Here is a 288,358-nt window from a genome sequence, read left to right on the forward strand (position 1 = left end):
GATGCCTGCAAGTGTTGGGCTTCGGCAAAGAATTCAAAGACTCCTACATCACAATTGCAGTGAGGAAAAAATGATACTCCAAGTCAGGTTTGCTTCAGAATTCTGCTCGTTTCTTAAAAAAAAAAAAGCGTTACGTATTTGTTTTCTATGGCTGCCAGGACAAACCACCACAAACTTAGTGGCTTTAAAACAACACCCATTTATTACCTCACAGTTCCATAGCTTTGAAATCTGGGCACAGCCGAGCTCTGCTGGGTCCTCGGCTGAGGGCCTCACAAGGCTGAAATCAGGCTGTCAGCTGGACTGGGCATTTCTTGGGAGGCTGTCGGGGGGATTGTGTTTCCAGGCTCATTCAGGTTGTAGGTAGAATTCAGTTCTTTGTGGCTGTAGTCTGAGTCCCCCACTTCCTCGCCAGCTGTCAGCTGGGGACCTGTCTTTGCTTGTAGGAGCAGCCCACATGCTTCTCCCACCGTGCGCCCCTCCAGCACCCAGCAGATCCAGTTCCTCCCATGCCCCAACTCTTTCTGAACCTCCCTTGTTTCTTGCTCCAGCTGGAGAAAGGTCACTGCTGTTAAGGCCTCGTGTGATGAGATTGGGCCCACCAGGTCATCCGGGATAATCCGAATTTAATCTCTGTAACTTCACAGCTGCAAAGTCCCTTTTGCCATATAGCACAACATTTTCAAAAGTTGCAGGCAACAGGGAGAATCATTCTGCTTACCAGTCTGTAAAGAACAGAGAGAAGCTTGTTCACGGTAAGAATCGCATTTTTGTCTCGATAGCACCATGGGCCCTCAATGTTTGCTTTAATGTAAATGGGAGTCTAGAGAGGGGCTTTCACACTCCAGAATACAGGGATACCTCAGAGGCGACGCGGGGTCCTTTCCAGACCACTGTTAGAGAATGGGTTCCACAGTAAGGCAAGTTGTAATCTTTTTGCTGGTGGAGGGTCTTGCCTTCAATTTGTTCAAAAATGCAACACCTGTGAAGCACAATAAAGCCGAGTGCAATAACAGAAGGTATGCCTGTATCCGGTGTCATCGTGCTGATAAAGACTTGGCCACCATTTCCCCTGTGGTCACCTATCTGCCACATGAATTTGACCTAAACTAGCTGGGGGCTGCATCTGCTGATAGCCACATACCCCTGCCTTCGGGCAGATGAAGCAGACTCTGGTTTATAATATTTAGAATTGGGGCTAAGTGGTTAAAAAGGAAAAGTGAAGCTTCAATCTGTCCAAATCTGTACCTATTTCTCTTGGTAACTTTCTGCTTTGGTTTATTGTGAATTATCTTCACCCAGGGTTGCCAGTTTGGCAGACCTCAAAAACAATGCCAGTGAGCTATGTAAACTCAAAAACATGTTTTCTTCCTTGGTTAAAGCGCTCTCCTCCTGCCCAATCCCCACTCACGGAAGAGAAGCCCTGCGTTGGGAGCCGCATGCCAATATCGGGCTTCAGCATGAGGCAGAGGTTCCATACCAGGAGGAGCAAGAGAGGGGACTGGAAGCTGCTGCCCCCACCCCTCCAGCAAGTGCTCGGCTCTTAGAAGGGTGTGTCACTTAGAGAGAAGCTCGCTATTGTCCACATCCGTCAGAACCTTCATGCCCAAGTTTTGGGGGTGACGAGGACATATTTTTTCATTTCTCTTGAATGAATAATTAGAAATGAAATTGCTGGGTCCTATGGTAACTATATTTAACTTTATTTTTAATGCTGCTTATTCTGTGTATATTTCTAGGTCAAATGCATATATGTATACTAGAGAGATAATCAGGCTTTTTGAATACACTATGAGGTCTTTCCAGAAGGTAGCCAGTCATGTAAGAAGGAAAATAGAGACATTTATTGAAGAAGATACAAAATATAAAAAACATTGTACACAGGACAATGATGCCTCAGTCCCCTTCAAAGTAGGCACCTTGGGACCTCACACAGTTCTCCCCGTTGCCATCAGCTGCCCTGTCATATTTTCCTGAATCTCATCAATGGTCTGAAATCTTTCTCTTTCAAAGGTGATTTTAGTTTTGGGAAAAGCCAGAAGTCACAGGGCGCCAAATCTGGGCTGTAGGGGGGCTGAGTCACCCGGGTGATTTGATGTTTTGCCAAAAAACTCTGCACCAGGAGTGATGCATGAGCCAGCATGTTGTCCTGATGAAGCTGCCAATCACCAGTTGCCCATAGCTGCAGCCTTCCGAATCATCCGAATAGTTTCCTTTCCACAGAGGAATACTCAAACTGAATGTAAAATTCGATGCAGATTCATTGCTCTACTCGCTCAGTCATTTTGCATGCAACAGCCACACAGTACACACACTCTCGCTCAATGGTGTCTACTACCCCCACTGACCAGCACAGTGAAGTCATCATTGTTCATGCATGGGCATTCCAGTCCACTCTCCTTGGCTGCCAGTTTACATGGATGTAGCGCAAACCATTCTTGTTATATGAATAATGGCTGGACTTTTTCCAGTCAGAGATTGTATTTCAAACTTTTAAGGAAATGTTAGGATTTTTGTTTTGTTTTCTTTCTATAAACTGTATAAGTTTATATTCCTGCCAGTATTGTATGATACTTTCAATTATTCCACATCCTTACCAACTTTGAACTATTAATCTTCTAAATTTTAGTGGTTAGTGATATCTCATTGGGGTTTTAATTTGCATTTGTCTGCCTAATGATGTTGAACATATCATCATTATCATCATCTCATGATGTGTTTATTGGCCATTGGTGTGTCTTTTGTAGGGTGTCTATTTAAACCTTTTACTATTTGTAAGTTGGATTGTTTTTCCTTTTTTGAATTATAAATGAACGTCCTTTACATATTCCATATGCAAGTCCTTTATCTGGTGTGTTTTGTGAAGATTTTCTATTGTGTGACAATAAATCATATGTGTGCTTTCACAGCTATTAATGTGTGGGGCATGAACGAGCTTAGACACAAATCAATTTAGATGTGAGCAAAATAAAAATGTAAAATACATAATAGTCCATGAGGCATTGAAATGTGAGTGACTGAACTCCTAGGAAGAGAATGCTCGTGGCAGAGTGGAGACGTTCTAGAGGGGACAGGCCTGTGAGGTGGGCAGCTGACGACAAGCAGGACCGAGACGGGAAACACGTTAAATAATGAGTCATAACTCTGTCGCCCTGAAGGCAAATGGGGGAACAGACCGTTTCCATGTTGTAGTACATACTGTCCGTTGCTTTGCTGCAGCTGGAGATGTGCAAGTAAACCCGAAAATGAGCTGGCAACTTTCTTGAATTCAAAGAGCTTATGTCCTGATTTAGGATTTTCTAATTAGCCACCTCAGCTGGAGGTGATTCGAGTAGGGAGGAGAGTGTTTTTATTGTAGTGTTTGCCGGGGCAGCCCACAGCCTGCGTGGACTTCATTACAATTCTATTTCCTCTCAGTTGGAGCATGCTGAGAAAAGCAGTTATTTGTGCTCTGCAGTTGCTCTTTAAGCACGTCTGACGGAAAAGACTGCTGACAATTTCAGTGAAATACATTCAGGTATTTGTTATGTTGAGGATTTCTCACTTTCTAAGCAAATTAATGTCTTATTTATATAAGAATTGTCACAAGGTGATTCTCAGACTAGCCACATCTTGTGCTGTTTAGGAAAAAATTCACAGAAATCATTATACAGTATGTAGATTTTCATTATTACCATTCATATGTTAAGTGTGGTTTTTTTTTTAATATATATAACTTACATCTTTAAATCTTGAATTTATTCTTGTAAACCTTTGATGATGTCAGAATTCTGCACAAAAGACTATTAGGAGAAGGGACACTCTCCCTCATGCAGTTAGGATGAGGCTAAGGAACCAAACACCCAAAGGTGGGATTCCCTGTACTCAGCTGGGTTTCAGGAGGATCAGAACAGTCAGAAGTAACCAGGGAAGCCCTGGCTGATGTGGCTTCTGCATTTGGCTCTGGCCTGTGAACCGAAAGTTCGCCAGTTTGATTCCCAGTCAGTGCTCATACCTGGGTTGTCGCACGCGAGAGGCAACTGATTGATGTTTCTCTCACACATTGATGTCTTTCTCCGTCTCTTCCTCTCTAAAAATAAATAAATAAAATCTAAAAAATAAAGTAACCAGGGAAGATCTTGCCTGCTCTGGCAGTAACAAAGCCCCGGGGCTCTGCCCTGTTGTGCTGGGTGGGTGGAAAAACCCCTGGTTGCCTGGAGCCCCACCGGGCTAGCCTGACTGCAGAGGAAGGCCTTAGACTTCTGTCCTGCATGAGGTTTCTGTGGGATGGAGAGCAACATTCTTGTGGGGTGGTGTTTTTAGCCCTAAAATTTCTCCTTTTCTCTTGGCCATGAAATCTTAACTGCTAATATTTATATAGTGCTTTTCAATGGACAAAGCGACTTCCAACAAGCCTGCAGCGGTTAGCTGTAATATCTAATAACAAATGTCCACTACGGCCAATTTCAGTGTGAGGTGACTGAGTGTAGAGTTGGGAAGAGACAGCCCTATTGGCTCTGCCTAGTAGGTAACAGTCTCAGATGGGGTATGGACCAGCCACCGTGCATGTTTTCATTTAACACCCTCAGACAAACTCAATGAGATAGGTAGGAAATTTCTATTTTGCGACGAAGGTGTAAAAAAGCTAAGTAGAGTCTCAAAGTGGTAGAGCCAGGACTAGAACTGATTTGGTCTGATGAACGTGCCCAAGGTCGCACAACTGGAAGGAGTGTTGCAGGGCCCCAGAGCCAGGCGTTCGGCTAGGGAGGCCTCACCGCTCCCGGGGAGCCCTTTGCATTTTCTTTTCCCCTCCCACATTATGGTCAGGTCTAGAATCACTCTTATTTTATCTGTGCTTGTTTAAAAAATTGCTAATAAGTGAGACAGAAAAATACTGGCTGCTCTGGGAGTGGCGGGAGAGAGAGTGTCCCTGATGCGCTGGTGGCTTTGGGAAACGGACTTACTCTCTTGGTGCTGTGGCTTCCTCCTCTGTACAGTGTGGGTGACGGGTGCCTGGCCCAGAATAGGTGCTTAAGAATGTTAGCCAGTAACCCTACTTCACAGTGTTCTAGCTTTTTATGTATTTGATGTAATAAAGAGGCTGCGCTTTTCAGGGAAAGCTTGCAAGTTCTTTGTAAGTTTAGAAACATCAGGAACAATTAATGGACAATTTATGAACCTCTGCCCTCTCTTATACCCACTGTGTGTTACAGGTTCTTATATGCACATTTCAACGTTTTGACAAACATTAGGATTAATATTTTAGTTGAGTAATAAAGTGATTTGATGTCAGGGCTTCCTTCTTCTTTTAATAAAAGTCAAGTATAGCAACCCTGGCCAGTGTGGCTCAGTTGGTTAATGCGTCATGCAAAAACCAAAGGGCTGCGGGTTCTATTCCCAGTCAGGACATACACCTAGGCCGTGGGTCCAATCCCCGATCTGGGTACATCCTATACCCAGTTGGGGTGCATACAGGAAGCAACCAATTGTTTCTCCCTTCCTCTCTCCATTCCTTTCTCTGTAAAAGCAATGAAAAATAAATAGCCTTGGATGAAGATGAAAAAATAAAACTAAATCAAGTACAGTATGTCAGTCATACAAAAAAAGGTAGAAAATATAATGAACCGGCAAGTATTGCCTACCTAGGCTGAGGAATGAAGCACTTAAATGTCGCTGAAGGCTCTGGGACCTTCCCTTGATCCCATTTTCCTCTATACCAATCGCAGGGTGACCCTTTCCCTGAACCTTGTGTTTATCATTGCTGTACTTTTCTTTATACTTTATTAAAATGCATAGGCCTAAATTTCCAATATCCCCATGCAAGACACAGACTTGTCTTTTATGTTTTTAAACTCTGCCTGAATGATATTGTATATGGCTTGTCTACTCTTTGCTTTGTTACAAGGGCATGGTTTGGGGGATAAGTCCATGTTGATACATGTAGCACTACTATTTCATTCATTTTAACTGTGATATAGTATTATTATATGAATACCTAAGTATCTTTTAAAAATCAGTTCTATTGATGGACATTTAAATTGTTTCCAATTTTTCCCATCCCTAAATGGTTAATGTTCTTGGACATGTCACATTGTGCAAACACATGAGAATTTTCTCTGGAATTTATACCTAGGAGTAGAATTTCTAAGTCACAGAAGTATACACCTTCAATCTTACGAGAGATTTAAAAGACACACACACACACACACACACACAACTGAATCCATTTTCAAAAGTTGTGTTAATTTACCTGCTAGACTACCAGTGTATTACAGTTCTCATTTATTCATTCTCTGAAGCTGCTTTTTATTGTTTAACTTTAGAAATATTCCAGATCTGATGGGTATGAAAAGATCTCAGTGTAACTTTAATTTGCATTCCCTTGACGTGTGGGGCATGCACGTGTTTGCTCTCAGATCTTCCCCTCTTCCCTCCTGAAGGGAACCCGTCTCAGAAAGGGCAGTGCCCAGGCCCTTGTCCACTGGCACCCTGCAGTCAGCTGCTGTGGCTGAAGGAGAGAAGCCAGGGCCTTTTTCCCCAGCCACCCTGTTTCTGGAGGAGGGTCCAGCAGTGCTTTCTCTCCTCCGTGTGTCGGCTCCCATTGCCCGGCCCCGTCAAGCCCACAGCTCTCCATCCAGTGCCTCCCGGGTGAGCCCAGACCCTGGATTCAGGAAACACCATCTCTTCTCTTCCCTCTCCAGCACAGAGAGAGGTTCTTGCAGTTCTGTCTCTTGGGTGTCTTACCTTTGGGGATTCCACAGGCTCTGCATTAAATGCCTGCGTTGGAAGGCTGGATGTGAATCTTCCTTTCCAGTCTGAACCTAGCTGATAATTTTAACGCAAGTGAGATTCAGCTTTTCATTTTCTCTCTTTCCTTCTTTTTCGTTGTGTTGCATTTAGATTTTCTTTGCTGTAAATTAAATGCACATAGTTTTGTCTATTTTTCTACTGGGTTATCTTTTTCTCATTGATTTGTAGGAATTGTTTAAAATTTTTAAAAATATTTGAGTTGCAAATGTTTTATCCTGGTCAGCGGCTTGTCTTTTCACTTTTTAAGTGATGCATTATAATGCTCAGACATGCTTATTTTAAATGTAATTAGATGCTATATCATGCTGTCCCTTTGTAGCTTGTGTTTTTCATATCACTCAAGAATCTTTTCCTGGCAGAGATCAAAAAGAGACACTATTGTTTTTTTTGGTTTTTAACTCTTCCAACTTTTACTTTTCACATTTCACATTCACATCTAACTTTGCTTTTTGCATGTCAGGTATTTAATTGACCTGAAGTTAATGTTCACATATGGTGTGATGCAGATACAATCATTTCTTTCTTTTATATGGGTAACCAGTTATCTGGAATCAGCAGTGTTCTGGAGCTGCCTCATACCAGTTCATGGGAGTTCATTGTTAAATCCCCAGGAATTTCGTTAGCTGGTTGTTAAACACATTACTAGCTTATATAGTATGGCAGGAATATTTATGCCATAGAAATGGGCAAATGCTACAAACAAACTCCCTCTCTGACCCCCGGGAACTGGTTGTTCAGCACCGTAGCAGGGCACCACACAGACCCCTCTATCAAAGAACCTTATTGTACACTGCAGTTTTTCAAACTGAAGGTCATAACTGTGCAGGGGTGATGAAATCAATTTTGTAAATTGCAGCAGTTTTGTGGGTTTTACCTTTTTATAAAATGAGGCTGAGTAGAAAAATCCATAATGTATTGCACAGAGTAATTGTAACTATAGGTAGGTCTGTATAACTGTGAGGTTGAGGATTTTTACCCCTGAAGTTCTTCAAAATTGTCATGTCTGTAGTTGATTCTTTTCTAAATAAGTTTTAAGACAAAGTTGTGACTAGATTACATTGTCTTTATAGGTTATTGGGAGGAAATTAACAGCTTTACAATATTCTTCTTATTCTTGAACATGATATATACAGCAGGTCCTTAAATCACATTGTTTTGTTCATTGTCATTTTGTTATAACATTGATGAAATGTCATAGGAACTTAACTCTTTTTTAAATTAATTACCCTATAGTAAAATTGATTGTTATACTGTACATTGTTTTGCTTAAAGTCACAGAACCTGTTAGAGAAGTTAAGTGAGGACTTACTATATCTCCACTTATATAGAGTTTCTTTAATATCTTTTAATAAAGTTTTATAATTTCCTTGATAAAAATATGTATTTTTTATTACCTCTATTTTAGTACCTTGTATTTTGTTGCTATTCTATATGATATGCTTTAACATTTATACATATATGTATATATTGGTCTGTAGGAATACAATGGATTTTAATATACCTATGTCCAGGATACATTCTGACCTCAGTTACCAATTCTAATAATTGGCCTATTTTTCTCTTGAATTTTCTATTTTGGTCATGAATACTGATGGATTTGTTTCTTCCTTTAAAATGCTTATACCGATAATTTCCCTTGTCATTTTTTCCTATATTGGAAGTTAACCCCCTTTCACTCCCCGAAAGAGTCATTGTAGAAAGCCATTATCATTGTCTTCGTTTTAAAGGAATGCTTCTAATGTTTCACCACTAAATAGGATATTTGCTTTAGTGTTACAATTTTTAGTAGGTTAGGGAAGTTTCTTTTTATTTTTAGTTTGAAAAACATTTTAAGCAATTTTAATGTGTTGATTTTATCAAATGTTTTTAATTCTATTTTCTACATTAAATATGATTTTACTGTTGTGTTCAAACTTTTATTAGGTAGAGGAAATTTCTGTCTATTTGAGTTTGCAAAGGAGTGTGCAATGTTTTCTAGATCATCAATTTTTTACATGTTTTTTCTGCATCTACTGAGATGACTTTATTGTTTTTCTCTTTCAGTCAGCTAATGTGATAATAGGTAAAGTATAGACATAGATAAAAACAATACATTTTTCTAAACTTAATATTTGTATTCTTGGACTAAGCCCAGCTGGGTCAAAATTATTATCGCTTTTCAGTAATTAACTTTTCTTTGATTATATTTAAGATGCTTTTTATCAGTATTCATAAGTGAGGTTAGCATGTCATTCTTATTTTTTAAATCAAAGTAGTACCTGGTTTTACTATCAGAGTAATACCAGTCATATAACATGTGTTTTGAAGTGGGTAATTCTTCACCTTTTTCTATTTTAAGGTAAAATTTCTTTATGGCAGGAATTTTTCCCTTCAACAGTCCATAGATATTATTCGTAAAACTGTTGACCACCCTTTCCCTGATTCCATGGGCAGATTTTTATATTCCTGATTGACTGTCTTTAATATTTTTAGTTCTCTGTGAGGCCGTCTTCGCCTGTTTGGTCTGCTGTAACAAAATGCCACAGGCTGGGTAGTTTATAAACAACAGGAATGTAGTTCCCCCAGTTCTGGAAGCTGGAAGTCCAAGATCAAGGCACCAGCATGGTCACATTCTGGTCAGAGGCCTCTTCCTGGTTCACCGGCAACACATGGCTGTGTCCTCACGTGCAGAAGGGGACAGAGATGTCTCCGGGCCTTTTTTATAGTATCACTGACCCCACTCATGAGGGCATCACTCTCATGGCTTAAGCATCTCCCAAAGGCCTCACCTAGTACCATCCCTTTGAGTGTTAGAATTTCAATATACTATATGAGTTTTGGGGGTGGGGGGTCACAAAATTTAGACTATAGCTGGGATTCTCTGATTTTCTTCTCCCTTTGAGCCAGTTTTACCAATATGTTTACCTAGAATAAGATTTGCTTTTATCTAACTTTTCTAATTCGTTCCAAGTATTTTCTTGTTTTTCGTATTGCTTCTATATCTGTAGTTAAGGCCATTTTTTCATTCCTATTATTTCCTAGTGTTTGCTCATCAATCTTTTCAAAGCTTTAGCTACTTTATTAGTTTTTTAAAAAAATGAATTGCTGGTTTGCTCATCCTCTCCAGTGTATTTTGTTTCCAGTCTCATTACTTTTGCTCTGACCTTTATTATCTCCTAACTGTGGTTGGTTTTGCTGTGCCTCCGTTTCTTCCTGGGACTAGGGAGCACAGGTTGAGAAGAGGAAGAAGAAAATGTACTATTTTTGAAATGAAATTAGGCCCAGAAAAATTAGGACTGGCACTTCCTCTGAGAAGTGCTGGACTTGAGCTGTTTTTCAGAGGAAAAGTTTTGAAACTCTTCCTCTGAGCTCTTTGCAAAGCCCTAGAAGGTATGTTCTAGGAAAGTGTTTTCAGAGAATGTTAATGTTTTTGTTGCATAACGCGTTTCTATAAAACTTAGAGGCAAAGGAAAAGGATTGTCTTTTTTTGTTTTATGCTGTGATTCACTGCAGAGCTCATAAATGCTGCATTACAGTGTGGTAGTCAAGGAAGAAGAAAAGAAGAGAGCTATGACTATATAATTTATTTCTAAGTCGCAATCCATGGGCTGAGCGCGCTCGGTATCTGGCGTTTTGCCTCGCTGATGAGCTCCTCCCCACATGCAGCCCACAACCCACACACAGACAGCCGGATCTCCCCGCCTCAGCCCCCCGCAAGCACACAAGTGCTCTGGAAGCATCGGGAAGAGTTGGCTCATATATGCCTTTACTGTCACTCACCAACATGGTCCCTATGGTAACTCAGTATTGCTGATGTCCTCTGAGCTGACTTTGGGCTGATCCTTCCATCCCTCAGTATAATGGAATTTATGTTTAAATCAAGAAGCTCCTAGTCTACTGTGTACAAATAAGTTGGCCAGCAATTACGGTGCATTCCAATAAATGCCACATTAGAAATAGGCAAAGGTGGCTCCGAGATGAGAAGTAGAGAGGAATCCCCCACTCAGCCTCCCGGAGTCGGACCAGGATTCCTGGAGGACGAATTGAAGTTCAGGCCATCAAGCTGATGGGGCCTCTTTCAAGACGGGCCTGGATGGGTGAGAGGAGCTAGTGCCAGAGGGGTGACTGGATTGGTGGGCTCTGTGGAGGCAGTGAGGCCAGGCCCACAAAAGAGCCAGTGTTCGCAGCAAAGCGCTGTAGAAATGAGAAGGGCAGGAGAGGAGAGGAGAGGCGGCAGTGAAGCGCACCTGTCCTAATTGAAACGGCTGGCGGAGCCTTCCAGCGCGGAAGAGGCCGAGCAGCTCTCAGATCTCGCTCAAAGGGAGAAGCACGCCACTGACTCCACCGGAGCCACCCAAGAAGAGCCATCTGCTCCCATGTCATCTGACTCGTTTGCCACCTGCTTGTGCTTTCAAATGACTTATTTAGAGATAAGATCTCTCTCTCTATCTGGACCATGCCATTTGCTGACCTACATAGTCATTTCCAGAAAAAACCATCAGCTAAGTGAGACCAGGTGGTTGGGGATTGGGGGCTTGCAGGGTTTGGTCTATAAAAGTCAGGCCTTCGATGTGAAAACAGGATGAAGTCCATACCGGGTTTACCAGCAGGCTCACCCCCACCATGCGCTCAGAGTCAGCACAGCCGCGGCCCTCGACTTCAAAGCTACTGCCATAAGAAATAAAAGAGCATTGTATCATAATTTCTTACATTCACATCAGTTTATGTAAAGATCATAACCTGGCCCTAGATGCAAGGTTAGTAAATGGGGACCAAGTTCCTGATCTAAAAGAAAGTCTTTCTGGGGCCAGGGGCTGCTGGGAAAGCCTGTGGCAACCCCATCAGGGGAACAACTGAGAACTTTAACAAATGTTGCAAAGCACTTTTGAGCTGCATTGTATTAACACTTCTCACTTTGCAAATGAGGAACAGATTCTGGGGGAAGTTACATACCTAACCAAGTTCCTCAGTGGGTAACATTCAGAGCTCATACCCAGATCTCTCGATGCCTGAGCCGGAGCTGCTTTCCCTACCCCAAACCAAGGCCTTGGGTAACTCACAAACCTCCCTTCACCTCTGCTGAGAGGACAGAGGCGGGGCAGGAAGTCTGGTTCTTTAAAGTCTGTCTTGCCCAGTGAGGCCTCAGTCAAGGGAAACCTAGTGTGAGTCCGGAGAGAGGGCAGGGGCAGTAGTTAGAAGAGCTCAGGCCAAGCCATCAGCTGAGCCTGTAGCTCTTGGGTTCCTTCATTTGAGGCCAGAGTCAGGGCAGGTGGGATGCACAGGTGGGGATGAAGTGGCCTCCAATGGCGGAGCAAAGAACGGGGGGCGGGGAGCAGGGGGGAGCAGATAGCTACAGCAAAACTGTGCTTTTTGTGCTTCAAAGTAACATTTATTCTTATGCTGCTCAGTGACCTTGAGAAAACTGTTTTACTTCATTATTTCTCTAGCTCTGAAACTACCTGGATACGGGAGTGCCTGTTCTGTGAGGATGTAGAGATGGCCCTTATCCTCAAGGCATTTACTTTAGAAGGGAATTGATGGATTTAAAGCACTCAGTATTAGGTAGAATGTTGATAAAGGTTTTAAGGTACCTTTTTTTTTTTTTTTTTTTTTTTTTGGAAAACACGGAAGAGGGGAATATTTTAGATGATGAGCACCGAAGAAGAATTTTGAATGGCGCTGGTATCTCAGCAGACCTTTGTTAGGCAGCGGGATTGTGATGGACAGGGCTGGGGGCGGGCCGAGAACAAACACAGCGCCTGCAAGGGCCAGGGGTACAGTTTGGCTGCCTGTGTGGAGGTGAATGATGGCAGGTGAGGCAGTCGCCAGGGCATGGAGGGTCTTAATGTGTCAGGATAAGTGGTTTGGATGTAATGCTAAGGGCAGCGGAGGCACTCTGGATGTTTCCCAGCAGGGAAATGGCATGAGGAGAAAATAATTCATGATCAGTGATACTCTTTCAGAGAAGATCCATTAATTTAGGACATAAGGCAGGTAATTAATGCATGCGCATCATTTGTAACAGGTGATGGCTAATTTTATGTGTCAATTTTGCTAGGCTATAGTGCCCAGCTGTTTGGTCAACTGTTAGATGTTACCGGGAAGGTATTTTTAAGATGTGATTAACATTTTCAAGCAGAGCAATCCAGAATCCCCCAGCCCCCATAGTGTGGGTGGGCCTCATCTAATCAGCTGAAGGCCTTAAGAGTAAAGACTGGGGTTTCCTGAAGGAAAGGGAATTCTACCTCAGGACTGCAACATGGAAACCATACCTGAATTTCTAGCCTGCTGGCCTGCCCCATAAATCATTTAAGCTAGTTGCTTAAAATAGGTGTTGGCAAAGGCAGTCTGGTGTACACAGTCTTTCAAGCCCAATTTGGATACATAAGAATGAGCATTGGGCCTGAGCCTTCTTTACTGAGAGCTAAGAGCCCGCACAGCCCATATCTGGTTTATCATCTTGTGTGGAAACATTTCCCTGTCTCAGGCTCAGTGAGGATTCCTTTGTTCTGCTTGAACATTTATGTCGGTGGCTCTCAGGCGCACACCCAACCTTCAGTATTTCAGGCTGCACTGGGGAGGGGGCCGGGTCCTTCTGCGGAGGCAGGAGAAAGATCCTTATAGCCAATTGTTCTGCCTCAATTGTGGTGGGGGAGGATCTGCTAGCCATGAGGGACCAATAAAGGCTTGTTCCATCCTGTGCTGGACTGCATTGTGTTTTCCTTGGTCACTCCCATTACCAAGATGCTGTGGACAGAAGTGTGTGGAGGCCTCCCCTGGGACTGGTAACTCATACATACAGTCCTCGGATTGACAATCTCCCTCTCCATTTATAGTCATATATAGATAGGTTGAGTTATAGGGAAATAAATATACATTTATACAGTGGCACCTTGGTTCTCATCATTAATTTGTTCCGGAACTAATGATGGGTGCCAAAGCCGATGAGTACCGAGCAAGTGACGAGTGATGAAGCATTTTCTCTTTCAGGGTGGAGTCGTGAGTCATACAAGTTTTAGCGAGTGCGACAAGTTGCGAGTAAGTGCTGAGTCCTGAAACATTTTTTTTCTCGTCAAAATGCAAGGAGTACAGGGTTTGACGAGTTCTGAGGCTGAACTTCAGAGTACCAAGTTATGACTGTATACGTTTATAATATGTATTTACCTATATCTATCTCTCTACCTACCTATCTATCTCCTATTGGTTCTATTTCTCTGAAAAACTCTAATATGTACCCCAACTAAAAAGTATTTTCAGATGACTAAGCACGCACATTCAATACAATGTAGCTTTACATTTTGTAAGTTTAAGGAATTTATTTTTAAGGCAATGAATATACCTTCCATAGATTTTTTTTACTATTTCCCTTATTTCCTCCCACTTTATTGCTTTCTGCCCCAGGTCACTTCGCCCCTGTCTGATGATTCTTAAAGCAAATACATTGACAGAACAGAAGCAATGGGTTCAGCAGAGGCTGACCTCTGGAATCTGGGAATGAGATTTGGTCTGCAGTTGATACTAATAAGTGTTAATGCCGCCCACACTGCTGCTCGGTCTGCCTAAAGACTTAGATATCACGTGTGTGTAAGAATGAGACCGCATCTCTGAAAGAAACAGAATGTTTGGGAGTAAAATGTAGTTAAACCAGGGAAAGCAGAGACCTTGGAAACTGAAAGAAAGCTTTGTGATGGCAATAGGGAGAGAGAGGAAGGGACAGGGGACACTTTCTCCAAGGCTGACAAATCAGAGTGCTAATGAGGACTGCATGCCAGGTCTCTAAAATGGCACTTCCTCGCGCACACATGCACTCTGTTTGAGGTTTTTCCACAACCTGGAAGACATACTTCCTCCTCTTGGAGCCCAATTTTCTTGTCTGTAACATGATAGGGTTGGGCCACATGATCTGTACATTCCTTTCCAGTTCTGGTCTTCTGTGAGTCTATGATTTGTTTTGTCAACTCAGCTCTGTGATTTGAAAGATAATGAGGTGATATTCCAATGGATTTGGACAGTTATTTAGTAAATTAAAATAGTCATGTTTGGGTATTCATGTCTACTTTTGTGGGCTCTGGGCAATTTCCCTCCCAAATTATTTCCAGGCATACTTATCAAATCAGCTGACTAGGCCCACTCATCCTTTCTTCAATGCATCACAGAGTGGCATCTGAGTTGTTTGCGCAGTGACCATTGGGAACAGCGTTCCCTCCCCATAACAAATAAGGAAAATAGCTTTCAAATGTTATAAATAATACATGGTAAGAATTTAGACAATATAGAAAAGTAAAAAGAAAAAAGAAAAATGGCTAAGATCCCACCACTCAGAAAATAAAACATTGTGATATACTTCTCTTATATTTAAAAAAGTTATTGGCATAAAAAGATTCGCTGTCTCAACCCACAGTTGTACTACTCATGTCTAAGAATGCTAAAACACGAAAACAGCCGTAACAGAGAATTCTCTGACTCTCCAAAGACGCTGTGCAAAACTGTAATTGAAACAAGTGATAAAAGCTATGTTTCCCTCAGTTTATAGATGCTGATAATTTGTCAGTCGGATTCTATTTAACAGAAATTTCAGATAATATGGAGTATCAATTCAGTTGTCACTCTCTATTACCAATTTTGAGCCAATTTTGAGACCAATAATTCAGAGTTTGAAGAAGAAATAAAGTGTTGATTTCAAGAGTTCTTTATATAGCAAAAATTATGTGTTACAACTTTTAGAACTGGAAATGAAGACTTCGTAAAGCATCTTTTAGAATCAGTCATGTGATGGGAGGAGCACAAACAGTATCTGAGTGACAAATACTGCCTTTAACGATTTGATAGTCAAGCAATGCTGAATGTCTGTGGAATGAAAAGTAAGCGGAGGAAACTACAGCCGTACCAGCTTCCAGTGTATGGCACCTCGGGGCGTACTGAGCTAGCATAAGACGTGAAGATGGAATTAAAATCTCATGGTACTTCTCTTGAGAATGGATTAGTCTGCACACCTGGCTGGACTTGCTTTTTGGCTTGCATTCATCTGGTTTCAGCACTAATAAACCCAAAGAAGAGGTTCTTCTACGTGACTGTTCAGCAACAGTTATAGTGGCACTGAAATATTCAAAGTGCTTGCATAACTTTTTTGAATGTTATGGTTTATCCTTGGGACAAACGTGTTGGTATTTTACTGAAGATCCACAAGCAACAGTGGGTAAAACTGCTGGTGCCTTAGCACAGATTACGGAAATTGCCCTGCACCAGCGATGATATTCTTCAACATCACACATGCCCTCGGGGGTGGGGCGGGGCGCGGGGGGGAGCCAATTTCACTTAAGAACGCAGAAACATATTTTATGTGACAAAATGGTAAGTAGACATAAAACATTTCTGCTGTGTACTCAAGGAAGATAGTAGTTTCAAGAAAAAACACTTTAAATTACAAGCTGAACTAGCTGCTTAATTTCTAGAAGACCACTTATACTTAGAAGCAACATGCAAATGACAAGTGGCATGCAACTATGGATATTTGGACAGGTTTATTTTGCAGACATTTTCTGAAAAATTAACAAAGTAACTTGTCACTGCCAGGGCTGGCATTTTTTGCTAATTTTGTATTTATTTAATTCACCATTTTTGCCGGCTAAGTTTCAACTTTGAGGAAATTAGAATCCTGGAAAACTTGTATCTTCTACTGTGAGTTTGACAGCTTCTCAATACCTAGAGATATTTTTGATGAGATTGATGCAGATATTAATAAATGTGATTTTTTTGATACTGTATAACAACCTTTGGAAAATCTGCACAACTTCGAGAACTAATATTTGCCAATATGTAATCTGGTAAAAACATGCATGAATAAAAGAGCCATTTAAAGTGCAAGATAAACTAGTGGATTTTAATGTTACAGAGTATTATAAGTTCATTGATATTACTTCAAATTCAAGAAACTGTTGAATTTGCATATTGTGTCAAAGATGGTAGTCCACAGTTATTGAAAGGCTCTTTAAACGTTCCTCTCATGTGAAGAAAAGAGAACACTTATGCCCTGTTTGTGGGCATGTAAATTGGTGCAGCTGCTGTCGAAAACAGTGCGTTCCTCAAGAAATTAAAAATATAACTACTATATGATCTAGCAACCCACTTCTGAGTATATATCCAAAGGAAATGAAAACAGGATCACAAAGAGATATCTGCATTCCCATGTTTACTGCGGTATTATCCACAATTTCCAAGACTTGGAAACAACCTAAGGACTATCTATATGTATATAAATAAAGGGGATGTGATACATATATATGTATATGGATGTGACATATATGAATATATATGAATATTATTCAGTCATGAGAAATAAGGGAATCCTGCCATTTGCAACAACATGAATGGACCTTGAAGACATTATGTTAAGTAAAAAAAAAAAAGAAAGAAAGAAAAAGCCATACAGAGAAAGAGTCATATTGCAATGTATCACTTATCTGTGGAATATAAATAAAAAGTCAAACTCATAAAAGCAAAGGGTAGAAAAGTAGTTGCCAGGGCTTAGGGTAGAGGGAAAAATAGGGAGAGGTTGGTAAATATGTACAAACTTTCAACTATAAGATGAATAAGGTCTAAGGATCTAATGTAAAACATGGTGACTATAGTTTACTGCACTGTATTGTATAATCAAAATTTGCTAAGAGAATAGAACTTATATGTTCTCACCAAAATGAAAAGGAAGAAAAGGAAGGAAGCATGTGAGGTGGTGATATGTTAACTAACTAGTTGGGAGGAATCCTTTCACAATGTCTATCAAATCACCACCATGTACACTTAAAATATCTTAATATTTTTATTATTTATTATCAATTAATTTTTATTATTAAACTATTAAATATTTATTATTAATTAATACCTCAAAAAAGCTTAAAAATGCTCTTCTGTTTTTCAACTATATATCTCTGTGAAGTTTTATTTTTTTCCTACCAGAATATTGAAACAGATCACATGCAGAATAAGAGAATCTTTAAGGACAGTAGTGCAAAAATGTAGAGCAATGCCGCTCTTGTCACTAAATCTCTTTGTTTTAGAAAATATATTTTGATAAATGCATGTTATCTATATTAATATGAAATGAGCTTATTGTTTCTAAATCAATAAATGTATATTTTAAAATTCTTAGCTTTAGTTTCTAATATGACAACTATTGAAAGCAAATATAATCCACACAAAGTTCTTGAGGGTTTTCAAAAATTTTTAAAAGACTAAAAGAGTCCTGAAACCAAAATATTGAGAAACACTGATCTAAAGTAAACTCTAGTTTATGCAATTTATTTAATTGATGCCTTGATTGGAAGTGTGTATTGTATTTATCTTGTTTATTAAAAAGTTGTACTATGATAATGAAATAAAATTTAGTGTACCCCTTTTCATAAAAGAGTAACTGCTTAAACAATGATGTTGGTTTTTCATTTCAATATATGGTTTAATAGTATCTCTAGTTTTTTGTTTTCTTTTTAGTGGATTTGAAATAAAAACTTATCTTTTCACCTCCTATTACCCTTTTTTTACTTTTAACATCAGCTTAGCAAAAAGAACAATGGACTCATTGACGAAAATGGTTCAATGACTACATTCCACATTAAATGTGCATTACTGTTAGATCATAAACATTTCTTTTTATCTCACATTTTAAATTAGCCTCTTTTTTTTTGTTTAAGTCTGAATGTTAATGATTCACTGGGCTTCTCAAGAAGAGATTACTCTCATTTAGGGATATTTTTATATCTTATATTTGTTAGTATACAGTCTGTGGTTTATAGATAGACATGTTTTCTTCCCTGGCATTTAGCAAAGTCACTAGCACATATGTCATACTCAGTGTTTGTTGAATGACTGAATGACCAAATAAATGATGAATGAATGAGCAAATGGATGAATGAATGGATTTCTCAATCAAAAGATCAGGTTTGCCCATGTGCATATTATAAGACAAATTGTACTTGAGAATGAGGCTTTGAATGCATGTGCCCTGTCTGGCAGCCCGGGATCAGAGCTTTCTTCCCCTCCCACATGTGGGCTGGCCTCACAGCCTGAGCCTAGTCCCTGTTTTTCAACAGACTTCCTTTATATCCTTCCTTAGCCTGGACTTCCCAGTGCAGCCTGCTTTTTTGTCTGACTCGGCCAAGACTGCTGCCACATTCCATTGCCCCCCGTGCTGGGCTTTTCTTGGAAGCAGCACACTTAGGGATAAAGGGGTTGGGGGTCTCCAAGTACCAGAGCCTCTTTTCCCAGCACATGCCTGCCCCAAGTGAGCAGCTCTCCGGACCTAAGTCCTGGCTCGTCACTGACCACCTCAGCTTCCCCATAGGCCACATCTGGCTGCATCTTCAGAGGAGCCATCTTACATAGAGAACAAAAATTTCCATGTCCAGGGCAAGTGAAATGACTGCCTTTCAAACATGACTGTTTTATGAAGTCTACTTGCACTTGTATGTACATATCAAAGGTGATCAGTAGAAGACTAAGAAGAGCATCCTTTCAGAACAGAAATTACTCAGAGGGACAAAACAGAAGACGGGGAGAAAAATAAGTTCACACTGAGAATAAACATTTCTGGATAATGTTATAAATTGTATGTAATTGGGAAAAGTCACCTTTTTTAAAAGGATCAATAAATCTTTTCTGTCTCATGTACACTCTTTGGACACCATAAAGGCAACAAGGAGGTTTGTCTCCTAGAAGCACATAATCTTTGGCTGTAGTTTGTTCAATAGAAGTAGGTAATTATTATACATTTGAATTAGTCACACCATATTGTCTGCACCTTTAAATCACTTCAAATTGAATCAGTTGCAAACCTTTCTTTTTCCTGTTTAAACCACAATACCTGGTGTTTAGATGTGTTTAATTTCCTATGCGTTTTAATGAGCATGATGTTATTTAGAGTTGGAATAAAGGAAAAATAGTCTTAAATAATCCCTGAAGGCTTAAGAAATCTCATGAAACTGTTAGGCCCTAGAGAGAGAACCCAGTCATTGTAGAAGACATATATTACAATACATCTTTCACACACTTTATCCACCATGTTTTGTTTTGTTTTTTACATAGAAAAAAATGTCAGTAAACTAAGATAGCCTTTAATAAGTGGGCGTTCTTTATCATTTGGGAAGATTCTACAACTTCTGCACTTGCCCACGGAGAACAAGCACCAGCCCATGCTGGCTCTGTAGCGTGGGCATGAGCCACCCAGGCTGCAGGCAGGTTTGATTCCTCCAGTTCATAGGCTTTACAAACAACCATGAGAATAAAAAGAAAATCCATAGGCTGGGGGAAACCATTTGCAAATCACATGATTGATGAAGAACTTGTATCCAGAATATAAAAAAACTCTCAAAACTAAAAAATGATAAAACTATTTAAAAAGTGGGCAAATAATTTGAACAATCCTATCACCAAAGAAAATGCATGGACAACAAATAAGCACATGAAAAGATGCTCAACATATGTCATTATAAAAATGCAAATTAAGACAAAATGAGATACCACTATGCATCTATTAGAAGGACTAAAATTAAAAAGACTGACTGTACCAGATGTTGGTGAGTATGTGAAAGAACCATAACTCTCATATACTGCTGACAGGAATATAAATGGTACAACCACTTTAGAAAATAGTTTGACAGTTTCTTGGAAAAAAAGCATGCATTTATTATATGACCCCACCATTCCTGCCTTAGGTATTTACCCAAGAGAAATGAAAGCATATATCTACACAAATATTTTTAAACAAATATTCATATCAGCTTCATTCATAATGGCTCCAAACTGGAAACAATCCAAAAGTCCATCAACAGGTGAATGGATAAAGAATTCAGCAATAAAAAATAAATTTGTTGAGTGAAAGAAGCCAGACAAAAAACACACATAATTGTATGACTCTATTTTTTAGAAAATTCTAGGAGAAAGGCAGTGAGCTTAAACTGAAGCAAGTTTGGAGGATGCCGGCAGCACCCCAATTTGAAGAAACATTTGCAGGTTTGTGGTGCTTGCAAGTCAAGGGAAGGTGTGATCCCAAAGGCAGAGAGCCAGAAATGGGATGCCATTCATCAGCTGCTGAAGAAGAAAGCAGAAGCAGAGAGAAAAGAAACACCGTATATATGGTCATCTTTAAGTAGTTCTTCAAATAGTAGAACATACAGCTGAAGGAAAGCTGAAAGGTCAAAGTCAAGATCTCGGTCCAGAAATCTTCAGCCTCACTCACACTCTTATGATAGACAATGCAGGCATCGATCAAGCAGTAACTCTTCTTATGGTTCTAGAAGAAAACAAAGTCCAAGTTGTTCAAGGGGCTGAGTGGAATCCTATAGAGTTCAGAGATATAGGTCAAAACACAGAACAAAACGTCCAAGTCAAGACCACATCCACGTTTCCATAGTCCAGTCACAGAAGAACCCATAATCGATCTCGGGACAGAGAATGATGTAAAGGCAGAGAAAAGGAGGAAAGAGAAAGGGAGAAGGAGAAAGGCAAAGGGAAGGAATTACACAACATCAAACACGGGAAATCTGGAAATATTAAAGCCGAGTTAGAACATCTGCCACCAGCTGAACACGCCAAAGCCAGACTATAGCTGTTTCTTGAAGCTGCTGCGAAAGCTGATGAAGCATTGAAAGCCAAAGAAAGAAATGAAGAAGAAGCAAAGAGAAGAAAGGAGGAAGATCAAACCACCCTGGTAGAACAAGTGAAAAAAGTAAAAGACATTGAAGTCATTTAAAGTAATTCTTTTGTTTGGCAGACATTCAGATCAAGTAAAGAAGTCAAAAAGTCAGTGGAACCTAGCAAAGTGAAGTATGCAACTGCAGCCTCAGGACCAGCATCAGTAGTTAGTGATCTACCCAGGAATGAAAAAGAAATAGACCCTAGCAGCATCCCTACTGCTGTCAAGTACCAAGAGGACAACTCTCTGGCTCATCCAAATTTATGTATTGAGAAAGCTGATGCTGAGGAATAGTAGTTCAAGAGATGAACTGAACTACTTTCTTTGACAAGAGAGGCTAATGGGCCTTTATTGGGAATGGGACTATTCCTGATCTGTTGCTCAGTTGCTCAGAAGCTGCTCAGAACCACACAGCCCTGCCAGAAGGCAACCGCACTCCAGATCAGGCTCAGCGTGCCCGCCATCAAGTTCCTCTTCCCACTTTTGAATTTGAGAGCAAAAATGACATAGAATGTCATTAATTTAGATAAGACCAATTTCATCCCCCTCTCCTTCCCCCTTTAGGGAGGGGGCCTTTCCCTGTCCTTCTCTAACCCTGACACAACTGTTTTCCTGATGTACACAGCTCCAGGCAATGTGTGTGCACAGAACATAGTTTTCTGAAAATTATTTTTTAATGAACTTTCTTCAGCAAATTTAAAAATTAGTTCATGAACTCAAGAGATTAGCCTGACTCAAAATTTATGTGTGATCAATGGTCAATATTAAAAAAAAAAAACAAAAAACAACCAAGACCTCCTAAGACCAAAGCAGGGATGTCCAACTCGTGGTCTGTGGGTTGCATGTGGCCCAGGATGGCTGTGAATGTGGCCCAACACAAAATCATAAATTCACATAAAACATTATGCAATTTTTTTGTGATTACATGTCGTAATGTACTGAATGTGTGGCCCAAGACAACTCTTCTCCTAGTGTGGCCCAGATATGCCAAAAGGCTGGACACCCATGGAGTAGAGCATCTTTGTTGCAGCTGCCCAGAGGGAGATTTTGTGACATTCATTCTAGCCTCTTGGCAGTAATTATTCTGAATTCTGGGCTGTGACATAGAGACGAAGTCAACAAGGTCACTGGAGGAGAAGCTAATCATGTAGAAACAAACTTCAGGTGTTCTGACAAAGTGAAATTAATATATACAGGGACTGGCACAAATAACGCCCCTTTTTTTTTATTACAAAATCTTGTATTACGAAATTATAAGCATGTAATTCTGTAACATAATAATAGCACACTGAAGCACACCATGTGACAATTTAGGTGACATGTTCAAATTAAAACTATAAGTTATTACACACATATCATTACCCTACAAACCACACTCAAGCAGGCGTTACTTTTGCCGGACCCTGGGTATACGATGAACATCAGAAAACTATTTGAAAAAGGAAAACCTAAAAATAACACTTTGTCAGAAAAACACTGTAAAATAAGGAGAAATAGACCTTATACCTTGAGCATTAAGTACTGGTTCAAAACCACATGGAGGAGAATCTCAGGTGTAATGCAGTAGGAAACTCACTCATCCTAGTGGTTGTCCCATAGTCTGTAGTCTGGGGTGGGGTGAGCTGTTTTATAGCTTTGCTTCTGCTTCACATTCACAGAATATGTGAATTAGAAGCAATCACTTTATCCCTCTGCCAACTATTATTCTTTCTCAAACCAGATTAAAATCTGTTTCTTCTGTCTAATTCTTTGGCTTGGGGCTAAGAAGGAACTCACAGTCTATTGTGCATTCAATGCATCTGTTCAGGGTTTGTCTGGCTATTATTTGTGTGAGCCATTTTATCTTGCTCTGATCATCTAATCTGATTGCATGCCTGTAGGCGCCCTGGAGGTGATGCCAGGCACTTCTGACGCATCTCCGATGAGCAGAGGGACTGGAGGGAAGCGTGAACCAAAGAGGCAAGAGCTGGCCTGCTTGCAGAAGCACTCAGTTCCTCGAGAGACTTTGTAGCATTTGATCTACCAGCTGCCCCAGTGCCCTTCTCCTGGCTCTGGATTCAACTAATGTACTGAGATCAAGCAGAAGACAGGTCCTTAGAGCAGAGTCAGGCTATGTGGACCCGACGTGTGTGGACTTCACTGCATGTCATTTGATGGGTCAAAGATAAACACAAGATCATGTAAGCACCCAAAAGAGAGGTCTGAAAAGGTGTGCAAGGATGTTGGAGCTGGAAAGTGTTCACATTGGGAATAGAAGCACAGCTCCAGCAGGGAACAGCAGGCAGCTTCTCTGCTAGTCTGCGGACCTCGGCCGTGAATCCAGAAACCATTTCACTGGGACAAGTGTTCATCATCCGCATAAAATTAAGAGCCGTAACAAAACAGAATTAGGGGTATAAGTATAACCAAAAGCGTGTCACCAACCCAGGGGAGCATCTGGCTAAATAACTGACGTCTCCCAGAGTGTAGGACCTTGTGTGGTCTGTAGGCCCGGGGCTGCGTTCTTTCAGCCATCTCCTTTGAGAACAGACCCACTCTGGTCTTAAAAGCCAACCCGGGGTATTGTTCATAATGTTCTACTTTAAAACACTATAGTTCTTGAAGCCCATTTAAAATAATAATCGGGAAGATTTTATTTCTCTGTCTCTTTTTATATAATATATGACAATATAAAAGCTTAAAATTTACCTTGGATAAGATTTATTTATTTGTTTGTTTGTTCATTTGTTTGTTTGTTTGTTTGTTTATTTTCTAATCTTTATTGCCTTTTTTCCCCCATTACCAAGCAGCATCACTTAGAGAGTTAGGATGCAGAATAAAGTTTTGGGAACATTAAAGTCTATTCCTATAAACTTCCTATAGGACATTCCTTCCTAGAATGACTTTTAATTTCTCCTTTGCTGGGAGAATTCTGGCAAGTGATTTTCACTCCTAGTTTCTGAATTTCTTCCCTCATGGTCCGCAGCCAGCCACTGGGCAAGTCACCATCACACAGCACCCTAAGAATGAAGATTAAAGTGTCTTTCCACAACTCCACAGGGACCGCTCCTGCTGAATGGGAAAAAGATAAGTAGATTACATATAGAATTACAGGTAATACTGGAAGCTGTCAGGGTGCAAGTCTTCTTAAAAAATTCTAGGAATTTCACTGTGCTGTATAAAGGATTTTGCTTGTTTGTTTTAAGATGGCCAAACTAGACACCAATAAACAGAAAATCTCAGTATCCTTTTGTCTAAACATATCTGCTGCATATAGCTTAGAGGCAGAGAGAGATTATTGTTTTGTATCATGAGCATGGAGGTCTTCAGAAAATTAAACCATGAATCAATTTGAAACAGTCAGAAGTGATGGCATCATTAAATGATATTAACTTCCCGTATTCACACAACTCTCCCAACTTATAGAACACAAGTCAGCTTATAACCTTTATGTATTTCTTTCCTCCCAATCGTTCATCTGTACTTCCTTTCCTAAATATTAGTTAGAAATGTTTTTATCTTCAAGTAACAAAGCCCAGCTAAGGATATATATTGTTTACTTAGTGAGAAGACCAGAAGTCAGTGGTCTCAGGATTGTTTGGCATCTCAGCAATGCTCTTAAAGGCCCAGAGTACTCATCTGTTGCTTTACCACGCACAGAGTGTTACCCTGTTGTCCTCTTGTTTGTCATCGAATGCTCAAAAGATGGCTGGCGTGACCCCAGCACCTTTCCATCATTTTCAATGCCAGAAAGCAGAAAGATAAGCGCAGGTGCAAATAAAGGTGGTTTGGCATTGCCTGGTTACATAAGCAATGAAAAGAAGATGACTAGCTCCTTAGCATGGTGTAAACGAGGAAAAGTTTAAAACGAACAACAATAATATTGAGCACTTTGTGCCAGGCATTGCGCTTTACAGTTGTTCTTTAATTTCTACAATGCTGGGAGATGGGTACTATTAAAATCCCATTTTATAGAAATAGATTCTTCATGTAGCAAAATTAAAAGTGGATTTTTTTAAAAAAAAGTTTTTCAATGAATTTTATCCTACCATTTTATACAAAATGTTGGTTTTTGTCCCAGATATGGACATATGTGGCTCAGATGCTCCTTCAGGGAAGGCGTTGTGGGTCCGCTGCTAGGAGTGTTGTCAGCAGACAGCCCTGAGCCTGTGTTGCAGTAGGCTGGAGGGAGCATGGCGGGCAGGTGCTCTGGCCTGATAGGGGGCCGCTCCAATGGACCGATTCAGCTGGCCTGCTGCTGCTCTCCCTGCTTCTGCTGTCTCTTTTCCACAGGTGTTGATCCCAAAGGCTACCTGACAAACAGCAGCAGAACTCAGTCTCAGAATCTGCTTCCCAGAAAAATAAAATTGTAACAGTTTTTAATATCCCTTCTACCTCTTGTTTACACATATTATATTTTTATTTTCTGTTTTGGCAGACATACTGAAGTACTATTTTAATTTTTAAACTCAACATTCTACCATGAAGCCTTTCTCATGTTACTATATTGCCATCATAAGTACTTATTCGAAATGTAAAATTAAAGTAATATAACCATATTACAGTATCTTTGAAAAAGGGAAAAGAACAAGTTACTTAGAACTCCACTACTACATAGTTGATTTCATATTTTAGTATAGCTCCTTTATTTTTTCCTATAAATAGTTATTATAAGGTTATAATCACAATGTATAAAGTGCCCTTTTTTACATTCTTTAAGATTTGTTTGTTTGTTTATTCCTCTCCCTTGGGCCAGAAAGGATTAAAGGTAGGTTATAAAAATTACATAAATTTAGTGAAATATAAGCTAGACATCAGCTTGAGGCTCCTATTCTTCAGGTATTTATGTAAACATACATCCAACCCTGGAACATGTGGCGGATGAGAACCCAGAGATCTTAGGTTTTGAGAATTTCTGACTACTCACGAATTCATTTCTTCCCCCAGCTCCCTGCCTGTACAAGAGACCACTGGCTGTGTAAGTCCTGCCACAACAATCTGGACGATAAGCCCAGCATTTTCACTAGTTGCCACATATACACAAAAATCCCACAAAATAAACAAAACCAAAATCTACTTTCACCAGACGTTTTGTGACTGTGCCTACTTCACTAAAGCTCTGGGGACTCCAGGGTACAAAGCCATCGCCATCTTGCTGGCTCCTGTGTCCTTTCTTCGTTGCTGAAGCAAATTCTCTCACCTCACACAGGACAGTTCCACCCCTTCCAGGCCCTTCAGGGGGAGCTGCTACCTCAAAGCAGCTGATTTCAATTCAGGTGATTGTCTCAACAAGGACAGGTCTTGCCCTACAAGTAATTCTCTTTTTTAAGACTGAGGCAAGAGGAATGTTTTTGGACTTCTGCGTCAAAGGAATACTGTGAGGAAATAGGTCAGAGGGGAAATGAGAGGAGAAATAAGATAGTAGGAGAGAAGTTAGCGTGTGAAGTGCCCATCATGAAGTTTCTGAATTAGGGGGTTGCAAGGGAAGGAAGAGGAAGGGCTGAAGTCAAGCAACATGACAAAGAAGTATCTGAGATCTTAGTAGCTGGTGAAACCTGAAGAACAGAAGAGATGAAGAAGTAAAACGTGACACCACAATTATGAATCTGGGACTAAGGAAAGTGGTCCCACCTAGAGATAAAATTAAAAACTTGGAAAAGAAGGCCATTTTGGAGGGGAAGTTGATGCATTTACGTATCTTCACAGGTAAAGGTCCAGCTGGATTTGTTTATAAATCGACTTGGAGTGTGGATGAATGGGCCTCTGGCCTGTTGCTGAGGCCGTCCTGGATCCTGACCGACGGGAACATTCGTGAAGAACTGTGGAATGATATCATCATGAACAATTCTGTCCAAAGAGACGGGAGATTCATAGTAAAAGCCAGGATGAATCAAAAATATTTTGGTAGAGGTGGAGTGGTATGGGGAGAAGGATTAGTAGAGCAAGGAAGAAATTGTGTATGTGAATTCTAGAGTGTCCATAATTAGGGCTTTTCTTTTTTGTCATTTTGCCTATCTGTGTGTTGGTGTTATTTTGTAAAAGGGGATGGCATCATGCTGGAGATGAAAAATGATTTTTTGCCACTTGCTGGTTTAACTCTGTTACTGTGGCAACCAATTATATCAGCCGGGAGGGAGGAATTTACTAAAGAGACACCCTATATTGGACTGTTGTGATTTTAAAGGGAAATATTTACAACTCTGTCAATAGTGTTCCCATTAAAATTGTGAAGCATGGCCCTTTCAACTTGATTTCAATGATTTTTTAAAGAGTTTATTCATTACTGACTCCAAACAACGTCACTGTTTTTGACTAGTTACCAGGAACAGACCCTGCAGGATGTATACACATAGCCTCTGTTGGTTGGAGTTAGTTTATCTGTTTCTCTCAGCTCTGTCGATAATGAAATTAGTTAAACCCTTTGGGGTTTAAATCAAACCAAAAGATTAAAATAATTGTGTGAGACAGATGACACTGTGTCCTGTGGAGAGCTTTGTCCTTACCTCATTACTGTCTGGGAGCAGAGCTCGGGGGGGTCTCCTCATTCTCCAAATAAAAAGCCTCTCCCTCAAGCATTGGTGAGAAATGGACATGTCAGGGAAGACATGGTGAGGAGGCTGGTTTACATCACAGAGCTCAGAGCCTTTCACCTGCTCTCCACTGAGGACCCGTTTTCCTCTTGCCTTTTAATTTTAGCTGCCTGAATTCAAGCATTTTAAGAGCCCTTATTTTTATTCTCCTTTTAATTGCAGACATAGCGCTAGAAGCAGAGATAGTAGGATAACACAGATCAAGATAGGATCTCTTCTCAAGGAACTTACACCAAAGTAGGGGAGATAGTGAGTAAATAAATATTTTATTACAATATATCATAGAGGCAATGACAGAGGTAAATGGAACCTTCAAGGGTAACTAACCTGGCCTGGAGAAGTAGAAGGGAGTCAGGGAGTTTTCTCCAGAGTTGACATGTTATTTAGGGACCAAAAGGAGTTTGCCTGATTAGATGAAGTAGGAATGGGTAAGGAGTGCTCCACACTGAGGAAGTGGCAATAAGGCAGAGAAAATATTGGATTGTCAGATGAAACCATAATATGTATATATTAAAAAAATCTTATTGTGAATCTGTTATATGCCAGGTATTATATGCTACCAATTTTTTTTTGTTATTCATAATTCAAAGCTCTCTATGACATGTTGTTATTATTACTCCTCTTTGATAAGTGAGAAAACAAAGATTTAGTGAGGATGACTACTTGCTCAAGGTCCAACAGTAGTGAATGAACCAAAGTTTAGCCCGGCTTGGCCTGACTCCAGAGGGATTTGATTCCACTTTTGTGTAGATTCAATATGAAATTGGATGGAAAAAAAAGCATATGTATTTCTGGTTCATTCAATTTCCTGATAAATGATATGAGTGCTCATGATAATTATGGATAATTTATTCAATTAAAGATAAGTTAAATGATTGCATAGGGACTCAGATATTTGAACAAGTGTTTGGTTATCAAATATGAACCTGAGGTTGAATTTGATGATTGGAACCTTTTTTATGAAACATATATTAAAAGCTGTTTTTCTGACATGTAAGAAACCCATTCCCAAACCTAAGGTTTAATAAAGAAGTCCTATTTCTGTTTATTTTATGATTGGATTTGTAGAGGTCGATGGTGGTAAGGTTAAGGTGTAAACATTCATGGGCTTTTTTTTTCCTACTCAAGGAAAGAAAAACAAAATGCTAAAATTAATTAGCACATTAAGTTTGGAGTTTTAAATACAAGAGTTATCAGAAAGTACACACCCCAATTATCTTATTCAATACAACCTACAACAGATGGAGCCTCACTTTCAGAGCATGCTTATGCACGTTTATATTCTGCATAGTATAACTGCATCGATGGCAAGCTCACTATCCATCTTTTGAAATGTAATCCATTCCAACATATTGAGGATTTATTTAGTACACCTCAAGCATTGCCTTGGATTTGTCACTGGCACTGTAAATGTAGTAGAGAAAACTAGTGATTATTCCATTTCCTCAAAGTGTTTGAAATATACCAACACAGAATGAGTGCCTTGATTTTCTCATTCCCAATTATATCTTTATACCTTATTCTCCATGCAGTCAGCATAATTCAAAGCCACCATATTCATTTATAAGAATAAAAAGATAAAATCTGACATCTGCTGGTTTTAATGGGGCACCATACATCTGTTCCACTAATCATCATATACCCTAGAGAATAAGAAAACAGGGATATGGGCATTTGGTGTGGGAAGACATAGGAGGGCACAACAATTTATGGCATAGTTAGGGAGGACTCCAAATATCATCACAAAGGTGTTACTTGCTTGGTCTGCAGAGTAAGTGGAAGCTCTTAAGGCAGATACATAAAAGGATATTCTTGAATGTGAGACCAGCATCCGTAAAGGCATGGAGGCATGAAAATGCACAGATTTTAAAAACAGGAAGTTAACACCAGGCCAAAAGTGAGATTATACTGTGTGGAAGGAAGGAAGCAGAAAGTGCCTCACAGCAGCCCCCTAGGTTAGAAGATGGTGCAGGTTATAAAGGCTCTGTACTCTGTTCTACGGCAAATGGACAGAAAACCATTGCAGGGAATTTATGCCAGTGAACTGAAAGTTCTGTATTTCAAAAAGTCTTTGGCTTTAGAGGAGGCAAGTCTATATATTCTTTTGATAACTTAGTCCTTTATTCATAGGATATCCTAACTTGGATATTCAAGCTAAACCATTTGTATTTGAACCCTACTGCCTCCTGTCTCCAGGCGAGGGGGAAAGATGGCTGGCAGCCATCTTGCCTGTAGTTCTGTTCTGTCCCTTCTTACCTTTTTTTCTAATTTGATTAACAGACTCACTCCTCACAGGTCTTGTTCTCAAGTTTTTTGATATTGCCTTTGTAGCATTCCACTGAATTTCTGCCAAGTTCTTTTCCTCCACGGATACTCTTCATATAAAAAATTGTTTATTTTTGACTAGGCAACACATTTATATAATTCAACCATAGAAACCAATACTATCTTTTCCACCCTGTCCTCCATTTGTCCATTTCTTACTGTCCCCTCCCCTAAATAATCATTATTTTTAGTTCTGTATTTGGCTTTCCAAAATTTTTAGTGTATAAAAGCCAATGCAATATATGTGCTCTTTCCTCTTTTAAAATAAATAAATTCAATAAAATATAAATAAAAGGTAAAAATAAATTCAAGAAATCTTTAACCACAAAAAAATAAAGTTAAGCTTCTCTTTATAAAGTTTTTCACCTTTTTTCACTGGAAGTGTTGAAAATATTGCCAAAGAAGTTCACAAAGTTTTTCTTAATTCTTTTTTAACATGCATAATAATCCATTATATGACTATACCATAATTTGTTCAACCAACCCCCTATTGATGGACACTTAGGTTGTGTTAGGTGCTTGCTATTATAATTTCACATGTGTAAATATAATCTGGAGGATAAATTCTTGAAAGTGGAAATTCTGTGTCAAATGGAATATATTATATATATACATATGCAATTGTAATATTGATAGATAATGTCAAATTGCACTTTCCTACTATCACATCAAGAGTTCCTGTTTCCTCACACACTCACCAATACAGAGTGTTGCCACTTTATGATATTTTCGGTCAATAAAAGCTGAAATCGAAGGGTACTTTCAATGTGCATTTCTCTTGTTGTAAATGAGCATAAACATCTTTTTATATATTTAAGAGGTATCCTTTTCTATGAACTGTTTATGCATAACTTTATGTATTTTTCTGTAAATAAAATATCCTTTGCCATTTTTCCATATCTAATAGACATCTTATAATTTTTTATATGTTTTCTATTCATGCTGGATATATGTGTGTGTGTGTGTGTGTGTGTGTGTGTATTTTGGCAGCCCGCATTCATTTTCACCCCTGATTATACTCACTCCTAAATCATGGGGATTGGAGGCTAGAAAGCACGTTACATGAATACAATGCACACCTGTAAGATTTTAGAGGGTGGCAAGAAGGCAGAAGCCATGTTCTCTGGCAGAAGCGAAGGCAAATAAACGGGCTTCAATGCCACGAGTCTCTACAGGGACCTCTAAGAAGGTGACTGCAGCTTCCTGATTATACAGCAATATAATCAGCTGAAAAAGTCTTCTATAGTTCAATAATGAAGCATAGTATAAAATTAATATTTAGAAATTATATATGCATATATATAATTCTTGCTTTATATATAGTCAGTGTAAAAACATAATGGAATGAAAGCCTATTATCAATAGTGACCATAAGATATCAAGAAATAAATGTAGCAATAATTATACAAATATCTGTGTGGAGAGAAAATAAGACTTGGACAGATGGAAGGCATTCCTTTTTTTGGATGGCAAAACTCATTATCATGAAGAATTTATTGGGATTTTCTATGTGGCCTCATCTAGTCCATTTTGGTAACTGTACTATGGATGCTTGAAAAGAAGTATTCTTCATTTTATATTCTTTATTTTATTTGTCTTTTTTTTAGTTCTTATTTGGCAATTCCAACTATATGTTGGATTTCCTTTGCCCATTTCTTTATCCTTTTTTTCACTATTTTCAACTTTTAAAGAAATAAATTTCTTTTTTGTTTTGATTGCAGTGTCTATTTTGAGTTCTGCTCCTCCCAGTTTTGCCTTATTTTGTTTTCCTTTCAGTTTTTGCTGGTTTTTACCAGCTCCTGTTTCATCTCCTCCCATTGCTTTGCCTTCTGTTCCCTCAGTTCTTAGTTTCTGTTTTCAGAGAGGTAATTGCTTCATTCATTTGTAAATTTATGAATGACTTCCTGTCTTTGTTACTGCTCTCCATTTAATCAATGAAATTCTATGTTTTACTTGAACCTTTTCTGTCATGACTGGGCTATATAATCCAGGCAATGCACAGCGGCCTGTGAAAATAGATGGGGCAAGTGTGCTTTCTTTTTCATTGGAATGGTAGAGTTCAAAAAATATTAATAAAATACAAGGTTATGCTTTATGGAGTTTCTATTGATGAGATCCAGAGTGCCTGCCTTATATTTTAGATATTCTTTGAAATACTCTGGAAAAGGAACATGCTACCTGGAGCCTTACCATGCAATGAAATACCTTCATGGAGGTACTATGCATTCCTCTCTCAATAGCTCATAGATTATGTGGGTTATTCCACAGCTTAAAGAGAAAGCTCTGGTTAACAATCTGCATGCTGGAATATTTAGGAAGATTTGTACCGATGCCTGCAATTCACTTTGCAATGCATAAAAATAAGATAGATTGATAGGTGGCTAGAGGGTTGGACTAATGGATAGATACATGAGAAAGCAAGTGCAGTGAAATGTTAAAGACTCTAGGTGATGTTCACTGTAAATTTCTTTCAGTTTTGCTATATGCTTCAAATTACTCATTGTAAAATGTAGGGGAAGATTGTGGAAGTGAAAACAATTACTATGTTGTTTTTAATTTCATGACAGTTACAATGCTCCCAATTCAAGGGCTTTGCAAATTTAATTCCAACAAGTAAAAATGTAGGAGTCAGTCACAACTACTTGACGATTTCTCTCTACTCTGATGTTTTCTCAGAGCTCCCTGATTGACTTCTTAAGAGGTTCAATGTCTTAACATGAATGTCCAAGGTAAGGTGTTCCTCGCCAGGACCCCTCCAAGGATGACAGGAACAATACCAAATGAAGGCAATTTCAGTGGAACTACCACTAAGACAGTTCTCCTATGGCTCTTTTCAAATCGGAAAGACTACTTTCTAAGCCGTCTTGTCTTGGAATTCCGCTGGAGGCAGTCCAAGTTCGGTGGGCCATGAAGAATGCTTCCGAAGGGGATCCAGCTGTGTGTCCCCTCTCTGCATATCCAATATGAAAGTTGCATAAACTCTAATGTCCTAAATTTTGGTCTCTTATCATATAGATAAATCTGGATGCCAGAAGTCAACCTCAAACAAGCTATTTCTAAAGGCTGCCCAAGTGTAGCAATTCAAATGAATTATTTTAATGAGACTAAAGGGCACTGATTAGATGGGTCTCTTAAAAGTCACTTGTCAGTTTTGACCTTCTGTATAACACATAACTTGCTGACATCCAAATTTCATAGGTTAAACTAAAGGTTTACATTTTGAGGAGGGAGATAATTTATACAAAATGATTTCTTGCCCTTCTGGCATTTTTTGTTAAAATCAGAAAAAAAGAAAATATTCTGACTGTTGGACGTTGCCTTGTGTCCCACAAAAGATAGTTGGAGTCCTAACCCCGGACCCCTGGTGCATGTGAATGTGATCTCATTTGGAAATGAGGTGTCTGCAGGTGTAATTAAGATATGTTAAGGTGAAGTCATACTGGAGTAGGGTGGACCCCCTACCACTAGCATAGTTTTAAGAAAACACACACATATACCCAGCAAGGAACTCCATGTGATGATAAAGGCAGATATTAGAATGGTGGGTCTACAAGCCAAGAAATGCCAAGATTACTGGCAACCACCAGAGGCTGAGAGAGAGGCACAGAATGGACTCTCTCAGGCCTCCAGCAGGAACCAAACTTGCCAATATCTTGATTTTTGAACTCCTAGCTATCAGGGCTGTGAGGAATAAATTTCTGTTGTTTTAAGCCATCAAGTTCATGGAGTTTTGTGATGGCAGCCCTAGGAAATAATATGCTGACCAAAATTATGGATATCGGTGGATATAACTTTAACAATGAGTATGATTGTAAGTAATGTCTTCCTGTTTTCTACAATATCACCATTCACTTCTTCAGTTCATAGAGCCACACCATGCCATAAATGATGCTTTCAATGCCAATAAAAGGCTAAAATAAAAATACAGGCGAAGAGTCATCAGTAGAAGCTATAATTTATTGTTGGTCACATTTAGGTGGTGACTCCGGCAAGACATTCTGGGTCAGATTTTGGTTTTGCTCAGAGAAGGAAGCTTATAACTCCCCTGGTAAAAGTCATACTCTCCCTGCAAACAAGGTTTTTTTCTCCAAATGAAAGAGGCAATGAGGAAAATAATTTTCTAAAGAGCCAAACAAAATTTACATCAGCTTCTGACTTGTTTTATATATTTTTTCCTACTTTTGTCCTGAATTTCCTCACTAAATTATATTTTCCTGGCCTTGGACTTAGAACATAAATACACATAAAGCTTTGATATAATTTTTCTCTTTAGAATAAAAAAGTAAAAATGTTTTAACCATTTAGAACAATGGGCTTAATTTCCTTCATTTGTTGTGATTTTCATCCTTGAAATTTGACAAAAGGATAAAAGTAAAAGAATAAAACTTCCAGTGTCATTTTCCTTTTCCATCATTAATTTAGAGAGCTATGTTGCTGTGGACCTGTATTCTGGGCATCAGGAAATGAGGCAGTGGACCTTGGACTTTCCCTGAATTTAGGGTCATTTGCTCTTATTCGAGTGATATACAAGAACAGTTTGACTAGAAGGAAATAATTTGTATTATGTGGTCATTGCAAGGTGTGTGGCTTAGGACAAGGAACACCATCCTGAGCAAGGATAACAGCCTGAAATTGCCCGATGAAGAGCTTTAATTATGTTTTCTCAAGCTCTTATAATTGCTGTAAAATGGCTTTCTTCTGTTGCCACACCACAAAACCTTGTGACTCTCCCCTGCCTGCTGTCTTTGTAGCTCTCTTAAAGGAAGGACTAGCATTTTGAATCACAGCATCAAAATCATGATTGAATTTTTCCTTTTTTGTTCTGCGGGCTTTGGATTCAGTTCTAAATAGACATATGGGGCTCTAGGGTAATGTGCTGGCTGCTTAGGAATGGACAAGCTAGCAAAAACAAGTGTGAACTCATAAATGTACTTCTCTGCTAGAAAATAAAAAGTGCTGGAGTTACAGCTGAAGGAGAATTTGATGGAACCATTATACTGCTTGATATTGGGAGAGTTATGGACACTCTTTAACTGGGTGGGTAGTGGGTGTCTGTAAATCAAGTCGTCTTCCACATCCCAAACCATAAACTATCCAAGGCTATGTAACCTATTGCACAGTTGTAGGTTTTGCCCCGCAAATCCTTATCTGTATGTCCTCTGTTGTTGGAAAGGAAGTACTGATTAACCATCTTTTCCTTATCTATATTTCTTTCTCATATACTATGAATCAAAGCCCCCATGTGTCCATTAAAATGGAGTTTAAAAAAAAAATTCTTCTTCAGATGTTGCTTTTCAAATGCAAATGACATAAAAGCAATTTCTGAGCCCCTAATTGCTTTTTCTTGTGGTCTCTTAACACCTCCCATTTGATAATACATTACCTATATGTAACTGAATCCCCAGACTGGCCATACAATGCCAATAATTTAACCAGGTATCATTATAAACAACTAATTTTTCCTGGAGGTAGGGAAAAGTTGGCCTGTTTATAAAGTAAGTCTGCCAGCTCCATCAGGACAAAGTGTGGGGTTTGTGTTCTTTGTATGCTTCATTGTTCTTTGCTGCTGGGTTTCACCAGCCTTCCTTCACTTGCCCGAGGCGGCGTCTCAGAACCTGGTTCTTGGCACACAGCTCTGACAATAGCTCTGTGGTCACCTCAGGACACTGCTCAGATCTCTCTTTCTACCTCCCTTTCCAAACCCTTGCTATTGTCCCGGAGCAGCAAATCTAATGCCTCACACAACACTGGACCATGTTTAACCAAGTTCTGAAAGCCTGCCAGGGTCACTGAGCACAGAGGCTCCTACAGATTTTCTAGTCAGTAGTCTGTAGCTGTGCCACGGGCTTTTAGCCTCACTGGTGAGGGCATTGAGGTTCTCCAGATGAGAGGTCCTTCAGTTAGATGTGTCCTGTCACACAGATTAGCACACTTACCATCTGTTGGACATACTTAGGCAAGTTTCAGTAAATGTCTATTAAATTAATGAAGTCTTCCAAAAGGTAGTGGGGTTTTGCCTAGAGAGCATGAAAATGAAATACTAACCATACACAGTGCTTAAGGCTGTAACATTGACCATTTTGCCTGCAGCCAAGGTGCTCTTCTGAGAGGAAATTATGGAGCTGAGAGTAAACTGAAAGAGGTTTGCTTGATGAGATAGTCCCTCTCCAAAACACTTGCCACTTGCCTCTGAAAGAAGCTTGGAACAGAGAACACAGCCCTGGCAGAGAAGGTGTGGATAGCCCTTGGAGTCTCTGCTGACCTAGTTTGGCTCATTCTGGTTAGGAAGAACCCACCTTCTCCAGGAACATATATAGAAATGTATAAAGATTATAGAAAGAAATGATAGCCATTCTGTCTAAGAAGAATATGCAGGCTTGCTATACTTGAGTAACAAACTACAGGGACTGAAAACTGGGTCTACTTCTCATTCTTAAGAGAATGACAACAAAGGAAGTAGTCTTGGCAGCAGAACAGTCTGGATTCACGCATGTGTCCTTGTGGTTCTTGTTTTCACCATCTGTACTGGATTAATTTCTGCCTTTCACACGGGGCCCTCTATGACTAAGTCCTTGTCTTAAAATTTTTAATACGCTCCCATTACAGAGTTTATATAGTGAATCTTTGTCAGTTGACTCGAAGGGAGGGTTTGCTCCCCTCTAGAATGTTCTGGCTGTGGCTGACTTTCTGTCTCTCTAGGTCCTTTGGCAGGAAGAGTCCCTCCCTGCTGAGAAGCCTCCCTGCACCCCACCATGATACTGCCTGTGTAACTAGTGAACCTTTCTTTCCATCCGGCAATACCAGCTTCAGACATTATGATTCAATTGCTTAATGCCCAGGATCACGTATATTCCAAAAGTTCTAAAACGATAGTCCTGAGGATGTAATTGCCAGGTCAGGGAGTCTCAGCATTTGATTAGGTCAAACCTAGAAACATAATTTAGAATATTAAAATAACTGATTTGCACTTGTAAGTGCTTTTTAAATGGCAGCCCTCTCCAAAGCCTGTATGTTTTGTGCAGCAGGGGCAGTTTATCTTGTTCACTCATACATCGTAGTAGAGAGCCAGGAACCTAAAAGCAGTTAAGAATGTGTGTTTTTATTCATGCTAATGTAGTGTCTAGCACTGGTGTGTGTGCCACGAAAGTGGAATGAATAGATGGCCTTCAGTTTGTCTAATATATGCTGGATTAATTTGCATTAACCTCAGGGTTTTTCAGTTCCACTTTTATGTATTTCTAGCAGCATTCTCATATATTCACTCACCTAGAAGATGCTCTCAATTATTTCTCATGCCAAGTACAGACTCGGCACATAGAAGGAATTTGTGGAATGAAGGAATCCGTGATCTTGGGAGAGCCATTTGGCATCTGCAATGGGGAGCCTGGGCATAGAACAGGGAGCAGGAAGCAGGTGGGATCCTCCACTCAGAACCAGTTGATGGAGGCAGAAAGGGAGAGAGGGAAACTTTGGCAGGAAGGTGGACTCGAAGCAGCAGCTGCCCACTCTGCCTACCATCTTGCCCACTGTCTGCTGGAGACGCCTCAACCCACATGCCAAGGCTCCCATGCATGTACCTTTGTAGACAGAGAGAAGGATTTTAAGATAGAGAATAAATGAAGTACTTTTAAATATTTTCCTTAAAATATTTAAAAAGACAGCATAGCAGACTGTAAGAGTATGGATTCTGGAGCAGACTCCAGGTTTGAATCAGGGAGGCTGTGTGACCATGGGCAACTTATTTAAACTCTTTCTGCCTCAGTTTCCTCAACTATTAAGTGGGAATGAAGATCATAAAAATACCGACCTCATTCATATGGTCGTCATGGGAATGAAATGAGTTAATTATCATGAAGAATTCATAACAATTCATGACCTATAGGAAGTGACATATAAATGTAGGTTAACTATAAACAATTGTCTTTGGGGAAAGGAAGATAAGGATGGCGCCATGGATGTCAGCCTCTGGTCTCTGGTCTCCGATGGTGCTGCAAATATTCTATATTCCATGTCTTCTTTAGAGGATGTAGAAATCCATGATGTCTGCATGAGATTAAAGGAGCCTGAGTTATTGATTTTTAACCTTGCTTTTGGGGTCGTTAAATCTCAACTGCCCAATGAGATGTCTGAAATGGAGCCCCAGTTGATTGCGCTTTGATGATTTGATTTTCATTCTGCTTCCAAAATCTTCAGGAACATCCATTAGAGTCTGGCAGAAACCCTGCTGTCTAATCAGCATTGCAAGCCCTGAGTTTTCATCCGAAGGTGGAGGGAAGAACTGTTTTTCAAATAATTTACTTGCCTCTAAAGACATGCCTTGCTTAATTTGTCTGATGTTTGAGTGAAATGATTCCACCTGGTCCGGGAAGGACCTGACAGCTCAGTTTCTCATCCCCACTTCACCAGAAGCTATTTCTGGTGACTAAAGCGGCCACAAGCACATTCCTATTCCGAATCTAATCAGGGGATACACTGCGTACTGATTCATTTGAGCTGTATAGCGGAATGATTTCAGGAGGACTACAGGAAACTAATGTTCCCTCCATCATTAGAAGTTCTTGTAAACTTTGGTTTTTATCTTCTAAGGCGGGTATTTTACCAAGGTTGAGCTGAGAGGGATGAAAATAAAAATTAAGAGGAGATGGGTAGAAAAGTATAATGATTGGGAAGTCTGGAGACAAAGGTGCGCTTTCTAGACTCAGGTGGTGGGGTGAGCAGGAGGCGGGGAAGGAGGATGTGTGCCCGGGAACATACTGATCCACATGTTACTTGGACAACACCTGCATTCCTGCTTGGCATGGTTGTCTTGTTGGAGTGACTACTTTTATTTAAACGTTCCATCCACCTGGCAAAACTTGACAGTTTGGTATCATCATTCCTGCTCTGACATTATGGGCTTTGCTGAATTCAGAGTCAAAAAACAGTTTATAATGAAAGTCCTTTATTGTGAATTTGAGAGAAACCTGTGGGATGGGAATGACGTCTACACTTGGCTTTCTAAAATCCATTCCTTTATCCTCTTAATTGTCATCTAGAGCAGCTCTTCTTGAGGACCAAGTCCTGGGTCCTTACATATGGCAGATTTCAAAGGTGATTCAAAACGGGTATAGCCTTCAGTCTGGGAGTCGTCCCAAGAGGGCATGTGGTTCACCCCACAGCCTGATACCTGCTACTGAAAACTTGAACACACCCTTCCCTCTTCCTTCACCAGACTCCTGACAGATCACAAGGATGGAACTGTCAAATCAGACTCCAATCAGACACCTTACCCAGGCTCAAGCTTTACTAAGAATTTCAAGGAGAGAAGTAATCAAGAGGCAAAGCAGGAACCCATCTAGGACTATCAACCCCACATCCCCAGGTCTTTCCTCAAGGTACTGGATCATTTCTGGCCCAGGTGAATATGCGAGGTCTCTAAGTAATGTGTGCTGGTTGAATCACTTATGTAGGACAGGGCCATTTCAGTCTTGAGACCTCTTCATTGTCTACTCAGCTGGCTCCATAGCTTATACAACTTTTCAGAGAGACCTGCTAAAGAAATTCACAAATCCCAGTTTTATTTAGCAAAAGCAATCCTAGGCAAACTGGTACACATGGCTAACCCTTTCCTCAGAGAGAGACTCTCCCACTATCAGTACAATTATTTTGCTTGGCAGGAGATCTGTTATTCATTTCTTTACAAGGATAGCAGATCAAGTCACATTCTTTATTTCCTGCAATCTATTTTCTCTGCCCACTTAACAACAGGGAGAATGGGTTGCAGACTTGCTAATCTCATCCTCTGGTGATAATTCGGTGCTTACTTGGAGAGCCTGAGGATGCATGGCTCTTGGAAACCCACTCTGAAAGCAAATATCATGGACTCCTCTCTTCTCGTTGTAGGAAAGTGCCACGTCACAAGACCTCCCAGAACAGCAGATAGTAAAGAACTTCTTTTCTATTTGAATTGAGAATACTTCTGGCATTTTTTTCCTCTTTATTATTTTTTGAGTTCCCGGAGCTGTCACTGTCTCTGTGAGAAGGATGCAACCCAGCTCTCGAAAATGCTCTCGGGCGGAGAACAAAGCCACAACGTGAACCACAGAAAGCAGCCTCCTCGTCTCCCTGGGAGACGCTCCAGTTTTATGGAAAGTCTATTTGTGGCAAAACCCATTCAGGTCTGGCAGCGATGATGCTCATTTGAGGCAGCCCATCCTTGATTACACTTTTTATGCGACGCTGGAATTGAAACAGAATTAGCTGTTACTTATGAGGATTGCATGACTGATGTTTTGTTACCAAAAGGAACATAAACAGATTCATTGATATGCCCAGAGTACATTTTCTTTTTCAATCCTCACCCAGGGGGAGAGAGAGAAAGAAAGAACCATCAATTGGTTGCCTCCTGCAGGTACCCCAACCAGGGGTTGAACCCACAGCCTGTGTCTGTGACAGGGGGTTGAACCCACAAGCTTTGGTATATAAGGTGGTGCTCCAACCAACTGAGCAACCCAGACAGGGCTGCTCAAGATACATAGTTTCCTTTTGGACTCAAATTCAAAAGTCCAGACTCAAAATCTTGCATTTCTCCACAAGGCGGAGACTGTGGCTATGTGATTGCTGTCAACATCAGGCATCAATACTCGGGACTGACAGCTGCTGCCCTGTGGTGAGGGTTTACTCTGTGGCAGACCCCGCCCAAAGCTCTTCACGGAAGTGATCTCTCCTAGCTGCAAAACGTCGTGGAGGCCGTGTTTATCCCTACTTTGCAGAGGAGAAAACTGAGGCACAGGACACATTAGTTGCAGAACAGAGATTTATCTGATCCTAGGTCTCTCTAACTCTGACCCTGCATTCTCACCGCCTGTTACTTTGCTTTTTCTTAATCGCATGGATCCCACCAAACGACTGTTTCATTAACCGATTTTCAAAATTTTTTCACAAATGAACAAGGGTGGCTACTTGTTTTGCCAGGACGTAGACACCCATGAGTTTGGAGCTCTGCTCAGGATTAAGCTTTTGTAGGTTTTACCATAGACCTAAAGACGGCTGTGACTTTTATTTTCATCTGATGTCCTTTCCCTTCCATTTCCAAAACACTCTCGTATACTACATATAATGTATAAATGTGTAACATACTTATAAATTAGACATTTATGTTATATATATATATGCGTATACCTATTATCTCTCCTGCCATGGAAAAGATGTGTTTACTTTTCTTACTTCCCAAGTGCAGAGAATGCCTGTGATGTCACAACATGACTCTACTTCTAGGTAAATACAGTCCAGTGATAATACTGAAGAACTGAGTTAAAGTACCGGGAAACTCAACGCCAGAATTTAATTAAGAAGAACATCTAAGATGCACTAAGAAATAATACTGCAACTCTCAAAATAATCAATGCTTTGCAATGAAGAGTAAGTCAGACCTCTGTTTTGTCAAGGCCTGGGTCCCATACACATCACACCAGGCACTTCTGTTATCCATACGCAGACCCTTATCTTACCCTTCTATTTCTTCGAAGTTATATGAAATGTTACAACGTTCGGTTCCCTGGGTACTGCAACTTCACAAGAACAGCATACTTTAAAAACAGTATATAAGAATAGCATTTGATTTTTGTGAATTGTGATTCTCAATTGACAAACGCTGGTGAAGCACATGCTATGTGCCAGGCATGAAGTTTTCATAAATGAATAAATACAACATTAGCCTTTGAGGACATCATAGCTTGTATATTAAAATGTATCAGGCTTGTAAGGAACACTGCTTCTGAGGTTTAATCTCTTTGCTGTATTGAAAATGCAGCAGTTTTTCAATGGGAACTCAGGACTTGTCACCCACTCCTGCAGTCTGAGGTGGGACTGTAGGCGTACAGGCTCCTCCACCCAAGCAGGTGCCACAGGTCGACGACGTGGCAGTTCTCAGAGCCCTGGGCCAGCAGGGAGTAAGGCTGTGTTTTCATTGTGGCTGCACAACTTGGTGTGTCCCCCTGGATAAGCCATTGAACCTCTCTAATGCTTAGCTTCCTCATGCGCAGTGTGGGGTACGCCTCCCCTGCTCACCTCATGCCATCGTCAGGAGATCGAATGGGAAAATACACACAAAAACATTTTGAAAAGTGTCAGCTATGTGTAAGCTCCCTGAAAGCAAATTTTTTTGTCTGTTCTCACTTTTGCATCCCTAGCATCAAAACAGTAACTGAATTATGATAAATGCAAAACTCATATTTATTAAATAAATGCATACCACAATAAAAAAATCTTGCCTTTTGCTTTGAACAACTCAAAATTATGGTGATTGATTCTTTTCTTTTTTACAAAAGGAAAAACTCATTTGGTATAACTTCTAGAGCCACCAGACCTCAGCGTTGGAAGAGACCTTACAGAGCACCCAGTCCGGCCTTGCAGGGCGACTGGAATCCCCTGACTCCGTCCTTGCCAGGGGCTCGTCCAGCCTGTTCCCGCTCACAGCTGCTGAGGGGGCCTCTCAGGCCACCTGGCCGACACCCCCCACCCCCGCTCTTCCACCTTCAGATATTTAAAGACAGGTATCGCCTCTCCCTGAGCTTAGATTTCTTCTGTCCAGGCTAAATTGAATCCTCATTTATAAACTTAGGGCACTTCATCCCCATATTTCTTTTTAGTAAGATAAATAGAAATTTAGGCTTTTTAAGTAAAAACAAAAACACTTTTTCTGGTGTATGACTGCCATTAGCCATGCAGGCTCTTATGAAGGTAGACATTGCTGGCACCACCTAATGGGAGACAATGGAAAAATGTCTGCAAATGTAAAGTGAGCACAGAGAGAATAACGGCTGTGAGTTCTGTTACACCTGCCATTATAGAAGAAAAATGCAAATATCATTACAGTGAAACTTGTAGTAGGAAAAAACCTGGAATCTCCCTGTCTATCAATAATGAGATGGTTAAATTCCGGCATCTATTCCATGAAACATTCCATCTATTAACAGCTGATGCTTATAAAGACCATATAATAAAATAGAAAATGCTTAAATATAATGAAATTAAGTGAAAAACACACATTTACAGGTACCATATGGTTACTTTGTAAATACAGTTGTAAACAACTGTTTTACAACAATCTAAAAGGAAATGCAAAAATACTATCATTGATAGTTTTAGGGTAGTGAAGTTACATATCATTTCCTTTTCTTTATCTTTCTCTAAGGTGCTGGTGTTACTTTTAAAATAATAAAAATTTAAATGTTAAAATGAGAAAAATTTATTGCAACTTTTCTGAGCTTTTATACACAAGCGCACATACTCAGACACACGTGCACACCCGGAGGTGCCTCGTTTTTCTCCTCCTCCTCCTCCTCCCCATCCTCCTCTTCTTCACATTGAGATTTTTGTGCAGTTGAAGACATTAAGAACAGTATTAGTTAGAATTTCAGCACACAGGAGCATATCCCTATTCTTATTAATCATTAGTGTCCTCATCTGTAAAATGGAGATGATAATAATGGCAGTGGCTATTTCATAGAATTGTTGTGGGGATTAAATGTGTTGTGTACAAAGCACATGGCATGGAGGATGTGCTCTGGGGATTAGTGGCTTCTACTCTGGGATCACTGTAAAATTGCAATGGATTTAAATTATGTGAGTGTGTATGTATGTATAGATGTGAGTTGTCCAGGAAGCCTGGAGGGGAATGGGACCATGGGTGGCAGGGCCGTGGCTAAGAGGTAGAGGCAGCTCCCCCACCCACACCCACCCCCACCCCCCGCAGGTTCACCAGGGACCTGTCTGATGCTCCTGGGAGATGAGGGGGAAATAAGGAGGGTGGAGTATACTAACTGGTTCTGGACCGGCAGTGCTGAGGGACCTGTAGGAATTCAGTGGAGACAGGTGGTGGGTTCCCACTTAAGTGGTGTCATTTTAGAGAACTTCATCTGGGTCAGTTTGTGTTCTGTGATGGCAGGGATGCACTGGCTTGATCATGAACTGAAACCAAAGAATTAAATCCTTCATGTAAAGATGATGAGTGAAGAATTCCTCCCAGGCGAAGGGGCCAGGAAGAGAAAGGCGGAAGGAAGGTAGATTCCATGGGAAGATGAAGCCAAATGGGGCTGCAATACATAAACTTGTCCTTCCTCACTGGGAGGTAGACATGCAGACTGAGAGGCATGAATCTGAACCGAGCACCCACGTGGCTGTAACCTCCACTCTCAGAGCGGGAGTCAGTATGTTTTTCCATCTTGGAATAATTCCTGTGTGCTTTGATATGATGTAAGGAATACAAGGAAGCAAGGAGCCAGCACAAGCCCGTCTTTCTTTTCCATTGCTGTCCGAGAGTTGCTGAGCCCCAAGGCAATATACAGAAATGTCCTCTTTATTGTGTGAGAGTAAACAAATAAGGAGCCACCAGAAATTCGCTCCCGAATGTGCAATTTGATTTTGAGGAAAAGAAGTATTCATGCATTAGAGCTTCAGGCTACAAGTTAAGGCCAGGAGGCTGTGGTTCCTCCCTGGTACACTGTGTTCCTCTCTGGCAGTGTCAAATGTGTTCTAGTTGACATTTCAGAGTGGCTGGCAGCTCCATCTTCCTGATTGAATTCCAAACATGAACTAAAATACATTCGATGTTTTGTCTGCCTGGTGCCACGCTCCGTGGGTTGAAGTCTGTGCGGTTCTACTGGAGGGAAACTAGGATGAACAGCAAGAGAAAAGGAAGCTCAAGGCAAATAACTCGAAGGGTTGGAAGGAGGGAGTGGAGCGCTGTCACAGGAGGCCCCATGCGCGCTGGGAATGCCTATGGCGTTCCCTGGTGTGTGCCTCCTCCACCGAACCAAAGGGAGCAGTTGGCAAAGGAAAGCAGTTTACATATGTTCCGGGAGAACTGTACTAATTTGAAAAGACCGATAGTGTAAAGCCAAGACAAGGCAATCAAATCCAACATATGCAAAGAGTAAGAAAGAAAAAGGAGACAACTCTTAAATTACTTAAGAAAGCAGGTGGGGAGTTTCTACCATTAATGACATGACTAGAGCATGGCCAAGTGCAGCCTATGTGTCTCACTTCTTAGAAGTTCAGGTTTCTGAACAATTACCTCCTATTTATTTTCAAAAGCTAAACTGAGCAACTGTATCATTGAATCAAGTTGTGCTGTCCCCTTGCATAACTTTGCATAGTGGAGTACGTGTGTGTGCAATTTTGCCTTAGATTTGGATGAATGTGGTTTTTTTTTTTTGAAGAAAGCCAAATTAGAGAGGTAATTGTATTGTATTATATATTTTAACATCTGAAAACAATGTCAATTTTTTTCTCATTTTCTTCAGTTATCCTTGCCTCATTTTTGGACTCACTGAAACACCGCCAAGTTTTCCTCGCACAGACACATTAGCTATTAGGGATGTGTCCTAGTCTGAGACAGGTCTGGATTTTACTGCTTCCTGCTGGGCGCACTGGCATGGGTCCTAGTCAACTGGAAAGTAAATGGAGCTGTCCCAGGTCTTGGGCCAACACAGCCCCTGCCTTCCAGATCCTGCCAGCTGCCAGCCGGCCCATTGCCAGCAGACGGTGCCAGAGCCCGCAGTCCCTTATTTACTCTCTACTTCCTTTAACCCATCTCCTCCCCAACTCAACGGTAGATTTACCTAATGCCTCCAGGTTTTTCCCCCCAGTTCATTCTGTTTCCAAATCTTTCTTTACTAGTCACTTGCTAACACCTTGCTGAGTTTCATTGCCATTTATCCTTTTCCATGAGAAATTTCTTAACTAGATGGTGCTACCTTGTAGAGTTGGAAGGGCATATCTCTTATGTTCCCTGTCCCAGGTAGGCTCCAGGATATGGCAAGGTACTCACCATTGAATGAACAAATAACTGAATTTCTCAAAGGATGATTCTGATACATTTTTTTCCCTTCTGCAGTTATTTTGATTCATTTTCTTATTCTATCCTCTGGTAATTTATTTAACCAGTTATTTCCTCTCAGCTCTGTCTTCGACTTTTCTGTTCCTTCTGGGTCCTTATTCTCAAGCTATAAACATGTTTGAGTCTCTCTCATCTGAAACGAATAAATGAATAAAGATTTTTTTTTAAACCCAAGACCTTTCCCTTAATTTATCAACCTATTCATTTATTCAACATATGTTACTGTGCCTACTATGTGCCAGGTACTCCTGCTAGTGCTGTATGGAGAGAGAACAGTTCCTGCTCTCGTGGAGCCAGTGAGGGTACTCAGATAACAAGCCTACAAACAACGAAAGCTCTGTTGTAGCTCTATTATTCAAGGCTAGGGCATTTGGTGCCTTTGTTAGAAGACCTTCCATCAGCCTTCCTGTGAGCTGATGTGGCCTCATTAACAGAGTATGGGCTGGGTTTCAGTCCCCTGGGCTTTTATAGGCTTGCACCGAAGTCCTCAGCAGTCCGACCACACTCCCCTCCGCAGCCTCCTTAGAAGAGTGACCTGTAATGACAGCCTTAATCCTTAACCAGCAGCATTCTGGCCTCAGTTCCTACCACATCACCTCCATGCAAGAGCTAGTGGGCTTCAGTCCTTAATCATGACCTTGGCCCTTAGACACTATTGCCCATTTCGCATTGGGTTCCACTTTCTCTTGCTCCCCTTCTATTTCTCTAGTTATCTTCCTTTTAGGTTCATGTTCCAAGCTTCTGATATCAGCCCTCTTCTCTTGTCTTTTCACTTTGTGTTCCCATGGAGCAATCTTACCCACTCCCCCCACTTCTGTCACATGTCTCCACTAATGAACCCCGTGTTGTTTTCAGGTTGCCATGCCCATATTCCCAAGACCTGGCTTCAGAGCCTGTGACCAGTGCAGTAGCACAGGAATCCTTGCTTAGGAGGGTGCTCCTGGAGACTGAATGCTCTGTGGTCACCATATTGAAATTCAGAAAGTTATTTTGGAATTCTGAATTTGTATTTTGTAAATCTATTAGCTTGCTAATGTCTCCCTAACAAAATACTGCAGACTGGGTGTCTTAAACAACAGAAATTTATTTTCTCATAGTTCTGGGGACTGGAAGTCCAAGATTAAGGTCCCAGCAGAGTTGGTTTCCTCTGAGGGCCACAAGGGAAGGATCGGTTCTAGGTCTCTCCCCTTGGCTTGCAGATGGCTGTCCTCTTGCTGCCTCTTCTCATGGTTGTCCCTCTGTCCATGAGTGCTCCTGGTGTCTGTGTCCTAACCTCCTCTTCTAAGGACATCAATCAGATTGGATGAGGCCCATATGACCTCATCCAATCTTAATTACCTCTTTAAAGGCCCTATCTCCAAATACAGTCACATTGCAAGGTACTAAATATTAGGAGTTCAATGCAGGAATTCACAAGTCAGCCCATAAAAGTAAGTGAAGTCAGGTGAGCAATGGGTCATGCACTGAGGGCTTACAGTCATGGCTCCCTGTGGTCCCATCTCTCTTCTTTCCCTGGAACAGGATCTTATTTGCCAGCACCCTGCCTATTGGCTGCCCAGCTGTCCTCTTGTTCTGCCTTTAGGAGGAATCCTGGTGCAGATGCTGTGAAGGTTAGGGTCCAGCCATCCTTGCCCGGGGCTGGCAGCACCACTGTGCATTTGGAGGTGATTTGTCAGAGCCATGCCTGCACCCACTCACAGGTATCCTGGCTGATGTTGCAATTCATTGGGGTTTACCTGTGCTCCATGGGTCGGGCAGTGGTGGTGACAAGGGAAAAATCACTTCCCCACCTCCTGGCGCTGGGTCCAACCTTTGAGAATTTGACTAAAATTATCAGACCTCTCCTGTGAAAAGTTCCCATTCATTACATCCATGATTGTATACTTTTTCAGGGGGTAATGGACTCCACGAAGGTCATTTCTGGACCCGTGTGATTTGGCTCCCCTTGCCTTTCCGGCCTGTCTCAGTACCGCCTTCACCAGGCTTCAGCCCCGAGTGACCATAGTCGTCTCTCAGTGCTGGTCTTTCATGCTTCCATGTCTTTGCAGATGATCTTAACTCTGCCTACCTTTTGCTCTTCTTCATTATCATTATAACAAATTACTGGATCACCTTCAAGATTAAAACTACATTCCATCTTCTCAATGAATCCTTAGTGTTACTTCCTACTTCCCCATCACCAAAGTGAAAACAAAGTGTTCCTTCAGGCCTCTATGCATCTCTCTCGTAGATTGCAAGCAACTTTGAACACAAGAACTATGGGTTTTTCCAAGTCTTATTGAGATATAATTGACATGTATCACTGTAAAAGTTTAAAAGTATACAACATAATGGTTTCACTTACATATATTATAAAATGAAATCCAGCCACACTCTATCACCAAGGCCATATCAGCGCATGGGAAGGCTGATGGAAGGTCTTCTAACAAAGGCAGCAAATGTCCTAGCCTTGAATAACAGTACATTTAGTTAGTATCCATCATCTCCCATAGATACAATAAAAAGAAAAAGGAAAACAAGGGGAAAAAAGTCTTTTCTTGTGAAGAAAACTCAGGATTTACTCTTTACAATTTTCCTATATATCATATAGCAGTGTGAGCTATAGTCATCACACTTTATATCCCGAGAACTTATTTCTCATAACTGGAAGTTTGTACCTTTTGACCATATTCCTCTCATTCCTGAAGAACTGCGTTTCTATCATGGTTATTTTCATAATGGCTGGTGCAGAGCTGAATTAGGTAAATATAAATATTGGTTCAAAGCTCACAGGAATGTACGCATGAGTGAACGACTGAGTGAAGAGCAGCAGGAGGCTGTGGGGAAGAGCACGCAGTTTGGAGTCAAGTAGTCCTGGGTTTAAATCTTGCCTCTATCACTGACTAGCATGGTGACCTTGGGGAAATGACTCTTAAACCTCAGTTTTCCAATTTCAGAATGGGGCAAATAGAATTTATCTCAAAATAAACTGTTGTCAATTTGTATTGACAAACAACATTTATAACTACATATGAATCAGTACTATCACTAAATATCTGTGAGCCTGAATGGAATTTTGAAGTGAAAAGACAAAATTAAGGGACAATGAAGCCACACTCTTATAGATTACTTTATTAACAAGAAATACTTACTAAACATCCACTGGGTGCAAGGCACTACGCTAAGACCTGTAGGTAGAGAAATTGAATATAAAGCTGGACCCTGGAGGAATAGGAGGAGCCTATTTTAAACTCTGAAATGACAGGTGCCAATGAAAGGTACCAGATTTTAGAGGAAGAGTTCATTTGTCACTAGGGCAGTGAAGGTGGGCTTCCTGGAAGAACAAGCCCTTTGGCGTGGCCCTTGAGGGGAAGGCAGGAGATGTTGCTGGCCCAGGGGAGGGAAGAAGGAAATGGGTACAGCCGTGGCAAGGCAGAGATGCCTAGGGGAGAAGGGGAGCTCTGCCATCCTCTTGATGAGATTGGTCCCACTGGGTGCTGCAGCTTCAGCCTCTGAAGCTGACGGTTAGTGGCCTTTTCCACACAGTACAAGGTGCCCTGTTCTCTGCCTCAAGAGCCATAGGTACTCTGCCCAAAAGAGGCCATCTGATTCTGACAGCTAAGGCAGAGACTGGCCTTTTAGCAGCAGCAGTTCTGTAGCTCTGCTCTCTCTCTTTTTTAAATAAATTTCCCCTTCCCCTCCCCCTCCCCTTTGGCAACCATCAACTTTTCTCTACATCTATGAGTCTACTTCTGTTTTGTTTATTCATTTATTTTTTTCCTTTTATTTTTAGATTCCACATATATGTGAAATCATTCTCTATTTGTTTTTCTCTGATTTATTTCACTTAGTGTAATACCCTCTAGGTCCGTCCATGTTGTCACAAATGGCAAGATTTCATTCTTATTATTCCTTCATTCTGTCGCTCTGCTCTCTGACCGGCTCCACCACGCCCTGCTGACGTTCAGTACAGGCTCTGCTCTGTGGGTGATGGATCACATTGAGCTGGACAGGAATGTGCAACTGGAATCAACGTGGGGAAGTAGGAAAGGGACTAATAAGTCTCATCACAGATGGTTAAATTATGTCATCTAGAATTAAACTGCCTGTGAATGAGGCTGAGGCATAGGCACACAACTGTACAGATGGTTTGCAAAATATTTCATTTTACATGTTATAATGACACAAGATTTTTAAAGAAAATCAGTGCATCCGACATCATTTCCAGGAATCTTTTTCTGGCCCAGGAGATTGAATTAATCACACCATTGGAAGCCAGCGTGGGTACTGCTTATGCTGAGTTTCTCCCGTGCAATTATGGTCTGATGAAGCTAAGGTCCTGGGGCGCTAGGCTTCCTGAGTTTGAAGGTAAGCGCCTCCACTTACTAATACGTGACCTTGGGCAATTCATTTAACCTCTCTAAACTAGTTTCCTCATTTGTGACATGGAAATGGTAATAATACTGCCTGATACGGTGCCTGTGAGTAGTAAAGGAAATGGCCCAAACAATAATTAACAACTCGGGGTGTAGAATACTTTCTCCTCAGATATCAGTGTGACCTGCTCAGCCACTCAGGCAACCTGACTTAAGGCTGCACCCACACCATCAACTAACCTATCCCCTGCCTGAGTTATTTTTCTCTACAGCACTTACGGCTGTTTCACACTCCATATTTTCCTTATTTGTTGTGTTTATTTCCTGTGTCTTCACTAATGTGTAAACTCCAAGAGGCTGTCTCCCTAGCATACAGATCAATGTTTGGCATGGAATATGGACTCAATAAATATTTACTGGAAGTGAGGATTGAGCCACTTCTGCTAATTTGAATCTACTTCTGGCCCACTGCTATTCTTATGGAATCCGGTCTGGGGGACATTTGACAGTCGTTGGCACCTGTGTGTATCAGGACGCAGGAGGAGAACTAAAATTGAAGTAGTAGGTTTAGTACGACATGATGGACGTCCCTGCCTTTCCTAAACTTCACCCCAGTGTTAAGGATTTTTCATAGATCTCATTCATGCTGCCCCACTCCCTCTCGCATGGCTTGGTTACTCAAAGTTGGCCTGAGGGACCCACTGCAGAGTCGGGAATGGAGGGTGGGGTGGTGAGGGGGGAATGGGGGGTGGGGCGGTGAGGGTGGGGGATAGGGGGCGGGTAAAGAATATTCTCAGATTTCTCTTTCTTTCTTCCCGGCAGGGTCTTACCCTGATTGTGAGTGAGGGCGGCTTTAGCAGGAGAGGGTTCTGCAAAGCTCACCTTTCTTGGCCCCGGCATCCTCGGGCTCAGGAGGTAGCCGCCGCTGCACGCCGCACCGCCTCCGGTCGGAAACACGAGTCCCCGCCCCGTGCAGTGCACCGCAGCGCCGGGAGCGATTCGCCAGCCCTGGGAAGCCGGAGGAGGCGGCGGTGCCAGCGGCGCTCACACACCTCGGAGCAGCGGCGCCCGCAGGTCGGGGCACACCCACGGTAACCGCGGGAGGGAGGGGGCGTCCTGGGACGCGCACCCTGGGGCCGGGGAGCGGGGTTGCTTGAGGCTTCGGCGAAGGCAGTCAGCTCAGTTAGGTTTAGAGGGGGTTTTTAGTTTGGGATTTGGGGGGGAGGGGGTGGAAATGGGAGTGGGAAGAGGAAAACTAGGGTTTGAGGGTGACCAGGGGAAGAGTGGGGCCTAAGTTTGAAACCTTTCTCACAGAGCACTGTGATGTGAGTTTCTCAGCGGAGGGCTTTGGAAAGAAAAGGCTGGACGGAGCGGTGTTCGTGGGTTGGGTGGGTTTCCTCCTCTCTCTCTAGGAGGGCCAGGTCTCACCTTCTCCCAAAGGTGGGAAAACTTTCCACGCCCTGCTTGCTTGCCTGCTACCGTTGTATCCTGCAACTGAGAGACCTTCTGGGCTCGGGGTCCTGCGGGTTCAAGGGGAATGCGCTGTCCACTGGCCGGGGCGCCCGCCGCTGTGGTGGGCAGGGTTCTCAGAATGAACCGTGTTTGATAGCACGGTCGTTTTGTTTGCACCGGGGAGCCTACCTGCAGATCATTTTACTGATTAGAGAGAAATACCGGGTTCGTTTTTCTCCCTCTTCCATCCTTTCTGCGTGATTAATTATGCAAGACAGAGTCGCCTCATTAGAAACTTGTTTTGAGGCTTGGTGCTTTCCGCAGCAAAGATAACAGGAGGGCTCCGACATTGCCCTGGATTTAACCTGAAAGCAACATAGCACTGCATAGTGTTCTGAAAGCAAAGAGAGCTTGGGAGAAAGTGTCTGTGCTACTCGGGGGAAGAGAAGGGAACTCCCATAACTAAATTAATTCTTACAAAACCTCCAAAGGTAAGTGGTAGTATTTCCAGTTTACACGTGAAGAAAATTAGGCTGAGATATTAAATAAGTTTTCCAGCTGAATTCCCCAGTTACTAGTGGGACCTGCAAACTGGGACGGTGAGGCTAGTGTCCCTTTGGTACTTCACCAAGAATTGAGGAAGAAAGGGGGCTTGGCCTGCAAGGATACGGTCCAGAAAGCAAGAGGCAGCCGGGAGCTGGAGTGTTCTCAGCAGAAGAGTTCTGTTCTGATCAGCAAGCTTAGTCAGTGTTTAAGGAAAATCAGGTGATATTACTGGGCGACAGGGAAAGAGTAGCTCCCAATCTATTTCTTTTCAAAATGGAAAGCCTCTCCCTGCAACCCCTGAAGTGGGCCGGATTGTTCCAGACCCAAGTCACAGGCATCCTAGAGCGTGAAAGCTTTCACTGGAAGCTTTGAGCAGGCTTGAGAGATGAGAACAGAGTCCAGGGATTTTTCAAAAGAAGGAACCATTCAATCTTGGCAGCATTCCAAAAATAAATTCTCCAAGAAGATAGCTCAGTATCACCTCAGAAAAATTTTACGAAGACAGCTAATTGCCAACTAACTTATTTTCATCTGGAGATCGGGGCCTGCCGTATCCATTGTTCTCCCAGTGTGGACTGTGATTCATGAGGGTAATGGCATCAGTGTAGTGAGTCGCACCAGCGTTTTCTGAAACATGAAATCATTGGAAGGGAAGAGAAAACATGGGAGTGCACAAAGCTAACTACTGTTTTGTGAACCATGTGCGTTAATTCTTTTATTATTATTATTATTGTTGTTGTTGTTAACAAATGGCCCCAGGGACCGGGGATCAGGGTGGGGGTGGAGTAAGGTCCCAGCCCCAGAACTCCTTGGTGGGTGTGTTTTCCACTGTTTATCCTGCTGCCTCTGCGCAGGTATGTACCCCTCTCCCGGCTGCCTGCATTCATCTTTCCAGGCTAACTTCTTTTCCCTTGCAAACGATCTCATCAGCACATTCTGGAAAATGTAACCTTCCTCCCCTCCATTTCTTAGGCCCCCAGATATGTGGAGGTGTTTTATCAATCAGAATTCATCCCTGATTCCTTTATTTTTGACCTTTTAATGTGCCAGGGTGATAGCAGCTTAGTTAAATTCTTTCTAATACATCCTTTTGTCCTCACAGCTAGGTGGCTATTGTTATTTACATTTCACAGAGGTTCCTAAAGTAAGGGACCTGCAAATAATTGAGTCACTGACACCCTCCCCATCACGGACAGTCTAAAATATATACTGCCTTTACAGAGGCATTTGACAAAGTCTTATACTGTCCCTAAGGACAAAGCGGGGGAAGAATGGACATACATGAAGGCTCTATGCTTCTCCCTGTACCTCCAAGGTAGCACTCCTCAGGAGAAAGACATTTCTCAGAGTTGTAGCAATTACAAATCTAGGAGGATATTCTACAAGACCCACTGCATTTACTAATACTAGAACGTTGAGCTTACAGTAGGGTTGAAAGTCAAAGAGTCAGTCAGGGGTGGGAGGGGCTGGGTGAAAAAGGTGAAGGGATTCAGAAGAGAAAAAGCACGCAGACAGAGACAACAGTGTGCTGATTGCCAGAGGGCAAGCGAGGTGGGGGGATGTGGGAGAGGGCAAAGGAGGGATAAATGGTGATGGATGGAGACTTGCCTCGGGGCGGTAAGTGCATCATGCACTGTTGCAGATGATGTGTTTTAGAACTGTACACTTGAAACCCATATGGTTTTATTGACCAGTGTCACCCCAAAAGATTCAATAAAAAATAAATAAAAAGTACATGAAGGAGTGGCCCTGGTGAGCAGTACTTCCTGTGAGAGGGAAAATTCTGGGGGTTTCAGTGGCCCACCAAGTTCTGAACTAACCACACACAGTGTGAAGTAGCGGCTCCATAGCTTATGGGGATGCGCTGATAAAGACAGGCCTTTTAATAGACATTTATATGGAGCTTATTATGTGCCAGGCACAGTTATGAGTGTTTCACAATTTTTATCTCAATCCCTGTAACAACCCCATGAGTAAGGAATATAATTATCACCATTTATCAGATGAGTAGGCTGAGGCACAGAGGGATTGAGTAGCCGGCACAAAATTACATAACCAGTCAGCAGCAGAGTTACCATTAGAACATTAGCCTTTAACCTGAACCTGAGACTTTAACCAGTATCCTCTGCCCCAGCCTGTTGCTTTTGGATCACAGGGGCCCAGACCCGCTTTCCTCAGTGTCCCACTCTGGGTGGCCCCTTTATAGAGGGCAGGGACCAACTTCAGGCTATTCAGAGGAAGGAGATGATGCGGGCCTGGATACCAGCCGTCTGAGGACCAGGGAGCATTTAACTTGGCAAAAAGGAGCCTCGTCCAGTTACACGACCGGTCCTTAGACTCCTGAGGAAGAGGAGGGGGCTTTGTTCCCAGAAGCAGGTCAAGCCTGATGCTGGGTGACCTTCTGTCAGGACTGGGGAGAGGGTTCCAAACTGGGTAAGGATTTTATGTTGCATTTTATGTCTCTGAATGTCCCTTTCAATACTTAGATTCCTCAGTTGTATTAGATATATGAGAAAAACAAACTTCAAAAATACTTAGAAATTAGCTGGCTATCTGAAACATGTATATGCATGTATGAAAAATTAGGTACGAAATCAAAGTTTTGACTGAGACACTTATTCAAGTTATGTACAATTCGAAAGTGCCAGACCACGACGTAGAGATTTTCAGTGTAGATATCTGAGGACTTTTCTTTAACTCATTAGAAGAATATGAGGTTTGAGAGAGGAGACTTTATTAAACAGGTTTCTTCAAAGGAATCTTTCGTCACTTCCTTTATACCAAACCTAGGGTAGGGGGCTATTGTGGGACCACGAGTTGAGCTGTACATGTGGTTCCTGCATGGCAGGCTCATGTGGTGGCGTGAGCGGCAGGATCACCTTCTTTCCCAGAGTTGGTCAGGACAAAGGATGCCTGGGGACGTGCTGAGGACCAGGTGGGGGTGTGTGAGAGAGAGCACTGGCCTGGGACCACGCTAAATTCAGCCCAAGAGTGAGGGTACCCCGGCAGTGAGACGTTCGAGAAATCTGAGGCTGAGGTAGAAGTGAGCGGTCAGTTGGAAGAAAATGAGTATCACTAAAGCACCCATAAGTAATGTGGAGACAGTTAATATAGACTTGTCCTCTTGCTTTGATCCTGGAGGGGTGGGAAACTGTTCAGCACTTGGGCATGAGGTAGCAAAAGAAAAAGAAGTCGACTGTCCCCTAGCCCCCGTAGAAGACCAGTGTACAGCAGGACCTAGCTGGCACTGGGCAGGAGATTTAGTGTTACAACGAGGTTGGAGTTTCTTTAATTTCCAGACTGCACATGTTAATTCTTTTGGGACTTTGAAGTGGTTGCTTGAGCAGAAAAGTCATGGGACCCGCTCAAGTATTCATCTGAGGGCATCGGGGTCAAATCCAAGAATGCATTTCAAGGGGCAGTGGGAGAGAAAAATAAAATTATTGATCAGGTCCCCCAAGTTGTGCCAGTTCAGAGTATGGGCTGTATATATGCTTCAGCTGAAATAATAGAGTAGCAGGATGTTTGCTGATATTACGTGTATCTCAGACAGTGGAAGATTTAGTGGTAGGAGCATTTGGAGTGCAAGGGAGTCTGGCTTCAGAAGACTGGTTCATCAGGTAAAGCACAATAAGCACTTAAGAGAAAATACCCCATAAAATTACCAGGGTTCTTAAGTGGACATTAATCTGTTTGTTCATGGTTGAAAACAACTTTCTCACACGATTATCGTATTCCCCAAAGTCATGACTTATCTTCAGACATTCCCATAACAAGCAATTGGGGAAAAAATGTTTTTCCTTAGGGAGTCCAGGCTTATGAGACATGTTCAAGGTTTTATTATCTTGTAGACCAACTCTTAGACAGGATGGTTATGTTATTTTTGGCTTATTTCAGGGTGCAAAGTGATTTTTTTCCCTTGACTGGAGTATGGGAAGTGCTTAGTCTTGTTGGGAAGTGCTTAGTCTTGTTGGGAAGATGGAAAGTATGCATTTTTGCTTTTCCGTCTTTGCGAATGTGATTCTTCAGTCCATTATGATGTTGCTCAGATGTGAAGTAAAAATAGCGGAAATGAGAATCTATGAGATGCTAAAAATTAGGTGATGTTAAAGTCTGGGCTTCATTGTTGCTTGTGTTTGTATTCCTAAGATCTATGCAATTTTTACCTGACTAGAGAACATAAGTAAATTTCATAACCCTTCAAGTGAAAATAATTTATAACTTCAAATAATTATTCTCCTGAAAGGTGCATTTGTTTTCCTCGTGTATGATCTTGGTAACAGCAACAACGACAGTGAAGGCAAAGACAGGGTAGGCCGAGGAGGCAGCTTCCTGTGGGTTGGCTCTCAAGTTGCCTGGTTGATGAACAAAAGACAATTCGGCGATGAGTGAGGATATGTGGTTGTTAACATAACCTGTCTTTCTACAAACCTTTGTGTAGATTTTCCCAGAAAATGTAATTCTGTCTTGCGGGGGAAAAGAAAGGAAAGAAACAAATTTATGATGAAGATCTGGAAACTAAATCATGTAAAGCCACCAATATTCCTCTCAGAACTTCTTTACAATTTTCACACCATTGCCTCAATAGAAAAGGAGAGTACACCCATGTTTCTGGGAGTCCGAAACAGGGGCCAAGGCTTCCAGAAGCCTATGTATCTTGAATATTCATTTGATATTTGCAGTTTGTTCTGAAACATATCTGTGCTTACTTAATATAAAAATTATCCTCCAAGTCTTCTCTTAAAATTGATGCTCCAGGAGAACACACCAGATATACTCGAGGCTTTGGGGTTTATTTGGCAGATGGGGGAACTGCTTTCCACTTCTTGCTTCACAAAGCCCTCTCTGGCTCTCTCCTGGCCGGACCCCTCCATGCAAGCTGAGGTGGCCCAGGGTACCTGGGGCCTGGCTGCCTTTGCTTTACAAGCCTCTGGTTTTCTTGTAATCAGGGCTTGTACGAAGGTAGCAGTGGGTGGGGTAGGTGGAGAAACTAGAAAAGACACATACACCCCTAGTTTGTGAATCCCAGACTTACAAGGGTAAGGTGATCATCAGAAAGCATAGCCTTCCTGCTGCTCTGTCTCCAGCTCTTACATAAACCACTGCTTTGGTTTAAATTTCCTTTTCTGTGGCATAGAGATGGAAGTACCTCATTTCTCTCCTTTTTGCTTGGTTGTCAAAAGAATGATTCCACTCCAGGCTATAAAGAACAGTGTGTGCTGCCTGGAGACTGATACCATGAGCAATACTTGCAAAGTGGGCTTGTTTGCCAAATCACCCTCTAAGCACTAAGCAAGAAACTGCCCGTCTCACTCTCCTGAGTCTTTTTGTGCCAAGTGTTTCAGAAAAAAGTACACTAATTAAAAGGGAAAAGGCTGAGATAGTTGAACAGGGCTCCATGGGGGAAGTGGTGACTAAGCCCTTCACTCAAACGTAGGCGGAATTTCGAGAGGAGGGAGATGGCAGTCCAGGCTGGCAAGTGGAACGGAGTGGGCGAGGGCTCAGAGGACCATCCATGAGGGCCCCTCCCAAGTTCCTATGCCATAATGAGCCATCTCTTTCTTAATGAACCTTTTGCACCTGTTGTCTGTGTTATCAGGCTTTTGTGTTGCTCCTTAACTTGGGTGTGTATGTATTTGAGAGTTTAAGAGGGGTGAGAATGATCCCAAATACAAGCCTGAATTCTTTGGGATTGCAAGCCTCTACTTTTCAGCCTCCACTAAATCTTTTATAGTTGAGCTCATAGTGTTTAGAATATTCTTGATGGGTGCTGAATTGATTTATACTACTCATTTTAGCATGTTCTAAACGAGTGCTCTTTCTCCTTGGAGGACATGTTGATGAGAAAGTATTAAGTGTATTTGTTAAAGATGGCATATACTGGGATAGATTAGTGCCATTTTGAAAATGGTTTTCTTTCCAAAAATACTTTATTTGTGGTTTAGTTATGGTAAGAATTATTGTGATATAGTAAGTCCTTTTTAATGGACTTTCTAGGGCAGTTTTTATAATTACATTATCAAAGAGAACGTTGTTATTTAAAAAATTAATTCCAGCAACTCTATTAGTTTCCCAGGGGTGCCATAACAAAATACCAAATACTGAGTGGCTTAAACAATAGAAATTTATTTTCTCATTGTGCTGCAGGCTGGATGACCACGATGAGGTGTCAGGAGGGCTGGTTTCCTCTGAAGGCCAAGGTGAAGGTCTGTTCCAAGTGTCTCCCCTTGGCTTGCAGATGGCTGCCCTTGCTGTCTCTTCACATGGTTGACCTGCTATGCACAAGTGCCCTTGGTTTCTCTATGCCCATATTGCCTCTTCCTATAAGGACAGCAGTCTGATTGGATTAGGGCCCACCCTAACAGCTCCATTTTAACTTAATTACTTATTTGAAGATCCTATCTTCAAAGACACTCATATTCTAAAGTACTGGGGATTAGGACTTCAACAAATGCCTCAAGGTCTGTGGAAACCCAGCTTCCTAAGTCTGCAGAGCTGGGGCCGAATTTAGGGGACACAATATTCTATGCACTACATATACACACATATATGCACACGTGTACACACAATTTTTACAAATAGACCCACACTGTTGAGTAAGTGATGCAAGTGGAAAGCAACTTGGTATTTTATTAAGTTTCAGAATCAGCTCTGGAAGGGAATTTCACTACACCCCTTTTAGTCCTTTGCTTTCAGAGAGAGTGATGTGTAAGCTGTTTCAGGGAGCTGTCGTGTGGACACAGTCAGTAGAGCAAATGTCATGAACATGCATATGCCCATGGAAGTATCTGCTTGTGAAAATACTGATGTCAGGTTGCCAGCTCCCCTTTCTTACAGAGAGAAGAATGCCTTTACTGTGAGGTTATATCTTCCCTACTTAGAGGGTACTTGAAATGACTTTTTTGCCAACAAAATGATAATTTTTAATGACAGTTGTTTTTAAAAATTTTTCTTAATTGGCAAAATAAAAATGTCAGCAACCCTGTTTCCTAGGTCCATGAATTCTAGCTGGTCTCCAGAAGACCTTCCCCAGAGACTAAGCCAGTTTGATGAGATTAAGGTCCTTCCTGTCTGTCTGCCATCAGGAAGCAACTGACTAAGTGTAGCCTGTGAGAAGACCCCGGAGACCTTGGGATGATGGCTTGTAATGGACTCCTGCTGACAGGAAGTGGGCTAATGACAGGGACAGCAGAAGGTGAAGCTGGTCAAAAGGAGAGTTTGGGAAGCAGTGGGTGTATTCCCAGGACTAGTTGAGTGAAAGGACCCTGGCTGGCACAGCACGAATACCCTTCGTGGGGGCGAAGAGGGGCGCTTCCGCACAGCCTAGATGGAGTATTCCTTTCACATGGAGAGGAATCGCCACAGGACCTCTTGAGAAGAGCAAAACTGGATCCTCAAAGGTTGGTCACCGGGGAGGGGTGTCTGGGTGTCCCAGCACCATCTCTGCTCACCTGGGTGCTCCTTTGCTTGCTCTCAGTTACCCTCCCTCCAAGTACATGGTCAAAAAATTACTGATTCTTTATTATTTTTTTTATTTAAAATGTTTTTGAACTTTTAAAATAAGCATAACATAAAATTTACCATTTTTATTTGTTTATCCATTTGTTTTTTGGTTTGAGAGGAAGAGAAAGAGAAAAAACATTGATTTGTTGTTCCACTTATATATGCATCCACTGATGGATTTTTGAAGGTGCCCTGACCAGGGATCCAACCTGCAATGTTGGCGCCTCGGGATGATGCTCTAACCAACTGAGCTGCCCCGGCAGGGCCAAAATTGACCATTTTTAAGTGTGCAGGTCATTGGCATTAAGTACATTTTGTGCAACCGTCACCACCATCCATCTCCAGAACTTTTTCAACACCCCAAACCAAAACTCTGTACCATTACACAGTAATTCCCCACTCCGCCCCCAAGCCCTTGACAATCACCATTTTACTTGCTGTTTTTTATGAATTTCAATAGTCCAGGTGCATCATTTCACTGGAATCATGTAGCATTTGTCCTTGCAGGTCTGGCTTATTTCACATAGCATAATGTTTTGAAGGTTCATCCATGTTGTAGCATATGTCAGAATTCCCTTTCTTTTTAAGGCTGGATAATATTCTGTTGCACATACATACTGCATTTTGTTTCTTCATCTGCCAGTGTACCTTTGGATTGCTTCCACATTTTGGCTATTGTGATAATGCAGCTATGGAGACTATTGTACACATGTCTGTTGGAGTCCCTCCAACAGGTATATATTTTGGGGGTATATACCCAGAGGTGGAATTGATGGATCATGAGGTGTTCCAAGTTTAAATTTTTGAGTAACTGCTATACTGTTTCATAGCAGCTGCACCAACTTACATTCCCACGAGCAACTCATAAAGGTTCCAATTTCTCACATTCTTGCTAACAGTTATCATTTTCAGGGTTGGTTTTTTTTTTTTTTTTATTTTAAAAAATAGCCATCCTAATGGATGTGAACTACTGTCTCACTTTGAAGTACTGCTTTTTGATAGTTGGTCATTGACTTGAATCTAGTACTTTAAAATACAATTTTACTGCAGGTTCAGGGATAGAGCAAAAATAAATAGACAGTATTGGAGTCGAGAAGACCTAACTATAATGGAGCGGTCAACTTGGGATTCCACTAGTGTCCTCCACATGCCTAGGATTTTTTGAAGTCCAGATCAAGAAAAGCAAGGTCCAGAAAAAGGCAGGAGTTAACCCTGTGACATTTCTGTGGCAGGGACCCAAACCCACCACGGGAATGGCCTCACTTTGTGGCTGCAGCAGGGATCTGTGCTGGGATACCAGACAAACAGCATGGCATCCTGGCACATGTGTAGGGAATAGAGGGGTGGAGCCCTGTTTTCCTATATAGTTCCTTTGCCCTGATTCCGCATTTGCCAGCTACTCTTTTGATCTTAAATTTTTCTTCCCAAACCATGTAAACATACTCTGGTCTGCTTGGCCCTTTTATTCCTTATTATAATTCAACAAATTTATATTCGAGTTGTAAGGTGTCCTCCTATGCTTAGTCAGCATGACTCACTCCCTAAGGGCTTTCTCATCCCTAGCGGTCTGTGGAAGCCCAGCTCCCTAAGTCTGCAGAGCCGGGGCCGAGGTGTGGTCACTGGGCGGTGTGCCCGCCACTGCCACACCCATGTCGGAGCCATGCCTCTTCAGTTCTCAGGAAATCCTTTCCAGGTGGAGATTTTACACATTTTTTTCTGGGGTGCATTTTATCTGTGTGGGCAACTGAAGTCTCTATTAGAATGAGAGAACTCGGGCCTCAGGTTCAGGGATACGAAAGAGAGTAAAAGAAGATAATTTTTTGGCTTGTCCACATTGTAAGACGTTGACTCAGCAAGTATTTATTGCACATCTGCTGTGAGCCAGGCCTGTGTGGGGTGCTGGAAATACCGCGGTGCACAAGCAGGGGCCCGGCGCTGACGGTGCTGTGGAAAGCAGCTGGGAGGAAAGAGGAGGCCGCGGGAGGACTGGTCCATGCAGTCCTAGCATGGCCTGAACTATGATGTATTGCAAAGACTGTTACTGTCTCTAACCACCTCCAGAGGGCTCAAGAACAGTCTTCGTGTCCCAGCACCTAGTAGTCATGCAATAAAGATTTGCTGGTCTGAACCAGGGAGTAGGACAGAGCAGGAAACATTAACTTTAAAAATTACTTTCTAGCTTTTTTAGTATTGTGTAGGTGCCTGGAGCAGTACTGGAGGGGGTGGATATAGGAGTCTAAACCCCTTATTTTCTTAGTTGCACCAGCTGGTGGAGGAAGGGCACCCACTCGTTAACTGTCTCTTCATTTCAGGTGTTGGATGAATACCTATTTCCACAAAATAGTAAGGCTTTTATCTGGTCTTGGAAGTTGTTCTTCTATTGACATTGGTTCTGATTTTAAGACAGAGGAAATCTTCAGGCTTGGGAATACTTCTTGTTCCATGTTTTGCTCCTAGAAACAAGTCACTGCTGTGCAGTGCAGTGGGAACAGACAGGAACACGTACCCGCAATGTCTTGGCTAGCTATCACTCTCCATGTTTTTGAGGTCTGCTGGGTAACTGAATGCCTTATAGGAAATAGCAAGGAATGGCATGAAGAAGTTGATAGTGTAGAAAAATTTGGGGAGTACGTCCATTTGCAAAGGAACAAGGAACCCAGTGTGTTAGTGGCCAGAGTGTCAGACCTCAAAGGATGCGTGCTCAGGTCAAGAGATAGTAGGCAGACTTACTTGGCATGGTGAACGCACCAGCAGTGTACAGGTGGTGTGTTGTGGAATTATGCACCTGAAACCTGTATAATATTGGTAAGCAGTGTCACCCCAATAAATTTAATAAAAAGGAAAAAATGCCTGTACTGCAAAAAATAAAAGATAGTAGTCAGGAGGAGAAGACTCTAGGGTCCCGGATGCATGACCTCTTTAATTGGAGGAAATAAAAATACACACCTTGTGAAGGGAGTTGCTGACATAAAATTAATTCACAGAAAAAGGAGCAGCACACTTGAGAAAAGAAGTGACAAGTGCAAGCAGAAGGTGGTGGTTTGCACAGACTCTATAGAAGTAAACTGCGGAAGAAGATCATGTCGGCATTTTTAAAAATATATTTTATTGATTATGCTATTACAGTTGTCCCAATTTTTCCCCCTTTTCCCCCCTCCACCCAGTATCCCCCATTTCCTCCAGCAATCCCCTCTTAGTTCATTTCCCTGGGTCATGCATATAAGTTCTTTGGCTACTCCATTTCCTGTACTGTTCTTAACATCTCCCTGTCTATTCTGTATCCACCAATTTGTTCTTCTTAATCCCTGCTCCCTTTCTCCATTCTCTCCCTTCCTCCTCCCAACTGATAGCCCTCCAAAGGATCTCCGTATCTATGATTCTATTCCTGTTCTGGTTGTTTGCTTAGATTGTTTTTTTAATTTTTTTAAAAGATTTTATTTATTTTTAGAGAGATGGGAAGGGAAGGAGAAAGAGAGGGAGAGAAACATCAATGTGTGGTTTCCTCTCACATGCCCGCTACTGGGGACCTGGCCCCCAACTCAGGCATGTGCTCAGACTGGGAATCGAACCAGCGACCCTTTGATTTGCAGGCTGGCACTCAATCCACTCAGCCATGCCAGCCAGTGTGCTTAGGTTATTTTTTTATATTCAGTTGTTGATAGTTGGGAATACTTCCCTTTTGAATTTGTTGCCCTTTTAGTTTTTGTAGTTTCAATCTGCTGCTTTTTCTTAAGTCCCTTTAACATTTCATATTATAATGGCTTGGTGACGATGAACTCCTTTAATTTCACCTTGTCTGTGAAACACCTTATCTGTCCTTCCATTCTAAATGGCATCTTTGCTGGATAGTGTAATCTAGGTTGTAGGTCCTTGCTTTTCATCACTTTCAATACTTCGTGCCAGTCCTTTCTAGCCTGCAAAGTTTCTTTGGGGAAATCAGCTGATAGTCTTACAAGAGTTCCTTTGTAAGTAACTCTCCGCTTTTCTCTTGCTGCTTTTAAGATTATCTCTTTATCTTTAATCTTTGGCATTTTAATTATGATGTGTCTTGGTGGGTCCTGTTTGGGCCCATCTTGTTTGGGACTCTCTATGCTTCCTGGACTTGTATGTCTACTTCTTTTACCAAATTAGGGAAAGTTTTCTTTCATCATTTTTTCAAATAAGTTTTTCAATTTCTTGCTCTTTGTCTTCTCCTCCTGGCACCCCTATAATTTGAATGTTGGTACATTTGAAGATGTCCCAGAGGCTCCTTAGCCTATCCTTTTTTTTTTTTTTAATTCTTTTTTCTTCTTCCTGTTCTGATTGGTTTTTTCTTCCTATGTTCCAAATCATTGGTTTGATTCTTGGCTTCATCCATTCCACTCTTGCTTCCTTGTAAATTTTCCTTTATTTCACTTAGTATAGCCTTCATTTCTGCCTGGGTCTTTTTTATGCTTTTGAAGTACCCAGTGAGTTCCTTGAACATCCTAATAACCAGTGTTTTGAACTCTGCATCTGATAGATTGCTTATCTCCATTTTGTTTAGTTCTTTTTCTGGATTTTTGTTCTGTTCTTTCATTTGGCCCATATTTCTTTGTCTCCTCATTTTGGCAGCCTTTCTGTGTTTGTTTCTGTATATTAGGTAGAGCTGCCTTGACTCCCTGTCTTAGTCGAGTGGCCTGTTGTAGAAAAGTGCACTGGTAAATTAGGTGGCAGTGGTGCCTTAAGATCACCAGGGCGGGCAACCCAGTTCACCGTTCTGTGGCTCTGTGTTGGGGAGGGCTCAGAGAGGGGACAATGATGCTGCCTCTCCTCTGGAATTTTGTCTGGGAGGAAGCTGTCTCCGAGCATTCACCCTGATGTCAGACACTTCAGTTTCTCCTCATATGCCACTGGTGCCCTTCCTGCTGTTGCCCTGGTGCTGAAGCCCAAAGGGAGTGAGTCTGTGTAAGTCCTAAGGTTGTTGCAAGCTCTTTAAGAGAGACTCCTGAGAATCCCAGTTTCTTTCATCACCCCAACCCCCACCTGTTTTTACAGCCAAAATTTTGGGACACTTATCTGCCTGGTGCTGGAACCCTGGGCTGGGTGGCCTGGTGTGGGGCTGGGATCCTTTGCTCCTGAGGTATCTCTCCTGATTTTCATCTACCATATGTGGTGTGAGGCCACCCATTCTGTGTCTCTGTGTCTCCACGCCTCTCTGCACATCTCTGCCCCTTTTACCCACCTGGAGGAATATGGCTTCTTTAATTCCTTGGTTGTTGGATTTCCATACAGCTCAATTTTAGGATGATTCCGGGTGATACTTGTTGTAATTTTTGCTGTGGTTGTACAAGGAGGTGAGCCGTGTTTACCTACACCTCCATCTTGACTGGAAGATGTAACATGTCTCAGCATTTTTTAAGCACTGCCCTGGCAGGAGATTGCAAAGGCTTTGATTTTATAGGGTCAAGCATGGTTCTTTGCTGGGGTATGTTGCCTTATAGAAATGCTTTAGAAATATACAGCTGGCTCTGGTCTAACCATGAGCTCAACTTATAACCTTGCAGTCTCTCATTTGATCTCTGTGTGGTCCTACTTACCTAGATGCAGGTAAGCTGTGTGCACCGTCAGTTCTGATTTTGGTGCCTGGTCACATCTCTGTGCAATGAGGGTGTTATGCTTCTAAAGCTGTGATTCTGAAGTTCCAATCTTGGGGTTCTCAGCCACTAGATTGTGGGCCACTGGGACTTTACCTTTGGTCTCTCAGATGCCTTTGTGGAAGGGAGATTGGGTGATGGGTCATGAGGGTGTCTTCTCTGTGTTGTTCTAGGAACCATTGTTTCTAGGAGTAGGAGGAAGAAAGACATAGCAGATAGCTAAACAGACCTTTGTGGCCCAGGCCAGAACAGAGCTTGGTGTCCTGGGCAGGCATGCCCACTTTTGGAGTTTGCACATTGAAGAGAAGGAGGATAGACTTACACTGCAGTTGGGAATTTTGATCTGAAATTTGAATGGGTCGTTAGGCTTTCCTCTGCACAGACTGGTCACCATGGGTCTTTGGGTCTGTGGCACTGACTGGCAGCTTCTGGAGTGCCTTTCTGGCTGTTCCTTCTGGCTGTGCTGGGGGGGGTGGGGTGGGGGGGTGTGTGTGTATGTGTGTGTGTGTGTGTGTGTGTGTGTGTGTATGCGCGCGTGCTCATTTTACAGGATTTATAGGCATCTTTAGGATTTTTTCCTTAATGTGCTAGTTCTGTGCCTGAGTTGGCAATTACTTGGAAAACTCATTTGCTGATGTTTACCCCTTAACGTGGAAATAAGTGTTGTCCAATTCCAAGGTAACAGCCCCTTTGGCGTATGTACCCATCATAACCCATGAAGGATATTGATGAAGAGCCTTTATTCACTCCATAGAAGGTTCTGTGTCTCAGGACATCTCCCTAACCTGGGAGGTGGAGAGAATTGCTCAGCCTGTCTGTAAAAAGCAGAGTGCCCAGGAGTGGTGTGGAAACCTGTGTTGGAGGACGAAAGATTGGATAGTTGGAACAATGGTTGGAAGTGTTGGAACGTGGTTGGAGGAAGGGGTGATGTGTAGACAGCCGTGAGAGGCATGTGGTGCCCGCTCATCAGACTGTTTCTCTTTGGGTTTGAGATATCTTTGCATCCCTCTCTCCCCAGGAGTTGGCCTGAACTACCCTGTGAACAGCTAAACTTCCTTCTCAAGTGTGGCTTTGAGGTAAGGTCATAACTTTTCATTATTGTTGGCAAGGGTGCTTTCAGCTGCTTAAAAGAGCAATTAGTCTCTATTGCTGCTCCGGGAAGCTAGGTTAGGATGTTTCCTCTTGAGGAAGCTATTTTTAAAGATGCCATTATCATGAAGAATCCAACACGAAGAAAATATGGGAGCGGGGGGAGTGTGGCGCAGGAGCCGTGGAAGCACAGAAGGCAGCCGCTCCTCCCCATGCTGGCTGTGCTCATGAGACAGCGGCTGCCTGCTTCCCGCACCCCCATGTGCAAGGAGTGCCAGACGACCTTGCCCTCACTGCTTGTTATGACCCAGATGTTCCTCATGGTGGTGAGAATATCAGACTGCGGGGGCAGCTACCCAGATAAGCTGGGAGCTTCCAAATGGTGAAACGGTGACGGTTTATGTTTCTGAAAAAATCAGAAAGGCAACCTTGGGTTTTAATAATGGAGTCTAAACAAAATACTGCCTCACGGCAGCCTTCTGCTTGCTGTGGGTAATTGTGCATTTCAATGGTGCAATCTGATTGCTTTGAAATGTAGATGAAAAAATATTTTCTCGTGTACTTTTGCAAGCGTGCTAGGTGACTGCTTTTAAGGAGAGGCCAGAGGTTCTCTCCTCCAAACCTACCTTTGGGATTCAAGAACTGAGATGGAAAAAGCAGTGGAAACAAAAGCCCCTCCTTTTCTATGAAGGCTACCCAGACGGTGGCTGATGGAGGGAGGTTGTCTAGCACTTCGTTCTGCTTCCCAGGAAGGCCTCTGGCTCTGGTATTCACTCAGAGCCTCTGGCTCTGTTATTCGCTCTTCTCCAGGTATTTGTGAGAACAAAGGACAGCCTTTCCACTTTCAGGGTCTTTGCACACATGAGTTTCATTGCCCTTTGGTCTTTCTCCAGCCCTAAATGGTTCGTGAAGATGAACGGGGGTAGCGTAAGGGGGAGAAAGAGAAGGGATGAAACAAGACTCTCTCTCTATGGTAGGTAAGTGGTTGGTAGTTCTTGTATAGGACTCTTTCACAGATGTGTTTGATTTGGGAGTCCCTGGCCTCTGGGAGGGTGGTATTGATGTTTTTTCCTGACCTGGGAGAGTAACAGGAAGGCAATGAATGGGGGTGAGCTCTGCACACAGGTGTGGAGAACAGCATAGCTGGGGTAGTGGGGGAGGGGGGGGGTCAGGGAGCTGCTTAGAAGGAACATGGAAAACTCTCTCCCAGCTTTATTTATATCGTCTTAATTATGTTTTGTTATTTTTCTGTTAACTCTTTTGACACTAGATGAAGCCTGGTGCTTCCCTTTGCTCTGTTTATTACATTGTCTATAATGTTGATTTCCAACAAAATGATGTGATCAAACCAGACTTCATCATTTTTTCAAACAAAAGAAAGAGGGATTATTCCTATATTTTTGATTGATGAAATAGCATGAATTCCATGATGTACATGTTTCTTATTATAACTTTTAAGCCCTCTAAACAAATGTCTCGTGGGTTATTTTTATTATAATTTTATTCATTTGTCTAGAACACATAGATCAATTACTACATGATGAATTTGGTAGAATTGGCTAACAGTGGAGCTGATGTCTGAACTAACTTAGGCTTTTCTATCCCAGACTAACATTTCTTAGCTAATAATAATAGTCCTGGCTATTATTTATTGATCTTAACCTGAGTCCTGGCTACTCACATGTTATGCAATATTACATTTAGTCTTTAACAGCAATTCCATGAAGCCGGTACTGATATCATCTTCATTTTCTTGATGCGAGAAATGAAGCTCAGATCATTTTTGTCCATGGCTTTAAAGGAGGGATTGCCAAACTCTGTGGAAGACCAGAAAATAAATATTTTAGTCTTTGGGATACACTATCTCTGTCACAACTACTCAGTTCAGGTATTGTAATACTAGAGAAGCCATAAAAAAATACAAAACCAAGTGAAGGTGGCCGCGTTCAACAAAAATTTATTTATGACACTGATATTTGAATTTCACATAATTTTCTCATGTCACAAAATATTACTATTGTTTTGATCTTTTCAACCATTAAAAAAATGTAAAAGTCATTCTTCACTTGCAGGTTGTACAAAAACAGGTGGTGGGCGGGATTTGCTGACCCCGGCTGTAGATGATGCACGCATGCAGGGAAGGAGGGATGGGCTACGATGGGATGGTAGGAAGGGCACTCCTACCAGAGGGAACAGTATGTGTGCAGGTAGAGCGCTCATGATGTATTTGAGGAAATACAGTCAATGCAAGTACAGTTTGATAAGGTATGTGGCACAGTCAGAGGAGACATTAGGCCCACGTCATGACTTTGTAGGACATTTTAAGGATTTTGGACTTTGTCCTTAGATCAATAAGAAGGCATTGAAAGTATTAAACAAAGGAATGACAGGGAAAATGCGTGTGTGTGTGTGTGTGTGTGTGTTTGTGTTTAAGGTCTTTGGCTGATGTTTGAAGAGAGGATTACAATGGGCTAGGAAGAGTAAAAGCAAAAAAAAAAACCAACAAACAGTTCTGAGAAGTGGTCCAGGAGGGTGATGCTGGTGGCTGTTAGTGACCACAGCTGGAGCCGTTTCCTGACAGCAGCACCCTCAGGCAGCTGGGTGAGCGGTTTTGCAGATGAGGCCAATGTGGCTGGGAGACAGGAGCGTTTTGCCTGGCCACACAGCAAATGCAAGAAGAGCAAAGACGAAGACCCCGGTCTTCCAACTTCAGATCCGGTGACGTTTTCCCAGTTTTGTGTGAAATTCTTAACATTCTCAAATAGAAATTATGTTTATCCTCATCTGCTATTTGTCTCTGAACCCTATAACTGGAGCGCTCTCTTTCTCTCATAAAATTCTTATAAATGAGGATGGTACCTCGTAGGTTTGCGTTGTTAATTCTCATTTCCTGAGGTAATTAATTTTGTAGTTGAGGGAAATAGGTTCTTGTTCAAATAAGAGAAAAGCCAAAGATGATACTGTGGTGACGGTTTTATGTTATTTTGATGCTGGTGTTAGAAAGGTAGCTGAATACTTATTTAAAGGTCAGCTATTCTTAAGATTTGTGTAGCTTTCTTTCCCAAACGAGAATTGGTACATTCTCTTCTACCTTTGGAGGAGTAATTCGTCTGGCTGCTGCTCAGAGTCACTCTCCGATTCTGACGCTGGCATGCCTCTCTGGACCACAGCTCCCCCTCTTTTGAACAATGTGATGCTGAGGGGTTGGGGGCCTGTTTCTGTGGGAAGTGGGGAAGAGGGAAAGGTGAGAGTCATGCCTTGGAGAAGCAGTGCGGTGGAGATTTTCCTTTAGCTTCTCTGGGGATTGTGCTGTAGACGTGGCGGTGGCTGATACTGACCTATTGTAGCTGTGGGAGAAGAGGAACCTTGGAAAGATTTTGGTGCGTGGGCCCCAGCAGTGGTAACTGCTCAGTAAATCTTGGTTTCAGCTGGTATTTCATTCAAATTACTATTCAATGTCACTTTTTACACCTTCCCCATTGTGAGGTAAGGCCTGTAGTCTCCTGGTCTGTGTCTCAAGCATCTCCTCCTATCCCATCTCTTCCTAGTGTTTCATCACCAAAGAGGGTGTATTCGGGAAAAAGAAAGAGGTGCAACCCAGGGAATGCACAACGGCCAAGCCATGTGCACACTCTGGCCTGCATGTCAAGACAGAGGGGTATTTACAGAAGGGAAGAGGAAGTTAAGGGAAGGGGACGTTAGGACCGTAGAGCTTTATTATAACCTTAGAGCTCTGCCTGTAGCGTTCTCACGTGGAGGGTTCTTGCTATTACATAGAGTATGAGAACTTCCATAAGCCCTAGCGCTGCATAGACCCTCCCGACTTACGTTTGCTTAACGTCCCAGCTAGTTTTTATCACACACAGTGTGCAGTGCTTTGCTCACAGTAGGTGGTCACTATTGAATATGCGCTCTATTGACTTGTCACCTTTGGCATCCATACTGCACATACCGCATACTGCATACTGCACCTCTTCTCTCAAAGAAGTAAGAATTTTCTATCTGAAAATTATCAGAAAGAAGACACTTGGGACATTCTGAAAACAGGACAAATTTTAGGAGCGGGCAAGCGTCAGGCTTCCACTGAGGACCTTCTCCCGCTCTGCAGTTTTTGCTGTTCATCTCTCCTTTCTTCACCCATTTCATTAGACTTAGTGTGCACATCTTTATTGTTGCATAGTAGTGGCTCAATAGATATAAACTTAGTTCACTTCTGATACTGACTTTATCTATTCTTTGTCAGCACTTTACCTACTCACGCGGGTATGGGTGGTGAGGCTGAAGATGGAAGCTCAGGGAAATTGATGTACTCTCTCCTTCCTTCCCTTCCTTCTTTCGTCAGTTATTGAAAGTTGATTATGTGCCAGGCACTGGGTTAAATTCTGGGGAACTACATCAAAGGAAGACATGGTGTGCAGTTTAGTGGAGAAATAAAAGGAAAGAATGGTCACTTGGTATGAGGTGTGGGCCTCCCGTGAAGGCCTTTCTCTGACCGAGTGGATAGGACCTTCCTGAGGGCTTTTCTGCTGAACTCCCAAATGTGGTCAAGAGCAATCAGAGTACCTGAGCAGTTGTGGGTGAAGTAACAGGTTCTGCACTTGCCTTTCTTTACTTGTGCAGGGTGGAGATGTCTGCTCAGAGGTTCATTTCTAACAAAACGTCTCAGCAATCTGCACCTAATTCTGATTACACCTGGGAATATGAGTACTACGAGATCGGACCTGTTTCCTTTGAAGGACTCAAGGCTCATAAATGTAAGTCTTATACAGTTCTTCATTGCGAGCATAATATATATTTGTTTTAACCTGTGAAACCCCCATTGATTACTTTTCCTGAACATTCTCTCTTTTTACAGAACTCTGTCCTCTACCCCCAAAACCTCAAAAAACACCTCCTCCAAACAAAAACTGGTTTCTCAGGGATGGTATTACATGAGGGCCTTGGTGATTCCAAGTGACAAGGAATGTGAAAGGTTCGCATAGTGGGGGAATATGAACCAACATAATTCTTAAACTGAGATATTTTACTAAAGCATTAACAATTCCAGCTCTCCCAAACTGTGTGAACATTTGGACTATCAAAAATATGACAGAAGTAGAATCTGGAACTATTAATTGAAGAACCTTGTTTTGTAACACATGATCAACAGCATCTCTTAGCTCCCTTGGTTTTCTGGAGCTGGGAGAGAGTCTATCTATGTGTGTTCATGATGATGGACAAGAACAGCCTGCGATCCTTCCTGGCTCTGTGTTTGGTGAAGCGTGTGCCATGCTATTGGAGTGACTGATGATCCAGCACAGAGCAAGGAAATACAGTCTTGTGAAAGGTTCCTGTCCAATTCCAGTCATAACTGGGTGCTGACTGACCAGTACGAAGCATCTTTGTTTCCTTAAGTAGAGTCAACATAAGCGGGAACTGCTGCCCACTCCCAGGCCCTGTCATGGCTACACCATCAATATTCCAGAGATGGTTGGTTGTTCCAAAGTGAATATCCACAGCGCTACCAACATAAGAGGCTTGTAACTGGTTCAGATTAATGGGCTACATTAGGAAATATATGACAGATTAGAATTGGAGAGGCAAATGTGGCAAAGGAAATGCTTTTGTTCCTTGAGCATTTCCTGGCCTGGCCGCTGACGCTGACCTGCCTTGGCATTCATGGTCCCTCCTGCCCACTTGCTGCTCCTTTGCAGGGAGAACCTTCTTTTTTCCCCCCACCTTTTTAAAGGTGTAACTGACAAATAAAATTGTAATATGCTTAAAATGCACAGTGAGGATTTGACATTTGTATACATCGTGAAAGGATTTCCCTCATTGAATTTATTAACATATTAATAACCTCTATTATTTTTACTCATTTATTTATGAGAACATTCAAGTTCTACTGTCTTGTAAATTTCACCTATACAAGACAGTGTAATCAGCTATACTTATTCATTTTATAACAGAAAGTTTGCACCCTTTTACCAGCATCTCTCTATTTCCCCCACTCCTCACTGAGCCCCTGGCAGCCACTTTTCTACCCCCTGCCATGATGAGTTTAATTTTTTTTCTTTTTAGATTTCACATATGAGTGATAACATGCAGTATTGTCTTTCTCTGCCTGGCTTATTTCTCAGCACATTGCCCGCCAGGTTTACCCATGTTGTCATAAATGACAGAATTTCCTTTTACTTAAAGGCTAAATTATATTCCATCTTGTGTATGTATGTAGGGGCACAATTGTGCACAATTGTGAGTATGTCTATCACATTTTTTTGATCCATTCATCCGTTGATAGATACTTTAGGTGTTTCTATACCTTGGCTGTTGTGAATAATGCTGCGATTAACATGGGAGTATAAATATCCTCTTCAAGATAGTGGTTTTATTTCCTTTGGACATATATCCATTAGTGGGGTCGCTGGATCTATGGTAGTTATATTTCTAATTTCTTGAGGAACATCCATACTGTTTTCCATAGTGGCTGTACCAGTTTGCATTCCCACCAACAGTGTACAGGGGTTCCCTTTTCTTCACATCCTCACCAGCATTTATCTCGTGTTTTTGATAATAGACATCCTAACAGGTTTGAGGTGATAGCTCATTGTGGTTTTGACTTACATTTCCCTGATAATTAATGAGTTGAGCACCTTTTCATGTACCTGTTGGCCATTTGGATGTCTTTTTTGGAGAAATATCTCTTCAGGTCCTTTGCCTATTTTTAAATTGGGGTTCTTTTTTTTTTTTTTTTTAACTTTTTGCTATTGAGTTGTATTAACGTCTTATCAGATGTGTGCTTTGTTAATATTTTCTCCCATTCTATATGTTGCCTTTTCATTTTTTGCTGTGCAGAAGCTTTTTAGTTTGATATAATATCATTTGTTTATTTTGCTTTTGTTGCTTTTGCTTTTCAAATTTTTGGTGTCAAATTCAAAAAATCACTTCCAAGATCTATGTTAAGAAACTTACCTCTTATGTCTATGACTACTTTTGAGCTCTATCAGGTAAATAACATCTCTATTTCATCTAGATCTGTTTCTGGAGACTTACTTTTGTTCTTTTGTTTGGAGCATATTCCTCTATTTCTTTGTTTTCCTTGACTCTCTGTGTGGTTTCTGGACATCATATACAATAGCCACCTCGGCCAGTCTTGATGGAGTGGTCTTGCGTAGGAGATGAACCGAGTCATTCAGCCAGCCCTGAGCTCCTAGTTGTCTCTTAAATGTTTATGATTGTCCAAGCAACTGTCTTTTTTTCTTAGTGGCTTCTACTAGTTGGGGATGTGTCAAAACCTGTCTGTGTCCCAAAGTGGGGGAATCAAGATCAGCACCTACATGCCGTCTGATTAGAAGCCAGACTCTCAGGCAGCAGCTGGGAATGTATGTAGTTACATCCTTCCAGGGAGAGACTGGGAGTTGGGCATTTTCGTCTGTTCCGTCTGTTCTGGGCCTTGTATGTAGGAATGAGAGGTGCTCTTGCACTTGTTAAGAACTGCTTCTTTGTTTACTACAGTCCTGTGGGACTCATGAATGCAAGCCCCAGTGCCTCTCAGAGCCAGGAGATCCCTCGGATAGCTGCTGCCAAGCTGGGGCACCAGACATGTGTACAACCTCCCTCTGGGGACCATGATTTTACTATTGGAGTGGGGTGGAGGGAGAAGGATGGGAAGGTGTCCAAAGGCTTCTCTGGTATCTGGGAAGGACCACAGCCAGCCCCTAAACGCCTGCTAAATTAGAAGCCTGGCCCTCAGGCAGCATCTTTTGGAGTAAGCAGATAAACCGCTGTCAAAGGAAGACTGGGAGGTGGGTGTTTTTTGGGCTCCCTCTGCCCTGAGCCCTGGGGCATAGCCATGGTGAGGGCTATGTGCCCATAAAGAACTGCTTTTTTGCTTGCTGTAGTCTTGGGGTTCTCATGGATGCAACCCAGAGTTAGATGTTTTGGGGGCTCATCTCTCCAGTGTGAGTCTTAAAAGTTGAGGCTCTAGATGTACAATTCAAATCCTCCCTCTTTAGGGAGAAGGTGGGAATTAGGGTTTCCGTCCCCATTGTATGTTGTTGGGCTGGGGGTGGGGTTTGTGGCAAATGTGTGTCTCAGCATTTTCCTACCCATGTAGATGTGGATATTTTCTCACTTGCCAGATGTGCAGGAGTTGATCTGCTATTCCTGGATCTCTTTCAGAGGGACTTGCTCCATATGTAGCTGTATATTTGGTGCATCCATATATTTAGGAGAAGGGGAGCTCCGGAACCTCCTAAATTTCCATCTTGGTCAACTCCCCATTTCAGTTACTTAAGAGGCTTAACCTTTGTCCCCTTTCCCCTGTTGCAGGAAGGACCGTAACAGCCCAGGGTTCATGCGTGGGCCCTGAGGGCTCAGATGCCACTGCTTGCTCCTGGCTGTGGCAGAGCCTTCGGCTGGGCAGTTAGAGGGGTGGGGCAGGAATACTCCCGCTGGTTCCCACCTTCTGGTCTCCGTCAGTGGGTCTGTAAAGGGCTTCAGTTACTCATTTCCTGGAAAGAGGGCTTTCTATTTTTGCTCCTTAAGAAATCATTAACTAAACTACATATCCTTTTTCCCTGAAGTGAATAGTAATAATTAAATGTTTTCACTCATTCCTTTTTTGATGTCTGCTCCATACTTCTTTCTGGAAATTAAAAAAAAAAAAAAAAAAAAGCCCATGGAACCCATTGGGATATGTTGTCATTGACTACCTGATGGGAGGCTGTTGCTGGCAGGGTATGAAATTTCCCTCCTTCATTTACTTTAATTCTTTAACCTGTTGTTTCCCTGGGATGATCTTTAAGTAAGGGCACTTGCTGTTAAGAATTTTGGTGGATATGAAAATGACTAGACAAATAGCCATTTTCTTTGGTAATGTGAGCTTTTACACGTTGGTGGCATTAATTTTATTTTTGTGTCAGTTTGCTCTGGCCTCTTTCCTTAATCTAAGGGGCAAAAAAGACAGTCCTTCTGCTGTAATTTTGGTTGGTGCATTTCTAGAGATAATTGAAAATCTTTTAAAAGCATGTTGCATTCTATAAGCGATTATAGTTAGAAAAAATGCCTGCAAAACATAGACATGTGACACGTTACTTATTTTACATACTATACCATTGCTAAGGAGTGCTTTTGTTAGTTTTAACATTCACATCAGGAAAAAACAAAAATGCCTGGTGGAGTCCTTACTGTTCTGATTCAGGGAGAGATTTGGTTAAAGTGGATGCCCTTAGCTTCAGGAACCTGACAATATATGAGAGACATAGGAAAGAATAAAAAAAAAATTAAAAAAATCCTCTATACATACGGAAAAAATAAAAAAAGTCAGCTATTTCATTGTGTACATTGGTATAGTCTCTTCATTTTTAAAATGCTATGACTCTGACCTTCAAGTATGTCTCCTTGTTTTGCAGAGCAAAATTCAAAGCTAGCTAGGTTCAGGTTCAAAAGTACAGAAACAAGATATTTCAAGATCAGGATAAGAAGGTTCGTAGCACTTATCTTCATTCATTTGCATTATCTGTAACAGATCACACTTGGCGATAATAGCTATATCTTTAATTAGATTATGTTCTTCTGCCTGCTAAAATTGAGATTCCTACCTTCAAATGGTCTTTCATCTGAGAAACAACGTTTAACAGTCATTTCGACTTTTGCTCTTAGTTTTTAATCTGGTATTAAGCCTTATAATGTATCAGAAGTGGACATATGTCTGACATATAATTGGTACCAGTGGAGTGGACATTCATTCATTCAGCACATATTTATTGAGCACCTGTTTTGTGCAGTATTATTCTAAGCATTGGAGATACAACAGTGAATAGAAAAGACAAAAAATACCTCCTCTCATAGATCTTGCCTTGTATTGGGAGAGACAGGCAGTTAATAAGTTAAATAAACTACGCGAGACAGCGATTTAAAAAAAAAGAAAAAGGAAGAATAAAGTAGGGATAGGATGTGGAGTGTGGAGATAAAAGTATAGGCGGCCATAGAAGGCCTCACTGAGAAGGAAAAATTTGAGAGAAGACCTTAAGGAAGTAAGAAATTAAGCTATAAGATATCTGAGGAAGAACGTTCCAGAAACTGCCCTGCAGTTGTGAAATGCAACCTGCAAAGTAACAACGAGGAGGCCAGCAGGGCACCAGGGGAGTGGGTAAGAGGCAGAGCAGCAGGAGATGAAGTCAGGTCATGAGAAGAGGATATTGGGGCCTTAGAGGTCATGCTAAGGACTTTGGCTTTTGTGTGTGGGGGTGAGGGAAGTCGTTTGAGGGTTTGGAGGAGAGGAGCAGCCTCTGGCTTAGGTTTCAGTAAATCCTCTCTGTGGCCAAGGAAGGGAGGGGATGAGCCTGGAAGCGGAGGCCAGTCACAGGGCTGTTATTAACACTGGCCCATGGTGTGGGCAGTGGAGTAGTGAGAAGTTTGTGATTCTGGGTATTTTTTGAAGCTAGATCAGACAGGATTTGTCAATGGATTGGCAATAGGGTGGAAGAGAAAGAGAAGAACCCAGGATGATTTGGAGATTAGTGATCTGAGCGTTTGGCAGGATGACTTGCCATTAACTGAGATGGGGAAGACTATAGGAGAGGCCATAACATCCTGAGCTCAGTTTGGGACCTGTTAAATTGAGACCTATCAGACACCTGAGAAGACCAGGGGGGAGAGGAGTTCAGTGAAATTTGAGAGTCATCAGCATATAAATGATATTTGCCCCAAGAGATGGATGAATGAGTGTAGGTAGAAAACTACAGAGGCCCAGGAATTGAGCCCTGGGTCACGCTAGCATTTAGAAACTGGAGGATGTTGAGAAGACAGCAGCAAAAGAGCCTGAGTGGAATTTACAGAAAGACAAGAAGAAAACTGGGCAGTTGTGGTTTCCTGGAAACCAAGTGAAGAAACGGTTTTGAGGGTGAGACCATGGTCTGTGTCAGATGCTGTTGGGTCAAGTTAGTTGAGGGACAAGAGTTAACTGTTGGATTTAAAATGTAGACATTACCGACAATGATTTTAAAAGCAGTTTCAGTGGAGTGGTGGGAGTGAGAGGTGGATGGAATTGGTTCAAAAAGAAAAAAAAGAGGAGGAGAAAAATCTCTCAAGAATTTTGCTATAAAGAGAAGAGAAATGGGACATTTATGAAGGGCTTGGCTGGGTGAGACTGGACGTTCTTAGAGAAGCAGAAGCAAAGCCTGTAAGTCCACAAGTGGACGTGGCTGCATCTTAGCAGGACCGTTCCAGCTGCTGTGTTGAGGAAAGACCGAAGGAGCATTCTCTTATTCTGAGCCCTCATTGGTGGCCACATTCCATGCTTTTATCCTATGCCAACTTGCAGATGACGCCTGATACGTGCACAGATACGTCAGCCGGAGAAGGGGTCACTGAGCTGAGGAGCAGAACCAGAGCTCCTGAAGACTTGGAGTAAGACCAGGTGCCCTTGGGGGCACAGCACAGACAAGTACCCGAACATCGCCGTCGGCTCCTTGCCAGGAATTCTTGCCACAGAACTGACCCTAATGCTTTAGGAGCCAGAAGTGGTGTGAGGGCAGTGCTAGCTCTGTTGTCCTGAATCCCCTCTTTCAAATTAGACATTAACCTTTGTTTCTCATACAACCACAGGATGGAAAGGTCATAATTTATTCCTGGGAGGTGGAGAGGCCGGGCGATGGGGTGGTTGCTACTGGGAGGAGAAGAAAATGCTACCTGGAGAACAAGACCATTCTAGAGAAAATCTTGCGCCTGTCAGCTTTCAGCTCGGTTGTTTCCTTTCATTCACTGGAGGTCAGGCTAAGGGGAAATTATTTTATTATGACTCATCCCATTTGGAATTCCTGTGGCAATTGGCTCTACCCCCTTACTATAATGCTTTCTAAGTAACTCAGTCTCCAGACAAGCAAAGCTTCTCTTGGCTTCCTTAACCACGGGATTCATTCGAACCTCACTCGCTATAAACCTCTAAGCTGGCTTCCTCCCTGGAAAGGGTGTTTTGAGGAAGGCCAGGGGTGATGTATTCCCATGTTACCACAGTGCCCATGACCTTGAAACGTGGTATATAAATAAAATTTCAAGAGAGTTTGTCTGTTCCTAGGGTGAGATGGGGATCTCCCATCCTCCCGGAAAGGGGCTCAGGGTAAGAAAGCGCCCTGGGGTTGGCCCACACAGCAGAGGGTGGGGTGAGGAGAATTAAAGGAAATAATTGGCAGAAACAGAATTTTGTTCGAAGGGGAAAGTGAATAAGCAAAACTACATAATAAGCAAAGAAACTGAAACACATTGTGATGAGAAACATAGATGCCACATTCTCAAGGGAACATTCGGAAATGCTGTTAGATCACATAGACTCTCAGATTTTAACCACAGAACCGCCACACTCTGCTCCCCCCTTGGTCCCCCAACGGCCGCGACCCTCTCCTGCCCCCCATTATTATTGCTTTTTGATCAGCAACCTGGGGCACTAGCAGGGCAGAGGGAAGGGTCTGGGCTGGGTGAAGGGCACCCCACTTCCACCTTTGCCCACCGGGCTTTGGGAAGCGGAGGGCTGATGGGGGTGCCGCTCCCATCTGCCGTGTGAAAGCGGTCCACGCGAGAACCCCTTCCCAGCAGACAGATTCTAAAAACGAATCAGTTAGAGTCAATTCTCAATTGAGGACTTAAATATAATACTGGTGTGTCATTTTTAGAATTTGCTTTTGCTCTGCAGGCCGTTGATGAAGCACAGCGTGCTGTCGTTTGTTTGTACAATCGTGTTTCATAGTCTGCGCCCCATAGATGAGATATCGCTGTTACATGTCAGTTGCACTTGTTTACATGTGTTTTTTTGGAACTTGTTCTTATGTCTTTTTTAGGCTTCATTTCCATTATATTATAAGGCAAAATCTACAATTTCTATTTCAATGGCATGCCTAACCCCAGGAAAGATATATTCGTTTTGCATCCAGAATGCTAATTATTCAGCACATTGTTGAATAAAAGGTGTTAACCTTTAGGCAATAGTATATGTAGAATGAAAAGTACAAATTATACAGAGTAAACTGCTAATCAGATTTCTTCGCTTTAGAAAAAATGAATTAGAATTTAATTAGAATCATGCTTTGCATTTAAACACGTTTAGTGTTTAGCCATTCATTTTTAAAAAATTGCTAAGCACTCTCACTGTCTTCCCACATAGACTAACTTCTTAGCATAAATCAGAAAATGCAAAATAATTCAGCTGTGTTGTCTCCCCCAGATTTGAGACCCTATTATGTGTGTGCAGGTTCTGTGGACAGTCCAGCCTCATCCCTGTCCCAGAGACATACCCTAGGGACTCTTAGGGACTATTACCCAAGGGAGGGCCCATGTAGAGAAGCACAGGCAAAATGCCACGGGGCTCAAAGGAGGGGGCAAGCACACCAGGTGGTGAAATGGTCCCGGCCTGGTGAAGGAGAGAGGGCACGGAATGGGCTTTGAAAGATGGGTGAACTTTCATCTGCTCTAGGTTGGGGGAAATTGTTCTAGTCGGGTAAAGGTAAAGCCCCTAAGAAGGCGTGAGGGTTAGGAAGTTGTCAGAGGGAGTTAAGGTAAATACAGGGACACAATGTCCCCTAGTCTGATTGGAAACATGGGTTTTAAAGTAGGGGTAAGCTGGGAAAAAATAATTTTAACAATAATAGCTGACAAATGCGGGGTATCTTCTCCTCAGATGCCAGACATTGTTTAAAGTGCTTTACTTATGGAATCTCTTTCAACCTGGAAGAGGTCAGGTCTGTCTTTGTTGAACAGTTTTTCATAAAAGATCAATATTACGGAAGCTGTGGTAAAGCAGGCTCGTACCGAGTTGAAGCACAGAGAAAGACAACACAGGAGGCCATTCGTGTGTTCTCGGCGAGAGGTTATGAGGACCTGAACTATTCCAGCATGAACAGAAGTGAAAATACAAAACTGGGCTGGTTTGGCTCAGAATTTATTTTAAACTTTATATTGTTGTTTCTGCTAAAAACTGTATTCTGTAACTCAAGACCCTTCAGTGGAATCTTGGGGACCTAGATGGCCTTTGCTGTGTCCTAGGTTCATTTACTGGGATATGGAAACCAATGGTCAGTAAGGCTGACATCTCTTAGTGTCACCTGAGACCAGAACCTGGAGGCGACAGATTCTTCTCTGCCCCTCATTCCCTACATCTTATCTGTCCCCAGCTGACGGAGGGTTCAAGACTGTCTCCTGTGACTGGTGACGTCCTTTCTCGTTTCATATACCGCAAAGCCCAGATTTCTTGAATGTTCAAATTTTCAGTTGCTGTGAAATACTAATTTCGTGTTAACTGTCTTGCAGATTCCATTGTGATTGGATTTTGGGTTGGTCTTGCAGTCTTCGTGATTTTCATGTTTTTTGTGCTGACTTTGCTGACCAAGACAGGAGCCCCACACCAAGAGTAAGTCTGGGCTGTTCCTAAATATCTATTAAGCTCCACAGGCAGCTGAATAAACAGGAAAAGTTATGGATAACTGCCTGACCCACCAGCCTGTGGGTGGGTCTGCCTTCTTCCTGGCCTCTTGCCTCTGTGACTTGTTTGCAAGTGGATCCTTGTGAATCTGGGGTTTTGTTTTGTTTTGTTTTGTCCTTTCATGTAGCCCTAATGCTGATTCAGGCCCAATTTTTATGTTGAAATATTTATTAAAGAGGATATATTTTCTCCTTAGTCCTAAAAGAATTTGGATGACTCGCCAGACTAAACACAGTGAAAAAAAGATAACAGCAAAGTAGGATGAACACTAGTTTTAAAAAACAGTTCAAGCAGTAGAGAAATAGTTGTCACCAAGTATTCGATTGAATTCAATCATTGACAATAAACACTGAGTTCAATGCTGTGTTTCCTTGAAAGAAGAATAAAAATGGGAACACCAAAGATTATGTGATTCTCAAAGCAGAATAAAGAATATTTTTGTTGGGCTTTGGATCTGAGGAGGAAATTATTACATGAGTTGCTTAAAGAATGCTGAGTAATATCAGAAGATCCTTGTTAATTATGGTTTCCAAATATCTCAGAAATGTTTGAGAGATTTTTTTAAATTCCAGCTCTTTTAAAGAAGGGAAACAGAGCATATGCTGAATACTTATTTAGTTGGCCCCAGCCGGCACAGGCAGTGCCCTCAAATCAGGTCATTAGAAGAGTGTTTGATGAAAGGACTGTTCCCAAGTCAGGCCTGGGAGGAGGAAGCCCCATAGGACAGCGCAGCACCGCAGGGCTAGGGCAGGAGGAGTAGCTACCCCCTGATCTGAAGGACGCCTGACTAGCACCTAGGGGTCCTACCCAGAAGGCAGCTGAGAGGAGCTGTGACCTTGGACCGAGAGACACAGCCACCCAAGGTGATCTCTCACCGACAGAGCCTCCAATCAATACCCACACCTTGCTTTCCTCCTCCCTCCCCATCTCTCACCATTGCCCCCACAGGCTGAACACTACAATTCAGCCAGCAGCCAAAGTGCCCATCAGAGTCTGTTTCCCAGGGCACAGAGCAGGAGGGGGAGGGGGAAGGGGACTGGGGCAGTAATGGAAGAAATGTAGCACAATTACTAATCTTTTAAATTCAGTATCTCCCTTAGTGCATACAGCCAGGCTGCAGTGTTCTTTTTACTGCATTTTGCCCTATAGTCTCCAGTGCCTGTCGTTCAGTCTTCAGCCTGCACTTGAACTATAACAAATGTCTGGGTAAAGGGAACAGTTCTGTCCCTAACTCAGCTATTTCCAGACATCAGGGTCTGGGAAAATATTAAACACCTTTTACATGAAAGGAAAATACCATTTTATTGAAGCATCTGGAGACATAATGTTGAGAATCTCTGTAACAGCCACGGAAAAGGCATGAACTTTCCCCTTTCTCTCTCCATGTCTTTATAGACATTTCACATGCCTTCGCTTCTGTTTTATTGGTCCATGGGATTTGAAAAATATGATGTGGATTGCAACAGTAGTAAGAAAAAGCTGAGTACAAAACTCACATTAGGGCGCATCTCATAGAGTGGTCAGGAAATAGTAACACATCGTTATCTTCCTTTTCCTTGGAGGGGTGGGTGCAGTTTTGCGAGGTAGTTATTGAGATTCATTTGTCTGATGTAGAGAGCAGGTGATTGTACAGATGGGAATTGTGGCCCAAAACAGAACTTGCCTTTCTGTGATGGTTAATCTTATGGGTCAACTTGGTCAGGCCATGGTTCCAAGATATTAGGTTAAACATTAATCCTAGATATTTCCGTGAAGGTGTGTGTGTGTGTTCAGATGAGATTAACATTTAAATCTTTGTTCTTTGAGTAAAGCACATCATCCTCTGTTATATGGTTGGTCCTGATCCAATCAGTTGAAGGTCTTCCTAGAAACAGACTAACCTGCCTGCAGCTAAAAGGAATTCTGGCAGAAAACTGCCTCAGACTTGAATCGCAACCCTGCCCTGCACCGGCAGCCTGCTGGCTACCTGCAGACGTTGGGCTTGCCTGTCCCCACAGTCACATGGGCCAGCTACTTAAAATAAATCTGCATCTTTCTCTCTCTATAGACAGATGGAAGAAAGGAAGGAAGGAAGAGAGAGAAAGAAAGATCTCTCTCTCTCACACCGCCCCCCGCCCCCATCCTTTTGGTTCTTTGTTCTGTTTCTCTGGAGAAACCTACTATGTCATGGTGACCCTGAATAGCTGAGATTTGCGTTTCCAGTCTTCCAATGGGCAGTGCAGTTGTACTGCTAATGGTTTCTCACTTGATGGCAGTTCTGAATAATCTTAATCAAAGAACAGGGGTCATTGTAACTATGCTTTTAGTGAGGTTAAGGAGAAGGTCTTACCCTTTTTTACATGTAATAAAATAATGGCTCAGCCCTCTGAGATACACCTTAAATGCTTTTTGGAGTCTAGGGCAGTGTAAGATATGACATTTTGTTGCAGTATATCAATAGAAAACTGAAAGAAACAGACATGCAGAAAAATCCCTAAATGGATTGGTTAAAAAGGCTTTTTGATCTTAATAAACTTGACATTTATTTGGCAGAAATTTTTCCTAAAATAGGGAATATTTTTTTTCCATCCATCCATCTTTAATATAAAATAACCCATTTTAAGTTTACCTGGGATAATTAGGCATGGGGGAGAGAATGATAAGTCACTGAGAATAAGACCTTTTAAAAGATGTTTACCATATCCTGGGGTCTACTAATCATTTTATGTATGTATTCCCATGAAATCCTCATAGGAAGATGAAATAAACCCTGTAAGTGTTCCTCTTTACAGATAAGAAAAATGAGGCTGAATCACTTATCTGATCTCACAGGTAAAACCAAAACAAAGCAAAACAAAAAAACAAACAAACAAAAAACTTGCTATGGAGCCAGGCCAAAGTCTCTTTCGCTCTGAAGCTCCTGTTATTAACCACTTCATTAAATGATCATCTACCAGTAATTTTTAACCTTCCTCTTTTGAACCAAAGATATTAGTAAGCACTCAGGTTTCCTTTTTTTTTTTTAATCACATATTAGACCAAGCATGAACTCTGGAGTCAAAGATTTCTAGATTTACTTGCAGAGATTTTGGCTAGATTCTTAACCTCTCTGTGCTCGAGACTTTTCATTTGTAAAAATAAAGTTGTACCAGCCTCCTAAAATTATGGTAAAGAGTGGGTGAGCTAATGCCTAAGGAGCCATGGGCATACACTGGGCTCACAGTGACACCCAGTGAAGATTAGCCCACCCCTTAGGCGCTGGTGGAAGTCTGGGTGAGAGCCGAAGGGGCTAGGGGAGGAGTGGGAGGGAGAAGAACCCCACCCTCCCATGGGACAGCCAGGCCCTAAGCATTCACACAGCATCCTCACTTGTCAAACGTTGCCTCATCTGCCCCAGCTTCAGCTTGAGTGTGTCTCTCAGTGAAACAGTAAGATGAATAGAGAGAATCTGCATAGAGAATCTTGGTGATTGATTGAGAGGACTGATGCATCTGAGTTCAGATTGCTTTATATAGCAGGCTCTCTAGGGAGTCTGTCATAAGAACAGTCACTGGATATCACGAATATGACTCCAGTGTTCTGGCTAAGATACCTGATCAAGTCTGCAAGCTCACAATGGATTAGTGGTGGCTTGGTGGATTACTCTACTGTTTAACTCCATCTTTTTCCCCGTGGAGGCATCTGGGGGTGGTGCTGGATGGCTCACTGGGGCCTCATCTTTGCTGACACAAGGGAAGGGTCCCTGTATCCCTCGGGCAGTAGTGAGACATAAAGATGGTGGAGACCACCATCCCTGTCCCCACTTCCTGTGCCATAACCACATGGACATCCCTAATCATTTGTGTCATCTTCCATGCGTAGCCAAGACTCTGCTTCAGAATCATTTTTAAAACCCCACTCCAGACAGCCATCAGGAATCAATCACAGTTTACCTGAGAGAGAACATGTATTTGCCGTTTCTTTGGATGGCAAGAGGTGAAACCTGTTCACCTGCACAAAACTAATGACATCATAATAAAACAGGCAGGTTTTTTTCCCCTCAAGTTTTCAACTTGGGATCGTATTACGGGAAGAACTCCTCCAGTGGGAATCACTACTTAGTGGCTTCTGTTCAGGGAGGGAATGTGCAATAGTTAAGATTAGGTTATAAGACAGTAAAAAACAACTCTCCGTATCTCAGTACGGCACAACCTAGGATTACTTCTAGCTCAAGTGGTGTGTGTGCTGAGGGTTGGGAAAGGGTGGACACTTTGCACTTGCAGCTGCGGTACTTCCCACACTCAGCCCCCTGGGTGCTCTGACAGAGAAGAGAAAGCCTGGCGATCTCACCTCCGCCCTTCTGTTCTTCATTGGGAGGAACACACCCCTCCTCTCGCAGCCCGTGGGCCAGAGCTCACCCCACCCACCTGGCTGCCGGCTGGGCGGGCTCATCTGCCCAGGCCAAGGGAACCACATGCTGGTACACACTAGTAAAGGGCACTGCAGAGGGGGAAGGCTGTTATAAAGCTGACATCACCTTTCTTAAAAGCTTTTAGGCCCAAGAAGCAGCGTTAATGGGGATTATTTTCCCCATGGAATATGTGCTGTTGTGTGGGAGGGAAGAAACCCTCTTTCCTGGATCCTTCATGGGCAATGGAGGTAAAAGAGCCATTTCCCCCTGCTTTCTCAGCTAAGGAGCCGTTTACTCTCTATGCTGTCTTGTTAGAGCATTATGGCTCCATTATCATAAATCTGCCAGAGGGAAAGAGTAACAGGAAAGGATTGGATCACATTTTTCTGTTGAGTGTTTTGGACTTCTTTGAAAAAATTCTCAAACCCAAGACATTATATACCTTAAATACCCTCCATTGGTAGCCTTTGCTAAGTGTACTTTGTCCAGGTGAAGATGAGTGCCAGATTGCTCATGATCCTATAAAAGTGGAAATTACATTTTACCTGAAGTTGCAATTTACCTGAATATGGCACTGACTACAGGATGTATGTAATGCAACTAGAAGCGAATAGAAGGGAAGTGTCAGGACTTAAGGTCTTTGATAATGACCAAAGCCACAGGAACTAGCAGGCAAGTGCAGATGTAGTGAGTGGTTCCCAAGGAAGTCTTGTCACTCCGAGGGGTCTACCCCTATTAACAGGTAGGAAATCTAACTACTTTATGAATCTGATTCCATTTATACACCTCTGTTCAGGAGTTACTTTTAATTCCTCATCAGTTAAGAGGTGTTTACTAAGTGCACAGCTATGGGCTTGCTCACGAGTGTGCTGAGGATTGTGGTACAGTAGTGGAATTTTCCAGAGAGACGGACATCTTCCTGGAAGTCACTATTACCAACTGAGGTTACTTTTCACACACAGCCCTCACTACATCTGCTCATTAAAATACATCCTTAAGAAAATGAGAATGTAAGTCACAGATCAAGAGAAAATGTTTGCAACATATATACCCAACAAAAAAATTATATTCAGAATATATTACAAAGCTCAAAAGAGAATGTTTACAATACATATACCTGATAAATGCCTCTGTAGTCAGAATATATTACTAAATTTCTACAAATCAGGAACAAATATCAATCCAATTTTTGAAATGGGCAAAGGACTCACATAGACACTTCACAAAAGAAGTTAAACCAATAGCCAATAAGGACATGAGGAGACGCTCAATATTATTAGGTATCAGAGAAATGCACGTTAAAACCACAATAAGATACCACTTCACCCCAGCGAGAATGGCTAACATTAAAAAACTGACACCGCCAAATGTTGACAAGGATGTGGAACAACTCTAATTCTCACACTGTGGTGAGAGTGTAAAACATCACAACCACTTTGGAAAACTTCATGGTTTCTTATGAAATTAAATATGCATCTACTATATGACCCAGTAATTCTATGCTTAGGCATGTACTTGAGACCAACAAAAACATGTCTACAAAGAGACTTTTCAAGAATGTTCATTACAGTTTTACTCACAACAGCCCCAAACTGGAAATAACCAAATACCTTTTAACAAGAGAATGCATAAACAAATTATAGTGCATTCATACAATAGAATTATACCAAACAAGAAAAAAGACAAATGATTGTTACATGCAACAATGTGGATGGATCTCAAAAACATTCTGAGCAAAGGAATGCAGGCACAAAAGGCTCTACATTGTATGATTGCATTTGTATGAATTTCAAGAATAGGCTAAACTAATCTGTGGTGAGAAAAATACAGAAAGATTGCCTATAGGAAGTGGAAATGGTCTGGAAGTTCAAGAACAGGCAAAGCAGTCCTGCCTGGTGTGGCTCAGTGTATTGAATGCCAGCCTGCAAACCAAAAGGCTGCCGGTTCAACTCCCAGTCATAGCACACGCCTGGGTTGCTAGCCAAATCTTCTTTTGGGGGCGTGTGAGAGGCAACCAATTAATGTATCTCTTGCACATCGATGTTTCTCTCCCTCTCTTTCTCCCTCTTCTCTAAAAATAAATAAAATCTTTAAAAAAAAAGGAAAGAACAGGCAAAACTATTTAATGGAAATGGAGATTAGAGCAATGTTAACTAAAGGGGGTAGAAAATGAATGAAAAGAACTTAATAGGATAAAGGAAATATTCTATACCTTGGTTGAGAATAGTGGCTACATGGATGTATAAATTAATAAAAACACATTGAATTTGATACTTTAGATCCATGGATTTCTGCATGTAAATTTCACCCAATGACAAGTAGAATAGAAACTATTGATACATTAAAGCAAGTTTTGTCCATGATTACAATTTTCACGTATAAATCTTTTAATTTATCAGTCAAGGAAAGAAAAGAGGAATAAAAGCACAACTGCTGAATGTGTAATGTTTACCAGAGTCTAAGAGTACAAAGATGAACTTTTCCCTTGTTCTCAGACAAGGAGGATCAGACAAATTGCACTGTTCTCACCCCCAAGAAATCATCGGGAAAAAGTTCAGGGGGAGGAGGGAAGGCATCTCAGAGGCAGGACTCTACCCTGTGGAGGGACCAAACTCTCTTGGACTCCTGGGCCTCTGTTCTTCACCCGGGGCAGTTAATGGACCCCGTGTAGCCTGTGCGTGGGAGGAGCCGCTGGCCAGAGCTGGGCCTCGGGGCCTCCCTCCCACCCAGCCGGTGGGAAAGCTCTGACTCAGAGCTTCTTAGCCCTGCAACTGGAGAACGGGGTGAGCCCCAGCGATCTTAATCATGCCTTTTCAAACGTGTGAAACCCTTCTTTTTTTGCCAAGTATTATTTTAGCCTATTAAGGGACAGGGGGCTGGCACACTCATCTTTGTTCTCAACCACCTTTTAAACCTGAGTGAAGTGATAATTAGAAAAAAATCGCCTGCTGAAAGACAGGACCACTTAAATTTGCGCTACAGCAGAAGGCATTTGGAGTCTCTCTAAAGCGATTTTTCTTTAAGTTCTGAATACAGGACTTACTAAATGTTTAATGATTTGCAAATCAATGATCTTCACATCACATTCGCTCAGCGGGCAATGAGACTTGCTAACCAGGCTTTTTACTAAAAGGAAAAACTCAGGCTTCTGAGAGGAATTCTGTGCCTGATGTCACCCTGATAATCCCAGTAGGAGAAAGATCTGATAGAAAAGCCCCTCAGCGGGCTGGTTTACAAAGCTTCCAGGATTGCTGACCACTGATATCCAGGTGACTCTTGATAATTTGGAGGTTTGTATGTATATGTGCTTGGATTTTCTAGTCCTATATTGAATTCATGCTCCTCCTGCCCCGTGGGAATTTGGTCGTCAGCACTTTATACTGAGCAATGGGGCTGGAAGGAAGAGGGTTAAGAACTGAAACAGAGACGGTCACACACTCGTTGAACAGAGCCTCCTTTTTGTTAGGATTTGAAAATATGTCCAGACATGATTTTTGCCTTTGAGGAGTCACTTGTGTGTGAGCAACTTTTATATAAATCTGGAAAGAAAGGATTAAAGTCTGTGGGATATCAGGGTATTCAATTTACCTATGCTCTGTCTTTCATGTACTTGTAGGACTAATGGAGTTATTTTATTCATTTAGTCATTGATTTATTACCATTAAACTGCTCATTTATTCCACCTTAAATGAAACAAGGAATTAGGAACCAGAGTGATTTTATTCCCACTCCTATCACTAACCTGTTGTGTGACTCAAGCGGGGACGCTGACTGTTCCTTGTCTTAGCTTTTGGGTTTGTAAAATAGCCGTAGTAATTCTTGTCCTAAGTGACTGAACTGGTCAGTTTTGAGAATCGAATGAGCTAAATGGATACAACAGTGCTTTGAAAAATGTGACACTCGCCTCCGTGAGATACTGCTGTCGCTCAGGCCCGCCTGATGTAGGTCAGTGTTTCTAAACTTGAGCATGAATAGCAATCCTGGAGGGTTCTGTGGAAATACAGCTTGCCAGACCCTACCTCCAAAGATTCGGAGGGTCTGCCATTCAGGATTCGGCACTTTCAGAAACACTTGAAGTAATTCTGATGCAGATGATTCAAGAGCCCCCTGAGAATCAGGAGATTCCTCAGCAAGGTGTCTCTTTCCAGAAAGGTCCGTGAGACCTCATCTTGGGGCTCTTGCCTTGGGGTTATTTGCGCATGTTCAGAAGTGATGTCTCTCAGTTCTGGTGCTTGCACACTCTCTACAGGGACTTGCACTCAGCATGTGCTCAGTGGAAATACGCTGGCCTGCCCTGAGTGTCAAAAGCTATGAATTCTGCAGGGGAATGAGCTGGAGTGTAAGTAATCATTTTTTCCCTTTTCTTGACAGCAACACAGAGTCTTCGGAGAAGAGATTCAGAATGAACAGCTTTGTGTCAGACTTTGGAAGACCTCTGGAACCAGATAAACTGTTTTCTCGACAGGGCAATGAGGAATCCAGGTCTCTCTTTCACTGCTATATCAATGAAGTGGAACACTTGGAAAAGGCTAAGGCTTCTCACCAGACCACAGCTCTTGACAGTGATGTTCAACTCCAGGAAGTCACCAGAAGCAGCAGGCAGCCAGAGGAGGAGCTGCACAGGCTCATGGAATTTGACATCCCCAACTTTGTGAACACAGACCAGAACTCCTCCTTTGGGGACGATGATCTTCTGATTTCTGAACCACCTATTGTCCTAGAAAATAAGCCCGTTTCCCAGACCTCACACAAGAATCTGGACTGAGAAACATGCTCTGTAGTGTGTCCTCCTGAAGATGCTGGGGTGTGTTTATATAGAAAGAAATCTTCATTCACCAAAATTGTGTGTGCATGTGTGTGTGTGTGTGTGTGTGTGTGTGTGAGAGAGAGAGAGAGAGAGAGAGAGAGAGAGACAGACAGACAGACAGACAGACTGACAGAGGTAGAGAAACAGAGAGAGAAAGACAGAGAAGAAATCTCTCTCTGATGAGAGCTGATGAGGGTGAATTTTTATGCCTTTAAACACATTTGAGGCTTTTAGGGGGAATAAAGTATTTACACTGTGTCATCTTCCTTGTTGAGAAATTTGGCCACATACTAAGCGTCATCATTCTTGAATGGAGGTTATTGTTCTGTGTTCCACTCTGGGCCTGCCTCTACCATGCTTTACCTTTAGCAATTTGCTTTACTTCTCTGGGGTCCCACAGTTTTTTCCTGTAAGATAAGGAGTCTGGAGTAGATGATCTATCCCGACTCTAATATTTTGTCAATTTATGTCCTTGCATCCAGATAAGGTTGGCATATATACAAAGCTGTATAAACTGGGGTACTGTCTCCTTTTTATTGTAGGATCCCCAAATGTCTGTACCTTCCACTCAATGCTTCACTGAGCTCAGCATTCGCCAGGAGCCCGAGTATCTTCCAGGATGTCAGGACCCTTGTCTCACACGTCACTGTGGGCAGCATTTCTGTTGGTTTTGCTGAAGCAGCTCTTCTGAGAACTTCTGGCCACCCAGGTTCAAACCTGGGGACACTCCTGCCCCTCCGTCCTGGTATCAGTCCATGGTGTATCTCATGGTACTACTGTTCCCAAGGAATGGTAAGGGCGGTTATGAGCTGAGTGAGGGAGGTGTCTTTTGTGTGTCTCCTGTTGATCTATCCGTGTCTGGTCACACTTGTGCCATTGGCCATTGAACAAGTAAAGTGCTATTTGCAATGCTGTCTACTTACTTGGCAAATGTGTAGGTGACAGTCGTCTGGCTAGTATGTGGCTTTGAGCTGAGGTGGTGAACGGTTGTAAATAGGCCACCAACAGTTGTTCAGATTGGCCTGGTAGCACTGAATGAAACCTGCACATTGGTATCAGAAATAGTTTGGTTTTACACACCCAGGTTGCACGCATGGCCCACTGCTCATCTCTGGGTGGGGTTTTTATTATGATTTTGTTTACCACCTGTCTTGCTTACGCTAAAAATAAATGTATTTGATTGCACAAGAATATTCTCTGGTTCTTTGTTTTCATACATCCAATTTAATTTTCTTCTTAAAACTATTCCTTGTTTATAATGCCTGCTAATTTCTATCATCTCTAGGGACCTAGTGGTCCAAGTCATGTAACAGATTTCCTTTAGGAATTATTCCACCAAAAGAAATCCCTTCCCCATAATGTCTTTGGAGGAAAATATTATTCTTTAAATAACACTAAACAGAACAAGGAGTGGAATTTTTTTTTTTTTGTAATTAAAGCTGATATAACACATTCTTGCAAATAGTCACTATTTTTAATGAGTATTTGCAGGAAAGAGAACAAGAGTAGTGAAGAATGCTGATTGTATTAACTTCTAATGTGAATATATTCACAATTAACTTAACCAAATATAGACTGTGAGATATTTCTTGTTAAGATTAAAAGCTATTTAAGTGCTGTTTGATTTAGAAATGGCTTTTTTAGAAGACTGAAGGATATTTAAAAGTTGGAAAAATACCCATGACTATACCATCATTTTTATGAGGTAAATGTCAAGAGCTGTGAAGGGTCTAAGATTTCATCCCTCCCGCAAGACAACAAGTTAGCTGGCGCAACGATTTTGTGGATGCGGACAGAAGACTCAGACCCCTGGGTCAGGGACAAAGAACTTGGTTACACCACACTAGGCAGCACGCTGGTTCCCGAATTCATTTCCTATTGCTGTTTGAACAAAAGATAACCAACTCCGTGGCAATACAAATTTATTCTCTTAGAGTTCTGGAGTGCAGAAGTCCAAGATCAGTCTGAGTGGGCTGAAACCAAGGCGACATCAGGGCTGTGTTCCATCTGGAGGACCCAGCGAAGAGTCCGTTTCCTTGCCTTGGCTCATGGCCCGTATCACTGCCACCTGTGCTTCTACTTCCCATCTCTGTCTCTGACCGTCGTGTGTCCTTCTTACGGGGACCCGTGTGAGTGCATTGGATTACCCAGGGCAATATTCCATCTCAAGACCCTTAACCACATCTGCAAAGAGCCTTTTGCAGTGTAAGGTTACACATTCACAGGTTCTGGGGTGTAGGACATGGGCATGTTCTGGGGGACATTAGCCTACCACAGTCTTCCATTGGGTCCCAAAGATTCACATGCATCCTGCATGCAAAATACATTCATCTCATCCCAACATCTTCCAAAGTCTTGATGATTATAGCATTATCTCAAATTCAAATATATAGTATAAATCTTGTCAGTTCAAAGGTCCCAGATCTCATCTTCTTAACCATCTAAGTCAGGTTTGGGTGAGACCCTGAGTATGATTCATCTTTGGGAAAAACCCCATCTGTGGACCTGTAAAACTAAAAAATAAAGTATTTGTTCCCAAATATGCGGAGTACCTGGAGAAAATCCCCTGCAGACATGCAAAGAGCATTTGAATCCTGCACAGACGGTGGCCCTAGCCAGGAATCCATTTTTTTTTCTCTCATCAATGTTAGAAGAAAACACAGTTGAATGAAACACCAGTATTTGGAGATCTGAATATCTATTTTACAGATGAGAGAACTAAGGTCTGGGACATTTAGTATTTTGCAAAGCACAGAGCTAGTAAGTGGCAGACCAAGCTGGGTTTCAAGTAAATAATGAACCTGTGGAAGGTTTGAATGATTCCTTCTGTTGGTTAGTGTTTCACTGGTTCGCCTTTTCTCTCTCTCTAACGTTGAATCTCTACATCATTCTTTTTCACTTTCAATCTATGTTTTAAATTTAAATTTTTCTTTGTTTCAGGTAAGCCACGGAATTTGTAAATTTTTCCTTTAACTTGCAAGTTTATTCCATCTAAACGTATTGTGATCGCTGATGGTGTTTCACTTCTAGCATTGCATTTTGTGATTTGTATTTACTTTGCTCTGTTCCGTCTGCTTTCTGTCACGCAGTCATGGCCAAGAGCACAGGGTCTAGAAATAGCCTCCCTGGGCCCGGATCCATCCCTTGCTAACTGTGTAGTCTTAACCAGTGTACCTAATCTCTTTGAGACTCAGTTTCTTCTATACAAAAAGGGATAATAGCCACCTCAAAGTCTGTGAGCGTTCAGTGATAAAATATATAAAGTACTTAGAACAGTGACTCGTCTATTTACATTCTCCATTATAGTGCCTTTGTATGTATTCTCTTGTTAAGCAAGTATTCTAGAGATAACTCCTGAATTTTAATGAACATACTAGATATTGAAAGTTACAGCCTATTAGTTAACCATTGAATTTTATATATCATTGTTTTATTTTCATAAACTCTGTTTTTTTTTAATGTTATCTGTGCTTTTTCATGATGTCCTGATTTTTTCATTACGTTTTCCATGATATCTTTTTTATAATGATTCATCCTTACTTATTTCATGTTCTCTTTTAGATTGTTTTATAATTTTAGGTTCTGGAATACTAATCATCCTGGGGTTATAGAGTTTGCTTCTTCTACTCACAGTTAATTATTTCTGACTGTTCTTAGTCAGGTGTGTGTGTGTGTGTGTGTGTGTGTGTGTGTGTGTGGAGTTAGTTGTGTGAGCTTCTCTTCAGCGTATATTATTTTTTTCCTGTGATTGTCCCATGAACCTGGTTTATTAAAGTTTCACTAGGGAACAAATTTGTGTTGCTTATCCTTAGGCTCCAAGTGATTTGATCTTTTTGGAATTATGTGGGTTTTTTTTTTTTGCTTGGAGATCCTGTGTCATAAGTGGAATATAAATTTGGATCCCACATCCACATGAAGCATGAGCTTAGGGCTTAGATTTTTAAAGGGAGACTTTTTTTCTCCGAGACCCCAGTTGACCCGGTGTCCTCACCCCTTTCCTGTGTCAGTGTGTGGAGTTCTTGGAGTCTCTCTCTCATTGAAAAGGCAGCCCTTTCCATAACTTTCACGCAGGGGGTCTCAGTAAAGTCAGAGAACATCAGGCATGACCTCTTTTTTTCCTGAATGGACATTATGATCCTATTCACAAGGCAGATTAAAGCCCCTCCCCTACAGGTCACTGTGGCATCGGCCCCCGAGCTTCCTCTTCTGGCTTTGAGTTTCCTGTTTATTTTTGTCACCTGCGAACTTCTCTTTCCTTCATGGTTAGCTCAGTTATTTCTATTGTTCTATTTTATCCAGTGTTACTAAAAGTTTTACGTTTAAAAGGGGCCCAAATTAGCTCAGTTCACCATGTTTCCAGAACTGAAAGCTTCAGTTCTAGAGTATCTGTTAGATTCTTCTTAAAAATGACATCTCAGTATATTTCCCTGGTGAAAATCTTTATCCGTTATTTTGTCCATCGTTTCCTCTATTTTATTGAACATATTATTTATTTTATATTCTTTATTGGCCGATCCTAATACCTGGGCTTTCGTTTGTTGTCTAATATTTCTTATTCTCATATTATCAATCATATAGTCTTGACACCGTATACCTAAGGATTTTTTATTATTCAGCAGACATTGTTAGCAAAAAAATCCGTGGACACTGTACATGTCATCTTCCGTGAGAGAGCCTCTCCCCTTCCTGACATGCAGATCAGGTGACGCTCTGATCATCTCACGCCGCTCACGCATGCAGGTGGGTCAGGACCAAATTGCAATTTTTAAAACAACTTTGATGTGTACTTGACAAAATACCTTTCATATGCTTACAGTGTATACTTTAATATATTTTGACATATGTAAACATCCAAGAAATCATCACCTCAGTCAAGATAATGAACATATACCTCACCCACGAAAGTTTTCTCATGCCTTTTTGTAATCCTTCCCTCCCCATCCCTTCCCCGGGAAACCACTGATCTGCTCACCCTGTTGCTATACATTGGTTTGCATAGACATAGTACTAGTATGAATACAATCCAGCAGTATCTACTTTGTTACATCTGGCTCCTTTCATTGAGAATAATTATTTTGAAACGCATCCAGGTTATTTTATCTATTTTTTTGTTCCTTTTTTTTACTGGGTAGTATTTCAATTTATGGATAAACCATAATTTGTTTACCCATTTACTTGTTGATGGACATTTGGGTTACTCACAATTTTTAGCTATTAAAAATAAAACTGCAGTGAATATTTGTTTGCAAGTCTGTATGAGTATATACTTTTATTTTCTTACATGCCTAGAAGAGGAATGTCTGAATTATATGGTAGATAAGTGTCTGTCTTTTTAAAAAACTGCTAAATAGTTTTCCAAAATGATTTTATCATTTTTATATTCCTTACAGTGTGTATGAGTTCTGGTTGCTCTGGTTCCTTGACAATATCTTGTAAAGTAAGTCTTTTAAATTTTATCCACTCTAATATGTGTGTAGTAGTATCTCATTGTGGTTTAAAATTGCATTTCATTAATGACTAATGGGATTCAGTATCTTACATGGTTATTTTGCACCTGGATATCTTTGGTGAAGTATCTTTTCAAGATTTTGGCTCATTGTTTTATGGGATATTATCATTGAGTTCTGAGAGTTCTTTATTCTGGATATGAATACTTTATCTGATTTATGACCCGCAAATAGTTTCTTTTAGTCTATGGCTGTCTTTTCATTTGCTTCACAATGTCTTTGAAGAGCAGAAAAGTCCAATTTACCAATTTAAAAAATGGATTATACTTTTGGTGTTACATTAAAGAAATCTGTCCCAAATTGAAGGTCATAAAGGTTTAATCTTATGTTTTTCTTCTAGAAGTTTTATAGCTTAGTTTTTCTATAAAGGTCTATGATCATTTGGAGTTAATATTTGAGTATGTTGTGAGGAATGGCTCAAAGTTCATTTCTTTGCATATGGTTATCTAATTGTTCCAGCACTATTTGTTGAAAAGATCCTTTCTCTACTAAATTGCCTTTGTGCTTTTATTGAAAATCAGTTGTTCATATATGTGTTGGTTTATTTCTGAATATTCTGTTCTACTTGTCTATTTATGCCAATGTCAGACTTTTTGATCACTGTAACTTTATAGTAACACTTGAAATAAGATAATATAAGACCTCCAATTTTTTCTTTTAGTTTGAAGTTGCTTTTGGGTATTTTGGGGTCCTTTGCTTTTCTATAGAAATTTTAGAACTAGCTTTTAAATTCTCTCCCTTAGATCCTGTTCTGCCAAAATTCCACCCATTTCTTAAGATTCATCTCCAAACCCACATTTTCCAAAAAAGATAAAAAGAATTTCTCTTTCTTCTGTGCTTCATTCACACTTCATAACAGTCGTATTGCATTTATTCATAGCTGGTTCTATGAACTTGTCTGATCTCTCCTGGCTTACTGTAAACCCCTCAAGATCAGAAAACTTGACTTGTTCCCTTTGTGTGCTGCAAAAACTTGCCTTATGTATTGCAGGATTGAGTCTTTCCTTAAGCGACGTCTGCAGAAGATATATACCTCATTTCCTGCATATTGTTAAGGAATCCAAGAGATTTAGAATGATTTATTTTTTGTTATCTCCAAGATCTCTCAACCTTTATTATTTCTGTTGCTATTACTGCACCTTTAAAGAATAGTGGGATAATTATTTTCCAACTATCAAAACACTCTACTTGTGATGATAATTACATGCAGTCTTAATCTATTTATTGTTCACGTACTCCCACAACATTGAACTTCTGGGAGAGTGTCATATCTTTGTAGATATCAATGATATCTTTGGCTACCAGGGCAATAGCACCTCACCTCAGACCTACTATGTATCTACCGGTCTCCACCAGCCCTTCACTAGCCCTCAACTGCGGGGAACTGTGGTTATGTACTGATCCCCCTGAGGCCTGTTATTCTCTGGAAGAACTTTTGCATGGAGTATAATTGTGACCTTCTTATACGAGAAATTCAGCCCAGTGGTCCTGGCAGCATGGGGATATGTACAGCTTGCTTTTTGTAGAGTCTAAGCTGTTCCATACCTATTAGGAAGAGATACAGTGGGCAAATTGCTTTAGCATGCGGCAAATTCGCAGCATAGCCTTATGAGTAGGAAAATCAGCTTTCTCATCAAATCAGGCAGTGTGTCAGTGTGACACACTCACTGTGGGGAGTGATTTCTCCTATGAGCAATTTGAGGGTCAAGGGACTTATGAATGGATTTTTGTTTTTCTTCCTTAGTTATTACATCTGGTGAGATTGTACGAATCCTGTGTATTTGTGTAGCACAGCACTAATCTTCAGTAAAGCATCATGTATTTAAAGGTCTAGTGTACAATTTGATAGAAGATAGAAATACTCTTAGATTTTTGTCCTAAAGTAGAATCTTGATTAGTGGTTAAAGAAAATTTACATTAAAATTTTAAATAGCTATCTATAATGACGGGTACTAGACTTAACCTGGGCGATTGCTTCATTAAGTTATGTAAATGTCTAATCACTGCATGTACACTGGAAACTAATGGAATATTGTATGTCAACTGTAATTGAAAAATTAAAGAAATTGTTACAAAAACTCCATGGCCTAAAAAAAATCTTAAATGCAGTGATATAAAATAAAAAATGATAAACACGATAGCAACTATGAGCCGATTTCTGTGGCCAGCTTTGCAATGACTCCTCTTTTAGGGTACTTGAGCGGCCTGGGCCATCATTGTCAATATCATCATCATTATCATGGAGTTGATTCCTCTCAGGGAATTGATTCCAACCTTCTGGCATCTCTGGGCCACACTGGGAGATGATTTATCTTGGGCCACGCATTAAATACATTGCGACATGTAATCACAAACCAAAAAATCTCATGTTTTAAGTAAATTTACAACTTTGTGTTGGGCTGCATTCACAGCCAGCCTGGGCTGCATGTGGCCTGTGGGCTGCAGCTTGGACACCCCTGCAAAATAAAAGGATGAACAGGGGATGTGTCTGTGTGGGTAAAGGAAGAATAAGCAGACATGAGATGCAGAATATATGTTCCATTCGGAGAAGAATGTGGTCGTGGAAACCTGGTGTAGTGGGAGTGAGCTGGTCAGATGGAAGGATGCGGACCCAGCAGAGGTGGTAGCGTGGATGGCACGGTGAGAGGTTAGACTCGTAGTTTGAATGACGGGAGTGTGACAGGCAGAATCCCCTCCACCGCCCGGGGTAGCCACCTGTGAGAAATTACTGTTCATGGCCAAGGGACTTTGCAGATGTAAATTAAGGATTTTGAGATGGGAAGAGTAGCCTGGATTATCCAGGTGGGCCCAATCTAATCACATGGGGCCTTAAAAGCGGAAAACCCTTCCCAGCTGAGCTGAGTCAGAGAGTGGCGTGAGCGCGGAAGAATGCTCGGAGGGGAACGAGCTGCTGGCTGCGAAGGCGGAGGAAGGGCCCGGGCCAGGGATTGCGGGTGGCCTCCGGCAGTTGCAAAAGGTAAGGAAACCATTCTCTCCCAGAGCCCCCAGGGGATACCCTGATTTTAGCCCCATGAGAACTCTGTTGGACCTCTGACCTACAAGATGATATATCTGTGCTGTTTATAAGTTGTTAAATTTGAAATTTGTTACAGCAGTAATAGAAGAGTAATTGGAGCATTTGTGTGGGAGCAGAGGTCGTGAATGGAGTGTGAAGATGAAGGCTGGGATCAGACTGAACGGTGCCTTGAAAGGTAGGGTAAAAATCCTGGTATTTACACCTAAAAACAACAGGGTCAAATGGGATGGTGGTTAAGAGTTTTAGGAAAAACTACCTGGCAGTGCCGTTTTGCAGACTATTTGGAATGAGAAGAGCATTGGGGTAGAGGAAGCAATTAAAACTCTTATCAAAAAAGCAAGTAAAATGGTGGCAGCGCTCAGGTGGTGGTGGATACGGGAAAGGGAAAGGACAGAAAGATTATTTTGAAAGAACTGGCTACAGGTTTGGTGATTCCATGCCAGGGAGAGTTGGAAGACATGTGGACTGAATGTTTGTGTCTCCCCAAAATTCACACTGAAACCCCAGTGTGATGGTATTTAGAGGCGGGGCTTTGGGAGGTAGTCAGGGCTTATGAGGTCATGGGGGTGGAGCCCTTATGAATGGGATTAGTGCCTTTGTAATAGTCTCAAAAGGGCTCACTGCTTTCTGTTTTCCACCAGGTGAGGAGACAAGAAGAGAGCCATTTTCAAACCAGAGGATACAAGAAGCGAACCCTCACCAGACATCTCGACCTTGGGCTTCCCAGTCTCCAAAACTGTGAGAAATAAATGTTTGTTGTTTCATCTATGGGAATTAGTTATAGTACCCTGAATTGACTAAAGTCAAGAATGCCTCAAAGTTTACAACTGACTAAAAATGGAGTGAGCAGCTGGTTTCAGGGAGAGAAATTAGCTGGTTTCCAACACGCTGACTTATGAGAAATGTGAGTGATTTGGGCAGGAATTGGGACGAGGGGCTGGCACTCAGGAGAGAGGACAGGTGGAGGGGCCGATCCAATGTCATCCTGTTATCCTGCTGGCAGTGGTAGCTGTGCCACGCATGTGAGAGTAGATCTGGTCTCTGGGGATTGGAGGGAGGACACGGTTGTACTTGCAGGTGGAGGTTGAGGGACGAGAGAGATTTGTTGACCAAATCCTTCCTATGTGCGAGGGACTGGGCTGCTGTGAAGGCTCCATCCCCATCAGGGGAGTGAGGGACCAGCTGTTCTCACTAGGGCTCTTTGCATGTGGCCATGATAGTGAGCAAAACAGGTAGGAAGACAAGGGCATGCTCACATGTGACTACTTACACCACTGTCGGGAGCTGCTGGGAGGGGAAAAAAAGATGCTTCCTGCCATTCAGTCTTCTCTAATAAGCTGGCTCAATTTAACCCTTTTATAAGTATTTTTTCCCTCATGACTTCCCTTTTGCCTTCCTCACAAATCCTTCCCCCAAATCCCTTCCAGACTTTTCTCTGAGGAGTCACACAGGCCATGTGCAGTTTTACTTATCTGTCCTCTGCATCAGAACGTTTTCACGGTATATTAGAAACACCCTAAGGTGGGAGGACCCACTGGCAGGTGGTCGGGAGGCTAAGTGCAGGGCAGTCACTGAGACCAGCTCCGCCGCGCTGGACTCCCACTGTTTCTGCCTCTTCGCTTTTGTGCTCCAAGGATGCATACCTGGGATAATTGCCCTATGTTTTGTCTTCTCCACGAAGTCTAGCTCATTTCTTGTTCTTGAATTATACTAACAACTCATTTTATTCTAAAGAAACTTGATGCCTCTCTTCCTCCTGGGACTGATTTCCTGATTGATACTGCCCTATTGCTTACAAAAATCCTATAAAGAAGATGTAGGTGGAAAAGAGTATCTTTCCTCCTGTTTGCACTATTTAGGTGGTAGTGATTGAAGCTTTGAACAAAATTGGAGAGAAAAATGGACTTACTGGGGTTTAAACTAGAGGGGAGCACTAGAACCTACCCTTACCAAGCTGGGCAGGTATTGAGAAGAAATACATGTGCTTTTTATTAACAGCTCTTCTATAGAAACTGAGGAAAGGCTATAAATGGATCAAACACTAAAACAGAATTATCAGTAACTTGGAAGGATTCGAAAACATTCAAACATGACTCTTCTCACCATTCACTGCAAAGCTCTTCAAAGCAGAAGGGCTGTTGTAACTACAAAGTATCTTATCTCATTCTGAGTAAGATTACCTCTTCAGTAGTGTACCTGCAGATCTTGGACTGACAGAGTCCCAAGTAGGTATGGGTGGGAAAGAGGTTTTCACCTCCTAGACATTCAGTCATAAATTTAGAGTTTTGCAGTAAGGAACAAGATCCTAATATTTAAGCCCGGATTTCCCAGGGTTGATAACGTAGATCCTAGCTATGGAATGCTGCAGGTTCACAAGCAGTAGATCCAATCAGAAACCAATCTGCACAAAAGCGGTGGTGTCGGCAGGAAGCCATATATTCTGATCAAGTTCCTGAAGGGAAGGCCTGTGGACACAGGTTACCTTATGACGTTGTGAGGAGATGGAACTGGCAGGGGAAGACTGATGCCTTCTGGAACTTAACTTCATAAAAGCCTTCTATGCAAGATAGTCTAAATGTGTCTATCTTCTGTATTCTCATCCTGAACCCTTACAATGACTAAGGAATGGAGTAAAATTCGTGCTGTTTTTAGTTGTAACTAAAAGTTCTCATAGAGCTTATGGATCTTTAGTCTGAAAATAGAATTAAAGACCAGCCATGTACACGAATTATTCCAAAATAGAATATAAAATCCTCATCAAAATAGGAAGCACTTTTACTGTAAGTAATCACCTGTCCGATCCTTGCACTTCCTTGTGTTTCAGAATCAGCCATGTTTGTGCCTGGAATGAACAGCCCACGAATAAAGTCAGTCAAAAGGACAAAGGGAGGGAGGGGTGTAGCTATAAATTAATAGGTTTTCGGATAAAAAAACCATACAAAGCAAATAATAATCAAAATAGTTTATATTACAACTTAAGATTCTTTCACATAAAAAAATAGCAAACTGTAATTAATGCTTTTTCTACCCTCTGAGGAGAAAAGGACATCAAAAATGCTGGGCATTAAGACATTAATTGAATTTCCTATATTTAATTTCTACATTTCACATTTGTTATCCATAATTTCACCAAGATCTATTTCACCTGCCCTTTATACAGTATTTCACATTGTATTTATTATTTTAGAATTTCAATTATTAGCCAGTGGTTATTGAGCATTTGGCATACGGCTAGTCCAAAATGAGACATGTTTATAAATGTAAAATATACCAGAATTTGGAGACTCAGTATGAAAAAAGTAATGTAAAAACTCAACTTGTGAAATAACATTTTGATTATATTAGATTATATAAATTTCCAAAATTAATTTTCATTAAAATACTTTTTAAATGTGGCTACACTAAAATTAAAAATTACATGTGGCTTATGTTAATTATACTTCTACTGGACAGTACTGGGCCAGGGCACTGGAAAACAAAGCGGCCCCAGCTTTAACTTACCAGTATCTTGTATACGTACTATCTGCTTTTGAAAATGGGACTTCCAAAGTAAAATAATGATCTGGCTGCTTTGGTGCATGCTTTAGAGTTTAATTTTTTTCTAATGAGATATATTACTTTTTAAATAGAGAAAGTAAAAATGTTATATTCTGTCTATCATCTTAGAGTTACAAATAAAGAATTGGCATTTAAGACATGTGGCATAAAGCAATTAATCAAATCCCCCTATTACTTGTGAAATACATTTTTCACTTCTATCAGTGAAAGAAAATGAGGTAGGAGTGGAAATCTGAGAGAACACAAGGTAGCTCACTGCCTGCTTGTCTGAAGTTACAATGCTTGTCCGAGTTACTGCGGAAGCTCTTTGGCTCAGGTGACTGTCAGTGCGGCTGTGCTCACATTCCTCTGTGTTTCCGTAAGAGGGGCTGTTTTGCTGGCACCAAAAATGGGTCAACAGTGGCAGAATATGTGCAATTTTCCCTTCTTTTCATATCTGGCATATAAGTGAGAACTTTTACTATAAAATTTGCTAACTCTAATCACCTGACATAAAGAGACTTGTCCATAAATTATTTAAAATGTTAATGCTTTTCAGTAAAATACCCCGTAATGCTTTTTCTTCTTTTTTTCTTATTGGTTCAGGGCAATTTATTTTGAAACGTTGCTTTTGTGTTTGTTTTCTGGCAACATACTGGAGCTCACTTTCAAAAGCCCCTCTGGCAGTGCACAATCCCAGCCACCAGGCGTCTCCAGGCCTTTCCAGGAGGTCAGGTGAAATCTGCGTTTCTAGTAATACTCTGGTGCATTCACTTCATTTGCAAACGCAACTGGCACAACCACCCCCTGTCGGTGCAGCTCTCGGAGAACATCTAATATTGAGTCTAATTCTGTGCGGAACTCGTCTAGCTCACGGTTCTTCAACTGTGCGAGCCTTTTCCATTTCTCAAGTTCTTTGCTTTGCTCAGTTTCTACTACTTGGTGCGTCTGCTGTATTATCTGTAAATAAAAAAAAAATTCCATATTACTGTTAGAGTTCAGAGCAGGGGTGAAGAACAGTTAACAACCTCGAAGAGCTGAAGTGGGACAATGCTGACGACGGTGGCGTTGGGACCTGGAAGGAGAAGGCAGGGGAACGCTGCCCGATGGGTTTCATTGTGTCAATAAACAGGTGTGCAGGTGAGGTCAATAACAGGGAAATTCTGAGAGGGAATTTTACTGTCCTTTTAAGCTGTGAATGATAAGAGAACCATTTACAGCGCCAGAAACTTTGGTATGAATCCAATCATCCCCAAAATGCTGTTCCTCTTCAGAACAGCATTTGAGATGCAATCAAGACAGTTTTAATATACAATGCATGTCACTGCATCCATTAACAGAACTAAAAATAATGACAAAACTGCACACACGTAGCATCTATCATGTGCAAGACTTGGTTTTAAGCATTTTATCCATATTAACTCATTTAATTCTGCCAACACAGCTAGGTGGTAGAGTTCATATATTTATTTCCATTTAACAGGCGGGGAAATGGAAACACAGGTAGGTCAAAAAAATAAATAAATAATTTAGTCAAGGTTCACACATAGCCCATTGGAAGCAGAATCAGGTTTCACACCAAGAGAGCCTGGCCTCAGAGTCCCTGCTATTAAGTGTCACACTAGCCTGCCTCGTGTACGTGGGTCAGTGTTTTCAACTGTGAGGAGAGGGTACCCTGTCAAGGACTATAAGGGAATCATTAGCTGCAGGCATTACAAACAACAGAAAGCTAGACATACAAAAAATTAGTTAGGGAAACAAAACCAATAATGTTTCTAAATGTCAGACATGCTGAGCATCTCCAATATAAATATTATCTATTATCCTGCCTTACTATAGAATAACTTCATACTTCTAAAATAAAAGCACTTCAGAAATATTGTGTAAACAGGTGTTTGAGTGTAGGGAAACACAAAATGCTGTATAAATTTTCAATTCTAAGCTAACATCATCACCTCACATAGTTTCAAAATTATTTCCTTGTGATGAAAATTTAAGATTTACTTCCCTAGCAATTTTCAAATATACAATAAAGTATTGTTAACTGTAGTCATCATGCCGTACCCTACATCCTCAGAAACTTATACTAGATGTCTGTACCTTTTGACCATCTTTACCCAGTTTCTGCACCCCCACCCCATCCTCTGCCTCTGGAACCACCAATATGATCTATGAGTTTGGTTTTTTTCAGATTCCACATGTAAGTGAGATCATATGGTACTTGTCTTTGTCTGACTTGTTTCACTTAGCATAATGCCCTAATGTTCCAACCATGTCGTTGCAAACAGCAGAATTTCATTTTTTATGCCTGAGTATTATTGTGTTGTATGTGTAATATGCCACATTTTCTTTACCCATTCATCCATCAATGGCCACTTAGGTTGTTTCCAGGTACTGGCTGTCATAAATAATGCTGCCATGAGCATGACGGTGCAGGTATCTGTTTGTTATAGCGATCTTGTTTCCTTCAGATATACAAAGTAGAACTGCTGGATCACGGAGCAGTTCTATTTTTAACATTCTGAGGAACCACCATACTGTTTTCAATAGTGGTTGTACCAATGTACATTCCCACCAACATCAGGGTTCCTTTTTTCTCCACATCCCCACCAACACTTGTTTTGTCTTTTCCACGAAAGCCATTTTAATGGGTATGAGGTGATAACTTATTATGAGTTTGACTTGCATTTCCCTAATAATTAGTGATTTTGAACACTTTTTCATGTAGCTGTTGGCCATTTAAATATCTTCTTTGGAAAAATGTCTATTCAGGCCCTTTGCCCATTTTTAATTGATTACTATATATTTTTGTTATTGAATTATATGGGTCCTTTGTATATTTGGATATTAACCCAGTATCAGATGTGTGGTTTCCAAATACTTTCTCCCACTTCATAGGCTGCCTTTCCATTTTGTTGATTATTTCTTTGGCTGTGCAGTTTGGTGTAGTCTAACTTGTTTACTAATTTTGTTGCCTGTGCTGTTAAGTGTCATATCCAAGAAACTCATTATCAAGATACATGTTAAGGAGCTTTTTCCTATGTTTTTTTCTGGGAGTTTTATGGTTTCAGGCTGTACATTTAAGTCTTTAATCCATTATGATTGACGGAAGACAGGGGGTTTAGTTTCATTCTTGTGCATGTGAATATTTTTACCCAGAATCATTTATTGAAAGGACTGTCATTTCTCCATTGAGTATTCTTTATTCTCTTATGAAATATTAGCTGACTGTATATGCATGGATTTATTTCTGTTCCACTGGTCTATGTGTCTGTTTTTAATGCTAGTACCATATTATTTTGATTACTAGAGCTGTGTAATACAGTTTAAAATTGTAAGTGTAAAGCCTCCAGCTCTGTTTTTTGTTGGGACTACTTGGGCTATTTTCGGTCCTTTGTGGTTCCATATGAATTTTAACAATTTTTTTTCCTATTGTAGTCATGTGCCACTTAATGAGCAGGGATATGGTCTGAGATAGGCATTGCTAAGCAAATTTGTTATTGTGCAAATATCATAGATTGCCCGTTTAAACAAACCTAGATGGTACAGCCACACTTAGACTGTGTACATAATCTTATGGAACCACCATAGTACATGTGGTCTGTCGTTCACGGAAGTGTCATTATGTGGAGCATGACTATACTGTAAAAAATGCCAATGGAATCTTGATACTGATTACACTGATTCTATAGATTGCTTTAGATATTTTAGCAATACAAGTAGGCCTGCTTTTAGACAGTTTGCATTATGCCACTTCACTTTTATGATAGGCCTATAGTACTACCTGTTTTTGCTAACCAAAAGAAATGCCAATATTTTTGCCTTTTTCCCAAAAACAAATAGCATTCAGTGTTTGTTTTGCAGCAAGCTGTTAATAGAGGCGGCCCACATCCCAAGCAGCAAGAGTGGCACTGCTTTTATTATATGTTGTAATTATTTTAGGTTTTATGTGACATTTGGTAGGCCTGGGTAGGCTATTTTGGGGGTCTAAGAATGCTAAAACTTCTTTACATTATAGATTAACAGTAACTGCTTTTTTTATGCCATTTCTGCTTATGAAAGGTTTCATGGCACAAACTACCTTTGGAGAGTGGGGGAAACCTGCATTAATTCTTCCAATCTAGAGAACGGGACATCTTTCCATTTGTGTTCTCACTTTCTTTCATTAATGTCTTACAGTTTTCAGTGTATAGATATTTTACCCCTTTGGATAGATTACCAAGTATTTTATTGCTTTTGATGCTACTGTACACAGGGCTGTTTTCTTTTTCAGATAATTTGTTGCTAGTATGTAGAAGTACTACTGATTTTTGTATACAGATATTTGTACTCTGCACTTCACTGAATTTGTTGACTAACCCAGAGTTTGGAGGTGGAGTCTTTAGGGTTTTCTCTATACAAGATCGTGTCATTTGCAAATAGAGACCATTTTAATCCTTCTTTTCCCATTCTTATGCTTTTTCTGTCTTTTTCTCGCCTGACTGCTCTGCCTAGGAATTCTAGTACTTTGTTGCCTAGCAGTGGTGAGAAAGAGCACAGTTGTCTTGTTCCAGACCTTAGAGGAAAAATTTTCAACCTTTCACCACTGAGTATCATGTTCGCTGTGGGCTTGTCATATATGGCTTTTATTATGCTGAGGTAGTTTCTTTCTGTACCTAATTTGTTAAGTGTTTTTGTCATGAATGGAAGTTGAATTTTGTCAAATGCTCTTTTTGCATCTGTTGAGATTATGATTTTTATCTTGCATTCTATTAATGTGATGTACCAAATTTACTGATTTATATGTGTTGAACCATTCTTACATCCCAGGGATGAATCCCACTTGATCCTGCTGTATGACAATTTTAATGGGCTGTTTAATTTGGCTTGCTATCGTTTTTTGAGAATTTTTGCATTTACATTCATTGCATATAATTTTCTTGTCTTGCAGTATCCTTATCTGGCTTTGTTATCAGGATAATGCTGGACTTGTAAAATTAGAGTCTGAGAGTGTTCCCTCACCTACCAGGAGTTTCTGAAAAATTTGAGGAGTGGCTTTAATTTGTGTTTAATAGTATGGCGGAATTCACCAGTGAAGCCATATGGCCCTGGGCTTTTCTTTGTCAAGAGATTTTTGATTACTGACTCAATCTTCTTGCTAGTAACTGGTGTGTTCAGATTTTCTATTTGTTAATGATTCAGTCTTGGCAGTTTGTATATTTTTAGGAATTTATCCATTTCTTCTAGGTTGTCCAATTTGTTGAGGTATAAAGTCATGCCTCTTTTTATTATGCTTCATAAATGTTAGCAGTTTTTATAAACTGAAGGCAACCCAACTTACCAACAAAAAGATTACAGCTAGCTTTACTGCTATATTCACTTTCTTGTGGTGGTCTGCGACCAAACTCACAGTATCTGAGGTATGCATGTAACTGTTCATAGTAGTCTCCTACCATGCTTTGTATTTTTGTGGTATCAGTTGTGTTCTCTCTTCTTTCCTGAGTTTCCAATTTTGAGGGTTCTTATTTTTGTTTATAGTTTTGTCAATTTTGTTTATGATTTCAAAGAATCAATGCTTAGTTTTGTTAAGCTTTCCTATTGTTTTCCTATTCTGTACTTCATTTATTTCTGCTCTGATCTTTACTTCCTTCCCTCTGCTAAATTTGGGCTTAGTTTTTTCTAGTTCATTGAGATGTAAAGTTAAGTGGTTTGAGATCTTTTTTTCTTGATATATGCATTATCCCTATAACCTTTCCTCTTAGAATAGCTTTTGTTGCATCCTGTAAGTTGTGTTTTCATTTTCTGTTGTCTCAAGATACCTTTTCATTAGCCTTTTAATGTCATCTTTGACCCGCTGGTTACTTAAAAGTGCTAATTTCATGTATTTGTCACTTTTTTTAGTTTTCTTCCTATTGACTTCTAGTTTCATATCACTGTGGTCTCAAAAAGACATTGGCTATGACTTCCATCTTCTTGAATTTACTAAGACTTGTTTTGTGGTCTAACAGGATCTATCCTAGAAAATGTACCTTGTGTGATGGAAAAAGAATGTGTACTCTGCCGTTGTTGAAAGAGATGCACTGTATTATGTCTGCTAGGTCCATTTTGTCCATAGTTTGTTCTAAGCCTGCTATTTCTTTATTGATTCCCCCCCCCCTCGGGATGATATGTCCATTGTTTGGAAGGAAATAACAAATTCCCTTATATTTACTGTATTGCTGTTTATTTTTCCTTTTAGTTCTGTTACAGTGTTTGTTTTATATATTTAAGTGTGCTGACCCTGGGCGGCTAAATATTTACAATTGTTATATCTTGATGGATTGACCCCTTTATCTTTTTTTGTCTTCTGTTGTTTTTAGCTTAAAATCTATTTTATTTAATATAGCTATAGCTAGCTAGTCCTGCTTTCTTTTGGTTAACATTTGCCTGAAATATTTTTTTCCATTCCTTCACTCTTACTTTATCTGTGTCTTTAAGGCTGAGGTGAATCTCTTGCATGTATTCGAATGGCCAAAAAGTCTATTTAGATTTTTCCACAAAATAAAAGACACATTTTTCATTTTCAGCAATAACTTTATTGATTTAGATATTTTCAGTATATCAGCTATCTCCCACTATTGGCTACTAGTGGGTAGAGGCCAGGGGTGCTGCTAAATATCTTCCAATGCGTAAGACAGTCCTACCACAAAGAATTATTTGGCCAAAATGTCAATAGTACCAAGAAATTTTGTAAAGCACTTTTGACACATTCTATCAGTCACAGAACCTTCTCTGTACCCTGTACAAATCTTTTTTTGTTTTTTGCATTTCTGTTATCTTTTTACATTTCTTGAAATAATAAAGCATAATATGCCAAAAATGTTGCATATTTTCTTCCATCTTCAAATGGCTGCACAAAAATTCACCAATTTTGATGTTTTTAAAAAAAATGAACCCAGATTATGACAGCTGTCACAATACAAGCTAACAAAACTGTTTCAAATGAAGTTAAAGACAACTAAGTGCTACCAGAGCCATTATATAGAAAAAACTAAACGAACTTTTTGGCCAACACAATAGGATACTGTTTGGATCTTGTTTTTTACCCATTTAAGAATTCTATGGTTTTGAATGGAGTACTTAATCCATTTATACTTACAGAAATTATTGATTGATAAGAACTTATGATTGAGATTTTTGTTTTCTGGTTTATAGATCCTATGTTCCTTGCTTCTTACATCTTGCACTCTCATCTTTTATGATTTGATGAGTTTTTATAGCACTATGCTTTGACTCCTTTATCATAATCTTTTGTGTAACCACTGCAGGTTTTTCCTTGGTGATTACCATGAGGCTTACATAAACTGAGATGTACTTACAATGTCCTCCTTTAAACTGATTAACAACTTAAATTTGATTGCACACCTAAACCATATTTTTACTTCTTCCACTCCCAATATTAGGTTATTGATGTTATAGTTCACATATTTTTATTTTGGGTATCCAATAACAAATTAATGCAGTTACAGTTATTTTTAGTAAGTTTGTTTTTAACTTTTAAGCTGGATTATAAGTGAATTATGCACCATTACAATATTAGAGGATCCGACTTTGACTATATATTTACCATTACCAGTGAGTTTACCCCTACAATAATGTTCTTATGATGTTAATTATCATTCTCTGATTTCCACTTGATGAATCCCCTTTAGAACTTACATGGCAGGTCTGATTGTGATGAATCCATTAGCTTTGATTTTTTGGGGGGAGTCTTTTATTCTTTGTTTGTAAAGGACAGTTTTCCAGGTACAATATTATAGATTTAGTCTTTCTTTCAATATTTTGAATATATCATCTCGTTGTCTCCTGACCTGCAAAGTTTCTATTGAGAAATATGGTCACAATCTTACGGAAATTAGTATGGAAAATGAATATGAAACTAGTCATGTACAAACAAAGAGCAGTCATGACCTTGATCCTATATACCCAATATATGTAACAATATTTAAGAAAAGAGTTTGTATCTCTCAGCCATGACCTCCCACAGGATTAAGTTTATTGAGACTTGTTTTGTAGCTGACTATATTGATCCATTCAGGAGTAGGATCCATGTGTGCTTAGGAAGACTGTGTATTCAGTTGCTTTTGCATGGAATGTCCTGCATACGTTACGTCCATGTGGTCTAATGTGCTTTTTTAAGGCCAATGTTTCCTTACTGATTTTCTGTCAAGATGATCTATCTATTGCTGAAAGTAAGGCATTAAAGTCCTCTACCATTATTTTATTTCTCCCTTTAGATTTGTTCACATTTTCTTTATATAGGGTCCAGCAGAAGTAAGGCCTGCTTGAGTGTGGTTGGTAGGGTAATATAGGTGTAATAATTTATAGTTTTAATTTGAATATTTCACCTAAGATGTCATATGGTGTGTTTGAGTGTGATATTATTATGTTACAGAATTACATGCTTATGATTTTGTAATAAAAGATTTTGTAATAAAAGAGGGGAATTATTTATGCTAGACCCTGTATATTTAAGTGCTCCTGTGTTGAGTTTTGTATCTTCTTATTGTTAATGTTCTACCTTCTTACTGGATTGACCCCTTTTTAATTATGTATTGACCTTCTTTGTCTCTTATTACAGTTTTACTGTATAGTCTTATTTTATCGGATATGACTGTAGCTATCAAAGTTTTCTTTTGGTTTCCATTTGCATCTTTTTCCTTCCCTTCATTTTTAGTCCATCTTTGTCCTTACTACTGAAATGAGTCTCCAGTAGTCAGCAAATAGATGGGTCTTTAAAAAAAAAAGAATCCATTCAGCCACTCTGTCATTTGGTGGGAGAATTTAGTCCTTTTACTTTTGAAGTAATTATAAGTATGTACTTAGTGCCATTAGAAATATTTATTAGGTATTTTGTAGCTATTCTGCTCCTTTCTTCTCTTATTCTCTTCCTGTGTGATTTTATGAATTTCTTAGTGGTATGCTTAGTCTCCTTTCTATCTTTTGGGTAATCTACTATAAATTTTTGCTTTGTGGTTGCCATAAGGATTACTTACATAAGACAACTTATATTTTTAAGTCTATTTTAAGTTGATAACATATATGAATGCATTCTAAAGCTCTACATTTTCCCCTCCCCTGCTATTTTGTTTTTGATGTCACAATTTATATCTTTCTATCCTGTGTATCCCTGAAGAAATTTTTAGTTTTATTCTGACTACTTTTGCCTTTTAACCATCATACTATCTTTATGTGATTAACCCACTACCTTTACAATGTTAAATTATTCTGCATATTACTATATATTACCTTTACCAGTGAGATTTAATCTTTTATGCGCATATATTGTCCTATTACTAATTAGTGCCCTTTCGTTTCAGCTTATAGATGTCCCTTTCACATTTCTTCTAAGGCTAGTTAGTGGTGATTGACTCCTCTTTAGCTTTTGTTTGTCTGGAAAACTCATTTCTCCTTCCACTGTGAATGACAGTTTTGTTGGGTATTCTGGTTAGAAGTTTTTTTCGTTTCAGTACTTTTTTTAAAAAATAGTATTTTCAATTATGGTTGACATACAATATATGGATTTCAGGTGTACAACGTAGTGATTCAGCATTTACATACCTTATGAAGTGATCACAATAAATATAGCAATCATCTGTCACCATATATTATCACCATTACTGACTATATTTCCTGTGCTGTATATTACATTCCTGTGACTTACTTTATAACTTAAAATTTGTACTTAATTCCTTTTACCCTTTCTGCCTGTATTTTTTGTGTCAGTCCCTTCTGGACTGAAGTTTCTGCTGATGATGTTATGAGGGTTCCTCAATATCTTTAGGTTTTGAAACTTAATTACAATGTGTCTTGGCATGCATTTCTTTGGGTGTTTTTTATTTGGAGCTCTTGGCATCCTGAATCTGGATGCTGCATAACCTGGAGAAGGAAACAAGTTTTCAGCCATTATGCTTTAAGTTTTCTGCCCCTTTTTCTTTCTCTTCTCCTGGGATCACTTTAGTGCAAATGTTGGTCTGTTTGATGGTGTTCCCTAAGTTCCCTAAGTTCCTTTCACTTTTTTCTGTTTCCCGCCCCCGCCCCCGCACCCCCCGATTAGATTATTTTCACTGCCCTGTCTTTGAATTCACTGATCCTTTCTTCTGTGAATACCTCAAATGTATTTTTCTGTGCAGTTATTGTACTCTTAAGTTCTGTGACTTTTATTTGGTATTTTCTTATTTCTACTTCTTTGTTGAAGTTCTCAGTTTGTTCATTCTTTTCCCAAGCTTGGTATCTTTGTGACCATTATTTTGAACTATTTAACAGGTTAACCACTTCATTTCATGAAGCTCTTTTTCTAAGGCTTTGGCTTGTTCTTTCTTTTGGAATATATTTAATCAGTTCTTCATTTTTCTTGGCCTCTATGTTAGTTTCTATACATTAGATAAAAGAGCCACCTCTCCCAGTTGGAAGGAGGGAGTCACGTAGGTGAACCTGTCTGTTTAACTCTGCCTGCCTTGTCCTAATTCTTGGTTTTCTCTTAACTTTTTGTAATTGTCTGAGCAGCCTATTTTACTTTTAGAGGCTCCCACTAGCTGGGGGTGTGTCAAGACCTGTCAGTGTCTCAAAGGGGAGGATCTCAGCACCTAGATTCAGGTTGACTGGAAGCCAGACTCTCAGGTGGCAGCTTTTAAAGTATGCAAATATTAATACATACAGTCCAGTGGGACCTGAAATGTAAGCCTTGTTGGCCACCAGGACCAAGCAACCTACAGGTATCCTTTGCATGGCAGCCAAAAAAATTGAGGTGTCAAATGAGAGTATGAGCTCCTTTCTGGAAGATATTGGCCATTTGTAGCAAGGAAGAGGAAGACTGTAAAGATGACTTCCACCTTGACCCCGGACAGTGTGTCTGTAGGCTCCCAGATGTGTGTTAAATAAGATGCCTGCCCCTCAGGCCAAAGTTTTAAGATAAGCCGATTAAGCTCTTTCACAAAAAGGCTGGGCCTTTTCAGTCAGGTGCCTATGCAGGGAGCCCTGAGGTGGGTGTATCCACTGGTCCTTTAAGAGCTGTTTTTCAGTTCTATAGCTTTTTGGGTCTCATAGACACAAGCCCCATTGCCTTTCAAAGATACATGTTTTGGAGGTTCATCTCTCAAGCACAGGTCTTAAAATTTAAAGTACCCAATGTGAGATTCAAACTCTTTGCTCCTCAGGGAAAGGTCTGGGTTGCGAGCTCCCTGTTGATTCTGGGCTCGCTATGTTGGAGGTGGAGATTTTTGGTGAGATTGTGGTTAGCGTCTCCTACCTGATGTGATGTGGGTTTTTCCTTGTTTGTTTGATGTGTAGGAGTCATTCAGTCACTCGTTTTTGTTTTTGTTTTTTGTCTTCAGAGGAAACTGTTCTATATGTAGCTAAAGTTGTGGTGTGTCTGTGGCAGGAAGTGAGTTCATGAACTTCTCTCACAATCTGATCTCCATTAGTTGAGCCCCACAGATTCTACCTGAGGTCCCCATGACGTAAGACCTCAGTGGGCCTCCTGGGAAGCAGCAACCCAGCGTGGTGGGCAAGCTGTGTGTTCACCTTGAGCTCTCTTTTTCCCACTGGAGAAAAAGCAGGCCCCAGGGAGCTGTTCGGCACAGCACTGTGCTGGTCTGCGGGAGGGGCAATGTGGCCAGGGTGTGACTGTCCCTCTTACCCTTCTTCATGTAGTCCCTCTTGGCCTCTGTGGGACAAATGGGTACTTCAGACTCACCTCTGTGTTCTGAGATTTTTCACAATTGCCTTGTTTGTGAATGTTGCTAGTTGGCCTTCTTGTGAGGGAAACTGAAGTCTGAATGACCAACGTTGCCATCTAGATGATGTCCTAAGTAGCATTTTACTGTGAAACTGAAATTCACCATCTTCTATAAACCAAGGGTATCTTAAAAATCATACTACATTTTTGCTTTAGCAAATAAAGTGGTCAAAATTTATAAACCACACTAATAATACAGAGGATTTTTCAATAAATACACATAAATATATTTGCCATAAGGCTAAATATTATACAGTATGTGACTATAACATGTAAAATAACAAACGTTCAGTCATATTTATTACCAGCTTATAGCCATCTTCTAACACAGGCATTAAAAAGTGACACATCAGGGTCGGCTCTGGGTAAGTGGTGATGCACTGTGGTGCCTTAGCTCTACTGTGGGTGATGATTTCTTGGTATGCAATGTGTTTTTAATAGAAGTCCACAAATAAAAGTCTACCAGTAAAAATGAGAAATAAATTTCATTAATCTTTGTTCTCCATTTCACATTTTGTAGTTCCTATAATGATAAAAAGCTGGAGTCTTGATATGATTAAAAAGATCTAGACTTTCTCTGTGGAACTCAGGTCAATCGTAAAACTTTGCATGTAGATGGTACTTTTGTTTGCAAAGAATGTAGAAGTTTATACTATTTTAGACTGAATGTTTGTTTGCTAACTACTCCTGCCCTTCATATGTTGAAGCCCTAAGTCACAGAGTGGTGGTATTTAGAATAAGGAACTAATTAAGGTTATATGAGGTCCCAAGGGTGGGGCCCTGGATGCAGTTAGATTATGACTGGATTAGTGTCCTTATAAGAGGAGGCATCAGAGAGTTCTCCTTGTCTCTCTACTTCCTCTCTTGCGCCCTGCAGTACACACACTGAGGAAAGGCCATCTATAAGCCAGGATGAGAACTCTCACCAGAAAATGAATCAGCTTGAACTTTGATCTTGGAATTCTAGCCTCCAGAACTGTGATAAAATTAATTTGTTTTTTAAGCCTCCCAGTTTGATATTTTGCTGTGCCAGACCAAGATGAATAATACACTGTTCAAGCACAGTTAAGTATTAGCACCAAAGCTAATGCCTAAAATTTATCATGCCCTTACTTCTGTCATTTTTCATTTCTATTAATCCATCTGTTTGTGAACAGCAATGATACTACTTGTGCGAGGCACATAATAATTTAAATGATCACATTTTAATGTAGATCTTTCTTACAAACATTTACTGAAATCACTTGAACTTTTTAGAGACCTACCAATAATTAAGAACATGATATGAGTTGTTTCTCTGTTTTTCTACATATAAGGCAAACCAATCTTCGGGTATTTGAGATTTATAGTCACCTTAAAATTGTTAGTAAGATCAATATATAATGGAAACATTTTAAAAAGTTAAGTTTTGCAAGGGACAACAAAACTATAGCAAACAGGAGGTACTTAAAAGTGAAGAACTATCCAAATATGTAAATGTGATTTACTACTTTACCTGTTGAAGTTCTTGCTCTCTTTGTTTATGTCTCATTTCCATCTGTTTAATTTTCTTTTCTAAGTCCATGAAATGTTTCATCTCTGGTGTATGATTTTCTTTGGCCTCTCTCAATTCTTCTAAGAGTTTTGTAATCTAAAATTGATGTATGAAATAAATGAAAAATTATGATATGGAAATAATTCATTTTTAACAGGTAGTCCTAAGAAGTAAGAATGTTAACCACATCTTCTGAACTGACCTCACATTCCAAAAGGTTTCAGATACTTGGGCCACCTTTCCCTCCCAAATGTGCCATGCTGGTTTAAGGCATTCAGAATTAAGCCGGTCATTTTCTTTGGTGTATTCAGCTTTGCTACAAAGTATTCGTTAATAGAGTGATTACTTTTAAGATTAAATAATACAAAAAGAGCTCAGAAAATATTGCTCCTTCTGTCAACTTCCCATAATCCTATTTGTAATTCTCTTCTGGTTCATATCATTTTATACTTTATAATTCATTCCACAAATAAATGTATGCATATAAAATATGAGATAATGAATTAATAAACTTTCTGTGCTCGCTGCTGTCTTAAATCCTGAGGCTGCAGAGACGAAAGACACATGGGAAGTTACCGTCTAGTGCAGTACCTCCTTTTTCATACCATGGCCCACAGAGAAAGAGGTAATATCTTATGTCACTAGGGAGTTAAATGGAGAGGATGTGAAGCTTCTTTATATTGAGCTTGATGAAACAACTGCCTGTATTTTCTTTATACCATATAATTATAATTTGCTAATTGTTAACATTGAAAGGCAAAATAAGTGACAAGCAAATGAAAACAGATAAAATTAACAAATTCAATTATACTTTACATGGAAACATCCAGTACCTGATAACACCGATAATACTAAACACACACACTTTCTTCCTAAGTTAGTTTTAAAAATGTAAAAATACAAGCAAATTAAGTCAGAGGCAAATCTCAGTATTTTAAATGTGAAACATTCCTGACCCCAAAAAATATGCAGACTTTAACTGGATGACATGCAGAAAGGTCACAGAGGCTTTACAGGGTGCTGTGGTGATGGGTGGAAGGCATAAAACTGTAATATCAAAATAATCATCACTAAGAATTGTAAAAAACCGAAAACAAATAAAACAATGATTCTAAACTAAAAAAGTTGTCAGTGGCATTGTTATACACGTAACGGTCAAATGTCACTTTAACTTCTGTAAACTTTTTAATGACTGAAAAGTGATTACGAGTTTATCGTTAGACAACATCTCCAGCCATCACTATGTCCTGTGACACAAAGGTAATCCATTTTCTGATACACAAGCTGGGAGTCCTTGGTCAAGTGAATAAAAAGCAGCTGAGTGAATGAGAATTCCAATATAATGTGCTATGATGGTGAGATGCCCAAAGAGCAATGAAGGACACCTAACTGGAAAGGGAGGTGAGCCATGGGATTCTTAATCTGAGACAGTTGTGTCTGAATCAACCTTACATTACAAGTGGTAATGAGTGATGACATTGCGTGCTAGGCACTATATTAAGTACTTTACAAATGTTGTCTTAATTTTTATCAAATATTATATTTATTTATTGTCTGATGACCCACATAAAAAACTCCAAGAGAGCAGGGATTTTGTTTACTCTGTTCACCTAATACTGTGCTCAGCAGAGGGTAGGTGTTTAAAAATTATTCATCAATTAATGAATGAATTCACCTTTCAACGATTAAACATTCATTTGTAAATTGCAGAAATTCAGAAAATTGGTTCTAAATAGAAAAAAAATTTCTATTTGTACCTACTTAAATACATCTTTAAGAGTATAAATAAGTTGAACACATATTTTTATAGAATACTTATTTTTATAAAATTCTTGCATTTTAGTGCATTTATCCTATGTAAGTACTATATTTTGCTATGTATAATGCGCACCTGTTTCTGTGTGCATTATACACAGAATTATTATACCCATGGTATGTAATCATTATACCCATGTATAATGCACATCCTCATTTTTCCCTCAAAAATTTGGGTAAAGAGTGCACATTATACATGACAAAATATGGATGGATACATAAGCAAAGATGCAAGATCAAAAACACTTCCTGTTACTTAAATACAATAGAAAAAAACTATAGTAACAACCTCAGTGTCCAATGACAGGGGCTTGGTACCCTTAGGCAAGTTGCTTAGTTTCTCTAGGATCGATTTCTTCATCTATAAAATGGGAATAATCGTACTTACCCTTTGGGGCTATGGTGAAGAACCACATACAACACTTATCACAGTGCCTCGTACGTACTAAACACTTAACACTCACTGTAACTATTATTGTTATGGTGAGTTTCCAGAAAGATCTATTTCCTGTAATTATATTCTTGGTGATCCAGTATCACTGTCATGATTACTTTATCTATTTCCTAACCAAATTAAATAGTCTTAGTACTTAATGCAGAAATGGTTTTCATCATACAATTATATGTCCTAATAGTCAACAAAAGAACCAACAATCCCATTTCCCCACTGCTCAGAAAATAACATCTGGGAAAGCAAACTTTCCATAAACATGACTTTCCATTAACAAGTTATTAATATTAACTTGATATGATATTTCTACATGTCTATTTGTACATTTAAGTTAAAAATTTATGCAGAAATATGAATATGGTTGAAATGGCTAATAGAACCTTATGTTAGCCCAGTATTTTTTGTTATTTCTTACCTCTTTCTGTAGAATTTCTTCTCGAACTTGAGAAACTACCAGAGACTCCTGTTTATCCTGCAGCTCATTAACTTGATTTTGGAAATGTTTTATAAGTACCTAGGAAATTATGTTAGGAGTACTAAGTTAAAAAAGCTTTTCCTTGAACATTAGTTGAAAAGATATAAGAAAGCCAACTAATGACTTTTGTTTGTATTAAAAAATAAAAAAAACCCCTAATTTTAAAGTTACTGAGTTATAATATAAATTGTAATAGAAATTAAGTTTATTGAATTAAACTCTTTGAATAAATTCATTGTTTTGCTTCTTTCAACATTTAATATAAATCATCACATATTACAAATTAATGACTATGTAACTACTTAGCTTCTTTATCTCTAGTACTTTTCTTCTGAAGGCCTGAAAAATACCTTTTTAAGATTGCTGAGAGGGAGGGGGTATAGGGGGACTGAAGGGTAATGGAAAAAATACAATAAAGATAAAATAAAATAAACCTCTATAAAGTCTTAAGCATTTTGAAGAAAGTGGAAATTATTATTTTCATATTTTGTGATTAAGTACAATAAAAACCTTTATTTAAGAGCTATTGACTAAATAAAGATAACAAGCTTAATATCTGTCAAATAAATGTTAGTCTCATATTTTTAGACAAAAAAACTGAAATAACTCTAAGACTTCATTTAGGAACTGAAAAAACTTAGGAAAAATTCATTTCATCTCTAATGTTTTACTGTTTTTACGATCAAACCATGCTGCCTTCTATTTAATGCACAATTTGCAATATTACATTTAGAATGCTGGGAAAGTAAAGTATTTATGCCACTATGGGATCATGGCACTACTTTGTCTACCTCTCCCAGGTGGCTCCTTACTATATAATCACGTGATATAATGTTTACACCTGCTCACTAACACTCCACTCTTATGAGGAAAAAGGCTACAGAGGTTATCTTCAAGGCTCTATAATGGTTACCTTTGAAAAGCACTTGAAATCTTTTTCACTGTTTTATTAAAAACAATCACAGTAATTTGTTTCTGAGCTGAGATTAAATTATAGAACTCATTACATTTCATCCTTAAATATCCCAAATACTTCAACATGCATCTCTTTACAAGGGTCTTTTCTCACAAAACTGCAATAACATTTTAATACCTAAGAAAATTAATAATAATTTCACATCTAATATCTAGTCCATATTCAAACTTCCCCAATTGGGGGATTTGTTTTTAATTAAGATGCTATTAAATAATTACAGGTGGCAGAGGTGGTAGTTGAGGTAATTATTTCTTGAATAATTACCTTAGCTTGCTTTTTAAAATTAAAACCTGCAAAGATGTCAAGCAGATGAACATTCATATATTCAACTTGAATTACCAACTCCTAACATTTTGCCTTATTTATTTTTTTTCTTGGATACACCATTTGAAAGTAAGTCGCACATTTATTTTAATGCTGTTTTTTTCAACTTACTAACTCCAAAGATGGTCCACATGGTAGACATTCATAGATATCCGAGAAGGAAGACACTTTTGAGGAAGTTGCAGATGAGCTGTCGGCATACTCTGTCATAATTTTTAAAAGGCTGTGCTTTCGTAATAGCTAGAGCTGTGTACATCTCTGTTCATTATTTTATCCCCAGTGCTTGACTGTCTACAGACCCAGGATCATTATTTGTTTAATGAATAACAGTTAATGGGGCAAGAAGAATGATCAGGACAATTACTTGTCAGTTGAGATTTGGGGTAGGGGGAGATGGTTTAACATTCAAGTTCAATGACATTAGACACAGCCTTCAACCACTAATTAACACCTACTTAGAAGATCTATTTGAGAAAGACAGGGAACAAAACTGTAAAACACGTATTTAGAGGTATAACTTTAGAATAGTTAAAATATGGTAATGGTATCCTCATACAAAAATAAAATACCATTTCTATCACCAACATAAAGGGAAGTTAAAATAATTCCAAATTAATGTTTTTTTAACAGTACTAAAAAGAAAAATCATCACATTAAAATCAAAGTTTGTTAAAGTCACTTACGTCCTGAGTTGCTATTTTACGATTTAGTTCAGCTACTTTGGAAGAAGAATTTTCTACTGCATTTTGGCAAAGAAGTTTCTCTACTTCCCCCTGATGAGATGCTTTGAGAGAGATGATGTGTGCTGCAGTCTCTTCCTTCAGCCTTTAGAGCAAATGAAAGAAAACGACACATAAAAGCAGCTTTTCAACCTAATTCAGAGTTAGCACAAAAATAGTTTAAGAAGCCCAGAAGTTAAAACAGCAAAGGGAGAGAGGGCACCGATATCTACTGCACTGTGCCAGGTGACTTACACATTTATTTATGAGTTCTTACAACCACTCCATGAGCTCACAATTACTTACTGAATTTTATAAGGGCAAACTTGACTTTAGGAAAGAATGATGTATCTGGGGTCCCAGATCACTAAGTTGCAGAGATGTGGTTCGAGCCCAGCAAAGCTGAACCAGGCCAGGCCCTCCGCATCACCCCCTACTTGGTGCTGCACATCTGAGGGAATCAAAGCTTTCAAATGTTCTGTTTGGATTTAAAGCAAAGGGCCTGTCATTTTATCTTTTAAGAAAAACTCAAGATTTCTTCCCAGATTCTTACTTGGATAATCACAGTTGATCTCTTTAAAATCACCAATGCTTTGTCTAGGCATCATTCTACAGTTTTTGGCCCATGCATATGACTCTGAGCTAGTTGCATGTTGTGAGAATAAAATTGCTTTTGCAGTAATTCTCAGGACACAGGGTAACTGAACCTAATCTGGGCTGTGAGAGGCTATTCATTTGTCTCTGTGACAAAGTTTAGCATTCAGAGACAGTTTAGTAAATGGTAAAGTTACAACTAAAGAGCTGATATATTTCTTATAGATAAGCATTTCCTCTCTTATTGGAAATATTATTTAAAAAAGGCAGGATTGTAATCAAAAGATATTTAGTCACTATCGGATACCTATTAATATAACAATTTCAAAGTTACAAACAAATGTATCAATTGCTTATTTGATTATATGACTATTTTGAGTAGGTCCTAAGAAGAGCATCAAAATCTGGAGCACCCATGATGTAACTGTTCATAATTAAAAAATGGCCTAAATATGGTACTAGGAAAGGTTATTTCTTATTTCCCAGACCCAGAGCTGTCTGAGAAACAGATTAACAATACTAAAAAATTATAAATATGTACAAAAAAATTTATAGGAAAAACCTGAATTATTTCTACCAAAGAATGTGATTCTTTCCAAATAGCTTAATTGCTACTATGACATTCAGGACTGTACGAAAAAAGTTTCAACTTGGAAGCAATATGGTCACCATGACGACTCAATGAGACATTGCTGCCAATCAATAAGTGTTTGTTCGGTGCTTCCTATGTTTATTTTTCTTCCTATGCTCTCTTCCTGTGTCCCACCTACTCCTTCATGCAGGCAGTCAATACTCTGTGAGACACCTCCAACTTTGTGTTCCTTAAGTCAGTTTAATGTATTGAAGTCCTAATCTTTGAAGGTCATAACATTATAGATTCTCAACATATAATATTGTAATTAATATGTTGCTTCCTAAACATTAAATTATGTGTTTTTGTACACCCTAAAGGATTTAAAATCTCACAAATTTATTACTGTTTACTGGTTGCAAAAGGAAGCATAGTCTTACATCAGTTCTCAAGGAGCTATAAGGCAGAGTTATGATTAGTGCTTTCTTGGTATATACTCATGAATTATGTGAAAGCTGGGAGGTAGAAGCAGGAAATTTCCTGGCAGGTATAGGAAATAACTTGTGGAAGAGGTAGGACCCGAAACATGAACAAGCAAAAGGCAGTGATGAAATTCAGCAAGTTAGGCTAAGAAAGTGAGATTCCTGAGGAGGGAGAATGAAGAGGAGTCACAAGTCAGTTAAAAGGAACAGAAAAAATGTTTTAGAGCTGCCAAGTCATGGAGGTTAGGGGAGGCCACCACTCAGGAAAGGCAGTGTGGTCAACAATGTCAAGGAGAATGAGGGTGGAGAAAACTCTGCTGGACTGGGAAGGTCAGTGACCAGGTTTAAAAGAATAGTGAGGATGAGAGCCATATTTAAGAGGAAGTGAGATGGAAATCAAAGAGGCTACTTGTGGAAAATTGGTACAGAAAGACAGCAAAAGAGGACTAGAACTTGGTTTGCTCAGGTGAAAACAATCTGAGCATGCGAAACACCTGAGGAAACAGACAGCCGAGCACACCTGGAGATTCTGAGAGTACCTGGTGATTACAAGTTCTTCAAGGCATGAAATGGATGTGATCACAAGATTAATCTGAAGAGTTATTTTGGAAAAAAGGACCATTTCCTCTTAGAATGTCAACTCGTTTTTGTAATAGCTATTTTTTGACAGCATTCTGCCTATGGCAATCATAAATAATGATACTCATTTGCAAGAAAGCCCAATGGGTCAGCTTACTAACACCATTTAGATACACGCAGAAAGAAGACAAGACTGGTCAGCCCAAGGCTATAACTTGGGTTGACATGGAGATTGAGGTTCATCAGAATCTGGCTTCCAAAAGGTAGAGGATCCTAGTCAGAAACAGATCTCTGCCTAGCAATGTACTACAATCTCTTTTTTCAATTATGAACTCAGTTCAGGGTATAACTAATTATTCAGAGATAAAACATCTTGTAATTTAAAAACTTGTATCTTTTCATCCCCATGCATTTAAAAATTCACATTTTACCTTTTTATGGAATTCTCAAACTGTTTCACAGCTTCTTCAGATTTCATCTTCAGCTCATTCCTCTCTACAATTAATCTCTCCAGCTCATTTTTCAATCTGCAGTTTTCTTGTAAAACCTCTGAAATATGGGAATCAGTAAAAGTATGCGGTTGGTAAAGCTTGCCGCCCAGGGTTCCAGGGAAGGAGTTAGCATTTCCTTTATCTGGGTGCAAACCATCTTTCTTCATCCTTTTTGCAGTCCTTTCCTCCCTACCCTTAGAGTTCTGATTAGACAGCATCATTCTTCTCGCCTTCTGAAGCCTTTCCACAGTTTTTGAAAGGTCTTGTATTTCTCTTCCCTTTGCAGCCAGCTCTTCATTGAGTCTTACCAGTTTAGCTTTAGCATTAGCCTGTTCCACCTGGAATTCTATAGACTGGAAATCTTTATCATCTTTATTATTTTTCTTGAGTTCTAATTCAGCATTCTGATGTTTAAGCCTGTCTATTTCCGCTTCAAGGTTTCTTACAGTAATTTGATGGGCTTCCTTAATGTCATCGAGTTCCTTCTCTAGTGCTTTAAGCCTGGAGGAGTTGTCAAGTTGGTTCTGAGGTGCTTCCTTCAATTTGTGGGCAAGTAGCTGCTCCTGCTCCTCTAGCCTCTGTTCATACTGGATCTGAAAAAGAGAATGCACATAATGCCAAACCAGTGCTAAAATATTTCATTAGTTACTGAAGCAACCATATTATCAGGACCCACCTAATCCTTCATTCAGGTACTTATTACACCATTCTTATGCCTCCAACTCTGTGTTCTTTGAGTCAGTCAAATGTATTGAAGTCCTAATCTTTGAAGGGCAGAACATTATATAGTCTAGATACATGTTATATAATTTTGGAATTAATGTTACTTCAACATTAACTTATGCGTATTTTTGTATACCCCAAAGCTTATTTTAAACCTCATAATCAAACCTACTAGTATATACCCTTCTCTACGCAAACTGACAAACTATATACGTTTTGAGGAATAACAGGGAAAGCAATTGGTGGTCCTGAAGTATTTAGGGCAAAGCACATTTTCAGCTTTCTAATATCAATTTAGAAATCTCACAGGGAGCAAATCAGTCAGCTTGAAATTTATATCCTTGAGATTTTTATTATAAATGAAATAACTTTATAGTTTATTCCGTGGAAAGAGGCACTAATAGTATTTGTTCATTTATTCAATGAATATTTATTTAGCTAGGACTGTGTGCCAGGCTCTGGGCCAGATTCTAGAGATACAGAAACTCAGTTCTTGCCTTCTAGACATTCACAGCCCGGTGAGGAGGCTGACACGGCCACAGTTTCAATAGCTTGCGGTAAATGTGATAGTGGGCCTTCGAACATGTAAATTTCAGTGAAAATATTTTCATCTGTGGTAATTAAAACATTTTTATGCTGAATATATATGTAGGAGATGCTTTACTCTGCTTTGTCATGACTTTATACTAGTTCTGATATCATCAAGAGGAGCTTATGTAAAGACTATCCTGTACTTGATTATTTCATATTTGAAATACCGAAGGAGGACAAAAGATAGGATGCATCCAGGTTTCTTTTACATCTGACTATAATGGTAGAGGTTTTGTGAGAAAGAGCTGTTAAAAATCAGATCTAAGAAGTCCCTGCTCCCACAGTCCATCTCTGAGCCCCATCCCTATGGCTACCTGGCACTTACTTTCATTTTCTGAAACTGTTGTTCCATGGTACGAAGGCTTCTCTTTGCTTCTTCGTCTTTGCCCTCCAGATCAGTTTCTAGTTTTTTTATCCTTTTTTCCATAAATTCCACTGTATTTCTGTCCACTGTATCACCAGCCGCTGATGCAGCCAATATTAAAGCAGGTAGAGAATTAGGATATCTTCTTTTTAGAATTCCTTCCATTTCCTTAACCTATTAAAATATTTTTGATAATATATAAGTTTACAAATATAATTAAGTTTAATATAGATTATGCTATATCAGTTATGCCCAGATTTTACAGATGCTAGATGCTTTTATCACATCTCAGGACTAAACTGAATGCACAGAAGTACAGAATAACTTCAAATTTTATATCCTTAGATTATTTTATTTAAAAACCCTACAGTATACTATCTAAGTACTAGTGAATTTACAGATATGCTACATTCATTTGAAATAGATCTTGGGACTGTTTTACCAGTAATAACCAGTCTTTTCGAGGACACAGCTCTTTTCCCTCCTTTTTTTCCTACAGACCCCCTCAAATGATAGCGCTTATGCTGTCTACTGACTGAAATACTACTTATATGTACATGAACGTACAAACTTAACTGCAATGAACATACCTTCCTAAGCACCTGCCTCGTCCTGCAACCATCTCCACCCTACCCTAACCCCACCTCCAGAAGTACCCCCTCAAATGAAGTTTAAATTGACCTCAATTACGAAGGAGGATTAGAGGACAAAGACTCATGTTCATTTAGTCTATAAAACAACTACATATTATATATTCTTTCTGTACATGAGAATGGCACCAGTGTCTATAGAAATTGGAGTTTGATTTTACATGTGCATATGTTTGTATACCTTCTTTTGTTAAAGGTATTGTGGTTAAGATATCTTTGAAAAACATAAAACACTAAATTCTTTGGTTTAACAGTTTTCTAACCTCTGAGTATTGCGATCAAATAAAATAGCTCCTGAGAGGCAGTCTAGTGCAGTGGTTAGGGCACATCTGTTGTTAGATGCTGCCACCAGCTTTATGGTCTGTGTCACCTCCTCAGTCAAAATCTCTTTAGCCTCACTGGTAAAATGGGCATGATAACCATACCAATTTCATGGCACTGGTACAATTAAGTGAGAAACAAATGGCATTTATTTTGTTAAAGTGCTTAGCAGAGTGCTCAGTATATAGGGAGGGCTTGAAATGTGGGCTTTTATTATAATCTGGTCTCAAAAACTATCTTAAGACAAGAGGGATTGCTGGTGCTCAAAATCCTGTTTATAAATTGAACATTTTTCATATTAAATATTTAAGTGTCACATCATTTTCAAAGTTAACAGCAAATATTTCCATTCGTAACAACTGCTTGCATATTCACTGATGTATCATAAACTGGGATATGGCCAGCTGTAAGTATTAATAACTTATTTCATCTGCAAAACTTTCAAAGCTTCGCTTCCTCTGGTATTTAAAACCTAGTTATCTGAAATAGATATAAGCATATAAAGGTATATACATATATACTACATGTATTAAAAGGAGATCTAGATTTTAGTTGCAGCATTTGGGACAACTGTAATAGAATAAACAAAAACAAAAAAATTTAAAATAAAAAAATTTTAAAAGTGAATTTGTTTGCACATTTTCACAATGCATTCATTTAAAATTTTAAGAAATACTTTTGATCTGATTTAGATACCTTGAAATGTATATTACATTTTTGGGGAATCAGATTTTATTTGTATCTTCTTTAATTTTTCTTTTTTATTGTTATTCTTTAATCACTGATACTGGTGTGGCTGTCTTACAATGTAGATTTTTTTGTTTTTTTAAAAAAAATTCTCACTGGAAATTAAACTACAGAATATTAAATGAAGCATGAACAAATGCACACACTCTGAAATTTTCATTAAAATGTGCATCTAATTAGCCAATTTTACTTATGTGCTCTTTAGGAAAGAAGATATTTTATTCTGTAATCTATTTCAGAATATATGGCTCCAAAATGATTCTGAGTATGATACTCTTTGATTATAAAATATATATTAAGGTTTAAAATCATTAGGATAGAAATGTTCATGGGAATAGAATCAGGATCTAAAATATACATGCAGCAAACTTTACAAAATACTATTACTGATAATATTTGAGAAGGATATAACTTGATGAGTAAATTTTTAATACAAGTGTTAATAAAAGGGAGGCTATTTTTATAAAATGTATTTCTGGTCAATATTTATCAGCATTTCACATCTTTATTTTGCTATTAAGCATGTGTAGTATTTTTCTCACACACTCAGTTCTACAGTATTTCTCTTAAAATAATTTTATCTATTAGAGAAGTATTTCCTTTGGTCTTTTTCCTTTCACAATTTTGGTTGGCTAATCCATTTTGACTAATCTAAATCTTAAGCATACAAAAAGAAGCCAAGGAATCCTAGACTACAGTTATTTTAGAATATTTTTAGCTCTTCAAATCACTTTTGTGGTTGCTTTCCTGTGGAACACTGAATCACACTACCAAATCATACCTTTTAATGTAAGAACAGATCCTGTAAAAGCAACGAAGTGAATTTTTTGCTTAGTTTTCCTTCTTCACATAAAACTGAGATAATACTCAGTACAGCGATGACCTCACAGTTTTGGGTTTGTGACAGAATAGCCATACATTTAAGTGTAATGACTCGATGCAGAATCATGCTCTCCTATGAACAAGGCTGAAAATTCTTATTTTAATATTTAGTTGTGAATAGAAATACTGTACTATTGAGTTTTAAAAACAGAAGGAAAAAGTTAACTAATATTCCACCCCACAAAACAACTACTTCAATGAAAAAAATCTTTATCCTAATAAATGTTACTGTATGATTTTTGAAAAAGATCTCTCTGGTACACTGACCATGTAATGAATATTTTTAAGCCTAAATAGTAAGAGCTCAAAATTACGGCCAGCTCTTTGGGGTGTTGAATGATCTGTTTCCAAGGTGTTTTGCAATACTTCCCAGCATTACTAACATGTTCCAAACTCAAGGACTTCCTTTCCTGTACTCCTGTCACCTATCTTTTTAGGAGAAGGAATCTTAATTCTATACCCAGAGTTTCTAATTTTTGCTTCCTTTTCCCAGATGTCTAACAGAGCTGTGATGCAAAAATAATTATCATCAATAGGTCTACCATGTAATGAGGCACCTTAGTCCAGAAGAACTTCCAGATTGACTACATCTTATAGGATCTCCTGAAACAAGAAAAAAACACAATAGACCATATATAAAATACTTTAATGAAAATTTACCCTTAACACATACTTGCCGCTCTAGGTCCTGAATTTTTTTGGCATCAGCTGCTTTATCTTTTAAACGTATCTTCTGCTGAATAGATGGATTTCCAGATTCAGCTTTCAGTTTCTCCACCTATCAATAAGTAAAAACATGCTAAGAAGCATATTTAAAACATACCAGGAAAACACCAGGAGGGTGGCGCAATTATAGTTTATTCATTCATTTATTAATGCCCAGATGAGACACTCTGCTACAGATACGGATGGCAAATGAGCTGAGCCAGGCCCCTGTTTTTGCGGTGTTTAAGCTCTCTCTAGGGGAAGGAGAGAGTTGATAAGCTAATAAACTACATTAACAAAATAACCTCAGAAACTGACAGTACTGTGAAGAACATAAAAAAAGTGAAAAAATGGGAAGGAAGGGTCAGAGAGGGGTAGATTGGCAGCTACAGTAGATAAGGCTGGTCAGGAAAAGTCTTTCTTGGAGTAGAAATTTGAGCTGAGACCTTAATGAGGAGCAAGACATAGGAAGAACCAAGGCCAGAGTAATCTAGGCCAAGGCAACACGTGGTTGAAGCGTGGCATGTTCAAGAATCAGTGGGAGTTTTAGTGTGGCTGAAGGAGAGGTTTGTGGGAATGTGTCTGGATGAGGCCGGAGAGTCAGGCAGCGTTCAGGCCACGTGGAGACCTGACAGGTTGTGATAAGGAGCTTGGATTTATTTGCAGTCTAATCTATAATAAACTACACATCTAAAAGCAAACCAAAACCCAAACCAGCTATTTAAATTCATAAAATTTACAGTATTACTTCAATGACTCAAGAGTAAGCCCTGATTGTTGAATTTAATAGGGTTGACCTACAGAAATATATTCTGAAATGACCTATTACCTCAAGTTTGAGCTTCTCAATTTCTTCATTTGCTTCTTTAAGTCGAACTGCATCTTTATCTAGAAGTTCCTGATTTTCTGCATACCACTGTAATCTTTTTTGCAAACGACTGATTTCTTGTTTATGCGTTTCTTCTAAAATTTTTATCTCGTATAATTTTTCACCTATAGGATAAAGTAACTTAATAACTTGATTGTCATTTTTAAAAATGTAGAAATAAATTAAAAGATTTTAAATAAAAAACAATGACTGTTTAATAAAAGTATTATGAAAAAATAAGAGGCAAAAAACTGATGTAGGCAACACAGTGTCTAGTATAACTTATAATTAGTAAAGGGAGATGAAGATTGTGTTCATATGCTAAATCCTGTAACTCATAGCAAAGTTGCTACGTAGACATTTTTGATACATCAGTTGTTATCCCCCCTGACCTTCATTATAAAAGTAAACTTGTTTCCATGGAAAGACAAATACTGGATTCAAGATATAATAAAAATAAAGCATTCCTATAATTATATTAAAAAGTAACAATAGCAAACACTAGTAGGTGCTTACTATGCATGATTTTATTTAACACAACTTATATGATGGGTACTGTTCATACTATTCTATTTTTACAGATGAGGAAAGTAAATGTAAGTAATTTTCTTACAAGCAGGTAAGTGAATTTTATTGTACATATCTTACACTGAAGATTCTACTATCACAGAGGAAAAATCTTTACTTTGGCAAACAAGAACTCTTCTGATCTACCTTTCTGGCCCTATACCCTGCCCTCCAATCCACACGTTCCCTCAATACTGTGCTCATGAAACACTCTAGGACAGCATCCCTCCATTCTTTCACTTCTGAATCTTACTGTCAGCCAGGACCCAGCTCAAATGCCACTCCTCCCTGAAACCCGTATTTACCACCCTGTCTCATGTTCATCTGCAATATTTTTCATATTAAACTTTTCTGCATTCTTCTCTTACTCTCTTTTGTTTTCCCTGGTAGGGAATGTCAGTTATCCTTCCATTTTCTATTTGTTCACTTGGCAAATACTTGAGAGTCTACATTTTTGACCCTGGGATAAAAAGACAGACCATACCCTCAGGAACGTCAAAGTCCAGTTGGAATGACAGACATGTAACCAACTAAACATAAAAAGGCACGAATTCAAAATAATCCTTGATTTTCTTTGCTCTTACAATTATTCCTGATAAAACCAGTCAAATGCACATATCTATGAATAATTAATTTTAAGAAAATGTTCCTAACATTACAATATACTTTAAGGAACAGCATTTTGTTTTTACCGTCCAACTGCTATTACTTAAATTCAAGATTAAACAGTTATGAGTATAAAGGTAAACTGTTTTAGCTCAGTGTTTTACCTGTGACATAGGCAACCTGATCTTTGGCTTGGTCTCGCTCTTTCTTCATTTTTTCCAAGTCTACTTCAAGAGCTTGTTTGTCTTGCTTCAGTCTTTTGATGTCTTCCAATAAACTGCTTTTTTCTTTCTTGAGATTCACAGAAATACAAGAGCAAGTTATTTTTAACCACAATAAATTGCAGTATAGTTTCTTTCACATAATTAATCATAAATACTGACAATTTTTCCTAAAATTTATCTCTGATTCCCCTGCCCCCAATTATTAACAGCCCCTCACAACCTACTAGAATCAGTTCTTATCATCTAACTCACCACAGTCTGAAACACTTTCTTATCTATTGTTCTAACTTCTGGATATTATAATAACCTCCTAACTAGTCTACCTTCTCCACGTTCAGTAGCTACAGTTCTTCTCACAGTAGCCAGAGGAATTGTTTTAAAGAATCAGTTAATATCACTCCTTTGTTTGAAACTCTCTGGTGGCTCCCATGTCCCAAAGTCCTTACCATGCCCTCCAATGTCACGTAACCCCACCTTGCCCATGCCTCTGACTGCATCTACCACAAACCTTCACCCTCCAACTCCACTCCAGCCAGAGACCTAGGTCTTGGAACACGCCCAGCACACTCCTACCCCAATGTGTTTGTACTTATTGTTTCCTTCGCCCCCAGCACTCTGCCCACAGACAGCAGGTGGCTTGCTCCTTCACTTCATCAAGGCTTCTGCTCAAATGAAGCCCCAGGAAGACTTTCCCTGATCACTCTTTCTCAAATAGCAACCCCCCACTCTGGTCCCCAGGTATGTTGCTTTATTTTCTTTACAACACTCATCACCACCTGACACATTATATATTTACTTGAAAGAGGACTTTATTTCGCTAACCCTTTTATCTGTCACAAATGCATAAAAAATGGCTGGCACATCAAGAAAATGTTGAATGAATTCTCAGCATGCCCTACATTTCCACACTACTCTCAGTGGCCTCATTCTGCTGCTTGACAAAATCGTATTTATCGTTCAGAGCTTAGTTCAAATGAGGCTATTCTTGATTATCCCCTACTTTGCATTCCCACAAACTTTCACTGTAACTATAGCATAGCATTTATTACTTTGTTTCATATGACATTGATTTGTATACATGCTCTTCTTATTAGGTTGAAAGCTCTATGGGGACCAAGACTGATTCATTACTCCCTGATGGGACTAAGCACATGGCAGATACTCAATAAATGTGCGTTGAACTGAATTCATAACTGCTGAAGAAGCTCTTGGACTCATGGTAGCACACTCGGTATAGTTTCATTTCAAAATAAAAATTATAAAAATTCTTACAAATACTATACTACCTTACAATCTAAAATCCAGTCTAATAGCTTTCAAATGAAGCTAATGCTATGCTTGAAACCTTACTGTGTTTTCCCAAGCTTTCATAAAATATGGCAATATTCCTTTTAAACTTGCTAATTTTGAGGCCCACTGATAAAGGGGTGTGGGGGGGGCAGTCCAATTATTTATTCTTTCTACATGTCTACCTATTTCCTATCTAGTAATTATTCTGTACATACATATATACATCTGAAAAAAGCTCTCAAATGGGTTCATATTTGAAGCCACATTTTATATACTACAAAAAACCTGCTAAACATCAATTATTAACTCTGATATGTTCAAATTGCTATGTAACTGTACCTCACTTTATATAGTAACTTTCTAATTAAAAAATGGTACACAATTGGAATTTTTCTTGTTTACATCATCATTCAAATAGATTGGAAGGGCTTTTTTATCTGGTGCTATGATTCTTAAGGGGAGGGAGTGGGGAGAATTATCTGCTCTCCTACCGGGGATGTTTGGAAACAGTGGTTTTGATTGTTACAATGATTGGTGGGCGCACCAGGGACAGGGATTATAAAAATTATCTAATACGTAACATTGTTCTGCTTAAAATACAATTAACCTGCCCAAAATTTCAAAATGTTTCCCACTGATAAATACTGCTCTCGAAAATTCTAGGCCATATACTTTATAATAAAGAAAAATTAGGGAGCAACTATTGCATTTTTACTTTTGTGTTAGGTACATCAGAATCAAATATTTGTGGGTATTGTATCTGCCCCCCTAGAAGTGTGTAGTCTACTTAGGAAGACAGGTAAAAAGCCAACTAAGTTTTTAAGGTAAACTATCATCTTCAAATTATTTGTCTATTTTTGCTGTACATTTTTCAGGAGGAACTTGTTTGAAATAATGTATGTGTGCCATAAAAGGTTATGATTCCAATATAGCTCCATACAATAAATGCCTGAAGAAAGGTTCTATTATAAATAGGATGCCATCTAAAACAAGTATTTCATTATTTTCTCTAGAGTCACATGTATGCTAAATGCTATCTTTGATATTTCTTAATTTTTAGATGGTAAAAAATTTATAAAAGGGTCTTATTCATAAATTACATAAAACAGATTTTTTTTACACATATGGTGATTTTTATAATAATCTTTATTATCACTAATAATTAAAATCCTTATGCAACTTACCTGTGCTACCCGTAGTTCTGCTAACAGATCTGTAAAATTCTGGTTTCTGGTGGGCTCTGAATCTTCAACTACGTGAGACAGGAAATGATTTTTCTGCATCTGTTCTCTGATATATTTTGAAAATAAATTTTTTTTTTTACAAAGAACTCTTTTCATTACAAAATATTCAACTTTTAAACTATAAACTAATGGATGTTGGAACTATGTGAGTCACTGAAGATAAAAAAGTTTATTTAATCCAAACAATAAAATATCACTTAGAGGGAAAAGTTTATAGTTAATCTAAAGGAACCGAAACCCTAAGATCACTGATTTAATATATAATTAAATAATATAACTATAAAAATATTTCCTCCCAATTCTCAGAAAAGGAAAAAAATCAATGTCCCAGAAGGACACGCTGCCTATTTCCTGTTGTGTTATGTACTCCTTGCCACACCATCTTAGGTTACTTTCTGAGAAACACAAACCACCAATGATACACATGGAAACTAACAAAACCAAACACAGTTTACTATTTTTACCTTAGATTAAATTTTTCTGTTTTTCTAGAGACATTATATAAGAAGTTTAAGAATCCATATGTGATGGAGAGCAGAGGACAGCTAGTGGTGGGGCGGTGGGGGTGGCGTCAGGGGGTAGAGGAACTGAGCAAAAAGGAATATGGACTCATGGACATGGACAGCAGTGTGGAGACTGCTGGCGAAGAGGGTAGAAGGGAACTAAATGGTAATGGAAAAAATACAATCAAGATTAAGTAAAAAAAAAATCTGTATGTGCTCATCTAACCCTAATGTACTAAAGAAACCATTTATTTCATTAAGAAAGTTGATTTAGCCCTGGCTGGTGTGCTCTGTGGATTGAGCGCTGGCCTGCAAACCAGAGGGTCATTGGTTTGGTTCCCGGTCAGGGCTCATACCTGGGCTGTGGGCCAGGTCCCCAGTAGGGGGCATGTGAGAGGCAACCACACACTGATGTTTCTCTCCCTCCCTTCCCCTCGCTCTAAAAATACATAAATACATACATACATATGTAGATCTAAAAAAAAAAAAAGAGTTCATTTAGAATTTCAGTTTTAGATACTGGAATAGCTCTCTTTTAAAAGCCAGGCCAGTATAAGATGTACTATTTTAAAATATTTTATTGAAGCATTTGGGAAGAAAACAGATGTACATGCATTCAGGCATCAAAACTATGCAAATTATTACCTTGGGAAAGGAGCATTTGTTTTTTTTAATTTACAAAATAATGCCTTTGTTTGCTAACCTGTGTGCCTTTTTCTATTTTGCATGAAAGATCAGTATAAGCTAACAATAGCCCTGTCTCTTACACACTAGGTTATCCAGCAACAACAAAGAAGTATGCATAAATATAGTATTCATATGAAATGATGCACAACTGGCAATCATTTCTTAAAAGCAGATAGGACTCTAGCATGTCCATGTTTATGGGTTTGTTTGTTTTTTTAACTTAATATGTTAAAGCTGGATGTAGTAACATCCCAAAGACCTGAAATATGATTCTTAAGTTGGTGCTGGTGCTCCATCAGCCCACCATGGTGACTGCCGATTGATAACTCAAGGTTCTTCTGTACAAATGCCTCAGACAAAGCAGCGCCTCCCCTTGGCCCAGAGGATATCCCTCAACTGCTTCCTGGGCCACATCTCAGTCAGTGACAGGCTGGTTTGGGGGTACAGAAGGCTGCTTCCCAGAGGACATCTGCCGACCCCTTCCTGGGGCTCCTTTTGGCCAGTGAAGTCCTGACTTAGGGGTAAAAAAGGCTTCCCTCTCTTGCCTCAAGTGGGGACCAACTACGTGATGCGATCTCTTCTCCCAAGCCTCCTGGTGAGATCAGACTGAAGCCAGTCTCAGCTGAGAACACACTCTTGTTTACAATCCCTACCTCCACCCACCCCTCATCTTGCTTCTCTTGCTCCTTTTTCTCCTGAGAGCTACCCTCTACGAAATCACCTCTACAAAGATTCCTACCTGAGACTCTACTTGTATGGAACCTGACCTAAGACAATAAAGTGGTACTGTATGATTTTTTTAAAGCATTACTACTAAAGGCATTATTACTAATATGCATTACATAAGCATCTCAGGTTTAATGATCAAGAAAAGTGTGTTGTTTTCCGAAACTGATCTCAAACTCAAATATAAATACGCTGAAAATACTCATCTATACGTATTAGACATCTAATACTAAAGGAAAAATCTATCGAATATTAAAAATATAAAAGTTACAAAGTAAATCAGTGTGCACATTTTTTCAGTTCTAACTATAAAAATGTATTATTGATATAACAATAAAGTGCTTGGAAACAATCTATGTATATTTGATTTTAGAATTTAAGAAGAACTTACTTTAAGGAAGCTAACTCACTGAATAAACTCTGGTTTTCCTTGAACATTCGCTCCTCATTTTTCTTGTTTTGTTCTTGGAGATCTTTCACTTGATTATACAATCTTTCGTTTTCCTTTTTATAAACAGAAAATGACATTTTAGTTAAAAGTCAGTAGTACTTACATAAGTATATATGTTCATACAGATACATCCTTTAAACATTTTTAAGGTTTTATATTTTCTCCAGTTTTTGAGCAAGCAAAAGCTTTTAAAAATTCTTTATATTATCACAGAAGGAAACTTATTTTCTGAAAACAATTTTTTCCAAACTACTTATTAAAAAAAAAAAAAGTTGCAAAAATTCCCAAAGCCAAAGAGCCTAGTGTCAGTAGGAGGTACTGCATTTTACAACAGTAAATGGGTGAGTGACTGCAGTAGTAGCCATGTTCCGACTTTGTGCTCCAGGGATGGGGAGGTGAGTGGGACTGTTTGCATCCTCTTTTTTTCCGTTTTTGGCCTATCTTCCAATGGAGAGGTAATTCGATGTAGCCACAATGAGTGTCTATGCTTGTTTCTGGAAATTTCTGTGATCAGGGAGTTAGAGACTAGGTGTTTCTAAAAGATCAGGACAAGGCAGAGCAGAGATTAGACCTAGTTCACCACTGGGCTTTAGCTAAAAAGTGACTCAGTGAGATCAGAGGGAGAAAGTACCAATCCGTGCATAGCTGCTGTGGCTTATTAGCCTCCTTAAAATTAGGAATCTGGTAAACACCAAGGAGCCTTGAGGATCTAATAAAAACTAGGAACCATCTCACTATGTGTGGCCTCGTGTCTGGCAGACTGTGCTTAAATTATCTGCAGAATTAATGACACCTGGAAAAATACAGAAATGTATATATATAGATACATAAATTTTATATTTCTTTGTGGGAGGGGGTGACTGGCAAACTTACAGGTTTGTGAAATCCTCCTTAAACCTTATGCTCTATAGAGCAAGATCAGAATGGAAGGCCAAGGGTTTGTCTAACTCAAGTGCAGTGTGTTCTGCAAAATTAGTACTATTTCATTTGCAGTAAACATTGTGATCTCTGATGTGGTAATGTTTACACTATGGTTGTTTAAAAGAGAAAAAGGTAATACGGGAGAAGGAGATGGGGAGGGAAGTAAAAAACAAAATGGAAAGGGGAAGGAGGAAGGAAGAACTAAGATGAAATCTCATTCTGGAGATCACTAAACTTGTCCTGGTTGATTATCAAGTCAATATCACCAAGATTCCATCACATATCACAAATAGTTGCCTTCTGTAGGACACACAAATTTTCTCTCATTCAAAATATTTCACTCTCAAGTGATTTCAGATTCATATTTTTCAATATAATTATAAAACTATTATTATCTACTTAAGTATTTAAGTATTATCTACTTGAAAGCATTACAGAAAGACAGGAAAGTTTTAAAGGAATATGGCTCTTTAAAATAATAACAGGCAACATTCATTGATTTGGCTTCTCTGTGCCAGGAACTATAAGGTTGGTTTGCATGGTCTTATTTTAATTTCATAACCACCTTTTGAGACAGGTACTATTATCATCATCCCCATTTCATGGATGAGGAAACTGGCTTAGAGAGGTCATTTGCCCAAGGGTCCACAGCAGGTGGCACAGCTAAGTCTAAAACCAGTTTCTTTGGATTCTGAACCCAGGCTCTTAACCACTTCAATTCTGCCCATGAGAAATGAGCAGACCAATCAAATTATCACTTCCTCATTCCTCTTAGGAACTCATTTGCTAGAATTCTCATTAGCTGTTAAATGAGCACATAAATATTTTAATATCCCTTATTTTTATAATCAAAGGATCTCAAGAACAACCTTGCTATGTGCTGAAAAAATCATACCTGTTGATATCCTCGAAGAAGTGTCTCTTGTTCTTGTATTTCCTTTTGGATTTGCTTCAATTTTTCTTCAGTAACAGCATCAGCTGTTTCTCCAAGATGTAACCACCTTTGTTTTTTGTTTGTTTCTCCAAAGCTATTTAACTTCAGAAAAGGCAGAAATTGTTTATACAGGGAAATAAATGGTAAAGTGAGAAGTGAGGAAGAAAACTAATCTTATAACTATTCTGGAATTAACCTAACACCAACTACAATTAAATCATTACAGTATTGTTTTGTGCTGATGGTTCTGAGATGGAAGTTATTCAGAAATGCTCCAGTGTCATTTTCTTAATCTGGACCTTCTATAGCAGTTCTTTCTGAAGGTCACAGTGAACTAAGAGATTTATTTTAAAAAGGACGGCTAACTGAAGAAAAGAATCAAAATGAGCCATTATAAATTTTGATTTTTTTCCCTCATGGGGTTCAATTTGGGCTCTTATGTAAGGAAGCACTCTTAGGAACCATGCTCATGTTTTATGCAGCACATACATCAAGCCAAACAGCTCCAGGAACAAAACAATGACAATGCACTTATCAGGGAGTACAAGTTCTTTTTTAATCAGTAAGAAGAAGAATAGGACAACATGTCTAGTACCTTAGCTTGACAACATGTCTAGTACCTTAGCTTGAAGAATATAATTGTCTTGACTCAATTTGAACAGTTCCTTTTCCTGTTGCTTCTTTAGTTCGTTCATCTTATTTTCCAACTCTCTCTCTTTTTCTGAGAATGTGACTTTAATTTGCTCAATTAGGGCTTGCGCACCCCTCCATTTTTCCTCTGCTTCCTGAACTCTTTTAAACATAATTAATTCTGGGTCCATGTTCCCACCATGGTATCTTAAAGAATCCTTCTAAGAAAAAAACATTACTTCATTATAGATTTACATGTATGATTCAAAACAGGTGGTTAAAAAAAAAACAACAACAAAATCCACAAAGAATAAAATGAGAATTTAATAATGTTTTTCTAAATAAGAAAATAAATGTGTTCAGTAAGAGGGAACACTTAAAGCAAAAGAAATGTCATCTATAATTTGGTTTTAATATGATTTTAGATCATAAAAACATTATAAATAGTGTTCTAAAATTTAATACTTACAATCTGAAACTGAACACAGGAAGCAAGTTCTGCAGGGTCTTCAGACTTCTTTTCAGGAGTAGCCAGAAAACTTTCAGTTTTGGGAGCTGGTTTACTCAATGCTGCAGGCTTGATGAGTTTTGTTTCAGATAAGATTTCTAAATATTGTAGACAGTAGATAAAAACACAAATGCAAACAAAGGTAAATGAGTATTCAGCAATTATGCAACAAGAAGAATGAGGAACTCAAAAAGGCTAATGTGTAAGACTGAGTCCAGAGCTGTTGCCCATAATCAACATTCTACTCAATTTGACATAGGTTTATGGACCGAAGATTCATGTCAAATGACAAATGAGGCTAAATAGATGTGAGAATGTGAATTGGGGTAATTTTAGAATGTGGATCGCTAGTTTTAAATAAATTATTCTTTTAAAAGTTCCTAGCACTAACAAGTAAGAATATCTAAACAATGAATCAAAGAGCAGAGAGTAACTTTATGAAGCATTTTCGTTGAAATTAAATGTGCTTTCAAAGCCTAATTTTTATTTATTTTATTACTTATTTATTTTTAGAGGTAGAGAAACATCAATGTGTGGTTGCCTCTTGCATGCCCCCTGCTGGGAACCAGGCCCGCCACCTTGGCATGTGCCCTGACTGGGAATTGAACCAGCGACCCTTCAGTTCCCAAGGTGGCATGCAATCCACTAAGCTACACCAGCCAGGGCCAAAGCATACTTTTTAGAAGTAATGTGTATTAAGATATTACTGTGTGAATGGAATAATATAAATTGCACAGGAACTTTATAACATCTAGTCTAAACTGATTTAAAAAGATAAAATTGTAACACTGCTCTACCACCCTGATAATATATACTCATTTAGAAAAAATGTGATTACCATATATTCTGGTCAAATTTTCAGCTTTTAAGGTAGGTACCTTGTAAACCCCAAACAGAAGAAATAATTCTAAGGCCAATAAATTCAATTAATAATTTAAAAAATTTAAGGCAAATACCTACAAGTGATCTTGAGGTCCATATTCAAATACTATAGGCTTTGAGCAGAACACTTAGTAAACATTACCTGATTGCCTTTGAGACAGATATATAATTTGAAATTTGTATTTTTAATATAACTTCTTCAAGATGCTAAATTTTTAAGTCAGAAGTTTACCTTTTGATTAAAAGTGAAATACATAGTTATTAAAGATTTGGAAAATAGCCCTGACTGGTGTGGCTCAGTGGGCTGTGTGTTGTCTCACAAACCGAAAGGTCACCAGCTGGATTCCCAGCTGGAGGGTGCAAGAGGCAAATGACCAACATTTCTCTCCCTCTCTTTCTCCCTTCCTTCCCCTCTCTCTGAAAATGAAGAAATAAAATCTTTAAAAAAATTTGGAAAATAAAGTCTAAAGAAAAAACAAGTCTCCAATAGTACTCCATTGATAGATTGCAATCTTTTCCCCCCACACATATGGACATTTTCTTCATAGAGCAGTAATCATGTTTTACTGGACTGTTTAATGTAGGAGGTTTTGTAGAGCAATTTCTTAAAGCATTCACTAAGAAATTGTTTGAGTCGCTGGGACAACAGGCATTAATCCTTCCACATCACTGGAGGTCCATTCACGCGGTCGATGAGTGAATGGGGAATGAACTCCTGGCACTGTGATTCTCCCTAGCACAGGGCATCCAAGAGTGGCAGGTGGACCTTGTTCAAGCTGCAGTCACTCATTGCTTTTATACCAGAATTCTCCCTTAAGTTCTTAATTTTGATTTTACTAAGTAATTATTTTCAATAATGATACATGAATAGTGCTTTTGCACTTTTTACATAAAAAAATTTTCTTGGATATAAAATTCAAACATGAAAACACTGCAGAATTTGGAATCCATGAGCCCTTCTTTGAAAAACAATGGATTAGGAAAATTCAGGCAAATAAGATACCAATCAAAATAATTCCAGAATGGAGAAGCTATGGCTAAAGGACTGGTTTCTTTCTTCTTTTTTCTTATTTGTACTTTCCTGTATTTTTGTTTGAAATAATGAACAACTATTCCTTTCATGACAATAAAATTATTAGTCTCAAAATAAAAACACAATAGTTAACAGAAACCTTATTTTGCCCTGGACAGGTATCTCCCTGGACCCCATGCAGCTGAGTGTGGCCACACCATCAGGGTTCTGGCCAGTAAGATGAAAGCAAAATTTTCCTACATGGGGCTTCCAGGAAAGTGACTACTTTTCTGATTAAGAGGTTGATGATTTAACTGGCTTGCATCTTTTACCTTTGCCCTTCCTTATGATAGGGGCTGGAGGCTGAATAACCATCTTATGACAGTGGAGATAAAAGTCACAGACTAAGGATTTTGCAGCAGTAATGAAGGGATCTGGTTCCTTGCACAGTTGCACCAGCTCTGAACTGCTTATCCCTGGCCTCTCTGCTACATGAAAAAGAGAAGCCTTTTGTTTGGGTAAGCCTCAGCAGATGGGCTTGTTTCATCTTAACCAGTGTTGATCCCAAGTGCATTCTCTAGACTTTCTATACACAAATTTCCACCTCAGAGGCTGCTTCTCAAAGGACCCAACCTGTAACAAATAGCAATCACCCCAAAAGGAATTACAGTTCTGAATAAAACTAACATTGCTTTTGGCAATTTTTTCAATAAAAAGACAGTAATAAAAAAATCATGCCTAACTGATAGTCTAATGAAAAAAAGTAGCTCAGTCTAAAAACAGACAGCCACTAGTTTATCACTGTACTTTAATATAAGTTTTAGTGATTTGTTTTATTTTTATCTTGGTATTCATAAACATTATAAAATTTTGAAATAGGAAACAGTACTCATATAAATAGTTGACTTCATCTATTAACCTCTACATCAACCCCTTGTTTCTTTTACATCTGCTAGGACATTCTTTGTGCCTTCACTCTTAGTAACTTTTAACACACTCATAGGCAATCCTTTCACACCCCCAGCTTTTGGTTCCTTATACTTCTCTCCACCTCAGCTACTCACTCCCACTAGACCTACTCTAGACTTTTTCTATTATTAGTAATGCAGTCACTCCTAAATCTTAGTTTTAGGCACTTACTCTCTTTCAATCAACTGTCTCCCAACTTCCATCCCACTGGGACTCAGTTTGCTGACTCTACCTATTTCTAACTATATCGCACCCCTTGATGTCCTTTCTTCCTTCATTACTCAACATCCACGTATGTCATTAGAGACCCTCTTGCTCCTCTCTTAGTTCATTGTACTCATTTGGCAGAAAACACTCACCTTGGTAAGTTCACCTATACAACTACTGAACATGTGCAATTAAGCAGTGAAATGGGCCCATGCACACAAATACACACACACTAACCGTGCCTTGTCTCAATTTAAATCCATGATCATTAACTTCAAGTAGACTCTGTAGCTGGCAGTCTAGTCCTCTGGGATAACTCTCCCACATCCCGTCTTCTCTTCTCCAAGACCCCCTGCCCCATCCTCACTTCTAGCCAACGACACTGAGTTTCACTTACAGAAAATGGAGGCAATCAAAGAAATCATCCACTTTCTCACCACTTCTACCCACCTATCAGTCTCTCTACCTACAGCCTCCCCCTTCCCCACTTCCTATCTGCTTCTGCAGCTGAACAGTCCACGTTCCTATCTAAAGCCAACCCTTCAATGTATATTAGGTCATATTACAGCCCATCTACTCAAGGACGTTACCCGAGCAATTCTTTCCCCTCTCTCCATCATGACTTTTTTCCTGACTACTGAATCTTTCCAAAAAGCATAAACATACTACAATCTATACTATTATCTCTCCCGTTAAAAACAAGGTAAAGCAAAACTAAAGGCTTCTCTTGACTCCACTTCCATAAAAGCTATTAATCATTTTTTCCCTGCCTTTTACATCCTTTTTTCCAGGGTTCTCTATAATTTGAAATATATAATTCTATATCCACTCCCATTCAATTTGCATTTTACAGCCACATATCCATGGAAAATGCCTGCCCAGCTTACTGATGACCTCCTTCTTGCTAAACCCAAAGCTTAGTTGTCAGTCCTCATCTTTATCTCCCAGCAGCAACTAATAGAGCAGATCAATTCTCCTTCATACACTTTCTTCATTTGGGTCCCACATACTCAGGTTTCTTCCAACCTTACTGCATTCTTCGTAGTTACTCCTCTGCTCCCTGACCTCCTACCATTAGCATGCCCCAGCCTCAGGCCTTGGTTGCTTTTTCTCCAGCTATGCTTACTCTCTTGGTAAGTTTCATCAGTCTCATGGCTTAAAAAACCATGGCTCAAAAAATATTAGTTTGTAACATCATCTCCCAAATGATATGTACAGTCCACGCCTCCCTCTAGAACTCCAGACTTTTATATCTAACTGCCTCCTCGTTTATCTCCACTTGCATATGGAACAGATCAGCAACTAGATTCCTGATCTCTCCACCCTGAAATCTACGTTGCCTTTGCTTCCTCAGCCCAGTTGGATAGTAACTCTATTCTTACAGTTTCTTAAGCCAAAAATTTTGGCGTCATCCATGACTCCTCTTTAATAACCCAAAACCAATCTTTCAGATTTTTGGTTCCATCTTCTAAATGTATCCTTATCCAACCACTTCTCAGTACCTCCTCTGCCACCGTGCTGGTTCAAGCCCCATTACTTTTAGCCTGCACTTCTAGAACCTCCTTACCGGTCTCTGTGCTTCTTCCTCTGCCCTCTATGGTATGCGTATACATGTATATGGTCTATGACACAGCAGCCAGAGAAATCTGTCTAAAGGGTAAGTCAGACAGGTCACTCCCTTGCCTCAAACTTTTCAGTGGCTCACCTTTTCACTCAGATTAAAAGCCTAAGTCTTTAAAATGCCCTAGGAAAACCTACATATATGCTTGCCCCTTTGACTCTCTGGTCTCATCTCCTACTACCCTCTTTGCTCACTCTGCCCTGGCCATATGGGACTTCTATGCTCTTCCTTGAACATACAGGCAGTCGTCCCTACTTTAGGACTTTTTCACTTGCTGTTTCATCTTTCTGGAATATGCGATACCCAATTATCCACATGACCAATTCCTTTACCTCCTACAAGTCATTGAAATAACTCTTTCTGAAGGAGACCTAGTCTGTCCTGTTTAAAACTGTGACCTGCCTCTCTCCACCACTGACACGCCTGCTCTTTTTCTTTTCCTTAGGATAAAACATCATTTACTTAATTGTTGTGTTTATTGTTAAATGTCTTTTTCTCTCCTCACCAGATGAAAAGTTCCACAGAATGGGGAGGGGAGGTTTCTCTGCTTATTTAGTTTACTGATATATCTACCAGTGCCTGGACCAAGGTAGGTGCTAAAAAAAATTTATCTATGAATAAATATGGACAAAGTAAACTTTAAAAATATTGGGGGTAATTTTATCTTAAATACAACAGAGTAAATAATATTAAAAACAAAATTTCATTTTCTTGCTTCCAGAGTTCAAAATGAATACTCCTAAAACATGAATGAAAATTTTTCATACTCTTCTTGATGATTCTAAAATTTGATAAACATTCCAAGTGTCTTTTTTAATATTAATAGATAAGTGGTTAATTATTAATAACTGAGTAGATGACAACATCACAAGCAAATGTTCCATACAAAAGTAAGCCAAAAGAGAACACAAAAGCTTTCTTAGAGGATTACAGGTTTCAAGGTTAAGGACAGGAGAAAAGGATGCTTATATTAATCCAACAGAATCACAGTCCTGTCTCTCCAAAACAACCAGCCTCTACTGCTGTTATCCTTTACCCTGACACAGATCAGTCTTAGCCTTTCCATCTTACATGCACAGGTTGCTGCAAAAAAAACAAACAAACAAACAAACAAAAAAACCAAAAAACCTCACATAGACAGAAGAAAAGAGTCTTTAATGCCTAAAGAATTTAAAACATTTAAAAGATGTTGCGGATTCTTCTCCAGACCACCATACCACCATAATAAAGCAAGTATTAAAATAAAGCTAGTCAAAATCTTTTTGCTGGTGGAGGGTCTTGCCTTCCATTTTTAAAAAACATAACTTCTGTGAAGCGCAATAAAGCAAAACTCAATAAAGTGAGGTGTGCCTGTATAGTCAAAGTGGTCCTGAAATGTATAGTTGTAGGGAAAGGCAAGGGAAGATACTTTAAGCTAGAAATGAGTTTTCCAATGAGGATAGTTCTCTGACAACCATCACCATATAACAAGTGATGAAACTGGTCACCTATTCAATTTAACCACAAAGAAAAGGACAAAATGCTTCTGGCTCTATCATTGCTCTCCTTCCTCAACTGGAGTCTAAAAGCAGCAGAAATGTTGGTCTGACTTGAACATTCCTATTTCTTTTAATTGCTGCATGGGGTCCAAGTTGAAAATTACCCTTTTTAACTGTCAATATGAAGGACTCCATTAGGAAATAACAGAGGCACAGCGATGTATAAAACTATGCAATATGTGATCAATGAAACATCCTGCTTCTCCAAGTCTATGTTGAACTAATGTCTAGATAATCTATCACCCTTTATTTGTAGATTGCCATTTGCATTCTGAATTTATTACAGAGTCAACCAGATGAGGAGAGGTTTGACTTTTATCTTATATTCACTTTCCATATTTTCTGGGTCTCATTCAGGAAAACCTAAATGTAATGATGAAATACCTACTAGAAACTGAATCTTTTAGAAACAGAATATGTATCCTAATGTTAGTAATTTTCTATAAATAAAGAAAGTTCATAGAAGGATAGAAGGAAACAGGGAAAGCAGAGAATAAGGAAAGTAAAATAATACACTACAAGTGACCCTTGAACAATACAGGAGTTGAGGGTGCCAACCTTCCCCCAACCCCGATGCAGTCGAAAATCCACATATAGCCCTGGCTGGTGTGGCTCAGTGAACTGAGTGCCAACCTGTAAATGAAAGGGTTGCCTGTTCAATTCCCAGTCTAGGGTACATGCCTGGGTTGCGAGCCGGGTCCTCAGCAGGGGGCATGTGAGAGGCAACCACATACTGTCTCTCCCTCTCCCTTCCCCTCTCTAAAAATAAATAAAATCTTAAAAAAAAATCCACATATAATTTGACCCCCCCAAAACTTAAGTACCAATAGCCTACTGTTGACTGGAAGCCTTACTGATAATATAAACACTCAATTAACACATATTTTATATGTTACATGTATTATGTACTGCAGGAGTCCCCAACCACCAGGCTATGAAATGCCACTGGTCTGTGGCCTGTTAGTAACTAAGTCGCATAGCAGGTGGTGAGCAGCAGGTGAGCCGGTGAAGATTCATCTGCATTTATAGCTGCTCGCCATCGCTGGCATTACTGCCTGAGCTCCCCCTCTGTCAGATCAGGAACAGCATTAGATTTTCACAGGAGTGCGAACCCTACTGTGAACTGCGCATGTCAGGGATCTAGGTTGCACACTCCTTAAGAGAATCTAATGCCTGGTGATCTGAGGTGGAGCTGAGTCAATGGTGCTAGCACTGGGGAGCGTGGCTGTAAATACAGATTATCTTTAGCAGAGAGGTCTGACTGCACAGAACCTTAATAAATCAATTGCTTGCAGACTCATATCTAAACCCTATCAGTGAGTGGCAAGTGACAATTACGCTGCATCTGGTGGCAGGTTACAAAACTATCCCTCACCCTGGATCCATGGAAAAATTTCCATGAAACCTGTCCCTGGTGCCAACGAGGTATGGACTGCTGACGTACAGTATTCTTACAATAAAGTAAGCTATAAAGAAGAAAATATTAAGAAAATCATGAGAAAAAAATACATTTGCAGTATATACTGAAAAAAAATATATGCATGTAAGTGGGTCTGTGAAGGTCAAACCCATGTTCAAGAGTCAAATGTATATACACAGAATTCTATTATGAAAAGAGTATATGATCATTACCTTTTTTCCTGGCTTGATTTGAGGTGGGAATGGATCTCAAGTTTTTGCTGTTCATGTCTTTCGAAGTTTTCTTTTCAATAGTAGAAAATGTCTTGAATGGTGAACTGGGTTTTCCATAGCCTGAGCTCCTAACTGATGCATATAGTCCATTCTGGGGTTTTCTTTTAGGTAAAGGAGGTGCACTTCTGGCCTTCTTGTATGGTACCGGTTTACCAATTACAGCCCCTTCTCCAGAACTGAGTTGAGATCTAAAAGTCTGCACACAATAAAGAGTTTATAGTATAAACTCTTTAGTACTTAAGTGAAGTTCAACTACAGTGGTAATGAAAATTTAACAGGTGGCAAAATCATAGTGATTACTAAATAATGTAGTTTGCTAAAGGCAGACCACTATATTAAAGTTCTCTAAGTCTAATTCATCAGAATTTTAGTATTTTGAAACACGTCTTCAAAGTCAGGAACAAAAAAGCAAAATATTGTAACAAAATAAGCCTGCCAGAAAGCAGTATGTGTGTGAATTATGAGAATGAACATGGAAAAGGATAGGAAAAACATTTCGAAATGACATAAAATCTGATTTTCTTTTTCCTCTAAATTTCTCAAGATAAAAAAAACGAATACCCTGCCTTATTGCACAAAGAACTGGAAATCATTTAGGATAAACACATAACTCAAAATTGTGAAATAAAAATAAAATATTGGGATCATAAACTATAAATCAGAATAGACCAAGAAGAGAGGAAAAAGAAACAGTGAAATTCAAGTTATCAATAGTTTCTAATAGCATTTATATGAAACGCCAACTTACTTTTACAGAACACAAATTACTAGAAAGATTGAATGAACAGCACTGGAATGATGAATAAACTTTATTTTCTTATGAATTTCTTATTCAAATTGTGGACTATGGTTACTAAAAAAAGGAAATGTAAAGGATGTCTTCTAAAAGAAAGCGAATGCCACCCTGGCCAGTGTGGCTCAATTGGTTGAGTGTGATCCCATGGACCCAATGGTCACAGGTTCATTTCCTGGTTGGGGCGCATACCTAGGTTGTGGGTTTGATTGCCGGTCAGGTGGTGTAGAAGGCAACCAACTGATGTTTCACTTGCTCCACCTGTCCCTCCTTCCCTCCCTCCCTCCCTCCTTCCCTTCCCTCCCTCCCTCCCTCCTTCCCTCCCTCCCTCTCTCCTTCCCTCCCTCTCTACAGGCAATGAAAAAATGTCCTTGGGAAAGGACATTTTTACATAAATTAATTAAATTAAATAAATAAGTAACATTTTTTAGATAAAGGAAAAAGCTAACGCCATGGAGGTATTTTTGAATTTGGGGACCGCAGGGTGTTGAAACAAGTACTGCTTACAAATATCTAGGATCTGTGTGGAGGATAGCAAGTAATCAATCCCACAAGTCTAAGAAGTACCTACATATCATGGTACCTATATGACTACATATTATCATTTATCAATATGTCAAATTTAAGTTATAAACACTTACTTTCTTTATTTTGTCATCCTGAGGTAATACTGAAGGATCAACAGATAGTTTTTTCTTCAAAATATCGAGGTACATTTTATCTATATATTCTTCTGTAGTATTTACTCTTGGACAGCTATTATCTACACTTTCACTTGCTGTCTTTTGTAAAACCACATTCACTTCATTTTCATCAAAAAATTGGCTCACATTTTGTGGTTCTTGAGAGACAACATTTGGCTTCATCTCAAGGGGTAAAGGTCTTAAAATTTCATTTTCTTTACTATCAGCCCGTTTCTTACAGCTATAAAACAAAACAGGACACAGAGAATAAACCTTCCATGACTCCTCAAATATCAGTTTTATCAACATATATGCACATTATATAATATTACTTGTAACTATTCAAATTAGGTCATTAATGTTAAATACATTATTTATAATTCTGGTTAATAAAGTATATTAACATGTATCATATAATTATTTTGAATTTCAAAATTTTAATACAGTATAAGGGATTAAATGAATGATTGAGACCTACCTTCAAAGGAAAGCCAAACCAAACAAGACCAAGATTGCTTTTGTATAAGAAAAAATAAAATATGAATTTCTAGGTGAATTTTTTTATAATATCTCTTTTATTCATACTACCTTATAAGGTCAACATGCATTTGTGGCAGAAAAAGCATGTTATACATTTCTAGAAGAAACTAAAGATGTAATCATAATTTATGCCAATGAGGCATAGAACAGAAATATTAAAAAGCATAAATTTCACCACAGTCTAGGAAAAAATTTTAAAGTAAAAAAAATCACAAGGATTTTTAAATAAAATCACTTCTGTGGTTTAAAACACTTAAATGTAATCTAATATTTAAGACCATTAGATTTTTAAAATATGGAAATTGTCCCTAGAAATGTTCTAAATATGGTTAAAGATCAGCATATTATGGGGATATTGTTATTTTCAAACAACTTAATCATGGTCAATTAAGTCATTTAATTGTTATGATAAAATAAGATTAAAGGAAATTTAAGAGACTATCATTTTCATATAAGGTAGATGAACTTCTCAGTAACTGTTAGAAGCCTCTTCTAAAGTAGAAGGAATTATCTGAAAATATAATAGTTTTAATTCTTCATGTTAGCAGAATTTAGCTAGATGTTCATCAAAACTGTTTCCTACTTTTTTGTGTCTATGAACTAAACTACATTTCCTTTCCCCTTGTACCCAGATGAGGTCATTTTACTAGTTCTTGCCTCAGAATGTGAGTGCCATCATGACAGGAACCTAAAATGTGTCATTGGCTTTGTGGTTAGGTTTTGGGAGGCAAGGACACTGATAACAGAGGCTGGAGAAGTGGCAACTCAGGTTTTGCAGTGGCAAAACATTTGTAAAATTGCCACCTACAACAGTTTATAAGGCCAATCGCATGCCTATTGAATCAGGGTACTAAAAAAAGTGGCCAGAGAAAACAGGGAGTCTCTAAGTGCCAGCTACTGTTGGCTACTTTGACAAGATATTTTAAGAAAGAGATGGGCTCAAGACAGAACGTGCATGTTCGTAAGAAGAAATCAAACGAAAGAGAGTCTAGAAACTCAGGACCTCCTGGCTTCTCTCCGTGTCTAGACTCAAACAGTAAGACTTGGCATTGAAAAATGCTATAAGAAAGTATTTCATGAGACCTCTTAGCTGAAAAAATGAATTCAGTCCCTGGGCAAAGATTATATTAAAAGGTACCATCTTCATACATGAGGTTATTATTCCCAATAATATCCAGGCAGCTGCAATTAAATTAAGAAGAAAAAAAAAAAGAAAAGAAAAACAGAGGGACAAGGAAGTAAAGATTTAAAACTTTCATCTGGCAAAGAACTTTGTGCAGTACTGGTACCTAGAACTGACTAGAATCAAAAATATCAGAAGCCTAAACTTTCTGAAGGAACTCTAATGCAAAGAAACTACAACCTTATTAAAAAAAAAAAAAAGGCTAAAAAGGCCAGTGACTGTTTGGGAAACTTAAAACCATCTGCAGGCACGAAGTGAACTGAGAAAGGAGTGCATACTCCAAGATGGGTACACCTGCCTTGCAAAACCCACCCTAGTGTGTGCCCAAGGGTGATGAAACACTAGAAAAATTCTCCAAGGAGTGAAACCAGGGGCTATGTGGAACAACATATTAATACAGCAGCTCCTTCTTAAGAGCAGAACAATGGCCTAATTCAGGAAAATCCCTATCTGCAATGGTGTGTATGTGTATGTATGCGGGGGGGGGGGGGGGGCAGGGCAGTCTTTCAAAGGCCTTTCCAGAAGATTTCAAGGTGCATTACTGATTATTACTGTATTTTGCTTCCTGAATGGGAGCACTTGTTGCAGTTCCACCATTATATATTACAATGGCAGGACTGAGGTGGTCTATAATTTGCCTTTTAAAATCACTGATTATTAGACAATCAGGAGCCCCATTCAAACCTGATGGAAAGGACTGCACTTCACCTGGAAATCCTGGTCTTTGAGATGGATACAGACCCTAATGGGACTCTGAGCTGTTTGCTTTGGGGAGGTGATGAGAGGGTGTGTGTATGACGAGTAAAATGGGAATCTGGCTATCAGACGGGTATATTCTGGTTGAGACCAGCTAGATGCCTATCAAAGTCATTTTTCTTTCTGGGAACAAAAGCAAACCACATTTTCCAGCCCTCTTGGGTTTTGTTAGCTAGATATACTATGGTTTTTATCAATAGAATGTGAGCTAAAGCAGTGTATCCTTTTATGTTGAGGCAGTTAAAAAAAAGTACCCTAAACCAGCCTTTTCTTTCCTTATCAACTTGGTTGGATGAGGCCATGACAACCTTAAAACCACATGTTTATGACCAAAAAACCCTGAGTCTCTACATGACTGTGTGTAGGAGAGTCCCACCCTAACCCCACTAACACATATGAAATTATGATGTGAGCAAGAAACAAATTCAGATGATATTAAGCTACAAAAATGTCAAGGATTTTCTGTTACAGTAGCTAGGATTATTTACCCTACAGTTTCCTAAAGAATTTTTGGATATGTGTACTAAGGTTTAAACTACTGACATTTCTATAATTTTTGTTAGGCTTTTAGTGTAAGTATACTTGATTCCATCTTTTAAACACAGATGTAATCATCTATGTTTTAGAATTCACATTAAAAAAATGGTTCCATGTATGCCAGCAAAGACACAAGACAGAGAAAATGTCTTCAGTAACTCTAACATATCCCCAAACAGCAATGGCGAGTAAGCACAATCTACCCTTTAAAAATAGTAACTAGCATTGCAGATCCGTGGAAGAATACCAGACTGAGGATGCAAGGAGACAGGTTTTAGTGTAAACCTCACTATATCATTTTTGCTTTAGTATAATACAGAAACAAGACCACAAAATCACTGCAAGTAGATTTCCATGACAAGGATGTAATAAAAGAAGGGGCTCAAAATGTGTTTATTGAAAACTTAAATGAATGAATGAATAGTATATCAATGGATGACAGCTTTTTCACAGACATATTTCTTAGGAACCAAAGATCTGACAATATAAGTGGTTAAGCACACGGACGTCCTGTGTACCCTGGTCATAGTCATATGATTTTGGGCCATTTATTTAACCTCTTTAAGACTCAGTTTTCCTGTCTATGAAATGAAGATAATAACAGAATATACTTCATGGAGTTGCTGTAGGATTAAATAAAGTATTGTACGTAACGAACTTTGCACAGTGCTCTGGCCAGGGTGGCTCGATTAGTTGGGAGTGTTGCGCCATAGACCAAAAGATTGTGGGTTTGATTCCAGTCAGGGCACATACCCAGGATGTGGGTTTGATCCCGTCAGGACGCATATAAGGCGGCAGCCAACTGATGTTTCTCTCTAACATTGATGCCTCTCTCACTCTCTTCCCCTGCCTTCCACTTTGCATAGTTCTTGGCTCACAGTAAGCATGTGATAAAAATGTTAGTTGTTGCCCTGACCAGTGTGGCTCAGTTGGCTGAGTGCTGACCTACAAAGCTAAGGGTTACTGGTTCAATTTCTGGTCAGGGCACATGCTTGGGTTGCAGGGTGTGTGTGAGAGGCAACTGATCAATGTTTCTCTCACACATCGATGGCTCTTCCTCTTTTTTTCCCCTCCCTTCCCCTTCTCTAGGAATAAAGAAGTAAAATCTTAACAAAAAATGTTAGCTGTTATCAACATCATCACTAGTTCTTGGGAGAGCTTCACCACTTAAGTGAGTTTACAGTAGTTTCATCACTCGAATGATGGAGACTAAGGATGACTGTCCTTGTTAGAAAAAACATATAAGATAATGGATGTGATTCTCTAAGTGATACACAAATAAAAAGTTGTTTTATGATGAGGTTATGATGATATGATATTCTGTGCGGTGGTGAATGACAGTGAGGTCCCACAAGCTTCAACTAAACTCTGCTGGAGCTGGAGCACTTTCACAAAGCCCATTTCTCTTGGGCCCGAAGAACTCATCCCGTGAGATGATGGCCAGTCCGTGACCAAGGACAAAACTAACTGGTTCATAAACAAGCAAGTCTATGACTCATGTACAGAATAAAATTCATGTTTCATGTCTTCATTCAAATCAACTGCCCCTGAGCTATTGAAAGCTGAAGAAATTATATTTTTCAGTAAAAAGCTTTAAGACAACTTAATGGCATTAACTTTTTTAGTAGCATCCTTTTTTAAAAAAAAATTTAGCACTAGAAGTTTGATGAACTGAGTAAAAACTAATTCTAAAAAACTCATTTAAAAAGAGGAGAGCAGTGACTCATAGGTAAGCATACATAACTACATTAATCATTCACTAAGAATTATGTAGAACAAATGATTCTAGATGTTTTCAGTGACAGAACAATAAACAGACAAGAAAAAAAATTGTACAATCCATTTCAAAATGCTCATACCTGACAGGGTGTAAATCCAAACCACTGATCCCAAAAGAATCTATTCTGATAGGTTTCATCAGCTCCTCTACTGTGGGCAGATCTAAGGAGGGCGAGGGGGAGTTAAAATAGAAACAAAAAATGTATGTCACTTGGTTAATTTTATGTGTCATACCAACAAAATTACATTTTCTCTGATTGACATAGTTAACAAAATGGCACATACAATTAATCCAATTTCCCACTGTAAAATTGCTTATACCAAGACAACCTCTTTTGATAGTTATATTTGAAATATATACATACATATATATATATATCTCAAATACATGTGTATGGGTATATCTACACACATATTTTATTTGCTAAGTATGTATTTAGTTGATCCCAAAATACTGTTCTCTATTTAAAAAATAACTTTGTTATATATACATGGAAAAGATTTAAAAATATAAAAACACAAGTAATTTCTTAATTTGGTCAGAGCATATTAGAAAAGAAATTGAAATTTTATCCTATGTTCAGCTCTAAGTTTATAGTTAAACCACTGATTTCCAGATTTTATTTGAACAAACCCTTTAAATAAGTTTAGAGACTGAGAAATAATCACTACAGCAAATTGTATCTAAATCACACTAAATTGGAAACTGTTCAGAGAGTCTAAAATAAGCTTTTACCAGATTCTGTAGTAGAGATGTTTTTGGAGGAGTCTTCATTTTCTTGAGGATGACCTTTCACTGGGCTCTTGGTATTTTCCATGACAGTGTTCTCAATTCTTTGTTCATCAGTATCTCCCAAGGAATGGGCTACATGACAATAAGCCTGATGAAGAGCGTCAATGTCACTACTGCTTTGTCCATGAGAAACACCTGTTAAAATAAATGTACTCTCCAGTATAATCATACAAATACATGAGACATATAAACAACCAATATCATTCCTTACTCTGTTAGGAATGGTGAACAAAGCTGTAGGACAATGATGACATTATAAAGATGGAGTTAAACACAAGGCTAGGTAATATGCAGGTATGGCCTACCACTGTGAAATCAGCAGGTTCAATAACTCTTTCCAGCAAGCTGAGATGTGTCTTGGTGTGGTAACTGTACTGACTCCATCGGTTACTTTCCTCTCTTCCCACTGCCCTTAATCAGACCCTCTGCATTGGATAAAACTACTCCCAAATTTTCCAAACTGATACAATCATCTCAAGGATTCTGTTTCTCCCTTACCACTACCTCTCTCAGCTTCTCTGTGCCGCCACGCAGTAGTCTGCCTTTCTTCAACTAAAATTCGACTCCTCTAACTTTGCAGTTCAGTGTGTTCCAACATCCTGCTAAAGCTGCTATGATGAAAAACAATTTCGTAATGGCCAAATACAGTCATCTTTAGTTCTCTTCAACAATGTGAGACATCTGACACTGTCCTTTTCCTGGACAGTCCTTGTTCTGCATCCCTTCTTGTTCTTCTCACTACCCTGGTGGCTACTTCTCCATCTCTCATGGTAAAATGGCTCACCGCAGGGCTCCTTCTTTAGCCTTCTTTTTTAAACTTCTCATTTATTTATTTATGCCAAACATCATCAAAACCCTTAGCTGCCTCTATTACACATAATGCTCATGATGTTCACATCTGTCTTTTGTTCTTATTTTTTTCTGAATAAATACATTTAGATTGTTTGGTAAGTAAATCACATCTAACATATACATCCCCACATGACTTTATTATATTCCCCAACAAAACTTGTTTTACTACCAGTATTTCCTAGTTTAGCTAAGGACGTCACTCGTTCACCTAGTCATCCAAAAATAGAACACTTGATGTCACTGTTCACTCTTCCTTCCCTATTAACTTTCTCCTCCTCCCACCAATTGATACATAAATTCTAAAAAAACCCCAAAAAACAAAAAACAAAAACTGAAGAATTGAATAATAATGATCTAATATTTTTATGAGTATTTTTATGCTCCTTTTGTAATTTTCATTATTAACAGTGAAATTTTCAAAATTAGAAGAAAGTGCAAGAGTCATAGAAAAGTAAAAAAAAAAAAAAAAGAAAAATGGGATGACCAGATAACTTTTCTTGTGATTAATGCTTAAAAATACAATAGTACTTACAGCCTCATCCTTAAGTTGTATAGTGGCTATTATTTATCTAAGGGGCTATTTTTAACTCTAAATAAAGAGGCAGCCAAATGCCACACAAAAGATTGTGTTAAGAACTCCTTACAGTGGGATATCTTTCTATCTAATGCTTCACGTCACCACTGCTATTTGGAGCATGCTCAATAAATATTTGCTTAGATAAATGAAAAACAGCCCTGGCTGGTGTGGCTCAGTGGACTGAGTGCCAGCCTGTGAACCAAAGGGTCGCCGGTTTGATTCCCAGTTAGGGCACATGCCTGGGTTACAGGCGAGGTATCCGGTAGGGGGCACACGAAAGGCAACCACACATTGATGTTTCTCTCTTTCTCTTTCTCCCTTCCTCCCCCCCTCTAAAAATAAATAAATAAAATAAATTAAAAACAAAAAAGGGGAATATGTTAGAGCAGAATTATTAACAGTTAAGTGGCAAGCGGCAGGGATTTTTCAATAGGACTTCAGGAAAAAGATCTTGCCCCTTAAGGTAAGCCCAACTCTTCCCCTAACCATCTGTCAGACTGAGTAGCATGACCGAGGGAGAGAATTAATCTTTATAAAGAAAGGAAAAAGGCACAGGTGTTTTTTCTGTCCTGTACAAAAATATCAGAATACTTAAGTATCTACAGAAATGACCCCAATGTTAAGTAGCACAGCAGTACTGAATGCTCATACCTAATTTATCAGGTGTGAGGTGTCAGAAAGAAGAGGTTTCAGGCCCTAAAGCAACAGTAGGGCAAATGTGCAAAAAACCAAATGACCTAAAAGTTAGAAATAGAGGACAGAGAGGTTTTGGGGTGGCTCAGAAAACAGACGAGGGAAAAGATAACTTTTCTTCTAACTTGAGTCATTAACCCAAGTGACATTAAGATATTTCAAAGTCATGTAAGTTAACTTCTTTCCTGCATTTTATGAAAAGGCCTGACCTGCCTGCCTTTTATATTAAAAAGAGAGTTTTCTATGCAGTTATTTTATATATTACTGCAAGTCAAAAGCTCCAAGTATTTTTCCACTTAAGAAAGTTGAGACAGGCCAAACTCTATTTTGCAGAGGCAAGGGGCAGGCCGTGGAGCGATGCTGTCACCGTGTGACCGCTCCAGTCCATGCGGCCAGTGCACCGAATGTGAACAAATGATAAATAAGTGAAAGGCTAGTTCTTACTTGGTGTTAGAGAAACCTCACTTTTATAGATGCCAACCTTTTTAATACAACAAAGCACAAAGAATTTCACAAATATTATTTTAAAAAGATGATCTCTGACAATGTAGCTCCTAGCCTGAGCCTGCTTAATCCTGGAAGAAACATGGTAAAAAAAAAAGCAAAACAAAAAACTCTACTGATCTTTCCAGTTCTTAAACAAAGTTCAGATATTGATGTGAAGATTTTCAAGTGTACTCCTTAAGTGTCAGGTAAATTCAATATCCTATAGCCAATCAGATTTCTACTATAATGCTCTCAGGATCTTTAGTATAGCTTCTATTAATAGACAGTTGATATAAATTATAATAATGATAACAACAGAGTTGCTACTGCTTGTTAAATCTTAACATACTATATATATTACTTCAGCTGGCCATCACAAGGTCTCATTTTAAAGTGGAAACAGGCTTAGAAGTATTAATTGTCCAAAGTCACCCAGGTAATAACTGGCAAAGATGAGAATATGAATCAAAATCTACATGACAATAAGTTCATATTCTACTATCTTCCAATAATGCACTCATCACAGTATTTCATAGTCAAGAACGTTTAAGAAATAACACCAAAAAAAAAACAAACCCCCAAACAAAAAACTATAGCTTTCTATAACTGCTGGGATATCTCCAAAGAATTTTTACTTTTAGCAATACATTTTTTATTTTTGAGTTTTTCTTATAACCTACAGCAGTCGTTTTCATAATATATTTTACAAAATCATAATGCTTCACAGAAAATCATGGATTCCGCACATGTCTGATTGAAATTTCATTTTTAAACATTCTTTAAAACTTAAAGCTTATTATAGAAGTTACTTTAAACACTCAATGCAACATTTATGTAACTGTAATAAAGACCATTAGAGTGATAACTTTGCCTCCTGTTTTGTTTTCATGTGTATCTGTAAGTTTCTCTGGTCATACAGCAAGTATGTGAACTTCCTATAATGTATCACGAATTAGAAAAACTATAGCTCAACACTGGTCTTTTAAAAGAATTCATGTTTGCTTACTGAAATCTGTGCAAGTCGATCTACTATCACAGCACTTAAGTGACATGAACTTGAATAAACAGCAGTAGGACTGAGGAACATGTGTTCAGCACATGCTTTTGTCACAGCAGAATACCCAGCTGAGTGATAACAAGTAAATGAGTAACATGTCTTGGTGGAAAAAATTCTCTTGTAGTTTTTTGACTTTTATATGTATTTTAAAATAGAAATGGGAAAAACAAGTCAAGAAAGTGGTGACTCTTAGAATGCCAGTGAGTAGAAAAAAGAGATCTGAGTAGACTTCGTGGTTTAGGTCAAGTGTTTTTGATCTGGTTGCTGGTTACATGGGTGTGTATTCTGTATGTGAAAAGTCATCAAGTTGCACTATTATAATACATGATATAGATGTATTATATTACTTTCCTATAGGCATACTGTACTTCAGTAAGAAAGTAAAAATTAAAAAATAAAATTCAAACAGATGTTTCGAGTTCGTTAGTGATTTATCAATTCTCTTGCTCTTTTTTTTCATGTTTTTGGTTTAGTCGACCATATTGGTCAACTGAGACTTGCAAAAGCAAGCTGGTTAAAAAGTTCCCATTTGCAAATATTTATGGGTAAATCAAGAATATTACAATGAAAACAAAATACACAAACATATTAGAAGTCTGATGGTGACAGGAGAATAACATATCTGTAATTTCTGATTTCAAAAATTTCAATTATTGCTCTAACTTTATTTGTAAATGTTACAAATGTAAACATTTATACCAAAATATCATTTTTATCTTTATAGAGTATATATAAGATTTCATTTGGAGATAAGGGTCCCACATTATCTTAAAGACCTTTACAACCTTGCCTTAACTGGTATGGCTCAGCGGGCTGAGTGCTGGCCTGCCAACCAAAAGCTCCCTGGTTCAATTCCCAGTCAGGGATCATGCCAGGGCTGTGGGCCAGGTCCCTAGCTGGGGTTATGCAAGAGGCAACCAATCAATGTTTCTCTTGCACAATGATGTTTCTCTCCCTCTCTTTTTTCTCCCTTCCTTCCCCTCTCTCTAAAAAATAAATAAAAACCTTACAAAAAAATTTTTACAACCTTTAGTAAAGTCTAGATGGTCCTCGGCATTTGAAAATTTTGGGGTATAACCCACCACTTTCCTACACAAGGGAACTATGGAAAAGCACAATAAGACCGAACTTTCATTTCTCCTGTACAGGGCAAATTTAACTGAATACTCTGGAGAAGAAAAAAAAAATTAGTTAATATTCACCTACAGTGCTGCACTTTGTATCAACATCATTCATTCATTAATAAGCATTTACATAAGCCCTGGCCAGGGAGTACAGTTGGGTAGGGCACAATGAGTGCATAAGTGGAACAACAAATTGGTGTTTCTCACTCCCTTCCTTCCTCTCCAAAATCAAGAAATTTAAAAAAAAAACAAAAAACAACCATTTATTTAAAAACAGTTTACTTGGCTGATTAGCACTAGGTGTCACCACTGGTTAAGTTCAGATTATTTAAGGTGTTAAATATTATATCGAATGTAAGATTTAAAATTTTATTATTATAGTTACATATTATGTGGTATGTACAAATGAACTTCATTAGTCATAAAATGTTACATGTTTAGAAAATACCGAGTTTTCCAAATATTTTTACCTGTTCCTGTCATTTCATTATCAGTTATTTCAGGCAGAACTTTTGGCACAGTTGTTGCTTTATCCTGTTCATTAAGGGTGACATCTGCAATAGAGTCTAATGAATCAAGCAGCACCACTGGAACAAATAAGAAAAGATATTATGAATGTAGGGAAAGTTGTATGGTTCCTTAAAGAAAGCATTTTATTATATGCAATCCATATATAAGCAAAGATAAATATTTACATATAAAGAATATATAATCATAATCATATATCTATAAGCATAATTTTCTTATGTACAAGAGTAGGATTATATCAACATATGTATGCTTATATACATGCCTAACGTACATTTATATGTGGAAGGCAAAGGGCCTGAGAAAAATAACAAAAAATATTATTTTTTTCCCCCAATTTTATTGAGGTATAGCTGACAATTAAAAACTATATATATTTAGGTGTACAACTTGGTAATTTGATATATTTATACATTGTGAAATATTTACCACAATAAGCAGATTAACACCCATGACCTTGCATAGTCATTTACCTTTTTTTGTGCGGTGAGAATACTTGAGGTTTCCCCTGTCAGCACGTTTTAAGTACATAATATACTACTACTATTAACATCAGTCACATTGCTGCACTGTATCTCCAGAACGTTTTTATCTTGCATGAACTAAAACTTTGTACCCCTTAGCCAACCTCTCCCCATATCCTGATCTCTCAGCCCTTCGTAAACTCATTCTACTGTTTCTATGATATTGATATTTTTAGGTTCCACGCATGAGATCATGCAGTTATTTGTCTTTCTGTGTCTGCCTTATTTCACTTGACTAAATGTCCTCCATGTTCAACCATGTTGTTGCTAATGGCAGGATTTCCTTTTTTTTTAAAGGCTGAAATAAATATATCTTTCTATCTATATATATCTTTAACCCATTTCGATTTTTCTGCATGTTGTAAGGTAGGGGGTCCAGTTTCATTTTCTGCATGTGGCTATCCATTTTCCAAACTCCATTTACTGGGGAGACTATCCTTTACTGTGTATTCCTGGTGCTTTTGTCAAAAATTAATTGACCAAATATGTACGCATAGGTCTATTTTTGGATTCTATCTTGTTCCATTGATTTATGTGTTTTTAATGGCAATAGCATACTGTTCTGAATACTACAGCTTTTTTAGCATATTGATAGTTTGAAATCAGGATGTGTGGTGCCTCCAGTTTTGTTTTTCTTTCACAAGATTGTGTTGGCTATCTGGATTTTTCTGTAGTTCCATAAGATTTTTAAGATTGTTTTTTCCTGTCTGTGAAAAATGTGAGGGACTGCACTGGATCTGTAGTTCACAGACCCAGTAATTTAATGCCCTGTAGTATGGACTTTAAAACACTATTAATTCTTCCTACCCATGAACATGTAATATCTTTCCATTTACTTGCTTCTGCTTCAATTTCTTTCATCAATATTTTGTAGTTTTCAATGTACATATCTATTACTTCCTTGGTTAAATTTATTCGTAAGTATTTTATTCTTTTGGATGTTACTTTAAATGGTTTTTTTTTTTTCTTTTCATGATGTTTGCCTGGTTTTGGTATCAGGGTGATCCTGGCCTCATAGGATGAGTTTGAAAGTATTCCTTATTGTTCTTTGAAAGAGTTTTTAAAAACTGGAGTAAGTTCTTTGAATGTTTGGTAAATCACACCATAAAGCTATTCAGTCCTGGACTTTTAAAAAAGAAATGCTTCAAGATAGGCAAAAGGGATATATTATTGAGACAAACTGTGAACTTTAATTCACTAGAGATATTAAAAAATGAGTACAAATAGTGATTTATTCAGAAATATTTAGATACAATTCCAACTAAAATATATGAATATATACATAATATTTACCATTGGCCAGCATGCCAGTTTTCTCTTCTTCCTAAATTCAAGGTAGAAAAGAACCATATCATTTTTAATTAAAGTTATATAAAATGACCACAGTGGAAACTGCAACAAAATTTGAAAGCCAGTGTTTATTCCATAATGAAAATATCAGGAAATGTTCTTTCTAGGTTTCTTTGTCACCCTCACTCACTGATAATTCTACAAGACTAGACATTGTAGCTGTCAGAGAACTTCTAGAAGTTTCTTCAGAACCTTGGAAATAACCAGAAATTAATTTAGACCTTTATAAAATCCTTGTTTAAAGTATACAGATGTCATCTGCTCATCTACTTTGCTCAGAAATTCTTTTTTTGAACTCCAGCATAACATGTATACTCATATAAGAGTCCTTTATTATAACATCACCACCCCCCTTTATTGTTAAAAACTGATGATGAAATATAATTTGTATTCATGGTTTCATCTGCATTTTGAGAGAAAAATTTTCAAAATGGTGGGCCACCGAATGGTGACATATTTAAAATTCATCAATATTATAGGTTCCCTTTGAATAAGTCTTCTACTCAGTGTCACCTATATTCTCCATGTGGATAAGCAGTATATAGAATTATCTCTTACAACAAAGCCTTATTTCGTTCCTATTTTAATCTGTACCCAGACAACTCTCTCCTAGGTTGCCAGTTAGGATGACACATTTTTGATGCAGGCTACCCTTTCTTAGTATACCACACTATCGTGCCTTCTACTGACCTATTTTTTTCATAAAATATTGTAAATGCCATATTCCAAGTATAAATCCCAATAAATTTCTAAGGATACTCATCAGATCTCATTAATCTTTGTGTATTTCTAAGGTCATCTTGTTTTTCACCCAAACTACATGATACAGACACTCAAAGTACTAGGTAAGAAAGATTTATTTTGTAAGAGTATTTATTAATACCTCAAAGTGTTCCTAACTTCTTTTTAAAGAGTTTATGGTTTCACACGTGTTCAAAACAGCTAGACCTAACATCTAGTCCCAACACATGTCCAGATCAAGACCAATATAATAATAATTGTTTTTCTGGTTACCATTAGATAGCTCAAGGATAAGGTCTATCAGACAGGCAAGATGTTATAGTACCCTTAACTAATCTTGGTAGGAACTGAGAAATGACAATAGAGTATAGCAGTGTTGAATGTGAAGAGAATAATTTAATTCACGATCTCAGCTAAGTAAATCTCAGACACTTATAGTACCACTAGCATAAATACTAAGGAGGGGTATTTACTGTATTCACAAGGACAAGACTTACCAAAGAAAAGCATAGTTTATTAAACCTGCTTAAAATTAGATTTGAGATTTTTATTAAGTTTTTACCTTCGACAGTTTAAGGAAATTACTTGCCAAAATATATCCTTAAGAATATCATCAATTGCCGTGATATTTCATTAAGACTTATACTAAACTGACATCTTGAGTTAGGAAAATGTCTCCATGTTGAGACCTGTTAACTTTACAATAATGAGCAAAACTATAAAGAATCCTGTATTTCAAGCTCTTCAAATAGTGACAGCTAAACTGATGAAACTTTCAAATATAAAACTGATGTATACCTGTTTGGGTGCATTTATTTTTTCTGACTTGGGATTTTCTTTGGAATTAGTCTCTTCATCTATAGTAGTCAAAGGTGCATCAGTATCTTCCTCATCTTCAAAATCATCACTGTAATTTTCTGAAGAAAATAATTTTTAAAAATATAAGGGTCACATTGTCAAAAAGTTAAATTCCAGGAAAAGACTGATTTCCAAACGAAGAATTATACATAATTGATTGAAACAGTAACATAAAGATAACTTTAGAGAACAGATTTTGTTTTTGGCAAAGATTTAATAATTCCATTCATGAGACAGTTTTATTTCAGTTTTTGTACTGCCAGGTTCTTACAAAATTTATATTTTTAATCCTTCATATTATTAACTGACTGAGAATTTCTAGAGCAGCTCTAGAAATATCTAGAGCTGATATAAGATTTTATATCATCTTTAAAGCAAACTTTAGTATTTGTTTTTTAAAGACAAAAATCTCACATTTTTTCCTTATAAAAGGCAGTGCTTTTGTAAAATCTTGACTCTCATAGAATAATGGGTTTTGCTCATTTTTTAGGCTGATTTTCTTGGTCTCTGTAGGTATTTCTACTGTATGCCCTAAATGGTACTCATGAGAGGTCGATCTCAGATACTTCCTTTGGGAAGTGCTGGCCCTATATGACCATCACTCTTTCCCAATCCTGGCTACTTCTCAGCTGAAGGCCCAAGTTATATCTCAATGGCTTTGCATTAGAAGATAAGGTGTGTCCATGTTAACATGATACTGTCAGATTATTTATGGGGAAGACAGGGCAGAGATGATTTAGTCAGTATCCATCAATTTTCAACTTGTTGTTTAGAAAACTTATGAAGGATTGACTGAGATCTGCAGGCTATAAAAGGGGAATGACCTTTTCAGGGTGGAATCAATCATTCTAAAAAGAAAATGCAGACTTACTCATATTTCAAATATTAGATCGTATTCAGAAACAGGATGGCCTGATGAGAGAAAGGCCGCATGAGGCAGAGAGTCTGCTTCTGGATAGGCTGTCCTTTAGTTTTCTCTTAGAATGGAAGGGATAACTTGAGTGTAATTATTAATGGAAGTTTGGGAAAAAACTTCAGAGTTTATTCTCAAGTTAAAATAGAAGATGCTTCCAATGAGACCTGCCTACAGAAATACCTCCATTTCAGTTCATAAGGAATATGAGGTTAGAACAGCATGGGTATTGTAACCTTGGCGGATAAGCTAGGTTACTTGGTTAACACCTATATTCAGAGGCTGAAAAGCTCACCTGACTGTTTCTCCGCCACAGGAGAAAGAACACTGGGATTTTCTAAATATTGGTAGACACAAATTCACAGTTATTGAGAAATTACTTTGTATTAGACATTGTTCTAGGTTCTAGGACCATTATAAAAATAATATTCTAGGTGGGAATCATTGAATTTTCAGGAACCTAAGAGATTAGATTTGCTTAAGAAGAGATGATGCACAAGGAGAGAGGAGATATGAGAGAGTATGGCAGTAAACTTTGATGACTACTTGGGATTTGGGAACTACTTGAGATCAATGGAGGGGGATGTAGCATTTGTATGACAGCAAACAGGTAGTACAAGAAACAGGGCAGGTAGTATAACATAATGTTCAAGAGCATGACCAGGAGCCAGAAGTCTTGGATCTACTACTTAGTTCTACTGATTTCAGCTACAGAATGTCAGCAATGGTATAATGTTATTTGAAAGCAAACTCTAATAAGACAAAGATGCATATTGTGACTCATAGGGCAACTAAAAAATATCGCAAAGGGGTATAAAAAACTGAAAGATGGACTAATGGAATGCTGTAAATACTCAGTCCAACAGAATGCAGGACAAAAGAAGCAGTAACAACAAAAAAGATGGAACAATACAAAACAAACGGCAAAGCAGTAAATGACCATTCAAAAAATGCATTTTTGTAAAGTGTAGAAACATGTGAATTAAAAGTCAGAGATTATCAGATTGAATAAAAAAGCAAAACCTAGCTATATGCTATCTATAAGAAAATTGTTTTAAATATAAAAACACAGACACATTAAAAGTCAAAATACGGAGAAAGATAAACCACCCGAATCAAGATTTAAAGGTGTTTGTCTTGGCTCCACAGATTTCCCTGGTCCTGTCTTCCCAGCTGGTCCACTGCCCACTCCCAACAACTAAGGCAGCAGTGCACTTCGATCAATTTCTTGGTAGCTCAGACCGCAACATAGGCAATTCACTGTACCTGTTCAAAGCTCTTTCCAAGACAGTATGATTTTCCTTTTAATTATTTTTCTCTTATAAATGTGTTTATTAAAAACTATATTATCTTTTCAAATATTGAAAATTTTCTTTAACCTTTTAATAGTTTACTTTTTATTGTTTTCCATGACCATTTATCCTCCTATACCCTCTTCCACCTCCATCCTCCCCCTCCCCCACTGCCCAATCACCACAGTAAAAACCAATGAAATTACCTGCTAGTTCTTCATGTTTCAATTCATTCTCATGTTTATCTTCAGTTAGTTCTATATTAGCTTGATTACTGGAAAAATATTTAATTTAGTATTACATGTTATTAATACATTTCCATGCAATCCTTTGTGTATATTTAAAAAAAAAATCTCTAACACCAACTATGTGTTCTCAAATATTGTTTTTATCAAAAGCAAAAAATTTGGGAGCTATAAGGAAAATATTTTGAAAATAAAGATTTCTTAAAGCTTAATTGTAGCTGACAAAATAATACATAGGGAAAAAATGCCGTGTTTTAAACTTCATATACATAATGTTATACATAAATGTGTGTGCATTTACATGTCTCAGGGTCCAGATATCCTTTCTAAAGATTAGAAACTGACCACAAGCTATGAGAATCAGTGAAATCTACAAGGAGGTCAGAAAAAAAAAAGCCAGGGCCATCATTTACATTCTAATAAGCAATTTACTCATGAAATGGGAGATGACTAGGAGCCTTAAACCATGAAAAACTCAGCAAAGCAGCAGGAAAAAAAAAAAAGAGGCAGCAAAGAGGCCTGAGCAAGTTTGAACTACACTAGATGTATTAGTTCAGATGTTGCTTTCTTTCAAACCCAGGAATCAGTTCTATCTTTTTCAGTTGATCAATCCTGTCTTTAGTGAGTCCAAAACATTATAAAACTTTAATAGTGGCAGCAAACAATACTGCATACTCAATACTATACTATTCTCTGACTAGTATGTTTTGGAGTAAAAATATCAGTAGTTAAGAATATTGTTAAGAAATCAGAAAAAAGTTAAATATTGCAAAGGGGCAAAGACTTATGACTAACAAACCTGTGCATGCCTAGTCTATATTATCACTGTGGGGAGAGGCAATCTCCACGGGCCTGCATTTTCTTGCTGGGTATACCAGGGATGCAAGGCATGGATTCCCCTTTCTTAGGTCATTTTTCAGGGCTGTGTTTGCAGTGAGCCACCTTGAGAGGAGGACTGTTTCCACTTTACAAGCAGTGGAATCCTTAGCCTCAGTGATCCTCTCATAAAGCAATCCACCACGTGTGCTGACAGCTATTGCGCACCCCTTGTGTTGCTCCCTGGGCCTTGTGGGGCATAGGGAACTGAGGCAAATAAGCTTGATAGTCAGGTACTGTACTGCTTTTGATGTGAGAAATAGTCCTTTGTTTCTGATCCAGGAATCTTGTGTCTATTGTCAACATCCATAAAAAGTGGCAGGCTAACTTGTTAACTTCCAGGTAGGGTAAAAATCCCGGATCCTACACAGTTCATGACAAGCACTGCTTTGTCCACCACCTATAAGAAACTAAGTATCATAAGAACAGGCACTCTAACAACCAGAGGTTATGATTCTCTTGACCTTTACAGTTTGGTGTTCTTAAAACTCTTAAAATTATCACTTTAACTTAAAATTTAAATTAATGATATATGAAACTGAGGAAATTAAAGGTATCAGGTTTCACAAAGGTCTCAAAAATGTCAAAAGGTCTACCATGCTTACAGAGAACCAGCTCGGACAACTAGTAGGATTTCCACAATAAGTGAGGTTTTCAGATAATCATTAGGGTCAAATATACACAAAGGTATGCTATCGACCAAACCTGCCTTTGCTCCCTGGTCCCTATCCCCTTTCTGTTCCTTTCCCTGCAACTGAGTTTATAGTAGCTACCTGGATTCTCTTGTTTACCTTATCTGTAGAAAATCACATGAGAAATTACTTTCCTAGTAACATCTTTCTGGCAACATACTATTAGTCTCAAAAGCATCTCAGGCATGAAACTTCAGATAGCTAGAGGCCAAGTGACTCTCAAACCAATGTATTCTGTTGATATAAAAGAAAAATTCTGACCAACATAATGAACAGAGAATAGACTTAAAAATAAGAGTCTACTTTTGCCTGTTACATTTATCCATTTTAGTCTATGTATATGCCAGCCTTCCAAAAATATAGGAAAACACAAAAATCATTTAATGTTTAGTTTGTATTTTATTTATATTACCTATGTAAAGCTTTAAAATGTGTGGAGTCATTAGAATCCAATTCCTTATTTAATCTTGAATAATCAATAGAAGATGTTAAGCCTTTCTCAAGTCTGGCAAAAAATTGCTCTTTTTCCTCTTGTTCTTCTAATGTGTCCAATCCCAATCCGAGAACACTATGATTGAGCTCAGAAACAACTATCTCTAAATGGAAAGCACAAACACATTTTATTAACATACAGAATTTTGATAAAATTAATTTTAATGATGCTTGACATTTATATTAAAATTTTAAAAAATTTGGAACACACTTTACTTTTCACCACCAATACAGACTTACATTCATAATTAATATGCATGGTTATAAGGCTTCTCTATAAGTATAATTATAAACCTTCTAGGAAGATATTAGATCTATCTAAGTGCTTCAAAAAGGAGATTCCAAAATAGTTGTGAGTTAATTTTTGTAAAAATCATGATTATAAGAATAGTAATTAACCCATCAACTCTTGTGTCTCATATTTCTTACCATTTGTTTCTAAGCTGTCAATACTTAAAATAGAGGTTCCACTGCTCTTGAGAAACTGAATCCTTCCAGCAGACTCATCTTCTATGTCCATAACAGTGTCCATAATAGGCTGAGAAGTCGTCTTTGTTTTCAAGTAACTTACATTTGTTCCGGGCAGTCCTAGGGATGGGATTTAATATAGTTGGATATTTACATTCAGAACATTGTTTTGACAACTTTGCCAACACTGTAATACTTACTTTGTGGACCATAGCTATAAAACAAATCTAGTCTACTGAATAAAAATCCATCAGATCTAAAATTCCCAAAAGAAAAATTATAATTCTATTTGCAGTGTGTCTTAAGAATAGTTCAAAATTTTGCATAATGGGGTGATAAAAGATATGATTTCTAAAAATTATTTTGAAGCACAGTACTTTATACAGTATACCAAGCCACTTTAATGAATATCTTCTGCCCCACATAAATCAAGAGTAGTAAGTTACTAGCTGAACTGGAGAAGGGAGGCAATTCCAAACAAAGGGAAGAAAAGCTACAAAGGGTCAACAACGGGAAGGACAGGCCACATCTGAGATACAAAAGGGCCAGTGAAGGGAGGTCTAGAGAGTGAGTGTAAAGACTGGGTAGAAAGCAGCACAGAGCAGAAGTTGATGGTTAGACCATGCTCATCCTCACAGGCCGGGGGTAGGATCTGTTCTTTATTCCAAAAGCACTAGAGAACAGTCAAAAAGTTATGCAATCAAAATTTCTTTATCCTAATAGTGCCTATTTGTTGTAAAAACTGATATACAGAAAAAGTAAAAAACTATATTATGTGATAAGAATACTAAGATTAAAATAATATCACTATGATTAAGAAGTCACAAATTCTGACTACAATTTCCTAATTAGTGTCCTCTTGGAAAGGGTTCAGAATCTATTTATTTTGTGGTTTTGGATGAATAGTGGTTTTATAGCCGAAATAACCTCCACAGCTGCAGAAAATCAAGAGATATAGCTATACACATTTCGAAAGAAAACTGCCTGCCAAGATTGGGGTGCAGAGTGGTGTCTGTCTAGGGTCTCACCCTTACTCCAAAGTTGGATGCAGGGATGTGACCCACACTAACCACGCTCATAAGAGACTGCTGTAACTGAAACCATGATCCAATTCAGTGTAGAGGAGGATTAGATAGTTTTACCCTCTAGGCAGAATATTGCATCCTTATGGTAACTGAAAGAGAAAGCAAAATTAGGAGGCTGGGGCTGCTCAATGTAGATGTGGCATCCATCTAAGACGGGTAATGTGTTCCTCTCCTCGAGAGGGTGTTAACATCTGCCTCAGCAGCTTCTACATTCTGAACGGCAGGAATCATCTAGTACTAGCAATTACTTAGTACTCAGAACATAACAGAAACTCAGCCACGTCTGTGACTGAACCAGGGACTAGGCTATGCCCTTGGATGAAGAAATGCTCTACCTTGTGTTTAAAGGTACATTGTCCAAGTTTTTTTCCTAAGTATCCTTCCTTGCATTCTTTATTAATCAAATCCACTTCTGACTGGTAAATTCTTTTAAAGATTATTAATACCTTTAGTCAGATTACATTCAAGTGTTGGTCTAGGACCTATCCTTTCCCTTTCGGGTGAGTATACACAGCATTCCATCTGATTATTTTCTAGAAAAAAGACTAATACTAATTAAGTCTTAAATCTTTGTCAATAATTTCTATAGTACTTAATCATACAATATCCTTTTCAAGCACCAACAAGGAGAAAGATTCTAAAAAATAATTCTTCACATGCTAACTTTAACAATGTTGCACGATTTGGGGATTTATGAAAACTGCACTGAATTTTTCAATAAGGCAATTCCTTACTGTATGCTACTAAGAACAGAGAAGTGACTATGAAATTCACTCTTACATTTGTTTGTTAAACACATTTATTCTTTACTATTGAGGGTCAGAGGATACATAGAAAAGAAGTGTTTTCTGCCCTCACAAAGCTCCCAACCTCAGGAGTAGCCCTATAGGTTACAACTGTCAATACAATGTATAAATGTTATTGTGGTGTTCTGACTTTGAAACAAAGAAGAAAATAATTGTGTTGATAAGGGACTAGAAGAGTTAGGGAAGGACTACAAAAAGAGGTAATACCAGACTTTACTGGACAAGAAGAAGGACAAGAGGAAAGGCATCTGGTGGTAAGAAAGCAGAAGCTAACATCCACAGGCAGGGAGCCAATGGTGTTTCCCGGGGATAGGGAATAACCAAGTGTGGCTGGGGCACGTGAGGCTAGAAAGGAGGTTTCCAATCAGATTATGTAGATGGTAATAGTAATTGTAATATTAAGGAATTAAGGCTCAATCTTAGAGGAAAAACAAAAGCCATGGGTAAATTTTCCCCTAGATAAGAGATAACAGATCAGTATGTAAAATGGTGCTTAATGATCCACAAACAATATGAACATAGGTATTTTATAGAAGTACTCTGAGGTTCCTTACAGATAGAGTGCTTGACACATATAGAACACTCCAGAAAGTAATTTCTCATTTGTAACGATGCAATAAGAAATAGTTCAGAGACAAGTATTCACATGTGTCAGAAAATATCAAGAATGAGTTCTCTATCATTAGGGCAATAAATTAGTTCGTTTACTAATGTTATTAAGAGACTGTGATACCAAAATCTGTAAATTTTGTTAAAATCTATCCCATAAGATGACATTAATGTGTTGTTGAAATATTTTATTAAATCACATTAAATCAATTTACCATTACACATGATTATATATAAATATACCTATACTATTATTCATCATCTTAATTTGAGTAATTATACATTATCTCAATGTAAAATAACCTAATAATGCAGAAACACATATTCTCAACATATAATACATAATAAAATGAAAATGAAAATCAATTTAAACCTCAAATATTCACACCATTAGTATTATTTTCTTTATGTGGTAATTTTACTACAGTAACAAATCCAGAATTAAAGTTTTGACTGACCCCTTGTGGTCAAATAATTTGAAATTAAAAATTAGCAATATTTACCACCATCTTCAAAATCATCTGCAGTTATCCACCATGGCAGTGTATCTTTCTTTTTCACTTCTCTTTTAGACTGTCCAGGTGTTTTGTTTGAATTTTCAAAAGAATCATCTGAAAGCTGAAGCAGATATAAACTGCTGAAATTTAAATTTGAGAATTTCAGGTTCATCACTAAAAATGTTTCTTCATTTTCTCACAGTTCAGTTATCACATACATAAGCAATATGCAAAGTAATAATGTATGAATTCACATTTCTAAACATATGTGACCAAAATAACTTAAAAATCAAGCATGTATCTCTGAACACCAATTATTAAACAAGTAAACTAACCAGGGAGAGCATTAACAGCAAAGAAATAAAGAAAAATTGATCAAGAAACTTAGGAGAGGGAAAAAAATACAATCCTCTCCTAGACATTCTCGAGGGTCTAAGAATAAATAATGATTAAGCAAAATTACCTAGCATCACTCCAGAAGAATAAATAAGTATAAGACTGAAAAGAATTGAGTTTCAGGTGTTCAACCACAGAAATTAGCATTTTCACAATAATCTATAAACTTAATATTTATTTGTTCTTTTTCAACTCTTCAGGTCCAAATTTTCCTACAACCCTAAATTCCTGACTCTAACTCCAACCTGGCCCCTCACTCTCAGCCAATAACTTGGCTTCTCTCTTCACTGAGAAAGAAAAAGACCTTCAGTCAAAAACCATCATCCTTCCCCTCACTTCATCACTAAACTCACCTTTCAAGACACTGGTTTCCTCTCTCAGAAGAGAAATTCTTCTACTTCAAGGAGAACCTGCAGAGGGGTTACTTCCCATCTCACTAGGTTCTGACTTCTTGGTTATCCCATTTTATCTCTCCATCTTCAACCCCTCCTCTCCACCCTTCCTTCAGTTTATAACCTGTTCATCGCTGCATCCCCGGGACCTGAAATAGCACCTGGCACAACTGTTGACTAGAAGAATGAACACTCAAGTGTACTCAAAAAGAAAAAAAAAGTAAAACAAACAGAAAAAGGTCCTTACTACTACTGTCTCCCTTTTACTCAGAGTATCATTTTTCCTTTATATACCAACTTGTTTTTAAATCCTTACCCAAGGACATGTTTATTGAGTTTCAGAAAAAGAGACAGACATCGATGTGAGAAACATTGATCAGTTGCCTCCTGCATGCACCTTGACTGGGGATCAAACCTACAACCCGAGGTACGTGCCCCAAAAGAAATCAGACCCATAACCCTTTGGTGTACCGGATGACACTTAAACCAACCAAGCTACCCAACCACAGCTATATGTCAACTTTTTTAGTTCACTGCTCAATCCCTTAAAATCTGGTTCTCATCCAAAACAACTCCTCTCCAAGGCACCAAAGGCCTCCTAAACATCACTGATAAAAGACTACTGTCAGTCACCTTCCCTGATCACATCACAGAACTTGATACAAGAACTTCAGAATTGGTGACCAACTCTAAAACTTCTTGAAACTCTCTACCTTTGCCATCACAGCACCACTTCCTCCAAGTTCGGTGAAAAACGATGGTTAGGTGGCAAAAGCTCAGTGACCTTCTATTTTCATAGCTCTTGACAATAATGTCCATTTCTTTAACACCAGACTTCCCCAGGACTCAGCTCTTCATCCTTTTTATCCTCATTCTACACACCCTTTCTGCAGAAGCAACCAACATTTATCCCATACCTGCTCTATTTCAGGATCTATTCTCAGGTTATCTCAATCTTTAGGTAAATCAAGGACAGGTTTACAGATAGGGAAACAGCTCAAAGAGGTTAAACAACTTGTCCAAGTTGCTACTGTTAGTGTTACAGAGCTGGGATTCAAATTGAGATTTCTGTAACTAAAACCTGTCCGCATTCTACTATACTGTGTGGTCCCCCCAACTAGGACATTGCTACCAGCATGACCTTTTCAACTTCCAAGATGACAACACACGTTTCCACCTGCCAGCCAAGCAACTTTTTACCCCACTGATTTGTAAGAATGTCAATTTTAAGATGTTCAAGAGGAACTCATTGTCTTCCCTTACAACCAGGCAGGAAGAGAGAGAAGGGAAGAAAATATCCTTTATCCCACCTGAACTTTAGCATATCACCTTCCACTCAGTCTGTACTTACCATCACCTTGAAATGTCCCATTTCTCTCTCCTCCCCACATCTCACCATTTACCGAATTCTGAGAATCCACCCCAAATTCAATCTACTCTTCCTAAACCCCATGGTCACATGAAGTGTGGAGGGAATATAGGTTTTGGGGCCTCACAAATCTGAGTTGAAATTTCAACTTCAAAATATGCCAGCTCTGTTGCTTAGGGAAATTACCTCTCTTTTTACCTGTTAAAAATAGCCATAGTAGCACTGACCCTGCAGAGTTGTGGCAAAAATTAGGGGAAAAAACAACAACAAAAAAAGGAGAATGCCCACCCTATTGCCTAATACACAGTAGGTACATTACCACTTTTGACACTATTGCAGTTTTCCTGATTGCTATCATTAAAAACAAAAGAAAAAAGCTGGTCCCCAAATAATAAGAGTGCTGGCAAGGATATGAAGAAACTGGAACCCTAATACACTCATACACTGCTGACAGGAATGTAAAATGGCACAGCCATTTAGAAAATAGTCCGGAGGGTCCTCGAAAGGTTAAACAGAGTTACCACATGACCCAGCATTTCCACTACTAGATATATACACAAAAGAAATGAAAACATACAGTCACACAAAACAAAACATGTGAACAATTGTTCCTATCAGAATTAATCCTAATTCCCAAAAAGTGGAGCGAACTGAAGTATCTATCAACTGATTAAATGGGTAAACAAATGTAGTGAAGTCATACAATAGAGTATTATTCAGTTAAAAAGGAATAAAGTACTGAAACATGATACAACACGAATAAACTTTGAAACATTACGTTAAGTGGAAGAAGCCAGACACAAAAGACCACATATGTATGATTCCATTTTCTATGAAATGTTTATAATCGGCACATCTTCAGAGACAGAAGTAGATTAGCGGTGCCTGAGGCTGGGAAAGGGGGTAACTGCTAATGGGTTTCTTTTAGGGGTAATGAAATAGTCTAAAAGTGATAGTAGTGATGGTTGCATAACTCTGTGACTATACTAAAAACCACTGAATTATGCACTTTAAGTGGGTGAATGGTAAAGTACGTAATATCTCAATAGAGTTGTATATAAAAAATCTGGTATCACCAATCTTATTAAAACATAGATATGTAAACCATATATCTCTGAATAAACTGTTATAGCAATGATTTATCAAAATGATTTTACTATGACTCTAAAATCGTGTTTTTCATTGAGACACTACCTTACCCAACTCTCCAATGAGACGTGAGAGCTTTTATGAGTTGAGGCCGGCTATGAGGGAAAGAGGGAGGAGGCGGGTAGAAAGGACGGGAGGAGGCGAGGGCTGCAGGGGTGAGGAGGGGTAGAAGAAAAAAATTACCTGTACTGCTTTTTATCTTTTAAAATGAAAACACTTCCCATAAATTTAATTTTCAAAATATGCCCATATTCAATACTAATTTTATTTTTTAATGGGAAGGAAGACTCGTATTCTGAGTATCTAGTACATCCTGGAAGCTGATACTTTTGTAAATCCTCACAACAATCCTACAGAGGAGGCATCATTTTACCTATTAGATAATGAAAATGAGGTTCTTTCTACTACAAAACTCCCTTTATGATCAAGAATGTTAGAATAATAGTTGAAGTGTGACTCTTCCCAACGGTCTATAAGGCCTCTCCATGTATATAAATACATAGGACGTGGTGTATACCTCTAATGTGTACACTCAGCAAACACTCATTAAGCATCCATTAGGTTCTGCAGGTATAGCAATGAACGTATAACCATCACGTCACAGACCTATACAAGTAAAATAATGAATGGTGCTAACTTACATAGAAAATTACATACATGGTATACTAACAAGTGACTTGGTGGTGCTTTTTTTTTACTGGATAAACAGAAAAATCCCTCTCTGATGTAGTGATATTTAAGATGAGATTTTTCACTAGCCAGGTGGGACAGGGGGAAAGCAATACTGGCAGAGGGAACAGCTAGTACGAAGCTCCCAATGTGAACTGAGCTTGGCATGTCTGGGGGTAAATAAAGGCCACTGTGACATGAGTGGATAATGAGGAAGTGAGGGAGGCATGAACAAAATCATCCAGGGCTTTGTAAACCATGGGAAGGAGGAGTCTGGACTTTTATTTTATATGATAGGAAGCCAATATGGCATGTTTTACATAAAGGAGGAACAGAGCCTGATTTATGTACAGGTTCTGCAGGACACAGAGCGGGGAAGGAATGCTGAAGCAGTAGTTGGGAACTGACGCAGCAGTGGGGCTGAGCTGCTGGTGCCCTGGACTGGGACGGCGGCAGGGAAAGGGAAGGGAACTGGAAGGATGATGGACTGTATCTTAGAGGTGAAAGAGAAAACTGAAGATGAGTTTCTTACGAGACACTTTTACAATACAGCTTTTAAAAATACAAACTTACCTCTTTCATGAACTGTTCAAACTCTTCATCCAGTTCTTCTTTGGCATAGTGAGCCATAATCAATAACTTTAACTTCCCAAAGTAAATGATCCAAAATATCTACAACATTGGAAACACTAAATAACAAGAAATAATAAACACCTTTTGAGGAAATTCATCTCACATCATGAAAACAACCAGACTTAAACCACAGACAATTCTCTTATCATTTAGCATATATGCACAGTTATGGAACAGTAAGCTGGACAAGAGATTCCCAATTTATTCATAAAAATAAAACTGATTTGGAAAAGCAGCTTGCCTTGTACTTAGGGTCCAGAAATACATTTTTATTGTTAACATCCAATTAATTGTTAAAGGGCGGCTTCTACACTATATACACATTTCTGCATATGTTAAAATTGAACATCCCTTAAACAAATCAGGTCCTCTCAAGAAATGTTTTAAAAATTATGAATTAGCAAATCCAAAAGACCATTTGTTTTGCAAAGTACAGGACAGTTCGAGCTGTCATATCATTCAACCAGTTATATATCAACCCATATTAACAGCTTTGCAAAACACTTTCCAGAAATGGGGATGTATCCAAATACAAATGGAATCAAATGTAAGACTCAAAATCTACCTAAAATTAATGGAGTACACAAATCAATCAGAATCAATTGTTTCTTTGGAAGCGTGGAAAAACCAACAAAAACGATGCAATGTGACTTGGAACGCAAAGCTCTCGTCTGTGCCCCTAACGCACTCAACTTCAGGTCTGCCCAGCACCGCAGCTTCTTTCTTAGGGTCGGGGGAGAGGAGAGGGAGGGGACGCGGAGACGTGAGAAACCTTTCAGCCAACCTGCAGAATAACACCTCCTCACCCTCATTAGCATTTCTGATCAGTTTTAGGTGTGTGCGGTTAAAGTCTTGCACCCACATTCTTGGTCACAGGCGGATGCCACCCAAAGGCGGGGTCCAGCTCCGGGAAGCGCGGGTTCAAGTTGGCGGGAAGACAAAGACGCACTCGCAGTTGGAGTCCAGGCGGAGGTGGTGAGTGACCCGAAACTAAAGCTCTGAGGACAGCCTCGGCCACGGGGAACCGAGTGGGAAGCAAGTGTCCATGCCTCACCTACCTTTGCCTCCGTATTCCGCGCTTTGCCGGAAGACCGGCGGGGGGCCCAGCAGTTGTCAGGGTAACAGACTTAAGCCGCCGGGCTCCGGGGTCACCTGACCTGGGCTAGTCACGTGGCTCGTGGGCCCGATTGGACGGCTGTTATAGTCTTTTTGCCCCAAAGAGTGAAAATTGGAATGACCTCGGCTCAGGATACTTTAGTTAGCGTTAAGAACCGTCGCTGCTGCGCTCATAGAGACTCCGCGGCTTTTTCTACGCTCCTTGAAAACCTGGAACACCAACCGGTCACGAAAGCAGGCACACATGCATGATGGGTGTTGTAGGCCCAGCCCGTGGGTTCCTGGGAAATGTAGTTTAGCTCTCGTCGTTCTTGTATTTCTGCACTTCTCGCCGCCTCTTTCTAAAGTTCCCCACCCGTGTTGTTTCAGCTCTCTGCTTTTCAAACGCAAGTTTTGAAAACATTTAATGTTTTGGATTTCTTCTACGTGCAAAGTCCTATGTGAGCATTGTAAGAGACACCCACACATATGAGAAAGAGCTCTATTCGGAACAGGGACTCTGTTCTACCATCTAGTGGGCAGGGAATTGAAAATACACCTTACACGCCACAACCTGCTACATTTCCTCCTTTCCCCCCATTCTATAGCGGCATCTTATAATTATTTTCTTGGAGTTTTATTTTACTTTTCTACTCTCTCTCTAAAAAAACGCAACAGTTTGGAGTTTCAGGGGACAGCACTTAGGGCAGTGAAAGTAAAATCCACAACAACTGAAAGAGATGCTGCTGGCAGACATAGGTTAAGGACCTCATCATCTTCAGCCTCAATTTTTAATTCAGCATGTGTTTATTGAGATACAAATGTGTATGTGCCAGGAGCTGTGCCCTATGACAAAGATTTGAATAATATAGGTTTTTTTAAAGCTACTATTTATTGCATGCTTAAGTTGACAGGAGCTTCACCTACATTATTTCAGTCTCTACAATCTACAAATCATTTCAATTCCATCTGTATTTTGTTTGCTGTAGGTACAAGATAATGATAGATACCAATTCTATGGCCCCACTAGGCTGCTTTCCACCCATCCCTACTATAAGCTTCTTGCAAATCATGCCTCTTTTACATTAATTTATACTATGCAGTAGCCTCAGATCTTCCTGGTCTCATCTTTAACTCCAGTCATGACTGCTTAGGACCATTTCCACTAAGCTTGGTCTAGCTTCACACAGGTGTAAGTCGACTGTGAGCCTGCAACGTAGACCTCTTGTTTTCTGATCCCTGAGGCTTCTCTGGTCCTTTAGGGAATCCATTCAGCACTCAAAACTTACAAAGTGGAAGTGTGGGGTCCTAACCTTTGTGGGCCCATCATTAACCAAACAGCACTGAAGCTGATAAATAAATGATTCCCCTCTTCAACCTCAGAATGGTCAGTGTTGATACAAATTTCATAAGACTTCTCAGAATGTCCTGTGTGGTCCAGAACCAGTTCACAGCCAATTTGATAATACACTCTTGTATTGGCTTTCCGTATTTCTCCGGTTCATCACTTCTGCTACTTGGCAACACGTTCTCATATAAATTGCTCTTATGTAGATGTATACCTCATGTACTGTTTTCAGGGGAACTGTGGGAAAGACAGCTAGTATCAGAATAAGCCTTAGAAAACAGACGATTAGGATGGGATTTGGGAACTGGGTAATCCACCAGTCAGATGGCAATGAAGACCCCACTGATAATGGGATGTGTGGTGGCGATAACCAGTGACATGCAGCTACTAAGATTCTTATATGAGGTTGGTTGGGCAGAGTTACAGGTGGAAGGTGAAGGGTTGACTTGTACACTCACTGTTAAATGAGATCATCATTTTCTGTACCTGCAAGAGAATCTGTGGTGAAAAATCAGGCCCATGGTCAAATGATCAGGACAACATAGCTGTAAAGGAGACAGAAAACGCAACCTCTTTGGGTGCACTGGGTTATGGCACTGGCAGAAAACAATGTCATCCCGAAACCTGGAATATGGGCATTTGGGTAGATGAGTGGGAATCGCTCTCAGATTTCCCTGAACTCTCCACACTGGCAGAATCAGCCTCATTCTCCTTTGTAAAGGAGAGCATCCCCTATTGCCCTGAGATCCTGAAAAGATTTGGAGTCCTCATATAAAGAATGCAACTCACAAGGTGTTGTTTGTCCTCTTCAGGATCCAGCTCTACCACTACTCATTGTCTCCATGGCACTAACTGGGATCAGATCTCAGGCACCTGAGCAGGAAAATGTAATCTTTGCTCCAGGAAGCAATCATTTCAGTAATGGCTGGTCCCACATTAAATACCAAAAGGAAGCAGGAGAGGACATGTAGGTGTTGAATTAGTAGGGTGAATAAAACAAGATGGCATAGGGAAGAATTTATTGACATGGGAACGTTCACTCATGACCTGGTGTTCAATTTCCTAGCAAGAACACCTGGAACTGATCTTACTATGTTGCTGGGATGTTTCCTTGAAGGCTAGATATGATAATGGCCAATGGGAAAAAGAGGTAGAGATACTGAAATTGCTTTGGCATAATATAAAGGAAGATGTCAGAAGGCTCATGGAGATGCGAATGTTAGACTGGATTTGTTATGTGATACCTAGAGCTTAGCAACTGACTTTGTTCCCTGGGAGAATTCATAGGGCATTCCCTTCAGTGAGACAATAAGGAATACACTGGTGAGAGGGACATCAACTTTTTAAAAACAAATTTGGTGATATTTGTCCTCCACAGATCAGTTATTAAGAGGAGATGTTGCTATGAAACAAGTCTCCCTAGTATCAGTGATAATAGGGGATTTCTGAATGGCAGAACCCATGCAAAAATACTTTATCAAAGCCAAGATGGTTGTAATTATTGACATGAGCAGAGGTCCATAGTTGTAATCAGGCTGCCTTGACTTGCAGGAATCTGTGACAAGGGATAGTAAATCAGTGTTTTGAGAGATGAGACCAATGGACAAATAACTAGATGGTTAATTGTTTGTATGTGTAACAACAACAACAACAAAATCTGAAGAGCAGAATTCTAACATCAGCTCTCACAACGGAAAATCCAGGTCCTTTACCTAACTTTTAGATTTATACAGCTTCACAGACCCAGATCTCACTGGTTAAAAGAGAGGCTGAGTGCCCTTGAGGAAGGACCCTGTATATCACAAAAATAATTATAAACATTCTCCCTATCTTTCCACAATAGGCCCTATGGCCTTTTACCCGAGTAAGACAACATATACGAAAGAAGAATGGTTAGACTTTTGGGGAACTTTGAATAAAGGGTATGAGCTGACACTAATGCCAGAGGACCAGAAAAGCCACCGTGGTCCTACAGTTAGAAGGGGGACATATGGAGGCCAGGTGAAAATCAGAAAGAAGGATATTATACTTTTCAAGGACTATTGGATAAAGGATATGAGCTGACACTAATGCCAGGGGGCCAGAAGTGCCATTATGGTTTTCTAGTTACTGCAAGGGCATATGGAGGCCAGGTAAAAATTAAAGTTCTAGCCCAAGAATGTCTCACAGAGAGGCGCAATGGGTCTGTGGCCCTTCCACCCTGAGATGGTAACAATTTATCCTTAATGGAATTAAAACCTACTATAGTAGTGCATTTTGCATTCCCAGACCAGCAGAGTCTCCACCAGCACCACTCACTGAGGGCTTACAGAATGCCGTATCCATTGGCATGGCACTCCCCACACATTGCCTTTTCTCAAGGGATTAATTCATGACAGAGGAGGTGCAACAATGAGTGCACGACCGCAGGAGCCACTGGGATTACAGTATATCTCATCACCCAGAAGCAGTTGACCTAATGCAATGGTGGAATAGTCTGTTGAAGTCTCAGCTAAAGTTCCAAGCTGGAGAAAAGATGAGATATATGCTGTGTCAACGGCTGACATATGATGGTATGTCCCTTCAGCAACCAAGGGGTGAAAATGCAATCAGCTCCTTTTACCGTTACTCCCAGTAACCCATTTTCAAAGTTTTTGCTTCCTGTCCCTGAAATCTTAAACTCTGCTGGATTAGAGGTTCTGTATTCCAGGAGGGAGAACACTTCCATCAGAGGACAAAGTAAAAGAGTTCCACAGAACTTGTCAATCACCTGGTCACTTTGGGCTCCTCATTCCAGTGATTAGGCTTCTCAGTCCTGGAACATCAAGCAAAGGGGAATAATATATTAATATATTTGCAAAACTAATGTACCTTATTACCATAAAGAGCCTGGGTAGCTGCTATACAGGTTTCTCTGGAAAAAGTCCCGCCATTGTTAATATAACAAGAATGGTTTGCATGATATCAGTGTAACCTGGCATTCAAGGAGAGTGGACTGGAATATGCATGTGTGAACAATGAAGACTTCACTGTACTGGTCAGTGGGGATGGTAGACACCATTGAGTGAGCATGTGTACTGTGTGGCCGTTGCATTCAAAAGGACTGAGTGACAGAGCAATGAATCTGCATCACATTTTGCGTTAAGCTTGAATATTTCTCTGCGGAAACTATTTGGATGATTCAGAAGACTGCAGCTATGGGCAACTGGTGATTGGCAGCTTCTTCACAACAATGTGCCCATTCATGCATCATGTCTCATGCAGAGTTTTTTGGCAAAACATCAAATCATCCAGGTAACTCAACTCCCCATACAGCCCAGATTTGGCACCCTGTGACTTCTGGCTTTTCCCAAAACTAAAATCACCTTTGAAAGGGAAAAGATAGCAGACCATTGATGGGATTCAGGAAAATATGATGGGGCAGCTGATGGAGACTGGGAGAACTGTGTGAGGTCCCAAGGTGCTTACTTTGAAGGGGACTGAGGTGTCATTGTGTTACGTACAATGATTTTTGTATCTTGTATCTTCTTCAGTAAATGTCTCTATTTTTCATGTTATGTGGCTCAATACCTTCTGGACAGACCTCATATAATGAAGGCAGGGAGAATATCCATGAACTTGTTTGGTGCATCTCCTGGTGTTTTGTGCTGATAAAGGTGAAACCTAAGGGAAGAAGGTCTGGATCACTCTCAAGGAAGGAATCGTAGACCAGCTGAGATGCTGGCTAAGGGTGAGAGGAATTTAGAAGGGATGGTGGAGGAGAAAGATGATGACTACCAATAAGGCTTTGGGACCAGCTATTGCAGCAGAGGCTGCAGCTAGTTCCATAAACCCCCTTGCAGAGGTTGCAGCTGGCCAGCCCCTTGAAGGAGACTTGGTGACTGGCTGGAGTTAATGATGAGAAAGAATGAATCTAAGTAGTGCAAAGATTCTGCTGTATCAGATACTACTTGTGCATCACTTCAAATTCTCTCATCCACATCATACTGAAGTCACTATTTCTACAACCAGTTCTCATAGACTTTGGCCTGCTTCCTACAGGTGCTGTTGGAGAGTGCCTCACCTCTGGTCAAGATGTGCGCCTCTTGCTTCTTTCCCTGGAACTTTTCTGACAAAGAAATGTGAAATGTCCATTGAATTGCTACAAATATGCAACCTACTTTTGGCTCTGCAGTAGTCAAAGTCCAAGGGGCCACCTTCACCCACAGGAAATGGGAGACCATGGAAAAATCCCTTTCCTTTTTATTTCAGGGATTTCATTAAGGTTTCTCAGAACACCTACAGCATTCAGCCCAAGTTGGCCATCAGGCCAAGGATGAATATTATTAACTAAGTTGAAAAAAATAAATAAGTACAAATAATCATGTATAAATATATATTTATGCTTCAATATTCATATAGAGACAGTGATGATTTTGTAAATTAATTGTTTCAACTTTCTCAAACTTTAATTTATATTCAAGAGCTAATTAATAGTCATAGTAAGTTGCTATATCATTACAATATTCATTCTGCTATATAAAGTGCCCACATACAGAGATTTACAGATTGTTAATGAGGGCTTTTTTGGGCTTTAAAGTGAACAAAATTGTCCAACATTTTTTCTATATTGTTGAATATCTGGTACTATTACATTCTCATGTTAAATAAATATGAAAAGAAGGGAAAGGTTCTTCAATAACAAGGTCAATGGGATTTGAAGTATTATTTCTATTGGTATTTGTAATGTCAGTTTACACTTTCACCATCAGAGGTCATGAAAGGACAATGTAGAAGAGAAAATTTGAGCTTTGTTGAAAATTAAGTTTGAAATTTGAACCATCACTTCCTGAGAAGGTGTTTTAAAAAAGAGAAATCATGATTTACTTAATGTCATTTGTAATGAAAGAAAAATAATTTTTAAGAATAAAATTATCTGGTGGGTTCCAAGAATATCAGGCTATTACTTGACTTAGGTGCTCTCAATTTTTGAAGAATAAAATTTTAAATGCAAAATATTGATGACTACTTGTCTTGGAAATATATAATATGTAATTTCATCTGGGTTTGTGGGGTCTATAATTGACAAAAATAAAGAAAAAATAAATAAAATTAAACTTAGAAATGTCTAGGAACACATTTCTTAGTGAACATAGCATATACTTCATAAAGCATAGTAAAGTGTGTCTCATAAACTTTGCATCTAAAAAACTGGCAACGAAAAATGTATCACATATGTATTGATAATACACTTTAATAGAAATATCTACTATTGATATGTGATTGTTATAGGTAGAGTATATTGGTTTAACTTTTCTTGTCCTAGGTAAATTATTAAAAATGTAAAAAAGCTAATAAGTTAAAATAATTTGCATTTGGGTTTTAAAACATGCAAGTTATTAGTTGTCATTGCCCTTTTTAGTAATAATAAAAATAAACCTGCTTACAAAATTGATTGTTAATATTTTTGCATTAGTATAGTTTTTTTTGTTTTCAAAAGTTCTGTACCACATGAAATACGTGAGTCACAAAAAGGCAAATACTATGTGATTCCCATTATATAGGTATCTAGAGTAGTCAAATTCATAGAGATATGGCTTGTGTGTGGGTTATTAAATGGATATAGAGTTCCGGTTTTGCAAGATTTGAAAGAGTTCTGTAGATTGGTTGCACAACAATGTGAATGAACTTAACACTATTAAACTGTACATTTAAAATGGTTAAGATGGTACATTTTGTCATGTGTATTTGACCACAGTAAAAAAATACCGTGGCACATAAATTGACATTGGACAACCAAAATCCTCTCCACTGAAGCTGCAGTCCAATGTTACTAGCAGCTGTGGTCACCTGTGGGGCCTCTTGGGTCTGCTCCAGAGGGGCGTCCTGTGGGCAAAGGAACGGGGGAGTGCCTGTGTGAGAGAAACCACATTGGACTTACACAGTAAGTTCAGATTAGACTATGACATTCCTCATTGATTCAATAGGTACAACAATAGCGTTTACACCATAGTGTTTGTAAGAAATAAATGAATTAAAATATGTGAAAATTTTGAACAGTGACTCGTACATCATAAATGCTCAATGTGTGTTAACTATTGTGTAATTTGTGGTAAAAAACTTGATATACCAATTATCACCATTGTTATTTATTCCTTTTTTCCAATCTAGTATATAAAAAGACATTTTTGTCTCTTTGAGCCCCTCAGGCATCACAGGTATCAAAAAGCTTTAAAAATGATAAAAACACACTCTGTGACTAAGTAGAGATATCCATTTTGTGGGCTATTTAAATAGCCAAACCTTAGTCTTCACTAGGGTCCATACGATTGTTACACCCCTCGCTTCTAGCCTTTTTTTGGAGTCAGTTCTACCTTACTGGATTTACTCTCTAATCTTCCAGCAGTTCTCAAGTTCTGGAAGCCTCCATGCTGTTCATATGTGTAGCCTGCTCCTATCTGAAATCCCTGTCTTTACATGCAATGGCCATGTGTGGTTGTTGGTAGGAGTCCGATGAGCACAGATCGATTTCTGAAGTTTCACTACAGGTTTTATTATTTTAATTCATGCTCCTTTCTTGGTAATAATAACTATTCTAAAGCTATTCTTTGGGCTTTTCAGAAATTAATTTTAGACTTTTAGTTGCTCACACCTGGTTCGTAAATTAGTAAATTTAAGGTTCATCAATTTTATATGAAAACATGGCATTTAGACATGAAAATAGATCTGCCGCCTGTGTAAATACTGATGTGTTCTGTTAGTTAAGAAATATTTTACTCATTTTTGTTTGTTTTTGGTTATGTAACCAATTTTAAAAGGAAAAATATAAATTAATATTTGATATGAAATGGGAGAAATTTTAAATTTTTTTCTTAAAGTCCTTCTTTGAAGAGCTTTTTTGTTTAATTTAGAAAGTCAAAGCACACGTACCATTTTCTAGTCACTATATAAATCTCATTGATGGAAAACAAACTTTCTTTGAAAGAAATAGCAAATATAAAGAGACTCTTTCTATAATTCCACCAAACCTTTCACCAGCGCTTCTAACAAGTTCCAAAATGAATTTCAGCTCCATCCCCTCGCTTGTTTGCCCTCTGCAGGAGGTTTTAATGAGCAATGAGCTGGTTCTCATGGTGAAAGCCAAAGGAAGAAAAATTCTGAATAATCCACCATCTGCATTATTTCACATTTAATAATTAAGGATATTGAGAGTAACATTAGTTCTATAGCACCACTGCTTTATTAAAGGAATCCATGTATCTTTGAAAAAACTGCATATGGAGCAAAAGAACATTGAATTTAAATTTATTTCATGCTCATCCCAATCCTTCAGTGTCTTCCTGATACTTCAATTGGAAAAGACAGTTCTTCTTTGCTTATATCTCTAGTAGAAAAGTTATCTCGTTTACTTATGTTTTAAAAAATCAATTGATTGCATGCTTGCTCTTTCTCTTTTCTCCAATGAGATCATAGATTCTTTGAGGATTGTTGTTTTTATTAATTTTTATATTATACCAATGTTTTGCTCAAAGTAGGTGTTCAATAAGTAGTTGTTTAAACCCTTGGCTTAGTTGTCTCATCATCCCATTTTATGATCTAATGGTTTAGGCTATAACTTAACACTTTTCTAAGTGTTAATACTTCCTGAATGGTTGTCATATTTACGGGAATAATGCTTGACCTCCTGCCCACACCGCCAGCTTTTTAGCCCACCCCGTGCATTGACAAATTATCTTTAGTCTGAGCATGGGCAAGCGCACACTTTCTAGGCAGAGCTAATTACAATTATAATAGAAATATGGTGAGCCATTATTTCTTCCTCTAGTTTTAACGATAGTAATGTTAACCCAATGACTATGAGTGGTACAATGAGAGGTGTAGGAGTTGCAGAATCTCTTCTATCAGCTCAGCCATTGCTCAGGTTCAACTCTCTACCCTGCCATAGTCTAGTAGATGGATGAATAAATTGCTTTCTTTAATCTAGATAAATATTGCATCAATGAGAAAATTCTTCAATTTTGTGTCAGTTCTGAAGGGCTCACAACAAATAAAAAATCTTGATGAACTGCTGACTACTCCTGAAGAGGGTTCCTCAGAGTCCTTAGAATGAGGGTGACCACTGCTGATGACCTTCAGGATGAGGTGCCTGTCCTAATCTATTTGAAGAGCATGAGAAGCCTTGCTATTTTTAACCACATTTTTCTCCTAAGTTAATGAAACCTAAAGTAACCTTCTTCAGCAGTTTCATTTCCTTCTTCACATAATAATAAACACATTAGGCTGTTCGTCTACTCTGAAAAGCTATTTTGTAATACATAGGAAAGATGCAGGATTTATGCTCCCTCTTCCTCCCCCCGCCACCCTCCCCCCACCGGCCCCCAGGAAGAGAGGTGTTAATGCTTTATTTTTCTTAAAAAAGAGAATAAAACCCATGAGATTATGACTTCCATATTTCAAGATTGTTTCTGAGTTCTTGATACTCTCGTAAAGGAGATAAATTTGATTTAATTTTGTTGAAATTGAGTTTTTAAAAATTTTAAAATATGTAATACAGACACTGCAAGAAATAAAAAACATATTACCATTAACCCTGGGTTTTAAAAATATATTTCTGTGTGTAAATCTAAGAGTTCATAGGCTCATTCAGGGGGGGAACCTCTCATAAGAGTCCCAGTTATGGTTTAACTGTGGAGACTGGGCACTTTAGAGAGCTTTGAAATGTCACCATCATGAATACATTATACTTTGTTTGAACTGAAACATCTAGTGTGTTTGCTTGAGACTGGGCAGATAAGTGACCAGAGGTGACTACCGTTATGAAGGATTAAGGTGGACCTACCAGCCCTCTGAATCTGAAAAGCAGGGGTGGGAGGGGCTGGAGGGCTGGCAGGAAACAGAATGAAAAAAAATGATAGGCTACTTGAAGGTATCACTTGAACATTGGAAGGGAACTGTGTACTTTTGTCTAAGATCAACAGACTTTTAAGGTCTGATTGCACAACCAGCATTTACTGCTAATCTATTTGTTTTACATTTTTAATCCTAGCAATTCTTTAAGAATAAAAGATTATTATCCTTTCTATTTTTTTAAATTTTGAGAAGTTTCCTAGTCTTTAAAGAATGAACTTTTAGGATATGATAGAATTTCAAATATTAAATTTAGAATTGTAATTCAAGTTTTGTTAAATGCATATACCTATAACCTCACAGAAAAAAATGCATAGGCCATACGTGAATAGTATTGCAGCTGGGGGAACATATTTGATTTATTTTGTATATATTTTATTATGTTTTTCTAATCTGCATTAGAAGTGTAGTTTTTTGAAGTTTGAAAAAAGGAAAGCAAGAAGTAATATATGAAACATGCAAATATGTACTACCCTTGTTTACATTTAAAAAATTTTTGATTGAGCTGTTTTGGGAAGAAATAAATTTGAGATAAAATTAAAGTTTTCTGTTTCATTTCAGTTTACAAATACATTTATAATCAGAAAAAAAGCAAAAAAGCCTTTAATTTTCTGAGAAGTTATTGTTAATATGGTTGCATTTCCCATTTATGCCTATTTCATGGGCAGTTTCTAATGTGAGGGCTTTATATTTTAAGAAATCCACAGAATACAGAACAATTAGTAAACTTTTAAGGATATTTATAGCTTAAATGAAAATTAAGTAAGTTATTGTATATTTGCAATAAATACTTCATATTGTGGAAGGGATCCAAAGTAATAATGCTCTAATAATAAAATAAATAAATATTAAAATAGAAATAGTCGATACAAGTTGAAACTTGGAACAAAACTCCCTTTTTCCATTGTTGTTTCTTTATCTAGGTCATGATGAATCAAAATATTTTGTCCTAAGGCTGGAAACTCCCATTGTTTTATTCTTGGCAAACTGGACCAAATGCAGGGACCCATGGTGAAGATGAGAATGCAATTTAGAGACAGAGGAGGGGAAGAACAAATAATACAATGTAATAATTTAATAAAAGTACTGTACTCACCTATACTGGCAGAACATGTAATGACAAACCCAAGCAAGACTGTATGAAATTGAAAGGTTACCCAGAACCCAGATTAAAAAAATTTTATCAGAATAAATTTCTGAGGACTGCTGGGGCGCCAAAGCCTCCTAGGCACTTTGATGAAAGCTGTAACGTGTGTGATGAAATAGTACATTTACATGTGTGAAAACAATATATCACTGACTCTTACAACAATAATTACACTCCCCCTGAATTTATTCATCTTTATTCCTCACACAATTTTCCCATTTCAACTATTGTATCATTTCTCTTTCCAAAGTTAGCTATTGCAGTTTGATTTAGTGCATGTTGGTGGAATGATTATGTTTTTTACTCTCAAATGCCTGAAGAACAATAGTTTTCTATGCCTCTAGTAGGCATCCAGCCGGCAACTGACAATGTTGTTTGTGAAGAATCATATTGCTTTTTTGCCAGCATCTAAGTGAATACCAAGTAAAAGAAATCTCAACCCTAGAATAAATAAACATTATTCATCAATGCCTTCTGTTACATTTCAGTTAATATTAATAGTATAAGGGATGTTTTATTGTTATTGATCCAAATTTTAATATTTAGCATGAAAATTTTTGCCTTTATAAATTTAATAACTATAACACATGCTGAAAATTATCAAATTTTATATTGTTATACTGGCATGTTGTACAGTATTAAAGAGTTTAAAGAATTTTGTATCATTTGTAATCTGAAATCTAGTAGGACTCTACTGTCTTCTCAGCGCAGGGATGTCCATGTAAATTTTAGTTTGCATGAGTATAATCAGGATTTGAACACTTTTGAAATTTCTTTAGCTTTCATCTATAAAATGATGAAAAACTTTTCAAAAGATTGTTATACTACTCAGCTTATCACTAGTTCAGGCAATAAAACAAGCACAGGTAAGCTTTGCTATAGATATAACTTTAGCAGTCTGTGAAAGACCACAACATAATGAATGTTAGAACTGAGAATGGCATTAAGAGGGGCCGGTTATGAGGCTGATGGCCAGTGTTCATGCCAGGAGAGCCTTCCAGCTTCCAATTGTTCTGTGATGTTCTGGGAACAGTCAGCTCCTGCCCCTAGGCAAGAGGAAGATGTTGCCTCTGCTATTGACAGTAGGGGCCAGTGTCTTCTAGGGGTCACCCATAGAATCCAAAACATTTTCCCTAAGGGAACCACAAACTGCACTGAGGACATACTTTCTTTTCTAGGAATGATGCCTGGTTCTGAAGGCACAGAGATAAAAGACAGTCTCTGCCAATTGTAACTCGCTGTTGAAATGGGAAATGAATTGTGAAATGACACTATAATCACACCCTATGAGAAGTGTTACAATCAAGTGTGGTGACCACAGTAAAAGAAGCACCAGCCAAAGCGTCACAGAGAAGGTGACTTTAGACTGGGGGTAGACAGATGTCCCTGTATTAGAAAATAAGACGTGTTGAGAACAGCATTTTTATAAAGGCAAATGGAGCAGGTCTCCTTTGGAGAACATTGTACAGTCCAAGTAGCTGAAGTGTAGATTACACCTCTGTCGACTTTTTTGTTGTCCAGCATCTGATTCCATTTTTACAGCACACCCCCCCCAACCCCCTTGCTTCACTGCCATGAAGCTGAAAGGCCTGCCTGCTATTTCTGCAACCCATACCACCTCCCTCTTTCTTGGAAAGCAGTGGTATCTAACAGGCTCTGCCAGTCAGCTAGAGCAAGGGAGGCAGAAAAACACACTGAGTGGAGAACTCTTCTGGTGTCAACAGCATCATTGGGGATGCAGTTTCCAGGGGCAGTGATTGTGAAGCCAGTGCCACGCTCAGTGTCCAGAAAGAGTGGCGTTGGTGGAACAAAGCACAGGACCATTGTTTTGTGGTGGCAGAAGTGATGGTCTCCCCTGTCTTGGCTCTACAGCCTGCTTTCTGGCTGTGGTTTTTCTGCTTAGCCCCCCTTTCTTCCTGCCTTTTCTGCATCTGTTCTTCAACTTTCCCAAGATTTCTGTGAGCTACTCAATGTATGCTGTCATAAATTCCTTTCCCATTTTATCAGCCATAATTCTTGCAACTAATGACCCTTTTAGGTCAATAGTGTTCGTGTCTGATTTGGGAAGGTGAGGGTGGAGTGCTAAGGGTCTCAGATGCCATGCTCAGAGTCTTTTTCACTGTAAAGTTTTTAAAAGAGAGAAATGATATGACCATATTTGTGTTTTAAAAAGATAATTCTGTTTCTATTTTGAGATCGAGAAGGAGGAGAATGAAGACAAAGAGTCCAGCTAGGAGAAGATTGTGATGGTCAGGCAAGAGATAATGAGAGCTTTAAAATAAAGGGACAGTGAGGGAAAGAGAGAGAAGAAGGACTTGAAATATTTTTCCAGAAGCTAAATATATTGGTTTGGGTGACATACGGAGTGGGTTAGAGAGAGAAGTGTTGACAGTTTTGAGGTTTCTAGCTTGGACGAATAGATGGACACATGGGTGATGAGGCCATTGCCTAAGTGAGCTAAAGAAATTTTGAATATGCTGAATTATTGAACTGAAGGTGCAGTTGGAAATTTCTAGGAGGCAGGTCCATATGCAGAACTGAATTTGAGCTGAGAAGTGAGGAATGAAAAACACGGATGACCTTGTCGATGGTCGGATTAGATGAAGCACCTTTGACGGTTACAGACAGGTAAACAGCTGGCTGAAGAAAACATCCTCAGGAACATCGAGAGCAACCACTCTCAATGCTACTTTAAAGATTTTTCATCCATTACCAGTTATTTTGTTGCATAATTTTATAAAGGGTATTCAAATTCAATTTTAATTGGAAAAAGAGAGGTATTATGGTTTAGTTTTGTACTTTGTTTTTAAAGCAGCAGAATCTATTTAAAGTTACTTATTGCATGGAACCCCAATTTATGAGATTTTTGAAAATAGAGAGGCTCTGGTTGAAACAGGCACAGAGGCCAGGAATCCTACCAGGAGCTCCTCCTCAATTTCCAAGGCAACACTTGAGGCACCTCTTCAGAATCCTAAGGCTCCGGGGATAATATATACACTGGTATGTATATATGTGTGTATCTATAACTGTCTCCTGCAGTGTCCCTTAATTTCTTACCTGTGCTGCCATGGCTCCTGTTTGTCGCTGGTAGGTGCTTGCAAAGCCTTATGGAGGAGCTCCGCACTGCCGTTGCTACCATGAAAACCCCAGTGCCCACAACAAGGGTGCTGTCTCAGGCTACTTTCACAGCTCCCTAACTGGGATGCCCGAACTATGCCAGGCATCCTTTTCTCCCATGTTCTCACATGCCTTTCATGGCAGCCCAAAGCACATAGGAACATTTTCATCTGCCTATAGCCATCGCCTTTTACATAAATCCAGTCTACTGGTCCAGATGGGAACAGATGCCATGCTGTCCCTCCCATCTATACCTTACTTTACTGTCCCTCACCTTGATAAAAAACAAAAACAAGTAAATCAAGCCAAACAGATATGTTTGTAAAGGAGTGCTGTGGGTGTGTACCTATGTGTGAGTGTATGTGTCGAGGAGGGGTGGGTATGGTGTCTAAACCATCAACATCCAGCCAAAAATGCCCTGCTACACATGGAATGCAGCTTAAAAATCATTGGACTGTTTTGAGAAGAACAATGGCTTTGCCACCAGAATGAGGCTGAAATCTTATGCTGTTTAGTGCTGGTGGCTGGGGTTTTAAGTTACTCCATCTCCTTGAGCATTAATTTCTTTATAAGATGGGAATAACAATAATACTTCTCTCAGTGCTGTTAAGATACAGCATAGTATTGGCAATGTACTTGGCACTGGTAAGTGCTTCGCAAATAATTAAGGAAATGGGTCTGATCTATTTTCCTAGATATTTAAAATGTATATATTTAGCATCTGTCCTTTGAAGTGGGCATCCACTTTATTCTCTTTGTGTTTTTCATTCAAAATTGACTTCTCCTGTATGTGTGCACATATGTATTACAGAAGAGGTACTTATACATTGATGAGAGAGATGTTGAATATGTGAAATCATTTAATATATGGAACTATGGGAAACTATTTTCTCTTTATAATGGAGATAAAGTATTTTTAAAAACTGTATGTGCAAGATCCTATTTCAAAATGACTTGAACTGTATAAATATTTTTAAGATATTCCTAACTAACTGTGAGCAAGCGTGACCTATGGAAATACTGTGCAAAAACACTTCTGCCTTTTGCTTCCAAACACCTAGTATGATTGGAACAAACTGGTGTGCTCTAAAAGCGTTTTTCAGCAAAACAAGCTTTTGGAATGAAAATAAACACAAGGGCTGTTGGACAAGGCAAAATAATGCAGAGGCTCACCATTTTCATTTTGGTAAAATAGTATTTTGGTAAAATAGTATTTTGTTAATTGCTTGTGGTCTTTTTTATACCATATGCTCTTCCTTTGTCCTCCTTTATACCAGACACAGAAAGTTCCTCAAAGAGATTTCCTACTCCTTGCTAATCAATTCATCTTTTATTTTCCCTCTTAAATGAAACTTTACATGGAATAATTATTTGGTAATAGAGGCTTTGGTTTTGAAGATTATGGCTTAAATTTTCTATAATGTTATTGGCAGAGTTTTAGATGGGGAAAATATCTCAAGAGTGAGAGGGAAGGTAAAATGTTACCATCAATACCAACACAAAGTTTTGTGTGTTTCTCATTATTTCTTATATAAAATATTATCACCAGAATGAGACCATCCTATTCAAGTTGTTCATACATTCACTCTTTCATGCATTTACTCAACAAATATTTTGTGAGCACCAGTGATTGATAGGCTCTGAAGAGCTGTGACTAGAGTGTAGAGCTAGTCCTTGCCTTGAACAGAGCTTAAAAGTAGAATTGGAAAAATTTTGGCAAAATCACCAACAATCCAGAATCTCCACCAATCATTTCCATGATCCATTATAGCAAAGTCAAGACACTGGGAACAACACGCTTGCTTGTTCTCACATGCTGATGGGCTTACTAATCACTCCCCTATCTACCATGTAAGTCAGTTTTATTAATCTAACTTATCAGTTAGGATTTAGCTCCAATAATATGAAACAATTTGCTTGGCAAACCTGATGACTGCACTCAGCTGTTTATAATTATGTTATATATAATTGTATTTTATATTTAAGATGAATTAGTTATTAAAATTTCCATGCTGCATGTAAATGCTTTCTGATAACAGTGTTATTTCTTAGTGTTATCTTGAAGAGTCTTTATCTTTTTTTTATTGCTTAGTTTTGTAAGGAGGGATTATCACTGTGAACATGACAAAGAAAGCAGTTTAAACAAAGTTCCTAATTCACCACTGTTTGTTTGCTTTTAATTCAGTATGAAACTGTTAACCTTTACAAATAGACAACTAGGAATATGGCTAAATATTTATTTTCATAATCTCTAGTTTCACATATTTGTAAGTTCAGACCTGAAATCCTATATCTCCTCTGACTCTCTAGCAGAGTTAATGGTACAAATTCCTTTTTTGAACTTTTTCCCCTGACTTAGTCCTCTTAATTTTTTATGGCTCTAAAAAATAAAACATGAAAAGGCAAAGCCAGATATATTTTATCTTTCATGTATGACAGATGTTCCCTCACCCATGTTTCATGGACATAATCCATCTTTAGAAAACATAGAGATGGATGTTTCTGCCTGCAATGCTTCATGAAAAGAAGCCTGCTTGTCTTGATTAACAAATCCTTCATAATGCATCTTAGGGCCACACACTCTTCAGGTTTCTGGATGGGATTCTACATTGAGTGGCAAAAGAATTAGTGTGAGACTAAAACCCAGAAAGTGGCCATAAGTATACTAATGGTGATAGTAGCCATTCAGATAGAATATGTGCTATTGGTGCCATTTTAAAGTTACTTTTACTGGTTTTTTAAATATTAGATGCGCAAAGGGGAGGGCCAAGCATGACTTAAGGGAGGTTTCATTTTTAAGACGGTCATGGAAGCTTAGGTGTTCATAGGGATATTTTGAATGAACAAATGAGAAAAAAAAATAAGCTTATTAAATTCAGACATAAAACAAACCAGCAGCTCTAGCCACAAAACTGCTATCAGATACAAACTTGCTTTAATCGTCACAGAAGGACAAAGATACGCTCTCTTTTGGTTTAGCCTGATCCTATCTCCTTATAAAATGCTGGCAGATAGAGCAGCTTTGCCTTTCAGATTTTCACCCAGTTATTTTTAGCTCTTCTGAAGCCTGGGAAATAAGAAATATAACCTCCTTGAAAAATCCAAGCGAGCCAACCATAGCAGGGCCTCTGAATCTGATTAGATAAAACAACAAAGAGGTTCTGTCGGGGCAGAGGCAGGAAGAGCCAAGGTGGGTGGCAATCTCTGCTTAACTCAGGGGAAATGTAGCCTCAAAGAATTCAAAAGTGGGTGAAAAAAATAACATAAGCAATAGACAACTTTCCCACATCTCAGGTCACTCTCTAAATACAGCTAGAAAAATTTTCCCCACACTAAACTTAAAAAAAAAATTTTGAAGTATAATAAACAGTATGTGAATGTATGTTTATCCTAAGCACCACACTGAGGGAGATATTTGCTCTCTAGTAATGTTTGTGCTCTATATTAACAACTTTTCTCCCCTCTTATTAGCTTGGAAGCTAAATTGGGACCCAATTTAAGTTATAAAAGTGGAAATTTATTTTAGACTTTCACAATACAATATTGTAGTAACTTAACGAAGCCTTTGCCCTTAGTTATTAAAATGGGAGAGAATCACGAGAATAAGGAGAGATGGAAGTTCTCCCTCCCACCCCCACGTCCTGCCACGGAATTCCTGGGTTTAGCCTGGCAAACAGGAGGCAGAGTCCAAACAGGGAGGTGCGGGTGTTTGATGTGCTGACAGTTGTCATCAGTAGCTTTGACAGACCTACTGAATAAGCAACATTGTACGTGCCGTCCCCAGCATCCCCACTTTGTAAAAGAAAACAAACAAAAAAGGGCCTGGTACTGAAATACAAGATAGTGGACATCTGGCATCTTCTGGGTTCCGGGAGTCACTGAAGTGTCCTGTATTTCAGTCCTTCTGTTTAAAATGGGGTGATTGTCTTACATGGCACATTCATTTGCTAACTTGAAAACCACTGCAAATTTGTACCCATTTCCTCCTATATCATTGATGTCCATGGTTAAAACTGTGGAGAAGATAAAAAAAAGGTCAAATTATAGTAAGTAAGGAATTTTTAATTTGTTTCTTAGTGATGAATAAAGTCAACCCTGCTATACTTCCTTCCTTGGTCTCTCTGAGTTTCTCAACTTCTGTCTTCATGTGTTGATACCTTGGTTCTTGAACTCAATATGAGCAGCGGAGGGGCACCACAGCAGATGTGGGAGAGGCTTTTAGTGGAAGAGCTGGAGCACACAGGCCAGGGAATACTCCCCCGCCTGCGCAGGGGCTGGGAGGCATTCAGGGTATATACGAAAGTGAGCTAACAGGATGGTGGGTCAGTCAGGATTCCAGAAGGGACCATGACTCTTCCAGATTCCACTGTTAGCCAGGCCTCTGAGCTATTCCATGTAGATACACAGATTTTTTTGTGTACAGTCCCAGTTCCATGACAGTTGCAGATGCTAGGGGAATCTACAAGTAAATGAACAATTATTCACTTACATTCCTGCAAATCTGAGAACACCACTGATAGTGTAGAGCTAGAGGTGCTTCTGGCTTCCCTTCCACAGAAACATCGAGCCCTTGGTCTGAGATCACCCGTTGGTCTGTTTGGCCTGAGCCCATCTGGCAGTTCTTTCTCTTTCCTGTGCCCCCTCGTACAATGCTATTTGCAATGGGACCTGGAGCTTGCTTCTCCGTACCACTGTGGCTCTGGTAATTTAGGGCTCTTTGGAGTCAGACTTGGAAGTCTGATGAGCCCACTCTGGGCAGCCACTTATAGTTTTCTGCTCTTTGGATTGCAAATAACTCCTAGACAAAGGCATGGGGAGACTTGTGGCATTAAAATATCACACAACATTATACTCTCCCTTTTATCCAAAGAAAAAATCTCAACGAAATGTGTCTATCTTCTGAAATATATAATATTGGCTCCTCACTTGCACTTCCATTAGGTCAGACTCTGGTCACCTATACAGAAGTGTTTTGGCTACAGTTGACAGCCTCTTTGTTTGAAGTTTTATGTGTTGCTCACAAGACAGACTACTTGTACTAAGAAGTCCTGAAATTCCTCATTCAAAATAGAAGTCATGGAACTCATGATCTAATTTCAAACTTTGTAATGAAAACTTTGTATGAAAATGTTGAAATGGATTGTGCAGTTACCTACCAGCCTCAGGTATAGTAGCTAAGTCATAACTTTCTGGTCATTGGTTTCCCAATCTTCAAAATAAAATACCTAACTCTTAGGAAGAATTTTTCAGTTTACAAGGTGATTTCACACATGTTACCTTTTTGATCCTCTAAGAAGTTTGGGCTAGATGGTTTATAAGTCTCTCCTGGCTTTAAACTTCTATTAGTCTGTGGCTATATTTCTATGAAAGAATAGGGAGTAGAAGGTGGTTTTTCACAACAAAAACAGTGGAATGAATGACCTCGTGCAGCAGAGTGACTTGAGAATGCTCTTCATAAAGTCCTTGTATCTTCAGATAGCACTTTTAAAAATCACCATATGGTGCTCAGGCTTTTTGTTTAAAGGGTCAGAGACTCATCATCTGCGGGTTCTGAAGTGGAGGAGACCGTCTGTCAGTGCCCTCGGAGCCACAGCAGCTGAGCATTTGAAGTGGGCAGCCACCCACATAGTGCCAAATTTGCCACCGTGGAATAGGCTGTGCAGGCTCTGAATGAGAGCACAAAGAATATGACACCTGTCCTCTCGCTGATTCCCTTTCTTTCAGCATCTTTGTCACTAATCACCTCTGAACTGCACCAAGTACGAGAAATAAACACTGGCAGAGACAAGCCTCCAGCAGAGCACTCAAAGTTTCTCTCCAAAGTGTGTCTTGAAAATAATACCCAGATTAAGCCTCTTTGTTGTTGCAAGCTTTTTGAAAGCAGTCATTTCCTTAACGTGATAAGAAAGTGAAACATTTTCAAAGAAATGAGAATTTGGTTATGTGTTTGTCAGGATCAACAGAATCTTAACTAGCACTTTAGGGAATATTTCCATGGCAAGGAATTCTCTCAAGCTTCTCATTCTAATTTGGAAAATAATTTAATCAGTGTTGTGGCATGTTCCCAGATTTGAGTTGGTATAAAGCAAACACATGGGGTTTATTCACTAAGGAAAGACTTTTGCAGTCTGAAAGCATAGACTATAATTCTGGTAAGATGCACACAGAATTTAAAAACAATTTTTTTCCCTTGAAAATTCGTAGAGGAAGACTGAGGTCTTTTAAAATTTGGAATCATTCCTTAACGGTTGTGTGTGTTACTAATTCTGTATTCTGTCGAGCTGTGTGAGGAGTTCTCTTAAGTAAAGGAGCAAAAGCACAATGGCTGACTCATCTTCGGGTTTGGATTACATGTGTGGAGCTGTGTTTTGGATGGAGCTTTCTGGAATAGCAACACTCCATCAAAAACACAGTGGCACACCTGTACTCCAAATGCTTGAATAAGGCAAAACATATGACATCAAAATGCCGGGAATCATATTAAAAAGAAAAAAGAAAAGAATGCAGGCTGCAGCAAAGATAGAGACAGCACTAAGGCACTAATATACATGAAGAGTAGAAAGTTTTACGTATGTTGCTCATGAAATGATTTATCTGTCATTTAACCTCTGCTCATAAGCCATGTTTGTTCTGCCTGATGTTGACACGGACACTGCATACACAGCGTGTGAAAAGTTGCTCAGATTGATGTTTCATCCTCAAAAATAAACTATCATCACAAGTTGCACAATGAGAAATGACTGTAGCTTGTATTTCCAAAGGCTCTGAGATACCACAAAGGTAACAAAATGCCTTCCTCTGGAATTTTTAAAGGTAACTAATGGAGCAGAATAGATTTCACTATTTGAAGAGAAGATGTTATAAATTAATGTTTAATTTTAAAAGTGGGGGGTATTATGTCATTGTTTTTCATCTAAAACTTTCGCAAATTACCTTTCCAATATAATGAATTCTTACTCAGACCTCTTAGAGGAAAACATTAATAGTGTCAATCTGATTTACCTTGTAATTTTACATAGTTATTTTTATAGATATAATTAAAACAATTGTAATAAAATTTTTTCTGTTTGCATAATCCTTTCAATTGGCTGCAAAAATTGTTCTTGCATGCAAAGTCCAAGCAGGCAGGTGTAGAAATAGAACTTCTGATAGACAAAAGCTTGTATCTATCCATCCAAAGATTGATTTTTAGTAATTAATTTTGAACTTTTGACCACTAAAACATGTTATATTATAGACCTTCTTATCCTTGTGGTTATCTGAACAGATTTATATTGTTTTCCCTCATCCTTTATATAGATAATAAGAATATTTCTTATTGCTTAACATTTTTATAGTTTTTTTCAAAGAATACTTCTATATTGAGATTGCAATAAATTTCAATTTTAAGTAGCTACCTTCTCTGCATCCTCCCTGCATTACACCCACAAGATAGCTGCTTACCAATTCCAGTGCTGCTCCTTGCTGGGATCTAACATACAGCGAGTGAAATTACCATCAGAGTTTGAAAATCCAGCTTCCTAGTAACTGTGCACACATTGCCTGGTTCTATGCATTAGACTGAGTTTTGGCATTAAACATAAACTTTTTCCTCTGAAAATATCATGAAAAATTATTACTCAAAAACATTAACTACTTTTTATATTGGACACAAAGGAGAACACACAGCATCTAACTTGGAAGTTTGGTGCCACCTTGGTCTTTATTGAGAAACATGTGGCTGACAATTGAGAAGCCGAGAAATATCGTGTGGATTAAAGGAAATAAATTAAGAGCTGAGTTATATAAATCTTGAGGGCTCGTTGCACCTGGAATCATTTTCGTGGCAGTGCATACAATTGGGCTTTCTCCTCTTTAAAGTATCCTGGCTGCAGAATGAAAATTGCTGTTTTGCGTAAAATGCTATACAAATCGTTCATTTGGCCACTAGAAAGATTTTTTTTGAAAACATTTTTTTTCTTCTTGAGATTTTCAAGAAGTACTAGAGTATTTTTGGTAGAGATTAACAAATTCTTCTCTCACACATCTTTGATCCTGGACCAACATTATTTCTTTATGCTTTTTTGTTTTAGTTTTTGTTGAATCTAGCTAATTCAGACTACGCTTTATATTCTGAGAAAATTTGGGGAATTGACAAGGCTGAGTTCAGTAGAGACATTTCGGATATGGTATGCAGAGCTTTAGGGTGTTTTACAAGAGTTGGTTTTGGGGACAAAAAACATACTGGATTTGTCTGTAGGACAACAGAAATAAACATTACAGTTTCCCTTTATACTATGTTTAGAGAGAAAATAAGAGGATAATAATTATGCCATTTTAAGCTTCTTCTTTACCATAACATTCTACTAAATATATGTGCATTATCCAATAATATAAACATTTATTGAGCATTTATTATGTGTCAAACTCTAGCTGAAGCCCCTTATATATATTAACTCATGAATACTTACCAGGAACCCTATTAAATATTTTGTTATTTACACTTTGCTGATGAGAATACTGAAGCTGACAGGCCTTTAACCATTTTGCTAGCTTGCTTCTCTATACTACTCGATTTTCTTAGTCAATATTTGTAATAATCTGAAAATATTCATAATTATCCCTTTTATGTATACGGAAGGATACGAGAAACTCAGAGATTAAGTTACTAGTCTCTAATCATACAGCTAGAAAGCAGAAGGGTCAGAATTCAACCGAGGACTGAGTGATGCCCAAGCTCGTGTTTCACTGTCACACGAGGAACACTTCTACAAGCCTAAGCCGATGCTTTCAGGGAGTTTATTCTACCAGGTTGTGGACAGCCGTCCCAGGGGAGGCCCCTGGGACGGCTCTGGGGCCACTGCTACAGGCAGCGTGGCAAGGGTACTGCAGTCTGCCCAGAGCTGTGGCCCATACACATGGTTCCAATTGGCCTCCTTACCCATGCTGCAGGGTCAGTGCTCAGAGTGAATTGGGAATTTCAGAGTGGTTTGCTTCCCAGAGTGGACATGCGCCTTCAGACAGGCTCTTAGAGGAAATCCCGCTGGGACTGCCACATAGCACACATATTTGTAATGCCTTCCCCTGCCTCAGGCTACAAGGGTGCTTTGTAGTTAGAACCTAGTTCATTTTAGTATCCCATCTGGTCTTTGGTGGAGCACATTGCAGAAAATGAACTATAGATTAACCTCCAAGCTAGAAAATATTTTCATGGTTCCCATTTCCATAGGGTCACAAGGGTGTATGAGAATAGAGTGCCTGGCAGGAAGTAAAAATCCATACTCTCAGGAATATTCTTTTCATTAGTTCTTACTATATCTGTTCGGACCTAGATACTTACAAGATAAGAGGCTGCAAGTAGGGACCAGTGCAGGAAGCATCACACCGTTCCTATGGCGGTGGGTTAAAGAGAAGAGGCAGCATATTCCAGGATCTGCCTGTTCAAGTCATATAGAAATAAAATTTCAATAATTGCCTGTATAGATGTACTATTTTTATATTATGGTTTTTCTTATCAATTTTGGGGATTACAATAATGTGTATAATGAAATACACACTAGAACTACTCTTCATGTTGTTCTGTGACTACAAATGTACACACTATCAGTGTCGTTCCTTCTCATTTACATTATCGTCCAAATTCATGAGCACTTGAAATTTTATGTTCCCAACTGTCTTTTCAGCTCATGTATTGAGCATCTAGCCTAAACTCTTTCACAGGGTAGATTATTGTAATTATTTCTACAAATTGAATCTAGCAAATGCAAATAACTTAAGTCATATGAATCTGGTTCTGCTATGGTAGAGACCATGAACCCACCATGGGCAGATTCTGAAATCTTCTAGAGCAGAAGTTCGTAACCTTGGCTCTGCAGGACATAGACAGGGTCTAGGAGGTCCATAATCCTCTGAAACTGAATGCCGGATTTTGTGTTTGTCAATCATGGGAGAAAGGTGTCATAGCATTCACCAGAGTCTATAAAGTGCTTAGGTCCCATAAAGGGTCACAGATACATGGGAATTCTGTTAGCAATATGTCTCTCACCAGAATCAAAGATGATGAAAACAACAATAAAAAATAGACATATAGGCAACTTCCTTTTTCAAAAAAATTTTCCTCATGGATAGTGTTATTCTTTTTGCATGTAGGTGGTGCTATGTATCAATATGAAGATGTCCACTTCCTTTGGATGACTAAAGGTTAGACATCATAAAATTCTATGAAGAATATATAAAAAAAGTATGCCGTATGCATAGAATCTTTCAGCCGTTCCTTAACTAAAATAAAACATTCAATAACATTTCTAGAAAAAAGTATTTCGAATGATTCATACATTATTCATAGCTACTGAAAGTCACAAAATGAAATAAAATTCTGTGAGTGATTTTCCATATTGGAGTACAAATGTGCTGTTTGTTTTCTTCAGAATAGAGATTAAAAAATACACCAAGAAGAATTAAAGATTAATTTGTAAGACAGTCCCCTCCCCACTCAGGAGCAGCAACCCTGCAGCTCATTAGCCAAGAATTCTCTTCTCTCTGCGGCAGTCAGTTGGCATTTCCTTCCTTTTGTGCTTTCCCTTCCCTCCTTCCCTTCTGTATGAGACTGCTGCCGCCACTCTCCTGACATTCCGATTTCTGCCTCTTCGCACTAGCACCCACTGGCCTCAGGAAGAAGGGAGACATTGATGTAAGGGAAGGAAAAGAGACATTCAAGTCAAATATTATTTGCCCTGTGTGCATCTCTTTTTCACGTATGGCTGCTTCCCCAGAGTCAGTGCATGGTGTCATCAGTCCTATCCTCAGTCCTCGAGCCTCCTTACCAACGTCTCAGTCCCTTTCCTGCTCTCAGGATGATATAATTTGTTCTCTTGCACATATGTAAAGCTTGCTTCAGTCTGGTTCTGGAAAGATCCTAAGTTAACAAGCGTGCTGACACCCTCACCCCTGCTGCCCCGGGGTGTTTGCACTTGTCTTTCTCTTGCCCTTTTATCTGTCTGCATCAGTTGCTAGGCTCCCCCTCTCAACTCCTTCCAGGTCTCTGATCAAATGACCTCATTCCTCAGCCTTCCCAATTCATCACTCTCTATCCCCCTTCACTTGCTCCATGTTTTCTTCACAGCACTTTTATGATCACATTACAATGAGCTATTTATTTGTTTATTATTTGCCTCTTTCCATCAGAGTGAGGGCAGGGCTCTGTTTCATTTACTGCTTGATGCCTAGAGCAGTGCCTGACTTGTGGTAACACCCAATAAATATTTTAAATTCATTGAATAAACAACACCTAACACTGTTTTGCAATTTACTGAGTACATTCATATTTATTGCTTTATTGAATCCACCCCAAACCCTTATTTGTTATCCTTATTTTATTAGTGAGAAACCTGAGGACCTATCTACACTCTGCAATTTCAGGTTCCTATTTTGGAATTTAACTCCGAAAGATTATTTGTCCCTTATTCTTAGGTTCTTAAGTTATACTGCCTCTTGTGCTTCTTGATTCTGGGTGTATTTCAGAAATTCTCCACCCTGGCTCTCCAGTAGAAGCATTTTGTAAGCTTAAAAAAACTTTCATGAGGCTTAATGACCAATTAAATAAGAACGCAAGGGTAAGATTATATATTCTAATATAACAAACACTTGTCTGGGTGATTTTTAAAAAATCAATTTCCATACTTTCTCTGGACATTTTAGTTAATTTGTTGGAGATGGTATGCTCAGAATATACACTTAAATTACCTTTACTTGTGAGGTTGGATTTTCTCTTAATACTTTTAACATAGGTTATTCCTGTGTCTTTGTGCAGCCAAGATTGATAAGTATTGGGTCTTTGAATGCACAGACCTATTTTTCTGGAGCACCGATTTTACCCGAATATTTAGGAGAAAAACATTATTTTTAGTAAAATAAATTCAGTTATATCATGGATTTCCATTAAAAATATCCATGAATTTAAAAAGAGTAATTCCTAAGACTTCAAAGAAGTGTCTTGCTTATGGTGGTCTCAGTTATGGTACTAATTCTTCTTGGCCAAAGAAAAGTTAACAGTAGAGGAAGGTTTTGAAAGCAGAACAAAAAGTAACATCATTCTGTGTCATGAGGAAAGGACAAGAGTTTTAGTTTTTAACATAAAAACTAAAGGAAAATGAGAAATGAATTAATGAAAAATGGGGGACCTTTCTAAGTATCCAGTTAGCAGGTAACTCATTTGACAGCCATGTACCAAGACTGCTCTAGGCACAGGAGCTAGAAAGATGAATCAAAGGAGCTTGCAGGCTAGTAAGAGGAACAATCAGCTAGGATTACAGCTCAGTGTGGTCAAGGCTGGGACAGGGATGCACACTGTGCAAATGGAGTACAGAGCGTCAACCTAATAATTTTGTAAAGAAGGAGCTGGGATTAAAAATGGTCAGAGATGATACTATATATTTGTAGAGTGCTTCGTAGTTTCAAGGCATTTTTGCATGAATTATTTGTTTGGTCTTCCTCAAACACTTTGAGATAGAACAGATCATCTCTAATACATGAGGAAAAGTAAGAGACTTGATCAGTATCATGTTGCTGGGTCCAGGCCCTGGTCTTCTGTTTCCCATGACACCATCTCCCACTTCTGCCCTTTACATATGATGCCACTGGTGCTAATTAGAAAGTGGGAGAAACTTAGTGTTGTTTATTTTCCTTTTTTTTTTAAAAAAAAAGATAAAATATTAACTTCCATTGGGCATGAACACAATCTTCCATAACACCGGTCTGGTATTTATGGCAAAATTGTTGCTTGACTAGTAAATGGAGTGATTTTGCTAGTATTGAATGCTGTTGCATAAAACCTCTGCCAATCAATGCCCAATCTAGCTAAAGAATAAAATCTGTCTTTCCTTTGACATTTTTAAGGAATCCTTTTCATAGTTAAAAGCTAAAGCTTGTCCTATTGGTTTCCCTTAAAAATATGTTTTCTAACTTGCACTATGTGTGTTATAATAACAAATAAAAACATAAGAAAAAGCACTGGGTATACTTTTTCCTTTAGATAAGTGTTATGCTACTGGAACATATGACATCATATTTGGCTCCAACTTTTGGAAATGAAACAGTATAAAAGATGACAAGTTCTAGTAGCCATGTCATAACAGGGGATGAAATTTAAAACAAGACTGACAAAATAAAATTTGAGGAAACTGACTATTTTTTAAATTGTACGTTTATCATGACAGTTTTGGGGTTAATGTCTGGAACCAGCACAAGGATGAATGAGGTAATAGTTGCACATGTTGTGGATAAGATAACCAAAGAGGGGAAAACCCATTTCCAGGCTAATGTGCAACTAAGATTATGTGCCTGATGGCTGGAAACGGTTGTGTGCTTCGGATAATAAAGGGTACAAAAAAACGATGCTGATGGAGTAGTGAGCAGTCACATTTAATCTGGAGCTTTCTGAGTGGGGGCATTACAAGGAGTAGGCTGGAGTCTGACAGAAGAAAGATTAGGGAAGCAAGAAGATGGGAGGTGAACTACAAAACTTCCTCACAGAAATGACATTATAAGGGTAGGTAATTAAAACTTCACTGCAAAGTGAAATCTGATGATGGGACTAGCTTAACGCCACTCACGTGTACATTAGGGTACGAGAGGAGATTGTGACACTGACTTCCATTCCCAGCGACCCAGATGTTATTACCATCCGAGAAATGTTCAGAGATCCTGTTTGGACCACTTTGTTTTATTCTGTGGCTTTGAGGAAGGGGAAAGAAAGCACTGTAAGAAACGTGTTGACTGAAATGCACCATTAATTTCATGTCTTTTTTGTAAAAAAGCACTTTTAAAGTGTGCCAAGATGTTTTTAGTGTTTCAACAACATGCTTTTGTGACAATAGAGAAATGAGGGTACATTTTCATGGTATCAATAAAAATACCATAGTAATTTACAAGGTTGGACTGAACTCTAAATTAGGTTACAATGAAGCTCTTTCAGTGTGAACAGAGATAGAGGCAACCTCTATTTTGTTCCTGAGTTACTGAGATCAGAACAAACATGATCTCTGACCGCCTCTATGATCTGAAGTCTTGGCTGCCAGGGGCTTGAATTTTATGAAGGGCCTCCATTTCTGGAACTCTCTTTCCTACCCAACATATCCCAGATTTACAAGCTTTGAGGTCTTAGAAGGAAAGAAAAAAAAAAAGACATATTTGTTTCTTTCTTAACTGGCGTAGGTTTCCAGATGGTATTAGAAGCTATTATTGGCTGAGAAGAAACACTTGTTTGTGTCCCAGTCTCGTACTTGAGTCTGCAAATTTGGCAAATGGCTCACTTTAAATATCTGAGCAAATAAACAAAGCATTTTCAGCATTTGCTGACACTCATTATGCTTTCCTTCTCAAACTTTGCCAGATGCAAACACCAAGGGCCAATTTCTCTAGTTTTCTGTTCAGAATCTCTTCAAGGAAGTATACCCGTGAGGTTTCCATATCTGATTCTTTGTACTGTGTCTGTGCTCATATGATTCCATGGTTGCTTACTGATGAGTTAAGTTGCATATGGCAACAAGACAGAGGCTTGTTGATCTAACTCCCTCAATGTCATGCCAATGGGGCACTTTCACATTGGCGTCACATTAAGTTACTACTGTTTCATGCACAAAAGTAGGCACACTGATATGCAAAAATGTTTATGACTTAACCACGTTTCTGACTTAAAAGTATCCACAATACTATAGAGACATTGATGAGTGCACATACCACTTTTTAGTGAAATAATAAAGGAGAAATAAAGGAAGCAAGGAGGCCTGATGGAAAGCCCAAATATGGGCTTTGAAATCCAGATGCACATGGCTTCAAATTCTGGGGCAGCTACTTCCTTACCCAGAGCTTACCACTTTAACCTCCCGGAGCCTTAGTTTTCTCGTCTGACAAATGGAAAAATTGACATTACTTCATAGGGATGTTGTGAATACGAAATTGGATAGTCCCTGAAGACGACTCAGCATTATGCTTGATACATAAAAGATGCTCAGCAAACACTGGCTCTTTCCTCCAAAAAAGCAATAAAGAAAGGATCCACAGCTGAGAAGATTAGGAAATGCTCTACCTATGAGTGGAGTATTGAAGGATATGTAAAATTTCATGCTGGTGATTTGGAGAGCACTGTACAGGAAGACAGAATAGCATAAGAAAGGTGACATATTTGGGGAAAAACATGCACTTCAATTTGACTAGTAAGGGAGCTCTGTGTAGAGATGGGCTACAGATACAGCCATGGAGAGCCTCCAAATGCAATGTGAGGAATTATTATAAAATTCTGAGAAGTAAAGTATCAGTGACATAAGTAGGGGGGTACTCTGTAATTGGAATTGTCCCAAAGGAACGTTAATCTGGCAGCAATATGCTCATTGGTTTCCAGTGGGGAGAGGCAGAGGCCGGGAGACTGATTAGGGCCATCGTAGAGCAGTTCAGAAGGGAAGTCATGAAGGTTTCAACTGTGGAGGCAGGACAAAGGGCATGCGGGCGTGAGATGAGCCAACAGCGCTGGAATGGCTCCTTTAACTTCTGCCTAGATAACACTCTATCTCCTGTTTGTCTCTTCGTATTTATCACATTAGACAGAATGTTATTTGTTTACAGGCTCAGCGACCCTGCCGGTCGGGGTGTTTGCTGAGAACTGTATTTCGTATTTTACTCATTTTTGTATTTCTAGACACTGTCACAGAGTCTGAGAATACAGTCAGCCCTTGATAAGAGTTTATTTAGTACAAGAGTAAATGAATACATGTGGAAGACAGACAAAAAAATGGAACAGCAAGAAGATAATTAAAAGAAAGGAAAGAATATAAGTCCAAAATGAGGGGAAGGAAGTAAAGAGAAAGATAAAAGGTTGTTTTGGAACAGTGTGAGTTCATTCACAACCAGGGATGTGAAATTGTAGCCATTAAAATTAGATTAACACTTCCTTTCTTTTTTTCCTTTACCCTGAAGCCTTCACCCCATGCACTGTTCTTAATAAATAATACTTGATGAAGATGGTGATGATGTGTCCTCTTCATGTTAATCCAGGCAGTTCTCAGTTTGTGAATGGGTTAGGTTCCAAATGTCTGTTGTAAGTCAGTTGTTTGGCTATTGGAATGTATTTTTCCTTAGAGACAATGTAATAGTCAGTGGTTAAATTCTCCAACTACTTCACAAAAGGCTATTTAATCCACAAGTGTTGGAATTATAGTGCTAATGTACTGTAGAGTAGTAATTCCTTATAGGCATATTATATACTTCTTGATGGTTTGCAAAGTGCTTTTGCATTGCATACATTTACAAAATGGAACGTCTCTGCATAATTTTTTTCCATGGAAAGTTGTGTTCCAAGTTTTAAATGATGAGGCCAGTAACACACCCTCCACCCACTCTGCTCTCTGTGAAATTGCTTGGCTTCCACACAGAGGCTCCCACGCTACCCTTCCCAGAGGCACTGGCCCCAAGGGAGACCCCAAGACAGGGAAGTAGGAGGGGTGTGTGTCAGGGCAGAAGGGCTCTGTAGTGAGGGTACCACCTTGGGTTTGCAGCCTGAAGAGTCAGTCCGCACCTAGATTCTGCCACTAACTGCCAACAGTTCATTCTGCTGGTATCCTTGTATGTGTTTGGAGTCCACTTATGTGAAGTGAAGGTAATGACACCTACCTCAAGGGGTTTTGTGATGTTTAAGATGAGATAATGTATGAAGGAACACATAGCACAGTACCTGATACATGGTGTGTGCTCAAAAATGTTCTTCTTATGCTCTTCCCTGCACACCCACTGCTGCTAAACTCTGAAATGGAATGGGTAATGAGATGCTCCTGTAGTCATCAGTTCCGTTCATGGGGCAGGGCATGAGGCTTGGCACGGGGCTAGGCACTGAGGACAAGCACCAGTGGGGGTGCTGCCCCGGTGGGTGAGTTCCCGGACAGGGAGTAGTGAGGGCTCCAGGAAGCTGATTCTCCCAGCCACGATATTGTGTGGAGCTCTACCGGCAGGGGAGCTAGGCCCAGGTTGTGTTATGATCACTGTAACTATGATGGTGGCACAGATTTATGATGTGTCACAAATCTGTCACTTAACACAGAGAAGTTCAGCGCTCACTCACACTCCTGTGCAGCCCTGCAGTGGCTTTCCCCCAGGCCGTGTTTCACTGGTGCATGTTCTCATCCTATGACTCTGTCGGTCTTTCCGTATTGAGCTGATGGCAGTGGGAAGAAAAACTGCCATTACAGGCCAGACCCATAAGAAACTCCAAGGCACAGCCTACAACACATCATTCATGTATAACATTGGCTGCAAAGGATTGGGAAGTATAGTCTTGCTGCTTGCCCAGGAAGAAAACAACTTTGGTGGTCAGCTAGCAGTCTCTGCCATAGATCAGAGTATGAGTGCTAAGCAGCTCCTGGTTGGTACAAACTGTTTTCAAGTGAGTAATAAGTAAAGGAACACCTGATGGCAGTTCAAGATACATAGGTCAAGCTGAATGAACACCAGAGGATTCATGATAACAGGATGGCCAGCATATCCTTCAGGTTAAACCTTGACATGTAGGTTGGTTTTATGTCTCTGGAAGAAATGCGAGATGAAATAGATTAATATTAAATAGCTTTCCAAGTAGATTAAAGCAAAAAGATAATGACTCTCTAAAGTTCCTACACAAGAACGTGTTTAAAACAATGCCAAATTTAATAATATAAATTAATTTAAGCTATTTTAATATGAGGGTGCTGTATGAAGACACAAATAGTCACTTTCCATGTTGTTCTTTTCTTTCTTTGAATTATGTAACATGCTGACTCAATGTCTGGATATTCAAGTCACACCCGTAGCTGTGGTTGATTAGGACAGTTATCTACATTCAAACCTCTGACTGGCCTTATAAAAGGTCTTATAAAAAGCATGGATTTTGGAGTTTAAACACTTCAGCAGGTCAAAGAGTTTCCAAGTGTTAGACATATAAAGATCCCTCGGATGTGTGGTCACCCCACAAGAAGCTTACAGTCTAGTGACAAAGACAGCAGGATGAACAAGCCATCGCAGGACAAAGGGCCCAGTGCAGCCCAGAGCGCATCCCCGTGATGACGGCATCACAGTGGAAGGCGTGCTGAGAGACAGGGTGAGGGGAGAAGGGGAGAAAGAAGGGTTGGTTGGGAACAGAGATGAGAGTAGGCAGGAGTGGCCAGGACACAAAGTCTCTCATGAATCATGCCCAAGGGCTTGGGTGTCATACTATACCTGAGTAGGGGCTAATTTCACTCTGGTGCCAAGGCATGGTGAGCTCAGAGAAATGTATCTATTTACTCAAGAATCATGCCAATTTATTTGTAAAAATGGCTTCCCAAAACACCTTGGTGTGGTCTTACTCTATTGAATTGTATCAGCACAGGTGTGCATGTGTGTGCGATGGCACATGAACATTCTCCAGATTACACGCATAGAAGGTCTCCATACGTCAGAGGCAGTAAGTGAAAGCTGCACATTATGTTCCCTGTGTCCTCTGGGCCTGGACTTATAAAATAATTTTTTTTCTAGAATAAAAGCTGCTCAAAACCAACTTAAAATGTAATATAAACACATGCCATTGAGTTTGGGTGCATTGCATTTTGTGTTGATTTACTATTGGTTTAGAAGCCAACAACTAAAGAGGAGTCATTTTGCTTTTATTTTAAAAGAGTAGGGAAAAGGACCATAAAGGTAGGGAAAAAAATATCTGCACATTACAACCTAAGACACTGCAGTCTCCCTATAACATGGGATTGCCAGACCCTTTTTCAACTTGTGAAGCTTCTTGGTATTAGAGAAATTCTTACCCTTGTCTTCTCATTAGAATCATCTGGGAGCTTTAAAACATTCTGATACTTAGGTCACATCCCAGAGCAAGTAAATCAGAATCTCAGGAAGTGGTACGCAGTCACCAGCGCATTTTAAAGCTCCTCAAGTGATTCCAATTCACAGCCCAGTTTGAGAAGCAATGGTCAATTCGTTAGGATTACCTGGTCTATGGAAACAGTGAATTTCACTTAATAAACTCGTTTAAGTCATGTGCCAGACACTCTTCTTGCTTGGTACTCGGGGCTAAGACTTAGGCCCTACCTTCAAGTGTGTCTCGCTCAAGGACAGAGACTGAGCCTAGAGAGGCTGGGGGAATGCAAGATGGTGAGCAGTGACAGGCTGAGGGTGCAATACTGGTTCAAATGGGCATCACTGAACATCGTGGTAAATATTTGCTGGTAGTCACATTTTGTAGCTGGTTAAAAACTGGAATGTAAATCTAAAAGAACTCACAAGAGGAAAAATTTATATTACAGGGGGTTACAAGTCAAAGAAATTGGCTTCCATTCCCCTGTGTAGTTGACTATTGTGTTTGTCTATGTAATTCAGACTCTGCTAAGGATTTAAAAACAGTACAGCCAAGGAGTCTTTTGAATAAAATTTGCTTAAAAACAACAATACATTTCTAAATACAATTTACACAATATAATTTTTTTGAAATACACTGTAAGAAAGAACACTACCTTGACAAGACAACCATTTTCTCTTAAATGATTAGAATTAAAGACAGCCCGCAGGACAAGATTTTATTTTATAAGCCAATGGAAACAATTCTGTAATATGACAAAGATATTAAGATACCTTTGACCAACAGCTGATGAATGGCTAATAAACCATACTGATTCTTATTTCTTTATTTTACATTTCCTTCATGGGTAGGACTACTCCAGACCTTCCCTGAACTTGGAGCTGTACTTGTGCTTTCTTTTCTTTTTACCAGATGAGTAGATGTCATGGAAAAAGCGTGGGGGTTGAGTCCCAGTTCTGCTCAGGATCTCTGGGATGGTGTTTTCTTGAGTGTAAAATGGTGATAGTAAATGTTTGGTTGAAAAACTAGAGAATTAACTCTAACGAATGTCCAGGAACCATATGTAGATTTTTATACTTATTAAGTTAATGCTAATAAACATATGAGTGGGAACATATGTCACTCTTTGTTCTGTAAAGTCCATTTACAATATGTTTGATGTTGTGTGTTGGTTCTCCCTAATGAACTTTGCTTAAGTACCATTCTCCATTTTCTGGAAGAAGCCATGGTAATGTCCAATATAAGTGAAGTGACAGATTCATAGAGTTCCTACAGTGCTGATCAGGGGGAAGAGAGAAATTTCTAGATATTAGTAACCAAAAAGCTAAATCAGAAAACAATGCAACAGTAACTTAAAAATTTAACATGTTCCACAATTTAAAACATAATTTATATTATAGATTAAAGAACATAGTTGGATTCTCAAGTATTGTCATGACTAACATAAAATTAAAAATCACATTTATAATTCAATGTTTTAACTAATGAAATCTACTTATCTTAATCATGTATGCATTAGTTAATAGTTTTAAGGCAATTATTTCTAGGTGCCGGGAATAATAGGTAAGCATAATCTGTATGTGAATTCTCTGTGACTTGGCTCATATAAGACCTTTCAACTTGATGCTGGTGTTTTAAATTATCAAGTCAACTTATACATCTGGCCTTACTTGGTGGTTTTCAAACCTGCCAATGCTATATCTTAAGTGTACTTATATTTATCATAGTTCAAAGTAGCCATATCATTAAAAAATAATTTTTTGAAAATATATGTTCTTAGAAATGATATCTACACACCCTTCAGTTTTTGTTGTCAAACTGTGAGCAGAGGAGAGGATAAGGAGGAAAGAATGCCGAATCTGCCCTTCGCACCATCAGCCAGTTCCCAGAGTTGTTTCTTGAGTCTCCATTCTGTTGCCAAAGAGAGGATGGAGATGCATGTGGCCACACTGTCATACTCTCCTGCCAGCTGCAAACCTCATCACAGTTACTGTGAAGTACATTTCCACAGATCAGGTTTCTGCCAGGGAAGACTTTAACAATCTCCCACTCCGCTTTCAACCAACAATAATTAGTATGAGCAAATGGCTCAGGCCACTGCCTGGCATTACATATGATTTCTCTTCAAAAAAGACAAACTTTTACTCAAACCAGACCCGCATGCTGAACATTTGAGCTCTCCTCTTAGATATAATGAGGTTGAGACAGTTTCTATCTTTCATTTAAATAAAAAATCACTCTCACATTTGAAATCAAGTTGGCTGTCTTCCCTTGCTGGGTTAACCATCTGGTAAGAGGGACTTTCGGAGGACTTATGCTCAGGCCAGGAGTTTAGGGAAAAAAATCATTATCCTTTTGTCCTTTTGTCCTTTTGTGCCTTACTCTTTTAATGTGGTCAGACTTTGTTTTAATGTTTTCACAGCAGGGTTTTTTTTTCTCTTTCAGATAACACATATGGCAAATAAGTTAAATTCTTAATATATTTTACAGCCAACATTTGCTTTTTTCAATTTATGAATAAAAAAAGCATATACCTTATTGAAGTCACTACGGCTCATTGTAAAACAATGAAAATTCAGGGGGTTCTTTCTGTCGATCTGCTACATACCTGCGGTTATTTTAATACTGCTTTGTTATTTTTGGGGGGGTAAATTGTTTCTCAGAGTAAGATAAAGTCAGTTTCCTGTTCATGTATTTCAAAGGCTTATGATTGCACCAAATAGAGAGACTACGCGTTAACATGTCCAGGGATTTTACTGTTGTTTTTCCCCCCCCAGTTAAGTTCTTAAAAAAAAAAAAAGTTTTGATGGATACTATCTATTCAATCTCTCTTGTGGTTATTTTTGTCATGAATAAAGACTGATTATATATCCAGCAGTTAAGAGGCCTGTTCAGAAGAACCACCTCATAGTAATAATTCTTTCCATTACATTCCCTTTGACTTCAGAAAAGCATAGATAATTCAAAGTTATACGTTTCATAGAACTGAAGGTAGCTAAAGAAATCATTCCCGTTTTACAGATGAGGAAATTAAATTTCAGAGAATTAAAGTGATTTTTTTAAAAAGCCCATCAAGCTCAGACAGAGCGGAGAGAGGGCTAGGACCTAAATATACTTTCTGCCTTTTATAACTTTACTCACTTTCCCATTAATACAGATGTATTGCATCTTGGAATAAAATATATTTATAGTGGTGACAATTTGCAGGAAACCATGAATTTTCGTAAAATGCCCATTATGAAACTGCATGGATCTGAAAAAGGAGATCCATGTTTGCTTAAACTTATATCAGGTTTAGGCAAAGCTGACCTTTTGTAAGTCACCAAACAAGTAAATCTATATGTAAAACATATTTGTATTTATGCATAGTACCCCAGAGTTGGAGGAATATTTGTCCTTTGATATTTTACTATTTCTAAAGAAAATATCCTAATGCATTTAAGCATTTTCAGATTAGATTTAAAAATCTGTAAGTTTGATATTAATTTCCTCAAAGGAAAGGAAGGAAAATCAGAGATCAGAGGTGATGTTGATGGCAGGAAAAGCCTATGTAATGCCTTTGTACATATCAATTGTCTGGGCTGCACTAAGTTTCCCAGAATCCTCTTTCTTGGATAGCATGGGCCACAGAGGAGATTCCTGGGAGATTTGGAAGAGGAAAGGCAGCAGCAGCTATTTTGTAGTCCACACACGTGATTGCTGATCTCCTAACTCACCTTGGCATAAAGCAGCAGAAGGGCCTGCAACTGGTCTACCTCTCTCTGGGTCCTTCTTCAGCTTCTCTGACTCCTGGGGTATGCGTTTAGCCTTGTGGCTAAGGGGTTTTGTTTCTGGATGATACTTGTATTCATTTTCATTGCTGCTGTAACAAATTGCCACAAACGTAGTAGTTTAAACTAGTTTCTTATTTTATTATTTTTTAGGTTAGATATCTAACAAGTGTCTCACTAGAATAAAAGTTTTTTACTTAATTCTGTATTTGTTCTTTATTTTTCTTTTCTTTTCTTTCTTTTTTCTTTTTTCTTTTTTTTTTTGAGAGAGAGAGAAGGGGAGAAAGGGAGAAAGAGTGAAACATCGACATGTGAGAGAAACATCAGTTCGTTGCCTCTCACTTACCCACAACCAGGAACCTGGCCCGTAATCCAGGCATGTGCCCTGATTTGGAATCAAACTGGTGATCTTTCAGTTTGCAGGCTGGCACTCAATCCACTAAGCCACACCAGCCAGGGTCTTCTGTATGTGTTCTAATGGGGGAAAAGAATTTTGCATTAGTGAATCCCATAGCAGCAGCATTATTTCTGTGAAAGCTGGAAAAAGGTAAATTGTGGGAAAATTAATATAAACATTTGTTCATGATTTTCTTCTTTAAAATCCAGGCCGTGGTATGAAAAAATATAAAGCATATGGTAAGATTAAACTCCTTGAATATAAAATCAGAGGCAAATTATATATTCCTTTAAGTTTTAAATAAATACTCAAAAAAGTAAATAGATAATCATGGGAAATGAATTTGAACAAACTGAGGTCTTGGAGGATTTACTAATTCTTTTTTATTAAGCAATAAAATTCTTCATGAGAGAGGTGGAATTTAAGATTCTTTCATAATGAGTTAAGGAAAAAATTGTTATGGGTAGGAGGTTCTTTTTCTCTAATATATTGCATATCCACTAGAAATACCTAGACTTATTCCTGCCTCATTTTCTATCCTCCCATCTGAATGTAAGTGGAATGTAGTCATAGTAGTGCATGTGCAATCAAATCACACAGAGAGTTTTGAAAATATAGTAGTATAGGGATAGTCACAGACTTCCCATATATAATTGGTATAGACAACTAACTCTTCCTCATGTGAACCTTACAGAAAAAAAATTGATACTTACTAAGACTGCCAGGAAATTTGATGGATGCCCAATTCTTTACACATTAGAAAGGACACGTCCAGTTTACTTTCTCATCTAACTTCATTCAAAACTTTTACATTTGTTCATCAGCTGGTGTGCTGATGCAGCGCTCCTAGAGCACTCACTTAACCACTCACATCCTGACCCGTGGCAATTTGCATACTTGTTCCCCTTTTTGAATCAGGACTAAAGTGTAAGCTCCTTCTGCTACTCACGCAAGGGCACCTTCTTGGATCGTGGCTATCTAGACTATTTCCTTCACATAGTGGCTCAAGGTCCTTTATGCAGCCATTACTGAAGTGTTAACTCATGGGCAGTGGCTTCTTTAACAAATTCCTTATCCAGTTTCGACAGTGAAGTTTTAAGTGGTCTTCTTCCATAGATTAGTATGGTCATTAATGTGTCTATTCATATTTAGCTTTAAAGTGAGTTTTCTGGTTGCCAAAGCTCTTTACCTCTCACCTGTTCTCTTCTAGAAATGAAGAGGATTTATTTACCTCCCATTCTTTTTTTGGGGGGGGGTGGTTTTCTGGATTGGGATATAAGTTTTTGGGAGAAAATATAGTATTAAAAAAAAAGCTCCATACACCCATATACCCTTCTAGCTGGCATCTGTGAATTTTTAACTAGTTTGAGAAAGTCCAAGCATTTGGAAGAACAATGAATACCTTTGGAATCTTGAAGTCATGTTAATGACTCCATTCTGATTAGCTAAGGAAATTCATTTCAATGTACTTCATTTTTTCTATCTCAAAAAAAAAAAAAAAAAGGTGCCCAATCAGTAACAACAGCAAATGTGTTAAAAGTAAGTACCGGAATGGGGAAATTAGAATTAAGCAGGGGAAAATAAACTATGTGTATATTCAATATCGTGTAGATTGCAAGATAATACATATTTCTTGGTGCTTGAAATTACAACTCACTTCAAGTTCTGTTTAAGAAAGCCTACTTCTCATTGTATTACATTTTCTTCTATTGTTTTATGATTTCTTTTGCTTTGTTTGTTAAACCAGCTGTAGTATATTCATGTATATGTCTTAAGATAGGCATTATGTCCAATTGTCTTAACATCAGTCATTGAATCCTCTTCCAATTAGTTTACAAGATACCTTTATCAAATTCTAAATTCCCACAAATACCTGGATCTGTTCCTGGTGCATTGACTTTGCTAGTGCCATAATGTTTTATTTACTGTAGCTTTCTATTGTGTTCTGATGCTTGACATATCAAATAAATATATTTTGTTTATCATTTTAGGGATAAGACTTAGAATCAACTCGTCACATTTATTAATGAATCCCATTTAGGTTCTGGTTAAGATTATGTTGAATTTGTACATGTATCTGGGACAACTGGCAATTTCATACTACTGAATCTCCCCATGCAAGAACATGGTCTACTTAGGTGTTCTTTTGTGTCCTTCTGTTCTTGCGCAGTTGCCACAACCTGATTTGATTACACTTAGGGAAAAAATGAAACAAAACACCTCTATGGTGCTTGATTTTAGCTAACCACAAGTTCCTTTTGTGATTGTTGATTTAGAAGAGGTCAAATTATTAAATGTATTAGTTGTTAAAAAAATCACTTTGACAACTTGCATGTATGATGTAAGTCCTGTTGTATCACAGAATATCCCTTAATAAGGACTTGTTATTAGATAGGAAGTATTGAATATTATTTCCAGGCCTGTCAGCTTCTACCTCCAGTTTCACAACACCTCTCCTTGTGGCCAGTAGGGGGTGCTGCTGCAGCAACTTGCCCTCTCACAAGGCCATTGAATCCTGACACATTTCAAACCTTAGGAAGTATTGGTTTATAAATTATCAACTGCAGTTCTCACACATTCTAAAAGACTCACATCTGTGGGCATTTTATGTAGAAGACAAGTAATGGGAGAAGGTGAGATCTTCAAAGTGTCTTGTAATCGAAGAAGGCCTGTATTATATAAGCACAGAAGGCAGAAAGGGATTATAACAACTTGTGTTTAGGTGAAAGAGGGGAGCCTCTGCTTTTAGGGGCCGTTCTTTTGAGCTTTGGTGCCAGCAGACTGCTTTGTGAGCTGTGAGTTTCCTGATCTTCATCTTTTAAAGGCAACATTTTTTTAAGTGGTGCTTTAAACAGGGGAGACGAGCTTGGGAGAGCAATGAGTTGGGGGCTGTGGAAGGAAACAAGTCTGGCTGCAAACAATCCTGTGGGGGAAAAAAGTTTGATTCTATCTACTGGCTTTGGAACAGTTCCCCTCATTGCTGACGGTGGCAATGTTCAAAGAGGCATGTCTCTGTCCACCTTCCCTGCCAGTCTGAGCTCAGTCCTTCTTCCTTACGTTCCCAAGCCATACAATGTTTATTTCTATACTGCAAATGTCATATTTTGTGATATTCCTCTGTGTATTTATTTTTTTATATTCCCCTTTAGGTTAAGCAACATGAGGGCAGGATCACATTCTATTTGTGTAGCACAGAGTTTGGTATACTGCAGGCAGCTGATAGCTATTTGTTCAAGGGATGACAGAAGGAAAGGAAAACAGGTAGAAAAAAAGGAAAAAAGTGTGTCACAGAGTGGTAGATTGATATCATAGGACAAGTGAATTTTTAAACTGATCCAGAATCTGAAAATAGCAGTAACAAAATTCACACAAATTATTACTGGGTATAACCTAATACAAATGATAATAGAAAGCAATTTGTTTCTAATGAGGTTAGTAATATTTGTAATAGCAAATATACAATGTAACCATAATCACCTGATTGTGAAATGAAACCATTTGCTACTTATGTAGAGTTCAAAATTAATTGCATAATATAAAAGTGTCCTTTTTTTTCCTCATTCACTGTTGGTGAGAATGTAAACTAGTATAACCACTATGGAAAACAGCATGGCAGTTCCTCAAAAATTAAGAATAGAATTACCATATGACCAAGCAACCCCTCCTCTGGGTATCTACATAAAGAGTTTGAAAACATTTATTTGCAAATATGTATGCATCCTTATGTTCATTGCAGCATTATTCACAGTGGCCAAGACATGGAAACAACCGAAATGTCCTTTGCTAGTTGAATGGATGAAGAAGAGGTAATACATATATACAATGGAATACTACACAGCCATAAGAAAAGATGAAATATTGCCAGTTGCTCAACGTGGGTGGACCTTGAGATTATCATGCTAAGAAAAACAAATCAGACAGAAAAAGTTAAGAATCATGTTATTTCATTCATATGTGACTTATAAAACTGAAAGCAATGGATGAATAAACAAGAAAAACAAACAAACAAAAACTCATAGATATAGGCAACAGTATGCTGGTTACCAGAGGAAATGGGGGTAGGAAGACAGTAATGGGAAAAGGAGGCTAAATATACAGTGACATAGGAAGATTTGACTTTGGGTGCTAGACACACAGTGCAATATACAGATAATGTATCATAGAATTGTACAGTTGAAACCTGTATAATTTTGTTAACCAATGCCACCCCAATAAATTTAACTTAAAAACATAGTGAAGCCCTGGAACTGTTCCATGTAGAATTTTATTAAAAGCATATATAGTATTGAAATTCAGATATTGCAGCATCAGCTCCTATTTCCAGTTGTGGCTCTTACTTGAATGGAATTTTTCTTACCTCTATCTTTTCCCTCTCCCTTCCTCTCTTAATAAAGCATCAGCTATTTATAAATTGAGGATATTAGTTCAGGTGTTTGCATTTATAATTCTTTGGGTTACATTTCCCGGTAATACTACTAACTTTTCTTATCTTCAAAAAACTGTAAAATGAGGGTATTTTGAGAGTTATCATTCTTATGGAGAGGTCATGGTCCAGTAATCTAGTCTACAGGAATTTCTTTTAGAACACCTCTGAAGGTGAACTGCAAGATGTAAGTGCTGATTTGAGTAGAACATTTTAAGGTGTTCACACTCAAAAGTTTCATGTTTATTAATTTGTTAAAAATAATTACATTACTTTTTCTCTATATTATTGACTTCCTGTATTTACCTAAGAAGACAGTTAAATTTATGAAAATCACCTGTGTTGAATATGAATTGACACTAAAACAATCTATACAATGCAACCAAAAGAGAACACTTTTATTTTCAAATGATTTAAGTTCTTAAGAAGATTGAGAAAATGACAAATATGATCATTTATTTTTCTAAACACCCTTTGGATCCATTTCGCTTTGTTTATGTAGTGGTGTTTAAGAGAATCACTGGGAAACTACAGAAAGCTGATGAAATGAGGAAGCTGGCTCTGAGAGGCTGATTTTCCTAATGCTTATGTATCTGAAGAAGGGTTTTCTTTTCTTCCTTTTTAAAAGAAATCACCAGGCCCAAATGTTTACTGTACATGGGATTATAATCACATACTTTGTGAAAATTACCAAATGTTGTTTGATATATTTTGTTTCATAAGTTGATATAATCTGTTATTTACATCAGATTGGTATAATGAATTCAATTCAAAGTAAATATGTCTAACTGATGTTTAAATGTCTAAAATGATGCAATGAACAGAAAGTATAAAGGTAGAATGTATAAAATGAAAAAAACTCAGTTAGAAAAGTATTTGTTAAACATTTGCTTTGGAGGTAGAACTTGCTCTAGAGACATACTGCTAGCGTTCAAATTCCAGCTGTGTCACTTAGAGTTGGGGTCTTCAGGCATTGTACTTAACTTCTCTAAGCCTCAGCTTCCTTATCTGGAATATTCTTTAAAATAATTACAATCACTTTGTAAAAACTTTATTTATTTATTTATTTATTTATTTATTTATTTATTTATTCCTCACCCAAGGGCATGCTTATTGATTATAGAGAGAGGGAAAAGGAGGGGGAGAGAGAGAGTGAGAAACATCAATGTGAGAGAGAAGCATCGATCGGTTGCCTCTTGTACGTGCCATGACTGGGGAATTGAATATGCAACCTAGGCATGCGCCCTGACTGGGAATTGAACCCATGACCCTTTGGTTTACATGATGGTGCTCCAACCAACCAAGCCGCACTGTGTGCCAGGGCTACGATCACTATTTTTAAAGTTGTAGGAGGATGAAATGAGATAATTCATGTAAAGCTATTAGCATAGTACCTACCATTTAGTGAACTCTCAGTAAATGGTAGCTATTTTAGTCTCACCATTGTGCTAGGTCCATGTGATAACATAAAAGATGTTTAAGACACTGGCTGTGTTTTGAAAAGGTTATTGTATTAATGATATTTTCTTTATTACATTGAGAACCCTGGGATTTGTGCAGCAGGTTGGAACATTACACATGATTCGTTTAAAAAATACTCCTGCCTACATATACTTTTCATGTAGATATATAACATATTTGTTATAGGATACACTTATATTTCATTAATCCATTACCTTTTATTGTAAAATAAAAGTTATAGAACAACACATGCACAAAATGAATAGCTGAAAAAATTATTATAAGGCAAGTAGCCTGAAGCTGCCACTCACTTCAAGAAATAGAACGTTGCCAGCTGTGGTGGTTAATTTTATGTGTTAACTTGACTGGTCACAGGGTATCCATGTTAAACATTGATCCTGGCCGTGTCTGTGAGGGTATTCCCCAGTGAGATTACATCTGGACATGTGGACTCAGTAGATTGCCCTCTCCAAGGTGGGTAAGCATCATCTAATTAATTTATTGAGAGTCTGAATAAAACAAAAAGTGGAGGAAGGAGGTATTCACTCCTTTTCTCCGGCTTCACTGATTGAACTGGGACATCTCATCTCATCTTCTCCTGCCCGCATACTGGGACTTATATCATCAGCTCCCCTGGTTTTCATGTCTTTGGACCCAGACTGAATTACAACCTAGGCTTTCCTGGGCCTCAAGCCTGCAGAAGGCTGATAGTGGGACTTCTCAGCCCCATAATTGTACGAGCCTATATATCTACATTATCTATATCAACCTATCTACATACCCTGTTATTTCTCTAGAGAACTCTGACTAATAGGGCAGCCTCTCCAGAAAGACTATTGACCTGACCCATTCACAGCAATTTCTTTCTCCAACAGTAGCCACAATCCTGATGTGTATAGTAAGCACTTTCTTGCATTTTTTTATGGTTTTATCACCCAAGGGAGAATTTTTAGACACTGTGTTCAGTCTTGCTCATTTAAAAAAACTTGTTACATCTTTTATGCCTCTTTCAATCTACAGGTTTCTTAGCCATTCCTGTCTTTTTCTTACAACATATCTTTGAGGAACCTAGAGCATTGGACCTGCCCAGAGTCAACAGTCTGGATTTGGCTGACTGCATGCTCGTGGCACAGGTCAACAGGTTCCTCTGCCCTTTGTATTTCCTACAGATTTGCAGCTGGGTCTGGGCACTCTCAATGACACTCAGGTTCAGTCTGTTTGCAATACTATGGTTTTCATCAGAAGGCACACAATGTCTGATTTTTAAAAATGTTTATAACACTTGATCTTCAAAGCTTATATACGTATTAATTTATTAAGGTTGCAAAAAGGTAATATTTAACTATATCACTTCTTTTCACTTATTAATTGGCATAATTTTGTTAGGAGATGATTCCTCTTATCTACTATTCAGTCATCAACATTATAAATCACATAGGAGTGGCAGTATAAATGTTTACTTCTTTTACTTACCCAGTTTAAAAATTATTTTTATAAAATATATTGGGGTAACAGGAGCCCAGGAGCCTGAGAGTGCTTCCTCTGGCCTATAAGGCACCTTTCTTCCCCACTGGCTTCTTACAGGGAGAACAGACACATCTGCAGTGTCCCAGATCTCCTATCCCAAGGCAGTGTTACTACAGGCCTAGTTTGTCTTTAGTATTGTTTATACGTTTTCTATAGTAAAGAACTGATTAGGGTGGTGAAACCAATGTAGCTAAGAAGCCATTTGCAAGGCTGTGTTTATTGGAGCTATACGTCCTGCACTGGTTCTTGGGCTTCATGTAAAGAACATGCTCCTTTTGCCAGCTTAAGCTTAAGTATAGCTGTCCCATGCCAAATGGGCTCTGTCTCCGAATGTCACAGCTTTGAGTTAATATACATGCAGCTCTTGTCCCCAAAACACACAGCCTCATTGGCTTACATACAGTCCTCCCCAGAGCTCTTGGTTCTCGGTTTAGGTGCAGGTCATCAGTACTGGTTCCTCCTGCCCATGTTGTGGCAATTGATGACTAGTGTCCACTGGCATCCAAGATCATAGAATGGGATGCCTGTAGGAAATTTAAAGGCCATTGGTTCTAGCCCTGTCATTTTACTAATAAAAAAGCCAAAGCCCAGAGTAAAAAAAATGCCCAGAATAAAACATCTGCAGTGCTTGACTATATAGATTTAAGGCAGGATACCTTTATTCTCATCTCTGCACCATGTCTTTTCCCCAATTCCTGAATAAGAAGTAGGATTTAGAGAAGTATCTTTAAACAATAAAATTTCTCGCTCATGCAAGTCCAATGCAGATATTTCTGGACACTTCTCCTCAAACTGTAGAGGTATATGATAATGCCATCTTCATACCTGACATCCAAGGTTACAGGTGAATGGAGAAGAGAGAGTGGGGAGGGGCATGTTGCATATTTGACTCTCTTGGCCTTCTGATCACATTCCATCAGTTAGAAGTAATCTTATGATCCTATGTACGAAATCGGGGAGTGGGAAATATAGTACCTGGCTGGGCAGCTGAGTTCCCAGAACATACTACGGAAGGGAAACATTAAACTTTAGGGGTCAGTCAGTTAACTCTCTAATACAGAATCCTTTCCCAGATATATGCCTGTAGACTTCCTCTCACACAGCCATTGCCACACACATCATTGGCAAGGGGCATGGGAAAGCCATGATTGACTTAAACTAAAGCTGATTTATCTTTCAGCTGCTTATAGGATGATCTTCTCTGAGTAATGAATATCTGAATAAAACTGGGGTTCTGTGGCAGAAGGGGGAGGCCAAGAAATAGGGTCTTCCAGTTACCATGACAAATATCCTTTACAAAATAGATACACTCAGCTGAACATGAGCAGAGAATGGATGTCACTTTAGCTGTTCCTACAAGGCAAGCTGATATGGAGATAATTAGAAAAAAACGGAACAATCCTTGAATGATCATTAAATAATATTACTTAGTTATCAATAAGATCTATGCTCTGCTTACAGATTCACTGTCTTTTTTTAAAAATTTAATCTTTATTGTTTTTTTCCATTACCATTTAGTCCACTTATACCCTCTCCCCTAGCAATGACCACACTCTTGTCCACATCCATGAGTCTTTTTTCCTTTTTGCTCAGTCCCTGTACCTCCTAATCTCCCATTACCACTAGCTGTCATCCTGCTCTCCATCTATGAGTCCGTCTCTGTATTTTGCTTGTTAGTTCAGTTTGTTTATTAGATTCCACATATGAGTGAAATCATATGGTATTTGTCTTTCTCTGACTGGCTTATTTCACTTGGCATAATGTTCTCCAGGTCCATCCACCCTGTTGCAAAGCGTAAAATTTTCATCTTTTTCATGGCTGAGTAGAATTCTATTGTGTAAATGTCCCATAGTTGTTTTATTCACTCATCTATTGATGGACATGTGGACTGCTTCCATATCTTAATGATTGTAAATAACACTGCAATGAACATAGCAGGGTACTCATATTCTTTTGAATTAATGTTTTGGGTTCCTTTGGATATATTCCCAGAAGTGGGATCACTGGGTCAAAAGGCTGATCCACTTCTAATTTTTTGAGGTATCTCCGTACTGCTCTCCACAGTGGCTGCACCTGTCTGCTTTCCCACCAACAGTGCAAAAGGGTTCCCCTTTCTCCACATCCTCACCAGCACTTGTTGTTTGTTGATTTATTGATGATAGCCATCCTAACAGGCGTGAGATAGTACCTCATTGTGGTTTTGATTTGCATTTCTCTGATGATTAGTGATGTTGAGCATCTTTTCATGTGTCTATTGGCCATCAGTATGTCCTCTTTAGAGAAGTGTGTAGTCCGGTCCTTTGCCTATTTTTTAATTGGGTCGTTTGTATTTTTGGTGTTGAGTTTTTTAAGTTCTTTATAAATTTTGGATATCAACTCCTTATCAGATGTATCAGTGAATGTGTTCTCACAGTCTGTGGGTTGTCCTCTTGTTTTGTAAATGATTTCCTTTGCTGTGCAAAACATTTTTAGTTTCATGTAGTCCCATTTGTTTATTTTTTCTTGTGTTTCCCTTGACTTGGGAGATATATGCGATTAAAGAATGCTATGTGCAATGTCCAAGATTTTGCTGCCTATGCTTTCTGCTAGGCTTTTTATGGTTTCAGGTCTAACATTTAAGTCTTTGATACATTTTGAATTTATTCTTGTATGTGGTGTAAGAAGGTGGTCTAGTTTCACTTTTCTGCACATATCTGTCCAGCTTGACACTATTTATTGAATAAATTAACTTTAGCCCATTTAGCCCATTTAGCAAGTATGTGCTTGCTTCCTCTATCAAATATTAATTGACTAGAAAGGTGTGGGTTTATTGCTGGGCCCTATTTGTTGCATTGATCATGTGTCTATTTTTATGCCAGTACCAGGCTGTTTTGATTACTATGGCCTTGTAGTATAGTTTGATATTTAGGTAATACGATTCCTCCAACTTTGTTCTTCTTTCTCAGGATCACTGTTGCTATGCAGGGCCTTTTGTGGTTCCACATAAATTTTTGAAATATATGTTCTAGTTCTGTTAAATACATCATTGGAATCTTGATAGGAATTGCATTGAATCTATAGGTTGCTTTGGGTAGTATGGACATTTTAATGATGTTAATTCTTCCTATCCATGAATGTGTTTAATGTGTATCCATGAATGTATCTAGGATGTATTTCCACTTATTTGTGTCTTCTTTAGTTTCTTTCTTCAGTGTCTTATAATTTTGCATGTACAGGTCTTACATCCTTGGTTAGGTTTATTGTTAGGTATATTATTCTTTTTGGAGCAATTGTGAATTGGATTGTTTTCTTAATTTCCCTTTCTGTTAGTTTGTTATTGGCATATAAAAGTGAAACTGATTTCTGGATGTTAATTTTGTATCCTGCTACTTTGCTGAATTCATTTTCCAGTTGGCAGTAGTTTCATGTCATCTGCAGATAAAGACAGTTTTACTTCTTCCTTTGCAGTTTGGATGCCTTTTATTTCTTCTTCTTGTCTGATTGCTGTGGCTAAGACTTCAAGTACTATGTTGAATAAGGGAGGTGAAAGTAGACACCCCTGTCTTGTTCCCAATCTTAAGGGGAATACTTGCAGTTTTTCCCCGTAGAGTATGATGCTGGCAGTGGGTTTGTCATATATGGCCTTTATTATGTTTAGGTACAGTATTTTGCTGTGTATAATGTGCATCCATGTTTTTGCCCCAAACTTTCAGGCAAAAAATTTTTGTTTTAATTTTTTAATTCAATTATTTATTTATTTATATTTAGAAACAAAACCGATTAGTGTATTACAGGGTATTATTTTGCATATGGATATCATTATCATTTTCTAGAGTTACATTTTTAATTCATAAGCATAAATAAAAGAATTTAAAACATTTATATAGATACAGAATTAGTAATACCCATGTATAATGTGCATCCTTATTTTTCCCTCAGAGATTTGGGCAAAAACATGCTCATTATACATGACAAAATAGGGTGTTCTCTCTATTCCCACCATGCTGAGAGTTTTGATCATAAATGGCTGCTAGATTTTATCAAAAGCTTTTACTGCATCTCTTGATATGAATATATGGTTTTTATCCTTCATTTTGCTTATGTGTTGAATCATATTTATTGATTTGCAAATGTTGTACCATCCTTGAATTACCAGAATAAATCCCATTTGCTCATGGTGTCTGATCTTTTTGATGCATTACTGTATTCATTTTGCTAATATTTTATTGAGGATTTTAGCATCAATATTCATCAGAGATATTGGCCTATAATTTTCTTTCCTGGTAGTGTCTTTATCTGGTTTTGGAATTAGGATAATGCTGGCCTCATAAAATGAATTTGGAAGCCTTCCTTCCTCTTGAATTTTAGGAAATAGTTTGAGAAGGAGAGGTGTTAGTTCTTCTCAGAATGTTTGGTAAACTTCATCTGTGAAGCCGTCTGGTCCAGGGCTTTTGTTTGTTGGGAGTTTTTTGATTACTACTTCAATTTCATTAGGTGTAATCTGTATATTCAGATTCTCCGATTCTTCCTGATTTATTTTGGGAAGGTTATATATTTCTAGGAAGTTACCCATTGAATCCAGGTCGTCCACTTTGTTGGCATATAATTGTTCATAATATTTTCTTTCTTTTTTTTAAAAAATATTTTTTAAAAAATTTATTTTAGAGAGGGAAGAGAGAGAGAAAGAGAGGAAGAGAAACATCAATGTGTGGTTGCATTTTGTTCACCCCCTGCGGGGGACCTGGCCTGCAACCCAGGCATGTGCCCTACACTGGGAATTGAACCGGCAACCCTTTGGTTCACAGACCTGTGCTCAATACACTAAGCCACACCAGCTAGGGCTGTTCATAATATTTTCTTACAATCCTTTGTATTTCTATGGTGTCAGTTGTTATTTCTCCTCTTTCATGTCTGATTTTATTTATTTGGGTCCTTTCTCTTTTTTTCTTGATGTCTTATAAAAATATGTCAATCTTCTTTATCTTTTAAAAGAACCAGCTCTTGGATTCATTGATCTTTTGTATCATTTTTTTAGACTCTTTCATTTATTTCTGCTCTGATTTTTATTATTTCCTCTTTTTACTCACTTTGGGCTTTGTTACTGTTTTTAAAATTCTTTTAAGTGTGAAGTTAGATTGTATATTTGAGCTTTTTCTTGTTTTTGAGATAGATCTGCAATGCTCTGAATTTCTCTCTTAGGATTGCTTTCCCAGTGTCCCACAGATTTTGGATTGTTGTGTCCTCATTTTCATTTGTTTCAAGGTGTCTTTTGATTTCTACCTTAACCTTTTTGTTGATCCATTCATTGTTTAATAACATGTCATTTAGTGTCCATGTTTTTGCTTGTTTTTCACTCTTCTTGTGATTGATTCTGGTTTCACAATATTGTTGTCAGAGAAGATGCTTGATATAATTTCAATCTTCTTAAATGTATTGATGCTTGTTTTGTGTCCTAACCTGTGGCCTATCCTAGAAAACATTCCATGTGCACTTAAAAAGTATTATCTTTTGCTGTGTATAATGCGCTCCCATGCATAATGCACACATGTTTTTGTGCACATTATACACAAGATTATTATACCCATCTATGTAATCATTATTTTTCCCTCAAAAATTTGGGCAAAAAGGTGCACATCATACATGGCAAAATATGGTATGTATATTCTGCTGCTTTGGGGTGAAATGCTCTGAAAATATCAATCACATCCATTTGATCTAGTGTGTGTCATTTAAGGCTGCTGTCTCCTTGCTGATTTTCTGCCTGGAAGATTTTAAGTCAATGGGATGTTAAAATCCCCAACTATAACTATATTTCTGTCAGTTTTTCCTTCTACGTCCATCAAGATTTGCTTTACATATTTAGGTGCTCCTATGTGGGGTGCATAAATGTTTACTAGGGTTATATCCTCTTGTTAGACTGTTCCCTTTATCATTATGCAATGTCCTTCTTTGTCTCTTACTATAGCCTTGGTTTTAAAGTCTATTTTGTTGAATATAAGTAGATACCCCAGCTTTTTTTAATTTTTCATTTGCATGAAGTATCTTTTTCCAACTCTTTTTGTCTTGAGTGTATTTTTCGATCTGAGATGGGTCTCTTGGAGGCAGCATATATAAAGGTCTTGTTTTCTTATCCATTCAGCTACCCTGTGTCTTTTGGTTGGGGTATTTAAACCATTTACACTTAAGGTAATTATTGATAGGTATGTGTGTAATGCTATTTTATTATTTGGCTGTTTTCCTCTGTTTTTATTTTTTTTTCTTTCCTCCTCCTCTCCCCCTCCCCCTTCTGTCCCCCTCCCCCTCCCTTTCCTTCTCCTTCTCCCTCTCCTTCTCCTTCTTCTTCCAAGCCCTTTAACATTTGTTGCAGTACTGTTTTGGTGTTAACAAACTCCTTTAGCTTTTTCTTGCCTGGGAAGCCTCTTATTTCTCCTTCAATTTTAAATGATAGCCTTGCTGGGTAAAGTAGCCTTGGTTATAAGTCTTTGCTTTTCATCCCCTTGAATATTTCACACCACTCTATTCTGTCCTGAAATGTTTCTGTTGGGTAATCAGATGCCACTCTAATTAGTACTCCCTTGTAAGTAACTACCTGGTTTACTCTTGTGGCTTTTAGGATTCTCTCCTTGTCTTTAAGCCTTGACATTTTAATTATGATGTACCTCATTGTAGGTCTCTTTGGGTCCAACTTGTTTGGGACTCTGCGATTCCTGGAGTTGTGTGACTTTTTCTTTCACCAGATTAGGCAAGCTCTCAGTCATTATTTCTTTAAATAGGTTCTTGATCCTTTCTGGCTCTCTTCTCCTTCTGGTATTTCCGTGATAGGGACATTGTTACACTTCATGTTGTCCAAAATGTTTCTTAAGCTCTCCCCATTTTTTTAAAAATTCTTTTTTCTTTTTGCTTCTCTGCCTGGGTGTTTTTTTCTACCTTGTCTTCCAAAACACTGATTCTATCCTCTGCATCATCTAACCAACTATATATTTCTTCCAGTGCATTATTTATCTCAGATATTACATTCCTTATTTCTGACTGGTCCTTTTTTATGGTTTCTATGTCTTTTTTTCATGCTGTTGAGTATCCTTATAATCATTACTCTAAACTCTCTATCTGAGAAATTGTTTGCCTCCATTTCATCTAGTTCTTCTGGATAATTCTCTTGTTCTTTCATTTGGGGTCTGTTTCTTTGTCTTCTCATTTTGGCTGCTTATTTGTATTTTCTGCCTTAGATGTTAAATTAAGCAGTCATTAAGCTGATCAGTTGTTAATCTAATCAAAGCTGTTATCAGCAGTCTGGGTTAAGCCCCACAGGGTGGGGTAGAGTAACTCATGTGGGTGGGGCTATTGCTCCCCCTCAGGCTGATGCTATTTGGATAGGAATGCTCTGCCCCAGAAAGATGGCTCCTGCAGTGTGGGGAATGACTCAGCACAAGAATCCTGGTAGCTGTTCCATCAGTTCTCTCCTCCGAGTCTCCAGCCTCAGACTCTCCTCAAGGGTCTGTAGTCCACTTTGCTCTTCCTCTGCTGGAGCCCATGGTAAGTGGTTGCAAATGAATTTTTGTGTTTTGGCCCTTTAAGAGGCTCTCTGTGTCTCCAGCTATTTCTCTCTGGCAGAGAAACCCTGCTACTTTTCACAGCTGGATGTTATCTGGGTTCCTTTCCCACTCTGATGCTATAGGCAGAGGAGCCTGGCTTGGGCCTTATACCTCACACTTCTCAGGGGGGACCCCCCGGCCACTGAAATATACCTTTGGAAGTTCAGCTGCCACCCATGGGAGCCCAGCTGGCCCTCTTGCATCTCCTCCACGCTACCTACCAGTCTTGTTGTGGTGAAATGGTTTCTTATGTCTGTCCTTGGTTATAATGCTTCTCTCCAACTAGTGTTTAATTGGTTGTTCAGAATTATTTCTCTACAATTTAGTTGTATTTTCTGATTGGTCATGGGCAGAGGTTAGTGTAGCTTCCACTTACTCCCAGATTCATTTTCAATAGGGTATTTAGGCTGAGTAGTTTTTCTAACAAAGTTAATGAATTTTGTTTGATTTAGCTGTGATGTGTGCTTAGATTACCTCAAATGTATTTATGAGATGCCTGGTCAGACTTAAGACATGGCACATAACCAAATTAACTGGTCCAAACAAGAATCTAAATAGTCTTGATTTAATTAGCACTATTCCAAACTTTAAAAAATTTACCATTTATTATTTATTGTTTATATCCAACTTCAAAAAAGATGAGGTGATTTTGAGTAACACATGAAACAGGCTGTGTAAATCATGTATTAAGAACAAAAAAAAATCAAATACTCTTAAAGGAGTGGGAGAACAGCGTACCAGGACATTTGAACATTGAAACTATGTATAACGGGGGTTAGAATTCTAGCATGTGTAACATGGGGTGAATGGGACATTTACTATGGGCCCTCAATCCTGAGTGTTTTATTCCCTTATTTTTTTCCCTCTTTACCTTTATCTTGTAGACTTACAAATATTTCTTGTCAGATAGTAAAAGGAAAAGAAAAGCAATTCATAGTTTCTCACTAGTAGGACAATACAGAAGGACTGGTATTTCTTCTTAGGTGTCCTCCTTTCCAATTATTCATTTCTTGATTCAATAATTAAAATCCACCCAATAGTTGAGTCACATGATAGAATGAGTATATGTAATGGAAACTCTACTCTAATTTGTGATAATAACAAAATAGCTCAGCTAATGTGTTTATGGTCATTGGCATTCAGGAAAGGGCTTATTCCAAAAGTCTGTGCCTCACAAGGAATGCTAATGGTCATCAGTCAGCTGTTGTTCTATGAGATAGATTCTTTAGAGTTTTTGTAGCTGGGATTTGTGCTGAATATTTTTTTTCTTTTAAAAATGCAGGAAAAGAAAATCTTGTAGTTTTTTACCCTAACCTATCTAATGTGGTCTATTAATTCATTCTGCTTGTTACTGGCTCCCAATTATTATTTTGCTGACTTCACCTTGTCTTGCCTTGTTCCCATCCCTTTCTTAATATTTGGCTTTAAAAAAATGAAAGACTTAAGAATAATAACCACAAAGCCAATAATAACTGAAGAACCACACCCCTCCTTTTAGACAACACGTAAATAGTCCCAGACAGATCTCTATCCTAAGGATTTCCTCAGGGGTAAATTCTACAGTTTCCTCCATATTTTTATTTTAAGTGTCATAACATTCAAAAGATTGTCTTTTCTTAATCATGCATAAAGAAACCATCATCCAAAGTGTAAAATTAATGACCAGCTTTTGTTGTTGTTACTTATCTCTGGGAACAGTATTATGAGCTTAAGAAATAGTAGATACCTCTCTATTTTACTCATCTAAGCAATGTGCAAACCAAAAAATTCTGGTCTTTAAAAAAGTTTCATGTATTAGCTAATTTACTATACTTTGCTATAGGAACATTCCATGTCATATTAGTGGGCTTGCATTGAAACTGGGGTAGGTGTGGGAAAGTATTCATTCTTTAAAGAAATTAATTGTTAAAAAATACATTAATCTATATATAGCGTATTAAGCATGCACTATTTGGTACCTATGTATGAGCGTAAATCACAAAACTAGATCATAAATCATAAAACTAGATGTTCTGTCAGGTAGGCAAAACCTGTATAGTTTATGGTTCCCAAACATACAGAGAAGCTTGAACCTAAAACATTAAGTAGATAAATATAACACATAGGTCAGTTATTTCTAAACTGTAGCACTATTCCAAACTTAGTGGCAACAGCAAACAAACCTATTTTGAGCCAAAGAACAGCATAGATGATTATGAAGCAATAAAGTTATAAATTGTGGCTGCACAAACTAATGCACTAGACTTTAAATACATGTCAAAAGAGCATAAACTATGCATAGGTCTTTTCGAACTTCTAAACACACCAAATGGCACTTAGGCTGGACAACTCTTTTGACTATTGTGGGGCTTAAACAAGAGGGTTGGATTAGATGATTTCTGAGGTCTCCTTCAACTCTAATTTTTCAGGATTTAAGTCTTAATTTTATTTTATTTTTTTATTTTTTTTAAATTGTATTTTAATTTATTTTTTCAAATACATTTGTCTCTGTAAGTCTTAATTTTAAATAAATTATAGTCTGTGGTTAAACTGTGACATGTCACTTCTCTTGGATTTCTGGGTGGCCACTGGATCTTCAGTGCATGTTCGATGAATAAGTGAACCTGGAGTCATATTTTTAAAAAAATCAGCTTCTACAAGAGAAAGGAGGTTAATTAGAGTGTTTGTCAGCAGACATGCTAAACTTACAGATTTTATTTACTGTGTGCTATTTTGTCTTTAAAATATCTCTACATGATCAAGCAGCCATTATGCTTGCCTATCTGAGTGACAATAACTAGTCATAGACACAGATGTTCTTATAGCTATTGATTTTAAAAGTTGATCCAGTTCATTAGGTAAGACATATTTTACTACAGCAAAAATTGTAGACATCAGAGATAGTTTATCTTCTTGGTTATAAAAAAATCAAGATGTAAATAAAGTGCAACGAGTCATCATAAAATTTTACTTTTAGAGTGGTTACTTTTATTTTATAACTGAAACACTTTCCACAGCTGATCAAGGGCCTTCCAGTCTCTTGTAAGCCAAGATAACCTGTCTGTAGAAACTCTGATTCTCAATTCATCAGAAAGAAGATTCTCAGGCAAATCTGAGCAGTGGGTAGGGTAGGGAATTGATGGGGATTATAATAGGTCCTGTACTGAATTCTTTGGTTACATTTCCACAAAACTAATGAAATGCAAACTAGTATCTATATTCATAAAAGGCTTAATTATTTCTAAAAATCAGACCGTATAGATGCATGTAAGATTAATATTCTGTTCTTAAGATTGTTCTTTTAGTGACAAACTTCCTACTCAAAGAAAATCTGACAGTGCCTAAAGGAAGAGGCCACCCACATTGCTCTTAAACAAGGAAAAATACTTTTAAGGCCAGTATCTTTTTACTTAAGCCATTAAAAAATTGAAAATATTTAAAAGTAATACTTTTCAAAATAAAGAAATACGTTTTAAGTTAGTCCTGCCACCTTACCATCTCAATTTAAGGTATATTCAATAACATTACATTCTTTTTAGTTTTATCATAATATTTTATTTACAGAGAGACTTACTAACCAATGCATTAAGTCCAATGATATTGGATCCAGGTTACCACAGGAAGTACTCAAATGTAGCAGGGCTTACCAGAAAAAAAGTAGCTCATTATATCTGCCTGTACTATTAAAACATTGCTTGTTTAGATGTGACTAGGTCATTAATATTAACAGTGGTTTTTGATCCTTTAGGTTTTTCTGGGATATCAGTTTTTCAGGCTGTTATTCTTTGTTCTTCTATGAAAGCCTGTAAAGGGGTTTAGTGTAGAAAATTATTTATTTCAGGAGAAATCTAAAACCTGAAACATTTGTTTTCTTAAATTAGAGCTACAGAACATCTCATAGACTTAATATTCAATACATGAGGGAAAGAGCGTACAGGTCAGGCAACGACATGTTTTCCTGTCCTGATAAAATGCAGACAGTATGATATCAAAACTCTCAAAGTGAAAATTCATCTTAGAAAAACATTGTGATGCAGAAAACAATTTTTAGAATATTATTTAATTCTGGATAATACTTTCAAATGTTCAAGTTGCCTGTTACTTATGGTTATGTTGCAAACAGAAAAATATAATACAAACTTATTATGAGACATTTGTCTAAATCTTTATTTTAGAATATGCAACTCATATAATTCATTCATGCGCATAAAGATTTTCAATAAAATATTGAAATGGGAATCATATGCAGATGACAATCTATTCATGCCTTCTAATTTATAAGCTGCTTATGTACTGCTTCTGAGGTGTGGCCTCGTAAATTGGGGGGAAGGTTACCCTTTGAGAAGATGGTTCAAAATATACAAGCTGGGGACCAGCTCAGAGCTCAGTGGTTCAGAGTCCAGATGAGCGGGGATTTTAACTGTTGATGGGGAGGGGGGACCTTTTTCTGCTGTGGGGCTGCAGAATGTCTTGGACTGTTTTTCTATGTTTTGGGTTTGGCAACCCAAAGTGTGTTTTGCTAAGCACTTTTCTTTTCATTTTAAGCCCATGTGTATTATAAAGGAAATTTAATCCGTATGTTTTTGATTCCTTTACACTTAACTCATCAAAATGTTGTTTTGTAAGAGCTATTTGATGTCCAAGAAGTCTTTGAGTATTTTTATAACTTTTAAAAGTTTTGTCTGTCCTTAGAAACAGGAAGTTGTGTTTTTCTGAGGGAAAATGAACTAAAAAAACCCAGAGGCTAGAGTTAGTAAGAAGACTTCAAACCTAGGCTAAATGTTAAAATTAATAATAATATAGAAGACATTATATCATACTTACTATGTGCTTGGTTTGTTCTAAGCATTTTTGGTGTTTTAACTTATTTAATTCTTGTAACTACTCTGTAGGTTAGGGGCTATTACTATCTCTATTTTAAAAGGGTAGTTAAGGCACCTGCCCAAAGGTCACATAGCACCTACAGGTAGAGCTGGGATCAAAAACCAGGCAGTCTAGGTCCTTGTGTCTAAACTTTTAACTGTTGTCCAATACTGACTATTTCCATAGTGTTATCCTGTAATCTAAGAATTTTGGACATTACTTAAAATCATTTATATGCCAATACTGTACTAGATACTAAGAAGAGTATGTTTACTCTTCTAAGAGAGTTTATTTTGTAATGGGAACAAATAGACAGAAAACAAAATAAACAGATACACAAACAAAACAAAAATCAATGAACCCTGAATGAAATACGGCATGTTTCTATAGTATCGTTTATCCACTCAACACATTATTTATAGCATGTATTGTCATGCTATATATAGCATTAAATAATGCTATACAATATATACTATATATAATGCTATATATAGTATAAAATAGCATTAAATAATCACAAAATAGCAGTCATGGAAGTGGTATCCTCGTGGATAGTGGCTATTGTATTCCTCCTCTTAGACCAGACCACTGGGGGAAACAATAAAAGTGCCTGGGCTGCTTCTGATAATTTTTTCAACAATAACAGAAGGTTAGGAGGTGGCTGGCATGCCTTTCAGCAACTCCCGACCAGCCAGTGTTCTTGGGAGAACGTGTCTCCTGTGGAAGCTGGGGGTCCAGCCCTGCCCTGCACGTGCCACTGGATATTTTCTTCTTAGCACAGCTCTTCCTCTCCTCAATGATACCAAGACGCTAGTATTCCTGTTTATGTAAAATGATTTTTATTTTTAAACATCTTAACTAAGTTGAGACCTAGTTAAGAATAAGGATTAAAATACCTGGAATACCTTTAGAGAATTTCACATGTATTAATTTAAATCGGTATGTTTTACTGGCTTTGAATGATGAAAAAAAGATTATTGCAAAAACTTAAGGAAGTTTAACAGTTAACTCATTATGTTAATATTGGTTTGAAAACTTTAAGGGTGCTTTTTATTATAAAGTAATATAAGCATATTAATAACAATTTGAAAGTCAGAATCTACCTACAAACACAGGTATAGCAGACATTTCTGTTGGCTATAAATGCACAGTTTATTATTGTTAAGTAGCTATAATTGTCTTGCTTACTTTTTATGTGCTTACTTTTTCAATAACTTTTTCATATTAAAAGAAGATAAATACCATTTTATCTTTTAAAATGAAATATCACAATAGAATTTGGAAGATTAAATTTGGTTTTCCTTTAAATTTGAGAAAGTTGACATTGTCCTAAAGAGAAAGCCAGTGAAGACACTGCTTGATTAATCAGAGTTGCCATGACAAAGCTCCCCATAGAGAACTCACCCAGGAAAGTGTAGGTTGGAAGCCATGGGAAGAGACGTGTGCAGTGGTGAGCAAAAGTCACTCAGAATGGTACCCTTTCCTCATGAAATTTGTCTTGGATTCCAAATAAAACTTTGTTTAAAATGAATTTGAAAAGCGTAGAAAGAATGGATCCTACCAGCTGTCTAAGACCCATAAAGTGATTCGAAATAACACAATTTTATCAGGCCTATTACAAATTTATGCCTTCCTTCGAAGCCCTCAAAAGAAGTTGAGATTAACTGTATTTTGAGAAAATTACTTTTCTTATCAATTTTGTTTGTAAGAACACTTTTAAAAGGTTTAACCTTTTAAAATTCTCTGTAAATCAAACTTAAAATAAAATATGCTTAAACGCAAGCTTAAAGTGTTAAAAACTGTAAATTACCTCAAAGGAAAGAGAAAGAAAGCATAATAGTACTTTGATTTGTGTTGAAAAGTAATATGGACACATACTAAGTAAAAAATCAATACATTGATAAAAGACATATTTTTAATCTTTCCATTAAATACTTTCAAGCAGCCAGAATGCTCATTTCACATGACTTTCCAGGAGATGCCAATAACTCTCCTTAGCTTTGAGAATTGTAGTCAAATGTCAAGGGAATTAAGAAAAAATAACTTTCCTTTGAAGAAAAAAAGGAAATCCCTGAGTCAAGCATGTTTACATATTTCAACCTTTGAATTATCTTATTCAAATAATTACTTTTAGCAGGTTTATTGCTGTTTTTCATTTGTCTCATAACAGTTCTCTCTTAAAATACTTCATTGCCCTTTGCCATGTTTGCCAGAGCTATACTCATCTCTCTCAACTTGTCCTTCAATTGTTGGAAGCTGAGAAAGCTGCTCTGGGTGTATTAAACGGGAAAACGGAGGCTACACAGAGATTAAAGAAGAATCTCAATCCTATTTCGGCTTTACAATTATAAGATGTTCTCTCACCCTTGGTATTTTTCCCTTCTATTAACACAAACTAGGACAATGAATTCTTGTGATTTTCAAGCATATCTTTATTGATTTTTATTCTTTTCCTGTACTTTCCCTGGGAAAAAGAAGCAAACAGCAACCAAGTCAGTTGACTTCTGGCTTGGCTATCAAACATAAAGGATGCACTTACAAACGAATTTTTCACTTCTAATCCTATCTTCCCAAGACCAATGCTGTGTCCTCACCTTAAAAAAGTCATGAATACTGGTTTTTAACAGTTCGAAAACTTCAGTCTCTGCCTATTAAAAGATACATATAAATACCTGCTCTAATGGGGCTAAAATTGATAACAATATCACTATTACTACCTGAAGTTGGCTCTCTGAAATCTGTAGCAGGAGTTCAAGCCCTTTACTTTGTCAAAACAATGATGTGATTCTCTAGCTAATTTATGCAGCATGATCTGGCCTCCTCTCTGCTTAGGAAAAGGAAAGACACAGAGAGCTGAATAGGTATATAACAGTGGGAAAAGGTGTTAGGCCCAGGAACATCATCATACATCATAAGTCGGCTTGCTTCAGAAAGGATGAATATCCTGTAAAACACAAAGAGCAAGTGTGCAAGTACGACACATGTGAAGGACTTCAACATAAAATTCAATTCAAGTGAGCTCTCTCCCTCACCAAGTTAAGAGACCAGTTTAAAAAAATGGGAAGCTGGTATGAGGAGGAGCAAGAGTGGGACTAGATATTATGCATGGGAAGGAGAAGGACACACCAGAGGTGACAAGTCCACTTAGCGAAATGGGGAAGCCTTCTTGTATTTGAGTTTTTGTTCACTCTGTCACAAGGTGGCTCTTACCTTCTCTAAGCCATTTTCCCTCTCCGGATAGGATTACAAGCACACCTCCTACAAGACTTTCACTTCAATAGAAACAGGGCGGCAAGTACCTTGGTATGGAAATTGGATGACAGTGGCCAAGGCACCTGAAGTTTTAGAGTCTATGAGAAAAATCATCTTGCAGTGACGACAAAATAAACAATAAACTGACTGCATGGTCCTGAACTATGACTTCTTTATGTACAGTTGTTCCTCTGGCTTGGGCCTGCAACAGACCTTTGATTCCTGCCATAGGCAAGTTGTAACTGGTTCAGTAGTAGAGGAAGGAGAGGATGAAAATGAAGCCAGAAAGAGCAGAGTGTGTGGGCCTTGGCATTTTCTGTGTCCTTAGTAAACATGTGCGTGGGCCACAGAAATGGCTTCTTGCCTGGGCTGAGGCTGCTAAGGGTGTAGCCCACCAATGGAGGAAGGGGCTAAGTGGAGACAGAAGATGATGCAGACAGCATGCAGGCCTGGGTTCCCATGCCCCACGTCAGGAGCTGGAATGAAATGTGGGACTATCTCCTTGGCAGACATGCTGCAAAGGCAGGGACAGGGAAAGAAGAAGAGTAAAGGGAACACTGTTGGATATTATTATGTGTTAAGTTCCATACTAGGCACTACAAACATGTTAATCATTTAGTCATTACAACAATTTGACAAGAAGGAGAATTTTAATCCCCATTCCATAAAATTCCATATCTGAGAAAAATAGATTTCTAATAGACTTTCAAATAATTAGGTTTGTAGAACTTTAGTATTTGGAGCAAGAGAACAGGTAAGATTTGAATCCAGAATTCACTGGTTTAAGGCCAATGATCTAAGTATAACCCAAGAAAAAGCAATTTATTACAGAAAATTTCTTCCCAGTGAGTTCCTCTGACAAAGCACATAGAATATCTTTGCAAAGAATTTGAGTACCTTGACAAAAAAATATTTTAAGACTTGGTGGGTCAGAGGCAAAATAAATTAATACAGGGAGAAAAATCTTGCTTTTTTAATGTTCCCCTCAAATGAGCCTCTGAGAGTGTTGTAGTGGGAAACTGCAGTGAGGAAGTTACACTAGCCTTGCTGAGCAGACACAGAGACCCACCGGTCAACTTAAGATTCATGAACCACACAGAACATTGAATCAATTTAGAACATATTAAGAAACGAGGCGCAAGAGATGGGGTGGGTTATCACACTTAGATTCATTACCTGTATCTTGGAATATGTTCTGCCTTTTTGCTGTATCAATCTTTCCTGCTGCCTATGTGGTAATTAGGACCAAAACTGAGGGTGAGAGAGGGGGCTCCATAGGCAGAAAGTGTCTGGAGCCAATATATACTTGTTTTATTGTGAAGATGCAGGGGAAAGTATGCAATCCTGTACAGCTCACTGGTAAAGGCTGAACAACCACAGTTTTTACCTGTGTGACCCTGGTAGAATGAGTTCACCACTAGCTGATTAAAGGGTTTTAAACTGACATAATATTTGATATTCCATAAATTTTATTCCCCCCCCCCCCAATTACCACCATGTTTATCACTACCAATGCTCTTCATTCCTCTGGGTAGACCCACATTTCATTTATATTTGGTCTCAATTTTTCTCCGCCTGAAGGACTTCTCTCTTTCTCTCTCTCTCCCCGCCTCCCCCCTCCTCCCCCTCTCTCCCCCCTTTCTCCCCCACCCCTGCCACCTCTCCCTTCCTGCCTCCCTCCCTTTCTCTCAGTGTTTAAGGTCTTCTAGAGAAGTCCAGAAGCTCTTAATTTTATCTTTATTTCAGAAAGACATTTTTCTCTGTATAGATTCTCAGTTGACAGTTTTTTTTTCTTTTTTAGGGAAAAAAATTCTACAAACCTTTAATCAAAAAATGGATAAAGAATACCAAAAAGTCATTTAAAGCTTTTTACAAATAATAGAAATAGGCAAGAAATATACAAAAACAGGTTTCTTTTCAACAATAAAGGAACAATTAAAATACATCATTGTCACAATCAGATTAATACATATTAAAAATATTGGTAATATCAAGTATTGGCAACTGTGAAAGGAACTGGGTATTCATAGACTATTTTTCTTCATCTTAAAGCAGTCCCTTTAGCATATTTTGCAGTGCTGATTTGCTGGAGGTGTATTCTTTCAGCCTTCTTTTGTCTTGGAAACTCCTTATTTTGCCTTCCATTTTAATTGAGAAACTTGCTGGATGGAGCAGTCTTGGTTGCAGGCCTTTGCTTTTCATGACTTGGAATATTTCTTGCCATTCCCTTTTGGCTTGTGGTGTTACTGTTGAGAAATCAGCTGCTAGCCATCTTGGGGCTCCCTTATATGTTACTACCTCTTTCTCCCTTGATGTCTTTAGTATTCTCTGCTTGTCTTTGCTATTTGCCATTTTAATGATGATGTGTCTTGGAGTGGGCCTCATTGGGTTCCTCTTGAATAGGACCCTCTGTGCTTCCTGGACTTGTATGACTTTCTCTCTCCTCAAATTAGGGAAGTTTTCCATCATTACTTTTTCAAACAGGTTCTCTATCCCTTCCTCATCCTCTTCTCCTTCTGGTACCCCTATTATACAGATATTATGTTCCAGGTTATCCTGCATTTCCCTCAATGCCTCCTCATTCTTTTTGAGCCCTTTTTCACTTTCTTGCTCTTTCTGGGAGCTTTTTTCTACCTTGTCCTCCAGCTCACTGATTCAATCCCCGGCTTCATCTAGCCTGCTTTTGATTCCTTCCACTGTGTTCTTCAATTCAGAAATTGTATTCTTCATTTCCTCTTGTTTCTTATTGATAGTTTCTATGTCCTTTTTTATCATGATATAGTTTTCAGTAAGTTCCTCGTAGTTTCCCTGTAGTTCTTTTGTAATTCTCTCTGAGCTCACTGAGCTCATTGAGCTTCCTTAGAACTGTTGTTTTGAACTCAATATCTTGCCTCTATTTCATTTATTTTTCTCTCTGTGATTCCTCCTTTCCCTTTGACTGGGGGGTGTTTCTTTGTGTTCCCATTATTTGTGAGACTCTTCTTTTTTGCTTCTGCTACTTAAATTGATCTGTCTTGATTTCCTGACTTTGTGGTATAAACTGCTATGGTAGGAGACTGCTTTTTTTTCTTTCTGAATCTGCCTCTAATGATGTCAGATGTTGACCCTGCCTGACCTTAGGCAGTCTATTCGAGACTTTCAGGAATCTACTGTCTGTGGCTGTCTCCTTCAGCTGTTAATATAGTCACTCTGCACTCAACAAGCTGGCTTAGACAGCTCAGGGGGCGCGGAGTCTCTCCTAGTGGCAGGGTTATTGGGTCCTCTCATGCTGTTGCCACTCAGCATGGGAGTGGTCTCTGCCTGAGCAAGATGGCTGCTGCCATATGGGGGAGGAGTCAGCACTGGGACCCCATCAGCCACTCTCTCTGTTATCTCCCCAAAGCCTTCATCCCCAGTCTCTCCTTAAGTGTCTCCAGACCACTCTGTGTCCACTTTAACTAGGGATCTACTATCTGTGGCTGACAGTTTTTTCTTTTAGCACTTTAAAGATATTGGTCCACTGTTTTCTGGCTTGCATTGCTTGTGATGAAAAGTTGGCCATTGTCCTTATTCCTCCATGCAAAACATGTCTCTTTTCCTTTGGATCTTTTAAGATGTTCTCTTTATTGCTAGCTAAGTAATTTGATTATTATTTACTGTTTTGGGGGTTCATTGAGCTTTTGAATACTGTGGATTTGTAGATTTCACCATATATTGAAATGTTTTAGTCATTATTATTGCAAATGTTTCTCTGTCTCTTCTTTGGGGACTTCCAGTTACATGTATATAAGGTTACTGGAAGTTGCTGTCCACGGTTCCCAGATGATCTATTCATTTTTATTCTATTTTTTTTTTGTTTCTTTTCTCTGAGTGTTTCATTTTGGATAGTTTCTATTGCTCTGTCTTCAAATTCACTGATCTTTCCTTCTACACTATTTACTGTGCTGTTAATCTCATCCAGTCATTTTCAACTCTGGAATTTCAACTTCAGTCTTTAAAAAAAAAACTTCTATGTCTATCCTTATCATATTTATGTTTTCCTTTATTACTTTTTATCAATGAATATATTTATAATAATGATTTTAATGTTTTTACCTACTAATTCTGTCACCTATGTAATTTTTGAGTCTATTTCTATTGATTGATTTTTCTTTGAGTTAGGAGTTACATTCTTTTACTTCTTTGGTAATTTTTTTTACTGCATGCCAGATATCATGAATGCTATCTTGGGGGATGCTGGATATTTTTCTGTTCCTTTACATGTTTTCCAGCTTTGTTCTAGAATGCAGTTAAATTACTTGGAAACAGTTTCATCCTTTCAAGGCATGCTTTTATGTTTTGTTTTATGGAAAAAGAATAGCATTTAGTCTAGAGCTAATTTTTACCCACTACTGAATACCCTTCTAAGTACTCTACCCAGTTCCTTGTGTACAATGAAATTTTTGTCTATGGTTGATGGGAACACCTGTTTCCCCTCGCCCCTGCACTTTTTTCCCTTAAGTATCAGACAGTTTTCTCACATATATGCTGACCAGAGTTTAGCTAAAAACCCAGGGGAACTCTGTACAGTTCTCTGGCTCTCTCTCTACATAGCTCTCTCCTCCCCATGAAACTCACTCCCCTCTCCATGATGTTCTCTCCTCTTTAGTATTGCACCCTCTAAATTCTAGCTGCCTTGGACTCCCTGAATCCTCTGGTCTCTGTCTTCCACTCAGGAAAACTGATGGGTTCTTGAGTTCTGCCTGAGTTTCTCCTCCCTTCTCTGTGGCCTGGAAACCCTCTCCATAAACTCTCTTCCAGCTTCCTGTTATTCCCATCCAGTGTAGGGCTCACCACATTTGTTCTCATTTCCCCAAGGATTACTGTCCTGTGCTGCCTGTTGTCCAGTGTCTGAAAACCATTAATTGATATGTTTTGTTTAGTTTCTTAATTGCTTAAAGAGGGAAATCTCTGTTACCTCATCTTGACCAGGAGTGGTAGTTGCCTCATTAGTCTTGGATGGTAATTTGTCCCTTTCATCCTTTCTTGTCTGTGTTCAGCATACTTATGCTCTACTCACTTTATCTGTGACTAAGATGTCCTGAGAGCTATTTGCTTACTTATTATATGTACACATTCATATTACAGAAGACTTTACTTTGTTCCAGGTACTATTCTGGACACTTGGAATAGAGATCCCTATCCTTTGGAGCTTGCATTTGAGTGAGAATCAAACAATTTAAAAGAAAAATAATAAATAGGTAAATTTATAGTGTTTCATAAAGTAATAAGCAATACAGAAAAAAACAGTAGAACAGAAGCATTGGGGTAGGTAGGAAGTGAAGGGGCTAGCTAGTTTACAATTTCTAATTGGATGGTCAGGATGAGCAAAGACTTGAAGATGGGGGAGCTAATCGTGTGGATATTTGGGGGGAGAACACTCTTGGCAGAGGGAATAGCCAATGCAAAGGCCCTGAAGCAAAAGCTGCCTTTGATGTGAAGGGCCAGCGAGGAGGCCAGCTTACTGTTTTATTACTTATAATCAGAAAAAGAAAATAGATGTGTATGTTCAATCCAAGTGTACTTTGGTAAATTTATAAATTTTAGGAAAAAATGGTATTTGGATCTAGGAACAACAGCAAGAAATATAAGCAGATGTTGTTTGGGGGACTGAAGTAGGATGACTATTAGCAATGAAATATTAAAAATAGCTCAAAATGGCAATAAAATATATCTCAAATGTACCAGATTTGTTATTGATATTATCTTAGTAGTTAATCTTATAACTGTTAGCTCCCTGCTCCAGTCTGCTTATAGAGTATAGAGGTCATTTATAACTTTTTGTTTTTCTTTCTTTCTTTCTTTTTTGTTTTGGCCTCTTCCTTTTGAGGAAGGGTCCTTCCCATCTGAGGCAGTGTCAACCAACAGGCATTAATGAGCTCTAACTCTGGAGTACATGCCATGAATTAGAATGGATAATAAGAGTACTTCAAACCCTTGGCCACCATAATTGGTTTTAAGATGGGAAAATTACACAATCCAGACATATAGGAGTCCTTCTGAAAATTGATGTGGACACTATAGGTCACACTATATTTTTAGTAACACTAGCTACAAAGATGCTCTGATCTCAGTGGATATTTTGCTGACATGGAAAAACTTCTTGATGAAAAACAGAATTGAGAAGGAAGAATGAGAGAAAAAGAGAGAGACAGAGAGAAACAGAGAAACTAATGATATCATTTGAGACCCTGAATCCAGCCATGCTGGAAGTCAGCACCGCCCCTCTGATTACTCATTATGTGAGCTAATAAATCCTTTCCTTAAACCAGGTTGAATTGGGTTTTTATCACTTGCAATCCAAAAAAAGTTATTACATAAGAACACTTGTTGTCTCAAAACTTTCCCCAGGATATTTCTGGCAGTCTCATGAGGGGTCTAAGTGCCTCTAGAATCGGTCTGGATTGTGCCTGTCAGTTGTCATTACTGGCAGGGTTCAGAGGGAGCTCTGCTGCTCTCAGTATGAGCTAAGCCTGAAGTCTGCTGGCAGGGGAGCCACTGTCTCTGCAGAGAGGAGTCCCTATCACAGGGCAAGAATCTGTTGACTGCTCTGGGAAGGTGCCGAATGTGAAGAATGAAAGGCTTCCATTTATGCTTTTATTCAGAAGTCTTAAAGCAAAGCTTTTTGAGCCCCAAAGCATGACGAGAGTGTAACCCACCCTTTTAGTGGCTACATACACACATCTTCAGAGAACCTAAGGAGGCTCTACGCCTGGGACCCCTCTGCCCTTGTCCTTCAGGCTCTGCTGCAGGGAAGCTCATGTGCGAGTTTCCTTCCACTGTAAGGGGACAGCCCTCAGGTGCCCTGACTCCCCACTTCCATTGCTATTTGGCTCTCACTTGGTCTTCCCAGATTCAGCTGACATGTCTTCATATATACAGGCAGTGTTCTAATTGTATTTATTTTGTGTTTTATTTCAAGAGGTGTCTTATTCCTCAGCAATTCTGACTCAGTTAGTTAGAGGAAAGGGCCACCAGTGGGTGGGGCTGGTGTGGTTCCTTATCATCGCCTCGCCATTTTTCAACCCTGACTCTCATTCAGTGGGCTCATCCAACTACATACAATGTGGCATGGATTTATATTACTGAGGCTGAATGGGTCAGTCTGCCATGTGGATTGTTTTTGACATTTGTTTTTGAGCCAAGTCTATGAGAATGACAGACTTTGTTTAAGAACAAAAACAAAACAAAACAAAAAAACAAACCCACAATAAACAAGAAACCTTCCAATCTCAAATTAAGAAACTGATGTACTAGTGATTTGTTAAGCTATACCAACATTTTCACAAAATAATCAGCATTATGGTAATTAATACGATAACAGGCATACTTAGCATCTCTTACGGGCAGATACTATGATAGGTACCTTCTTACTTTCTTTGATCTGATTTAGAATGAGCTATGCAATGCACTCTCTAAATATGCAAGTGAAATCTGGAAGTAACTGTTGAATAAAATCTTTAGTAAATTTGAAGCTGCCCAAAAGTTTTATGTTCTGCAAAGTCAAGTTCAGGATTATTTATCTGGTTTAGAGGTCTGGGGAGTAGTTGTTTCATCAGTCACCACAGCGCGCATACAAACACACACACACACACACACACACACACACAAGGGTTTGGCTGTAAAGAGGCTGGTAGGTGTTAGGATAGGTCCCCCATGCCTTTTGCTGGAGAAGCAGCATTTGACACCATCAGACATTAAATTTACATGCCTAGAGAAACCAAGAGTTCAATAAGATATAAAGCATTTAGGCCTTTCTTTTTCCTGCAAACTTAAAAGATTGTGCTTTCAAATTGCCAGATAAAGGCAAAATCTTAGAAGTAATTAGCAAAACCCAAACACCTGGAATCATTCAACACTCTTGGAACATCCCAGTAAAACACATATTTCAGGATTTGTGACTCTATCTCTTATTTATCCTTTCTTTTACCTTCTATTGTTTCCACCCATTTCTCTCAAGCCTACTCTGTGGGTCTCAGAAAAGCCAGCCCTTATGCTCTGCAGCGAGTGTTGTTACCACGCTCCAGATCTTCAAGCTCAGTTCTGGCTCCAACTACCATCTTGTAGCTGACTCAGCAATAATGGATTCCAGCATCTGGTGAAGTCTCTGCCTCTTCCTCTTCCTTCCCTCTCCTACTGCACACTCCAAAACATGCTGAACTGCTAAAAGAATGCAAAAGAACAAATGAGAACTTAAAATGAAAAAAAACAACACGATGTACTTTGTTGTTCTTTCATAGCCCAGTGTATTGAAGCAGACATGTTCTGAGTAACCGAGCGCACTATTTGGCACAATGTGCGGAAAAAAGATTTGATTATTTGTCAGTCATCCCGACTGGCCAAGAAAGCTGCCTCTTGCCACTGGTGCCATGTAGGAACACTTGGGCCAAGTGTCTGGTACCCCAGTGTTATTGTTGGAGTACAATCCACCAGTTGATCTGCGTAGCAACTGTGTTTTGAAGCAGTACTGTAGTGCTTAAATAGAATCATTCATAAACTGGAGGCCCAGTTCCTAATTTAAAAGCTTGCTGCCCTCATGGGCGAAGTACCAGTCTTTGTTAAAGTTTACTAGTTTTCATAATTTTATTCATTCTTTTATTAAGTAACATGAGTTAAATTAAAAAGGAACAGCACTGAGAGGAAATGGAAACACCTCAGAGGTGAAAAACCAATGAGTAGACAGTTGTGCAGTTCCTCAAATGGTGTCAAAGGAGAGAGGGAGGCATCACTGGAAACCAGGGAATTCCTTTCTTTCTTCTATGTGGATTTTTCCACACAATTATCATAAACTGCTAAAGGATTGAAACATCTTGGCTTGCTGCAAGATTCCTTAATTTTAGCAACTAAAAACATCAACATCACCTTTCTCTTTTCTTCTTCTTTTCACCAAGAATCTATAAACAAGGATTTTTCCCCTCTCTTTTAATCAAAAATTCCTCTCTAGGTATGTGCCAGTGTTTCTCCCCTCAGTCAGGGTTCTCTTTAAAGGTGAGCAGATACCTTCTCAATAATATGTAGCTTCTTACTGTGTTCTATTTCCATGTGCATACTGGATTCTCTCTCTCTCTCTCTCTCTCTTTTTTTTTTTTTTTTTTTTTACAACCAACAGAGTCCTAGATGCTCAATGAAAATTTTTCGGAAGGTAATTTGTGGGGCAATTGTGACTTGAAGTGGCACTTCACCAGCCTGCATTCTGCTACTTCCCCTCCCTGTCTGTGGCAGACATTATGTATCCACTGTGGCACACCTTCCCGCAGATTCTGTGTGTGCTTCAGACTCGCTCTCAGCATCACGCTCCAGACAGCTGCTACCAGTCAGAACAGGTACAAAAAGAGACTCTTTGCCAGCCTTGGACTCCAGTGTTTCTGGTCAGCCTCAGCAGAATTGCCTACACCAGCTCTCCTGGATGTAAAGAAGTGAACAGGGATTCCCCGGCTGGAAGGTACTTCAGAAATACTTATTTCCTGAACCCCCTGAAACAAAGCAGCACCTGGCTTTAGGGATTCTGGAAGAATAACATCTGGGGAAGACATTTCCAATCATAGGGAATTTCAATTTCAAGTAGCCAGGAGGAGACAACCAGCATGAAAAGTCTAATAAGTACTGAGAGCATAACAGACTGCTATGACTTCTTATTGAACTGAGCATCAGTTCTTGCCACTCTTTAAAGGACCCTAAGTGTAATTCTGTCCTGAGATGCCCCTACCACAACAACTCTGAGTTTATAGGAGATGGGAAACTTAGAAGTATCACCAAGCAGACTACAGCTGCCTTTCAGAATGAAAAAGAGAGAGCAAGGGAGTCAGGCAGCAGGGAAAACCTCATTAACTGCCCTTCGTTAATAAAATACCTGTGATCATTTGGACAAGACAGGGACTACAATTAATTTCTAACCTATCTACAAAGAATTGTAGGTAAATTTGGAAGGTAAATATCTTTATGTTGTGTAAGATAACAGATTGTTTTATACATTTAGAGAAACCTATGTTGTTGAATATACTTGAGAACATAAAGATTGCGTGTTATTTAAAATGTTCTCTAATTTAGACTTTTCCGAAATTGAGGCCAGCCACACCCAGATCATCCGAAGTTGTTTTTCCCAGCACAGCTCTAAAGGGCCCACTCTGGGCGTAGCAGAAAATAGCACCTAGACACCCTCATTGTCCATGGACTCTCTCTGTTGACCTGCAGAATTCCTGATCCCCTTTTTAAACCAGCTGGTATCCAGTTTCCTTCTGCTTGCCTCTGCATCCTCTACCCTCATCAGTATCTTTGTCTTACTTCTTCCTTCATCTTTTTTACAAATGCAACATTGACTTCCTTCAAGCTCGTGATCCTGGCCTTCATTTTCCAGGATACCTACAGTGGTGCTTCCCTTTATGCATCAAAGAGTAGCCATGCTCTTATAGAAATAAACCAAAACATCTCATCCTTAAGCCTGTCCTTAATATTGCTTCTCAACAAGTGTGGCTCAGTCTTGTTCATGAGCCTGGACACAATTAATGAGGTTTTGATACTGAAGAATCTATTTTAAGCAAACTTATCAACTTGATGTATTTTTATTTCTTTTGAAATTTCAGTTTTTTTATGGTGTATTTTGCCCCAATCTCGGTACTTTCTCTCTCTCTCTCTCTCTCTCTCTCTCTCTCTCACACACACACACACACACACACACACACACACCCAAACAAACAAAAAACTCTCAAAACAAAATCTTAGGGATCTTCTAAAGTTATTGAAAAATTTTTATAAATATCTCTAACAGCACAGAATGATTGACAGGCACTACTAGTTTTAGTGTATGTACATATTTAATTTGGCAAATATAGTAGGGGTTGAGGTGCTTTGCCTTGAGACTATTGTTTCTGGAACTTGGCAAATTGAAAAACACTGACAATGCAACCAGGATATTTCTTCTTTGAATATCTCAATATTTTAGGGACTCAAACTCAAATATGTAAAGACTTACAGTAAATTGTTTATGCTAAGCACAAATGGACCCCAAGAAGTTATTCAAATTGTACTGATACAGATTGGATTGCCTCCCTTTGACCTTAAAGGAACATGTCTTCAGTGAAATCTTATCTGACCTTACAGTTTGGATTATGTTCCTGTTTGTACTCTATCACATGGCCCTGATCACTATAATTATTGGTGTGATCATTTGTTTACTGTATGGTACTACCACTATTATTATAGGCTTTATGAGAGGAGGGAGCTTATTTGTTCTCTTTTATGAGGTACTCCAGTGCTTATGATTGTATCTGACATACAATAGATTATAAATTTATAAGATACAATAAAAAAATCCCATTTTCTATAGCAACAAATAAAAAAAAAGAATAATAATAAATATGCAAAACACATATGAAGAAAACTTTAAAATACTTCTGAAGGATACAAAAGAAATAAATAAATGCAAAGACAAACATTGTCTTACATAGGAAAACTTAAAAACATAACCACAAAAAGGTCAACACATACTGAATTAATTTGTATATTTAATATGTTCCCATAATTATGCCAATAGATGTTTTTAGACTTGAAAATGTAATTCTAATGTTTGAATGGAAACAAAACAAACAGAAAAACAGCCAGAAAAACTTTGGAAACAGTAATAATGGGAATTATACCTCTCATATAATATATTACTAAAGGTTTAATAATTAAGCCATGGTATTGGCACATGGACAGATAGATCAAAACTAATAGAATAGATGAAAGAGTCTATTGCATCTCAAATTAATGACACAAGACAATTTTTTTTATTAAATAATGTTGGGACATCTGAGTAACCATCCAGAAAAAAATAAAGTTGAGCCCATACTTCATGTCATATATCCATCACTTTAAACTCCAAAATGGATAGGAACTTGAAATGTAAAACTGAAACTATAAATGTAATTGAAAAAAATGTAACAGAATTTATTAGAGATCTTGGAGTAGGGAAGGTCTTTGGAACTATGTTAATATCTAGACGCTGTAAATAAAAGATTGATAAATAATTTAGATAAAATAACAAACCAAACAACCCCCTAAGCAAAGTAAAAAAATAAACAACTAAACAGAAAATACACACAATTTTTATCACAGAAGAAAAAGCTGATCTCCCTAATGTATCAAGAGCTCATAGAAATCATCATGGGGAAATAGGCATGATCACCCCTGGTCGTGGGAGTGTAAATTAATAAATATTTACAGAAAGCAAGTCCGCAATAGCCAGCTATCTGAATTATACATGTATAAATCATATGAAATACGTAAAAATATAAAGTTGTGAACGTGGACTGGGTCACCTAATGTTCATTTAAAAGAGACTAAGCCAATAAAAAAATGGGACTATATCAAACTAAAAAGCTTTTGTACAGCAAAAGAAATCATCAACCAAATGAAAAGGAAACACATTGAATGGGAGAACATATTTGCCAATAATTCATTTGATAAAGGGTTAATTTCTAAAACATATAAAGAACTTGCACAACTCAATGTCAAGAAGACAAACAACTTAATTAAGAAATGGACAAAGGACCCTTCTCCAAAGAGGACGTACAGATGACCAATAGACATATGAAAAAATGCTCAATGTCACTACTCATCAGAGAAATGCAAATTAAAACCACAATAAGATATATCCTCATACCTATCAGAATGGCTCTCATCAATAAATCCACAAACAATAAGTGCTGGCGAGGATTTGGAGAAAATAAAACCCTTGTGCACTTTTGGTGGGAATGCAAACTGGTGCAGCCACTGTGGAAAGCAGTATGGAGCTTCCTCAAAAAATTAACAATAGAACTGCCTTTTAACACAGTGATCCCACCTCTGGGATTATATCAGAAGAAACCTGAGATTCTAACTTGAAAGAATATATGAACCCCTATGTTCATTGCAGCATCATTTACAAAAAGTCAAGATCTGCAAATAGCCGAATGCCCATTAATAGGTGAATGGATTAAAAAAAAACTGTGGTTCACTTACAAGATGGAATACTACTCTGCAGTAAAAAAAGAAAGAAATCTTACCTTTTGTGTCAGCATGGATGGAACTTGGAGAGTATTATCCTGAGTGAAATAAACCAGTCAGAGAAAGACAAATACCATATGATCTCATTTATATGTGGAATCTAATGAATAAAACAAACTGACAAACGTAATAGAAACAGACATAGATTCAAAGAACAGATTGACAGCTGTCAGATGGGAGAGAGGTTTGGGGGGATGAATGAAAGAAGGTGAAGAGATTAAGCAAAGACAAAAAGGTATATATAAGACATAGGTACAGACAACAGTGTGGTGATAGCCAGAGGAAAAGGGCGTGGGGGGAGGTGGAGGTGGGCAAAGGGGGCATAAATTAGGACAGAAGGAGACTTTGCTTCAGGCAATGGGCACACAATGCAGTGTGCAGATGATGTTTTGTTGAGTTGTACACTTGAAACCTATATAGTTTTGTGAACCAATGCCACTCCAATAAATTCAGTAAAAAATAAATAAATAGGAGAGACTAAGTCAATAAATTAGAGGATACCCATATAATGGGACACTACTCAACTTCAGAAAGAATGATGTCACTCTCTTTTGTATTGAGATAAGACCTCCAAGATACTCAAATGAAATAAAGGTAAGGCATATAATTGGGTGCACAGTATAAAAAAGCTTTTATGCATGTATGAATATATGTGTCTAATGCATATATGTACATATACATGTATATTGAATATGCATAAGCAAACTCACAAAGGAGACCTAACAAAATTTCTAAGAGTACTTTCCATTAGGTTGAGTTAAGAGTAGGTAGAGGAAACTGGATAAATATGGAACAGGGATAGAAAACAGACTTAATTGTATTTTCTCTTATTTATTTCTGAAAGATGTTAAAGTAATACACAGTTAATATATTAAGTGAAAAATCAAATTTAAGAAGAAAAAAATGACAGCACTCAGAAAAGAAATGAAATTGTTCTATTAAATCCAGTACCATGGCTCCCTAGGCCATTGTCACAATGCTCCCCCCCCCTCTTTCCTTCCCTCCCTCCCTCCCTTCCTTTTTAATTTTAGGTTGCCTAAGTCAGTTTTGGAAATAGGGAAGAAACAAATAAATAAATGTGCTTGTGCTAACATTTGTTTGTCCGTCTTTTATTTATTTAGACAGACTAAAAATTCCTTAAATTAGAAAGTGGTGTCACCTCAGAATTATGCAAAGAGTCATGGGAGGCCTATTTAGAGTCCTGTCCTGGGAGCTGTTCACTGGGGTTCTGTGCGGCTGAAGGAGTGATGGGAGGCATCCTGGCATCCTGTGTATCAAGAAAAGAGTCTCAAAACCAAATATGGTAAAATTCAGTCATTTTCTCTAAAAGCTAAGTTACTTTGAGGGGACACCAAAGGTACTCTTCTTGCAAGAGTGCAACGGTGGCCCTTCTTCATGGTGTGAACTGAGTGTCTGAATTAGGAATTGTTTTCACATGAAGTGTTAAGTTTATTACTGCGTTTGTACCATTTCACTTTTAACAATGGAAGAAATAGAGATCATAAAATAAATTTTCCTTCCTATACATGCCTCTATCACAAGGTCACTTTTTACAAGAGCATACAGTATACATATGTTCTAAACCCAAACAGAGCAGTTTGCTTGATACTCTGTTTAAAATAGAGGTCCTGATGAAATCCACATGGCTTACATTCAACCAAAGTGATGTTGATTGACAGGGGAAAGAACTTCAATAACTGGCAAGAAATAGGACTTCATTGTGGATTGAGGAAGTTTACCTCCAAATTATGAGGCTGAGATGGAAATCTTAAATTCCTTAAGTTCTAACGAGTCATTCAGAACTCCTGACTTCCTTTGACATCAATGGGTAAATTATTTTTCCAACCTCACCTTGCCAGGAAAGTCTGCCAGAACCATCTCTGTGCTCATCATCTCTTGGATGCACTATTGTGAAGTGATGAATGGGGTGCAGGGACAGGGAGAATGGAGGGGGAGGGGAAAAGTAGCCCTAAATGAGCAGAACAGACTACAGAGGTTTTGCTAAGCTACTTAAGGCCTTGGGTCTACAGAGTTTTAGGATTCCATCCCAGTATCATTTTATTTTTTCTTTCAGAGTGATGGTAACTGTTTCTTAGGAGGTAATTTTAACTAATATTGCTACCTTAAGATACTTTCAGTCTCTGTTTAAGAGATAAAATGCCTGCGCTCAATAACTGTTTCTTTGAACTCTTCAAAAGAGTTAGTTTAATCATTTACATTTCTATTTATTCCTACACCTGAAATTAATGTCTAAATATTTATAGCTCTCTAATTTTCTGAAATAATTATATGTGTCTGTATATAAATATCTATGTCTGTGTGTGTGTATATATATATATATACACACACACACACATACACACACACACACACACACACACTTGTTATATATATATAACCTGAGTGAAATAAACCAGTCAGAGAAAGACAAATACCATATGATCTCATTTATATGGGGAATCTAATGAATAAAACAAACTGACGATATCTATATCTATATCTATATCTATATATCTCTATCTCTATCTCTATCTCTATCTATATCTATATATATCTATATCTCTGTCTCTATATCTATATCTATATCTACATATATCTATATCTCTCTAACTAGTTACCTAATATCTGTTTCCCTCTAGAATAAAAATATATATAAAAATAAGAGACTATCTCTCTTATTCTCCTCTGGATCCCCCATACCTAGCACAAGTCTTGGTATATAGTATATACTCAATAAATATTATCGAAATATCAATCTGGGTTCAAATATAAATTTTATCACTTAGAACTTTCTGCCCTTAGATAAGTTAATTAACAGAAGCCTTGGTCTACAATAATAGTATCTTTCTCAGTAATTTTCTTGCAGTTAAATAGTGTTTAGTGAAATGGTTGGCCCATTGTAAGCACTTACAAAATGTTAGCTGTTTGTGGTTGCTAGGTTTGTGCCACTTGCGGTCTTTTTTGGAGAAATTTGTGACTGCACAGTAATTTTAAACCTGACATGCATACTTGGTTTATGTGGACAAGTATTTTAATTGTTTTTAAATGATACCGAAATTCCCACTGCCTGTTTTAATGTCAGTGTTTTCAGCTCTTGCTTTCCTCTTCAATAACCTAAAATGTTGCTCTGTGAGATCTAACAGTTTAGTTGGTCTCTAGGTTGTTACAAAGTTAATAAATATGTGGTTTATAAACAGCAGTGTCCTAGAGAGTAGAGGTAGTCTAGATTGGTTTGTTTATAACTGTTTGTAAACTTAGGTTAATAACAAGTTGTACCAGTTGAGCAATTAAAACATCAAATTTACCATCCCGAGCTGTTAACTATCCAGATACTAACAAATATTTCAGGGTAGAAAAATTTAGGGGAACTGATTTCCACACTGGCTAACTGTAGAAAAAGCCCAGGTAACGATTTTTTGAAAATAGAGACAAAGAAGCCTGAAATAACAGAAAAATATATGACAAATATAATCAAGGAATAGAAGACAAGCAAATATTTACAGAGTATACTATAGCTTCTTCTTTGATATACTTAGGAATTTGAAAAGCTTGATGAAACAACTGTTCTTGTTCTAAAACACTAAATGATTATGTAAGTGGAATATTTGAAGACTCTCAAACATGAAATAAAATTCTAATTAGCAGAAAACTACCTCAAAAAAAGTAGCAGGCACATAATTTTTTTCAACTGTATGTACTATTCTTTTAAACTATTGAAGAAAATAATTTAATATTTTTAATCTACTATAATGAACATAAAAAGATAGTCCTATATTTTTAGTTTTGTGATGCTAATAAAATCCTGATAACAAAATTTGACAAATACAGCTTCAAAAGAAAATTATAGGCTAATTTATCTTACAAAGATAGTTACCTAAAAAGTGACAAATGTTAAAATTTATAAATTAAAGAATCAGTCATGCCAACCCATCAAGTTTTTCCCTAGGAACGCACAAATGGTTTAACATTAGAAAAATTATTAATACATATATCAATAGGTCTACTAAGAATATGCATGAATTAATTTCAATAGATTTTTAAGAAGGATTTTGATATCATTTAATATCCATTTATGACTTAAATGTTTAAAAATGTTAGAAAAGTAGGACATTTCTTTGGTCCTACTTTTCTAACATTTTGGTCCTAAGAGTATCTACCTTAATTCAGTAGGTAATGTCACCATATTTAATAGTGACATAGTAGAGGCATTTCCGTTAGCATGAGGAATTTGATGTTTGTGATCGTTAGTGTTTAGTTTTTTTCCTTAATACCTATCCAATGCAATTATATATGAAAAATTAAATGAAATGTTTTAAGTGGAAAGGTGATTACATCTTTATTTCAGATCATATGATTACACACTTGGCAAAAACAAAAAAAATGAATGAAAAACAGAAATAATAATATTAAATAAAATTATTAGACAAAATAAATGCAAACAATATTTCTTATATTGCAAAACAACACAACAAGGTAGAAGATCTTAAAAATAAGACATTCTAAATAGCTAAAAAATAAAACAAACAAAAGTAACAGAAAAAAACAGAAATAACTTCTAAAAGAATTATCAGGACTATAAAAAGAAAGCAAACTTTACAGAATAATATATGTAACAGGAAATATTAATACATGGAGAGTTATTTCTTGATTCTTGTTGGAAACATTGTTATTTATAAATTATAAATTATTTATTGAAATCTTAATAATATTAATTATACTTTTATGATTTTGAAGATTATCTGAAAGTATCAATAGGCAAGAAAGCCTAAGACTGATAAGAATGCCCTTTCTCTAGTAATCTAGACTTTGGTAATACATTGGTGGTCCCACACCTGAAGAGTTGGATATATGCATTACCGGTGACCTACCCCTTAGCAGGATTGGAGAGTGTGCGTGCGTGCGTGCGTGCGTGCGTGTGTGTGTGTATTTAGGAGACTGTTTTATTGTTTAATAAGACAACTGGGAAGAAAAAGGAATATTAAGAAAATACGTGTGGCATGTGAGTGGGAACGATACATTGAAAGTTTGATGCTCTCACCCAGAATGCCACCACTTTGGCGTTCTCTCATGTACGCTTTCCATTTATTTTCATCCATCCCCTCAAAGGGGGTTATCACCAGCCTTAAATGTGGGTGTTTTTTTTCTCTTGCTTTTCTTTATATTTAAACATATTTTTGCATTCTTGATCAATATATATCTGTAAATTGTATATTTCATTCAACCTGTGTCCTGAGATTCATCTCTGGTGTTGTAGGAAATCAAAATTGTTGCTTCTAGCTTTATATAGTATTCCATACTTATTTTCCCAATAATATATATCTCTTTCTCTAATATATACTTATACACATATGCAGATACACATACACATATATATTAAATGTGTGTATATATGTACATAACTAAATTTATTTCTGTGTACAAGGTATATTTCTCCATTTACTTAATGTATTTCAATAAAATTTTATGATTCATGAAACCCTTATACAGTGGAAACTCAGTTCTTCAACTTCATTCATTCATTCCAGAAAACTGCTCGAGAAGTAGTTTGTTCTAACACCAAATGTCCTTTGTCAGTCGCCTGAGAGGTGCATGACGGACCACAGAGGCAGCAGCGTGAAAGGGGTGTTGGGAAAAGAATCAAAACCTGAAATTTTGTTAGATGACTGAGGCATTTTTTCAGGGAACAACCTCGTCAAGAACCAAACTGTTAGAGAACCAAGACATTCGATAACTGAGGTTTGATTGTACATATTTTGATAGATCTATTCTTTTTTCTTGCATCTCAGACCTTCTATTTATAATTATTTTCTCTCTACCTGAGGTACACCATTTATAAATTCCTTGTAGAGTGTGTGTTGTTGGTAAACTCTCTCAATTTTTATTTGTCTTAAAATTTCTTTCTATATTATTCTTGAAATATATTTTATTGAGTGTAGAATTCGAGGTGTATACTTATTTTTTTCTACATATCGAAGCTACAATTCCATATCTTTTTTCTCTGTTGCTTTTGGGCAGTCACTTCATAGACTAATTGTCATTTCATTTTAGGGGAACTGACTTTTCTTTCTGGCTACTTCTACAATTCTCTTGGCCTTAGGTGTTGTATACTTTCATCATGATGTCTCTAAGTGTGGGTTTCTTTATATTCATCCTGTTTTGGACTTTTAGTCCAAATTTAGAAAAGTTGGATAAGAAGTTTGAATGAGATCAACTATTGAAAATTCTCAGCCATTATCTATTCCATTGTAGCTTATTCCCTGTGTTTACTCATTTTCCTTTGCAAACTTTCTGAACTTTCATCTCCTCTGATTTTCTCCTCTTTGACCCTGTCATTTTGTGCTGCTTTATTTTAGACATTTCTTTCTCTTCACTCATTCTTCAGCTTTATTTAGGCTCTTCAGAACTGTTCTATTGTTTTAATTTTAGTAGTTATATTTTTCTTTCTTGAAGTTCCACTGCTTTTTTCATCTATTTTACACCATTTTAAAGGCTCTTTCTCTTCATTCACATTTTTAAAACCTTTCACTTAATTTTGTTAGACATATACAACATGCTTAATTTATAATTTGCTTAATGACACAAATAGGTGGTAGGTTTTGGGGTTGTTCATGATAACTTATTTCCTTATTCCTGTTAGGAATTTTACTAAATCATGAGAATTCTAATTCCTTGGAACTTTCTTTAAATAAATTCTTTGAGGACTAGTTTGAAGGTGGATTTCTCCAGGGATGATTTGTACTTGTAAATTGGGAATGCCACCAACTTGGAATCACTTTGAACTGAACTCTGGATTTGAGTTTCTTCATATTTTCAAGGTAGAGTAATTTGGGTTATAATCCATGTAAGTCATGCTATGGTTACAGATTTTAAAAGGAGTTTATTTTTTCTTCTTTCCCAGCACCAATATCCAAGACATTTTCCCTTGCTATTCCTTGGGCAACCATGAAGGATATGTTTATTTATGGCTCGCCATAACACAGATGATGGCTTTAGGACATCAACTATATATATATAGGAGACTCTGGCCTTTGCACCTTGTCTTCTATAGCTTGATAGGCCTTGAAAACTTAAGCTCAGGTTAACCTGGGATCAGCCTTTAGAATGCAAACTATTCCTAGTTATTGGTGTTTGAAAATTTGTTACTTCCTGATAAATTATAGATGTATTCAAAAAGACATTTTTAAAAATACCCAGCATCTTAAGTTATTGTTAGAAAAAAGGTCTGTCAGGTTCACTAGTCAACCATATGGAGGTAGAATTTCCAGAAATCTTTTTTTAGAAAGGATATTCCCTGTATCTCACATCTTTAGGATACTTGCACAATTCTTGGCATATCTTTCTAGTACATTTATGATTTTTTTGTTGTTTTGTTGTTTTTGATTTATCTTATTAGCTACCAGATACAAAGTTAAAATTTTCTTGGAAATTTGAATCAATGATTTATTTTGGCATCACATTTGGAGTCTTTTGGGATATAGTATTATATAAAAATGCAATTATTAGTGTTGTGGAAAAGCAGGAGGGAGGAAAAATTAGCTTGGGAATATACAAGATGAGTATCTGGAGTGCCAAGAAGTAAGGAAGTACTCAGAAAAGAAAATCCACAGTGATGGGGATGTCAAAGGCACACAGGAACCAGATAAAGACAGTCCCAGTGGGCAATACTACAACGATTTGAGGAAGGAAGGAAGGAAGGGAGGAAGGAAGGAAGGAAGGAAGGAAGGAAGGAAGGAAGGAAGGAAGGAAGGAAGGAAGGAAGGGAGTATTGGATTTTAACCCAAAGTATAAAATAAATATCCATGTGTCCATACTGCTATTTAAAAAACTGCCAAATAGGCAAATAAATGGGGGAGTAGACAACACAATTCTAAAGAATCTATATAGACATTGCCTCTTCTAGGAGGTGGAGCACAACTCTCCACTCCTTAAATGTGGGCTACACACAGTGACTTTTTTCAAAAGAGTATAGTATGAAAGGGGAGTTGGGGAGAAAAACTTAACAGTAAAGAAACCTGACAAACACCATCCCAGCCAGGTGATCAGAGGTGACATCAGTAGTGATAAGGCATGTTTATAGTATAAGGCATGTACCCTGGATATGATGTGATGAGAATGGCACTTTAATTCTGTGGTCTTCCTCCCAAACTACTCAGCAAAGCTCTTTGGATACCTCATGACAAGCTCAAATAACACGATGACATAATCCCCAGATAAAATCACCTTTGCTATAAATCATCATCCAAAATTCCTACCTTCACGATTTTGTATTTTGCAGATTCTTACCTCTCTAATTTTATATTTTGCTCAGTATCAGACCACAGCTCCCTCTTTCTTCACAGAAAAAAAAATGAAGCCACTACATGGGGAGGTTCCCTCACCTTCATTCACCAAACCTCTGCCTCTAACCTCATCTGTATCATTACTCTTCCTTCTTGCATGTCATACTTTATCCATCCACCCACCCATCCAATTCTTCCAACAATGCTTTAGAGTTGAACATTTTCCATCTTAAACTGCTAATTACCTTGTCTCTTTTCTGTATAATCAAAAATTTCCTTTCATGAGAACTGGTAAATTGAAGAGGTACCACCCATTAACACACACATACACATTCACACCACCGCGCCCCCCCCCCCCCGGCTCCCAAATTATCTGTCTTTTTTCCTAAAAAGCAAAACTTCTTGAAAAAATGGTCTAAATTCATTGGCTAATTTTGTTACCTCCTACCTCTCAACCAACTCCCATCAGGTTTCCTTCTCATTCTTCCATTGATTAAAACGTCTCCATCTAGTTACCACTGACCTCCCTATCACTAAATCCAAAGGGCATTTTTCAATTCTCATCTCACATAAACTGCCAGAAACATTTAAAACTATAGTCAACTTTGAACACACAATACAGTGTACAGATGATGTGTTGTAGAATTGTGCATCTGAAACTTGTATAATTTTGTTAACCAGTGTCACCCCAATAAATTCAATAAAAAGGGAAAAAAATCTATAGTTAACTTTCTGCAGGAAATCAAATCCCCTGTCTTTGGCATCTTACATCAAAAAGAGGCATTTAAGACAACTTTGTCTTCCTACAAAATGGTGGTATCCTGATATACAGTTAAGGCTCTTGTTTTCTCTTTAGTACTTATTTACATATTTTTAAACTATTTAATTTTCTTTCTCCTTTTGGGGTCCTGGAAACTCCAGTACAGTTTCTGTTTAGTGACTACAAGGTCCAGTTCTTGGGGGTATGGTGTACCAGGTACTTCTCTGAGCATTATTCAAAGGGCCACCTTCTCCACATAGACTCATCTTTTCTCTGAATTCTTCACGCCTTGCAGAGTCCCAAGGCTCCTCTGCATTCCAGTAAGCTTTTCCTATTGCACTGTGCTCTGGAATACCTTTGGCCCAAGAATCCTACCCTCTAGGGAATGTTGCACATTTTTGTCAGTTGGATTCTTGTTGGACTCAAGTCTCTAGTTAGCCTTCCTGATGTAGGTACAATACTGCCTGATTTTTCTCTCTAGCTTTAAAATCAGTTATGTAGAGAGCATATTTTCTTTATCTGGTTAGCCTGGCCTCTATGTCTTCTACTTTTTTTCTTAAATAAAATTATCTTCCCCATGTAAGTCAGTATGACTTTCTTTCCCTCCTTCTTTTCTTTCTTATTTCCTTCCTTCCCTCTTTCTTTTCTCCTTCCTTCCCTCTCTTCTTTTTTTTCCTTCTTATATATCCATACCATTCCTTTTCTGACAGAAAGACTAAAAGTCCTGATTTAAATACTGAGCCTTTTCTTCCCTGAATCTCTGGTTCCTAGGGACAGAGTTTTCTGACATACACATTTTAAATTTCCTTCTTAGTTAGGGAGTCTAATAATTACACAGATTTTTATCATCAACCTTACTCCAAAATATAATGCATATATTTTATAAAAGGGACATCTGTTTCTTTTAAACAGTTCACTAATGAAGTCCATTTTCTTACTTGGTTAGACCCACAATCTAGACTAGCCTTTCTGTAATGAATAATCTTACGCTAGCTGGAGAACACATGTTGGGGGATGGGGGTGGCAGTGAGCACATCAGGATCCTGTGGACAATATAATGAATTCAAGAGCCACCAAATGCCACCAAGTATATGAAATGCTTGATAGTAACCATTTAAAGGTCCCAAATATCAAACATTGGTGTCCTGAAATTATTATGAAATTTTGATGTCCTCCTACCCTTCAGGCATCAAGATCTGCTAATCTAATGCCAAGCTTCAACCTAAGTTGTAACTGTAGTATGAACCACCTCAGCCCCAGGAGCCAAAGCAAGCTGCTGCAGCCATAGCCTAAGTCAAACAGGCCACGGTGCCACAACTGTCTACATCAAGTAAAAGAGCTTTGATCTCCTGATTGGATATTTTGGCCCCCAAATGCTAGTGCCTGACTCTATACCCAGTGAACTCTGTGTAGTAAGACAATGAGTTTGGATAGAAGGTGCCAATAACCATCTTTTCCCCTCTAGGGTTTCAGCAAATGAAGGCTGCACACAGGAAAAAAGAGAAATAAGTACAGCTATTATTTCTTGTATGAATTCAGTTACTGCCAGCAAGACTGGAAAAATGTACTTTAACCAAGACACCAACTGGACACTCAGATTAACTGTTCCTTCTTGGAAGTGTGGAAATAAACAAAGAAAAAACAAACTAGAATAAGGGAAGACAATTCACAGCCTGCTATAACAAGGCAGTCAGCACTATCATTTGCATTTGTCAGAGACTCAAAGGCAGGCAGAAGAGTGAGAAACCTCCTTACTGGGAAAAAGGAAAGGCTCCCCTGATCAGAGGCTGTTGGCATAAGGAAACTGCAGGCAGGCTAACTAGAAGCAGGGCTTCTTATGTGATTGGTTAGGGGTACGTATTTAGCTTTCTCTGGTTGGTCCTGTGTTGGGAGTGAGGGCAAAAGTTAGAGAAGCTGTGAGTTATGAATCAAGCCCTGGCTATTTGGGGGCGATTATTACAGGAGTTATTGTTTGGCTTCCTGGATTGTTACTAGAGATAATGGCTGACTTCCTACAAGTCTGACTAATAGCAAGCTGGCTTCCTGGCTTGTTTTTGTAAATAAAGGAGTTAGTTTCCAGGGAGGGTTGCCATAAGTTGTGGGTCAAAGCTCTATTTTTATAGAAGGTATTAGCATTGTCTGTGTGTATATCTCAGAATCAGAGGGAGGACAGAAAGAAAGAAGAAAATGCCCTCTATTGCCATCTCACACAGTTTTTAAGGGCAGAAGCTTAGATTTGAGGGATTAGATAGGTAGGTTCCCATCGCCCTCTAATATTGAATATTCTTGAAAATTCCCATTGAGGATTTGTCCCCAAAGTAATCAAGAAAAATAATGTACAGAAACGACTAACTGCAAACTGAGTTCGAATTAAAATGTATGAAGTATATCGATCACAGGAAGGATTTCTATGTGAAATAATTTTCCCTATGGAAACACTAGTGACTCATTATTTTGTAGTGCCTGGTGATGGGGTGGAGAAGGTTTGGTACGTACATGAGTGTGCCTGACAAGGGGAGTGAGGGACAGAACCAAAGTAGAGAGATCCCAAGAGATGTGATTTGAATCATCTCTTGAATCATCAGGGCTGTGTGTGATTCAGAGAAAATTGGAGAACATCACTGTTAATTTTACCTTTGAAATATTGGTTCTGATGCAAATACAACAGCCATTCCAGTGATGCACAAGTGAAAACTCTTAGCCTTGCTACTTGATTTGTGTTTCTGATCATTCTGTTGATGGGCTGGCTTTAGCAGAGTGTGCCCTGGTTAATATTCATCATGATTGATTTTACAATCTGACCTCGGTCTCGGCAGACTGATGGCAGTGAAAATGAAAAGTATTTAGGAGACCAGCCAAAATATCTAAACTACGCCTATGAAAAATGGAAGCCCAAATCCCTGATATCCATTCTAATTTGCCTGGTTTACTTGGTGTTAATTGTTTCCTGGCCTTACCCCTTCGAATGGACCTTGAAATTTTATATCCTGTTCACTTGGAAGTTCAGTGTTTTAACCCTTTCCACAGTACGGAAGTGGATGCATTTGCATTATCTTCTTTGGGCTTTACTAAAGACAGTTCAATTAACCTTTGGCATCTAACCATTTTCTTGAATTTCCTTCTCTACTGGACTTTTGGTGGTAAGATCAGGAAATTATCATGAATGATTCATTTATTTCCTAAACCAGATGAAGCAATGGAAGTTTGTGCGATAGTTGTTTTTTTTTTTAAAGCTGATTTGAAAGGACAGATTAAATTTTTTCCTTTGTTAATGCACCTCTCATCCTTTATTGCTATATATCACCTAGCATACATTTCCCATTTATCTTGTTTCTCTATAGAAAACTACTCTGTAGATTGAAAAAAATAGAAAAGTAAGCAAGCAAATTAGTTTTAGGGCCTTTGGACCACCCTTTTAAGGAGACGGTCTGTTTCCCCAGAGTGTTTGGAAGCAGCACTCCTGCCCTTCCTTGTATTTAATGAGACCTGTGGGCAAACACATGATTCAGTGGAAACTAAGAGGCAGAGTTTAAATATGCTCTGATGACAGCTGGCTTACTTGTGCAAGCTGTTGCAAAAGAACTTTACTAATGGTTCAAGCAGATGGACAGAAGGAAGAAAGCTAAATGTTAGAATGTGTGAGAGGCCAAAGGTCAAGGTGAATGAGCCTGGTGATTTCCTGAGGTTTGTGGGTGTTTTGTGTTGCAGCCTAAATTGAGGGTTGTTTTTAATTTGATGCATTTTTCTAAACTTTAAGTAGGTTCATTAAACCAAAAAAAAAAAAAAAAAAAAAAAAAAAAAAAAGAAAGAAAAAAAAGAAAAAAATCTCAGCTCTTCATTTAGTTCCCAATTAAATTTGGGGTTTTAACTTCCAAGATAATATAGCATTTACTTGTAAAATATAGGCATTTATAATACGTTTTTAAGGGTAAGCTCAAAATGGTTTATTGAACAGATTTTTTTTTAACAAACATGATCCCTTAAGTTTTTTAATATCAACAATGCACATATACTATATTCTTTAGCCCCCTTTTTAAACTTGAAAATAATTTTACTCCCAGGGCAGGGGAATTACAAAACAGTTTAAATATATTGCATAAAGAATAACTACCATTTGCTTTTTTTTTATTCTAGAAAATCCTACTTTCCAGATATTTGCCGAGATTTAGGTTAAAAATCTGATGTCATTTTCCTATTTCTTATGATTTTGTAACTATTGTATCTTTCAAGTTTAATCAAGTTTTATTGAAGCCAAGGCATTAACTAACCTTTAGTTTGACAATCAAGCCCTTTAAAGGAGGTCATAAATTTAAAAGGAAGATTGTTTTTGTTCCAAAAAAGATTATTTTGAAAGCTAAAATATATGTGCCACTTATGGAAAGAAACAAAGTAAAGCTTTGTTGCCCAAGGCACGTCCTTATTTCTCAGGTTCGAGGACCGAAGCAGGCCCCTGCAGCGGAGAAGGGTCTGCAGGCGCCATTCCAGCTGCCCCGGCACTGTGCCTTTCTTCCAATGAGGGTGTCGTTGGCACTGGCAGTTGCCTGGCAGTCTATTATATGTTTATTGAAAAATAAAATTTTAATTATATAAAACTAAAAAATCTCAGGGTGTATAAAATATTAATGCAGCTATTAGACATATTGTTTATCATCTTGATTTCCAAACCCTGTCAGACCAAAATTCATTTGGGAGTCAAAAAATTGCCAGGACTCGCTATTTAAAGATTACCCCAAATCACAATTAGCAACTCTTTATTTTTCGTTTTAATATATGCACAGAGGGGCTGTTTGTGTCACCATTTTAGGGATAATTCACAGTTACATTCTAAAAATGAGTGCATGAGTACAGGTTGAGGTGATTTAAAACCAAACACATTCAAAATTCAAAGCAACAGTCTTCTTTTAGGTGGTTGATATTTCTTGTACATTCGTTTCTGGTAATCTCCTGGGTGAAGTCCTTGCAGATTATAATTCGTTATTAAGTAGGTTCTTTATATGATGGGAAAGCCACCCCCCACAACAAATACAAAGAAAAACAAAATATAACACTGGAAGTAAGATGGAATATATATAAAGGAATTACTTCTTTGTATGTAACTGCTTCATGATTCCAGCAAAAGATGTCTAGAAAAATTTTAAAAGATTGTTTTTAATAAGTGATATAGATACAGAGAAAAATGTCTTCAAATGGCTTTTACCTAGCCAACCATTTTTAGAAACAAGAGTTCCAATTTTTGCTGATAGGAGACTTGATTGGGAAGTTAAGACATAGAAGAAAGATATGTCTATAAACTTGACTTACTTATGTAAACTTGATGTATTTTTTAATATAAAGTATATTTTAATATGTAATATAAATATGTTTTAAATTACTGTTAAATTATTCTGAGTGAATTTTTATAATTTTCAGTTGTTGCCTTTGAATGCTTTTTAAAAAGCTGTGTCCAGAAAATTCTCCTTTTCAACTGCTAATGTAACTGAGGAAAAGCAGTCCGGCGTAGTGAAGAGTGGGCTTGGCTCCTGACATATGTGGCACCATCACAGCTCCATCAATTGACTGGTTTTGAGATATTGGGCAAATTCCTTAACCTCTCAAATTCTTTGTTTCCTTATATATAAAGTGGGGATGTTGTGATTTTTAAGTGAGATAGTTCATGTAAAACAGCAAGATATATTCAGCACACCTTAATTTCCCTCTTCTTTAAATCACTTGAAGAAACATTTATGCAGGCACTGTGCTAAGTACTTTACATGCTTTTGTTTCATTTATCTTAACACAAAAACAAAACTCATAAGGAAGTATCTCCAATCATCGTAGTTCCACATTGAGGAAACAAGCATGGAAACCGCTAGTAAGTGGCTTCAATCTGGATGTGCTTAAGTCTAAAGCCTGTACTCGTAACCACTGAATATGCTGTGGACAGAGATGGCTCTATGAACACAGAGAAGAAATAGATTAGTAATAGAGGATCAAGGAGTAAGGGACCAGAAGTGTTTGACATTTTTCTAATTCTAGTGCATGTATACTAAACTCTGTTTGAGGATGACAATGGAAAAAAAATACTGTAAATGTTGGCCATAAACATGGATACTAAACAGAAAAAAAAATCCACACAAAAAAAAAGGAGTGGGTAAGGCCCAAATGGACAGAATGTGTGTTGGTGAATTCTCTATAACGAGTTTATTGTGATGTTAGCAAGCTAGCATTATTAAGTGTATTTTTGTAGTCCATACTGTATTAGCCAGAGGAGGATAGGTTATGGCGCAATAACAAATAGCACCTATATCTCAGTTGCTTAACACAACAAAAGTTTTATTTTACATTTGTGCAAAGTCTATTGTAAGTCTGATTGCCTTGTCAGTGTATTTATTGGGTCACTGAGCAGTGGGAGTGATGTGTGGGCTCTGACAGCATCAGGCACACATGTCCTCTTCCACAGTGTGAACCATGAGAACTCTGGCCCTCGATATTTGGACAATAATGGCAGGTAACCTATGGCTCTTGTGGCAGCATAAACAAATAATTCCCGTTGAAGCACACATCACTGCAGTAATCTGGAAAGCAAAAATCATTTTATGATCACTAGAAACAATAAAACATTCTTGGTTAAAAAAAAAGTTTGTTGGTCTGGATTTTTAAGACAATTGTTAATTGTGGTGATCCTTAGGGTATTATTCTAGTAATTCCTCAGAAAGCAGAATTTACTTCTAAGTTAACAATATGGTGAAATTACATGCGTAGAGGAAGGTACTGAACACTTTCTAGTGGTTAAAACCAATTGTTTTCCTTGGCTTCGAATTTATTTTTTTTTAACAGGTATAGTGTTGCCCTATTGAAAGTACTAAGTGGACCACAAAAATAATTATTTCAAAAACTGTCAGCCAAGCAAATTTATTGAGCACTCAATAGCTAGGACCAAAATTGTATAAAGGAATAAATAGATAAGAAATAAATCAATTAAGTGAACAATGAACTAAGCCACACTTATGGCTTTTATTTTTGTCCTTTAATTTGTTGGTATCTAAGTCTGTACAGCACAAGGAGATTTGTATGGTTCTTGTGGTTTCATTTCCAAAATGCCTTCATCCTAATACTAATATCTATGAGGTGTTCCAGGAAAAAAAAAACCAGTTCTATCATCAGAAATATTTGGGAACTATAATTTCCTGATTCAGTTGTTTGCTGTGGAGCTCTGAATCAGTATTACCAAAAAGTTCCTCAAGTGGTTTACATATATACAAGCCTAGGAAATCATGAATTTTGAGTGCTCCAGAGCAGGTGGCACTTGAGGCATTAGGGAGATGTAAATACTTTACTGCAATACTTCACGACAACTCTTTCACAACAAGATGGCTTTTAGGCAGCCCTAGTCATCAGGTTACACCCTGTCCAGGGCTTCCAATACTTATTTGCCCCACAGGATGCATGGGTTCAACCTCTGCCTGCAGAGACTCCAGTTGGAGTCCTTGGTGTATCCTTTTTCTTGCAGTGTGGCCTTGGGCACATATTTAATTCTCAGCTCCAGTTGCCTTATCTGAGAAAGGAGCTTATTTTGTCTGCTTCGTAGCACTATAGAGATAATTCGTAAGAAAGCAATCTATTCAACGGCTAAAGTAGGCACTTCATTTCCACCTGACTCAGAGTAAAAACCGAAAAAGCCCTCTGGAGCCTGTGTCCCTGCTTCCACTCCCCTGGCCTCCCCTATTCTTCTCCTTTTTGCTGCCTTTACATTGGCCTCTCTGTGGCCCCGCGAACCCTCTGGGCATACTCACAGCAGCTGCCCATGCCTCCAACAGAGTGCTTCCTGCAGCTACCTACAGCCTTCCTCTCTCATTTTTACTTTAAGTTGAACCCGTGGTGGAAAGAAGGGGAAGGGACTAGTCTAAGAACAGGTATGAATGACCCAGGGACATGGACAACGGCGTGGGGATGGACTGCGGGAGCGGGGCTGGGCTGGGTGGAAGAGGGCAAAAGTGGGGCAGGGATTGGGACAACTGTAATAGAATAACAATAAAAAAAGAAAAGGAAGAAAGAAACTGTTCCTTCCACTCTCAGCTCCCCTTCCCTGCACTTGTCACCATCCCAATGTTATGTATTTTATCGCTTTAGCTTGCTTATCGTTCTTCTCTCTTGCCACAAGAATATAAGCCCAGAAGGGCAGAGGTTTTTGTTTGCTTGTTTTGTGATTACTTCCTAATTTCTAACCATGCTAATAGTGCCTGACAGAGTGTAGGTGCTCGGTAAATGTTTACTGAATGAATTATTGTGAACAATGGTGGGCCCACCCTTGGGCTATATCTGAGGAGCGGAACATCACCAGGGCAGAGAAATACTGGGCCAGGCCCAAGTCAATCTTGGCTTTCAGATTGCCCTAGGTTTCTGACTTGAGTCTTCTTTGGGGTGGACAAAAATCGCCACATTGTCCCTGCGAACACTCCAGCCTCCTGAGAGATATTTAAAGGGGATCAGTCAGGGTTGTTGAAGGTACCATTTTCTTCCATGTCTCTCCACCGGGAATCACCCCTCAGGGCTAAGATGGTACTTGGTCTAGATGAGGGAAGAAGAACTGGGCAAAGTTTGACAGTGTAAATCCAGAGATGTCCTAGGACATCTGTTTGACGATGTTTGATGATCAAGGATAGCAGATTGATAATCTTGCTGTATATCTCTCACTGGTAAAATTTCAGACGTTTTCGCTGAAACTCACCCTAGTGGACTTCCCCAGGCTCCCAGGGCCCAAGTGCCCCCTCACTACTTCTCTGCGCTGCTCTCTCAAACACACACGCAGGCGCGGCTTCCTTGGCCTTTCCTGTGCCTGAAGAAAGAGTCCTTCTTTCTTTCTCTGCAGAAAGGGATAAGCAAACAGAGAACAACCCCTATCTTCTTAGTCCCCCAAACCTGGCTTAAAAAAAAATGTTTTCCAAATGTAGTTAAAAGAAAGCTGGGAATTATCGTTTATGACAGAAACGTCAATTTTGTGAAAAAAGTGTCGGTTTTACCAGATGCTTCTGGTCTTGGCTGCCTAATCCATTTGCTCTCTCAACAGCTGCAAGCCCTTTGTCAGACCCCACACCTCCTCCCACGTGCTGTCTCTACCAGTCGGAATCCAATTGGTGCCTGCTGCAGGCACTAAATTTTAGGCAAATAAAATAGCAGGGGTGAATCATGAACAAGACCAGTAAAAATACCCTTCCTCTCTGCCTCTAACTTAGAGTATCACAGTTACACTCCTCAACACTCAGAAAGCTGAGTCAATGATTGGAAGGTAATTTGTTTTCAGTTAGAGAGTCCAAGGATATTTTTGAAAAAGGCAGCAAACTCATTTATGGAAGGTGTATTGCTACAGATTATGCCATGCAAAATTGGATTAACTGTATTATTTCTGTTTAATCCTCTCATACTCTGTGTGCAGGAGCATTGGAGCCCCTGTTTTACAGATGAGGAAACAGGCTTAGAGAAGTCAACCAAGTTACCCCAAGTCACACATCGAACAAGTGGAAGATTCTAGGTCTGTACCTAGGTCTCATTGACTATGAAGCCTGCGCTCTCACTGTTCTGCTCCTTGCCTGGCATGAGACCTGAAGCACACAAAAAACATTCTTGCCCTAGTCTAGACCTCCCATTCTCTTGAATTTCAAACCCTGAACTTAAAATATCCAAATAAGTTATGTCATTGAAGGTAGCCATCGCAAAATTTTGTCACTTATAAGAGAGCCTGACATTTGCAAATACTGTATCTTGCAAAATTTTAAATTCCCAAACAGAGAGGGCATTGTGTTACAAACTTTCCTCCACCTCTGCTGCAAAGCTGTACTGGAATGGGCTTGTGAGAGGTCAGGGAGGTCAATCATAGGGGATTTGACGGGCTCCTGCAAGCCAGCTAGAAAATTCAAATCCAGGCCTTAGAATAACTACACATTATTACATTATAAATGATTATAATTGATTATGAGCAATGGTTAAATCCAACAGCCTGTAACACTGGCTCAGAACTTGATCAGGTCTTCTCTTTAGAATCAGTCTTGGAGTTAATACAACATAATGGTTTAAAGCAAGGAATTTAGGAGACCAATTTCCCAGGCTTGAATCCTTGGCTCTGCCACATACTGGCTGTATAGTCTTGGACTTTATTTTCCCTCTCTGTGCCTCAGTTTCCTTCACTTTAAAATGGCGATGATTTCACCTGCATCATGGGATTTGTGTGGGCAATACGTGAAATCTTGGGTGTCAAATGCTTAGTAAGATCTCAAGTGTTAGCTATTTTTATTACATATCACAATACAAATTTTCTTAGCAAGGTTCCTTTATTTAAGGCCCCAATGAATCCTATCCCTCAGTCTCTGTTTTACCACTCACTCTATTTAACAGAACTGAGACTGTACAACTTTATCCATTTTCAAATTTCAGATTTACCCTCCAAAGAGGAGGCATTTCCACTGGCAAAGAAAAATCATGGCTTAATTCTGGCAGCAAGAATTGGATGAATATAAAGCCTCCAACATGATTATTTTTAAAGGGACAAGCCTCAACTTGCATGTGCAAGTTTGGTAACGTTTGTTTCAAAAGCAGTTCTGTTACTTTATAGTCATACCTCATAAAGGGTGATATCTTTGACTTATTTCATGAGATTTCCAACTGCATTTGTAATTTCATGAGCATATCGGGATCTGTCCAAGATGTCATGTGCTGTTCTGAATTAAATACAAGTTCCAAAGCGTTTGAAGTTCACTGCATCTGCAATTGCTATCAGAGACTCCAGGAGTTGAATCTAGCCTTTACATTTGATACCAGCTGAAAGAGACCAATAATCTTTGACCAATCATCTTTCTCTAAGCAGCTTATACTCAACAGGATTTAAAGTTCTGAGACAGTTTTAAACTTCTTCTACCCTTAGTTTCATTTAGCACACAAGCGAAAGAATCAGGCAAAGACAGGTGGTTAAATATTTTTTTTCATACAGAGGTATGTCTCAGTTTCATGTTTTCATAGCAATTAATAACTAAAATTTCATAAAACCTATGCAAAAGCTTGCAATTCTCTAGAATACTTAATAGCATTCCTCTACTCATGTAAGACTAGTAAGAAATTCTTAATAGTATTCCCTTATTCATAATTGCAAGTATTTCTGCAATTAAAAAATATTCACCAGCATGACTGATGTTTCTTATTCTTGTTTATTCCACAAAGTTCTCCAGTCTCCAAAAGGGGAGCTAGAGGGATACAGCTGTGACAGTTGCTGCCGCATTCTGGTTCTTCGGTTACACTATGTGAAACTGTAAAGGAAGAAATTTGCTTTTGACATTTTCTGGTTTCCTAATTCCCTTCTCTACGTTTTGGCATCTCCTCCTCTGGCCCTTTTCTTCTAAAGTCCCCTTCTCTCTCCTTGTCCTTGATATAGTCTGTTTCTTTTGCTTCTCATCAGGTAGGATATTTAGTCATCCTGGTATTCACCCCAGTGCTTAGAACAGTGTCCTCAAAACTCATGGGTGTGCAATAATTATTTCTCCAATTAAAGTTAAGCTATTTCTCAATATGCAACTAATCGCCAATATTAACTAAATGTGTTCGCTCTGTAGGGTGGTGGTGGGGTAGTTCATGGACTCCCCAAACTCTTTAGGAGTATTTTCATTTGAATGGAGAATTATTAAGACAAAATGTGTAGCAAGGAGGGATGGCTGTGTCAGGAGAACCTCAGGCCCAGTGGTGGACCAGTTAGGAGAGAACATTAAAGTACGGAGTGAGGGGTCCTCTCTTGAATCCTCTCAATTATTTCATGAGTATGGAGTAGTATGTGTGCATGTGCACGAGAGAGAGAGAGGTATAAATGCATCTGTTACTGACAAAAAAAGCATTTCTATTTTTGAGGTCTTAAACAAGCTTATATACTTCTAGGAACTCCATTTTATTTGCTGCAACAAAATCATCCAATCCAAATTTTAGCTTTTACATAGTTTAAATATGAAAAAAATGTTCAAATGGCCTAATTTTTGTGTGGAAGCTATGGGAGTTGAGACTGTATGAAGAATGCTGTTATAGCCATTTAAAAAATGTCTGATTTTGTTTGAAGACAGAATTATAAGCATTAAAATACGAATTCCATTGACTTTCCCTTAATATTATCTTACATGAGGAATAAGAGTGCACCTTTCATGTATTACAGAGGAGAAATGCAAATTTTTTCTAAGGTATTGATAAAATATGATTGTTAAATTTCAGTATACACCCATTAACATGAATAAGAAAAGTCCAGAAAGAATGAGACCTTATTTCAAAATGGTATTTTAGCACATTATTTATACGGAAAGTTTCCAAAGTAACTCTATTAAGAGAATGATTTCATTCTGTCTCACTTTCAATAACAAAACTACAAAAAAGTGTCCACATTGTGGTATATAATGTGCTTCCATTAGAGCCTTATTTTCTTGTCAATATTTTTACTTAAAGTCTAATCTTTTGATGCAACGGAGGCTTCAAATTAAATAAGAGACAGTGGCTTTCATTTTCTTGCTTTAACATGACACATATTTCTAGCTCTAAAGTGATTGCCAAGAAAGTGCTTAACTCCTCTAAATTGGCTGTTTAAAGTGCCACAGCAGATTTGACTCTTAAATCCCATCCATGGTTGCAGTTCACCTCGCAGTGCATTTGAAGTAGGTGCTTTGTGTTCAAAAATGAAAACTCTAAAACCTTTAGTGTTTCATGCTTTTTGACTACAGGTTAGTTGTTTTCCTTTAATAGTAGAAGAATTAAATACATTAAAAATCTGCTGTTAGAGCATGTAATTGTGGCCTCCCATCTCTCCTTTTTCTGGAAATGAAAGGAATGTTGAAAGTGTTTCTATTTTATAATGTAAGAGGTGGCCAAGCATTTACAACTCTATATACTCCTCCAGTCAAATTCTTCTAAACCTCAGACCTGGCCAGCAGGTTTCTCCCAGACGATTTTCATTTTCATAACATTCACATCCAATAAACTGCACAAAACATACTGTGAGAGAAAAAAGGGGGACAGGAAATGGCTCTGTTGCATGGTTATTGCATCCTATTGCCTGTGGGTTGCTTGTTATGAGTTTTAACTATGTAAATATGACGTATATGACATCAGAATTTAATCTTAAAGCTTCTATGTGGGAGATAGAGTGTGACTTTATTGTTAGGGCTAAAATCAACTGGGTGTTGACAGGTCTCAAAAGTCACCGAGTAAAAGCTTAAAAAGAAAAGGCTCAGACTGATAAGCTGTTCTTTGATTGACAACTTCAGGCTTGACTGCCACTATTGAAAACAGTTGAGTAAAAGTTTTCTGGGGAAAAAACATGTTATTTCATAAGAAGCTATACTGCGAAATATAGGAAGATTTATAAGCTGATAGCACAAAACCCAAAGAAAAACAGGTGTGAGGTTTGGAAAATCCGGAACCTTGGAGAAAGGACATTGTCTATGAATGATTTAATTAATATCATAAAAGAACTTTATGCAAAAGAATGCCGACAAAAAGAGAAAAATAAAGCATTGCTGTCCACTAGCTTTGGCTTTCAACAAATCATTTGTCAACAGCTTGTGGTGAAACAATTTGGGGGTGGGGCATAAAATACACAAGCAAAAGATTACAATGGGAAGTAAATGCAGGAGGAAAATAATATAGTCCTCTTTTCATCTTCCTAATAGGGCAGAACCAATTCTGGCACTGTAAAATCCATTATGGAAACAATAAAATAAATGCATTCTAAAGTAGCCATCAATGGTCGATTGAATTGTTATGATTGTTATGCATGCCATATCTTATCAAATATTATCCATAAGGAAGTATTCAATTCCTGTTGTGCCAATTATCCTACTATGTGCATCATAAACTTTAATGGCTTGTTATGGAATGTCATTTGGCTAATGATTTTTCCCTTCAAATATTGCATCATCACAGTCAGATGGAAAACATATTCTAATGTGGCAAAGTGTTAAGGAAATTTAATACTCTAGGGCTAAATGAAACTGCTATGGTTCATCTCCTGGATAAGAACAACAATTTATGAATGCAATATTCATTTCCTGAGGTGAGCACAAGAAAAAATTTCATCTGAAACTTAAAACCTAGATGTTTGGCCTCTGGTAGTTTCCTCATTTAACTCATTGATGTCATATATTAAAGCCACTGTTAAGATCACATCTGGGGAGTGCTCACTTTTTCAACTTTCCTAATTACTTTTACAGGGAACTCCTGGCATAATTGCATATGCCAAGACCAGACCACAGAGTCTACAAGATCATCTTTCACTTTTAATATATTGTTAAAAATCAATTTGTTTTTCCTTGATCGTTAAAACTGATTAACAGTTTGGCATTTTAATTCATAGAGACATTCATTCAGAGATAAGTGTCTCTAGAATGATGCATAAATTATATGGAGAAATCATGAAATTATAAACTTAGCATGTATATGTCTCTAAGACTAGAAAATCCAGAGACTGTCATATTTGCAGAAAAAGAAAGAGAACAATTGCCAAGAGCCATATTTTTTTTCTTCCAAAAGCTAAAGATCTGCACTATATATTTTAGTATATTAAATATAATAAATCTAACTTACAGGAAAACCTATTTTAGTCTTATCTATGAATAATAGAGGAGATAACTAGAGGACAATATTTTGAGCTTTTAATCCAATCCCCTCTCATTAAAAAGCTAATCCACTCCTATCAAAGTACAGAATTCTAGACCACAGGGTAAAATGTTCAAATAAATGTATGGAAAGTTGATTGTCCATCTAAAACTTCTACAGAATCAGGAGCAAGTTTTGTTCAAAGCAAGAATCTGAAGACCTGTCAGTCACCATGGACATCGCAACTGGGGGAAATGAGAAAGCAGCAGAAAGAAACACATTGCCAACTTTCAGGCAAAAAGCCTCCTTACCCTCCATAAATTCATCCTCTAACAGGTAAGCCAAACCAAATACAGAGGTGAAAGATGCTTTGACTGTGTTAACATCCAGCATTTTGAGAGTTCAGCTTTAGTGTGAAAGGTGCTACTTCTTAAGAATAAAATGAGTCTCTGGGGCCATGAAAAGAAAGGATAATAATAGTAATAATAAACCATTTTTAGATAAGACTGAAGAAAAAACAAGGAGTGAGCCAAGCTCTATTAAATAAAATTAGAAACCAAACCAGTCATATGCTTTTATGAAATAAGGGTCATATAGAGGCAGCACAGAAGGAGAAAGGTGAAAGCAAAAAAGGAAGGAGAAAGAAACCCAGCCTGCAATGGAATGAATGTTTGTGTCCCCCCAAAATCCATATGTTCAAGACCTAATCCCAAAGCAGTGGTATTTGGAGGAGGGGCATTTGGGAGGTAATTACATCATCAGAGGAGGTGCCTTACGAGTGGGATTAGTGCTCTTCCAAGAAGAGGTCGGAGGGCTAGCTCACTCTCTTTCCATTATGTGAAGATACAAGGAGAAATGGTCAGTCTGGCACCCTGATCTTGGACTTCTAGCCTCCAGAAGTATAAGAAAATAAGTTTCTGTTGTTTGTAAGCCAGTCCAACCTATGGCACTTTATTATAGTAGCCTGTATTGAGACACAGTCCCTTTCAGAAGAAGTCATGTCTATGATTCTTGGATTGGAGTGTATCCTTCACTTATTTTCCCATCTTCTGATACTAATGCCATGCTTGAAATTTCTTGAAATTCCTAATGAGTCTTTTTAAACTCACCTTAAAAAATGCTCTGAGTTTACTTGCTTATAAGACCTACAAAGAAGAGAAGGACATCTTTATAAGGCAGTCATGGCATAATATTTCAGCTTAGCTGAAATTTATTTTCAGGAGAATGAATTTCTTATCATCTTTACTATCAACGCTGACAGTCTCTTCATCTCTGCATACTACAAGTTAACCTGATTTCTGGGTCAAGAATGTCTGTTCCAGGACCATGTTCAACCTATATAACTGCCTTCTTACTTGTTAGACTCTTATTCACTAGAGAGATGCAGAGCAGGCAGAGAGGTATGGAAAATGACTTGAGTCCTTATGAATGACTCACATGCTGCACCAAGTACTTTACATACTTGCATTATCTCACTCCATGCACACCGCAGTCCTGCACTGTAGGCATGCAGTGAAGAAACAGGTATAGATTCCAAGTGTGTTCTTCTTCCGCTACTTCATTCTGCTACAAGTTCCCATGAACATTTTCTTCTCAAATATTTTAAAGAATCTTTTTTTGAAATGTTGAATATTCAACGAATGAAGGTTATAAAAGTCAAAAGAAAGCCTCTTTTCTAGCAGGTGATAAGTGGACAACTCTTCTATTGAAATGCTACATGAAGAATGACCAGCAACTTCTGGTCAAGATGGTGGAATAGATGGAAACTGCACTCACCTCCTCTCATGAGCACATCAAAATTACAACTAAATTTTAAAACAATCAACCTAGGTAACCATCTGAGGACTAGCTGAACAGAAGTCCTTTAATGAAGGATATAAAGGAGAAGCCACGTTGATACTAGTAAGAGGGGCAGAGACATGAAACAGGATGGCCCTACATCCCCATGTGGCAGCTGAGATTCCAGAAAGACATCTCAGCCACAGAGGTCCCCGCCATGGAGTGAGGGTGTCTCAGCCTCTCACTACGCTCCCCAGCCTGGAACACTACTGTTGGGAAGTAGAACACATGTAATGTCTGGCTGTGAAAATCATCAGGGATTCCTTCTGTCCCAGTGAGACAGAAGGCTGCTGGAAATCCAGGGTTTCCCTTGAAGGGCCAGCACACAAACTCTTGCTTGCAGGTACCTACCATGGGGTCCAGCGGAGGGACAGTGACTTTAGGGGGTACCAAAGACATACAAGAAGAGACTGAGTTATGTGGCTTTGGGGTGAGGGCTGGAGGGACAGCTGCCTTTGTCCCTGTGTTGAACCATCCTTCAGTGTGGCCCATGGTGCCAGCTTTCCTTTGTTGAGCCCTTCCCACACATAGCTAAATCTTTTGTAATCCTCACCTAAGAACATGTTTTTCTTTCTTTTCTTTTCTTTAAAGAAAGAGGAAATGAGACAGGAAAAGTGAGAGAGAAACATCAATGAGAGAAAAATTTTGATTGGTTTCCTCCCATATGTACCTGGACCAGGGATTGCACACACCCAGACTGGGGATCAAACACCCAATCCAGGCCTGTGCCCCGACTGGGCATCAAACCCACAACTGCTCAGTTATGGGATGATGCTCCAATCAACTAAGCCACACTGGCCAGGGCATTACACAACCAAATCTTAATTTGCAGGAGCCAGATGACCTTCATTAACTTTACTCTGATGACTCCCTGAGACCTTGCCCCACAGCAAAGGTCTGCAGGCCCCAGGAAGGTGACAGCTGGCCTCAGTGTACCCTGACACTTTTGCTGAGTGGACTCAGGCCCAGCACTGGTGCCAAGTCTTAATCTGTATTATGGTAAACACCACTCATCCTACCTTGGTGACTCCTTGAGACCCTGCCTTATAGAACTCGTGTACTGCCAGAGGATTTTTTAGCAACTGAGCCATTTGGGTACCCAGCAGGCAGTAACAGGTTTCCAGGTGCTCTGGGCATTTTGCTGACCTGCCCCAGGCCTGGTACTGTGGTACCCAGCCTCAGTTTGCAGCATGGACCCTCTCATTTGTATCCAGGCCTAGCACAGTCAGCTACCAACAGTTGACCACTCTGTAGCTTCTAATAGATAACCCCAGGCTGGTCACAAGCCAGCATCTGACATTGACCTGACCAGAGTCCCTACCAAGAGGCACCAGAACCAACATTCAGTGGATGGTTTCACTACAACAGAACACCACCTGATTAGCTACACAAGCAGCACACCCAAAAGGAGTTCTCGGCAGGTACCAGATCCCACTGGGGCATTTTCACTCCCTGGAGTCAGCTCCCACATAGCAACTTGTACATTGTACTCAAGGCCAGTTCTCACAGCCAACCAGCCTGAGGGCCATTCTCACCCACTGATGTGCAAAAAACAATCAAGTCTCAGCTGTAATAAGTTGCACACACAACCCACGTAAGGGGTACTCCTGGAGCACCCAGATGAGGTGATCAGGGAGACTAAACTATGGAACCTCACAAGACAGCTACTATATAAAGCCACCCTGCCAAGACTGGGAGACATAGCAGACCTACCTAATACATAAATACAAACACAGAGGCAGCCAAAATGAGGAGGCAGAGAAACATATCCTAAATATAGAGCAGAAAAAATCTCCAGAAAAAGGACTAAATGAAATGGAGGCAAGCAATCTACCAGGGACAAAATTTAAAACACTGGTTATAAGGATCCTCAGGGAACTTTAGAGAAGAATATATGGATCTGTGGAAACTTCAATAAAGAGATAGTAAGAGTAAACAAAGACACAGAAAAAAAAAAAGAACCAGTCAGAAGTGAAGAATACAAGAACTGAAATGAAGAATAGACAGGAAAGAATAAAGGTAGGTTGGATGAAGCAGAGGATTGAATCAGTGATTTAGAAAACAAGGTAGCAGAAAAAAACCCAATCAGGACAGCAAAAAAGAGAAAGTCCTGGTTGGAGTCATATGAGTCCTTTATATATTTTGGAGATCAAACCCTTGTCCAAGGTATCAATGGCAAATATGTTTTCCCATACAATTGGTTCCCTTTTGATTTTGCTGATGTTTTCTTTAGCCATGTGAAAGCTTTTTAATTTGATGAAGTCCCATTTGTTTATTCTTTCCTTTATGTCTCTTGCTCTAGGGAACATATCAGTGAAAATATTGCTGCTTGGAATATCTGAAATTTTCCTGCCTATATTCTCCCCTAGCACTCTTACGGTGCTGTGACTTATATTTAAGTCTTTTATTCATCTTGAGTTTATTTTTGTGTATGGTGTAAGTTGGTGGTTGAGTTCCATTTTTTTTGCATGTAGCTTCAAGATCTCCTAACACCATTTGTTAAAGAGGCTATTTTTATTCCATTTTATGTTTCTGCCCCCTTTGTTGAATATTAATTGACCATGGAGACATGGGTTTACTTCTGGGCTCTCTACTCTGTTCCACTGATCTGTGTGTCTGTTCTTATGCCAGTACCAGACTCCACACCAGGAAGACAAATAATTCAATTAAAAAATGGGCAAAAGACCTGAACAGACACTTCTCTAAGGAGGACATATGGAGAGCCCAGAGACATATGAAAGGATGCTCAGCATCACTAGCCATCAGAGAAATGCAAATTTAAACCACAATGAGATACCACCTCATACCAATCAGAGTGGCTATCATAAACAAATCAACAAACAGCAAGTGCTGGTGAGGTTGTGGAGAAAAGAGAATCCTAGTACACTGTTGGTGGGGATGCAGCATCTCATTCAGCTATTGTGGAAAACAGTATGGAATTTCCTCAAAAAACTAAAAATAGAACTGCCTTTTGATCCAGTGATCCCACTGCTGGGATTACACCCTAAGAATCCTGAAACACCAATTCAAAAGAACCTGTGCACCCCAATGTTCATAGCAGCACAATTTGCAATAACTGAGTGCTGGAAACAGCCTAAGTGTCCATCAGTAAATAAGTGGATCAAAAAACTGTATTACAGTTGCACAATGGAATATCATGCATCAGAAGGAGAGAAGGAGCTCCTACCCTTCGCAACAGCATAGGTGGAATTGGAGAGCATTATGTTAAGTGAAATAAGGCAGGTGGTGAAAGACAACTACCATATGATCTCACTCATAAGTGAAACCTAAACAAAACAAACAAGTGAGCAAAGTATAACCAGAGACATGGAAATAAAGAACAAACTGACAGTAACCAAAGGGGAGGGGGAAGAAGGGAGAGGCAAAGAAGGAAAAAGGTCAAGTCAAGGAACATGTATAAAGGACCCATAGACAAAGAAAGTGGGGTTGGGGGGCAGGATTGAATGTGGGAGGTGGGGATGGGTAAGGCAGGGGAAAGTAATGGGGGAAAAATGGGGACAACTATAATTGAACAACAATAAAAAATATAAGAAAAGGAGAAAGAATCCATAAAATGAGGATAATTTAAGGAGCTTCTGGGGCAACATCGAGTATACCAATATTCATATCATAGAGGTCCCAGAAGGAGGATAGAGAGAGCAAAAGATTGAGAACATATTTGAAGAAATAATGAATGAAAGTTTCCTTAACCTGGTGAAGAAAAAAGATGTAGAAGTCCAGAAAGCAGAGGGAGTCCCCAAAAATGTGAACCTAAAAGGACCCACATGAAAACACATCATAATTAAAGTGGCAAAGGTTAAAGACAAAAAGAGACTCTTAGAAGGAAGAGAAAAACTGTTACCTGCAAGAGAGTTCCCACAGGACTGTCAACTGATTTCTAAACAAAATTTTGCAGGCCAGAGAAGATTGGCACAAGATATTCCAAGTGATGAAAAGCAGGGCCCTACAACCAAGAATACCTGACCCAGTAAGGCTATCATTTTAAATTGAAGTAGAGCTAAAGAGCTTCCCAGAGAAGAAGAAGCTAAAGGAGTTCATCATCACCAAACCAGTATTATAAGAAATGGTAACGGGTCTTATTTAAGAAGAAGGGGAGGGGGAAGGGAATGTAAATATGAATAACATTAATAAAATGGCAATAACTACATATCTATCAATAATCACTTTTAATGTAAATGGCTTAAATGCTCCAATGAAAGACATAAAGTAGTTGAATGGATAAGAAAACAAGACCCATATATATGTTCTCTACAAGAGACCCACATCAGAACAACAGATACACACAGACTAAAAGTAAAGGGATGGAAAAAGATACTTCATGCAAACAGAAATTTTAAAAAAGCTGGGGTAGCACTATATATATCTGACAAAATAGACTTTAAAAGCCTATAAAGAGACAAAGAAGGACACTATACAATGATAAAGGGATCAATCCAACAAGAGGATATAACCCTTGTATACATTTTTGTACCCAACATAGGAGCACCTAAATAAAGCAAATTGGTGTACATAAAGGGAGAGACTGAGAGTAATATAGTCATAGTAGGGGATTTTAACATCCAATTAACTCAATGGGTAGATCTTCTAGACAAAAAATCAACAAGGAAACAGTGTTCTTAAATGACATACTAGATCAGATGTATTTAATTGATAACTTCAGGACATTTCATCCCACAGCAGCAGAATATACATTCTTTTCAAGTTCACTCAGAACACTTTCTAGGATAGACCACAAATGTCAATAAATTTAGGAAGTTTGAAATCATAGCATCTTCTCTGACCATAATGGTATGAAACTAGAAGTCAATCACACACACACAAAAAAACCCCCAGAAAAATGCACAAAGACATGGAGGTTAAATAACATGTTTCTAAACAATAAGTGGGTTAATAACAAGATCAAGGAAGAAATCAAAAGATACCTTGAAATAAATAAAAATGAAAACATAACAGTCAAAAACTTGTGAGACACAGGGAAAGCAATCCTTAGAGGAAAATTCATTGTGTTACACGCTTTTATCAGGAAACAAGGAGAAAAAACCCCCCTCAAATAAACCTTACACCTAAAGGAACTAGAGAAAAAACAACAAAAAAAAAGAGCAAGTGAGTAGAATGTGGGAATAATAAAGATCAGAGCAGAAATAAACAAAATAGCATCTAAGGAAATAATACAACAAATCAATAAAGCCAAGAACTGGTTCTTTGAAAAGATAAACCATGTTGATAAGCCTTTAACCAGACCTATCAAGAAAAAAAGAGAGAACCCAAATGAATGAAATCATAAATGAAAGAGTACAAGTAACAACTAACACCGCAGAGATACAAAGGCTTGTAAGAAAATACTACGATAATTATATGCTAACAAATTGAACAACCTAGAAGAAATGGATAAATTCCTAAAACATACAATCTTCTAAGATTATATCAAGAAGAAACAGAAAATCTGAACAGACCAATTACTACCAAGAAAACTGAATCAGTAATCAATAAACTCCTGACAAAAAGTCCTGAACTGGAAGGCTTCACAGGTGAATTTTACCAAATATTCAAAGAATTCACACCTATCCTTCTCAAAATATTCAAATAACTCAAGAGGAAGGAAGGCTTCCAAGCTCATTTTACAAGACCAGCATTATTCTGATTCCAGAACCAGACAGACATTTAAAAAAAGAAAAAGAAGAAGAAAATTATAGGCCAAATCCCTGATAAACAAATGCAAAACTTCTCAACAAAATATTAACAAACTGGATCCAGCAATACATTAAAGAGATCATATACTATGATAAGTGGGATTTATTCCTGAGATTCAATGAGGATTTAATATCTGTAAATCAATTAACATGAAATACCACACAAGCAAAATGAAGAATAAAAATCATATCATATCAATAGATGCAGAAAAGCATTTGGCAAAATCCAGCACCCATTTATGACAAAAACTTTCAGTAAAGTGGGAATAAAGGGAATATACCTCAACATAATAAAGGTCATATATGACAAACCCACAGCTAACATCATACTCAACAAGAAAAAGCTAATAGCATTTTCCTTAAGATCAAGAACAAGACAGGGTTGTCCACTTTTGCCAGTTTAATTCAACATAGTATTGGAAGTTTTAGCTACAGCAATCAGACAAAAAAAAAGGCATCCAAATAGAACAAAAAAAAACAAAAAAAAAAGTCATTATTTGCAAATGACATGATACTATATAGGGAGAACCCTAAAGATTCCACCAAAAACTACTAGAACTAACAAGTAAATTTGTTAAAATAGTATACAATATTAATATTCAGAAATCAATTGCATTTTATACACTAGCAATGAACTAGCTAAAGGAGAAATTAAGAAAACAATTCCATTTACTGTTGCATGAAAAAGAATAAAATACCTATGAATAAATCTAATCAGGGAGGTAAAAGACCTGTACTCAGACAATTATCAGACATTGAGGAAAAAAAAATTGAAGATGCAAATAAATTGAAAGATATACTATGCTTATGGATAGAAATAATTAACATCATTAAAACGTCTACACTACCCAAAGCAATCTACAAGTGCAATGCAATCTCTATTAAAATAACGATGGCATTTTTCACAGAACTAGAACAAATAATCTTAAAACTTATATATGGAACCACAAGACCTTAGATAATCACAGAAATCTTGAGGAAAAAAGAACAAAATTGAGGGTGTCATGTTACCTGATATCAAACTATACTACAAGTATCTAGTAATCAAACAGCATGGTACTGGCACAAAAACAGAGACATAGATCAATAGAACAGAAGAGAAAGCTCAGAAAAAACCACAGGTTTATATGGTCAATTAATCTATGACAAATAAGTCAAGAACACACAGTGGGGTAAAGGTAGTCTATTCAGTAAATGGTGTTGGGAAAATTGGACAGATACATGTAAAAAAATGAGACTTAAATATAAGATTTTAAACCATAAAACTCTTGGAGGAAAACATAGGCAGTAAACTCTTTGACATTGCTCTAAGAAATATTTTTATCTGATGTATCTCCTTAGGCAAGGGAACCAAAACAAAAAATAAACAAATGGAACTACATCAAACTAAAAAGTTTTTGCACAGTGAAGGAAATCATCAACAAAATGAGTAGACAACCTACTGAATGGAAGAAGATATATGCCAATGATACATCTAATAAAGGGTTAATATCTAATGTTATAAAGAACTCATCCAATTCAATACCAAACACCTCTCAAAAAAACCCCCCCAAACAATCCAATTTAAAAAAATGAGTAGAGGACTTGAATGGACACATCTCCAAGGAGAACATACAGATGGACAGTAGACATGTGAAATGAGGCTCAACATCACTAATCATCAGAGAAATGTAAAGGAAAACCACAACGAGATAGCACTGCTTACCTGTCAGAATGGCTATCATCAATAAATCAACACACAGCCCTGGCTGGTGTGGCTCAGTGGACTGAGTGCTGGCCTGCGAACCAAAGGGTCACTGGTTCAATTTCCAGGCAGGGTCCATGCCTGGGTTGCAGGCCAGGTCCCCAGTAGGGGTGGGGCGTGTAAGAAGCAACCATACATTGATGTTTCTCTCCCTCACTTTCTCCCTCCCTTACCCTGTCTAAAAATAAAATAAATAAAATCTTTAAAAAATATGTAAACAAATAACAAGTGTTGCAGAAGATATGGAGGAAAGGGAATCCTCATACACTTTTGGTGGGAATGCAAATTGGTGCAGCTACTATGGAAAGCAGTAGGGAGACTCCTCGAAAAAATGAAAAAATACAACCAGCTGATGACCCAGAAATTTCACTTCTGGGAATATATCCAAAGAAATCCAAAACACTAATTTGAAAATATATATGCTCCTCTGTGCTCATTGCAGCATTATTTACAATAGCAAAGATATAGAAGTGACTCAATTGCCCATCAATAGACATGTGGATAAAGAAGATGAAGTACGTATACACAATGGATATTACTTGGCCATAAAAAGAACAAAATCTTACCATTTTCACAACATAGATGGACCCAGAGGGTATTATGCTAAGCAAAATAAGTCGGATAAAGAAAGACAAATACCATATGATTTTACTTATATGTGGAATCTAAAGAATGAAATACACAAACAAACAAAACAGAAGGCCCATAGGTACAGAGAACATACTGAGGGTTGTCAGATGGGAGGGTGGTTGGGGGACTGGGTGAAAAAGGTAAAAGGGTTAAGAAGTACAAATCAGTAGTTACAAAGTAGTCCTGGAGAGAAGTACAGCATAGGGAATATAGTCAATAATGTTGTAGTAACTTAGTATAGTCCCAGGTGGGAATCTGAATTATTTAGGGATCACTTCATAAAGTATATAGTTATCTAACCACTGTATTTTCCACCTGAAACTAATAAAAAAGTGGCCAGCATATCATAAAGCAGGAATGAAGGAAAAGATTCAGATGAACAAAAGGTGTGTGGGGGATGAAAGGCAGGTAGTGATACAAATTCCACAAATAGTTAGAACAGTGGGTTCTCAGTGGATTGGAGAAGGAATTCTGAGTTTGTCAGGGCTTGCAGATCTAATCACACCCCAAGAACATTACTGGCAATGTGGCTACCGGTAGGCACCCACCTGGGCAAAATTCAGGGTGATTTTCCTATTTGTAGTCAATGGCCATATGTCTATGCCCTGTCCTACACCGTTGAGTGAAAGATGTTCCCGTTGTCCCAGAAAGCCCTGATCTCTTTGGCTGAAGGAGGCCACCGGGTGATAAAGCAAGGAGACATAGATGCAGACAACCAAAAAGCGATTACATCAGTCCTGGTGATGGACAAGGTAACACATGTCAAAGGCAGGTGACCTTTGCCCACATGCGTGCTAACTAGAAAAACATTATGTGACTTACTAGTTCCCAGAACTTTGGATAAAGAGAATGGTGTTAAAGTGAGAGAATGGGGTGAAATATGGGAGGTGTAAAAGAGCATTACTTTCTCTCTATGATCAATGTGGAAAGTCAGGCTTGGGGAAGCAAGTAATTTCCCCTGGTAAAAGCTAGTGTTTAAAAGCTAGAATTGGAACCCAGGTCAATTGGACTCCAGAGACTGTGGTCAGCTCCAACAGGTGGTACTACTACTTGCTTCATTATTCAGTGGGTAGATGTATCTGGGCCTTACCTCAAAATGCTATACTGTAGATAAAAGAGGCTACTGAAATGTTTTAAAATTAAAACTTTAATAGATAATTTAAAATCTCTTTTCACTGTGAATGGTAAAATCAATATTCAGAGCTAATTGAGCATAAGCTTAGCACTGGGTTAGGTTGTTTGGTTTAATTAAAGATGTAGGCATTAATCAAATGTTTCCATATGTGTATGTTGGCTATTTGGTGTCCTAGTGAAAAATGCAAAGTCCATGATATTTAAACGTAATTATAGAATCAAAAACATGTGTGCATTAGCATTGTCCTATTTTTAAAGCAGAGCTATTGGTTTTCAGGATTGAAGTTTATACAGAATATTATTTTGCTAAATTGATAATTAGATTTCCTTGCTATTGTCAGAATACTGAATTTCAGCCATGGGTTGGTTACTCAGGTCAGATGCTTCTAAAGGGGGGTGTGTGCATGTGTGTCAGTGGAGGGGGTTGTCGCATAATTGAGGAGAACATTGGAGAGACTGGATCAGGTGGGCAAGCAGAATGAAACACCAAATCAAAGGCAAGACATCAGCTGTGTGCTGTATTGCATAAAACAAAGAGGTGCTGGATGATATGGCTGTGATTTTAGCTGTGAAAATGAAGAAAAAAGGAAACATTTTAGGAATAATGGAGAAAATTGATTGTTTCATCGAGGAAAGGAAAAAAGAATAATTTTAGGAGCGTGTGTTTTAAATAGGCAGAAAGATAACTATAATATAGAATATTCAATGAAACTATTAAAGTAGCACTATTTTCATGATACATATTCAATTGCATAAGATTTACCAGAAGTTGAATACTAATCTTTTCTTGAGTATGCCGTATGTATAGCCTATCAAAAGTATTCTGTAATTATTTAAATATTTTTATTTCTGAGGCTTGCAACACATTAAACCATAGACTTTAGTAAAGACAAATAAATTTACATGTAGAATCCTTATATAGTCTTAATGTTTATTCTTTTAGTTTAGGGTTCCTGCCTGGAGAATATTCATTTTCTTTTTTGTTTGATTGAAAGGTTGTAACAACCCCCCTCTGCAATTTACAATAAGATCAAAAATGGCATTTTATTTGCCCATCTGGAGATCACCAAATGTGTAAAGCTTGTCCGTGTGGAGGCCATCTGTTGTGAATGGAGACACACATGGAAACTTAATCCTGGAACTTCTTTTTCAACTTTCTCTTTTGCTTGCTTGAATAGAAAGCAATTCGGAGCAGTCACAAACTGTAGGCCGGGACAGGTTGCTGCCTTTTAATGTCACAAACACTTTCATTTTCCCAACTGCAAACATTTCCCTGTAAAGATCTAAGAGTGAAAATTTCTTGGCACTGCCTTTCCCCAACATCATGACACAAATTGAAAGTCAGAGCTCTCCTTAACTCGCTGTTGCTTGGCTTGTACTGGGAAGAAAGGAAGAGCCTTGGGGAATCGTATTCAGGTCCTTTTCTTTGAAGGTATCCATGGTCTCACTAAGAAATTCTGCAACGTCCTGAACGTGGAGTAACACTACCTGGCTCAATACTACTTTCTCTCTGTCTCTCTCTCTCTGTCTCTCTCTCTCTCTCTCTCTCCCCCTTTCTTTCTCTCTTTCTCTCTCTCTCTCTCTCTCTCCCCTCCCCTGCCCCCACCTCTCTCTCCTCTCAACAAATGAGTCACAGATCTGGAATTTCCACAGACACTTTGGATGTGGATGAAATTTCTCAGACTTCCACTCTTCTTCTCCTAGTTAGCTCTTCTGTAGGTATAATTTCATGTCCGTAAATGCCAAGTTAGCGTGTGAACTAGACCGGCTTGATGCTAAGACCCTGTGTCCAGCTGTGAGCACAGAGGCCAGAGCCCTTGTCCGGCAGCTGTCTGCATCACACTCTCTCAAGGCCACTCCATTGATTAGGCACCGAACATGTTTGCCATTAAAGCCAACAAAATTGCTTCTTATAAAATCGTTTTAAAATCTCTGCTCTGCTTTTACACGGTCTTATCCCTCTATCCTCCTTACAACATTTGTTTCTGATGCTCCCTTCTCTTGCCCCAAATGCTAGTTTTCTTTCCCACTGGTGATTAGAACTTTCTACCCAATGACAACTTGCCCTCAGTTTAAACAGGCTCTAAAAATTGTCAACAATGTTACCAAAGGAATCCTGTTGTTCTAGTTGTTTTACTCCTCTGAACCTTAAGTGTGATTTCAATTTGCATACTGTTCTGAAAAAAATGCAGTGGTAATGGCAGTATCAATTGCTTCTTGGCTATTTTTAAAGCAAGTTATACTCTTGATAATAGCAAAAAATTGAAAACAACATAAAATGTTGAACCATAGGAAATTGGATTAATGGATTATGGTATATATACATAATTGAATCTGGAACAACCACTAAGAACTATTTTAGAATAATAGTTAATAATTACAAAAATGTTCACAATAAATGAAAAGGCATTACATTTTTATAATAAGAAAGTCACATCACTGTAGAGAAAAAGACTGTCAGTTTATACATCAAAATGTTAATGGTAGTAATCTCTGTTGAGGGAATTAGAGGTGACTTTATTTCCTTCTTTAAGGTTTTTCTGTATTTTTCAAATATTTACATTGAAGTTATTTTATTAAAGAAGCCAGAAAAAAAAATACTATTTTGGAAAATTGGCAAAATATTTTATTTAAGCAGTAGACCTTATTTTTATCTTTTTTTCTTCTTATTTTTAAGAGCTTACTTTTTATTATTCAAAAACACTTATCTAAATACAGTGGGTAGCCAGAATGGTGTTACACTTCTAAACCAAGGAACTGATGAGAATTCCATAGTATGTGTAGCAAATGAGGCAAACTTGCAGAGTTCTAGGACACTTTCTTGTGTTTGAGACCAGCAGGTGATTTAGTGATGCTCAAGTCCATTTATGTTTCAACATTTCTAGAAATAATAGCATGGACTATATTTCCTCCACTCTACATAAATCCCCTGGCAGCATTTTTCATCAGAGATCATGTTCAAGGTCATTAGTCTCTTTGCGAATATCCCTCAGCAGAGGCCATCTCCTTCCATTTTTTTCAGTATCCCACTTTAGTCCCTTCCCTTGTTCTGTATCCTTTTTATTGGTTCATCTCATGTCAGCCTCAGGTCCTTCTCCCTAGTCATGTTGCATGCAGAAATGTTTGTCCTATTCTTTAAGAATGTGTTAAGACATTCCCATGGCTATGCCCATCATTTTTCAGCCCAAGCCATGTGAGTATATTAGTCTACTCTACTTCTAGCCCAGCTGGCACAGGGAAGAGGGAGAGAAAAGGCCATGTGGGGCCTCCACAGGCTGGGGAGCTGAGACAACCACAGAGAGCTCCTTTGTACTCCCCTGTGGTGGTGGATTGGGGAAGGAGGAAGAGGAATGGAGTGTTTGAAAGGGGTGCAGACATGGCAGAGGAAGCTGGTGGGCCCATCAAGGCCTCTCAGGCAGCACAGGGAAATGACAGCAGCGATATGCAGGACGATGGAAGAGGCTTGTCAGAGTGAGATGACTACAGGTACCCACTAGAAGGGATGACAATCAGGCACGAGGTTCCCCCCTGCACTCTCCTGATACCTTGGCATTCTGTAGGCAGCTGGACCTTATATGCAGACTTAGGGATTCTGATCAACTGAAAAACCCAGAACTCACGTAAAATCCATTGAGATTAAGTTTCTTGCATTTGTGAGAATGGAGTTGGGAATAGAAAATCACTTGAATTATGCTAAAACAAAGAAAACTTTTATGTACGCTTGACTCTGTTGCCTGAGAATTATACCTGCTGCTATACTTAGTGACAGGGATTATGCCCTTAAATACATACTCATTTTATATACATATAATAAAAACATGTGTATGGGAAAGAAAGATAGATTTTTCATGTCTGAATTATTTACATATCATTTTTATAACCATTTCCAATCCATTCTCTCTGAGCAGTGCTTAAGACTATGCTATTTACAAAGATTTAATAAAAAGCCTTTAAGAGGAAACTGATAAAGCAGAAAATGTTAAGTACATATCTGTATTATTTAGAACCCAAAAGAATAGAACAAAATTAAGCATTTTCTTTTGTTTAAATGAAGCTGATCATTAACTCTCTGGAACCTAAAAGCTAGTGTCTGGGTTTCTTTGCCTGAGGCAAGAAGCTGAATCAGATGAGCACCGTACTATCCAGCTTTTGTCAAATCTTCCCTAAATTGCAAATTTAAGAACTTTAGACCGTCATTGAGGTTAGCCCAGAGGT

The 288,358-nt window shown here is 38.5% G+C and overlaps 2 protein-coding genes and 1 pseudogene across 3 annotated transcripts; 2 read left to right on the forward strand and 1 right to left on the reverse strand.

Moving 5' to 3' along the window:
- Positions 1-20,825: 20,825 nt before the first annotated feature.
- LOC129066885 (serine/Arginine-related protein 53-like) lies at positions 20,826-21,961 on the forward strand (annotated as a pseudogene).
- A 29,599-nt stretch (positions 21,962-51,560) lies between these two features.
- Positions 51,561-91,509, forward strand: MRAP2 (melanocortin 2 receptor accessory protein 2). Of its 2 annotated transcripts, XM_054568853.1 has the most exons (5): positions 51,561-51,654; positions 66,715-66,772; positions 71,406-71,539; positions 81,066-81,165; positions 89,978-91,509. In XM_054568853.1, the coding sequence occupies exons 3-5, from the start codon at positions 71,413-71,415 to the stop codon at positions 90,369-90,371; spliced, it is 621 nt and encodes a 206-aa protein (XP_054424828.1). In that variant the 5' UTR covers positions 51,561-51,654; positions 66,715-66,772; positions 71,406-71,412; the 3' UTR covers positions 90,372-91,509. The 2 variants fall into 2 exon arrangements, with proteins under 2 accessions (XP_054424828.1, XP_054424829.1); XM_054568854.1 differs by lacking the exon at positions 51,561-51,654 and having other exon boundaries at positions 66,686-66,772.
- A 10,866-nt stretch (positions 91,510-102,375) lies between these two features.
- Positions 102,376-175,875, reverse strand: CEP162 (centrosomal protein 162). Its single transcript, XM_054569673.1, has 27 exons — positions 175,819-175,875; positions 174,701-174,816; positions 170,159-170,273; positions 167,117-167,275; positions 166,608-166,791; positions 164,589-164,656; positions 162,118-162,236; positions 160,522-160,552; positions 158,647-158,763; positions 153,331-153,522; positions 152,675-152,756; positions 147,758-148,040; positions 146,264-146,519; positions 138,364-138,500; positions 137,885-138,115; positions 137,226-137,366; positions 135,350-135,462; positions 132,983-133,088; positions 130,449-130,575; positions 129,073-129,236; positions 128,212-128,316; positions 124,900-125,112; positions 123,201-123,853; positions 120,508-120,649; positions 118,465-118,563; positions 115,745-115,879; positions 102,376-103,454 (listed from the first exon to the last, which is right to left on the reverse strand). Exons 2-27 carry the CDS (start codon positions 174,755-174,757, stop codon positions 103,245-103,247), a joined length of 4,239 nt encoding a protein of 1,412 aa, XP_054425648.1. The 5' UTR covers positions 174,758-174,816; positions 175,819-175,875; the 3' UTR covers positions 102,376-103,244.
- Positions 175,876-288,358: the final 112,483 nt, after the last annotated feature.

The sequence above is a fragment of the Pteronotus mesoamericanus genome, unplaced genomic scaffold, assembly GCF_021234165.1.
Source record: "Pteronotus mesoamericanus isolate MK-2021 breed Mesoamerican mustached bat unplaced genomic scaffold, CSHL_Meso_final contig_20, whole genome shotgun sequence".
In the NCBI taxonomy this organism is placed as follows: Eukaryota; Metazoa; Chordata; class Mammalia; order Chiroptera; family Mormoopidae; genus Pteronotus; species Pteronotus mesoamericanus.

Coding starts and splice junctions, on each gene's coding strand:
- MRAP2 (XM_054568853.1), top strand. CDS start 71,413: ATGTCTGCTCAGAGGTTCATTTCTAACAAAACGTCTCAGCAATCTGCA. Junction 71,540..81,065: donor AGGACTCAAGGCTCATAAAT/GTAAGTCTTATA, acceptor ACTGTCTTGCAG/ATTCCATTGTGATTGGATTT. Junction 81,166..89,977: donor ACAGGAGCCCCACACCAAGA/GTAAGTCTGGGC, acceptor TTTTCTTGACAG/CAACACAGAGTCTTCGGAGA.
- CEP162 (XM_054569673.1), bottom strand. CDS start 174,757: ATGGCTCACTATGCCAAAGAAGAACTGGATGAAGAGTTTGAACAGTTC. Junction 170,274..174,700: donor TTGAACAGTTCATGAAAGAG/GTAAGTTTGTAT, acceptor TATCTGCTTCAG/CTTTCAGATGATTCTTTTGA. Junction 123,854..124,899: donor AACAGTTTCAGAAAATGAAA/GTAAGTGCCAGG, acceptor TCTCTTTTTCAG/ATCCAGTATGAACAGAGGCT.